The 240444-nt window shown below is 37.0% G+C and overlaps 1 protein-coding gene and 1 pseudogene across 5 annotated transcripts; one reads left to right on the top strand and one right to left on the bottom strand.

The window, feature by feature from the left end:
• Nucleotides 1–32811: 32811 nt before the first annotated feature.
• On the top strand, nt 32812–34133 carry LOC123858372 (large ribosomal subunit protein uL3-like; annotated as a pseudogene).
• Nucleotides 34134–36107: 1974 nt separating this feature from the next.
• Nucleotides 36108–203987, bottom strand: ABCB7 (ATP binding cassette subfamily B member 7). 5 transcript variants are annotated; one of them, XM_054508531.2, is made up of 17 exons: nt 203787–203918; nt 158366–158509; nt 111169–111246; nt 109122–109208; nt 98785–98904; nt 81801–81933; nt 80679–80947; nt 79943–80031; nt 79764–79851; nt 78585–78759; nt 77487–77644; nt 76790–76953; nt 76502–76631; nt 72802–72973; nt 69801–69904; nt 65358–65465; nt 36108–40292 (listed from the first exon to the last, which is right to left on the bottom strand). In XM_054508531.2, exons 5-17 carry the CDS (start codon nt 98866–98868, stop codon nt 40077–40079), a joined length of 1890 nt encoding a protein of 629 aa, XP_054364506.1. In that variant the 5' UTR covers nt 98869–98904; nt 109122–109208; nt 111169–111246; nt 158366–158509; nt 203787–203918; the 3' UTR covers nt 36108–40076. The 5 variants fall into 5 exon arrangements, 4 of the variants coding, with proteins under 4 accessions (XP_054364506.1, XP_045735689.1, XP_054364504.1 ...); XR_010406193.1 differs by lacking the exon at nt 158366–158509 and adding an exon at nt 58773–58918 and having other exon boundaries at nt 40165–40292; nt 203787–203987; XM_045879733.3 differs by lacking the exon at nt 158366–158509 and having other exon boundaries at nt 203787–203987.
• Nucleotides 203988–240444: the final 36457 nt, after the last annotated feature.

Here is a 240444-nt window from a genome sequence, read left to right on the forward strand (position 1 = left end):
TAAAATAACTACAAGACAAACAAAAAACCAGTTAACAAAATGGTGGTAGTAAATCCTTCCCTATCAATAATCACTTTATTTTTTAAGATTTTATTTATTTATTTGACAGAGAGAGAGCACGCAAAGCAGGGGGAGCAGCAGAGAGAGAGAGACAGACAGAAGCAGGCTCTCTGCTGAGCAGGTAGCCCGATGTGGGGCTGGAGCCCGATGTGGGGCTCAATTCCAGGACCCTGGGATCATGACCAGAGCCAAAGGCAGATGCTTAACTGACTGAGCCACCCAGGCACCCCTTTATCAATAATTACTTTAAATGAAAATGGAGTAAAATCCCCAATAAAAAGATACAGAATGGCTGAGTAGATTAAAAAACAAGATCCAACTATATTATGTCTACAAGAAACTCACTGTAGATTCAAGGACATACATAGACTGAAGGGAAAGGGAAGGAAAGAAATATCCCATGCAAATAGTAAGTAACCAAAATAGAGCAGGAGTGGCTATAATTATATCAGGCAAAGTAGACTTTAAGTCAAAAACCATCTCTAGAAACAAAGGTCAATATACAATGATAAAAGGATCAATTCAACGGGAAGATATAACAAAGGCAAATACATACGCATCAAACATCAGGGCATCTAAGTATATAAAGCAAATATGGATAGATCTGAAAGGAGAAGTTGACAGAAATGCAATAACTGTAGATTTCAGTACCCCTTTTCAATAATGGATATAACATCTAGACAGAAAATGAATAAAGAAATAGCTGACTTAACATCAAATGTACATAACAGACAGATATAGAACTTTTCACCTAATGGTAGAACACACATCCTTCTCAAATGCACATAAAACATCTTCAGGATAGATCACACGTTATGTCATGAAACATCTCTTAATAAATTTAAGATCAAAGTCATACCAAGTATCTTTCCAACCACAATGGAATGAAACTAGAAATCAATAACAGCAAGAGTGGAAAAATCAAATACATGAAACTAAATGATATATACTTGAAAAATCAGTGGATTAAATAGGAAATCAAAAGGGAATTTAAATAATATCTTGAGACAACCCAAAATACAGCATACCAAAATGTATGGGATGCAGGAAAAGTGGTACTAAGGGAGAATTTTATAGTGATAAATGCCTACATTAAAAAAGAAAGATACCGGGCGCCTGGGTGGCTCAGTCATTAAGCGTCTGCCTTCGGCTCAGGTCATGATCCCAGGGTCCTGGGATCGAGTCCCACATCGGGCTCCCTGCTCGGCAGGAAGCCTGCTTCTCCCTCTCCCACTCTCCCTGCTTGTGTTCCTGCTCTCACTATCTCTCTCTCTCTCAAATAAATAAATGAAATCTTTTTAAAAATAAATAAATAAAAAAGAAAGATACCTTATAAACAGCCCAACTTTATGCCTCAAGGAACTAGGAGAGAAGAATAAACTAAGCCCAAAGTTAGAAGAAGGAAGGAAAATCAGAGAGAATGGAAAAAAAATAGAAAAAAATCAACAAAACTAAGAGTTGGGTTTTTAAAAAAATGAACAAAATAGACAAACTCTTAGACTAGGAAAAAAACAGAATTCTCAAATAAACAAAAGTAGACATAAAAGAGGAGACATTGCAATGAATGCCTGAGGAATAAAAATGACAATAAGGGACTATTATGAACAATTACATGTCAGCAAAATACATAATATAGAAGAAATGGATAAATTTCTAGAAACATACAACTTACCAAGACTGAATCAAGAAGAAATAGAAAGTATGAACAGACCAGTAGAAATAAGAGGACTGAAGTAGTAACTTAAAAAAAAAAAAAAAACCCAACAAAGAATATCCCAGGACTAGATGGCTTCACAACTGAATTCTAACATACTTTAAAAGAATTAATACCAATCCTTCTCAAACTCTTCCAAAAATAGTAAAGGGAATACTTCTAAACTCATTGTAGGAGGCCAGCATCACCCTGATACCAAAGTCAGAAAAAGAGTACGATAAAACTACAGGCCAATATCTCTGATGAACATAGATGGGAAAATCCTCAACAAAATACCAGCAGACTAAATTCAACAACACATTAAAAAGATTACACACCATGACCAAGTGAGATTTAACCCTGAGACACAAGGTTGGCTTAACATATTCAAATCAATCAACGTGATACACCCCATTAATAAAATAAAAGATAAAAAATATATGATAATCTCAATAGATGTAGAAAAAGCATTTGGAAAATTCAATAATCATTCATGATAAAAACTCTCAACAAAATGGGTATGAAAGGAACTTATCTCAACACAGTAGAAGCTATCTAGGAAAGTCCCATAAATAACATAATCAATGGGGAAAAACAAAAATTTTACCTCTAAGATCTGGTTACAAGGCAAGGATGCCCATTTTTACCACTTCTATTCAACATAGTACTGGAAGTACTAGCAAGAGCAATTAGACAACAAAAAGAAAAGCATCCAATTCTGAAAAGAAGTAAAAGTATCTGTTTGCAGATGACATGATCCTATATGTAGAAAACCCTAAAGACTTCAATTAAAAAAAAAAAACAAACCTCTTATAACTAATAAGCAAATTCAGTAAAGTTGGGGGATATAAAGTCAACATGCAAAAATCAGTTGCATTTCTTTACACCAAAAATGATCTAACCAAAAAGGAAATCAAGGAAACAATCCCATTTACAATAGCACAAAAAGAATACAATATTTAGGAATAAATTTAACCAAGGTACACTGAAAACTAAAATATTGATGAAAGAAACTGAAGAAAGCACAACTAAACATAGATGCCCCATGTTTATGCAATGGAAGAATATTGTTACAATGTTCATACTACCCAAAGTGATCTATAGATTCAATGCAATCCATAACAAAATTCCAATGGCATTTTTTAAAGAAAAAGAACAAACCTAAATTTTGTATGGAACTACAAAAGACCCTGAATATTCAAAGCAATCTTAAGAAAGAAGAATACAGTTGGAAGCATCGTATTTCCTGATCTCAAATTATATTATGAATCTATTGTAATCAAAATAGTATGGTACTGGTATAAAAACAGACACATAGACCAATAGAACAGAATAGAGAGCCTGGAAATAAACCCAAGCATATATGGTAAATGAATTTGCAACAAGAGTGTTAAGAATATACAATGGAGAAAGGATAGTCTCTTCAAATGGTGCTGGGAAAACAGAATATCCACATACAGAAGAATAAAATTGGACCTGTATATTACCATACAAAATAATCAATTTAAGGTGGATTAAAGACTTAAATGTAAGATCTAGAACCATGAAACTCCTAGAAGAAAACATAAGGAGAGATCTCCTTGATATTGGTCTTGACAATAATTTTTTGGATACAACACCAAAAGCTTGGGCAACAAAAGCAAAAATAAACTAGTGGAACTACATCAAATGAATAAGCTTATGCATAACAACGGAACTTTCCTGACTCAGGACATTGATGAAAGCAAATATATTGTATTATCTATGGCTTCAATTTTTTCATAATTTAATTTTTTCCTTAGCCCCTGATTTGCAAATAATTGCTTGGAAGTCTCCTGTGACTCTTAGAAACAAATCCCACAGGCTTGGTTAGCAAAACCATATTAAAACTGAACATAGAAGACACCAATTAGAATTAATTAGGCGAATTTACAAATATAAAACTTTCTTATCTTCCACAAATACATAGTGTAAGGAATCTTTGTAGTTCTTGGACCTGGCATTAAGATCCTAGGAGGCCAGATATGAAGAAGTAGTTCCCACATGACCTTATTAAGAGAAGTTGTGAAAAAAGATTTAAACCACCATCTGAAAAACCTGGATCTTTGTTTTGTTTAGTTTTGAGCTTTATTGTCTTAGGACAGCTAAACTGTATAGATTAGTGATTGGATTAAAATATTAAATGTAATAAAACTCCAGAGAAGACATTAGATTGCTCATTTTAATTGATGTTCTTTCACCCTAGTCATTATGCACCCTAATTAGCTTTGCAGTATGATGCTGTCGGAATGGACTAAAAATAGAATCCTCCAGTGATTTCTCCTCATACCCTGACCACATCTTTGGAAACTCTCACCCATTAGGCTTGGGTTCTTCAATTTCCCTGGGTTCTTCAAATATGTTGAAGAGTTGAAGGAGCTGAGAACCACTTCTTTACTCCAATAAAACTGAAGATCCATTGGTTAGCTGAGATGTGGAACAGATACCACCTCTGCTTGGTGTCAGTTGGCTGACTCCGGGCTTGTTGCCCAACCTCTCTGTACCACTATTTCATCATAGTTCTGAAGGCTAGATTTCTAAAATCAAGGTGTTAGTGGGGTCATCATCCTTTCAAAACCTTGGGAGGAGAATTCTTTCTTGTCCCTTCCAGCTTCTGGTAGCCCCAGGCATTCCTTGGCTTGTGGATGCAATCACCCCAATTTCTGCCTCTGTCATCACATGGCTGTGTTCTCCCTGTGTCCTCACATTTTCACATTTTCCCCCATACTATTTATTGAATGAATGATATTACTTACTATGAAATCTTTTCAATGAACCCTTGTTACCAGGGCCTGAAATCTTTTCATTGTTAACCAGGAAGTTCATTCAAAATTGCTACCAAATCTGTATTAGAGCTGGTCATGCTAATCATCACTTTCATAGACCATTAACTCAAAACATTAAATTAAAATGGCTACACAAACGGATGCAGAGAGCATACAAACAGTATTCTACAGGTTAAATGATACATTGATGAATTCCATGTGATCTTAAGATATGAAGAGGAATGTTAATATCTCTAAAACCATAAAGAGGCATGACCATTTGAAATCAGTATGAAAGTTCCACTAAATTATACTTTTCACTTTTTCTTTTTCCTAAATCAGAGGGATTATGAGAAATGGCAGTACCTTAGGAAAACCAAACTCCTGAGCAGAAATATAATTTTTGAGGACATTCAGCAACAAATCTAGAAAGCTGTTCTTTTCATTCTTTTTGAGTGATCTGCTTAAGAAAGTCATCTCACCAGAGTTTTATCAGGAGTGGAAGTGAGCTGGGAGAACAACTGGCTCAACCAGCGTTTATTTAGTCAATTCCTAATTATTCCATAATTGAAAATTTGATTCCCATATTATCAATGTCTAAACTTTCTTCTTCCTCTGGATTTTAGACCTGTGGTCATTTTTCTGCTCCCCCACTACCAGTAGGCTAAAGTGAGATAAAAGAAAGGATAATCAACCAATTTTCCTATGTTAATGAATATAGTTGGTGAGTAGGAAGGTGAAATGGGACTTAATAATTTATGGATTTCATGTATTTCTGAGAATTCCTGACCACCATGAAGATAGCTAATAGTTCATTGTTTTAGTGCCAGTTATTTATTATATAAATGAGTGTTAGGTACTGCATTAAAAGAAAAATAAACAGAAGGAAGGAGCATGCATGACCAGGAAACTTGCAAGGTAAATTAAGGAGCCAAACATAGGAAAAATCAGAAACTTTCAGGACCATGGAATATTTAGATACACTTTTTACAAAAAAGTTTGCTGATCCCTGAACTAAGGCATCTGAGATTTCCTACAATTTTGATATTCCATACAACTATGAAATTATTAATTTAATAATGAATTTAATTTATAATAACTTATTAACTAATAACTTACAGTTGCATTTTTTGTATAATCTTGCAACTTCTAATTTATGCAGTAGCTTTTCTTTATAGACAACTTGGCATCTAATATTACTAGTAGAAGGATTTGTTCTTCATGTTTCATGAGTACAGTTAAGGGCAGCATCTGTAGATGGTTTACTTTTTTAAACCATCATCATTAAAAATATTTTAAGTGTGGTAAATGAACCTTTACAAATAGCAGTTGGAGACTCCGGTAATTAAAATCAGAAGAAAAACTGAGGATATTGATTTCTTATTTCATTGGCATGACTTCTTGGAATACAGAAGTAAAATAGTAGTCATATACTACAATGTCAATTATGAAAATTAATAAAAGGAAACCTCATTAAAATAGAGTCCACAGGTTTAGCAGGGGGAGCTCTCATGCCACCACTCATACTCTACTGCAGACCAAGAGGAAAAGACAGACCTTGCAGGTGGATACTACTTTACTACACCAGCAAGAGAAAGGAAGACTTCCTCCTCCCTCAGCAACAGCACAGCCAATAAGAGACAGTCACAGCTCAGCCAATGAAAAGCTACTATACTTAGAATTCCCAATTTACTCCAATAAACTTTTTGTTTACAACAGCCTTCCAAACTTCCCAATTTCCTCTATAAAAGAGCACTTCTCTCCTTTGTTGGGTAGATTTGCCTATGGTTTTGTCATAGCTTGGTTGTCCTAGATTGGAATTCTCTGCTTTTCCTGAATAAACGCATCTTTTGCTGATAATAATAGGCAGTTTTATTTTTTAAGGTTAACATTACTTGGTAGCCTTCATAGGGGTCCAAAGAAAATCTCCAAATGACTCCAAGGTTGGGGGAACAAACAGATGCTGGTACCCAGAGCTGACTGTGCTGTTTTCTTGCTGACTCTGATGTTTGAGGTAAGTTTTCTCCTAGATTTAAAGCACTATGCCTTGTGTCTGAGCTCTCCAGGCTTTATTTGGGATCTGTTTTAAGGCCTTGTTTTTTGTTTTTAACTGTAAGTGTACTCCTTGGCTTTCAGTCTCACTCCTTTTCAGAATCAGACTATTCCTGATGGAACTGTGCTAGCCTTTGTTCTGACTCCTTTTAGGAACCAGACTGTTCTTTTTGGAACTGTGCCAGTTGGAAATGGGTAGGCCTTTGTCTGACTCCTTCTTAAGATTGGACTGTTTTGGTTGGTACTGTGCCTGTTGAAACTGCACTAGCCTTTGGTTGGGTCCTACCTGGGACTGGACTATTCCTACTGGAACTGTGCTGGTCTTTGGTCTGATTCCTTCTGGAACCAGGCAGTTCCTGAAAAACCTCTTTTTTTTTAGAGGAATCCCAGTGATCAAAATGTTTTGCCCCTTTCTGAGACTTCAGCCAGTTTTATGGTTAAAATCTAAGGTCCCTTAGCATGCACATTTATAATTATGTGGACTTAGTCAAAAGTGATTTATTTATTTATTTATTTTTGTTTTTATTTAAATTTCAGTTAACATACAATGTCATATTAGCTATAGGTGTAAATTTAGTGGTTACACACTTACATACCACACCTGGTGCTCATCACAAGTGCACTCCCTAATCCCCCATCACCTATTTAACCCATCCCCCACCCACCTTCCTCTGGTAACCATCAGTTTGTTCTCTATTGTTAAGAGTCTGTTTCCTGGTTTGCCTCTCTCTCTTTTTCCCTTTGCTCATTTGTTTTGTTTCTTAAATTCCACATATGAGTGAAATAATATGGTTGTCTTTCTCTGACTGACTTATTTCACTTAGCATAATACTCTCTAGCTCTATCCATGTCCTTGCAAATGGCAAGATTTCATTCTTTTTTATGGCTGAGTAATATTCCATTGCATATATATACCACAGCTTCTTTATCCATTCATCACTTGATGGGCATTGGGGCTCTTTCCATAATTTGGCTATTGTAGATAATGCTGCTACAAACTGGGGTGCATGTATTCCTTTGAATTAGTATTTTTGCGTTCTTTGGGTAAATACCTACTAGTGCAATTACTGGATCATGGGATAGTTCTATTTTTAACTTTTTGAGGAATCTCCATACTATTTTCCAGAGTGGCTGCACCAGTTTGCATTACCCCAAAGAAGGTTCCCCGTTCTCCACATCCTCACCAACACCTGTTGTTTCTTGTGTTGTTCATTTTAGCCATTCTGACATGTGTGCAGTTATAGCTCACTGTAGTTTTGATTCGTAATTTTTCCCTGATAATGAGTGATATTGAGTATCTTTTCATGTGTCTGTTGGCCATTTGGATGTCTTCTTTGGAAAAATGTCTATTCATGTCTTCTGCCCATTTTTTAACTGGATTATTTGTTTTTTGGGTGTTGAGTTTGATAAGTTCTTTATATATTTTGGATATGAACCCTTTATCAGATATGTCATTTGCAGCTATCTTCTCCCATTCCATATGCTGCCTCTTAGTTTTATTGATTGTTTCCTTCACTGTGCAGTTTTTTATTTTGATAAAGTCCCAATAGTTTATTTTTGTTTTTGTTTTCCTTGCCTCAGTAGACATACTAGCAAGAAGTTAGTATGGACAACGTCAAAGAGGTTACTGCCTGTGTTCTCCTCCAGGATTTTGATGGTTTCCTGTATCACATGTAGGTCTTTCATCCATTTTGAATTTATTTTTGTGTTTGGTGTAAGAAAGTGGTCCAGTTTCATTCTTCTGCATGTGGCTGTCCTGTTTTCCCCAACACCATTTGTTGAGGAGACTGTCTTTTTTCCATTGGATAGTCTTTCCTGCTTTGTCAAAGATTATTTGACCATATAATTCTGGGTCCATTTCTGGGTTCTCTATTCTGTTCCATTGATCTATGTGTCTATTTTTGTGGCAGTATCATACTATTTTGATCACTACAGCTTTGTAATATAAGTTGAAGTCTGGAAATGTGATACTTCCAGCTTTGCTTTTTTTTTTTTTCAAGGTTGCTTTGACTATTGAGGGTCTTTGTGGTTCCATACAAATTTTAGGATTGTTTGTTCTTGCTCTGTGAAAAACACTGTTGGTATTTTTGTAAAGATTTTATTTATTTATTTATTTGAGAGAGAGGAGAGAGCGAGCATGAGTTGGGGGAAGGGCAGTGGAGAGGAAGTAGCAGACTCCCTGCTGAGCAAGGAGCTTATGTGGGGCTTGATCCCAGGACCCTGGGATCATGACCTGAGCTGAAGGCAGACGCTTAACCAACTAAGCCACTCAGGTGTCCCTATTGGTATTTTCCCCCCATTGGTATTTTGATAGAGATTGCTTTGGATAGTATAGACATTTTAACAATATTTGGTCTTCCAATCCATGAGCAGGGAATGTCTTTCCATTTCTTTGTGTCATCTTCAATTTCTTTCATCAGTGTTTTATAGTTTTCAGAATACAGGTCTTTTACCTCTTTGGTTAGGTTTAATCCTATGTATCTTATGGTTTTTGGTGCAATTGCAAAGGAGATTGATTCCTTGATTTCTCTTTCTGCTGCTTCATTATTAGGGTATAGAAATGCAACAGATTTCTATACTTTGATTTTGTATTCTGCAACTTTACTGAGTTCATGAATCAGTTCTAGCAATTTTTTTTTTTGTGGAGTCTTTTAAACAAAAGCAATTTAGAAATTCAATTGCCATTATGGAAAACTTCCGATCTCACCAAACTTGTTTCACTCAAAAGCAAATTAGAAAACCATGGCTTCTCAAGAGAGAAGAAAAAAAAAACTGAATGGGGTGCCAATTTTAAATGGTACCTTGGGGCTTCCAGATGTTTCACGATTCTAGGTTTCTTCTGCAAAATACCATTTCTAGGGCACCTGGGTGGCTCAGTCAGTTAGCATCTGCCTTCAGCTCAGGTCATGATCCCAGGGTTCTGGGATCAACCCCCACATCAGGCTCCCTGCTCAGCAGGGAGTCTGCTCCTCCCTCTCCTTCTGCCCCTCTCCCTGCTTATGTGCTCTCTCTCTCTCTCATAAATAAATAAAATCTTTAAAAAATAAAAAAATACTGTTTCTAAATTAACTGAAGAAAACAATTGAAATAAGTCAACATGACTTGTGAGGCCTCCTTTTTTCCCCTCCCCAATCTTCCTTGTAGACATGTGGTGGCCACATTGTGCTTGGGCTCTGCCTCTGGCACCATTTCCTATATTCTCTCTGCCAAACTTTCCTTGTCCTCTGATTCTTTCCCCACTCCTCTCCTGAACCTACTGAAACCTGCCTCTTTAAATAAATCTTCTGAGGATTGAAATAAATATCAGGTTTCTTATGTTCTCTGGAATAAGGGTGAATTGCAAACCGTAGTTAGAGTTTCTTACAGTGACTGAGGGCCCCCATAGGTTTGCTAAAATTTTAGGGTAGCTATTCCAGCTTATCAACTTGGATTCTCAGATTTATATCAGTTAGTCCACATATTTGTTGTGAGGATCAGGCCAAACATTGAATGAAACTAGCCAGAAGGGAACATCCTGAAAGGGATTTAGAGAAACAAAGCCCTAACTTTTGACAAGATGCTAAATCACTCACTGGAAATCATAAAGCAATTACAGTAGCTTTTTCTAAGCCTGCTGATTGGAACAAAATTCAGGCTTGCACACAAAAGTCTCATGAACCTGTTCATGACTATTACAGTCAAATCCAAATTGTCTTTTAAAGAAAATTCTGGTCTCTCTTTAGATGTTAAAACCACCTGGGTAGCATTTAATTCTATGTTCATTAATGGGCTGAATCAGGATTATTCTCTTTTAGTTAAAAGGGCCTGCTCATTTACATCCTAGATGAGCCACCTAAAAGAAAGACCATTAAAATTCTCAATTTTTAACTTCAGCAAATGAAGGCCCCTAAAGAAAACCAAAAGCCTTCTAGTTTATGGTATTATTGGAAAGAACAAAGACATTAAAAAAAAAAGATTGTTACAAATTTAAGTGCTCCAGGCACCTTGAGCCCTCTAACCAACCTTTCCAATGTCTTCCTAATTTACAATAATTGGGCTCTGAAGAACTACAGGGGTTCTTCCCAATCTTCCTTCTTAAATGGCTCAGAAAAAGCACTCTCCAGATTGGGAGTGAACCTCTCTCTTTGTCCTTATTGACACTGGAGCTACACTCTTGGTGCTTAACCCCACTGCTATAAAGCAGTCCCTGCCTTAGAGTACTAAGATTGTTCAAATAGTGGTGGTATCCAATAAACCTTAACAGATTCCTATCTCTTAAACTGATTTAAATGATAATAAAATTTTCTGTAGGCTCTACTTTGTTACAATATGCAGATAATTTGCTTCTCTGCTCCCCATTCTCAAACCTCTTCACAGGAAGACAGCATTCACCTGTTTAACTTTTGGCCATAAAGGACATAAAATCTCCAGAGAACAAATGCAGTTTACTCGACTCAGGTTAGATACTGAAGGCATCAGATCTCAAAACATGGACTACATTTGGATCCAGATGAAACCCCTCACACCTACTTAATACTGACAGGTTAACTTTTGACTCCCCATGACAATTTAGAAATAACTCCTCTAACCAACGCAGATTTTTCACAGTTTACTGATAGTTCTAATTTACAGAACAAAAATGGTAAATATTGTATTGGGTAGGCTATTATAACTCCTTTTGAAGCGATTAAGATGGCACCTTTACAGTTTGGCTACTTCAGCCCAACAGGCTGAATTATACACCTTTACTCAAGCTTCTTGTACTTCAGGCAAAGGCAAAACTACAAACATTTATACCAATAGTTGGTGTGTCTTTGGGGTAGCTCATGACTTTAAAATATTATGGAAACAATGAGATGCCCTTACCTTCAATGGGAACAATATTGAAAATGGTTCCTATGTCCAAACATTTATTTGATGTCATACTCTTGTCAGCTGCTCTGGCTATTAAGGTTCCTGGGCATTCCAGACTCCACATCCTGGAGGCCAAACTAATCCACCTCACTGATATTTCCAACAAAAATATTGTTCTCAAGGATACCAATAGACAAACTCTGGTCATTTTCCAAGGGTTATGTTCTCCCAAATTATAAGTTTTAGAAAAATTGTCAAGAGATACCCAACAATTGGCCCCAGAAAGGGAAAAAATGGAAATCTAATAATTGTTGGCTCAATACAAAGAGAACTCTGGTTTGGACCAAATAACAATCCAGCCTACCAGACATTCTAAAATTCCCACTATTTACAACTGTATATGCATTAAACCATTGATCTACCGACAAAATGATAGCATTTATGAACCAATATTGGTGGGCAAAAGTTAATAAGGCTGCAAGAGGTGCCTACTTTGCTTGTCCCACCTGTCCAAACCACAATCCAGGGAAACCTGTTTGTACAAATGGATTTCACACAGCTTCTCCATCTCACGGATGTACATATGTTTTAGTCATAGTTTGTATGTTTTCTCATTGGACCTAAGCTTTCTCTTGTAGATAGGCCAATACCTCTTCTGTTAGAAAAGATTATCCCTACCTGGGGAACCCCTCTTGAACTTTATAGTTATTGGGGAACATATTTTACTGTGTTGTTTTGCCAGTGTTACAACACTTTCATTGTTCATACCATCCTCAATCCTCATAGTTAGTCACACTCACTAATGGCACTATTAAGACCTAATTGACAAAATTTGTAGAGACTCTCCAAAAACTTTGCCCTAAAGCATGGTTGCTGATCCTTCTAAATCTCAGATCCAGCCCCTTGGGAACTCATAAACTCATAAATCCCTTAAGATAGTCATAGGATGGCCACTGCATTTGTCCCCTGCCTCCTCTGACCCACAGTTGATATAAGGAGATACACTTCAATACTGTAAATACTTAATTGTTTCTATTAAAGTAACCATACTTTGGTAGAGCAGTCTTTTCACAGTGAACTCCTGGGAGATGATGACTTTAAGCATCACACCTTGCAACCTGGAGATTTTGTCTGTTGGAAAAGACACCTCCATAAAGACTCTTCAACCTCACTGGAAAGGCCTCCATCAGGAACTGCTAACAAACCCATGTGCCACCAAACCCCAGAGAATAGATTCTTGGATTTACATGACACATCTAAAAAAGAAAAGTACCCTGACTGAACCTACACACTATGTAATGAATGGAAAGTAAAAACTTCCTGGAATTGAAGCAGATGACATCTGATGAGACAGCTTTCCCAAGATATCTGGAGTAGGCTTGTATACATTTTTCTCATGGTCACATCTTCTAGCTCTTTTGTGGAAAGAAAATGCTCTTGTCGGCTTTTCCCGAACTCTTACAAAAGGGGGAAACTTCTCCTATGGCCTTTTGGAAACAGCCTCATCATGGTCCTGTGACAAATTAATTTTTCACTTGCCTTTTCTGAAAGGTTGGAAGGTTCAGAGTTCACAAAAGTCTTTCTTTCATCTAAACTGTTAACTAACTTTGGATTCTTATCCAAATTCATGGTCTCTGAATTTACAACCTTACAGACTGTATTATCAATAACACATATGGTTCTAAGTAGTTCTTTTAAGATAAAAATATGGTTTTATATTGTTTTCAAAGTTTTACTGTTTTATAAAAAGTTCATCAGCTATTGCTTCATGTATATACCTGTACTATACCTTCTCAAATGCACTCAGTTAATTCTTTCAGTGTGCTCCTGCAGTATTCACTATTTTGCTTTCATTGTTGCTTTAAGCAGAGACTTCCAAGAGGTATACATGACTCCAGGTTTGCCTTTATAGGGAGAAACTTTCTCCCCTAAGTTGTAATAAGTGCCAATCAATATTTCAGTCTGCTACTTTCAGTCCTAGAGTCCTGGTTTAGAACCATCATATATAACTTGGAATTGTTATGTTACTTATGTTTTGTATAATTAAGTTTTATATTTTGTTGACTGTTAAACCTTTTTTGTAGAAAAGATGTACCCAGTAAAGTAATGATGGGTTAGTGCATCAAGATGATCTTCCACACTTATGACCTTGAGAAGATGTAGACTTTAAGTGGGAAGTGCCTGAGAGTTTCTTCCTCCTAATCTTCCTTGTTACTCAAATGTGGCTTTAAGTGGTTTCCAAATACCATGCACTTTCCCTCTGATGTAAGATATGACAGCCATAAAATATTCTTCCTGGCTCTATGGAAAAAAACCACTAAGTATAAAGAACCTGACTATTGATCAGTGATGCTTTCAAAGAAAGATCTTGATCAGAAGGGGGAAAGGTTAAAATTAATAAAAGGAAATAGAGTTGGGAGGTTCAGCAGGGGGAGCTATCACACTCTACCACTCATAGTCAATTGCAGACCCAACAGGAAGAGACCTTGGAAGAGACCTTGCCCCATGACCCATGGACATTACTCCAGCAGAAGGAAGGAAGGCATCCTCCTACCCCAGCAACATCTCAGCCACTATACTTAGAATTCCCAATTTACTTCAATAAACTTTCTGTTTACAAACAGCCTTCCCAACTTCTCACTTTCCTCTATAAAAGAGCATTCCTCTCCTTTATTTGGGGGACTTGCCCAAGGTTTTGTCATAGCTTGCTTTCCCTAGATTGGAATTCTCTGCTATTCCTGAATAAACCCATCTTTTGCTGATAGAATAATGGGCAGTTTTATTTTTTAAGGTTAATGCAGCATATGTACAAAAGACATCTTGTGTCGTGAGCCACATGACAACACAGGCTATAGTAAATATACTTTACCTTGTACCCATTAACAATAACTTCCCATTCCTCCACAACACAGTCCTATTCCTAGGCAGCCATTAATCTACCTTCTGTTTCTATAGATTTGCATGTTCTAGAATGGAAGCATATAATATATGGGATCCATATGTAACACGTAACATGGATTAGTACTTCATTCTTCATTTTTACTGCCATATAATATTCCATGATATGGATATAAAATATTTTATTTATCCATTCATCAGTTGATGGGCATTTAGGTTGTTCACATATTTGGGCTGTTATGAATGATGTTACTATCTAGGAGTGATACTTTGAGGAACCATCAGACTCTTTTCCAAAATACCTGCACCATTTTACATTCATACCAGCAATGTAGGAAGGTTCAAATTTTTCCACATCCTTGCCAACAATCTTATTTTGTCTTATTTATTTTACCCATCCAGTGAGTTTGAACTGGTATTTCCCTGTGGTTTTGATTTGTACTTCCCTAATGGCAAATGCTGTTGAGCAACTTTTCATGTGCTTATTGGATATTTGTATATCTTCTCTGGAAAATTTATATTCAGATCTTCTGCCCATTTTTAATTGGGTTATTAGGTTTTTTTGTTACTGAGTTGTAATTGTATTTATATATTCTAGACACAGTTTCTTATCAGATATATTATTGGAAAATATTTTCTCCCATTCTAAGGGTCTTTTCACTTTTAAAAAATTATCTATTATTTATTATTTATTATTATTATTTATTTATTTATTTATTTATATTTATTATGTTTAATTAACCAACATATACTATATCATTAGTTTTTTTAAATTTTTTATTGTTATGTTAATCACCATACATTACATCATTAGTTTTAGATGTAGTGTTCCATGATTCATTGTTTGTGCATAACACCCAGTGCTCCATGCAGAACGTGCCCTCTTTAATACTGATCACCAGGCTAACCCATCCTCCCACCCCCCTCCCCTCTAGAACCCTCAGTTTGTTTTTCAGAGTCCATTGTCTCTCATGGTTCGTCTCCCCCTCCGATTTCCCCCCCTTCATTCTTCCCCTCCTGCTATCTCCTTTTTTTTTTTTCTTAACATATATTGCATTATTTGTTTCAGAGGTGCAGATCTGAGATTCAACAGTCTTGCACAATTCACAGCGCTTACCAGAGCACATACCCTCCCCAGTGTCTATCACCTACTCACCCCATTCCTCCCATCCCACCCTCCACTCCAGCAACCCTCGTTTGTTTCCTGAGATTAAGAATTCCTCATATCAGTGAGGTCATATGATACATGTCTTCCCCTGATTGACTTATTTCGCTCAGCATAATACCCTCCAGTTCCATCCATGTCATTGCAAATGGCAAGATCTCATTCCTTTTGATGGTTGCATAATATTCCATTGTATATATATACCACTTCTTCTTTATCCACTCATCTGTCGATGGATATCTTGGCTCTTTCCACAGTTTGGCTACTGTGGACATTGCTGCTATAAACATCAGGGTGCACGTACTCCTTCGGATCCCTACATTTGTATCTTTGGGGTAAATACACAGTAGTGTAATTGCTGGATCGTATGGTAGCTCTATTTTCAACTTTTTGAGGAACCTCCATATTGTTTTCCAGAGTGGCTGCACCAGCTTGCATTCCCACCAACAGTGTAGGAGGGTTCCCCTTTCTCCACATCCTCGCCAACATCTGTCATTTCCTGACTTGTTAATTTTAGCCATTCTGACTGGTGTGAGGTGGTATCTCACTGAGGTTTTGATTTGGATTTCCCTGACGCCGAGCGATGTTGAGCACTTTTTCATGTGTCTGTTGGCCATTTGGATTTCTTCTTTGGAAAACTATCTGTTCATGTCTTCTGCCCATTTCTTGATGGGATTATTTGTTCTTTGGGTGTTGAGTTTGATAAGTTCTTTATAGATTTTGGATACTAGCCCTTTATCTGATATGTCATTTGCAAATATCTTCTCCATTCTGTCGGTTGTCTTTTGGTTTTGTTGACTGTTTCTTTTGCTGTGCAAAAGCTTTTCATCTTGATGAAGTCCCAGTAGTTCATTTTTGCCCTTGCTTCCTTTGCCTTTGGTGATGTTTCTAGGAAGAAGTTGCTGTGGCTGAGGTCAAACAGGTTGTGCCTGTGTTCTCCTTTAGGATTTTGATGGACTCCTGTCTCACATTGAGGTCTTTCAACCATTTGGAGTCTATTTTTGTGTGTGGTGTAAGGAAATGGCCCAGTTTCATTCTTCTGCATGTGGCTATCCAATTTTCCCAACACCATTTGTTGAAGAGACTGTCTTTTTTCCATTGGACATTCTTTCCTGCTTTGTCAAAGATTAGTTGACCATAGAGTTGAGGGTCCATTTCTGGGATCTCTATTCTGTTCCATTGATCTATGTGTCTGTTTTTGTGCCAGTACCATACTGTCTTGATGATGACAGCTTTGTAATAGAGCTGGAAGTCCAGAATTGTGATGCCACCAGCTTTGCTTTTCTTTTTCAACATTCCTCTGGCTATGCGGGGTCTTCTCTGGTTCCATACAAATTTTAGGATTATTTGTTCCATTTCTTTGAAAAAAGTGGATGGTATTTTGATGGGGATTGCATTGAATGTGTAGATTGCTCTAGGTAGCATTGACATCTTCACAATATTTGTTCTTCCAATCCATGAGCATGGAACGTTTTTCCATTTCTTTGTGTCTTCCTCAATTTCTTTCATGAGTATTTTATAGTTTTCTGAGTAAAAAGATCCTTTGTCTCTTTGGTTAGATTTATTCCTAGGTATCTTATGGTTTTGAGTGCAGTTGTAAATGGGATTGACTCCTTAATTTCTCTTTCTTCTGTCTTGTTGTTGGTGTATAGGAATGCCACTGATTGCTGTGCATTGATTTTATATCCTGCCATTTTACTGAATTCCTGTATGAGTTCTAGCAGTTTTGGGGTGGAGTCTTTTGGGTTTTCCACATAAAGTATCATATCATCTGCAAAGAGTGAGAGTTTGCCTTCTTTGCTGATTTGGATGCCTTTTATTTCTTTTTGTTGTCTGATTGCTGTAGTTAGGACTTCTAATACTATGTTTAATAGCAGTGGTGATAGTGGACATCCCTGCCGCGTTCCTGACCTTAGGGGGAAAGCTCTCAGTTTTTCCCCATTGAGAATGACATTTGCTGTAGGTTTTTCATAGATGGCTTTTATGATATTGAGGTATGTACGCTCTATCCCTATACTTTGAACAGTTTTGATCAAGAAAGGATGCTGTACTTTGTCAAATGCTTTTTCTGCATCTATTGAGAGGATCATATGGTTCTTGTTCTTTCTTTTGTTAATGTATTGTATCACGTTGACTGATTTGTGGATGTTGAACCAACCTTGCAGCCCAAGGATAAATCCCACTTGGTCATGGTGAATAATCCTTTTAATGTACTGTTGGATCCTATTGGCTAGTATTTTGGTGAGAATTTTTGCATCCATGTTCATCAGGGATATTGGTTTGTAATTCTCCTTTTTGATGGGGTCTTTGGTTTTGGGATCAAGGTAATGCTGGCCTCGTAAAATGAGTTTGGAAGTTTTCCTTCCATTTCTACTTTTTGGAACAGTTTCAGAAGAATGGGTATTAATTATTTTTTAAATGTTTGGTAGAATTCCCCTGGGAAGCCATCTGGCCCGGGCTTTTGTTTGTTGGGAGATTTTTGATGACTGCTTCGATCTCCTTAGTGGTTATAGGTCTGTTCAGGTTTTCTATTTCTTCCTGGCTCAGTTTTGGTAATTGATACATCTCTAGGAATGCATCCATTTCTTCCAGGTTATCTAATTTGCTGGCATAGAATTGCTCATAATATGTTCTTATACTTGTTTGTATTTCTTTGGTGTTGGTTGTGATCTCTCCTCTTTCATTCATGATTTTGTTGATTTGGGTCATTTCTCTTTTCTTTTTGATAAGTCTGGCCAGGGGTTTATCAATCTTGTTAATTCTTTCAAAGAACCAGCTCCTAGTTTCGTTGATCTGTTCTACTGTTCTTTTAGTTTATATTTCATTGATTTCTGTTCTAATCTTTATTATTTCTCTTCTCCTGCTGGGTTTAGGCTTTATTTGTTGTTCTTTCTCCAGCTCCTTTAGGTGTAGGGTTAGGTTGTGTACTTGAGACCTTTCTCGTTTCTTGAGAAAGGCTTGTATTGCTATATACTTTCCTCTTAGGACTGCCTTTGCTGCATCCCAAAGATTTTGAACAGTTGTGTTTTCATTTGCATTGGTTTCCATGAATGTTTTTAATTCTTCTTTAATTTCCTGGTTGACCCATTCATCCTTTAGTAGGATGCTCTTTAGCCTCCATGTATTTGAGTTCTTTCCGACTTTCCTCTTGTGATTGAGTTCTACTTTCAAAGCACTGTGGTCTGAAAATAGGCAGGGAATGATCCCAGTCTTTTGGTACCAGTTGAGACCTAAATTGTGACCTAGGATGTGATCTATTCTGGAGAATGTTCCATGTGCACTAGAGAAGAATGTGTATTCCGTTGCTTTGGGATGGAATGTTCTGAATATGTCTGTGAAGTCCATTTGGTCCAGTGTGTCATTTAAAGTCTTTATTTCCTTGTTGATCTTTTGCTTAGATGATCTGTCCATTTCAGTGAGGGGGTTGTTAAAGTCCCCCACTATTATTGTATTGTCGATGTGTTTCTTTGCCTTTGTTATTAATTGGCTCATATAATTGGCTGCTCCCATGTTAGGGGCATAAGTATTTACGATTGTTAGATCTTGTTGGATAGACCCTTTAAGTATGATATAGTGTCCTTCCTCATCTCTTATTACAGTCTTTGGTTTAAAATCTAATTTGTCTGAGCTAAGGATTGACACCCCAGCTTTCTTTTGGTGTTCATTAGCATGATAAATGGTTTTCCACCCCCTCACTTTCAATCTGGGGGTGTCTTTGGGTCTAAAATGAGTCTCTTGCAGACAGCATATTGATGGGCCTTGTTTTTTAATCCAGTCTGATAGCCTGTGTCTTTTGATAGGGGTATTTAGCCCATTTACATTCAGGGTAACTATTGAAAGATATGAATTTAGTGCCATTGTATTGCCCGTAAGGTGACTGTTACTGTATATTGTCTGTGTTCCTTTCTGGTCTATGTTGCTTTTAGGCTCTCTCTTTGCTTAGAGGACCCCTTTCAAGGTTTCTTGTAGGGCTGGTTTTGTGTTTGCAAATTCCTTTAGTTTTTGTTTGTCATGGAAGCTTTTTATCTCTCCTTCTATTTTCAGTGACAACCTAGCTGGATATAGTATTCTTGGCTGCATATTCTTCTCATTTAGTACTCTGAATATATCCTGCCAGTCCTTTCTGGCCTGCCAGGTCTCTGTGGATAGGTCTGTTGCCAATCTAATGTTTCTATCATTGTAGGTTACATATCTCTTCTTCCGAGCTGTTTTCAGGATTTTCTCTTTGTCTCTGAGACTCGTAACTTTTACTATTAGATGTCGGGGTGTTGACCTGTTTTTATTGATTTTGAGAGGGGTTCTCTGTGCTTCCTGGATTTTGATGCCTGTTTCCTTCCCCAAATGAGGGAAGTTCTCTGCTATAATTTGCTCCAATATACCTTCTGCCCCTCTCTCTCTTTCTTCTTCTTCTGGGATCCCAATTATTCTAATGTTGTTTCGTCTTATGGTATCGCTTATCTCTCGAATTCTGCCCTCGTGATCCAGTAGTTGTTTATCTCTCTTTTTCTCAGCTTCTTTATATTCCATCATTTGGTCTTCTATATCACTAATTCTCTCTTCTGCTTCATTTATCCTAGAAGTTAGTGCCCCCATATTTGATTGCACCTCATTAATAGCCTTTTTGATTTCGACTTGGTTAGATCTTATTTCTTTTATTTCTCCAGAAAGGGTTTCTCTAATAACTTCCATGCTTTTTTCAAGCCCAGCTACTACCTTTAAAGTGATGATTCTGAACTCTAGATCCGACATCGTACTAATGTCCGTACTGAGTAGGTCCCTGGCAGTCGGTACTACCTCTTGTTCTTTTTGTTGAGGTGATTTTTTCCATCTTGTCATTTTGTCCAGAGGAGAATAGATTAATAAGAGAACAAAATGCTAACAGGGTAACAACGTCACCAGAATATATACTCTAAACAAATCAGAAAAGACCTGAAGCAGGGGGAAAAGAAAGGGAAAGAGAGAAAAAAGAAAAAGAAAAAGATAAAGATAAAAACAGAACAAAACAAAAACAGAATATGATCAAATATGATCAGGCTGGTACATAGATCAGTGCCACACACTAGATTTTGGGTGTATTTTGGTCTGTTAGAAGAAAGTGCCTCCCAAAATTTTAAAGAAAGAAAAACTTATATATGTACAAAAATAAGGGTTGATATGATGAAAGGATGGAATATGACTGTAAAGATGAAAATTATAAAAAATTTTATAAAAGGAATTGATAAGAAGTTGTTTGAAAAAAGAAGATTTTTTAAAAAAAGGGAAAAAAAGGGAGAGAATGTGATCAGGCAGGAGAGTAGAAAAAAACCATACACTAGAGAATTAGGGTATATTTTGATCGGTTAGAAGAAACTATCTCAAAATTTTAAAGAGAGAACAACTTATATATATATGCCTAAAATACGGGTAACTACTATGGAGGGATAGAATATGACTCTAAAAATGAAAAATAAAAATGTTTTTTAAAAAAGGGATTGATAAGATGTTGGTTGAAAAAGGGAAAAAGAAAAATTCAAAAAAAAAAGACAGTTAAAAAAATTAACTTTGAAAGACTAAAGAATCATGGTAAAAAAAAGCCATGGATTCTATGTGCATTGTTCCCCTAGTGCTGGCGTTCTGCTGTTCTCATTGATCGGTAAACTAGGTCTTGGCTGGCTGTTCTCACCAATCTGGGGGAGGAGCCTGTTGCCGTGGTTCCCAAATATCTTTGCTGGAGTCGGAATTGCCCCGCCCTTGCCCAGTCCAGGCTAAGTAATTCGCTTGGGTTTGCTCTCTGGAGCTTTTGTTCCCTGTAAGCTTTCCGTACAGCTTTGGAGGCTGAGAGTGAAAATGGCGGCCTCCCAATCTCCGCCCTGGAGGAGCCGAGAACTCGGGGCCCCACTCCTCAGTGAGCCCCTAGAGAAAAGCAGTCAGTCACTCCCATCTCCCTGGTCTCCAGCCACACTCCGTGCTCACCTGGCCTGTGACCGAGCATTTCTATCTCTGGCACCCAACTTGGTGTGGAGTCTCCAAACCCAGCAGATCCCTGTGGTGTGCTTCAACGCCACTCCTCCCGGGGGAGGAAGGGGGTCTCCCCAGATCTGCTGCTTGTTGGGTCCCTGCTGGACGAGCAGGGGCCTGACTGTGCCCCGGATCATGGTTTATGGCAACCCCGAGCTGTGAGCCTGCGCCTTGGCTCCGTCTCTGCAGCTGGCTTCCCTGCTGTGATACCTGGGAGCTCTGCCACACTCAGGCACCCCTGGTCTTCTTGTGACCCCGAGGGTCCTGAGACCACACTGTCCCACGAGGGTTCCACCCCCAGCTTAGCCACCAGAGCGATGTCCCTCAGCAGAGCAGACTTCTAAAAGTTCGGATTTTGTGCTCCGCTGTTCTGTCACTGCCAGAAGCCGCTGACGGAGGCCCCTCCCCCGCCATCTATCCTCCCAGATATCGCCTCGGAATCACTTCTCTGCATGTCCTACCTTCCAGAAAGTGGTCGCTTTTCTGTTCAGAGAGTTGTTGCTGTTCTTTTCTTCGATCTCCTATTGAGTTTGTAGGTGTTCAAAATGGTTTGATCCCTATCCAGCTGAATTCCTGGGACCAGACGAAATCCAAGTCTCCTACTCCTCTGCCATCTTGCTCCGCCCCCCCATCATTTGTTTTTGGTGTAGTGTTCAATGATTCATTACTTGTGTGTAACACCCAGTGCACATCAGAATACTTTCCCTCCTATATACCCATCCCCCAGTTACCCCACCCCAGTTACCCCAGTTACCCCACCCCAATCTCTTCTGTAACCCTGTTTCCTGCAGTCATGAGTTTCATATGGCTTGTCTCCCTCTCTGATTTCTTCCCATTCAGTTTTCCTGAACTTCCCCTGTGGTCCTCCATGCTATTCCTTATGTTCCACATATGAGTGAAACCATATGATAATTGTCTTTCTCTGCTTGACTTATTTCACTTAGCATAATACCCTCCAGTTCCATCATGTCTATGCAAAAGGTAGGTTTTCATCCTTTCTGATGGTTGAGTAATATTCCATTGTATATATGAACCATATCTTCTTTATCCATTCATCTGTTGAAGGACATCTCAGCTCCTTACACAGTTTGGTTATTGTGGACATTGCTGTGCCCCTTCTTTTGACTACATCTGTATCTTTGGTGTAAATACCCATTAGTGCAATTACTGGGTCATAGGGTAGCTCCATTTTTAATGTTTTGAGGAAACTCCATATAGTTTTCCAGAGTGGCTGTACCAGCTTGCATTCCCACCAACAGTGTAAGAGGGTTCCCCTTTCTCCACATACTCGCCAACATTTGTTGTTCCCTGTCTTGTCAATTTTAGCCATTCTGACTGGCATAAGTTGGTATCTCATTGTCGTTTTTTTTTTTTTAAAGATTTTATTTATTTATTTGAGAGAGAGAATGAGAGAGAGAGCATGAGAGGGGTGAGGGTCAGAGGGAGAAGCAGACTCCCCGCTGAGCAGGGAGCCCGATGAGGGACTCGATCCCGGGACTCCAGGATCATGACCTGAGCCGAAGGCAGTCGCTTAACCAACTGAGCCACCCAGGCGCCCCTCATTGTCATTTTGATTTGTAATTCCCTGATGGCTAGTGATGTTGTACATTTTTTCATGTGTCTGTTAACCATTTGTATGTCTTCTTTTTTTTTTAAAGATTTTATTTATTTATTTGACAGAGAGAGACACAGCGAGAGAGGGAATACAAGCAGGGGGAATAGGAGAGGGAGAAGCAGGCTTCCCATGGATCAGGGAGCCCGATGCGGGGCTCGATCCCAGGACCCTGGGATCATGACCTGAGCCGAAGGCAGACACTTAATGACTGAGCCACCCAGGTGCCGCTGTATGTCTTCTTTGGAGAAGTGTCTGTTCATGTCTTCTACCCATTTCTTCACTGGATTATTTATTTTTTGGGTGTTAAGTTTGATAAGTTCTTTATAGATCTTGGATACAGGCCCTTTATCAGTTATATCATTTGCTGCTATCTTCTCCTGTTCTGTAGGTTGCCTTTTAGTTGTGTAGACTGTTTCCTTTGCTGTGCAGAAGCATTTTATCTTGAAATCCCAGTAGTTCACTTTTGTTTTTGTTTCCCTTGCTTTTGGAAACATGTCTAGCAAGGAGTTGCTGCAGTTGAGGTCAAAGAGGTTGCTGCCTTTGTTCTCCTCTGGGATTTTGATGGATTCCTGTCTCACATTGAGATCTGTCATCCATTTTGAGTTTATCTTTGTGTATGGTGTAAGAAAATGATACACTTTCATTCTTCTACATGTGGCTGTCCAAATTTCCCAGCACCATTTATTGAAGAGACTGTCTTTTTCCATTGGATTTTCTTCCCTGCTTTGTCGAAAATTAGTTGCCCATAGAGTTGAGGGTCCATTTCCGGGTTCTCTATTCTGTTCCATTGACCCATGTGTCTGCTGTTGTGCTCATACCATAATGTCTTGATGATTACAGCTTTGTAATATACCTTGTGGTCTGGCGTTGTGATGCCACCAGCATTGGTTTTCTTTTTCAACCTTACTCTGGCTATTTGGGGTCTTTTCTGGGTCCATCCAAATTTTAGGATGATTTGTTCCAGCACTGTGAAAAATGTCGATGATATTTTGATAGGGATTGCATTGAATGTGTAGATTATTCCTTTAGCATACAGGTTTTAACAATATTTATTCTTCCAATCCATGAGCATGGAATGCTTTCCCATTCCTTTGTGTCTTACTCAATTTCTTTCATAAGTGTTCTATAATTTTCAGAGTACAGATCCTTTGCGTCTTTGGTTAGGTTTATTCCTAGGTATCTTATGGTTTTTGTTGCAATTGTAAATGGGATCAATTCCTTAATTTCTCTTTCTTCTGTCTCATTGTTAGTGTCTAGAAATGCAACTGATTTCTGTGCATTGATTTTATATCCTGCCACGATTCTGAATTGCTGTATCAGTTTTAGCAATTTTGGGGTGGAGTCTTTTGGGTTTTTCACATAGAGTATCATGTCATCTGTGAAGAGTGAAAGTTTGACCTCTTCTTTGCCAATTTGAAAGCCTTTTATTTCTTTTTGTTGTCTGACTGCTGAGGCTAGGACTTCTAGTACTATGTTGAACGGCAATGGTTAGAGTCGGCATCATTGTCGTGTTCTTGGCCTTAGGGGAAAAGCTCTCAGTTTTTCCCCATTGAGAATCATTTTCACTGTGGGCTTTTCATAGATGGCTTTTATGATATTGAGGTATGTTCCCTTTATCCCCACACTGTGGAAAGTTTTAATCAAGAAGGGATGTTGTATTTTGCCAAATGCTTTTTCTGCATCAGTTGAGAGGATCATATGGTTCTTATCCTTTCTTTTATTAATGTACTGTATCACATTTAGTAATTTGTGAATATTGAACCACGCTTGCAGCCCAGAATAAATCCCACTTGGTCGTGGTGAATAGTCCTTTTAATGTACTGTTGGATCCTACTGGCTAGTATCTTGGTGAGTATTTTGGCATCCATGTTCATCAGGGATATTGGTCTGTCATTCTTTTTGATGGGGTGTTTGTCTGATTTGGGGATCATGGTAATGCTGGCCTCATAGAATGAGTTTGGAAGTTTTCCTTCCATTTCTATTTTTTGAAATAGCTTCAGTAGAATAGCATTATTTCTTCTTTAAATGTTTGGTAGAATTCCCCTCGGAGGCCATCTGGCCCTGGACTCTTGTTTTTGTTGTTGTTGTTTTCTTTTTTTTGGAGGTTTTTGATGACTGATTCAATTTCCTTGCTGGTTATGGGTCTGTTCAGACTTTCTATTTCTTCCTGTTTCAGTCTTGGTAGTTTATAATTTCCAGGAATGCATCCATTTGTTCCAGATTGCCTAATTTCTTGGCATTAGTTGCTTATAATATGTTCTTAAAATTGTATTTCTTTGGTGTTGGTTGTGATCTCTCCTCTTTCATTCATGGTTTTACTAATTCGGGTTCTTTCTCTTTTCTTTTTCATAAGTCTGGCTAGGGGTTTACCAATCTTATTAATGCTTTCAGAGAACCAGCTTCTAGTTTCATTGATCTGTTCTACTGTTCTTCTCGTTTCTATTTCATTGATTCCTGCTCTAATCTTTATTATTTCTCTTCTCCTGCTGGGTTTAGACTTTACTTGCTGTTCTTTCTTCCAATCCTTTAGGGGTAAGGTTAGCTTGTGTATTTGAGATTTTTCTAATTTTTTGAGAGGCTTGTATTGCAATGCACTTCCCTCTTAGGACCACCTTTGCTTTATCCCAAAGGTTTTGAACAGTTGTGTTCTCATTTTCATTAGTTTCCATGAAAAATTCTTTAATTTCCTGCTTAACTCATTCATCCTTTAGTAGGATGCTCTTTCACCTCCAAGTGTTTGAGTTTCTTCCACATTTCCTCTTGTGATTGAGTTCCCGTTTTAAAACATTGTCATCTGAAAATATGCAGGGAATAATCTCAATCTTTTGGTATCAGTCGAGACATGATTTGTGACCCAATATGTGACCTATTCTGGATAATGTGCCATGCACACTCGAGAAGAATGTGTATTCTGTTGCTTTAGGATAGAATGCTCTGTATATGTCTGTGAAGTTGATCTGGTCCAGTGTGTCATTCAGAGCCGTTGTTTCCTTGTTTATCTTCTGATTAGATGATCTGTCTGTTGCTGTATGTGGGGTGTTGAAGTCCCCTACTATTACTGTATTATTATCAATGTGTTTCTTTAATGTGGTTATTAATTGGTTTATATAATTTGCTGCTCCCAAATTAGGAGCATAAATATTTATAATCGTTAGATCTGCTTGTTGCGTAGGCACTTTAAGTATGATATAGTGTCCCTCTTCATCTCTTACTACAGTCTTTGGATTAAAATCTAATTTGTCTGATATGAGGATTGCTACCCCAGCTTTCTTTTGAAGTACATTAGCATGATAAATGGTTCCCCACCCCTTCACTTCAGTCTGGAGGTGTCTTTAGGTCTAAAATGAGTCTCTTGTAGACAGCATGTGGATGGGTCTTGTTTTTTATCCAATCTGACACTCTGTGTCTTTTTATTGGCACATGTAGCCCATTTACATTCAGAGTAACTATTCAAAGATACGAATTTAGTGCCATTGTATTGCCTGTAAAGTCCTCGTTGCTGTAGATTGTCTCTGTTTCTTTCTGGTCTATGTTACTCTTGGTCTCTCTCTTCATTTACAAGATCCCCTTTAATATTTCTTGCAGGGCTGGCTTGGTGTTCACATATTCTTTCAGTTTCTGTCTGTCCTGGAAGCTCTTTATCTCTCCTTCCATTCTGAATGACAGCTTTGCTGGATAAAGTATTCTTGATTACATGTTTTTCTCATTTAATACCCTGAGTATATCATGCCAGCCTTTTCTGGCCTGCCAGGTTTCTGTGCATAGGTGTGATGCCAGGCTAATGTTCCTATCCCTGTATGTTAGGAACCTCTTGTCTTGAGCTGCTTTCAGGATCTTCTCTTTATATCTGAAATTTGCAAGTTTCACTATTATATGTTTGAGTGTTGATCTATTTTTTATTGATTTTGGGAGGGGTCCATTCTGTCTCTTGGACATGAACGCCTATTTCCTTCCCCAGATTATGGAAGTTCTCAGCTACGATTTGCTTAAATATGCCTTCTGGCCCTCTCTGTTTTTCTTCTCCTTTGGGCATCCCAACAATTCTGATATTGTTTAGTTTTATGGCATCACTGATTTCTCGAAGCCTCCCCTCATGGTCCATAGTTATTTTTCTCCCTTTCCTCAGCTTCCTTACTTTCCTTCAACTTGTCTCCTATGTCACTGACTCTTCTGCCTCATTTATCCTAGCTGTTAGAGCATTCAATTTAGACTGCATTTCAGTTAGTGCATTTTTAATTTTGGCCTGATTAGATCTCATTTCTCTTTTTTTTTTTTAAAAAAATATTTTATTTATTTGACAGAGAGCGGCAGTGAGAGAGGGAACACAAGCAGGGGGAGTGGGAGAGGGAGAAGCAGGCTTCCCACGGAGCAGGGAGCCCGATGCGGGGCTTGATCCCAGGACCCTGAGATCATGACCTGAGCCGAAGGCAGACGCTTAACGACTGAGCCACCCAGGCGCCCCTAGATCTCATTTCTAAACTAAGAGATTCTCTAGTGTTTTTTATGCTTTTTTCAAGCCCAGCTAGTAACTTGATAATTGTTAACTTGAATTCCAGTTCTGACATTTTACTTATATTCATATTGATTAGATCTGTGGTGGAGTATTACCTTTGGTTCTTTCTTTTGTTGTGAATTCCTCCTTCTAGTCATTTTGCCCAGATAAGAATGGATGAACAAGTGAGTACTATCAAAAATATCAACCACGGCCCAAACGAAATATCCACCAGACAAATCTGAAGAGGTCAGAAACAAGAAAAGAAAAAGGAAAAGGGAAAAAAAGGTGGGGGGAGAAAACATAATCTCACAGGGTGGACAAAACAGACGACTGCAGTAGAATCCATGCCAGAGTTTCCTCTGCCTCCATCACCTACCAGTTTCTCCACTTGCTCGAAGTACAATTGCTTCCCCCACCTCTGCTGCTTAGTAGCTAGCCAATATTCGCCACTGCTGTAGATGACAGGTGTGAACTCTCTTCCTCAAAAGAAGACACAGTTCCTGTACCCAGCCCTGTATTTTGCACAGAGACATCAGATCCATCACCAACAAATGTAATTGATGATGATATATGCAAGAAATCTTGTCATGTAGCACCTAATGATATTCCACTGATTTCTAGTACTAATCTAATTAATGAAATGAAGGGAGTTAGTGAAACAATACCAGCCACGGTGAGCATTGTGGAAATAGTAAAACAGGAGGTGTTGCCATTGACTCGAATTGGAGATTCTGGAAAATGCCTCAGAAGAAATGAAAGTGGAGTGTGTCCCAGCTCCCATTACCCCTTCCACAGTTCCTTCCTTTTCTCCATCTCCTCCAACTCCTCCAGTTCCTCCTCCCACACCAGCCATTTTTCCTGCTGCTGCCACTAATGTTAGTACTGCTGGTGTTCCCACCACAGTCCAGAGGGTCTTAGAAGAGGGTGAGAGCATAAGAACTTGCCTTAGTGAAGATGCAAAAGAGATTCAGAACAAAATAGAGGTAGAAGCAGACAGGGAAACAGAAGAGATTGTGGATGCTCAGAACCTAAGTTCAAGAAAGAGCCCAGGCCCAGAAACATCAAATGAATGCTGACATTCATAGTCTGTTTTCTTCAATGGTGTGTTTATGTTTTAGTGCAGCCTGCAAAAGAGTTACTCCATTGTCTAAAAATGCAAATGAAATTTCAAATATACAAAATGCCTCCAAGGTATATGTTACTGTAAAAAAAATGTATTTTGAATGTATTTGGGTCTGTGTGTTAGAAGACACTAAATCCCAAAATTGTAAAGAAAGCAAAACATATATATATATATGTTTTAGTATATATATATGTATGTATATATATGTATATATATATATATACAAAAAGAAAATTGAGTACAGTGAAAGGAAGCTAAAAGTGAAGAATATATAAAATGTAAATGTAAGAAATGAAAGTTAAAAAAAGACTAAAAAACAAAGAGTTGATAAAATAAGAACGTAGTTGAAAAGGGAAAAAAAAAGAAATGGAAAATTTTAACTGAAGGATAAAGGAATCATGAGAAAAAAAAAAAAAAGACCTTCAATTCTATATACTATTTTTCCCTAGCACTGGAGTTTTACAGTCCTGTGTGGTCCGTAAACTTGCTGTTCATGTGTTTTTCTAGTTGGTCTTCTGGGGGAAGGGCCTGCTGCACTGATTCTCAGGTGTCTTTGCCTGGGCAGAGTTGCACTGCCCCTTGCCAGGGGGCTGGGCTCAATGTAAGCTGTTTTAAGTTGCTCTGTGTGGCTTCTGTTCCCTGAAGGCTTTCTGCGCCTCTTTAGAGGATCAAAATAAAAATGGCCATGCCTGATCTCTAGGCCCAAAGTGGGAAGATTGCAGTCCCCTCTCTTCAGTAAACCCTCAGGGATAAATGGTCTTCACTTTTGTGTGTACCAAACTCTGCAAACTCCTGTGGTGTGCACCCACACCTATCCTCCTGGGGGGAAAAAGGATGGTCCTGCACTTCTGCACTTGGTAGGGCCCTGGCATGGAGAGCAGTCACCCTATCATGGTGCACCTGCTCCTCCCCCCACCATTTATCTTCCAATATATGCCCTCAGAATCACTTCTCCGCATGTCCTACCTTGCAAAAAGTGGTCGCTTTCTACTTGTAGAGTTCCAGATATTCTTCTGTTACATCTCAGGTTGAATTCATGGGTGTTCAGAATGATTTGATAGTTATGTTGCTAAATTCAAGGGACCAATTGAAACGAGGTCCCCTACTCTGCCATCTTTTCTCCCCTCCCTGTTAATAGTGTTTTACATTTTTTTACCTGTAAAATTGGCAGTGATATCCTTTCATTCTTTTTTTTTTTTTTTTTTTTTTTTTACTAATGTGAGTGTTCACTATTTTGTTCCTGGTCGGTTTAATTTAAAAAATTTAATTTTGTTAATCTTTCCAAAGAACGAACTTGTAGCTTTGTTAATTTTTTCTACTGATTTTGTATTCTCTATTTCACTGACTTATGCTCTAAATTTTCTTTCTGCTAGCTTTTGATTCAGTTTGCTCTTCTTTTTCTAGTTTCCTAAGGCAGTTTAGGTTACTGATTTGAGATATTCCTTCTCTTGAAATATAGGCATTTACAGCTATAAAATTACCTTGAATGAGTTTTAGCTGCATCCCATACATTTCTGCTTTTCCATTTTCATTCACCTCCAAATATTTTCTAGTTTTCCCTTGTGATTTCTTCTTTGACCCATATTTAATGTGAGTTAATTTCCTTCTGAGGTCCCCATTTTTTCCTCCTCTATTACTGATTTCTAATATTTTTATTGTGGCCATAGAACATGTTTTGTATGATTTCTGTCTTTTAAAATTTATTGACACTTGTTTTTTTGGCCTAGCATTTGATCTATCCTGAAAAATGTTTTATGTGCTCTTAGGCAGAATGTGTATTGTGTTTTAAGTCTTTAGTTCCTTGATCTTCTGCCTAGTTGTTCTATCCATTATTGAAAGAGGTTTTGACCTCAATGAGATACCACCTCACACCAGTCAGAATGGCTAAAATTAACAAGTCAGGAAACGACAGATGTTGGCGGGGATGCGGAGAAAGGGGAACCCTCCTACACTGTTGGTGGGAATGCAAGCTGGTGCAGCCACTCTGGAAAACAGTATGGAGGTTCCTCAAAAAGTTGAAAATAGAGCTACCATATGATCCAGCAATGGCACTACTGGGTATTTACCCCAAAGATACAAAAGTAGGGATCCGAAGGGGTACATGCACCCCGATGTTTATAGCAGCAATGTCCACAATAGCCAAACTGTGGAAAGAGCCAAGATGTCCATTGACAGATGAATGGATAAAGAAGAAGTGGTATATATATATACAATGGAATATTATGCAGCCATCAAAAGGAATGAGATCTTGCCATTTGCAACGACATGGATGGAACTGGAGGGTATTATGTTGAGTGAAATAAGTCAAACAGAGAAAGACATGTATCATATGATCTCACTGATATGAGGAATTCTTAATCGCAGGAAACAAACTGAGTGTTGTTGGAGTGGGGGGTGGGGTGGGAGGGGTGGGGTGACTGGGTGATAGACACTGGGGAGGGTATGTGCTCTGGTAAGCACTGTGAATTGTGCAAGACTGTTGAATCTCAGATCTGTACCTCTGAAACAAATAATGCAATCTATGTTAAGAAAAAAAAAAAGAAGAAGAAGAAGGTAGCGGGAGGGAAAGAATGAAGCGGGGGAAATCGGAGGGGTAGACGAACCATGAGAGACGATGGACTCTGAAAAACAAACAGGGTTCTAGAGGTGAGGGGGGTGGGAGGATGGGTTAGCCTGGTGGTGGGTATTGAGGAGGGCACATTCTGCATGGAGCACTGGGTGTTATGCACAAACAATGAATCATGGAACACTTCATCTAAAACTAATGATGTAATGTATGGGGATTAACATAAGAATAAAAATAAATAAACAAAACAAAACAAAACAAAACAAAACCCCCCAAAAACAAACAAAGAAAACAAAAAAAAGAAAAGAAAGAGGTTTTGAAATTTTCCACTATTATTGTTGAGTTGTCTATTTCTCCCTTCAATTCTGTCAGTTTTGTTTCATGTATTTGGATAGGTTCTTAGGTGCATATATGTTTAAAATTGTCATATCTTCCTGATAGAATTTCTAATCATTATGAAATATCCCTTTTTATCTCTAGTAGCATTTATTTGTTATGAAGTTTATTTTGTCTGATATTAGTATAGGCACTTCAACTCTTATGGTTCATTTTTGCAAAATATATGTTTGTATATATATATATATATATACATATATATCTCCCATTCTTTAAAAAAAAAAAAAGATTTATTTGAGAGAGTGGGGGGAGGGGCAGAGGGAGAGAATATTCAAGCAGACTCCTCACTGAACATGGAACCTGATATGGGGCTCAATCTCACAACCCATGAGATTATGACCTGAGCCAAAACCAAGAGTTAGATACTAACCTACTGAGCCACCCAGGCACCCTTCCCATCCTTTATTTTCAACCTATTTGTATCTTTGAATATTAAATGCTTCTATAGACAGGATACCTGTTGGATCAAGTTGGATCTTGATTTTTTAATTCAATCTGACAAGCTCTGCCTTTTGACTTCTTTAATTCATATTTAATATTGTTACATCTTCCACTTTAATTTTTTTCTATATGCCTCATGTCTTTTTTTTCTATTCCTACCTTATTGCCTTCCTCTTGTATTAAGTGGGTATGTTCCAGTGTAACATTTTGATCCCTTTAATATTTTAAGTATATTTCTTAGTTACTTTCTTAGTGGTTCTTCTAGGGCTTACAATATACATCCTATCTTCTCAGAATTTACTTCATATTTCCACTGAAATGTGTTCCAATGAAGTATATAACCTTTACTCCTATATAGCTCCTTTCCATACCACCTTTTTGTACTATTGTTATATCTAATACATTTATATATGTTACATTTATATATATGTGTGTGTGTGTATCTCAAACTCAATAATACATAATTAAAACTATTAGTTTGTATGATCTTATATCTTTCAAAACATGTAAGAGAAGGGAGGTGTATATTCATAGTTTGTTATATTAATCATTGTATATACCATTTACCATTTCTGGCTCTCTTCATTTGTTCTTGTGGATTCTGGATATCATCTGGTTTCATTTCCCAAGAGTTACTTTCATTACTCCAAGACAGCTTTGTTTCCACTCCCAACAAAAGAATACACATTGCTTCATGTGGTTGTTTTCTAAGTCAACTTGTTTTAAAATTTTTCTTGCTCTACTGGCAGCATTCGGTGGCAGAACGTCTCATAGGAAATTCTGTATTCCCAGACATGGGTCCCTGGGCTTCTTGCCCCAGAAACACAGTGGCTGGCACCATGGAAGGTGAAGAGCTTCCCCAAGGATGACTCTTCCAAGCCTATCCACCTCACAACTTTGCTCAACTACAAGGCTGGCATGACTCACATTGTGTGAGAGGTCAACAGACCTGGATCCAAGGTGAAAAAGAAGGAAATTGTGGAGGATGTGACCATTGTGGAGGCACCATCCATGGTGGTTGTGGGCGTCATGGGCTATGAAGAAACCGCTCAAGGTCTCTGTACTTTTAAGACCATCTTTGCTGAACACATCCAGGATGAGTGCAAAAGGCACTTCTATAAGAATTGGCATAAGTCTAAGAGAGCCTTCAACCAAATACTGCAAGTGGCAGGATGATGATGGCAAGCAGCAGCTAGAAAAGGAGTTCAACAGCATGAAGAAGTACTGCCAAATCATCCGTGTCATCACCCACACCCAGATGCCCCTGCTTCCTCTATGCCAGAAGAAAACCCACCTCATGGAGATCCAGGTGAATAGAGGCACAGTGGCTGAGAAGCTGAACTAGGCCCATGAGATCCTGGAATAGCAGGTGCTTGTGAACCAAGTGTTTGGGTAGGATGAGATGATAAATGTCATTGGTGTCACCAAGGGCAAAGGTAACAAGAGGTCACCAGTCACTGGCACACCAAGAAGCTACCCTGCAAGACCCACCAGGGACTGTGCAAGGTGGGCTGTATTGGGGCATGGCATCCTGCCCAAGTGGCCTCCATGGCATGGGCTGGGCAGAAAGGCTACCATCACTGCATTGAGATCAACAAGAAGATCTACAAGATTGGCCAGGCCTATCTCATCAAGGATGGCAAACTGATCATGAACAATGCTTCTACTGATTATGATCTGACAAGAGCATCAACCGAGTTGACTTTGTCCACTATGATGAAGTGACCAATGACTTTGTCATGCAGAAAGGCTGTGTGATGAGAACCAAGAAGCAAGTGCTTACTCTCCACAAGTTGTTGCTGGTGCAGATCAAATAGCAGGCCCTGAAGATTGACCTTAAGTTCATTGACACCACTTCCAAGTTTGGCCATGGCTGATTCCAGACTGTGGAGGATAAGAAAGCATTCATGGGACCACTAATGAAAGACTGAACTGCAAGAAGAAGCTGCTTAATGTCAGAAGCAGATTGTGCAACTGGTGGGATCTCAATAAACATTATTTTCCAGTGGAAAAAAATTTTCCTAAAAGAAAGAAGAAACATGCAATTATACTGTCTTTTACTAAGTATCTACATGAGTGACTTTATTGGTGCTGTGTGTGTGTGCACACACACATGTGTGTGTGAATTACTGTCTGGTGTCACCTGCTTTTTGCCTGAATAATTTCCTTTGTATTTCTTGTAATATAGATTTACTAGCAATGCAATTTCTTTTTACTTATATGGTAACATCTTTATTTCACTTCATTTTTGAATGATAGTTTGTTTTTTGTTTTTTTTTGTTTTGTTTTGTTTTAAAGATTTTATTTATTTATTTAAGACAGAGAATGAGAGAGAGCACATGAGAGGGGTTAGGGTCAGAGGGAGAAGCAGACTCCCTGCTGAGCAGGGAGCCCGATGCAGGACTCGATCCAGGGACTCCAGGATCATGACCTGAGCCGAAGGCAGTCGCTTAACCAACTGAGCCACTCAGGCGCCCCGTGAATGATAGTTTTGTATATAATATTAATAGTTTATTTTCAAAAAAATTTTAAAGGTTTTTATTTGTCAGAGAGAGAGAGCACAAGCACAAGCAGGGGGAGCGGGGAGCCCCATGTGGGACCCGATCCCAACAACCTGGGATCATGACCTGAGCCAAGGCAGACGCTTAACCAACTGAGCTACCCAGGCATCCCTTGATTTTTAATTTCAGCAATTTGAATATGCAATCCCTCTGTCTTCTGGCTTTCACTGTTTATGAGAAACCTCACCTGTTAATCATATTGGTGTTGCCCTGTGTTTTCCCTTATGTCATTTATCTCTTACTGCTTTTACAATTTTCGCCTTATCTTTAGCTTTGAACATCTGTTTTTCCTAACTGGTGTTTGTTGAGCTTTTTTGATGTTTAATATTTTTCGTCAAATTTAGATGTTTCCATTCATCTCTTTGAATATTTTTTTCTGCTCCTTTCCTCTCCTCTGCTACTTACATTTTGAGGTACATTGGTATTTTTAATGGTGTCCCACATCTCTCTTCAAGACATTTTTCATTTTTCTCTCTGTTCTTCGGATTGCATAATCTCTATTGATCTATCTTCAAGTTTGTGGATTCTTTCTTTGGCCAGCTCAAATATACTATTGAGTTCCTCTAGTAAAAACTTCTCAACTCCAGAATTTCCATTTGGTTCTTTTAAAGTAATTTCTATTTCTTTATTTATAAATCTTTATATGCTATAAGCTACCATCTGGGCCCCCTTAAGCAGTATTTACCGCCTGTTTTTCCTGTGTATGCATGACACCTTCCTGTTTCGTTGCATTTCTTATAATCTTTTGTTATAAAGCGGACATTTTATTATAGTATCTTATAGCAACTCTGGATAATGATCCTCCTATAAGGGATTAGTATTTGCTTGGTTATTTCCCCTGCAGTGTGCAGCCTGTTATCTCTTTTAGTCTAGCCACCTAAGGGTTATCTCTGGGTGGGCATAATGCACTTATTGGCAAGATTTTTACCCTTTACCATTGGATGTGTATGTGTTTGGAGGCTGCTATGTCAGGGGGTTTTCTTTTGACCCACGTTCAGCCAGGACTAGTAACTGGGAGTTTCCTTCTCTTTTCTGGGAGGGCAGTTTTAGACATATACATAGTCTTCCAGATTGCCAAGGAGGAGTGTGATTTTATTTTTAAGCCTGTGTTCCTAATAGTCGCCTCTAGATCAGAACAATCTATTGTTCAGTGTTTGGTCAAGTTCCTTGACCCAGCAAAGCTTTTGCTCTGTGTTGATGGGTCTGCATGTACTGGGAAATGCTTTTAAGTCTGCCCCATGTTCTGCTCTAATTGTCCTGAGTAGGTGCAGCCTAGCACATGCACACAGTCTTTTCAATCCCCAGAGTTGACTGTGCTCCCAGGAAGGCTCTTTTTGGTTCCCTCTTGGTTTCTCTTTATTAAAATTCTGGCTGCTCTGCTGCTTTGTTTGCACCAGCTCCGCCTAATTGCTCTCCACCAAGATCTCCATTGTTTTTGACAATGTCCTTAGGGACAAAGTTCTCCATGCTCTTTCAAATGAAGTCAGTCCCCCAGGCAGAATGGTGGAATTCTTTGTCCTCACTGCATACCGTCCCACTTAGAAAGAACCTGTGCACCACTGAACTGAAGCTGGGGGCTAAAAGGGCCCAGAGTGAAAACACCACTCTATGAGTGGTGCGGCACTGGGGCATGGTGTCAGTTCCTGGTATTCTCAGTTTTCCTCTCCTTGAGTGAAACATCCAAACTTTGAGTAAGCTGGGGTGGAAAAAATCAGGGCCTCACTATTCTCAGCCTGCACACATAATAGTGCCTCCACTCAAAGAATGGAGGCTGGGTGGTAGAAGGTTATCACCAGTCCTCTTGGCTGTGCCTGTGTGGAATAAATTTCTGCAACACAGAGTTGGGGGTAAGAAATGCAGGCAGCTACCCCTGCCAAGGTGAAACCACAACCCCGGAGTGGGAGCTGGGGGAGGAGCCCTACCTCCTCCCAACATCTTCACCACACCTGCCTAAATAGAGTACCCAAGGTTGAGCTTCTGTAACACAGACCTGGTATGGTAGAGGATATGCAGGTAATTCAAATGCTAGAATCTTCCTATTCTTACTGATAAGTAATAGGTTTTCTTGAATCAATGTTTTCCCAATTGATATATGCTCTTTGGACAATTTCTAGAGATTTTAAATTATTGTTAAAAAAAATAATTTCGAACAGTTAAGTTGTTCTGCTGGAGAGAAGGTCTACTGAGCTCTTCAATTCAACATTCTGGAAGTCTCAGCCTTCAATATATTTTTAAACTTAGCTTCTGAGTAGAAATGTCCAGCCAAAAGAGAAATGGAGTAGGTGTCAAGAACCAGGGTTTTCATTCCAACTTGGTCGCTAGCAAGACCAGTGATTCCTCCTGAAATTCAGTTTCCGAATGAGGAAATTACATTAAAGGCCTCTATATTCCTTCCAACTCTAAAAATCCTACAATTTTATGAACTAGAAATGGAATAGAAAGTAATCGGTGAAAAACATTGTTCTGTAGCTGTGTGAGAACAGGATATATGAAAACAATCCATTGCCTTTTTAAACCAAAACTGTTCCAACTTGTTTTTATTTAGAACAATTAATTCTAATTCTACTTAATCAAAATGCTAGTTTTGCATGCTTTGCAGTCAAGAAATTTTTCCACCCCAAAGGTTTCCTTCCTAACCATTAGAACTGAAAAACTTGGGGCAACGGAAAGTTGCCTTTCACTGGTTGGTCATCAAGAATATGACAGCTTAATGCTAAGTGAAAGCACTATAATTTACTACCATTTTACCCACATTATGAACTCTGCAAACAATTACTTTCTCTCTGAGACAATTCCAAGTTTTCACCTTCTGCATAAGGCTCTAAGGCCATACCCTTAGAGTGTCTATTGATTATCCATACTTACTCTGAATGTGTGAATGACAAAATATCAGTTCTCCCTATGCATTACAAAAAAGAGTTGTTTCAATGGGCCACCCATTTCTAGTCACAAAGACATATTGTTTATTTAGTAATGATTATCTGCACAAATTGCTGTAACAATAAAACTGGTAAAGAGCCTCCCTTTCAAGTCATTTTGTCTTAACTAATCAGTTTTAACCAGCTTATTTGACTTAATATTGTTATTTACTATACAGTTTACATTCAAAATCTATATACTCAAAGCAGGGGGGAAAGGGACTTCCTATAATTTAAGAAAGCTGCCAATGCAAATATATTTAAAACCTTTCAACTACTAATCTACAAAAGAGTATCCTATGATAAAGGCAGAAGGTATATATGAATTATGAATATACACTGGCAAAAGATGCTACTCACCAACACACCGAGCAATTAGGAAGGATGACAGCAAGACGACAACATAGACAAAGTGACCCGGAAACAAGAATTCATATAATCTTTAAATATCTTACCCTTAAGCAAAATTAATTAATTTATTATTTATTTATTGGGGGGGCAGAGGGGGAGAGAGTATCTTAAGCAGGTTTCATGTCCAGCTCAGAGACCAATGCAGGGCTTGATCTCATGACCCTGAGATCATGACCTGAAATCAAGAGTTGAACGCTTAACAGACTGAGCCATGGAGGTGCCCTTTAAAACTTATTTTTAAACTAGCTATTTGTACAAAATGATCTTTGTCAACATCTAAGGGAAAAGGCAAAATATTTATCTTAAAGGTATGTAAAAGGTGCACATCCCTGTAAAGGAAAAATAAATGCATACTTCGAATTTGTCCAAATGCCTAGGCCTCTTTCTGATTCTCACAGCTGACCCTCAGACTTGAACTGTCGAAAAAATTTCCAAATGAACCTATCTGTCCACCAAGATATTTCTATGTTAAAAACCTTCAGGAAGGCATCAGTTTTTCTGATCCCAAATTACTCGTTTCAATTTAATTTTTGTAAACTGGGATTTGCTTAGGAAGGAAATATGCAATTTTTAAAATACAGGGATGTAAGAAATAAAACCCTATCATCTTGCTCCATTTTCAGAGCCCATATTCTAAAACTGTAGCTTATTCATCCCAATCCATTAAAAAAAAAGTTTCAACATTTAAAAATTTATACTTTATACCTTTTTATGTGAATATGTAATATTGTAATGTAAAATTATTGTTATAATAAATGCCCCTTTTTTGACATTTTCTTCTCAGTGAATCTTTTGTCTATTATTTCACTGTATAGAACCATCTTAATATGATGAAAATATTTAAGACTTACTTAATGGCCCTTACATAACTGTGTTTTTTAAGTTATTCAAGTTTTTATTAGCTGAAAATACTGGTTAATGACCACATGATCCAGTGGCCTAGAGACCATCTCTAATCATATGAAAAGAAAACAGCTTCTTCAAAAAGAAAAGAAGCTACTCAAATTGGAAAAGAGGAGCTTCTAAGTGAACATATACCAACATTTTATTAACAGGTAAAACCTGATCATTTTGTTTGGGCTGTTATGACACATTTAAAGGAACTCATTAAATTACTGAAAAAGAAAGGGATGACCTTGTAATAAATTCTGACGTGTCACTGATTAAAGTCCCAATCATCTAGAGTACATATACATAATATTCTCCTATTTACCTCAAGGTCATTAATAATTTTTAAGTGGTTGCTGCTTTATATACAAGTGTGAGCATGTGCACACACACATATATGTGCATGCATACATTCCATTTAGTTGTTTCTTTATATAACTTCAGACACCAAAAGCACAAGAGTTAAGATGGAAATAGGAGGGCAATTAACTTCCTAAGCTTTTTAGATCATTCCCAGTATGACAACTGTCAAATTACATCAGGGTTTTAAGTGTTTAAAGAGAAAGACATAAATTTTGGTCCCAAACAAGAGCAATAACTCATTTTGATGAAAAAATAAAATTCCCATCACTAGAGATGCTGGTTAATGATGATGAACATTCTACATACATACATGAGAATTAAGGTTTTTCCTCCAAAAGATATACAGTGGCAAAGACTTTAAAAAATGAAAGTGTAGGTATCTATCACTGAAGTATGTCAGTGGGGAGGGAGGAGAAACAATGAACCTACACTGTCCTCTTAAAAAAAAAAAGAAATGGATACTTTCCATCTAAACTGTCAGCATAAAGGAAATTTAAAAAACTATTAAAATTTGGAATCCAATGTAATTCATCTGGTTATGGATATCAAATGGCTATCAGGCCCCCAAAATGGAAATGGGGCAAAGTGAAATAGTAACAAAAACGATGCTTTGGGCACAAATAAGGCAGTAACAAGAAAATAATTCGTGGCTAAATACAGACATCACATGAAATACTGTGAAAGATGTAAAACTCAAATTCCTTTTCAAATAAATCTTACCTAAAAAAAGGATTATAGAAATGGGAATGTATGATTTCATTTTTAATAAAACAATTCTGCTTCAGTGCAAATGTGTCAAAAAAAATGTCTTGTGCAACTTAGCAGGAACAGTTTCCACAGCCTTTCACGCTGTTGACAATTTCTTCTTGTAGTTTCTTCCTTTCCTCCTCTTTGGACACATTTTCTTTCTTTGCATCCCATGTGGGGTTATTATGGTTCTGCACACGGCTACTCTGTGTATGCCACATTTCTGAATAGATACTGCCAGGGTTTGCAAGCAAACCATGGTGGGTACCACGTTCAGCTATCTTACCCTAAAAAGCAAAAGCAAGAGAAACATAGAAAAAGGTCATATAACTAGCATAATAACTGAAAATACATAATAATTTCTAACTAACGATTTTGAAGGATTTGGATTCATTAAAATACCTCTCCCAATTCCTCATCCATAGTATAAGTAGGAAAAATTGAGGTAGGAATGCTTTCTTCCCTGTTAAGCTATTAGTCCAGTGAACAAACAAAAAGCTGTGAAATTCCATATACTGTAAACCATTTCACTTAAATTTTAATGTTTTATTTTTAATTCTGAAGGGCAGAAAAGGAAGGTGAAAAATTTTTAAAGGTAACTGTAATTGGTAAATATTTAATCAAAAGCATTGTTATTTATTACAGGGACATAAAAATAATACCCTGAAATCGTTATGTATACTTTAAAATAAAAAAGATTTCTCCATGAAAAGCTACTTCTTCCAGTAGCTATTTTTGTTAACAATGGATATTAAACTTAACATTGCAGATTTGGTATAGATTCCAAACTCTTATCTACAATTAATTTGTCTCTTGACAGCTACTGTTAAACATGGTGGGAGACAAAAGGAGTTTTGTCACTTTTACTGGTACTCCCAGTTTTAGGACCTTTACAAATATACCCTTAAGCAAAACAACTAAAATTTGTTCCCACATCTGAGTGGTTAATTTAAGACTCCTCTTTCATTGCTAGCTAGGCAGTTTAAAAAAGAACTATTTTGCTCAGCTATTTAAATTCCTCTGGATTGTGAAGAACACAGTTCTCAACCTTGGTATGTGTGGACCACTTCATTGGCACAAAACTCCCCATGGGTTACATGTTTTATATTTTTCTATTTACCACTGTCAAAAACAAACAAAATCCTCCGTGAAAACTTCATCAAAAGCTACTAGAAAAAATGGAATTATTTTTGTGGAAATACCAATGAAATAAATCACAAATAATTACCCTGTCGTAAAAATGTATTTTAAATTATTTTTATTTGTATTGAAGTACAAATGTATATATCCTAAAAAGTTAAGATTAAAAAGCTTATAACAAAAAGGTCTTTTGTCTCCTCCTTCATGCCTATCGCCTTCCTATCCCCAAATTCATAGCTATTTCTTCGGTATTTACACATACATATATGCATATATACATGTATTATGAAATTCAGCACTCCTATACTATCCCACATTACCACTATTTCATTTTTACACTCTTCCAATAACATTGGTTATAGCACAAGTGTTGTTTAAGTTAATATTCAGTGTTTACCTTATTATGACGATGTAAAGTATTACCTGTTGAGTCAAGTAGATACTAGAATTTTACGTATTTTTTCTTGTAAAATTTTTTATTCTTAGTAATTGCCTTGTTTTTTCATTTTCTAATTTTTCTAAGTCACTATTGGTAATTCTCTCTAAACTTTCTTCCAGAATTATAAAGCCCATCTGAATACTATTTTTTTCATAATCAATTATATTAGGTAATCTATTAGTTCAATCCTCCATGACTACCTCCCCTTTGAGACATTCCTCTCACAACTTTTAAGGTTGTTTTATTTATCCTCAACTTTGAAATTTTATGATAATGTGTTCTGGTGTGTGTGTGTTTTCCTTTCCATTCATTGTGCTGGGTACTTGGTGGGCCCTTTCAATCTGGAAACTCATGCTTTTCCCAGTTTGGCAACTACCACATTTTTTTCACTTCATCCTCTCTCTAAATTTACACCATTTTTTTGCTAATTCATTTGAGAATGAGTTACAGACATCATTACATTTCACTCCTACATATTTCATTAGCATTTATCTCCTAAAAACAAGAATATTTTCATACTGACTAGAATACAAATATTATCACACCCAAGAAATTTATCTAACATATAATCCATAGTCAGATTTCACCTACTGTCCCAATAATATATCCTTTATATACATATTTTTCCACCCAGAATCCAATCGGGATCAATACATTGAATTTATAAGTTTTCAAGTCTGTGTTAGGTATGTGTTACACTGACATTTCTAAAATATCCAGGTGCGGTTTTTTTTTTTAAGATTTTATTTATTTGACAGCGAGAGAGAGAACACAAGCAGGGGGAGTGGGAGAGGGAGAAGCAGGCTTCCCATGGAGCAGGGAGCCTGATGTGGGGCTTGATCCCAGGACCCTGGGATCATGACCTGAGCCGAAGGCAGACACTTAACGACTTAGCCATCCAGGTGTCCCCAGGTGCATTTTTAAAGAATGCCATTTAAGTTGTTTTTGTTTAGTTGTTTCTGATTATTAGATTCAGGCTAAACATTTTTGGTAGAAATACAATATAGGTGATGATGCGCCCCACTACATCAGATCAGGAGGTACACAATGTCAATTTACTCCACAATTAATAATAAGTTTGATCATTTGGTTAAGGGAATTACATTTCTCTATTTTAAAGGTATTTTTTTCTCTTTGAAATTAATAAGTAATCTATGGGTTACATTTTCAAACTGTGTAAATATTCCATTCCTCAATAATTTTTTCACCATTTGGTTTTAGCAACCAGTGATGATCCTTACCTGCAGTCATTATTACAATGGTAGCTGCAAAATATGACTTTTTTCTAAATTTGTCATTCTTTCTACAAGTGTTACTTGGCATTCTTCTTAAAGAAGAGCTTTCCCTTTCCCCATACTTTTGTATTGTTGTGAAATTATAGGTTAGGTTTTTTTTTTAAGATTTTATTTATTTATTTGACAGAGAGAGACACTGCGAGAGAGGGAACACAAGCAGTGGAAGTGGCAGGCAGAGGGAGAAGCAGGCTTCCCACGGAGCAGGGAGCCTGATGTGGGGCTCGATACCAGGACCCTGGGATCATGACCTGAGCCAAAGGCAGACAGACACTTAATGACTGAGTCACCCAGGTGCCCCTATAGGTTAGTTTTTTATTGAACATATCATAATTCATTAAGTATCATTATTTTTTTTTATGTTCGAATTATCCCACATTGGGCCAGTGGGAGCCCACAAAAAAATGGTTCTTGTGTCTTTGTGATAGGTATTCATTAGTTTTCTCACTCCAGATACTGAATCAGTCATATATTCAAAGAATTTTGATTCCTTTTAGTGAGGAACAGTATTTAGTGCTCAAGATCTATGTGCCTGTTATACTTATTACTACTGGGATTTCACTGCTTCTAGGCCTTTTCACTGAAAAGTTAGGAACTTTATCATTTTGAATTCCTACTGATAATTCTGTTCCAATATAACATCACAAGGTTGCTCCTCTTCTTCTTGCATTCCATTATTATTATCTTGACCACTGTTTTACAACATGGGTATATTTACTCATATGCTCCCTCTTAAAATATACAGAAAACAATTTCAAATAGGCTACTTCCATACTACTACTAATAACAAAATTAGGTTCAAATTTTGATTTATTTTTGTCCTTATATTCCACTAAGGGTAAATAATCAGAGTAATGTGTTCAACAGTTACTTAGATTGTTTTTCTTCTGCATGTCTTGTTATCAATTTGTTATGCAGTTTCACTTCTTTCTGTTTGTAATCACTTTTTGCTTTTCCCCATCCTTGCTGACTTTCAAAATTTTAAATATATGAAAACATTGCCATGGTTCAAAAGTAAAAATAATAAAGTAGCTAAGATGGTAGAGTAGGAGGACCGTAGGCTTGCTGCATCCCTCAAACACAGCTAGATAAATATCAACTCATTCTGAATACCCAAGAAATTGATCTGAGGACTGACAGAACAAACTGCACAACTAGAGGGAAAGAGGAGGCCACATCGTGGTAGATAGGAGATGCAGAGACCTGGTTTGGGGAAGAAATGGATCATGGATGCTGCAGAGGGGAAGGCGCCCAGGTTGCAGAGGGAGGCGCGCGCGCGCGCGCGCGCGCGAGAGAGAGAGAGAGAGAGAGAGAGAGAGAGAAGCACAGAGGGGATCACCCAATGAAAACACTTCCCAAACCTGTTAACTGAGAAACTGACAGGATGATTCAAAAAGTACACACTGCACTGCAACAGGCAGGCAAGAAACCCAGACACAGACAGAAAACAATAATCTAAAACACACTTAGTGTACATGAAGGGACTTTATTTGCTCCTGTGGGAGTGCTTCCCTGACGAACTGCCCTCTCAGGGGACAAAGGAACTGGCTGGTGCCACTTCCCTCCACTGGCCTTCAGCATCAACTAATAACTTCAGTAAATAGAAGAGTGACAACACAGGCTGCTTAATTGCTTACACCAACCCTGCCCCTCTGCTCTCTACTGGTATTGCTTCTCTCAGGCAAGTGTGCCTGAGAACCAGCACAGCGGGCTCCTCCCCCAGAAAACCAGCACAACCCCCCACAGGCACCATATCTACTGACCACAGACTTCTGCAAATCTTCAGCTCTAGTGGAAATGGCACCAGGTCTTTTTAAACAAGCAGACAAGAGCACAACTAATTAAAACTCGCCACACTCTGGCCAAGGTCCAGACACTACTCACTGCAGGCAAGGAGAAACTCTGCAGAGCACTGATCTGAGGGATAGAGCAGCCATAACACAGCAGCAGAGTGCACACAGCAGACAGCAGAGACACTTCCTGAAGCGACAGGCCCTGGACATTATATGACCTCTTCTTCATAAAGTCATTACTCTCAAAAGCAGGAAACATAACAGGCTTTCCTAACACAGAGAAGAAAATAGATACCTCAGCCAAGACTGAGGAATTCATCACAAAAGAAAGAACAAGGTCATGGCCAGGGATCTAAACAAAATACATGTAAGTAACACGCCTGATCCATAAATTAAAGCAACAATCTTAAGGATACTAGCTGGGCTTGAGAAAAGCATAGAAGAGACCTGGGAGACGCTTAACCACAGACATACAAGAGCTTAAAAACAATCATGCCAAAATGAAAAATGCAATAACTGAGATTCAAAACTGACTGGATGCAATGACCACACGAAAGGAAGAAGAAAAGAAATGAGTAAGTGATATACAAGGTACAATTATGGAAAATAAGGAAGCTGATAAAAAGGGGGGAAAAATCTAGGGACACGAAAGTAGACTAAAGGAACTCAGTGACTCCATGAAACATAATTACATTTGTATCACAGGAGTCCCAGAAGAAGAGAAAAGGGGACAGAAGATTAATTCGAGGAAATTAGAGCTGAAAAATTATAATCTGGGGAAGGAAACAGACTTCCAAGTCCAGGAGGCACAGAGAACTCCCATCAAAATCAACAAAAGCAGGCCAACATCAAGACATATTGTAGTTAAATGAACAAAAAAGCAGAGATATAGAAAAAAAATCCTAAAAGTAGCAAGACAAAAGGAGTGCCTAACTTAAGAGGGAAGACAAACTATATTAGCAGCAGACCTGTTCATAAAAATTTAGCAGGCCGGAAGAGAGAGGCATGATATATTCAATGTGCTGAATGGGAAAAATATGCAGGTAAGAATACTCTATCCAGCAAGGCTGTCATTTAGAATAGAAAGAGAGATAAGAGTTTCCCAGACAAACAGAAACTAAAGGATTTCATGACCACTAAACCATCCCTGCAAGAATTATTAAAAGGAAATTTTTGAGTGGGAAAGAAAGACCAAAACTGACAAAGACTAGAGAGTAACACAGAAAATCTCAAGAAACAATGACAAAACAAGTAATAAAATGGCACTAAATTCATATCTAACAATAATTACTCTGAATATAAATGGACTAAATGATCCAATCAAAAGAGATATGGTGTCAGACTGGATGAAAAAAAAAAAAAAAAAAAAAACAAGACCCATCTATATGCTGCCTAGAAGAGACTCATTTTAGATCTAAAGACACCTGCAGATTCAAAGTGAGGGGATGAAGAAATATTTACCATGCAAACAGACTTCAAGAAAAGCCAGAGTAGCAATATTTATAACAGACAAACTAGACTTTAAACCAAAGACTGTAACAAGAGATGAAAAAGGGCATTATATAATAAAAAAGGGGTCTATCCAATAAGAAGATCTCCCCCACCTTGGAAGCATTCAAATATATAAAACAATTAAAAAAAAAACATAAAGGACTCATTGATAATACAAAGACAGTAGGGCATGCTTATATCAAGGGACAGATCATCTAAGCAGAAAAATCAATAAGGAAACAATGACTTTGAAGACACACTGGACTAGATGGACTTAACAGACAGATTCAGAACATTGCATCTTTTTTTTTTTTAAAGATTTTATTTATTTATTTGAGACAGAGAGAATGAGAGAGAGAGAGAGAGCAAATGAGAGGGGGGAGGGTCAGAGGGAGAAGCAGGCTCCCTGCCGAGCAGAGAGCCCGATGCGGGACTCGATCCAGGGACTCCAGGATCATGACCTGAGCCGAAGGCAGTCGCTTAACCAACTGAGCCACCCAGGCACCCCCAGAACATTGCATCTTAAAAGCAGCAGAATACACATTCTTTTCAAATACACATGGGACATTCTCCAGAACAGATCACATACTGGTCACAAATCAAGCCTCAACAAGTACAAAAAGAATGAAATCATACCATGCATACTTTCTGACCACAATGCTATGACCTTGAAATCAACCACAAGATAAAATTTGAGAAAAACCACAAATACTGAAAGGTAAATAACATGCTACGAAACAATGAATGAGTCAACCAGAAAATAAAAGAAATTAGGAAAAAACACAGAAACAAATGAAAACATGGCAGTCCATAACATTTGGGATGCAGCAAAAACAGTCATAAGAGGGAGTATATACCAATACAGGCCTACCTCAAGTAGAAAGATCTCCAATATGCAACCTAACCTTACATATAAAGGAGCTAGAAAAAGAACAACAGTCATGAAAACTGGGTGTTATATGCAACTAATTAATCAGTGAACATTATATCAAAACCTAAATACATTGGCTTAATTGAATTTAAATTAAAAAAAAAGAAAAAAAAAGAAAAAGAACAAATGAAGGCTAACACCAGCAGAAGACATGAAATAATAAGATTAGAGCAGAAATAAATAATATCAGAATCAAAAAAACAGCAGACAGATCAATGAAACCGGGAGCTGGTTCTCTGAAAAAGTTAATGAAATTGATAACCCTCTGGCTAGATTTATAAAAAAGAAAAGAGAAAGGACCCAAATAAATAAAATCATGAAAGATAGAGAACTCACAAACAATAATACAAAAATACAAATATAAGATAATATTATGAAAAATTATATGCCAACAAATTGAGTAATCTGGAAGAAATGGATAAACTGCTAAAATCATATAAACTACCAAAACTGAAACAAGAAGAAACAGAAACCTTGAACAGACGGATAACCAGTGAAGAAACTGAATCAGTAATAAAAAATCTGCCAACAAACAAGACCATGGCGAGATGGCTTCACAGGGGAATGCTACCAAATCTTTAAAGAAAAGTTAATACCTATTATTAGAAATGGAAGGAAAACTTCCACTCATCCTACGAGGCCCGCATTATTCTGATTCCAAAATCAAAGACTCCACTAAAAATGAGAACTATAGGCCAATATCCCTGATGGACATAGATGCAAAATTTCTCAACAAAATACTAGCAAATCGAATACAGCAGTATAGGAAAAGAATCATTCACCATGATCAAGTGGGATTTATTCCTGCGCTACAGGAATGGTTCAATATTTGCAAATCACTCAATGTGATATACCACATTAATAAAAAAGAGGCTAAGAACCATATGATCCTCTCAATAGATGCAGAAAAAACACTTGACAACATAAGCATCCATTCTTGATTAAAAACCATCAACAACAGGGGGACAGAGGGAACATACCTTGACATCATAAAGGCCATATAGGAAAGACTCACATCTAATATCATCCTCAGTGGAGAAAAACCGCTTTTCGTTTATAATCAGTAAAAAGACAAGGATGTCCACTCTCACCACTTTTATTTAAAATAGTACTGGAAGTACCAGCCTCAGCAATCAGACAACAAAAAGAAATAAAAGGCATCCAAATCAGCAAAGAAGAAGTCAAACTTTCACTATTTGCAGATGACATGATACTCTATATAGAAAAACCAAAAGACTCCACCAAAAAATTGCTAGAACTCATACATGCATTCTGTCCATTTGCAAGATACAGAATCAATGTACAGAAATCTGTTGCATTTCTATACACCTATAATAAAACAGCAGAAAGAAAAATCAAGAAATCAATCACATTTACAATTATACCAAAAACCATAAGACACCTAGGAATAAACCTAAACAAAGAGGTAAAAGATCTGTACTATGAAAACTTAAAAAACACTATGAAAGAAACTGAAGATGACACCAAAAAAGGGAAAAACATTCTACATTCATGGACTGGAAGAACAAATACTGTTGAAATGTCTATACTACCCAAAGCAATCTATACATTTAATGCAATCCCTATCAAAATACCAACAGCATTTTTCACAGAGCTAGAACAAATATCTTAAAATTTGTATGGAAAAACAAAAGACCCCAAAATGCCAAAGCAACTTTGAAAAACAAAGTTGGAGGCATCACAATTCCGAACTTGAAGTTATTTGTAGTAATCAGGACGGTATAGTATTGGCACAAAAACAGACACATAGATCAATGGAACAGAATAGAGAACCCAGAAATGGACCCACAAATATATGGTCAATTCATGTTCAACACAGGAAAAAATGTCCAAAGGGACAGACAGTCTCTGCAAGATATGGTGTTGGAAAAACTGGACAGCAACATGGAAGAGAATGAAACTGGACCACTTTCTTACACCATACACAAAAATAATTTCAAAATGGATGAAAGACCTAAATGTGAGACAGAAAACCATCAAAATCCTAGAGGAGAAAACAGGCAGTAACCTCTGATACCAGCTGTAGCAACTTCATACTTGGTATTTCTCCAGAGGCAAGGAAAACAAAAGCAATAATAAACTATTGGGACTTTTCCTGCCACTTTATTGAATTCATGTATGAATTCTAAAAACTTTGGGGTGGAGTCTTTTGGGTTTTCCACATAAAGTATCATGTCATCTGCAAAGAGTAAGAGTTTGACTTCTTTGCCAATTCAGATGCCTTTTGTTTGTGTTGTCTGATTGTTGAGGCCAGACTTCTAGTACTATGTTGGACAGCAGTGGTGATAGTGGACATCCCTGCCATGTTCCTGACCTTAGGGGAAAAGCTCTCAGTTTTTCCCCACTGAGAATCATATTCACTGTGGATTTTTCATAGATGGCTTTTATGATATTGAGGTATGTTCCCTCTATCCCTTCACTGTGAAGAGTTTTAACCAAAGGATGCTGTACTTTGTCAAATGCTTTTTCTGCATCTATTGAGAGGATCATATGGTTCTTCTCTTTTATTTATGTAGTGTATCACACTGGTTGATTTGTGTATGTTGAACTACCCTTGCAGCCCACAAATAAATCCCACTTAATCCTGGTGAGTAATCCTTTTAATGTACTGTTGGATCCTATTGGCTAGTATTTTGGTGAGAATTTTTGCATCCATGTTCATCAGGGACACTGGTCTGTTACTTCTCATTTTTTGGTGAGAATTTTTGCATCCATGTTCATCAGGGACACTGGTCTGTTACTTCTCATTTTTACTGGGGTCTTTGGTTTTGGGATCAGGGTAATGCTGGCCCCATAGAATGAGTTTGAAAGCTTTCCTTCCATTTCGATTTTTTGAAACACCTTAAGAAGAATAGGTATTAATTCTTTAAACGTTTGGTAGAATTACCATGGGAAGCCATCTGGCCTTGGACTCTTGTTTGTTGGAAGATTTTTGATTACTGCTTCAATTTCCTTGATGGTTATGGGTCTGTTCAGGTTTTCTATGTCTTCCTGGTTCAGTTTTGGTAGTTTATAGGTCTCTAGAAATGCATCCATTTCTTCCAGACTGCTTGATTTGTTGGCATATTCAGTAAAGTGGTAGGATATAAAATCAATGCACAGAAATCAGTTGCATTTCTATACACCAACAACAAGACAGATGAAAGAGAAATTAAGGAGTCAATCCCGTTTACAATTGCACCCAAAACTGTAAGATACCTAGGAATAAATCTAACCAAAGAGGTAAAGAATCTGTACCCAGAAAATTATAGAATACTCATGAAAGAAATTGAGGAAGACACAAAGAAATGGAACACCGTTCCATGCTCATGGATTGTGAGAACAAATACTGTGAAAATGTCTATATTACCTAGAGCAATCTACACATTTAATGCAATCCCTTTTGAAATGCCACCAACTTTTTTCAAAGAAATGGAAGAAATATTCCTAAAATTTGTATGGAACCAGAGAAGACCCCGAATAGCCAGAGGAATGTTGAAAAAGAAAAGCAAAGCTGGTGGCATCACAATTCCGGACTTCCAGCTCTATTACAAAGCTGTAATCTTATCAAGACAGTATGGTACTGGCACAAAAACAGACACATAGATCAATGGAACACAACAGAGACCCCAGAAATGGACCCTCAACACTATGGTCAACTGATCTTCGACAAAGCAGGAAAGAATGTCCAATGGAAAAAAGACAGTCTCTTCAACAAATGGTGTTGGGAAAATTGGACAGCCACATGCAGAAGAATGAAACTGGACCTTTTCCTTACAACACACACAAAAACAGACTCAATGAATCAAAGACTTAAATGTGAAACGGGTATCCATCAAAATCCTAAAGGAGAACACAGGCAGCAACCTGTTCGACCTCAGCCACAGCAACTTCTTCCTAGAAACATCACCAAAGGCAAGGGAAGCAAGGGCAAAAATGAACTATTGGGACTTCATCAAGATAAAAAGCTTTTGCACAGCAAAGGGAACAGTGTGACAAAACCAAAAGACAACCAACAGAATGGGAGAAGATACTTGCAAGTGACATATCAATAAAGGGCTAGTATCCAAAATCTATAAAGAATTTATCAAACTCAACACCCAAAGAACAAATAATCCAATCAAGAAATGGGCAGTAGACATGAACAGACATTTCTGCAAAGACGACATCCAAATGGCCAATAGACACATGAAAAAGTGCTCAAGATCACTTGGCATCAGGGAGATACAAATCAAAACCACAGTGAGATACCACCTTACACCAGAGTGGCTAAAATTAACAAGTCAAGAAAGGACAGATGTTGGCGAGGATGAGGAGAAAGGGGAACCCTCCTACGCTGTTGGTGGGAATGCAAGCTGGTGCAGCCACTCTGGAAAAGAGTGTGGAGGCTACTCAGAAAGTTGAAAATAGAGCGACCTACAACCCAGGAATTGCACAACTAGGTATTTATCCAAAGGACACAAACATAGTGATCTGAAGGGGCACCTGCACCCCAATGTTTATAGCAGCAATGTCCACAATAGCCAAACTATGGAAAGAGCCCAGATGTCCACTGACAGATGAATGGATAAAGATGATGTCGTACAGAAATTAGTTGCTTTCTTATACACTAACAATGCAACTGTAGAAAGAGAAATTAGAGAAATGATTCCATTTACAATAGCACCAAAGACCGTAAGATACCTCAGAATAAACCTAACCAAAGAGGTAAAGGATCTATACTCTAGGAACTACAAAACACTCATGAAAGAAATTGAAGAAGACACAAAAAGATGGAAAAATATTCCATGTTCATGGATTGGAAGAATAAACATTGTTAAAACGTCTATGCTACCCAGAGCAATCTATACCTTCAATACCATCCCAATCAAAATTCCAATGACATTTTTCAAAGTGCTGGAACAAACAATCCTAAAATTTGTATGGAATCAGAAAAGACCCCGAATCGCCAAGGAAATGTTGAAAAAGAAAAACAAAGCTGGGGGCATCTCGTTGCCCGATTTCAAGCTATATTACAAAGCTGTGATCACCAAGACAGCATGGTACTGGCACAAAAACAGACATATAGACCAATGGAACAGAATAGAGAACCCAGATATGGACCCTCAATTCTATGGTCAAATAATCTTTGACAAAGCAGGAAAAAAACATGCAATGGAAAAAAGACAGTCCCTTCAATAAATGGCACTGGGAAAATTGGACAGCCACATGCAGAAGAATGAAACTCGACCATTCTCTGACACCATACACAAAGATAAACTCAAAGTGGATGAAAGACCTCAGTGTGAGACAGGAATCCATCAAAATTCTAGAAGAGAACATAGGCAGTAACCTCTTTGACATCGGCCACAGCAACTTCTTTCAAGATACATCTCCAAAAGCTAATGAAACAAAAGTAAAAATGAATTTTTGGGACTTCATCAAGATAAAAAGCTTCTGCACAGCAAAGGAAACAGTCAACAAAACAAAGAGGCAACCCACAGAATGGGAGAAGATATTTGCAGATGATACTACAGATAAAGGGCTGGTATCCAAGATCTATAAAGAACTTCTCAAACTCAACACCCAAAAAACAAATAATCAAGTCAAAAAGTGGGCAGAAGATATGAAAAGACACTTCTCTGAAGAAGACATACAAATGGCTAACAGACACATGAAAAACTGTTCATCATCATTAGCCATCAGGGAAATTCAAATCAAAACTACACTGAGATACCACCTTACACCAGTTAGAATGGCAAAAATGGACAGGGAAAGAAACAACAAATGTTGGAGAGGTTGTGGAGAAAGGGGAACCCTCTTACACTGTTGGTGGGAATGCAAGTTGGTACAGCCACTTTGGAAAACAGTGTGGAGGGGCCTCAAAAATTTAAAAATAGAGCTACCCTATGACCCAGCAATTGCACTCCTGGGTATTTACCCCAAGGACACAGATGTAGTGAAAAGAAGGGCCATATGCACCCCAATGTTCATAGCGGCAATGTCCACAATAGCCAAACTGTGGAAAGATCCGAGATGCCCTTCAACGGATGAATGGATGAAGAAAATGTGGTCCATATATACAATGGAATATTACTCAGCCATCAGAAAAGATGAATACCCAACTTTTACATCAACATGGATGGGACTGGAGGAGATTATGCTAAGTGAAATAAGTCAAGCAGAGAAAGTCAATTATCATATGGTTTCACTTATTTGTGGAACATAAGGAATAGCATGGAGGACATTAGGAGAAGGAAGGGAGCAATGAGGGGGGGATCAGAGGAAGAGGTGAACCATGAGAGACTATGGACTCTGAGAAACAGGGTTTTAGAGGGGAGGGGGTGGGGGGATTTGTTAGCCTGGTGATGGGTATTAAGGAGGGCACGTACTGCATGGAGCACTGGGTGTTATACGAAAACAATGGATCGTGGATCACCATATCAAAATCCAATGATGTATTACATGGTGACTAACATAATAAAATTAAAAAAAAAAAGTATGACAAAAAAAAAGATGATGTGGTATATATATACATAATAGAGTATTACTGAGCCATCAAAAATTGAAATCGTGCCATTTGCAATCACGTGGATGGAACTACAGGGTATTAAGCTAAGGAAAATATGTCAGTCCGAGAAAGACAATTATCATATGATCTCACTGGTATGTGGACTTTAAGAAACAAAACAGAGGATCATAGGGGAAGAGAAGAAAAAATAAAACAAGACGAAATGAGAGAGGGAGACAAACCATAAGAGACTCTTTTTTTTTTTTTAAGATTTTATTTATTTATTTGAGAGAGAGAGAGCACATGAGAGGGGGGAGGGTCAGAGGGAGAAGCAGGCTCCCTGCCGAGCAGGGAGCCCGATGCGGGACTCGATCCAGGGACTCCAGGATCATGACCTGAGCCGAAGGCAGTCGCTTAACCAACTGAGCCACCCAGGCACCCCCATAAGAGACTCTTAACCTTAGAATACAAACTGAAGTTTGCTGGAGGGGAGAGAAGTTAGCAGGATGGGGTAATTGGGTGATGGACATTGGGGAGGGTATGTGTTGTAATTAGCACTGTGTATTATATAAGACTGATGAATCACAGACCTGTACCCTTGAAACAAATAATACATTATATGTTAAAAAATAAATAAATAAACTATTGGGACTTTTCAAGTTAAAAAGCTTCTGCACAGTGAAGGAAACACATGACAAGACTAAAAGGCAACCTCCAAAATGGGAGAAGGTATTTGCAAATGACATACCTGATAAAGGGGCAGTATCCAAAATCTATAAAGAACTTATCAAACTCAACACCGAAGAAACAAATATCCAGTTAAAAAATGGGCAGAAGACGTGAACAGACATTTTTCCAAAGAAGGTATCCAGATGGCTAACAGGTGCATGAAAAGATGCTCAACATCTCTCACCATAAGGGGAATACAAATCAAAACCATGGTGATATACCATCTCACACCTATCAGGATGGGTATAATTAACACAAGAAACAACAGGCATTGGCAAGGATGTAGAGAAAAAGGAACCCTCTTACACTGTTGGTGGGAATGCAAACTGGTTCAGCCATTCTGGAAAACAGTAGGAAGGTTACGCAAAAAGTTAAAAAGAGAACTACTCTACCATCCAGCAATTCCACTTGTAGGTATTTACTGAAAGGTTACAAAAATACAGATTCAAAGGTGTACATGCACCCTGATGTTTAAAGCAGCAGTATCAACAACAGCCAAACTATGAGAAGAGTACAAATGCCCACTGACTGATGAATGGATTATGAAGATGTGGTATACACACAGGCATTGCACATGCACGCGCTTGTGCACGCACACATACACACACTGGAATATTACTCAGCCATCAAAAATAATGAAATTCTGCCATTTGCAAGGGTGTGGATGGAGGTAGAGAGTATTATGCTAAGCGAAATAAGTCAGAGAAAGACAAAAAGCGTATGATTTCACTTGCATGTAGAATTTAAGATAGAAAACAGATGAACATGGGGGGGAAAGTGACAAATCATAAAATAGACTCTTAACTATAGAGAAGAGACTGAGAGATGCTGGAGGGGAGGTGGGTGGGGGGATGGGTATTAAGGAGGGCACTTGTGATGAGCACTGGGTGCTGTGATGAATCACCAAATTCTATCCCTGAAACTAGTATCACACTCTACGTTAAGTGGAATTTAAAAACTTGAAAGTAAAAAAATACATATATAAAGAAGTATAATCAGGAAAGTCATGTTCCCTTTCCTATCTCTTCTACTTCTTTCTATCCCCACTCCACAAGCAGTCAATGTCTTTAGTTTCTAGTTTATGCTTCCTGAGTTTGTTGTTGTTATTTTCTCTTTTGCTAATAGTTCTTTTTATTTGGCACTGATATACAAAAATGAAAGGCTTTAGTATATTTTATGTTAATCAAACTCTTAAACACTGTTCTGAATTGCCTTAGTATAGTAATAATTAATATCCATGATCATACCTCTGAGCCAGTGAAAGACTGTGAATCATCAAATACTAAATTCTTTCCAGCTCAATTTAGGACAATACCATTTTTTTGTAATTTTTTATTGAAATAGAATTGACATACAATGTTATATTACTTTCAGGTGTATGACACAGTGATTAGACAATTGTATACATTATTCAGTGCTGGTCACGGTAATGTAGTCACCATCTGTCACCATAAGGCATTATTATAATATTATTGACAGTATTAATTATGCTATACTTTTCATCTCCGTGACTTATTTATTTTGTAAGTGGAAGTCTGTACCTCTTAATTAGAGAACAAACTGGTAGTTGCCAGAGGGAAGAGGAATGAGAGAATGGGCAAAATGAAGTGGATTAAGAGGTACAAACTCTGAGTTTCTTTTTTACAAAAATAAGTAAATATAACATATTACTGTTTTTCCCCATCCTCCTTGCAAATAGCAGCACACAACAGATTGTCAATTGTTCTTTCATTTAACAATGTATCTGGACCTCATGCCATATAAAACTCCCTTTACTCTTTTTTCTTAACAGCATTTGTCCTTATTTTAAAAATGCTTCATTTTCCATGACCTGTGACGATATTAATTATATAAGTGGCCTTATGCTCTTTGCATTGTCTACATTTTCTACTGAGTTCCTTTTTTTTCTGCTTGTTTAAGAGGTCTTCCTTCATTATGCACTGACAATAATGGAGCATTAGAAAACTGACTGGAAACTCTACGTGCATGGGAACGGGATTTTCAACTGCGGGGTTTCACTGAAGGATGATCATATGGATACATGGTCATTTTTGCTGGGGTCTCCAAATACAAGTATCTTTTTTTTCTGGGGCTACTTGTGTTTTCTGCAGAGAATTCTTCAATTATCTCCTGATGAAGGAAGGAGTGGTGATAGTAGAAATAAATAAATGGTTAGCAAGGTTCTTGGAGTCAGTGGCAGAAGAGGCTCTACTGTCTTCTTTTTTGGTGTGTTTTGATTTCCAGTTAATCTTCCCCATCTTTGTTCATGTGCTTGATAGTTTCCTGTCTAGAGCCTCTTTGACTCCATTTCCTGACAAGTCAACCTACAGCCTCTTGCCAAGGCTGGGGAGCAGTAATCACCAGGTTGTGGGGGTAAGGAGGGACCTTGAGAATTCTATTTCTTATGTAGATGTAACATTAATACTACAAGGCACTGCTGACAGAACATATGAGATCATATAAGTTTCAGTAGAAAATGAAAGCCTCTGATCTTCATAATCAAGCAAATACAGAATTATCAAATTATAAACATAAAGATATTTTAGATACATGTGCTATAATCATTAATAAATTAGTTCCAATTATAATCCAAACTTCAAGTGGCAATGTTGTGATATAACTGTAGATACTGTCAACCTCATGGCATGAGACAAGAGCGCACAAGCTTGTTCAAGTACTTTTACTATTTTATAAGACTATCTGCATGCCTGCATACAATGGAAAGGTTAGTAAAAAAGCACCAACAGCAGATTTTATTTCAGATTCTGTCTTTTTAATTTTTTTCCTCCAAGTTTTTATTTAAATTCCAGTTAGTTAACACATAGTGTAATGTTAGTTTCTGGTGTAGAATTCAGTGATTCATCACGTACATACAACACCCAGTGCTTATCACAACAACTGCCCTCTTTTGAACATCAATTGGATAATAAAGTATATTTACAACATTTCATATTTAAGGCATTGTGGTATATAATCATACTGAAAACAATTAGTTTATTTTCTAATGAATGTAAGCACTTATGAAAAAACCAACAAATAGATCTAGGGTTGCTCAAGTACACACAGGTAAGACTAATAACTATATGTATGTATATAAAACACATATATACAAACACATACACACCACTTTATATGAGGTGTGAAAAATTCTCTCTCAATAACTGAATATAGAAAGCACATGGGAATGCTTTTTCTCTCTCAACATCCAGTATTCAGGCTTTCAAAATGATAAAGAACTGAAGGTTTATTTATTAGAAGGGAAACATAATCATAGAAAAGGCTAAATGGAAGATGAAAAACTGAACAATATTAGAAATAACCAAGTACTAGGATATGGGAAAATATATCCTTACAAAGAGGGGAGAAAGGGAAAATTATCACAATTTTTAAATCTACCAATCACTATAATGGTATTCTGAGTTGATCAGAACATTTAGATAGTACACTCTTACAGTAAATCCCTCAGAAGGGATAAAGCAGGCTATCCATTTCCCCAGGAGGAAAAAAATGAAAATAATCATGTTTGCAAGTGACTATTTTATGGTAATTTTCTTTTAGACATCAAGGGTATGTGCAGATATTAGAAAAAATAAAAATAGAAAATACAAAAACAATAATGAACAATGATTCTGTACAAAGCAAAACTGAATGCAAAAAATTATTTTATATATACACTCTCTAAAACCTGATTCTATCATATGAGGCTTTAAGGCTTTCCTGATAGAAGTTTGCTTTTAATACTTCAATGAAAAGGGAGTTAATAGTTTATTTCTTCTTGGAAGAAAAATGCCTTTGTTTTTCCATCAAAAGGAAGTAAAAATGAAGTCCTATCAGGATTCAATCTCATTTAAAGAACACAAATTCTGCATTTTTCTTTAGAAACAATATTTAAGTTCTTTGTGTTTGTAACAATTTCCAATGTTCATGTACTAAACTTTTTTCTAATTGAACTGCAACTAAGATACAGTTTTATATTAGTGCAAGTTTCAGGTTTAAAATACAATTATTCAACAATTCTATAAATTTCCCAGTGCTCATCAAGTGAAGTGTACTCTTATTCTCCTTTATCTATTTCACCCATCCCCCCACACACCACCCCTCTGACAACCACCAATTTGTTCTCTGTATTTAAAGGGTCTATTTTTGGTGTCCCTTTTTCTTTGTTCGTTTGAATTGTTTCTTAAATTCCACATGAGTGAAATGGTATGGTATTCATCTTTCTCTGACTGATATCACTTATCATTATACCCTCTAGGTTCATGCATGTTGCTGCAAATGGCAAGATTTCATTTTTTTATGGCCAGGTAATACTCTTCCTTATCCATTCACCTATGGATGGACACTTGAGATGCTTCCATATCTTGGCTATTGTAAATAATGCTGCAATAAACATAGGGGTGCATATATCTTTGCAAGTTAGCAGTTTCATTTTCTTTGGGTAAATACCCAGTAGTGGAATTACCTATTTTCAAATTTTTGAAGAACCTCCAGTTTGTTTTCCACAGTGGCTGCACCAATTTGCATTCCCAGCAACAGTGCATGAGGGTTCCTTTTTCTCTGTATCATCGTCAACATTTCTTATTTCTTGTGTGTTTGATTTTAGCCATTCTGAAAGGTATAAAGTGATATCTCATTGTGGTTTTAATTTGCATTTCCCTGATGATTACTTATGGTGAGCATCTTTTCATGTGTTTGTTGGCCATCTATATGGCTTTTCTGGAAAAATGTATATTCAAGTCCTCTGCCCATTTTTTTAAATCAGATTATTTGTTTTTTTGGGCGTTGAGTAGTATAAGTTCTTTATATATTTTGGATATTAAGCCCTTATCAAATATATCATTTTACAAATATCTTCTCCCATTCAATAGGTTGCCTTGTAGTTCTGTTGATGGTTTCTGTCATTATGCAAAAGCGTTTCAGTTTGGTGTACTCACAACAGTTTAATTTTGCCTGATTCTCCCTTGCCTGAAAAGACTTACCTAAAAAAAAGTTTCTACAGCCAATGTCAAAGAAATTATTGCCTATGTTTTCTTCTAGAATTTTTACAGTTTCAGGTCTCACATTTAGGTCTTTAATCCATTTTAAGTTTATTTTTGTGTATACTGTAAGAAAGTGATCTGGTTTCATTCGTTTGCATGTAGCTGTTCAGTTTTCCAAGCACCATTTGTTGAAGAGACTCTTTCCTCACTGTATATTCTTGCCTCCTCTGTCATAGATTAACTGACCATATAAGTGTGGGTTCTTTTCTAGATTCTCTATTTTCTTCCAGTGATCTATGTGTCTATTTTTGTGCCAGTACCATACTTATCACAGCTTTATAATATATCTTGAAATCAGGGATTCTGATACATCCTGCTTTGTTCTTTTTTGGATTGCTTTGGCTATTTGAGGTCTTTTGTGGTTCCATCCAAATTTTAAAATTATTTGTTACAGTTCTGAGAAACATGTTGTTGGTATTTTGAAAGGGATTACACTGAATCTGTATAGATTGCTTTGGGTAGTATAGACCCTTCACCAATATTAATTCTTCTAATTCATGAACAAGAAATATCTATTTGTGTCATCTTCAATTTCTTTCATCAATATTTTATAGTTTCCATGGTACAGAACTTTCATCTCCTTAAGTTTATTCCTAAGTATTTAATTAATTTTGGTACAAGTGTGAGATTGTTTTAATTTCTCTTTCTGCTACTTCATTATCAGTGTGTAGAAATGCAATAGATTTCTGTACATTAATCTTGTAATCTGTGACTTTACTGAATTCATTTCTATGAAAAATTTTACTTCTTCCTTATGAATTTGGATGCCTTTTATTTCTTTTTCTTGTCTCATTTCTGCAGCTAGGATTCCTAGTACTCTATTAAATAAAAGTGAAAGTTGACATTCTGTCTTGTTCCTGTTAAGAGGAAAAGCTCTGTTTTTCACCGAGTATGATGTGAGCTGTGGGTTTCCATATATGGCCTGATGATGTTGAGGTATGTTTGCTTTAAACCTACTTTGTTGAAAATTTTTATCATGAATGGACGCTGTACTTTGCAAATGATTTTCCTGCATCTATTGAGAATAACATATGGTTTTGTTCTTTTCTCTTATTGATATGACCTATTATATTAATTGATTTACAAATACTGAATCACCCTTGCATCCTGGGAATAAATCCCACGTGATCGTGGTGAATGATTTTTTAAAATTTATTGTTGGATTCGGTTGGCTAATATTTTGTTGAGGATTTTTGCATCTATATTCATCAGAGATACTGGCCTGTAGTTTGCTTTTTTTGTAATATCTTTATGTGGTTTTGGTATCAGGGTAATGCTGGCCTCACAGAATGAATTTGGAAGCTTTCCTTCCTCATCTATTTCTTGGAATAGTTTGAGAAGAATAGGTATTAACTTTTATTTAAATGTTTGGCAGAATTCACCTGTGAAGCCATATGGTCCTGAACTTCTGTTTGTTGGGAGTTTTTTTGTTTGTTTTGTTTTTTTTTTTAAAGATTTTATTTATTTATTTGAGAGAGAGAGCACATGAGATGGGGGAGGGTCAGAGGGAGAAGCAGACTCCCTGCTGAGCAGGGAGCCCGATGCGGGACTCGATCCAGGGACTCCAGGATCATGACCTGAGCCGAAGGCAGTCGCTTAACCAACTGAGCCACCCAGGTGCCCATGTTGGGAGTTTTTTGATTACTGATTCAATATCATTTCTAGTAATTGGTTTGTTCAAATTTTCTATTGTGTCCTGATTCAGTTTTGGAAGGTTATATATTTCTATAATTTATCCATTTCTTTTAGCTGTCCAAATTGTTGGTATACAGTTTTTCATAGTATTCTCCTATCATCTTTTGTATTTCAGTGTTCTCGGCTGTTATTTCTTCTCTATTTCTGAATTTGAGTCCTCTCTCTCTCGGTAAGTCTGGCTAAAGGTTTATCAATTTTGTTGGTCTTTTCAAATAACCAGCTTCTGGTTTCATTGATCTATTCTATTTGGTTTTTTTAGTCCCTATTTCATTCATTTTTGCTCTAATCTTTATTTCTTCCTTCTACTGACTTTGGGCTTTTTTTGTTGTTGTTGTTCTTTCTTTTCTAGCCCCTTTAGGTGTAAGGTTAGGTTGTTTATTCAAGATTTTTATTCTTTCACGAGATAGGCCTATATTGGTATAATCTTCATTTAAGAACACTTTTTGCTGCATCTCAATGACTTAGAACCATTGTGTTTTCATTTTCATTTGTCTCCATGTATTTTTTCATTTCTTCTTTGATTCTTTGTTGATCCATTGGTTGTTTAGTAGTATGTTGCTAAGCTTTAAGTGTTTGTGTTTTTTTCCATATTTTTCTCACAATTGATTTTTAGTTTTATATCTTTTTGTTTGGGAATGATGCTTGATGTGGTTTTATCTTCTTAAATTCAGAGACTTGTTTTGTGCCCTAATATGAGATCTGTTCTGGAAAATGCTCTGTGTGCACTTGAAAATAAGTGTATACTGCTGTTTTTTGATAGAATGTTCTGAATCTATATGATGTTAATTTCATCTGGTCCAATATGTCATTCAAAGTCACTGTTTCCTTTATTTTTCTGTATAGATGATGTACCCACTAATGTAAGTGGGGTGTTAAAGTCAATTATTATTGTATTAATTTCTTCTTTTATGTCTGTTCACACATGATGTTTTTGGGTGCTCCCATGTTGGGTGCACAAATATTTACAACTATTATATCTTCTTCCTGGCTTTTCCCCTTTATCATTATGTAGTGTCCTTGTCTCTTGTTACAATATTTGTTTTAAAGCGTGTTTTGTGCAATAGAAGTATTGCTCTCCTGGCTTTCTTTTCACTTCTACTTACATGGTAAATGTTTGTGTCTTTCCTTTCAGTCTCCATGTGTCTTTAGGTCTGAACTGAGTCTCATGTAGGTAGCACTTAGATGGCGCTTGTATTTTTTATCCATTCAGTCATCCTATGTGTTTTGATTGGAGCATTTATAGTCCATTGACACTCAAAGTAATTAATGATAGGTATGTAGTTATTGCCATTTTGTAACTTGTTTTATGGTTGTTTTTGTAGTTCTTTTCTTTCCTCCCCCCATCTTCCCCTTTCCCTTGTGATTTGATGGCTTTCTTCAGTGTTATGCATGGATTACGTTCTCTTTACTTTTTGTGTATCTACCACAGGTTTTTGCTTTGTGGTTACCATTAAGTTCATATATAATATTTTATGCATATAACAGTCTATGTTAGGTTGATGGTCAGTTAAGTTTGAAGTCATTTTTAAAGTAGTAAAATTTTACTTCTCCCACATTTTATGTATATCATACTTTACATCCTTTTATTTTATGAATCTCTTGATTACTTTTATAGATATAATTTATTTTGTTTTTCTGCTTTAATCTCCATACTGGTTTTAAAAGTGATTAATACACCATTTTTATTATATGTTTACATTTACCTGTGAAATTTTTTCCTTTCATAATTTTCTTACTCCTAATTATGGCCTTTTCTTTCCAAAGATTTCCCTTTAATTTCTCTTGAAGGCTGGTTTAACGGTGATGAATTCCTTGAACTTTTATTTGCCTGGAAAACCCTTTATCTCTCCTTGTATTCTGAAGATAGCCTTACTGTGTAGAGTATTCTTGATTACAGGTTATTTTTCTGTTAGTAGTCTGAATATACCATGCCACCCCTGTCTGGCCTATAAAGTTTCTGCTGAAAAATCAGGTGAAAGCCTTAAGGGGTTTTCCTTGTATATAACTGTTTTCTTTTCTCTTGATGCTTTTAACATTCTCTCTTTATCACTACTTTTTGCCATTTAGTTATTATGTGTCTTGGTATGGACCTCTTTGGGTTGATTTTGTTGTGAGTTCTGTGTACCTCCAGAATCTGGATGTCTGTTTCCTTCCCCAGGTTAGGAAAGTTTTCAGCTATTATTTCTTCAAACAATTCTTCTGCATCCTTCTCTCTCCTCCTTCTGGGATTGCTATAATGTGAATGTTATAATCCTTAATGATGTTCCTGGGTTCCCTTAATCTATTCTCATTTTTTATTATTCTTTTTTCTTTTTGCTGTTCAGCTTGATTCTTTTCATTACTCTGTCTTCTAGCTCACTGATCCATTCTTCTGTCTCCTCTAATCTGCCATTGATTCCCTCTAGTGTAGTTTTTTTTTTTTTAAGATTTTATTTCTTTATTTGACAGAGAGAGAGAGTGTGCAATCAGGGAGAGCAGCAGAGGGAGAGGGAGAAGCAGGCTCTTCACTGAGCAGGAAGCCCAATGCAGGGCTCGATCCCAGGGATCATGACCTGAGCTGAAGGCAGATGCTTAACTGACTGAGCCACCCAAGTGCCCCCCACCTAGTGTATTTTTAATTTCAGTCATTAAGTTCTTCATCTCTCATTGCTTTTTTTATATTTTCTATCTCTTTATTAAAGGTTCATTGAAATTCTCCACTCTTCTGTCTAGTCCAGTGAGTATCTTTATGACCATTAATTTGAATTCTTTATCAGGCATATTGTTTATCTCTGTTTCAATTAGTTCTGTTGCTTTACTTTTGTCCCATTATCTCATCTGGGACATATTCATCTGTCTCCTAATTTTGCCTCTTTGTGCTTGTTTCTATGTATTAGGAAATTCTGCTAAGTCTCCTGATCTTGAAAGTAGTGGCCTTATGAAGAAGAGGTCCTGTGGTGTCCTGTAGCATAATGTCCACTGTTCACCAGAACCAGGAGCTTCAGGTGTATCATCTAGTGAGTTGTGTGTACCCTACTGCTGCGGCTAAGCTGTCATGCCTTCAGTCATTAGATGCAATGGTCCACTTTTCATGTTCTGGGTGTACCAGGCAGGGTTTGGTCCCTGTGCTGTTAAGGGAAGAGTCTGGGGCCACTGTGGGCTTGTAATTCAGTAGTGTGAGCAGCCAGACCAGATGCCTGTTCTCAGCCCCTCTGCCTGGGCTGCAGTCATATCAAATTGCGGGGTGTTCTCCCTCTGTTGCCCCCGAGAGGCTTTCATTGGTGGGCAGGGCCTGTAGTCAAACCAGATGCCTGGCCCCAGTCCATGTGTTAGGGCTGCAGTAGCATCAACCTTTAGGGTGCTCTTCTTGCCTTTTCCTGACAGGCTTTTGATGGTGGGTGGGGCCAACAGTCAGACCAGATGCCTGCCCAGTCTGTCTGCTGTTGCCGCAGTTGCACTGCTGTATGTGGTTATCTTCTCCTCTCCTGTCTCCCCAGGACAGGAGTCACTTTGGAGTGGTGCAGGTCCCTGCCAGGGCTGCTTTGGAGGGATGCTTGCTAAGTGGGGCAGATCCCCAGAATGCAGGATGTGGTGTATGTTGTGTTGGCAAGATAGGTGGAAGAGTGTTCCTGCTGATTCCTGTAACTGTCTAGCTATCTAGGCTGGGGGTGGGGGCAGAGAAATGGATGCCCACTAGCTCTTCTGTTCTTAGAGAAATCTCCTAAAGATCTCTGCCCCTCCAGCACACATTCTGAGATTAGTAAATAAATGTCCTTCATGTGTATACCAGGCACTTTTCAAACTGCTGCTTCTATGCTATCTTGGTAGGGTTTTTTTTTTGGTTTTGCTGGCTCTTTAAGGCCAAGCCTCAGTTTCTAATTGCTCTGTGGGCCTCCCACAGCTAAGCCAGATGATTTTTAAAGCACCTGGCATTATGTTCCACTGACTGTAAAAACGCAGAAAGTTAAGCCCCATAACTTCTTAAAGCCTAATATTTTGGGGACCTGTCTTTCCAGTGTAGTTTCCCCTCCTGCCTAAGATGCCTGGTGTGGGATCTGCTCCTCTCCCTTTTCCATGCTTATGGTGTTCCTTCCATTCATGGTTAATCTCAGTGGGATTTTGGTTCCAGACTGTGTCTGCCCCTCCTACCCTTTTCAACGTGGCCTCCCATCTGCAGTCAACTACAAAGTCTGTTCTGCCAGGGTGTTCTTGTGTTATTTGCACTGATGTGATTATCTAGATGTGTCTGTGGGACAGGTGAGCTCAGGATCCTCCTATTCTGTCATATTCCCCAAAATCCCCCACATACTAAACTTTAAAGTTAAATCTCTTACCTGGTCCAAGACAATGATTTCATCTGCATCAACCACTGTTGACAATCTGTGTGCAATGAAAATAGAAGTTCTGTGTTTGACTGCATCCTTCATTGCACTAAGAATAGTCTGCAAGTTTGACAAGAAGAGTAGGAAAAAAGATTAGGTAAATGCAAATTAAAATAATCATATATTTCTTAAAGGAACACATAAAATGCCAATGAATTTTTTATTTTTTTATTATTTTTTCAAGATTTTATTTATTTATTTGACAGCGAGATAGTGAGAGAGGGAACACAAGCAGGAGGCGTGGGAGAGGAAGAAGCAGGCTTCCCGCGGAGCAGGGAGCCTGAGGCGGGGCTCAATCCCAGGACCCCAGGATCATGACCTGAGCCGGAGGCAGATAAGCTTAACGGCTGACCAGGTGCCCCTGAATTTTTTATTATATAAACTTTATATCACAAGCATATTCGACCTAATCTAGTAATTACTAAGAGGAGAAAACTGATCAAAAAGGGAAGGCAAATATGACATTATCATGGAAAAAATTATCTTTTAGATAGGCAACATTTCTTTAAATTAGAAAGACTCAGAGAAGGTGGATATTTCTATACTTAAAAATAAATAAACAATAATGATGAATTGAGTGATATCAGGAACATAGCTGGGTATGATGTTTATCTGGCCAATGAGAACAAAAATAAAATGAGATAGGACTCAAGTGATAAGATGTAGAAAATTTCAAATCAATAGAAAGATAGGAGATTCAAAGGGTACAAGAACATTTGCTTTTCATTAGTTCAAACTCAGAGGACAGAAAGGGCAACAAAGACAACTGTGTATGGTAACTTGAGCAAACTTCCTTTTCAAAAGTATTCTGACTTCTTTATCCATCATCAATTGATGGACAGCTGGGCTACTTCCATATCTTGGCTATTGTAAATAATGTTGCTATACACATAGGAGTGCATGTGTTACATTGAATTGGTGTTTCTGTATTTTTGGGGTAAATACCCAGTAGCACAATCACTGGATCATACAGTAGTTCTATTTTTAACTTTCTGAAGAACCTCCATTCTGTTCCCCAAAGTGGCTACACCAGTTTGCATTCCCATCAACAGGGCACCAATGTTCCTTTTTCTCTACAACCTCGCCAACACCTGTTGTTTCTTGTGTTTTTGATTTTAGCCATTCTGACAGGTATGAGGTGAGATCTCGTAGTTCTGAATTGCATTTCCCTGATGACAAGTGATGTTGAGCATCTTTTCATGTGTCTGTTTGCCATTTGGATGTATTCTTTGGAAAAATGTCGTTTATGTCTTCTGCCCATTTTAAAAATTTATTAGAAAGTTTTTATTTAAATATACAATGAAAAATAATTCAGCCATAAAAATAAAAAAAGAATGAAATCCTGCCATTTGCAATGACATGCATGGAGGTAGAGAGTATAATGCTAAGTGAAATGTTAGTCAGAAAAAAAAAACCAAATACCATACAATTTCACTCATAATAATAATTTAAGAAACAAAACAAACAAGCAAAGGAAAAAAGAGAAAAAAAATGAGACAGAGACAAATCAAGAAACAGACTCTTAAGTATAGAAAAGAAACGAATGGTTACCAGAGGAGAGATGGGTAGGAGGACGGATGAAATAGGTAATGGGAATTAAGGAGTACAATTGTGATAAGCACTGAATAATGTATGAAATTGTTGAATCACTATATTGTACACCTGAAACTAATATAACACTCTATGTTAACTATACCGGAACTAAAATAAAATTAAAAAAGAACAAAAACCCTTATATCATAATGAACTAAAAAAAAAAAGAAAAACAGCAAGAGGATGGAAATGGTTACACAGAGAGCAAAGCTGTCATTTTAGAAGACAGTGTAATAAAGCTGAGAATGAAATGTCTAGCTCCAGGGGCACCTGGGTGGCTCAGTCGTTAAGCGTCTGCCTTCGGCTCAGGTCGTGATCCCAGGGTCCTGGGATTGAGCCCCGCATCAGGCTCCCTGCTCCGCGGGAAGCCTGCTTCTCCCTCTCCCACTCCCCCTGCTTGTGTTCCCTCTCTCGCTATGTCTCTCTCTGTCAAATAAATAAATAAAATATTAAAAAAAAAAAAAAAAGAAAGAAATGTCTAGCTCCATTTCCCCTTGCCCCAGAAGCAAGGACAGCTTCCTCCCAACACCTCTGGCCTTTCCTGAACACAAGCATTCTATGCAGGGCACATTGAAATGGTGTGGGACTATCTTTGTCAAAATAATTCTGAAGAGTAAGTTTTTAGAATGCTTTTTTTCCTCCAAAATATCCAAGATCCGGAAGAAATAGGCCAGCCTCCCCAGTTATAAACAGAGGGAATGACTCTGAGACACCGGCCCTGAATAGCCAACTGAATAAAGAGCAAAAGGAAGGAAATGGGGGGAAAATATTCTGACTTCTTAATTCTGGAAAACACTTTTTATTACAATATAATTAACACTGTTATATTAATTTCAGGTGTACAATATAATGATTCAATAATTTTATACATTACTCAGTGCTCATCATGATCAGTGTACTCTTAATGCCCTTTATTTCACCCATCCTCCCACCAACCTCACCTTTGACAACCACCAATTTGTTCTCTGTATTTAAGAATCTGTTTGGAAAACACATTTTTATTTACTGCCTTTAAAGTGTAAGAGAGTTGTATATATATTCAGCTATACTTAGAAACCTGGGTCTAAGTATAGCTAGCAGGATGGAAATAGCAATGTGTGGTTGGACATATACCCAATGGCTCCCTACAGATATTTCTAAACATTGTATTTATTAAAGGAATAAAATTATCAAGAGTAGATGGCTACCCAGGAAGGGAAGACCTTATATTTTACTAAGGCAGACGGAAAATCAAATGCAGGGCCAATTCTAAGAAAAACTGTGATGTTTGTGGGGACTCATCTTCCTTATTCTCAAAAACTTAAGCTCTGACATCCTACTAAGTGCTATGGAACTTTTAAAAAGGCCCATTAAAATTTACCAAATATTCTGCTAACTCATTCCCTTGGGGGGTTCTCTACTAGCTCTTAATGGGTTATGCTCTGTGATATAATAAAGCTACATGACTCAAATAATGACTGTTAGGACTTTTAATTTGTGGTAAACATGGATAATACATTTGAAAGTATAAAGTTCTTGTAAGCAGATTCCTACTCTGCCTATGAATAGGAGAGGGAGAGAGAGGGGGAAGGGACAGAAGGAGAAGGAGAGGGAGAGAAAGAATCTTAAGCAGGCTCCACGCCCATTGCAGAGCCCTATCCTGGACTCCATCTCACAACCCTGAGATCATGACCTGAGCCTAAATCAAGAGTCAGACGCTTAACCGACTGTCACCCAGGCGCCCCAGGGTTCCCTTTAAATATAACAAATCCTTATGCTAAACAAGTCACTTAGATATTAAACTATTTTAAACATATGGCAGATCGAATAATATGACCTGAAACTTAACGACATATGCAAATATAATGCCATACATGCTGCAAAGCTGAAATTAAGCCTATCCTTCAACACTGGGTTTTTTCTATATATTTGAGTAAAATGTAGATGAATGGAGGTAACTGACAGTATCTGCCTATCTTCAGTTCTAGATTAAGGGAATCCATTCATGAAATTATCATTATTGTTAAGACTTTTTTTTTTTTTTAAGATTTTATTTTTTATTTATTTATTTGAGAGAGAGAGTGAGAGAGAGAAAGAGCACAAGAGGGGGGAGCGGGAGAGGGAGAAGCAGACTCCTTGCTGAGCAGGGAGCCCGATGCGGGACTCGATCCTGGGACTCCAGGATCATGACCTGAGCCGAAGGCAGTCGCTTAACCAACTGAGCCACCCAGGCGCCCTGTTAAGACTTTTATATTTAATGCAAAGATGTTGTTATGAAGTCTAATGTAGTTGCTGAGTTGTACCACAACATCAAGTGTTATAACTTCTTGGTGCTGCACAGTATTTTTTGTGAAATGAATATAAATTTATACCAGCACCACAGGCTGTGTGTGCCTGACTTGTACTTTAGTGAGTTGCTCCATGATAAGTGCAAGGTTTTCTGGTGTGTACTGTGTCACAATCACTTACATGACCTATTTTCATGAGTGTTAAGTAGCAATAGCAGAAAAACTAAAACATTCTTCCTTTATCAGCAGATTAGGCAATTCTTACAAGCTTTACAAGATGTAAGGATAACACAATAGTCACAAGGTTCCAAAAGGAGACCCTTTTGCAAATGGACTTAGCAATGTGATAGTTCAATGCGACCTGGCATTCTTATTATCAACACTTGCTATATGGGGACAAAGGGCCAGGTATATTGCCCTACAGTATCTCCTAAAGTTCATTCAAAATAGAAAAGAATGTAGTCATTTTACTGAAACTTTCAAGGAGAAAAGTTAAGCATTGAGAATTGAGTTCTGCATTTTCATCATCATTTACCTCTTCAGTAATTGAATCTAATGATGAAGTGGCTTCATCATAGAGAATGACTGCAGGATCCTTCAAAATGGCTCTTGCAATTGCTACTCTTTGCTTTTCTCCTCCTGGTAAAGAAAAATTTAGTTTAAGGAAATATAATACAAAGACATATTTTATGTTTCTGGTATTTCCACTGATCATAACATGTACTTCTACTCTGACCACTGTTCAGTTTACTCAGAAGAGTATAAGTTCATATATGATATCCTTTGACAAACCATATACCCTGGAACATAAATATAACTCTGGATTCTGACTTTGTGGCAGGCGAAGAAAACAAGGAGGAGCGGTAACAGCTTCGATTCCACAATTATTCCTCTCACCGAGAATATGCTCATTACATGTGTTACTTTATATTACTTCCCAATGCACAGCAACCAAAGATAGAAAAACTTCAATATTAGAGAATCAACAAAGCTAAAACCAAGTTTAGTAACTGAAACCTGGCAATTTGAAAACATGAAACTATGAATATTTATATTTATTTCTTAACAAAAATGTATCTATCATTCAGCCAGTATTCTTCTCAAGGATTCTTGTGACAGATATTATTTTCACAGCACTCTTCAAAGTTAAAGGTGTACACTAGATACCTCTAATTTCACCTTAGTTATTTGCTTTGGGTCTCTAGAACAGCAGAATTGTAAAACAGAAAGGAAACAGAGGCCCAGAAAGGTTTAGTGATTTGCCCAAGATCACAGCGCAACTTCCAGTGGAATCTGGACTAGACCTGACTCCCAGTTCAATGCTCTTCCTATCATAATATGCAAGCCCGTATTTGTTCCTAAATATACTCTAGTGAAAATAAACCAATCTTCCTTTCCTCACTGGGACGCTTAAAGGTCTAAGGTCATCAATCTTAAATAGAACTATAGCTGGAAGTATAGAGGATGATGGTTTGCTGAATATGTCCCCTTTGGCTTCTTTTCTTTTTCCATTATCCATTAATTTATCAATGTCTGAAAAAACTTGTATTTTTCAGTTTCAGTAACCCTTTCAGGAAAAAAGCTCCACCTATTTATTATCTGGTACACCAAATATTGTTTCAGTTTTATTTTTTTCTGCATAATTTTCAACTTGTAAAGACGGCTCTATATATCTAATATTAGTAAGTTTATATTTATACTATCCACATTCTTCCCCATTTAATAAGATCAAAATTCTCCCACCAAAGCAGGCATCATGCCAGAACTATCTCCTTATCTACCTAGCAACTCAGCGGCAGAAACCTCCTGAAAGATGTAGTAGATACTCAGAGGAAGGACTAGTTTAGACATGCCTCTCAAATTTCAAGTGGAAACCAACCCAGTTTCAATTCTATTCAATAGAATTTTGGAACTGGAGAAGAAACATTTGTTTGTTCCCTACCATAAATATTAGCATAGATGCTAAATAATACAATGCTCATTTGAAAAGGTCTAGCTGTAGGGCAATGGATATTAGGCAAGAATAAAATTTCTTATTTCTACTCCCAAAGGCATGCAGAGAGGAAAAAAAGAACGATGGGAAAATGGCATGTGGCATAGCTATCTGAAGCAGTCTTATGTTGAGAGGCCTAGTTTATATTATGTGAAAACTTGGAGATATTTAGAATTAGCCAACTGGACAAATCATCCAGGGGTGGTCTAGTTAGCTGGGCACTACTCCTGTTAAGAGCAATGGTGAAGTACAAACGGGAACTGGAATGATTCAAGAATCTTATACTACCAGGTGTTAATCAAAAAACTACTACAAACCAACCTAACTTGAAAATGATCTTTGCTTAACATTTTCTAAACCTAAATCAAAACTTCCTTTCTTTTTTTTTTTTTTAAAGATTTTATTTATTTATGTGACACAGAGAGACACAGCGAGAGAGGGAACACAAGCAGGGGGTGTGGGAGAGGGAGAAGCAGGCTTCCCGCCGAGCAGGGAGCCCGATGAGGGGCTTGATCCTAGGACCCTGGGATCATGACCTGAGCCGAAGGCAGTCGCTTAACCGACTGAGCCACCCAGGCACCCCAAATCAAAACTTTCTAATGGACTGCAAATTCCTTGATGGCAAGTCCATTTATGCTTCATCTTTTTAACTCTCAAATCATTTAGCATGTTAGCCTGTACATAGTATGTACCTAATCAATGTTGTGAATAAATGAAGCCAGTTTGTAATGAAAAGGAATGGGGATTCATTAAAATTCATGCAGAGTATTCTTTATTCTCTTTTTTGCCTCACCTTGATCCCTAATTTATATATTTCCTCCCTAAATTAAACTAGAATAAAGAATAAATGTAAAGGATATAGTGTGTTTATATGAGTTACATTAATACTTTCAGGCATAGATATCATGCTTTTGGAATTCAAATAATTTTGGGTGAAAAACCATTTTTATGTATCCCCCAAAAATTCAGTCATTGTAGGATAATTATTAACCTAGCAATCTCATAATTAAACACTTAAATAGAAATGTACAAGCTCCAAAATTTACTTGACCACTGAACCAACAAGGACATGAAAATGAAACTGGCTGTAATGAAAGTACAGCAGTTAAGTACATCAAGTATAAGGAAGTCTAAAGTATTGAAAACATCCCATCATGATCTAGGAAATTATGATGAGATACACTATTTACTATCAAATTACTTTTCCCTACTCTTACTACTTTCTCAGGTAAATAATGATGTTGGCTTTAATATTAAAATTATGGTTAGTTAACGCTGACCTGAGCATGTATTAGCAATTTAATTTTAAGCATTTCCAGTTTGCGGCTGCAAGTGCAAAAAAAAGAGAGACCTTCATGACTTGAGAACAGTTATTGCCAACATGTTGAATTATTTAGTGATGGCTGAGACTGGGACCTTTTTGAAAGTGACTAGATGAGCACTAGGTGTGTACTCTGTCATTACATTTTCTAGAAAATGGCTCTGACTAATTAAAGTTTGAAGGGAGTACACAAGTGGGAGCAGATCTAAAATCTCTGATTACCTGAAAGTTTGAGTCCTCGTTCCCCTACTTGTGTGTCATATCCATGTGGCATTCGGAGAATTGCATCATGGAGTCCAGCTAATTTTGCCACTGCATACACCTCCTCAGGTGAAGCATGGATGTTTCCATATAAGAGGTTGTAGTAAATGGTATTATGGAAGAGGACAGCATCCTAGAGAAGATTTATATATATGTACATATATATGTATGTTCATTACAAAAAGTTCAAACAACTTAGTAAAGACATAAAGGCATAAAGAGTAAAACATAACTCCTTTATCACCCCCCTCATCCCTGCAATCCCATTTCCCTTCCGAGCTCTAATCACCATGAACAATTGTTGATTATCGGTGCAGACTTTTCTTGATGCATCTATATGCCATATACTTTTTTCTTCAACACAGTGGGATCATACTATACATAGATATTATTTTTATAAATCGCTTTTTTCACTTAACATACGCTGGAAACTGCTCACGTCAGTAACAGAATCCTACCTCACTTTTTTAAAGATTTTATTTATTCATTTGAGAGAGAGAGAGAGAGAGAGCACAAGCAGGGGGAGAGGCAGAGAGAGGGAGAAGCAGACTCCCTGTTGAGCTGGGAGCCCGACATGGGGCTCAATCCCAGGACCTGGAGATCATAAGACAGACCCTTAACCATCTGAAACACCCAGACGCCCCCTACCTCACTTTTTTAACAGTTGTATGATACTATTTATTTCTCTGATAGACATTAATGTAGTTTCCAAATTTTTGCTACTATAAACAATGTTGGAATAAAATATTATTGTATATAGGACTTTGTACACTTGCATATTTCTGTAAGAAGGATTCCTAGGAATAGACTGATGAGTTAAAAGGTTCTGGCTCCCTGCCCAGCGGGGAGCCTGCTTCTCCCTCTCCCTCTGCCCCTTCCTCCTCCCCTCCTCATGCTCTCTCTCACCTCTCTCTCTGTCATTTAAATAAAATCTTAAAAAAAGGTAAGCATATACTTATCCTTTGATAGTACTGCCCAACTGTCTTCCAAAATGCTCCAACAGTATACATACTCCAACCCATAGTGTATGAGGGTGTCAAATCCCCGTATCTTCAACAACTCTGCATATTAATAAGTTTCAGTTGTTGCTACTTTTTGGGGTAAAATGTGCTGTCTGTTTAAATTAGCACTTCCCTAATTACTAATGAGGTTGAATATGAAGCTTTTAAATTGGGACACAGAAAACAACTTTTTTACTTGGACACAGAAAACAAAGGATTTATACACTATAGATATTTTTTGGAGAAAGGTCACTGCAAGCATTCATTTGATATTTCATTTTATTCTGACATAGCACACTAAAGCTAATTTACTTAAAGTGAACATCCATCTCCCACTTTCCTTTTAGTCTCTAAATGGTTGGAGGGCAACAGTTAGTAAGATGAAATAAAATGGCTCCATTAGTTCACATTAGCCAAGATAATTAAGATCTTATTTAACATCACAATCAGCCCCAGTTTCAGATATTACTTCAAATAATATTTTAATCATTTTTATACCAACTACTAATATAAAATGTTCTTATATTGAAATGGTACTTAAACCCAATAAACTTAAAGTTCTATAAAGAGAAAATACTTATTTTTAAGTATTTTATATTCAAAAAAGAGCTAACAAATGCTACCTGGAAACTTTGAAAATACAAAAAAATATGGTAAAATAAAATTTTATTAAATAATCCATAATCCTACCATGTATCAATAACTGCTATCAACATTTTGGTTTATTTTCTCCTTTCTTCTCTAGTTACATGTATTCATTTAGTATTATAAAATTGGGATGTTATATTTTGCTTGGTATCCTCTTTTTAAGAAACTTTGAGTATTTTTCTATGACACTCAATATTCTTTACAAGCAGCGTATTTATAAATCGCTATGTGACATTTGATCCTATGGTGATAAATTTAACCATCTACTTATTGTCGGATATTCACACTGTGAATTTCAACTTCTGATATTATAAATAATGGTGTAATGAACATCTTTGCATATAAAAATCTGTTCACATCTCTGTTAATTTCCTTACTAAAACTTCCTAGAGGCAGAATTATTGGAATAAAGGGTATCAATATTTTTCTGGCTCTTGATACATATTGCTAAGTTGCTTGTCAGGAAAACTATATACTTCCACCAGCCAAACAACAGACTAGCCATTTTACACAGCCTTGCCCAAACTGGATATTATGAATTCTAAAATCCTTGCTGACAGGTGAAAAATGGTATTCCATTGTTGATTTAGTTTGCATTGGTAAGCCCTCCAGTGAGGATCAGCATCTTTTCTTTCACTTATTAACCGTGTATATTTTTCCTTAGTGAATAAAATGTTTTATTTTTTAAAAGGTCAGCGTAACTGTTATATAGCCTAAGAGAATGGCAGCAATCTAGTTGAATGGATGAGGACACTGAGCCCTAAGCAGACACAGCCCAGAATTCAACTCACTTTATATACAGGTCAGTGTTTCTCAACACAGACTCTATGGATCACCTATATCAGAATCATCTAGGAGGCGTATTAAAAAATGCAGGTTCTTGGGCCCCACATAGCTCTCCTAAACCAGAACTAAGGTGTGTGAAAGAGTTGGAATTTCAATAATCTCCCTAGGCAATTCAGGCATACTAACACTGGAGATTCTCAGTGAAGAGGGAGAACAGTACAGAGTGTCAGTTCATTTGGGAACCTTTTATAAGTTACATATCCCTGTCTGATCCCTTTCTTACAGTTGTCTCTAGAACTTAATTCAGATTCTAGGCTGCAACTTGTTCCCAGGTCTCTCTATTGGCTTTTAGCATAAGAAAAATTCACATCCTATAAGGCATCCTTGTTGTCTTCTCAGGTTTTGCTCTGAATTTATTTTTCCCCCTGAAGTCATTCAACAAATACTTATTAAATACTTACTACAGGTCAGGCACAAAGAGGACAGTGGTAAACAAGGCATACAAACATGGAAGCAGATAGTCAAACTGCTTCACTATGTCAAAAACTGCTCAAAATCACAGTAATAGTTTTCATTTACTGAACAATTATGTAATGGACATTGTGCTGTGCTTTTTATAAGATATTATCTCTAATTCATAATAATTCTATCCTGTAAGACAAATGGTTATTATCCTTATTTTAAAGATAAGGAAACTGAGGACCAAGACCATAGAACTTATAAGGGTTAGAGATGGGGTTAGAATCCAGATCTGTTTGTCTTTAGTCTGGGCTCTTTCCTTTATATTATGCTATCTTTCTAAGACTTAAACAAAAATCTTTCCATCATGCAGATTTTCCATTCACATTTTTTTAGTCTTTTTGGTAACATAATTTAAACTGTAGGGTCTAACGCTTCCTACTTAGTTAGCATGTATTGACCGTTTTGTTTTTTTTTTCTTTTTTTGGGAGAGAGAACGAGCCTGCACACAAGCAGAACGGGGAGGGGCAGAGGGAGAGGGAGAGAGATAATCCCAAGCAAGCTCTACATGTCCAGCGCAGAGTCCAACGTGGGGCTTGATCTCACGATCCCTGAGATCATGACTTGAGCTGAAATCAAGAGTCAGACGCTTAACCGACTGAGCCACCCAGGTGCCCCTATATTGACTCTTTGAATTCAAATTATTCTAACAAAAGATCTACCAATCTAATCTTCCCCCAAATAGGTTTTTTCTTTTTTTTAAATACCTGAGGTACCACTCCCACTGCCCTCCGAAGGCTTTCCAGGCTCACATCTTGTATATTTTGACCAGCAAGGTAAATGTTACCCTTTTGAGGCTCATAGAAGCGAAACAACAGCCTTACTATTGTGCTTTTTCTGAAATTGGAGACAAGGAAAAGTTATTTAGCTCTAATTGGCATTAGGGAACCCCTGTTTTAAACCACTGTAGTCATTTTATTATGATAAAGAAAAAATATTACATTGGGAATCATCAATCAATGATGCAGAATTTTATAAATAACTGAATTACCCACCCTGACCCACTACCTCCTACAATGGCCACTTTCTTTCCTGCAGGGACTTCAAAAGATATTCCCCTAAGGACTTTCTGCCCCTCAATGTATTCAAAATGCACATTGTCAAAGGCCACCGAAGCTGTCTGTGGTGTGATCTGAATGGGAGATGCCATTGCTTTGTCCTAGTAGGGAAGAGAAAAAAAGGCACTTTATACACCATGTAGAGTATAGCCATACAGACAATTTTCTAATTCACAGAGAAAAAAGGGGGAAATGGGGAAAGAAGAGGTTTATAAGTATGGTTAGACCACTTCCAAGCATGCTTTTAAAGATTTGTTTTTTTCAGTCCTAAGGTCAAAAACTGTTTTTGAGCAATTTTGGGGGGCAGGCAGGGGGATGGTGGGCAGGGGCATAGGAAGTTGAGGAAAGACAATCACACATTTTATATCATTTTTAGCAGAAGTAAATCAAGTGCAAGTATAAATAATTCAAGTTAACAAAATGTAGCTTCTAGGTATAATATTTGCTAACACTGTAAGGTTTCTAAACATGGAAGTAAAAAGCTCTAACAACCTCTTAATACATATGATAGCTCCAATTCCTACAGAAAAGAAACCAGTTTGCTAACGTGGTGATGTAAATATTCCCTTAGAATAATCTTATTAATGGGATGATGCCCACATGCTTTTAAAAAGGTACTGAATAGATTACTTACTTTAATTCGAGTGTCTACCTTGAGTAGAGTAAACAAGGTGTTCATATCTATGAGTGCTTGTCTAGTTTCTCTATATACAGTTCCCAGAAAGTTAAGGGGTAATGAAAGTTGAAAAAGCAGTCCATTCACCATTACTAGATCTCCAACGGTAAGGGTACCTTAATATGTAGTTGGCAGAAGGAAAAAAAGGGGGGGGGCAGTTAGATGTTATAAATTTTTCCAGATTAAGATAGAAAGTTTATAGTCTATTATTCTGGAATATACTTCAAAATGCATATAACTAGCAACTCTTAAGATCTACTCAAATCTCAAAGCATTTTAATCCATGATTTAGGAATACAGGGAACTTGATGTAAGTAGAATGGGAAATGCTCACCCATACACTATACATAATATTAAAAAAAAAAAAAGAATGGTTTAAGGAAGATAGAAATGGATGGCTAGAGCCTCTCTTTTCTTCCTAGGACAGTTGCAAGTTTCTTTGTAATGTGAAATAGAAAATTTTTTAAAAAGTATGTATTAAAAAATTGGAGCAAATGAGTATCATGATTGGGAATGATAAACCATGTATTAAGGTCACAGTGAATGAATAAATCCTGAGTGGGCAGGTTACAGCAAGGAGGCAGAGACATTATTTACTTTTGAAATATTTTTACAAATCCATCTTTCTAGATTAAAATGTAACTAGTAATTGTAAAAAAGAAAGTGTTTGCATTTTGGTCCTTTGGACTAAACACTAAATTAATTACATTGCTTTCCAGGTCCACAAGAGAAATTAGAAATATTAGATGCTAAAAAAAGAAATTACTCCTGAAAGAATCAGTATGTAGCCCCACAAAATGTATAAACAGTAGTCCTAATTAATGAGGGAGCTAGTGCTAACTAAACTTGTAGTGTCAAACAAAAGGAAGTTAAAAAAACATTATCATACAATTAAGAAAACACATTCTGATACAAAAAGGAAAGTACTCCAAGGATGTTAAAGCACCTTATTGAATATGCTTTGTAATAAGACCAATATATACATTCCTTTCATTAATCTTTATTTACAAAGGTTAAGTAAAACATCTAAAAATGTGAAAACTGCAGATCCATTACCTGCCACAATTCCCTGACTGGCGAGCACCATAATGGCCGTTAAACCAACACTGAAAATAGCACTTTGACCAAAGTTCAGCATAGCCAGAGTAGAGGTACTTTTCAGTGAAGCAGTCTCATATGTCTTCAGAAATCTATCATATCTTTGTGCTTCATAGTTTTCATTATTAAAATACTACAAAACATAATACAAAAGTAGTAATTACATGCAAGTACAATTAGAATTTATTCTCTTAAGTGATTAGTATCCTTTTCTTCAGACCTTATGTATGGATACAGTTTTATACTGCATACTCCATTTTAAAAACCGACTTTTAATACATTGGACTATGGTACTCCTGCAGTTTTCCACAATGAACTGTATTTGAAAAGTCCATGAAATTTATCCCATTTTGATGAATGCCTGGTTAATTTAAACCCAGATCTAAAAAAGCTGTTAATGGGAATGCCTGGCTGGCTTAGTCGGTGGAACAGACAACTCTTGATCTCGAGGTTTTGAATTTGAGCCCCACAATGGGTGTAGAGATTACTTAAAAACAATAAATTTTTTTTTTAAAAAGCTGTTAATGGCATTTCCTTCACAAAGCCTTCCCCTGATCCTCCGAGACTGAACTGACAGTTCTCATTGCGCCCCTGGCCATTAAACCTTCTTATATAGTCACCTGCATACTTACTTAAATTCTCCCAGTTGATGAAGTTAATTCTGGGAGGGCAAGGATTAAATGTTAATCATTTTTTTTACCACCCTCCCCCATCACAAGACCTAGCATAGTGCTTTGGACACAAGAGGCATTCAGTAATATTTGTTAAATGGAAAAATGAACACATAAATGAAATAATTAATGAAAAGCACTATGCTAGGTACTCTGGTAGAGAGTCAAGAACTTACATGTCAGTGTGATTAGCTTAGTGTTCATTCTGAATCAAGGTGCTACTTATACTCCTCTCACTTATGAATTAATTCAGAAGGTAAAATTCTGATGCTGCCACACAAAAACGGAGGCGGAAAGAGAGGGCGATTGCCAAACAAAAAAAAATAATAAAGTACAATTACTCCTTCATACCTAGAGATTCTATCCTAATCTGAAACTCTAACTTAACAGCACCTATTCAATTACATGGCAGAACAAATCTGTGTGCAGTGTGAAAGGCAGGGGAAAGTATAATTAAACATATTACCTTCACAGTTTCATAATTCAGCAGCGAGTCTATGGCAGCGTTACCTGCATCATTATCCGCTTTGTTCATTTCTATTCTAAACCTAGTTCTGTAAGACAAAGATGTGCATAGGCATGAAATTTTCGCCATAAATGCATTACTAATTTCTGAACCTTGCCTGGCTCCTGGGAAATATTTACCTCCACCGTGTAACAGCAACTGTGAATGCTGTGTATGCACCAAGTGTCCCAAGGGTTACCAGTGCAAACTGGGCACCACACCTGTAATACTGGAGAAGCCAAAGAAGAAATGATAAACAGTCATTGTTCTTGCCAAATAGTTTCTAATATACAACAGCAAATATCAGCCAAAGGTTTTAATAAAAATATGTTGATGGGAAGTTGTATAAATAAATAATTGTGTGAGGAATCAAATACCTTAGAAAAGCTACTTTTGCTAGCAAGGGAAGAAAGCCAAACACTTGCCACATTGATACTACTGTCAAATGCTGATAAAAAATAATGCAATAAGCATTAAGCATAAGAGGAATAAAGAGTGTATATATATACACTTTTAATTACAAAATATGAAATTGTTTAGAATGTTATAAATGGTGAATAAAAATCTAGATAATCTGAGCATACCAGTCCAAAGTCATATACAAATATGACTGCCAACAAAAAAATTACAAGCACTAGTTAATGACGTGATCTATGTGTAGAACTGACCAGCTCTTTACAATAACAACATGATAAAGATTTTGGACAGTCCCGTGAAGCTTGTGGCAAAATAATTAAATTAACTATATAACCCTTCTGATACGACGTAATTCTGTTTTCAAACCATGAGCATTCAATAGCACAACAGCTTCAAGTACTAAATAACCACTAATGAGAATGTAAGATAAAAGCTTGTTATGAAAAATGTTTTACTTACCAAAATACCACTGACAAGAGTCACCTCAAACATGATGGGAAGAAGATTAAATACTAAAGCACTCAGGACAAAACTGATACCCCTTGTCCCTCTGTCAATAGCCTTTGATAAAGCTCCTGTCTGTCTACTCAGGTGGAAAGCCAGATCCAGGTTGTGAAGATGAAGAAAGACATTTCTGGCAATTCTTCGGATGGAGTTTTGGGCTACCTTGCCAAATACTGCATTTCGAACTTCATTAAAAAAGGCAGCTCCAGCCCTTGATACACCATCTAACAATACATTCAAAAGAAAAAAATGGGTTGTAAAAACATTAGAATCATAGGAGTGTAAAATGATAAGTATATAGTAAGAAAGTGTTTATACAATAAATGAATGCATCACAGAACACTTACATTAAAAGAAACCGAGAAAGAAAGCATCTAGCCTAGTGAGTACCAATCTTTCCACTACTATGGATCCATCTCATTGTTATTTTCCTCTATAAATTCCAGATGTTGAAAGATTGTTTCCAACTAAATACTTCTAATAAATAGCAGTCCATATGGCCTTATTGTGGACAAATTTTAATCTACTTCAATTCCCCCAAACAGCAAATGATAAAATCGAGGTCCTAAAAAATCAAGTGCCTTGACTAAAGCATGCCCCCATTCAAGTCTCTTGAGTCTCATAAAGTGTCCTTTCTAATGCATAAGGGAACAAAGCAACATGTTCTGTTCTTTACAAATGGTAAATTTGTGTCATGGCTATTGACTATAATTTAGTAAAACATTAATGTACATATACCATTACTTAGTTATTTCCCATTAAACAATTAACAACAACAGCAAGAAAATAACTAGAATTACTGAAAAGCTTATCTGATAAAGAGACTATTAGAGTGGTTGTTAAGAACGTCTTATTTCATGTTATTTTTTTCTAGAACTTGAAAAATGAGGCTGTTATAGGATTTTTAGAAAGTATATCATAAAAAGAATTTTTAAAAACTATGTATCAAAAATCTCACATAAAATGATAAACATCCAAAATGTTGTGTTTGTGGTAAAAAGGTCATCTGCTCTAAATATGATGAAACCCTCTTGAAGAAAGTCAACACCTGTAGACAGATCAAAGAATCACACATACAGCCAATCAGAACTGCTGTTGCCATGGTTGCAACTGTATTTGGTGCATCACTCAGGTTCAGCATGTTTCCCGACATCTGGTTGAGGCTGTCTACAGCATATTTAAACATGAAGGGGACCACAATATTCATGGCCTAAAAATATAAAAGCAGCAATTAACCATCATATACAAATATATTTTCTTAAAAGTACAAATATTTACCTTAAGTTAGTATTTATGGGAATGTTTAGATATTAATCATTTACTAGTAATGAAATGATTTTCCCAGTTTATAAAGATAAAATCTTTGGCATTGGAGAGCTGTCATTTCAGAATTCCTAACTCACACTGACTGCCATGTTAATATTCACTTAAAAGCTACATGCATTAGTCAAATGCTCATGCCTCCATGAAATAATCCCTGATCATCCACTCAAAATGCTCTCGCCATTATCTGAAATTGCTACAGAGCTTATGGCACTTAAGGCAAACTGCCTTATTGTTATTTATAATGTATATATTTTTCTTTCTTACTAGATCATTGATGACTGTATCATATTCCTTTTTTTTGCCCCACACTTGTTGAGTACTACTATGCTTTGTTATTTGTGGGTATTCAATCAAATATGTAAAATTATTTGTTCACCAAAATAAGAGCAAAACTAAAATTATTTAGCAAAAATGTATCTCAAAAGCAGATAAATTACAAGCATCTGTGGCTGATTCACTACTGAGGAAAAAAACACAACACTGGTAGATCTATTTGCCCCACAAAAAGATTATTTTGGCCACAGAAGAGGTGGGGGAATGAGTGAAATAGGTGAAGGGAATTAAGAGGTACAAATAAAATAAATAAGTCATGGAGACAAAAAGTACAGCATAAGAAATATAGTCAGTAACACTGTAATAATGTTGTATGGTGACTACATTTTTGTGGTGAGCACTGAGTAATGTATAGAATTGTTGGATCACTTTGCTGTACACCTGAATATTGACATTGTATGTATGTCAACTATAACTCAATAATAAAAATTTAAGAAGATTCCTTTGCTCCAATACTAAACAAAACCCACTAAATACCAAGCTAAGCTTTCAAAAACCAACCTATTTCCCCATGAGAATACACCAAAAAATAAGAAAATTATGGGTATACTGCTTTCATATATTCAAGGCAAATATTCAATCACATTCCACATTTTCTGCAAGGTTATAGTAACAAAAACACCAACTATCATTTAAGAACAGAAAACTGATTAGACTGCCAAAGCTTTAAAGAAATTAAATTCATGTACATTAATAACATGTGAAAGCAATTCTTTTTTTTAAAGACTTTACCTATTTATTTGAAAGAAAGCACGAGCAGTGCGGGTGCGCAGAGGGAGAGGAAGAAGCAGACTCCCTGCTGAGCAGGGAGCCCAAAGCAAGGCTTGATCCCAGGACCCTGCGATCATGACCTGAGCTGAAGGCAGCCGCTCAACCGACTTAGCCACCCAGGCGCCCTGAAAGCAATTCTATAAGGCTTAACAAAAACAATGAAATCCCAGCTCTTGTTAATGTCCCATTATTATATCATTCATCTTTGTTAAACATAAAAAATATTGTCAACAAGCCTAAGTTTAGCTGACAGCTGACAGGAGCTACGTAGATCTTACCAATCAAGATTTCAAAGTAAAGTATACAAGTGTCCTAGCAACCAAGCAGGCTCAACAATATCATTAAAATACAAAGCAGATGTTGGAACACTTTAAAAAATGTAACACTGTGATAACTGATCTCACTGATATGAGGAATTTGAGAAACAAGACAGAGGATCATAGGGGAAGGGCGGGAAAAATGAAACAAGATGAAACCAGAGAGGGAGATAAACCGTAAGAGACTCTCAATCTCAGGAAACAAACTGAGGGTTGCTGGAGTGGAGGGGTGTGGGAGGGATGGGGTGGCTGGGTGATGGACATTGGGGAGGGTATGTGCTATGGTTGGCTGGGTGATGGACACTGGGGAGGGTATGTGCTATGGTGAGCGCTGTGAATTGTGTAAGACTAATGAATCACAGACCTGTACCCCTGAAACAAACATTATATGTTAATTAAAAAAAAGAATGTAACACTATGGGATAAATTGCTTAAAATTTTTTCTAACTTCTAAAATATAATCTAATAGAATAGCAGGTTTGAAGTATGATAAATTTCTCAATTTTGACTTCTACAGAATCATGTAACCTCAAGCTCTTGCTTCTGCTTGAAATGGTCTGCCTGCCTGATTTACCTTTCTTCCTCTCCATTTTTAAAACCCACTCTGAATACCATCCCCATCATGATGCCATCTCTGAAACCTGCAGCCCATTTGGCACTTTCCATTTTCCAACTCCTCTTTTTCACAGTTTATACCTCAGTATTTGTCTTTTTTACTATATATTTATCATTTGCTTTCTAGGTACAATGTTCATGGATATACTGGCTTCTCAACCTCAGTTCACAAACCTTTTGTGGCAAAACAAACATTTTGAGAACAACAGTTACCAGAGACACGTATGGTGCTAGGTAATTTCACAAAGGTGAAAGCTGAATGAAATAATAATTCTGTTCAATGGACAACCCTGTAATTGAGGAAACAGGTTCCATGAGGTTTAACGATCTGTCTGGTAAGCAACAGAGCTAGGATTAAAATCCAAGACTGACTTGAAATTCAGAATTTTTCCTAGTATACCACAGCCATATTAGCAGCTCATAAGGCAAGGGACCATATTATTCTACTTCATTTGTACCCTAAAGTAGATGCTCTCAAATGTGCTGCTGAAACCAGCATAGAGTATGGCACAAGTAATTTAAAAAAATTTGAGCAGATTCCAGGGTTTCTGTATAATAAGACCACATCCCCTCACTTGCATTCTAATACAATTTCTTGAGTGGGAAAAAAAGTGACAGTTACAGCTAGGACGCAATTCTCGTAACTTACAGTCTATTATATCTTTGCCACAGCCAGAGTGAGTAGTGACTAAAACTAATATATCACCAAGAAAGTTGTGTTATTTTACCTTCTTGAAAATATGTTTTGGTTTGGTCGAATTTGGGAGCATCCTCGTAAATGTGTAAAGAATGTGAGTATCATCTGTCCTGTATTTTTATTGACAGAAAAAAGGGAGCTAGCACACTGCTAAGAACATGTACTACCTCTAATAATAACTGTTGATTACTTCCAGTTTTCCCAAAAAAAGTAATTTTAGAAAGGAAAGAAATTTAAAAACACCAAAGACATAGAAAGGAGTATATTATGTGTAGGTGTTTGTATTAGTACATGTGTGTTGGCTGCACTGGCCTTGTGGTATTTTGAGCATAGGGGGTGGCACATATTGGTTTTCCCTAATGTTCTGCTTTCACGAGAACTACACTTAAACCACCTCAAGAGAAATGTTAATTTTTAAAAACTTTTTTCTTTTGAAGTAATTGTAGACTCACAGGAAGTTGCAAAAGTAGTACAAAGAGACTCATAACCCTTCACTGTGTCTCCTAATGATAACATCTTATATAGCTGTAGTTGAATATCAAGACCAAAAACATACACTGGCACATTAATATTAAATAAACTACAGAACTCCTTCAGTTTTTACCATATTTAAATGTGTATTCATGTATGTGTGTGGTTTGTATGTGTTGCCTATATGGTTCTATGCTATTTATCCCATCTTCAGATCCATGTAACCATCACCACAATCAAGATACAGAACTATTCCATCACAACAAAAGAAACCTCTTGTGCTACCTCTTTATATTCACTTCCATCCCACCTTGCCTCACACCTAAATCCCTGTCCCCTGGCAATCACTAATCTGTACTTGATCTCTACAGTTTAGTCATTTTGAGAATATTATATGTATGGAATCATGCAGTTTGTAATCTTTTAAGAATGACCTTTTTCTTCACTCAGCATGATGCCCCTGAGGTTCATCAAGGATGATGCATGTATCAATAGCTTATTTTTAAAGATTTATTTATTCGAGATAGAGAAAAAGCATGCACGTGCATGGCGGGAAGGGATGGGGGAGAGGGAGAGAGAGAGAGTCTTAAGCAGACTCTGCGCTGAATGTGGAGCCCAACATGGGGCTCAATCTCATGACCCTGATACCACGACCTGAACTGAAACCAGGAGTCTGATGCTTAATCAACTGTGCCACCCAGGTGCCCCTCAATAGGTCATTTTTTATAGCTAAGTACTATTCCATGGATGTACCAAGTTTATTCAACCATTCATCTCTAAAGGACATTTTCATTGTTTGTAGTTTTGGACTACAAATAAAAAGATGCTGTGGAAATTTTCATACAGGTGGTCATAAGTTTTCATTTCTCTGGGATAAATGTCCAAGAGTAATTGGTAAATCATATGCTAATTCTATACTGAACTTTTAAGGAAACTGCCATACTCTTTCTGAGTGGCTGTACCATTTTATATTCCCACCACCAGCAAAGTATGAGTGATCCAATTCCTCTGCATCCTCACCAACATTTGATATCATCACTATTTTTTATTTTAAAGCTTTTTTTTTTTAAGTAGGCTACACATTGGAGCCCAATGTGGGGCCTGAACTCATGACCCTGAGACGAGGACCTGAGCTGAGATCGAGAGTCAGCCGCTCAACCGACTGAGCCACCCAGGCACCCCTTTATTTTGAAACTATTTTAATAAGTGTATAGTGAAATCTTGTGGTTTTAATTTGTGTTTCCCTAACAGCAATGACGTTGAACATCTTTTCATATTCTGATTTTCCACCCATATATCCTCTTCGGTTAAATATCTGTTCATGTCTTTTGCAAATTTTTAACTGGGCTGGTTTTTTGTTTTTGTTTTTTGATACTGAGTTTAAGAGTTCTCTATATATTTTCTAGATATAGAGGTCTTTGTTGGGTATATGATTTGCAAATATTTTCTCCTAGTGTGTAGCTTGTCTTTCATCCTGCTGAGGAGCCTAAACTTCTACCCCACCTAGCAGCCATGAGGAGTCCCTTTCTTTAGGAGTCAATGGAGGCCAAGGTAAGAACCTGGGCTTTTAACCCCACCTGAAGTAATGAGGCAGCAGCCCATCCCCACTGGAGCACTATCATAGGAGGCCTGCTAAACAAAAGATTTTTTAAAAAGCCAGAGTCTCATACCATAATGCCCAAAATATCCAAGATTTCAATAAAAAAATCACTCATTATACCAAGGACTACTAAGATATCAACTTGAAATAAAAGAATATAATCAACTGACACAAATGTTAGAACTACCTGATGAGGATTTCAGAATAGCCATCACAAAAGTGCTTCAAGGAGCACTTATGAACATGCTTCAAACAACAAAAAGTGGAATGTCTCAGCAAATAAATAGAGGACATAAAGAACCAAATGAAAAATCTGGAACCAAAAAATATATTGACTGAATTAAAAAAAATAACTGAATGGGCTCCATGCAGAATGGAGAGGACAAAGGAAAGACTCAGTCAACTTGAAAACAGAATAAAATTTATTGAGTATGAACAACAGAGAAAAAAACACTAAAAAAAGGGAGAGAGGGTAGAAGACTCTGCGATCTATGGGACTATAAAAAAAGATCTATCACTCCTCTTTAGAGTCTCAGAAGATTAGAAGAGAAAGTCTGAGGCTGGAAAAAGTATTCAAAGACATAATGACTAAAAATTCCCCAAATTTGGCAAAAGACATAAACTTACAGATTCAAGAAGCTGAGCAACCCCCTGATTAGGGAAAACCCAAAGAAATTCACACCAAGACACATTATAATTAAAATTCCAAAAGCTAAAGACAAATTTAAAAATCTTAAAAGCAGCCAGATAGAAACAATACATTATGTATAAGGGGAAAAACAATTTGAAGAAACCAGATTTCCAGGGAGGCCAGCAGGAAGTGGCACATTTTTCAAGTGGTAAAAGAAAAGAACTGTCAACTTAGAATCCTGTAATCAGCAAAATTAGCCTTCAGGAATGAAAGGAATATCAAGACATTTCAGGTTAAGGAAAACAAAAAATTAGTCACTAGCAGACCTCCTCTAAAAAAACTGCTAAAGGAAACTCTTCATACACATGGGAAATGGAAGCAGACAGAAACTGGAACATGAGAAATGAAGGAAAAGCAACAGAAATGGTAAATATCTGTGCAAATATAGTAGCCTATTCTCTTAAGTTCTTTAAAATATGTTTGATGGGCGCCTGGGTGGCTCAGTTGGTTAAGCGACTGCCTTCGGCTCAGGTCATGATCCTGGAGTCCCGAGATCGAGTCCCACATCGGGCTCCCTGCTCAGCAGGGAGTCTGCTTCTCCCTCTGACCCTCCCCCCTCTCATGTGCTCTCTCTCTCCTCTCATCCTCTCTCTCAAATAAATAAATAAAATCTTTAAAAAATAAAATAAAATACGTTTGATGGACAAAAAGTTAAATCATTGTGAAAGTTAAATCATTGACTAATAGGGTTTTCAATGTATACAGATGTAATGCAAAAGTTAACCTGTAAACATAAAGGGGGAAGGTAAAAGGACTTAAAGGGTAGTAAGGTTTTTACATATCACTTGAAATGGTAAAATACTGATTCTAAGTAAGCTATAAAAAGTTCAGTATCAATACTGTAATTCCTAGAGCAACTACAAAAAAATTATATGAATAGATAGACTTAAATGGCACAATAGATAAAATGGGATAGTAAAACATGCTTAAATAACACAAAAGATGGCAGTAAAGGTGAAACAGAGTAACAAGAGAAAGAGGAAACTGGCATAAAACAAATAATAAAATGGTAGGCCAAACTCCAAATTTATCAATAATTATCAACATAATTATCAACAAATTATAATGACCAGCATAAGCAAATAATTACTAATGTATCAATATACTAGTAATGAATGACTGGAAACCAACATTTTTAAAAATTACAATACCCAGGTGCCTGGGTGGCTTAGCCAGTTAAGTGTCTGCCCTTGGCTCAGGTCATGATCCCAGGGTCCTGGGATGGAGTTCCACATCAGGCTCCCTGCTCAGTGGGGAGTCTGCTTTTCCCTCTCTCTCTGCCCCTCCCCCTGGCTCGTGCTCTCTCATGCTCTCTCTCTAATAAATAAATAAAATCTTTAAAAAAATTACAATACCCACCCACCGCAAAGAAATCCTTAAGTATAAACTTAACCCAGGATTTCTCAACCTTCAGCACTATAGACATTCTGAGTTAGATAATTCTTTCTTATGGAAAGAGATATTCTGTGCACTTTAGGGTGTTTAGTAGTGTCCCTGACGTCTACCTACTATATGCTAGTGGCACCCTTATCGCCAACTGTGACCATCAAAAATATCTCCAGATAGTGCCAAATGTCCCCTGAAGGGCAAAATCACCCCTGGCTGGAAACCAATGGTCTAATCAAACATGTTCAGTGTCTGTATGCTGAAAGCTACAAGGACATACAAAATAAATGAAACAAGATCTAAGTAAATGGGAGAGATATTTTATGTTCACTGACTGGGAACACTCAATATAGTAGGGATGTCAATTCTCCCAGTTGGTCTAGAGATTTAATAAAAATCCATTTAAAAACCCTACATGGCTTCGGGCGCCTGGGTGGCTCAGTTGGTTAAGCGACTGCCTTCGGCTCAGGTCATGATCCTGGAGTCCCGGGATCAAGTCCTGCATCGGGCTCCCTGCTCGGCAGGGAGTCTGCTTCTCCCTCTGACCCTCCTCCCTCTCATGCTCTCTGTCTCTCATTCTGTCTGTCTCAAAAAAAAAAAAAAATCTTTAAAAACCCTACATGGCTTCTTTGTAGCTATACACAAGATTATTCTAAAATTATATGGACAGACAAAAAAACTAGAATAGCCAAAACAATTTTAAAAAGAAAAACACTGGAAGAATCACACTATCTTTACGTCTTACTATAAAGCTACAACAATAAAGTCAATGTGGTGTTGATGAATGGAGAGACACATACATATAGATCAACAGACAATAACAAAGTCCAGAAAAGGATAGACACACACATACACACACTATGGTAGAGAGAATAATGGTGCCGTAAAATCTCCATGTACTAATGTACTAATCTCCAGAACCTGTGAAGATGATACCTTACATAGCAAAACAAACTTTGCATGTGATTAAACTAAAGAATATGAGCTGGGAAGAGTATTGTGAATTTCCTGGGTGGGCCAAGTGTAATCAAAAGGGTCCTTATAATAAGAGGGAGACGGGGGGCAGGGGATCCAAAGTCAAGAGAAAAGATATGACTATAGAAGCCAAGAGTCAGAGTTAGAGAGATTGCAGATGCTGCTGGCTTTAAGATAGAAGGAGGGGCCACAAGTCAAGGAATGCCAATGGAAAAGGCATGGGAATGGATTCTCCCCCAAGAGGCTCTGGAGGGAACACAGCCCTGACAAATGCTTTTATTCTCACCCAGGAACCTAATTTTGGACTTCTGACCTTTACAAAATAATACATATGTGTTGTTTTAAGCTATCAAGTATTAAAAGTTTTTACAGCAGCAATAGGATACAAAGGAAATTCAATTGGGAGAGTATAGCCTTTATGTTACAAACAACTACACAAAACAATGAACTTTCAACTAAACTGGATACAATAATTAACTCAAAATGGAGCATAAATATAAATGTAAAAGGTGAAAATATAACTTTTAGAAGAAAACTCAGGAGAAAATTGTAATGAACTTGAGTTAGGCAAAAAGTTCTTAGATATAACAACTAAAACATAATCCATAAAGAAAAAAAAAGATAAACTGGAGCCTATCAAAATTAAAAACTCTTGTTCTATATAAAACACTATTGGAATTTTTTTAAAAGCTACAGATGGGAGAAAATATTTGCAAATTATATATCTGAGAAAGGTCTCATATCCAGAATGTATAAATACAGCACTTTTCTGTATCCTGACTGTGGCAGTAATTACACTAATATTATCCATGTACTAAAAGTCATAAAAGAGTACACTTTACTGCATGCATATAAAAAGTAAAATTTTAAAAAGCCAATGTCTCAGACCACACCAGACCTGGCTCCCCAGAGGCTGGAGAGGTCTAAAAATAAGGCTAGGGGCGCCTGGGTGGCTCTGTTGTGAAGTGTCTCCCTTCAGCTCAGGTCATGATCCCAGGGTCCTGGAATCGAGCCCCACATGGGGCTCCCTGCTCCGTGGGAAGCCTGCTTCTCCCTCTCCCACTCCCCCTGCTTGTGTTCTCTCTCTTGCTGTCTCTCTCTGTGTCAAATAAATAAATAAAATCTTTAAAAAAAAATAAGGCTAGATTAATGTATTTCAATCAAAATTGACACAGTATGGGGTTTAATCCCCCTGTTGTTTTCTAAAAATTGAGAAACGGTTTTTTACTGGATTATAATCATGTGACAGAAGTTGTTTCACCTATAACTGCAATGTGCCCATTAATTTACCATTAAGTACAAGAGAAATAAAAGGACTTATTATCACAATTATTTTTCTTTCCTAGATCAAAAGTTTAAATCACATATATAAATAATCTTCTAAATTCTTGAATTTTCAGAGACTGGTATATCATCAGGAAATTGAATTTGTTTAATTTTAACTTGGAAATGCACAGGTTGGGACATTAATTAAATAATGGAATTAAGGAAAAAGTACAATCACCATAAAGGACAGCCAAAAGTATGCTGTATCTATAGGATGCCAAATTTACTGGTCCATATGATCAGTTTGTTGAGGGTCTCAAATTCTAGATTTTACAGTGACTTTTCCCTTCTTGGTCATGAAAGTATTGTCTATATCTGACGAACCCAATTCTTCCAGACCTTTTTAATACCTAAATTCCTCAATAATTAATCTCTTTCACAGCAGCCTCTGATAATTAAGGACTCTGTAACTAGTGCTGCCAAGAAGGGCCCAATATATGTGAATAGGTAAAAGACCGCTCCAGTTTCAAGAGGATCAGAAGGAGAAAAAGAACATAAAGAACAAGAGCACTAAACGGAGATATGATTTGCAAGGCAAAACAAGGAGAAAATAAAAGTATACAACATACTCAGACAATTTGTAAATACCATCCCTTCCAGAAAACAGAGATAGAGGGAAAATTTCTGAACTCATTCTAGGAGGCCAGCACTACCCTAATACCAAAACCAGGCAGACATTACAAAAAAGGAAAACTCTGGACCACTATCTCTCATGATCACAGATAAAAAATTCTCACAAAATATCAGCAAACCAAATCCAATAATGTATAAAAATAATTATAAAACATGACCAAGGGGAATTCATTCCAGGTATGCATAGCTCGTTCAACACTGGAAAATCAATTAATGTAATCCATCACATCAACAGGCTAAAGAAAAAATATCATGATATCAATAGAGGCAAAAAAGGCACTAGACAAAAATCCAACACCTATTCATGATAAAAATTCTCAGCAAACTAGGAATAGAATAGAAAGAAACTTCTTCAACTTGATTAAGGACACCTACAAAAAACCCTATAGCTAACAATATACTTAATGATGAGAAACTAACTAGATGCTTTATCCCTAAATTTGGGAACAAAGCAAAGATGCCCTCTCTTATCGCTCTTGTTCAAGATGGTACTGGAAGTCGTAGCTAATGCAATAAGAAAAGGAAATAGAAGGCACACATAATAGGAAGAAGAAATAAAACCATTTTTGCAGATGATACAATTATCTATGTAGAAAATCCAAAAGAACTGACAACAACAACAACAACAGCAACAACAAAAAACCCTCCTGAAACTAATAAGCAACTCTAGCAAGGTTGCAGGATACAAAGTTAATATACAAAAGTCAATTGCTTCCCTATATATCTCCAGTGAACAATACATGATTTGAAATAAAAAAAAAATACCAGTTAAATTAGTACCCAAAATGATATAATTAGGTATAAATCTAACAAAGCATGTTCAAGATCTGTATGAGGAAAACTACAGTACTCTGATGAAAGAAATAAAAAAGGAACTAAATGAATAGATTCCATGTTCATGGATGGAATGACTCAATATTGTTAAGATGTCAGCTGTTCCTAAACTTGCTCTATATAATCAATGCAGTCCAAATCAAAATCCCAGCAAGTAGTTATGGAAGATGGTCCCAAGTTCTTGAAATCTGGTGATGCTGCCATTGTTGATATGGTTCCTGGCAAGCCTATGTGCGTTGAGAGCTTCTCTGACTCTCCTCCTCTGGGCCATTTTGCTGTTCATGACATGAGACAGATGGTTGCTGTGGGTGTCATCAAAGCAGTGGACAAGAAGGCAGCTAGAGCTGGCAAGGTCACCAAATCTGCCCAGAAAGCTCAGAAGGCTAAATGAATATTATCCCCAATACCTGCCACCCCAGTCTTAATCAGTGGTGGAAGAACGGTCTCAGAACTGTTTGTGTCAAATGGCCATTTAAGTTTATAAAAGTAAAAGACTGGTTAATGATAACAATGCATCATAAAACCTTCAGAAGGAAAGGAAAATGTTTTGTGGACCGTGTGTGTGTGTGTGTGTGTGTGTGTGGCAGTTTTAAATAGTTTTTAAAATCAGTACTTTTTAATGGAAACAACTTGACCAAAAATCTGTCACAGAATTTTAAGACCCATTAAAGCAAAAGTTTAATGAGAAAAAAAAAGAATAATGTATTTTTAAATAATTGGTTCATCAGTTACAACAACTGTACCATATTAATGCAAGATGTTAGTAGTAGAAGAAATTGAGCGGGATTTAGGGTGGGGGGATATAGAGGAATTCTCTGTCCTTACTGCTCAATTTTTCGGTAGGCCTAAAACTTCTCTAAAATATAAAGTCTTTTAATTAAAAAAAAAATACTCCAGGATATAAATCATACTTCTCAACTAAAGGCTTTAGGTAGCAATGTTTCATTTTAAAAAGTGTTTTTAAGAAAATTTTTTAAGAATCAAAGTTAAGCAAAAAGTGCATGAATCTTTTGAAGTTGCTAATGTCAAGACAGTAACTAGAAAACTCTAGCTCTTCCATGAAGCCTTCCCTTAAATGACTAATTGCTGAAACTCCCATATATCTTCATTTGTGACTCCCTTTGGATATTTATATATAATCATTATTTGTGTATTTTTCTCCTTCAGTACACTGCAACTCCAGGAGGGAAGGCAAGGCCCACATTTTATTCATTTTTGCATTCCCAGCTGCCTAGAACCGTATCTTGTACCTAACAGTCACTCAACAAATGTTGCTCAATACATATTTCTATGATCTGAATGTCCCCCTGGCAAATTCACATGTTGAATCCTAACCCCCCAGAGGATGATATCGGAAATGGGGCCTTTAAGAGGTGATCAGGCCCTTATGGAATTAGTGCCCTTACAAAAAAGCCCCCAAAGACCCTTCTTAAGCTTTTACACCATGTAGGTTACAACAAAAAGACAGCCATCTATGAACCATCTAGTTTATGGTGTTTTTTATAGCAGTGTAAATGGACTAAGACAAATATATTATTCCTTACTACTAATAATACATATATTATTCCTTAAAATAGATGCATTCTTGAAAAAAGGGATATTATTTATATTTTTGGAAAATACCCTCTCCCTTGAAATTATAATTTTAAATAAAGCTTATTTTCATTTGCAGGTTTTTAATTGAGGTGTCTTTTTGTACTTGATACTTTAATGTTCTGTGCTTGCAAGTTCTCTGTCAACTAAGTGGTTCCAAAGATGGTGCTGGTTAGAGAATATGAGTAAACTTTCTTTTTTTTTAAAGATTTTATTTATTTATTTGACAGAGAGAGACACAGCGAGAGAGGGAACACAAGCAGGGGGAGTGGGAGAGGGAGAGGCAGGCTTCCCGCCGAGCAGGGAGCCCGATGCGGGACTCGATCCCAGGACCCTGGGATCATGACCTGAGCCAAAGGCAGACACTTAAAGACTGAGCCACCCAGGCGCCCGGAGTAAACTTTTTTATAACATTAAAATAAACACTTATTTTATGAAAACAGATGATTTTAGTAAATATGTTTTATATTTTCCTTAAATCCTGACACAGCTGTATGTGATATACTAACAGAAAGGTTAAATTAAAAAAAAAAAAATCCTTAGACCTCAAAATCCCCAGATTAATAATAATGTGATACTCCTAGGATATATGTGTGGATGGTAAGAAAAGGCACTGCATATGATTTGTAGGGATTTAAGGAATGAAGGCAAATAGTGTTCTATCTCTGTCTGTCTCTATCTCTGTCTCTCTCTTGGCAGCAGAACCCCTAAAATATATCTCATATAGGACTCCAACATATTAAAAATAGAATTGCTGCAACTCAGAAGAAATACCAACCCATCCTTCTTGGCCTTCTCTGGGCTGCAAGGCATCTTTACATAATACAGTTTATCTTAAAAAATCTCTGCTGGAGACAATGATAGCCTTAAGACCTTCAGAATGAAAAGAGCATTAATAGACAAGTAAGCAGATGGTATGCTGTGGCCCCATATGTTAAGCATGGAATTCTCCTCCCTTTTTCTTCTTCTCACTTGATATTTCTCTTTTTCTGTCCTCCTTCTCCCTCAGGGATGATTCTGGCCTTGCTATGAAACCACCACATGCTCCTCAGATGCTGGGTGGCATTCGTTAATAGTAATAGCTGAGAAGATTCCTGAACCTGCCCTAAGAGTCCCACAAGTACATGGAGGAGGTCAGGAAGACCAGAGTATAAAGGGGAATAGATTGGTCCAAAGTGCTTATATGCCAAAGCATGTAATCAGGTTGAAAAAAAAAATAGGAAGCCAACGAATGAAAGGAATAACAATCCACCTTTGCATACCAAGTATAAATCATACCTGCAATACTACCAAAATTAAACAATGACCAGGTTTTAAAGATTGGGAGAATAATAATCACTTTTAAACTGAGGACAGTAGAGAAGCTAGAAAAATGATGTTAGGAATGGTTATATGCGACTACTATATATTTCTAAAGTTATTCTATGGTCTAGTTCCTGTCTAGTGAAAAGTAAACTGTTTTTCTATATGTTCTGAAAGTAGAAGCAGGCAATCATTATAATATCAGGTAATTTATTTCTTTTCCTAACTCAAAAGGAATCAAACATACTTTCTGAGGACTGATTTTTCTATATTAATTTCTGCTTACTTATTAGTTTATATGAGGTTAGTACAGCACTATCCATTCTATCAGTGCTCAGTATTTACTGAGAGAAAAATCAAATATTAGCCTTCAAAAATATTTCAGTCCTTAAGAAAGTTACCTTGACCTATTCTTTATACCCTGACATTGACCTGTCACCAAGCAACAGAAATCTGTATTTTGAACTGAAATCCACTCCAAAAATAAAATCTAATATAAATGTCATTATTTAACACTCCTCCCTTCAACTAACCTAATTAGTCATGTTCTAACCTGTTCTCTTCAATTCAAGAGGAAGTCCAGAAAACAATCTGCCTTTAACTTGTCAGCCAAGTACTTTCAGTCAGCTAATAAAGCATAAAGGCCAATTTGCTAATCCTGCCTTGCACAAGAGCTCAGAATAATCTTTATCCTTAAGTAATTTGTAGGTAAAAGACAATTCTGCCACCAGTACTGTGCTAAAAATATGAGTTCAAAGAATTTCAACATTAGCTACCAAAATTAGATTTATAATATTATCCTCTCTGTTCAGCTTAAATAAACAATAAAGTATGGATTCTTGGTCTGTTGTTTAGTATCCTGATTTAGTCTTCTCCCAGGGAAGGGGTCTGGTTCATTGGGAGAGTACTCAACAGAACCAATACAATAGATGAGAGAGGAGAAAAGACAATGAACAGTTGGACTGAATTATTCTAGTTTTACTCTCCAATCACTCCTTTCCTGTTTCCATTACTGTTTATTACCCTATAGGAGCACATTTATCACAGGTTCTGTCTGTAGTCATCTTCTATTTCTGCTCTATTCCTTGGTGAACTAATCTGCATTGTTTTACCTATCCCCCCCAACTATTACCTCTTAATCTCTCTAGCCTGGGGCTCCTTCCTGAACTTGTCTTGCATTTTATATTATCAGCTAAATATCTCTGTCTCAACGTTCCTTTAGCATCTCAAACTTAACTTGCACCAAACCAAAATTTTCATCTTCCCAAACAAGACCTCCTAACTTCCTACCTACTTCTGTTAAAAGCATTTTTCTTCTCTAATCCTTGGCATCAACTTTGAAACCTATTTCTCTTTTACTTCTAATATCTGATCCATTGCTAAGTCTTGTTGATTCTACTTCCCTTACCTCACAATATCTCTGGCATCTTCTCCCTCCATATTACCATTTCTACCACTACTCCAGTACAAAGTGCTATTACTTTTCATTTAGATTATTACATCAGCCTCATAACTGGCCAGTAAATATTTGCTGAATGAATACATGAAATGAAAATCAATAGTATCCCTACTTTAGTTCTCTTACCACCCTAATCCATCTTATACAACAGGATCAGATTAATTTCCTAAAGTATAGCTCTAAAATTATTATTCTTCTACTCAAAATATATATTCCTAGTTCCAACATAATTAAATTTTTGTTTCAGTTAAGGTATTTCACATTAGGAGCTCCATCTATCTTTCCAAGGTTACTTCTAGTTTCTCTGAAACACTATCCCCTCACTAGAGCAAAGCTGGAGTATTTACTACTCCACACACACTATATGCCCTCTCTCATCCTGTCCATGTTACTCCTATACCTATAACAATCCTACCTCAATCCAAGACTATCTCAGACATCACCTCCTCTGTGAAACCTTTCCAGACTCCCCATCTTGGTGGTTTTTTCCTATGAAATCACCCAATATGTGAATGGTACTTCTTTTAAATTATTTATGACTTACTCTGCAGTATAGCAATAAAATGTAACTTGTCTTATCCTGTATGATTTGAGAGAAGAAATATGCTTTATTTATGTTTGAATACTCTGCAGGGCCAAGAACAGTCCTTTGTATGACAAGTTCTCAATACACATTTTTAGAGTAAGGAAAAGAGTAAGTAAATAAAAGGCAACATACCTGACACAGAGAAGAAATAAGTGATATGACCTGGGTTCTAAAACAATGTATTAACCCTTACACATAAGAGTGGCAGTCAAACGTCATTTATACTTTTCAGCAGACTTTTTAACCATATTTTTGATGGAAATCTAAATTAATTTATTTTTATTTTAACACATATGTTTTACTACGTGCCAAACACTGTTTCAAGTCTTTTGTATGTTAATTTATTTAATCCTTATGAAAACAGTATTTTACCTTATTTTACAACTTGGGAAACTGAGGCATGAAGACTAAGCAATTTGCCCAATGTTACGTTAGTAAGTGCCAGAGCCCAGGAATTCTGACTCCAAAGACTACATATGTACCATAATACATATTGTACCTAAAGATATATACTTCACTGACTTTAAAATCTGAGTAAATTGAAAATAAGGTTTTTTCCTTCAAAGTTCAGAGTCATTATAACTGCCTTATTAAAATGCGCTACATACATTACAGAGATAAACTGAAGAAGCTGCTAAGATATAGAGGACCCCTATACTGAGTGGTACAAAAATGCCCAGCTTTTGTGGGTGTATTTTTTTTTAAGTTTTCCTGTTTTTTTCCCTTCACCTTGTTGTTTACCACTTATGACTATCAGTGTGTCTAAATGTGTTTTCATCCTCTTTTCAGTTTACTAGGAGCTGAAAACCAAGCTTACTAGAAATATATATTAAGAAAGAGCCAACAGGGCTCTGAGGAGATTCTTTTATAAAGTTCCTAATGCTTTGTCACAACTAATGATCCTTTATCTTACACTGGTTTCAGGAGTGAATTCCATTAAGTTGAGGCCCTTAAATCTGATCCACAGATAAAATGGGCATTACCATATAATTTCTGACTGCATAAAATAGTTATATAAATGAGGGTCCTAAAAGTTAACAGTGCTACCCCAAAGTAGCTTTTATCAGCTCAAGTTTCATTATTAGAAAATGCCATACTATTTCTTAGTTACAGCAACAAACAATGTATAATTTCTCCCATTCTTACCTTTGCGCCACCCAAAAATCCCAAGGAAATGGCAACCCTAGCTCGTAGATCTGGCCTGTCTTTGGGCCACACATAAGAAAGCATTGCTTTTATGATTTTCCGAGTATCAACATCTTTTAACTGTTGAAAGAGAGAAAACAAAGCAGTAAGTAACATGTCATTTCAAATATAACTGCATTTCAATAATGTAGAATTATGTACATATTTGAGAGAAATTTGCAAACATTTCAAACATAACTTTTTTTATTCAAGTATAATTAACATACAGTGTTAATGCAATCCCTATCAAAATACCAACAACATTTTTCACAGAACTAGAAAAAATAATACTAAAATTTGTATGGAAACACAAAAGACCCTGAATAGCCAAAGCAATCTTGAAAAAGGAAGAACAACCCTATGATCCAGCAATCACACTACTGGGTATTTGCCCAAAGAATACAAAAACACTAATTCAAGGAGATATATGCACCCCTATGTTTATAGCAGCATTATTTATAATAGCCAAATTATGGAAGCAGCCCAACTGTCCACTGATTAATAAAGACGTAGTAGTAGGATATATACAATGGAATATTACTCAGCCATAAAAAGAATGAAATCTTGCCATCTGTAAGGACATGGATGGAGCTAGAGGGTATAATGAAAGTTAAGTCAGTCAGAGAGAGACAAATACCATATGATTTTACTCATGTGGAATTTAAGAAACAAAACAAATGTGAGAAAAGAAAAAAAAAAGAGAGAGAGAAACAGACTCTTAATTAGAGAAAACAAACTAGTGGTTACCAGAGGGGAAGGGAGTGGGGGGGACGGATGACAATTACGGAGAGTACTTGTCATGATGAGCACTGGGTGATATGTGGAATTGCTGTATCACCGTATTATAACTTGGAACTAATATTACACTATACGTTAACTGGAATTAAAATTAAAACTAACAAAAAGACCTAAGCTGGAGGTATCACAGTCCCAGATTTCAAGATATACTACAAAGCTGTAGTAATTAAAACAGTATGGTACTGGCACAAAAATAGACACATAGATCAATGGAACAGAATAGAGTGTCCAGAAATAAACTCACACTTTTATGGTGAATTAATCTATGACAAAGGAGGCAAGAATATACAATGGGAAGAAAACAGTCTCTTCAAAAAACGGTGCTGGGAAAACTGGACAGCTACATGCGAAAGAATGAAACTGGACCACTTTCTTACCACCATACACAAAAATAAATTCAAAATGGATGAAAGACCTAAATGTGAGACAGGAAACCATAAAATTCCTAGAAGAAAACATCGGCAGTAATTTCTTTGACACTAGCTGCAGAAACGTTTCCCTAGATGTCTCTTCTGGCAGGGAAACAAAAGCAAAATTACACTATTGGGACTACACCAAAATAAAAAGCTTTTGCACAGTGAAGAAAACTATCAAAAAGCCAAAACGATAGGGGAGAAGATATTTGCAAACATAACTTTTATTCTGAATCTAAGGTCAGTATCTTTCAAGCTCAAACTATCCTGGAGAAAAAGAAACTATACAAATTTCTTTTAAAAAGCTACTTATGAATGGATAAAGAAGATGTGTATATATACAGTGGACTATTATGCAGCCATCAAAAAATGAAATCTTGGGGGCTCCTGGGTGGCTCAGTTGGTTAAGTGTCTGCCTTCGGCTCAGGTCATGATCCCAGGATCCTGGGATCGAGCCCTGCATCGGGCTCCTTGCTCAGCGGGAGGCCTGCTTCTCCCTCTCCCTCTGCCTGCCACTCCCCCTGCTTGTGCTCTCTCTCTCTGTGTGTCAAATAAATAAAATCTTAAAAAAAATGAAATCTTGCCATTTGCAATGACTGGATGGAACTAGAGGGTATTATGCTAAGCGAAATAAGTCAGAGAAAGACAATTATCATATGATCTCACTGATATGTGGAATTTGAGAAACAAAGCAGAGGATCATAGGGGAAGGGAGGGAAAAATGAAACAAGATGAAACCAGAGAGGGAGACAAACCATAAGAGACTCTTAATCTCAGGAAACAAACTGAGGGCTGCTGGAGTGGAGGGGGGTGGGAGGGATGGCATGGCTGCGTGATGGACACTGGGGAGGGTATGTGCTATGGTGAGTGCTGTGAATTGTGTAAGACTGATGAATCACAGACCTGTACCCCTGAAACAAATAATACATTATATATTATATATTAATAAAAAAATAAATAAATGAATATAACTTGAATGGAAAAAAAAAGCTACTTAATTTTTTACTTCCAGCTACAGCCATCCTCATATTGCCAAAAAGTTATTCAGGGGGGACAAGAGGACATGTACTGTACATTTATTTCTCATCTATTAAGCTATCAGTACATTACACAAACTTTAATCAACATTTCAGTATTTCCATCTTTGTGGTCAAAATCTTTATATACTTTTGGGCTCTTTATCAATGTTTATTTAAAATAGTTTGGAGCCCTCAGTCAAAACTCATGATAAAGTAGAGTTGTAATGCAATGTTTAGGAAAGTAGGAGTCTTGATATTAATTATACAGAACAGAGGTTGGATTATTAAATATTTCAACAAAAATACAATTTTCCAGTCATGTTTCATCTGACCTAAATCATCTTCCATTTTTCTTTCTCTCAAGTTCCTGAGGCAACACTCCCATGAAATCTTTTTGTTTTAGTTTCAGCTTTTAGAGGCAGAATATTAAGAATCAAAACCACACTTTGTAAAGCCAAAATAAGATCAATACATATATATTCCAAAACTACTATGTTATTATAGCTAGCAAAATAATCTCCATTTTAAAAACTGAAGTATCTACTCACTTTCTGGAATATTTAAAAAAAAACCCAAAAGTTAATGCTCATTGATGGTGAAGTTGTATTGAAATGGGCGCTCTAACACACTATTAATGGGAGAGTAAACTGAAACAATCTATCCAGAAAGCATTTTGATATCTACCATCAGCTTTTAAAATTATTTACCCTTTGTGTCAAGAATTCCATTTCTGGAAACTTATGCGTCACAAAATACTTAAGAGTATGAGCCAAGCTGAATCAATTTTACTTCATAAAAATTTCTTGAATCTACTTCTATTTTTACTACCAACCTAATCCAAGCTATCGTAACCTCTCACCTCAACTACTTGCAACATCCTCCTAAATGATTTCTCTGTGTCCACTCTGCTCCCTGTTCAATGAGTATACCCTGCAATCATATATTACTCATAGTTTAAAACTCCTCAGGTGCATCCTACCACTCTTAAGATGAAGATCAAAGTCTGTAACATTGCTTGTGAGGCTCTGCTTGGCTTGGCCCCTGACTACATCGCTGGCAATGTCTTACACCGCTGCTTTCAGTGTTCATGCCATACTAGCTTTCTTTTCTTTTAGTTCCTCAAATATGCTATAAACCCTCCTGCCACAGGGCATTTGCATAATACCATTCATTCTGTCTGGAATAATCTCCTTCTGTGCAACACCAACCCACTCTCCAACCTCTCCAATGAGTGAACTGCTAGCTCAAGCAGCAGTTCTTCAATGAGGTCTTCCCTAACCCCAGTCAGGATCCTTGTCTGTATTCTTTCACAGAGCGTATTCCTTCTTCCAGAGCATTCATTTCAATTATAAACTACATATACAGAAGTGTGATTATTTGATTAACATCTGCTCTCCTGTTAGAATTTAATTCTATGTGAGTAGTAACTTGGTGTTTTGTGCTCACTATTGTAACCCAATACCAATATAGTGGCTAACATACAGTAGGTACTCAACAAGTATCCACTGAATAAAGGAACAAAATATTTAGCTATAGGACGTTTATTCTCATGCTGTTTTAACAGGAAAAATTTGGAAACAGCCTAAATGATCAATAATGGGGAACTGTAAAAACAACTTACAGTGAATGTATACAACAAAGTGTAGCTGTTCAGAAATATATGTAGTGACACAAAAACATGTAAAGTGAAAAAAGCAGAGTACAAAACTTATTTTTCATGTTAAAAAAAGTGATGTGTGTATGAGTTTACACATGCAAACAAATGGGCCTGAAAGCAATACCCCCAAAAGTGTTAAAATAAATAGCTGTGAGTAGATGGAATCATTGATAATTTTTTACATTCTTTTTGCTTGCTTATATTTTCTGTAGTTCATATATAAGAAAAAATTTAGTTCACTTTGAGGGAGGAAAGTTACACAATTTCAAGTAGATTTACATAGCAAGGAATGGAGGAAAACTGTTAACATATAAGAAACCGAGGACAACACATTATGTTATACAGGGCAGTTTCATATTACGGTTATTGCCCCCAAAGCTCAGCAAACTATTTTTCTAGTTTAAGTCTCAGTTTACTGAGTAAAGAGCAACAGCAATAAAACTGTCCATATTGTACTAAATACAGGACTACATTTCTGGCTGCTTTAAAGATATAAGTTGGCAAAAACATGAAATGCTGAAAGTACAGTTGTTAATGTTTTATTTTTTACACACATATATATGCTCTCATAACCAGTAAGGTATTTTTAAAAATGGGAATAAGGCTATAATTTTAAAATTCACTTTTTTTTTAATCAAACTATTACTAAATAAATATAATTTAATGCATTATAACACAAACTGAGGCATTTCAACCACTTTCCTATTTCACAAGTTTTATCTTATTTTTTCTTGATGGAATAATGACAAAAAGGCCCTGTTTCTGCATATCTTTCTAAACATTCTCTCCTGTCAAAACCTTCTACAACACACCCTAAAATTTTTCAATAAGGACACAGAGAAGTTATGGCTAAGAGCAAGAAAATTATTCTAGTTGGCTTAATATTGCATAAAATGTCACCATTTCACTTAACAAAATGGGTTCTGAAGTTGTGTAATCATGCATTATGAGTCCATTCAGCTATAAAGTATATGACTTCAGTTATACTTTAGATACACTATAAAGTTTGAAAAATGTCTTTTTTTAAGTGGAGGCCAAATCAAAAAGGCATATCAGAGGCTGAGGCACACTTTTAAAGAATTTCAAACTAACTCATTCCTGCTGCACAAGAGTAAAATAACACTGGAGGTCTCAATACAGATTCTGAAAGACCATACACCATCTTTCAAAATCACCAGAATCATCATACTGTGGATACCCATAATTCATACACTGGACACACAATGGTAATCCTGAAAGACAATACTAAAGCCACATGCTGGAGACTGAATTTGAAATCACCTTCATTTCAACTTACTTTTCTTTTTTGTTTGTTTGTTTTTTAAAGATTTTATTTGAGAGAGAGAATGAGAAAGAGAGAGAGCATGAGGGGGGGAGGGTCAGAGGAAGAAGCAGACACCCCGCTGAACAGGGAGCCCGACGTGGGACTTGATCCTGGGACTCCAGGATCATGACCTGAGCCGAAAGCAGTCACTTAACCAACTGAGCCACCCAGGAGCCTTCAACTTACTTTTCATTTCAGACTAAGCAACACAAATAGCATACATACCCCTTTAAGATCATATTCTTAAAGAAAGGGTGGAAAATATAGGAAATGGTCAAGGAGGATAAGAAATTGGCTGATTTGAAAACATACTGTGTAAGGAGTAATTACAGTATAGGAAAAAAAACCCCAATGATTTAAGGAAAGGAAGTTCTTTCTCGGGCGTCAAAATTCCTGAAGCAACCAACGGTTGATATCATAATTTTTATTTAAGCCTCACTTACATGTAAACAGGAAACATAAAATTCCTTCACTTTTCTGTTTATCATTTTCACAATAAGTAAAATTTAGAAGTTATTTTAAAAACATAACTGTGATGACATATCATGATAACAAAAGCTCCCTAAATTCGAATGCTATAGAAATACCATTAAAAGGCCTATAAAAGTAGAAGTGAATCTACTTTCCTCTTTGCTAACAAGAAATACAATGAGGCCTTCTTGCTATAGCTAAATAGCTTCAAATTTAAAATGTGGAACTGACATTTTAAGCCCCATTAAAACTAGTACTATGTTAGTATGAGGAATAAAAGTTTTTACAAAGGTCTCAAATACATACTAGAATTAGCTTGCCATAATAAAGGAAATCAACTGGATTCAGAAAGAAAACACAAAGGTCATACAAGAGAGAATTCAAATAGGCTCCCTATCCCTCTGTACGGTAGCAAATTATATCTTTTTATCCTAGAAAAGAGTTTGGAAGAAAAGACTTGGGAACATCAGAGAGCTGTCAAAGAGGAGATGAAAGTGACTGAAAATAAGGTAGGCCAACAGAAAAAAAAGCAGATGCCACAAAAAGAAATCTGATACCAGAAATAATGCTCACTAAATATTTATTCAATTAATAAATTAACTATTCTTAAACACATGAGTACAAATTGTTACTTATTATATTTAGGAGGTATACCTATTACTTGATTTATTAAGTCATCTTAACTTCTGACAGGTTTTTAAATATTTACTTATTTGGTATTAATATATAGTTTCATAAGCCTTATGAGGCAGGGCAGGTAGAAAGAAATAATGAAAGGAATATCTATTTATATACAGGGAGCTGAAACAGCACGAACATAGCACGGTGGGCCAAAAACAAATGCATAAATAAAACTGGAAGCATCTGACCCAATAGGGTATAAGTGGAAAGCCACAAACTGCACTGTTTATATGCAGCAGTACTGAATTCAACAGTATGACCTGAGGGAGAGATGCAGTCTTGCATAGCCATAAGTGCTGTAAGTGAATACCTATAACTAATAACTATGTAGATAGGGCACAAAAAGGACACTAAAAAAATCAAAACACATCTGGAGCAGCTCACTTGGTAGAATTTTAAGATATTGAAGAAAACTGCATATTAATAAGCTAAATATGTGTTTTGCTTCTCAGGTCAGTAGCTTCGTCTCTTTCAGCAGAATAGGTTGTCAAGCACTGAAGCAAGAACAATTTTTTCCACCAAGAGTCCACTGCTCCAAGGGTGTGCAGCTCACTGGATTTTGATAAGAAAATAAAAGAGTAAGAAAAAAGAAAATGATCATTTTTTTAAAGATTTTATTTATTTATTTGACACAGAGAGAGAGAGAGATCACAAGCCGGGGGGGAGGGGGCAGAGGGAGAGGGAGAAGCAGGCTCCCAGCCGAGCAGGGAGTCTGATGTGGGGCTTGATCCCAGGACCCTGGGATCATGACCTGAGCTGAAGGCAGACGCTTAACCGACTGAGCCACCCAGGCACCCCAGAAAATGATCATTTGATAAAGGTAATAGAATTACCTTTTCTTTAACTGATATGGAATGTATCTAAGAATTCTGGTTTTAAAGACATTCCTGAATTGAGGGGCACTTGGCTCAGTCAGTAGAGCATGTGACTCTTGATCTTGGGGTCATGAGTTTGAGCCCCATATTGGGTGTAGAGATTACTTTAAAAAAAAAAAAAAAGACATTCCTGAATTCTAATAGCAAGAAATTTTCTAATCCTAGATCAAGGGACTAGTTAATAAAGAAACTACTTGGGGGCAAAATCTGTGATGAGGAAAAATAAAATATATACTAAAAACTTTGGATGCAATTTGTTTTGTATAAATGTGCATGACAGACTGAATGTTTTCTCCCTAAAGAACCAATTTAGCAGCAGATAATTTGGAAGTGCCCAAAGTGGACAGTGGAAACTGTCCAGAGAAGAGAACTGTTGTTTCAATCCGTGCTAAAGATAACTAACTGCAATTAAAGGAATAAATTCAACCACTACTTCAATATTATTAGAAATAACAGTGGTTTGATAAAAGCTAGGTCAAAGGACAAGCAAGTTGAACAGATGTCTAATGGAAAAATGGAGGGTAACTGATATTATTGGGGATGTAAGTATATAGTAAGTTTACAGATGGGAGATGAAAGATATATTGTCAGGAAAAGCTTTACTATTATTGTTACTTTCTCTATACCTTAGGTTTGTTTTCTATTCTCTGTTGGTCTAATACCACAAATGAAGAGTTTATCTAGCAGTAAAAAGGCCCTAAAACTAGCTTAGGGTACATATGAGATGCATCTGTACCCATAAGTTGATTTAATAATATATAATAAAAAATAACAAGCTGACTGATATTCACATTGGCCAATCAGTTAATCCCCTATCCCAAAAGGAAGTCAACTGGAAAAATCAAATAAAGATCATAAGGCTGGGCGCCTGGGTGGCTCAGTTGGTTGAGCGACTGCCTTCGGCTCAGGTCATGATCCTGGAGTCCCGGGATCGAGTCCCGCGTCGGGCTCCCTGCTCAGCAGGGAGTCTGCTTCTCCCTCTGACCCTCCCCCCTCATGTGCTCTCTCTCTCTCTCTCAAATAAATAAATAAAATCTTTAAAAAAAAAAAAAAAGATCATAAGGGTGCTTGATGATGAATAAAATCAGAGCTAGAAAACAGCCTCTCCACTTCATCCTGGTATTCTTATCCATTGGTCTAAGTGTCCACTCATCTTAACAAGCCTGGAGATTCATTATTCCATTATCTCCCCAGACCTCCAATTTTTTAATACTCCAAGTTGCTGTTCCACTCCTTTTGATTATATCAAGATTTGTACCAAAGCTCTCTGTGCTAGTAAGTGCTAATCTCTCTTTTAATACTACTAGCTTCTGACTATATCCAATGAGGATCTATTGCTAACATTAAAAAAAAAGTATGTCAAGCAAAGTCTGGAAAGTCGTCCTTATTTTAAGTTCTTCATTACTCATGTTATAATGAGCACAGAACGAACTAAATTTACTAATAGATAATTCTTCAAAAGCAGCACAATAAAAAAGTTTAAATGCAGGAGTATAGCACCAAAATTCTTCAAAAATCTGAAGATTCTTAATAGAAGACATTAATTTTATAATTAAAACAAATAATTTCTTAATTTATCTATTTTAAAAACAAGAGCTTCCAAATACTGAAACTGTCACTCTTTTTTCACAATCCCTTTTACTACAGGGATTGGGTAAACAGATGATTTAAATACCTTCTGAGCAGCATTATTAATTTTTATTAGTAGTGTTAAGAACACACAAGTGGTGCAGCCCACTGTGGAAAACAGTATGGAGTTTCCTCAAAAAGTTAAAAATAGAACTACTTTACCATCTGGCAATCTCACAACTGGCTATTTACACAAGGAATACAAGAACACTAATTCAAAGGGATATATGCAGCCCTATGCTTATAACAGTATTATTTACAATAGCCAAGATATGGAAGCAGCCCAAGTGTCCATCAACTGATGAATAAAGATGATATGGTGTGTGGGTGTATGTGCGCGCGCGTGCGTGCATATATATAATGGAATATTCAGTCATAAAAATGAAATCTTGCCATTTGCAACGACATGGATAGAGCTAGAGAGTATAATCCTAAGTGAAATAAGTCAGTCAGAGAAAGACAAATACCCACATGATTCCAATCATATGGAATTTAAAAAACAAACAAGGAAAGGTAAAAAAATAAGAGAGAGAGACACACACACAAAGCAAGAAACAGACTCTTAATTATATAGAACAAACTGATGGTTACCAGAGGACAGGGGGTGGGAGATGCGTTAAATAGGTGATGGGGATTAAGGAGTGCACTTGTGATGAGCACAGGGTGATGTATGGAAGTGTTGAATCACTATACTGTACACCTGAAACTTATATAACACTGTTAACTGGAATTAAAATAAAAATTTTTTAAAAAGAATATGGGTAATTAAATAAATGGATTAGGTAAATGAAGGATTTATCAGGAAGCTGCGGGACATTCTAGGATCTTTCTCAACTAAGTGTAAAGAAGGGGAAATTTTTTTTTAAAGATTTTATTTATTTATTTGACAGAGAGAGAGAAAGCACAAGCAGGCAGAGCTGCAGGCAGAGAGAGAGGGAGAAGCAGGTTCCCCACTGAGCAGGGAGCCGGATGTGGGGCTCGATCTCAGGATCCCGGTATCATGACCTGAGCCGAAGGCAACCGCTTAACTGACTGAGCCACCCAGGCACCCTAGAAGGGGAAATGTTAACCTCAAAACACACACACACACACACAAACTGCTTGTAAGTGCTAAAGCTAATTTACCTATTTATTTATAAGGCTGGATTATATAAAAACCTCAACCAATGCTATTTTAAATAAAGAACTAAAATGTTTAGGTTGATAACTTTTTTCTTTTTTAGAAAATCATGAAATTTTTTGTTTGTTTTAAGCCCAAGAGAATCTCATCCGTATGACCACGGTCAATTCATAAGGTTTTGTATTAGAAAACCTGTAGTTATATGAGTCAATCAAAATATTCTAGAAGACAATAATCTTGAATGCTTGTGTGTGTTCTATGCAAGTACGATCATGTATAAGAATCTCCAGTTACTTGCTATTTGCTCTTACCCCTTCTTTTGGGTCTGTGTGGAGTCCTCCTCCTGCATGACCATGCCAACATGTCCTCTTTTCTATCAGTGGCCAGGCCTGGAGAGCCTAGTTGAAGATGATACCAAGTCATCCATTAGCTATTATAGAATTTCGGATCTTTAAAACTCTGACTTAGGAAGCTTAATCTAATGTCCCAAACAAATTCATAGGCATAGCTTCTAGCTTAGCATAATAAAGCAAAACACCTTCACGATTAGCTTACAGATACACTTACACAAAGAATGTTGAAATGTAACCAATACTCATACAGAAGTTACTTTCTCTAAATAGCTTTTGAAATGTTTGAAAACTTATATTACACTTCTACTTGATTTATACCAGTTTTCTTACTGTCATTTGCTATTACGGTACTATGTAACCTATTACTCTATCACTGGCAAGCAGAGTATATCATACAGTTAACTAATTATATCCCACTTGCTTTCCACATGTATACAATTTTTTTTGCTTTATTGTTCATTTTACATAGCTGATTCTTTTCCTTATTCTTGCTCATATGTGTGTGTGGATGTGTGTGTGTATTTTTAATACTTCCTGTCTGTCATATGCTATAGTAATATGCATGCATGTTTTGTCTTTCTTATTACATGGTAAATTTCTTGAAATTAAAGACAGCCTCTTTTATCCTTGTATCTCCCATGGCCTATACCACAGTGTCTTGCACATGGGCAGGGTAGATTTCAATGTTTAATGAATTAGCTTATAAAACAGAGCTATCTATAAATCTCCCAACTAGCCTTGAAAATATGCAAACATCTTGCCTACTTTTAAAAAAGGCCTTAAGTAAGACTGATTCTTAGGTTAGATAAACATAAAAGTTTTACTGGAGAAAATATAATAGTCATTTGAGAAAATAAAATAGTTCATAAAGACAGTAAAGATTAGGCTCAAAATTTAAACTTGCTAATATTTAAAGGTTTTCCTCAATTAAAACATACTTAATGAAAGAAATGCATATAATAATGTTCCTTCAGCAGCCATAATAATAATAATTAATGAATTAATGAACAGCAAGTTCTTTATAAACACAAATGTGTATCAATGCCAAAGCTCTGGGCCAAGCTACGAAAATGGAATCACAAAAAGCAAAAGTGCTTTCTTATTCACACCAGTTTAGAACAAAAAAATAATTGCTATAAATGGGTTATTAATTCTTGGATCAACAATCTTAAAGCATTTTTAAGGGGAAAACATCAAAATATAAATTTTAGTCTGACAATATCTTTTTGTGACATCTTTTTCCATCTAAAAGACTAAGCAACAAATTTTATCAAGGGGTCTGATGAATACCACACAAGATAATGAGGTCTTTGACAAAGCAAAAGATTTTGAAATGTAATTCACTTTTACAGCCTCTGCATAAATTAGAACAATGCCTTGTACCTTGTAATGGCAAATAATTGTTAATCAAAAAGAAATAATAAAGGAAGTACTCAGGGTTTAGGTTGTCTTCTAATTTTCTAGCCTTTTTCTCTCTTGAAGAATTGCCTGTATAATTTTAGAGCACTGAGAAATTTTAAAGTTGTCTTTCACTTATATTAACAATGAAAAATAACCCTTATCAACAAGTAAACTAAGTATCAGGCTCTAATAAGCTTAGAGTCCCTTGATACTCTGCCATCTGAACATCTTCTAAGGTAAAGGAACTTCACTCACTTGCAAAGCTTACAAGCATTCCATATATCACATACAAATTACTGGGAAAAATTTAAGTGTCAACAAGCTGCCATTACATTTATAAAAGCATTCTAAAAATGTTACTGTAGCTGGCACTGATCTCAAGAGATTCTGACAGAGTTCTCCAGGAGTAGAAAAATAATCAAGATATCTATCCCTATTTCTACTAGCAGGAACATAATTTCTTATTCATCTCTTAGTATTTAGAAAAAAATGAAAAGTACTTAGAAAGAAATGAGAAACACAAAATATGTAGTATAAATTTGAAAAGGCTCAAAGGGCTTGCTAATTTTTTGAGTTATACGTAGAAGTATCTGCTTAATCTTACCCTGGTAACATCTAATATCTGTCTTGAGTTGCCTTTTCCCAGTCTCTGCCATGTAGTATGTCTAAATGACTCTGGGATCTGCAGAAGAGAAAAAAGGGAGGAAAAATTTTCATAGTAAACAATTAATATTAAAAGATTTCCTCTACTCTCCTGTATACATTTGTTAGGTCCATCTGGCCTAAATGTCATTGAAAGTGACTATTTCCTTCTTGACCTTCTGACTAGTTCATCTATTCACTGATGTAAGTGTGGTGTTAATGTTCTCTACTATTACTGTATTACTACCAATTTCTTCATGTCTCTTAATAGTTGCTTTATATATTTAGACGCTTCCATGTTGGATGCATAGATATTTAAAATTGTTATATTCTCAATCTGGATTGTTCCTTTTATAATTATGTAGTGTTATATTTTGTATCTTGTTACAGTCTTTGTTTTAAAGTGTATTTCGTCTGATATAAGTATGGCTACCCCAGCTTTCCTTTCACTTCAGTTGCATGATAAATGTTTTTCCAGACCTTCACTATCAACCCACATATGTACTTAGGTCTGAATGGAATCTCTTATAGCAAGCATACAGATGGGTCTTGCAATTTTGTCAATTCAGTCACCCCTTGTCTTGTAATTGGAGCATTCAGTCCATTTATATTTAGATCAATTGACAGGTGTGTACTTAACTGCCATTTTGTTACTTGTTTTATAGTTGTTTTTGTAGTTCTTTTCTCTTCCTTTCTTTTCTTGCTCTCTTCCCTTGTGGTTTGGTGGCTTTCTTTAGTGTTATGCTTGGATTCTTTCCTTTTTATTTTTTGTGTGTCTACTACACGTTTGGGAATTGTTGTTACCATTAAGTTCATATATAACATCTAAAGTGTGTAGCAGTCTATACTCAGTGGTCGCTTAAGATCAAACCCATTCTAAAAGTACTCAATTTTTTACCACCTCCACATTTTATGTATATGATGTCATACTTTATATTCTTTTATTTTGTGAATCCTTTGACTGATTTTTGAATATGTAACTGACTTGAATGTTTTTGTATTTAACCTCCATACTGATTTTATAAGTTATTAATCTAGTACTTTTATTTTATGTTTGCATTTACTTGTGAATTTTTTTCCTTTCATAATTTTCTTACTCCTGATTATGGCCCTTTCTTTCCACTGAAAGAGTTCCCTTTAATTTTTCTTGAAGGCCAGTTTAAAGGTTATGAACTGCTTTAGTTTTTGTTTATCTGGGAAACACTTTATCTGTCCTTCTATTCTGAATGATAACTTGCTGGGTAAAGTATTCTTGGTTGCAGATATTTTCCTTTCAGCACTTTAAATACATCATGCCACTTTCTTATTAACTGCAATGTTTCTGATGAGAAATCAGTTGATAGCCTTATGGGGTTTCCCACATGATATACGTAATATATACACAAAATTCCATCCAAAAATAGCACAGTACACATTCTTTTCAAGTACACATGGAATATTTTCCAGGACAGATCACATGCTAGGCCACAAAACAAGTCTCAACAAATTCTAAGACTGAAGTCATTATCATGCATATTTTCTGACCACAACGGCATGAAACGAGGAATCAGTAGCAAGAACAATTTGAAAAGAACACAAATACATGGAGGCTAAATAACATGCTACTAAACAATGAATGGTCAACCAAGAAATCAAAGAGAAAATCAAAAAATTACATGGAGATAAAGGAAAACGAAATGACAGGAGTATAAAATCTTTGAGATGCAGAAAAGCTGTACTAAGAGGAAAGCCTATAGCAATAGAGGCCTACTTCAGGAAACAAGAAAAATCTAAAATAAACAACCTAACCTTACACCTAAAGGAGTTACAAAAAGAAGAACATGCAAAGCCCAAAGCAAGTAGAAGGAAATAAATTAAAAAATTATACCAGAAATAAAGGAAACAGAGACTAATAAAACAATAGAACAGATCAATGAAACCAGGAGCTGGTTCTATGAGAAGATAAACAAAATTGATAAGCCCTAGTGCAGACTCATCAAGAAAAAAAGAGAGATGACTCAAATGAATCAGAACTGAAGGAGAAATAATAACTGACACCACAGAAATACAGGATTACAAGAGAATAATATGAAAACTTATATGCCAATAACTTGGCAAACTAGAACAAATAGATAAATTCCTAAAACATATAACCTTCCAACACTAACTCAGAAAGAAAGAGAAAATTTGAACAGACCGATTATGAGCAAGGAAATTGTATCAGTAATCAAAAACCTCCCAACAAAAAAGCCCAGGACCAGATGGTGAATTCTATCAAACATTTAAAACAGATTTAATACCTATTCTTTTCAAACTATTCATAAAAATCAAGAAAAAGGAAAGCTTCCAAATTCATTCTATGAGGCCAAACATTGCTGATACCAAAACCAGATAAAGACAAACACAAACAAGAAAACTACAAGCCAATATCCCTGATGAACGATACAAAAATCCTTTATAAAATACTAGCAAAGCAAATCCAACAATATATTAAAAAAATTAGGGGCGCCTGGGTGGCTCAGTCATTAAGTGTCTCCTTCGGCTCAGGTCGTGATCCCGGGGTCCTGGGATCAAGCCCTGCATCGGGGTCCCTGCTCAGCGGGAGGCCTGCTTCTCCCTCTCCCATTCCCCCTGCTTGTGTTTCCTCTTTCGCTGTCTCCCTCTCTGTCAAATAAATAAATAAAATCTTTTAAAAAAATCATTCACCATGATCAAGTGGGATTTACTCCAGTGATGCAAGGGTGGTTCAATATTCACAAATCAATCAACAGGATACATCCCATTAACAAGAGAAAGGATAAAAACCATAAGATCATTTCAATAGATTCGGAGAAAGCATTTGACAAAGGACTACATCCATTCGTGATAAAAAAAATTCTCAATAGTAAATTTAAAGAGAACATACCTCAACATGATAAACGATACATATGAAAAATGCAGAACTAACATCATACTCAATGGTGAAAAACCGAGAGCTGTTCCTCTAAGATCAGGAACAACACAAAGAAGGGTGTCTACACTCACCACTTTTATTCAACATAGTACTAGAAGTCCTAGCCACAGCAATCAGACAACAAAAAGAATATAAATAAGACATCCATATTGGTAAGGAAGAAGTAAAACTTTCACTATTTGCAGATGACAGAATATTATATATAAAAAACCCCAAAGCACCAAAAAGACTAGAGCTGATAAATTCAGTAAAGTCACAGGATACAAAATTAATACACAGAAATCTCCTGCAATTCTATACATTAATAATGAAGTAGCATAAAGAGAAATTAAGAAAACAATCCCGGTTACAACTGCACCAAAAAGAATAAGATACCTAGGAATAAACTTAAAAGATTTCTTGTATTGCCCATAAATGTACATAAATCCAAAACCACAATGAATATTAGAGAGATAATTATGCTTTTATACATGCCTAAAAAGATAAAAAAAATAAAATGTGTGGTCAGGTATTAAGTAATTGCATCACTTATTTAAAGTGTCAAATTGTATTTTCTTTTTTCCTTCTTTTAATCTAGGCTTGTCTTTTTTTCCTAAAGCCCTCAAAGTCTTCAACCCCAATTCTTTCTTCCTTTTTTTTTAAGATTTTATTTATTTATTTGACACAGAGAGAGACAGTGAGAGAGAGAACACATGCAGGGGGAGTGGGAGAGGGAGAAGTAGGCTTCCCGCAGAGCAGGGAGCCCGATGGGGGGCTCGATCCCAGGACCCTGGGATCATGACCTGGGCCGAAGGCAGACGCTTAACAGCTGAGCCACCCAGGTGCCCCCCAATTCTTTCTTAAATGGCTTTTACGCACTTTTCAAACACTCCTCCCTTTACTAATTCCCTTTACTGTATTTTACTATGTTCTACACCTTGTATCTGTTCCCTGTTTAGCCTTAATCTAAATGCTAAATTTAAAGAGTGGTCCTAAGATCAGTTTTGCCAAATACTTCTATGTAACTAGCAGACGGCCTCTAACGAAAGATTCCTTGAGCCAAGTATCTGTTTTAATATTGTTCAAAATGTGAAGTTGATAGCAGGCAGAATAAACAACCTCTCCATGGTTACCAGAGACATCTGTAAAATGCACATACATCCTTCTGAAATGCACCATCAATTTAGTGAGGGAGAAATGTGGTTTTTAGGTCAAATCTCTCCTAAATGGCAGATAATACTTAGGCTTTCCATTAGCTATAAATACATTGTACAAATGGATTAATGTCTCAGTATGAATGTTAATGTTGTACACTGCAAAATAGAAAAAAGTCAAATCAACCAAAAAATAACATCCATATACAAAAGAGCTAACCAAATTATTGAGAAAATTAACTCCGTTGTTTTCCAAAATGTAATGAACAGTAGTACATTCCTGCTTATGTATGTTTATGAATATATATATAATACATACCCTGAACTATAAAAACTTCAAAAATACTAATGGCTGTTTGCACACTGACTTGCCAAACCCAAGCTCCTACATGACTCCACTATCCTCAAACTCCACAAGCCATCCACTGTCATTGGTACCTTTCTGGGGCTTAACTCAATTGTTACCCTCCCTGACTTTTTCCATACTCATACCTCATACAATCTTTACTCTCAAATTTCCTGTTTTCCATAAGCTCCCAGTTCAAGTAACTAGACATCAAGGAAGATCTTGCACATGTTTGCACATTTATATGAATTTAATCTTCTTTGCCTTTCAAACTTTGCCCAGTTATCTCAAGTAAATAACTATCCACCTTCTTCTTTGCTCTCTCCAAATGATGCCTGGATATGGCCAATAGCTAACAGGTGAATGTTGGTAATACACTTAAATTGATAGCAAAAACATACATTCTCAAGTGTTGTTGGTTAAAATTAAAACAACTTACCATAAAATATAGACCCTTGAAAGTATCTATAAACCCCTTCAGAATTTCCAGTTATCTCTTTAAACTTCTTTAATCAAACCATTTTGTCCCATAAGCATCAGGATTCAAGGTGAATAATTTTAAACTGTTCATATTCAAATTGAACTTCTAGTACTAAAATAGCATTGTTAAAATTATAAACTATTTCAAGCACATAAAAAGTTCAGAAACAATAAAATGAACACAGGTATAGTCAGTATCCAGCTTAAGAAATAACAGATAAAAAGAAACCCCTTCTATGTTAACCGCTTCTTATTCCTCAGAGAGAATCAGCATTGATTATTTAAAATCTTTCATTAAACAAGGAAAAATAATGATCATATATTGGGTTAACTTCTTCTGAGGGCTAGTCCCTCCACTTAAAATATTGTTTCAATTAGACTCAGGGAAGATGGCAGAATAGGGGGATCCTGAGCTCAATTTGTCCTACAAATATACTGAGGTAACAGCCACATCTATGTGTTAACTCGTAAAGGACCTGAAGACTGACAGGACAGACCTTCCACAGTTAATTGTAGACAGAAGGCCACATAGAAAAGGGTAAAATGGGTGGAGACATGGTTGGGAACTAAACACCTAGCACAACTAACCACAAATGGGAGGGGACATCACAAGCAGTGAAAAGAAGAGCACCAGATCCCATACTCAGGAATCTCCACCACTGGGAACCCACACAGGGAAGTCCCCATCAAGTCTGGCTTTGAATACCAACAGGGCTTAACTCCAGGAGGCCTGAGGGTGATAGGAAACCCAGTCTGTAGCCTTAAAGTGCCAGCATACTAAATAACTCAGCCTGAGACACAGCACAGGAGCAGCAGTTTAAAAAGCACCTGGGGTATAAGTGAAGATTTATTGACTAATCTTAGAATGGACAGGAAATGATCTGCAGATTTCTCTAGGAACAAAAGTGCTGGCATGTGCCACTTCTCTTCCTCTCCCAGCCTAGAAAGCTGAATGTTTGTGAGAGCCAGCACTAACACTCTCCATCTACCTTGCTAGCACTGCATGCCCCACCCCAGAGGAAATAGGAATATTTCCCAAATTAAAGAACAAGGCAAAATCACACTATAAGGTTAAATGAAATGGAGATAAGCAATATGCCTGATAAAGAATTCAGAGTAATGGCCATAAAGATACTCACTGGACTTGAGAAAAGGGTGGATAAACACATTGAGAATTTCAACAGAGACTGAAAATATAAAAAGAACTACTCATACCTGAAAAATTTGGTAACTGAAGCAAAAAAAAAAAAACACTATAGGGAATCAACAGCAGATTAGAGGATGCAGAAGAATTAATCATCAATCTATTAGACAAGGTAATGGAAAGTAACCAAGCTGAAGAGCAAAAAGAATAAATAATAAGCTAAGGGACAGTGCAACATCATCAAACATAATAGCATTTGCATTATAGGAATCCTAGAATAAGACAGAGAGAAGGAGACCGAAAACTTTTTCATATAAATTGGTGCAACCACCGTGGAAAACCATGGTATACAGAAATACCGTATCATCCAGTAATGCCACTACTGGGTATTGAACTCAAAGAAAACAAAAACTTATTTGAAAAGATATATGTACCTCTATGTTTATTTCACTACTATTTACAGTAGCCAAGATTTGGAAACAGCCCAAGTGTACGTCAATAGATGAATAGATAAAAAAAGATGTGGCTTCAACTACTGGCAAAATGGCAGAGTAGGAGGATCCTGGGCTCAATTTTTCCCGTGGACACACCAAGATAATAGCTACACCTGTGAAACTAACTCTGAAAATGATCTGAAGACTGACAGAAAAGACTTTCCACAGTTAATCTTAGAGAAAAGGTCACATAAAAAAGGGTAGGAGGGACAGAGATGCAGTTGAGAACCAAACCCCCAGTGAGACTTAACCAGCAGGGCGTAACTTCATGAGTTTTTACAATCAGTGGGGATAAACTCTGGGTACTTTAAAACCGGTTTAGCTCCAGGGGAGCCAGGGGGCCATAGGAAACTGAGTGCCTGCCCTTAAAGAGCCCGCATAAAAAAGAACCCAACCAAGACACAGCACAGAACCAGCAGTTTAAAATGCACCTAGGGTGGGGCGCCTGGGTGGCTCAGTTGGTTAAGCGACTGCCTTCGGCTCAGGTCATGATCCTGGAGTCCCTGGATTGAGTCCCGCATCGGGCTCCCTGTTTGGCAGGGAGTCTGCTTCTCCCTCTGACCCTCCTCCCTCTCATGCTCTCTCTCTCTCATTCTCTCTTTTTCAAATAAATAAATAAAATCTTTAAAAAAAAAAAATTAAAAAAAAATGCACCTAGGATAAATATAAAGGGCATTTATTCATTAGTTACAGAATGTGTGCTGGTGGGGATAGGGATCTTCAGCACACTTCTCTAAGAACAAGTGCTAGCGATCACGCTTTCTCTCCCCAAACCCCAGGCTTGATGGCCAGATACGTGAGGGAATGAACAAGAACACTCTATCTTGCTAGCACATGCCTCACACCTGAGTTCTCCTGCTTATCTGCCCCATCCAACTTGGCCCACTTGGCACGCATCCCTCTGAAGCAGCTCCTGCCCCCAAACACCCAACAATCAACCCTGAAAGTGACTGGTGCCACTACAAAGTGACTCCTGCCCTAAGGAAGATGATCACATACAACTGTGAGCCCACAGTCTGAGCAGCTGAATCGTATTCCTGGCAGCTAAAGGAGAGTGCCCTGCAGTTTGGGATGACTGCAGCCCTGGCAGATGGACTGTGGGTAGGCACCTGATCTGACTGCTGCCCTGCCCCACCAACAAAAAACTCCCAGGGGGCATCGCAGAGAGAGCATCCTACAGTTCCCTGTGACTGCAACCCAAAAAAGCCTTGGGGCAGAAATCCAGTCTGAGTACTACTAGCCACACGCACCAATGAAAGTCTCCCTGGAGGCAGCACAGGGAGACCATCCTGCCAATGAGTGCAACTGCTGTCCTGGCAGAAGGCATCTGTTCTGACCAATGACACCACCCAACAAGTCTGCAACATGTCCAGACAAGCCCATTTAACAACAAAGACACAAATCCTGCTCAGTGATCCCCAAACTGGCAAAGTGAGCAACTATAATGACTAGATTGAGGGTGAATGTGACTTAGCCTCTGAGGTAGGGCCAACACCACCCACAAAGGACATACCAGCATCTGGTTCTTATGAACAGGGGTCACTGCATTACAGGGAACTATAGAGTTCTTTTTAATAAGGCCACTACTTTAAAGATCAGGAGATGTAGCCGACATTCCTAATAAACAGAAACAAACCAAGAGCTATACAAAGTGAGAAGACAGAGAAATATGTCCCAATGAAAGAACAGGACAAAGCCACAGCAAAAGAGCTAAATGAAACAAAGATGAATAATATGCCTAATAAAGAATACAAAGTAATGGTCATACTCAGTGGACTTGAGAAGAGCAGAGGATCTCAGTGAGACCCTCAACAAAGAGAGAAAATATAAAAAAGAACCAAGCAGGGGCACTTGGATGGCTCACTGATAAAACCAGCATGAAGGTTAAAGTGCAAAGGCTGTAAAATCAATTAAATCTATAATAATCAGTCAAAGGATTCACAAAATAAAAGGATGTAAAATATAATACCATAAACATAAAATGTGGGGGTAAGGGGTGAAAGTTTAGTACTTTTAGAATGGGTTCAATCTTAACCAACCATCAACTTAGTATAGACTGCTATACACATAAGATGTTATATATGAACCAAACGGTAACCACAATCAAAAACCAATCATATATACAAAAAATAAAAAACAAAGAAAAAGGAATCCAAGCATGACACTAAAGAAAGCCATCAAATCACAAGGAAGAGAGCAAGAGAAGAAAGAAGAGAGACTACAAAAACAACCATAAATCAAGTAACAAAATGGCAATACATACCTACCATTAACTACTTCAAATGTAAATGGACTAAATGCTCAAATCAAAAAATACAGTGACTGAACTGACAAAATAGCAAGACAAAATTATATGCTACCTACAAGAGACTTACTTCAAACCTAAAGACACATGCAGACTGAAAGTGAAAGGAAGGAAAACATTTACCATGCAAGTGGAAGTAAAAAGAAAGCCAGGACAGCAATACTTATATCAGACAAAATACACTTTAAAACAAAGACACAGCACAAGACAAAGAACATCTGTCATTACTACATAATGATAAAGGGAACAATCCAAAATGAGAATATAACAATTATAAGGCATCTATGCACCAACATGGGGGCACCTAAATATTTAAAGAAATTATTAAAAGACATAAAGGAAGAAATTGACAGTAATACAGTAATAATAGGGGACATTAACACCAAACTTACATCAATGAATACATCATCCAAAGTGAAAATCTACATAGAAACAGTGGCTTTAAATGACACATAAGAACAGATGGACCTAACATATAGGTAGAGAACTATCCAACCCAAAACTGTGAGATCCACATTCTTTTCAAGTGCACATTGTACATTCTCTGTAATATATGACATGATAGGCCACAAAACAAGTCCCAATAAATTTAAAAAGACTGAAATCATATCATGCATATTTTCTGACCTCAAGAGTATGAAACAAGAAATCAATGAAAAAAATCTGGAAAGAACACAAATACATGGAGGCTAAATAACATATTACTAAACAACGAAATGAGTCAACCAAGAAATCAAAGAGGAATAGAGTAAATGTAGAGATAAATGGAAATGATAACAGAAGAGTCCCAAATCTTTAGGATGAAGTAAAAGTTATTCTAAGAGGGGAGATTATACCAATATAGGCCTACCTTGAGAAATAAGAAAACCTCAAAGAACAAATTGGTGACTGCCAGAGAGGAGCTCGTGAGTGGGGGGCATGGGTGAAATAAAGGGGACTGTGACTGAGTAATGCATAAAATTTTGGAATCATTATATTGTACACCAGAAGCTAATATAACACTGTATGTTAATCATACTTAAATTTTAAAAATGTGGTATATTCTTTTTTTTTTAAGATTTTATTTATTTATTTGACAGAGAGAGACACAGCGAGAGAGGGAACACAAGCAGGGGGAGGGGGAGAGAGAGAAGCAGGCTTCCCGCCAAGCATGGAGTCCGATGCGGGGCTCGATCCCAGGACCCTGGGATCATGACCTGAGCCGAAGGCAGACGCTTAACGACTGAGCCACCCAGGTGCCCCAAAAATGTGGTATATTCTTACACAGAATATTACTCATAAAAAAGAATGAGATCTTGCTATATGCAATAACATGGATGGACCGAGAGTATAAGGTTAAGTGAAATATGTCAGACAGAGAAAGACAAATATCATATGAATTCACTTATATGTAGAATCCAAAAAACAAAACAAAGAAACAAAAACACTCTTAATTACAAAGAACAATCTGACGGTTGCCAGAGGAGAGGTGGGTCAGTCAATCAGCAAAATTGATATAGATGAAGAGGTACACTTCCAGTTATGTAATAAATAAGTCATAGGAATAAAAGTACAACTTCAGTAATAAAGTCATAGTGAGAGTAGCATAACCTATAGAGATGCTGAATCACTATGCTGTACATCTGAAACTAATGTAACATTGTGTTAACTATACTCAAAAAAATTTTTTAAATATATTGTAATAAAATCGTATGGTGATAGATGGTGACTACACTTATCATTGTGAGAAATGAGTAATGTATAGAACTGTCAAGTCAGTATGCTGCACAACTGAAACTAATATAACATTGTTTGTTTATTATACTTCAATAAAAAATAAATATTCTTCATATAAAAATGTTCTGGGTTCTTAACAATATACTTACAAATACTTCTGAAATATAATGCATTTGTAAGTTATGGACTACCTCTACTTTTAAAACCCTGAATGAAGGATTTATATCACAAAAACTCTTTCACATATAAATGGAGATGGAGAAAAGGAGTCCAGGATGGCAGCACAGGAAAATCCTGTACTCCTCTCCTCCCACAGATACACCAAATCTACTACATATGGTTCGTTTCCCTCTGAAAATTGGATTAACTGCTCTCCACAAAAAGAATAAAAGGATCACACTGAGATGGGTAGAAGAGTCAGAGACACAAAAACCAACCTCCCTCTCAGCAACACACAATAAGTAGGAATCTCACCAGACAGGTGCTTCTTTCAGAGAAGATAGGTTTTGGTGCCCCACTTTGGGTACCCTACCAGAAAGACAAGACCTGCAGAGGAGAGACAAGACTCCAGAACATCCAGCTTGTAAAACCATGAATGGGCTGATGTCAGGGGATCCCAAAGTGCTATGGAAAACTAAGGTTCTTCTTTTAGAGGGCTAACTTGTGGTCTTACTAGCCCCCATGATGCAGCAAAGAAACAGATGTTTTAAAAGAGACTAGAATATCTGTGAGGGAGATTTATCTGCTGATCTGAGGGCTTTGCCAGTCGCAGAGAACAGTTGAGATACTCCATGGACAAAGATGTTGGTTCACACCATTACTTCACTCTCCACATATACTGCTAGCACAGGCAGGTAAGCACAGATATGGCACTCACACCACTTGCTGGGATGGGCAGGATGAGTGGTCATGACACTTGCTGAGGCCAGAGAGTGGGAGCAGTTTCAGTGCTCCCTTGCTCCATGGCTGGGGCAGATGAGTATGAACAGTCACAAAGTTCTCCCACTCCCTAGCTAAACTCTGTGAGCATGAGTGACTGTGACACTCTCCTGCCCCCTGGCTGGGGCTGGCAAGAGGCAGTTGTGGCATTCTCCAAATCACAGCCGAAAGGCAGCACACAGGGAAGGACAGGGTATTCTGTAGCTACAATACAGAAGCCCATGAGTACACAGAGTCAAGATCTTTCCCTGCTGCCTTTCTGAACCAGGCAAGTGGCATTTCCTGATTTCTACACCATCCAGCTGCCTTGCTAAAGTAAGTGGGCCCATGTAAAACACAGAGGACACCCCCGACTGCCTAGCCCTGGTCCCAAGAGGGGTGGCATTTCAGAGCTCCGAGGGAATATAACAATTGGAAAGACAGTCCCTAGCAGGCCTCCACCCCCACGGCACTGTACAGACAGCAGACTAAAACACAACTACAGCCTTCCTGCCAAAAAAAAAAAAGGCCAATTCACTTAGCCTGAAGCTTGTCTGAGGGACAAACTTCACTTATATGTATATGTATACATCCAGATGTTGAGGAGGAGCTATCAGGTAACGTAAGCAAAAAGACAGCATCCTTATGCACACCCCTGGCCTTGCTACAGCTCAATAAGAATTACCAGAAAAGAGCTTATATATTTGTTTGGAGCCCTAATTTTTTAAAATGTCACCCAGGGGACAACTCCAGATCTCCTGATCTGTTAGCCAGCAGGGATTATGATAGTGGCCCCACAGAACTATATATATTTGCATACTTCAAAAGCTACTGTCTAAAGGTCTGACTTTGTCAGCCTGAACCTAGTTGTTAAATTAGATTCCTCCCCTTAGATCAGTGACAGGTCTTGGCACACCATAAAGGAAACATACCAAGAATAAGCCAGGTGGTTTAGAAAATCACAAAGGTTCAAAAGACAACCAAGAGTTTGGGCAACGTTAAACAAGAAGGGCCATCACCTACACTACACCACTCCTTCAAGAATTAGAAAGGTAGCTGTTTTGCCTAATAGATACGTACAGTCAAGCAAAATGAGTAAAAAAAGAAATATGTTCCAAATGAAAAAATAAGACAAAACCTCACAAAATGATCTTGATGATACAGAGATAAATAATCCACCTGCTAAAGAATTCAAAATAAAGGTCATTAAAGATGCTCACCAAAAGTGGGAGAAGAATGGATGAACACAGTGAGAACTTCAACAAAGAGAAAACCTAAGAAAATACCAAACAGAAGTCACGAAACTGAAAATTACCATAACTGAACTGAAAAATAAACTAGAGAGCTTCAAAATCTGACTGGACAAGTCAGAAGTCTGAATCAGCAAGTTGGAAGATAAAGTAATGAAAATCAGCCAGGCAGAGAAAACATAATTTTAAAAATTGAATATAACTTAAGGGACCTCTAGAACAACATCAAGTGGAATTTTATTCGCACTATAGGGATCCCAAAGAAGAAGGAAGAAAGGAGCAGAAATCTTGTATGAAGAAATAATGGCTGAATCCTTTCCTCAACTGTGGAGGCAAACAGACATCTAGGTCCAGGAAGCAAAGAGAGTTCCCAATAAAATGACCCAAAGAGAACCACACCAAGACACACTATAATTAAAATGTCAAAAGTTAAAGATGAAGAATCTTAAAAGCAATAGAAAAAACCAAATTGTTACTTACAAAAGAAACCCCATAAGGCTGTCAGCAGCTAAAGGTAGTGGCATGACATACTCAAAGTGCTGAAAGAAAAAAACTTCTAACCAAGAGTATTCTCCTCAGCAAGGTTATCATTCATACTTGAAGGACAGATAACTAATGAATTCTACAGAAAATAAATTGTCCTTACAAGAAATATTAAGAGACTTCTTTAAGCTGAAAGGAAATGGCACTGATTAATAACAAAAATACATATAAAAGTAAAAAACACACTAAACAGGTAAATATATAGTAAAAGTAGATTACTTATAAAGCTACTAAGATGGTTAAAAGACAAAAGTAGTGAAATTAAAACTACAATAATTAGATAAAGGATACATAAAATAAAGATATAAAAAGTGAGATCAAAAATATAACATGTAAGGGGGTTAAAAATGTGGAGTTCTGAAACGTTTTCAAATTTAAGTTGCTACTAAAATAGACGTGTGTGTGTGTGTGTGTGTGTAATGATATAGGGGAACCTCACAGTAAACATAAAGTAAAAACCTATAGCAAATACACAAAAGAAAATTAAAAAGGAATCTAAACAGAATACTAAGGAAACTCAGCAAACCACAAGGGAAGAGAGAAAGAGAAGAAAGGAACAGAGAGAAACCATAAAAACAACCAGAAAACAATGAAAAAAAAAAAAAAACGGCATTAAGTACAAACTATTAACAATGACTTTAAATGTAAATGGACTAAATTCTTTAATCAAAAAACAGAGTTGTCACATGGATTAAAAAAATAAAACATCTGTATACTGTGCCTACAAGAGGCTCACTTCAGAAGGACACACACAAACTTGAAGGGATGAAAAAAGATATTTCATAAAATGGAAATGAAAAGAAAGCTGGTGTAGCTATACTTGTATCAGACAAAATAGACTTTAAAACAAAGACTTCAATAAAAAGCAATAAGGGGTACACAAAATAAACAAAGGAGTAATTCAGTAAGAAGATATAACATTCATAAATATATGAGCATTCACCGTAGGACCATCAAAATACATAAAGCAAATATTAACAGACTTACAGGGAAAAATTAAAAGCAATTCAATAATACAATATTCCCCACTTACATCAATGGATAGATCATCTAGACAGAAAATCAATACAGAAACATCAGCCTTATTAGACCAAATGGGCTAAAATAAATACATATATATATATAGAACATTCCATCCCAAAGCAGCAGAATACACATCCTTCTCAAGAGTACATGGAAAATTACCCAGGATGGATCACCTGTTAGTACATAAAACAAGTCTCAATAAATTTAAGAAGATTGAAATCATATCAAGCATTTTTCCAACCACAATGATGAAACTACAAATCAATGATAAGAAAACTGGAAAAACCACAAATATGTGGAAATTAAACAACATGTTACTAAACAAACACTGGGTGATAGCAGAAGTCAAAGGAGAACTAAAAAAAAATACTTAAATGAAAACAGAAATGTAAACATATCAAACCTATGCAGGAAAAGTGATTCTATGATGGAATTTCATGGTACTACCGGCCTACCTCAAAAAAGAGAAAATCTCAAATAAATGATCTAACTTTACACCTAAAAGAACCAAAAAAGAAAAAAAAAAGCCCAAAGTCAGTAGAAAGAAGGAAATAATAAAAATCAGAGGAGAAATAATGAAATAGAGTCCAAAAAGACAATAGGAAAAAAAAAAATCAATGAAACTAAGAGCTGGTTCTTTTAAAAGATAAAATTAACAAACCTTTAGCTAGATTCACAAAAAAAGAGGTATCAAATAAATACAATCAGAAATGAAAGAGGATATGTTACACCAATAACCAGAGAAATACAAAGGATCAGAGGAAACTATTATGAACAATTATATGCCAAAAATTTGAACAACCTAGAACAAATGTATAAATTTCTAGAAACACAGTCTTCCAAGACTGAATCATGAAGAAAGAGAAAATCTGAATAGACCAATTTCTAGTAAGAAAATTGAATCGGGGGGGCACCTGGGTGGCTCAGTTGGTTAAGCGACTGCCTTCGGCTCAGGTCATGATCCTGGAGTCCCAGGATCGAGTCCCGCATCGGGCTCCCTGCTCGGCGGGGAATCTGCTTCTCCCTCTGACCCTCCCCCCTCTCATGTGCTCTCTCTCTTTCTCTCTTTTTCAAATAAATAAATAAAATCTTTAAAAAAAAAAAAAGAAAAAAAGAAAATTGAATCGGGAATCAAAACCCACCAAACAAAGGCCTGTAGCAGATGGTTTCACTAGCGAATTCTACCAAATATTCAAAGAAGATTTAATACCTATCATTCCAAAATACTTCCAAAAAACTGAAGAGGAGGGAAAGCTTCCAAACTCAGTTTCCAGGGCTGGCAGTACCCTGATACCAAAACCACATAAGGATACAACAAAACAAAAAACAAACAAAAAACAGTCAACAACAACAAAAACCATGGGCAATATTCCTTAAGAACACAGATGCAAAAATCCTCAACAAGATATTAGCAAACTGAATTCAACAATACATTAAACAGATCATACACCACAATCAAGTGGGATTTATTTTAGGGATGCAAGGATGGTTCATCATAGGTAAATCAATCAACTTGATACACAATGTTAGCAAAATGAAAGATAAAAATCATGAACACTCTGGAAAATAGTATGGAGTTTCCTCAAAAAGTTAAAAAAAAAAAAGGGGGTGCCTGGGTGGTTCAGTCAGTTAAGCATCTGCCTTTGGCTCAGGTCATGATCCCAGAGTCCTGGGATCCAGCCCTGCATCGGGCTCCCTGCTAAGCTGGGAGCCTGCTTCGACCTCTCCCTCTGCCTGCCACTCCCCCTTGCTTGTGCTCTCTCCCTCTCTGTCAAATAAATAAATAAATAAAATCTTAAAAAAAAAAAAGGAAAAGTTAAAAACAGAGCCACTCTATGACCTAGCAATTGCACTGCTAGGTATTTATCCAAAGGATCCAATCATAGTGATCTGAAGGGGCACCTGCACTCCAATGTTAATGGATGTCCAGCAACAGATGAATGGATAAAGAAGTGGCACGTGCGCACACACACACACACACACACACACACACACACACACTCTGGAACATTACTCAGCCATCAAAAAAATGAAATCTTACCATTTGCAACAACGTGGATGGAACTAGAGGGTATTATGCTAAGCGAAATAAGTCAATCAGAGAAAGACAATTATCATACGGTTTCATTCATATGTGGAATTTAAGAAACAAAACAGGATCATAGGGGAAGGGAGGGAAAAAGATGAAATCAGAGAGGGAGACAAACCATAAGAGACTCTTAACTATAGGAAACAAACTGAGGGTTGCTGGAGGGGAGGTGGGTGGGGGGATGGGGTAACTGGGTGATGGGCATTAAGGAGGGCACGTGTTGTAATGAGCACTGGGTGTTATATGCAACTGATGAATTACTGAACTCTACCTCTGACACTAATTATACACTATGGTGTATACATTATACACAATTAATTGAATTTAAATAAAATTTTTTAAAAACCATATGACCATTTCAATAGATGCAGAAAAGCATCTCACAAAACTGAAATTCCATTTATGTTTAAAAACTCAACAAACTGGATATAGAGGGAATGTACCTCAATGTAATAAAGACCATATATGAATAACGCACAGTTAATATACTCAACAGTGAAAAGCTGAAAGTTTTTCCTGTAAGATCAGGAACAAGAAAAGGATGCCAACTATCCCGACTTTTACTCAACACAGTATTGACAGGCAACAAAAAGAAATCCAAATCAGAAAAGAATAAAACTTTCACTATTTGCAGATGACATGATACTCTACATAGAAAACCTTAGAAGACTACCAAAAAACTGTTAGAACTAATAACTGAATTAAGTAAAACTGCAGGATATAAAATTGACATACAAAAATCTGTTGTGTTTCTATACCCTAATAACAAGGTATCAAAAAGAGAAATCAAGAAAAAAAATTCTATTTGCAATCACATCAAAAAGAACAAAATGTCTAGAAATAAATTTAACCAAAAAGATGAAAGACCTTCCTTTACAAGGAAAATTTTAAGACACTGATGAAACAAATAGAAGATAAAAATAAATGGAAAGGTACTCCTTGCTCATGTTTTCAAAGACTTAATATTGTTAAAATGTCCATAATACCCAAGGCAATCTATGGATTCTATGCAATCCCTATCAAAATTCCAATTTTAGGACTAGCAAAAATAATTATAAAATTTTAAGAAGCACAAACTTCCAGTTATAAAATAATCATGGGAAATTGATATGCAGCATGGGGGATACTGCCAATGATTATGTCTTAACTGTGTATGGTGACAGATGGTAACTAGACTTACAGTGCAATGTATACAAATATTGAATCACTATGTTGTACACCTGAAACTAATATAATATTATACATCAATTATAACTCAATAAACTAAAAAAAGTAGTCTTAGGCAGCAAAAGAAAACAAGATGATTAATTTTGTGAAACTTGATTTGAAAATTAAGAGGCCTGGATTAGATGTCCTCTAAGGTCCCTTCCAACTCTGAAATTCTATGGTTTTCATGAAATGAAAGGATGCTATTATTAACATGTTTTTAAAAATCTTAACTGAGTAGATTACAATTTATTTGCTCAATATATCTAGCACGTGAATTTATTTACACCATCCCTTGAAACACACACAAAGCAACAAACCATGAAGATAACAGAAATGACTAATGTGCACAGATACCAAATAAATGCAGTATAGTGAAAATGACAATCTGCCAGTCCATTTGAAGAGGCAGGTAAGTTAAAAAGTTTACGCTGTAGAGTTATGTTTATTTTACCTAAGGAAAAAAAATAAATTCTAGAAGAACCTAAGACTTAAGGATTCTGTGGCCCCTGAACATAATAATGTATACTCTCATTTAGATCAGCACTATTCATCCACTAATCATTAAAAATATTAATCCTAGTGGGGGATACAGGCTTCCAGTTATGGAATGAATACACTATAGGAATAAAAGGCACAGCACAGAGAATACAGTCAGTGATATTGTAATAGTGCTGTATGGTAATAGATGGTAGCCACACTTGTAGTGAACATAGTATAAGGGATAGAGAAGTTGAATCACTATGTTGTACACCTGAAACTAATGTAACACTGTGTGTCAACTATACTCAAAAATGTTTTTAAAATATTAACCCTTGATAGACAATTGCATAGGCAGAATATCTTGCTCTGTGTAGACATTAAATAAACATTTATAAAATAATTATCAACACTAAAGCCATCAATTTGGCAGACAAAACTACCTCCATGTAAATGAGACCAAGAACTAAGCAAGGAGGCTAATAAAACTGAAACATATTCCATTACAACTGTATTTTTTAAGGTAAAAATTCAATCTTTACTAAAAATAAACCCATTAAATAACTTCTTTAGTAATGACTACATATGAATGTATACTTACTTACAATAGTTAACCTTCATAATTTAAGGTATACTCAAGGTTTATGACACTTGAAGAATTATCTAATAATAAAAAGAGATTAGAGAACAACTTATAAATTGTCAACCCATCAGGGATTTTGGAGTCAATTATATATTCTTCATTCACGAAGCTTTGGAAACAAAACTAAGTTTACAAATATCCATCCACGATGCATGTGATGCTGAACAGTATCAAACAGTCATGTGTGGATATTGTTATAATCTGATCATTACAAAACTTAAAATATTTAAAATTAAGCTCTCAATAATGTTTTAAGAGAAAGTGTTATAATTTAAAATTACAGTTAACCTAATTTAAAAGCACGAAAGTGTGAGATACATGTTATTTAAAGTTGGTTTTCTTTCCAACTGCCTAGAAACTAGCTGAGAGGGAGATAAAAGAAAAGGGAGGAGGGGAATGGGAATGGAGAGCAGGGGAAGAAGTGAGAAAAGACAGAGGGTTAAGAGCAGGAGAAAGGGAAAATATGACAGATTTCTTAGATTTTATAATGGTATTTCTCAGCTAAAAGTTGAAGGATAAAGGATTCCCTTCATTGTGTTAGATATTCAATAAGTACTTGCTTAATAGAATAAATGGCAGTGTAGCGTAAGGATTTTAGACAACTCCTGTCACCCAAGTCTTCATTCATTAAGCCATAAAACTGTCAGACCGAACTCCACTGCTATCAAATTTGATGACTTTAGAACAGGGGTTAGCAAACTTTTTCTCTAAATGGTCAGACAGTAAATATTTTAGGGTCTGTAGGCACATAATCTGTCACAACTACTCTGTCATTGTAGTGCAAAAGCAATCACAGATAATAAATAAATGAGTGTGGCTGTGTTCAAATAAAACTTTATTTAGGGACACTGAAATTTGAATTTCATATAATTGTTGTCATGTCACAAAAATATTATTCTTCTTTTGATGGTTTTCCCAGCCATTAACAAATGTAAAAAAAAAAAAAAATTCTTAACACAGAGGCCTTCTAATAATATTGGTGGCATACTGGATTTGGCCCAAGGGTCATAGATTGCCGATCTTGCTCTAGATGACTTCTAAAATCCCTGCAGCCTCCAAAGATTCTGTGAATGCCATAGCAAAGCAAATGAAAACACCTCCACCAAAAAATTGCCACCACCACCATCACAGAAAACCAACTCATGAACAAACAATATCCACAAAATTCCCCTCTTCCTCAACCAAATTTTCACATCTCTGGGGGGCTTAACACCAGCAGCAAGGCCTATTTAGCACATAGCATAAAAACTCTCCATAGAGTTTTTAAGTTTTTTAGGCAACTTCTGTGAAGTAAGTTTAGACACTGTTCTGTTCATATAACAACCTTATTTGACATTTCTGTCATCATGAAACTTGGTCACTGCTTCATACATTTCAGCTAAGTGTGTGAGATTCCATGCTGTTTGTTAATAATGTAACAAGGAACAATGTATTTGCCAAATTCAAGGCAATAAAAATCAGTGACGGAATTTTAAAGTAAGAAAAAACTTTAGAACCAAGTCCTTTTAAATCATGAAATTAGGGCACACCTAAAGAGAATTTTATTGTTAGAGTGATTCACTAAGGATACATTTTAGACATGTTTAATAATCGATTATTTCATTGAGTTGGCTTATTAGAACACAAGAAATTTAGGAAATTGGTATGAATCACCTAGTCTTTTAAGATTCCTAACCTTACTATATTTGTGCACAAAATGGAGATGTTACCACACATTCCACACTATAGTGGGAATGATGAGATAATGTGAAAGAAATTGAGAGAGTGGAATTGAACCTATTTTCTGCTACTTAACAGTTTTAACTTTCAGTCTTTATGTTTACTAATATGGACTTGGGAGAGAACTCTCAAGCATATTTCTTAAATTTAAGTTCCATTAGCTGGACAATTTGAACCAAGAGCAGATCTGCCACTTTCTTTTTTTCTATAAATGCTCATTTATCTTTAATACTTCTTATGGATGTGTCAGATTGCTGCTGATGAGTCAGTTACCTGGAAAATTATACTAAACTCATACAAGATAGGATATTCATTTACTTGGTTACTCTGCAAGACTCGCTATGCAAATCATATCCAAAATACCTTGGTTTTCTTAATAAGCATTCAACAAAGTCTAGTAACAGGCAGTCTTTTGGTAGGAAGTACGTGGCATAAGCTTTGCTTATAACGCAAGTACAGAGTAAGAGAATATTGACGTAAACACAACCCCAACTCCAGGGCCCACAAATGATACCTAATGAGTTCCTGTTAAGCACTAGATGGAAAAGGTATTTTAAATAAAGCATTTGGTTTTGTGAATTTTAAATTCCTTTCAGCTTATCCATATCAAGTCTCTTTTTAGCACATTCAAAGCTAATTTCTACTATAGAGGTAGATAAACATCATGGGCCTTGGGGGACTGACAGCAACCTGCCACTGCCCTCAACATGGGTGTCTCCTTTCTATCTCCTTGCTACTTCCTTTTTTGTTTCTCTCTTTTTATGTGTTGGTAGATTTCTCTTTCTCTTCTATCTGCATATGTTTTAATTATTAGTTTAGTACGGCTAATAGCACTCAAACCTGAGAAGGTTGTTAACCTCTATTCCATTACTGCCTCATGGTCTAATAAAACAGAGATGTGATGTAAAACACAACTATGTATTTCTGGTAACACAATTAGGGCCCCAAACAAATGAATTAGCTTCTCAAATAAGAAAAAAATAACCTTTTCAAAAGATACTGTACACCCTCTCAAATATAATACACAAAAATGTCTTAATTTTTCTTTCTCTCATTTATCTCATATATCTATTTGAGCCCTGAAAACCTGTCAGAGTTTTTTTCTAAAAATATCCACTCCTCGTTTCAACTGCACTTTGAAAATTCCATAAGGTGACCATAATTCACACAATGACTAGAACACTTGTTTTCACATAATGCCAGGAAGAAAACTGGCAGCTCTCTTAGAAGCATTTTAAGAGCTGTACTTCTTCTAAATGCCTTAAAGAGAAGCTTAAAAGCCTTAAAGTCACTCTACATTGTTTCAAGAGTAAACAAACCTTGCTCTAAATTGCCATATCAACCTTCTTAAATTGTATTCACTGTTTTAATACCAAAAGGTTATTATCTTACACATTGTACAGAACAAAAACTTTAAATGCATGATCCTTATACTTGAGTTTATAATCTAAAACTAACAGATGCAGGCATAAATATCACAGAAATACAAATGCAATGGTAAGATATATATTGACTGCCTTCCCAATATCATCCACCCAAAAAACACTTCAATTTTAGTTCGTCCTTGGAGGTGCTCAGCCCACAACAGAATAGATTCGCTGAAGGCCAGGGTAGTTAGTATTTTATCTACTTTTCACATTTTCATTCTGCTTTTGGTTTGCAAAAGTACTTTTGCATTACAAACAATGTGGATGAGAAATAGCTATAATCATTTTTAGTAAAAACCACAGCAGCTACCATTCACTAAGCAGTCACTATTTGGCTAGTCTTCTGTCCAATGCTACATTATCTCATATCGTTCTCACTACAACAGTACAAGGTATCTACTATTATTCCCATTTTACAGACTAGATGCTGAGGCTCAGTGAGGTTGCTATGCCCAAATTCACATAGCCAGTAAGTGATGGACTGGAGATGTACATCCCTAACATTATCAATACTAACAATATCTATGATGTATTAGACCTAGTAAGTTTACTATAATCTTCCTGATTGGTAACCTTGAAATGTCTAGGTTAATTTTTCTATTGTTAATAAAACACATGTGATGTTTCTGGTAAGAGCATCAATGCAGGGCACCTGAGTGGCTCAGTCGGTTAAGCATCTGCCTTCAGATGAGGTCATGATCCCAGGGTCCTGGGATAGAGTCCTGCATCAGGCTCCTGCTCAGTAGGGAGTCTGCTTCTCCCTCTCCCTCTGCCCCTCCCCCCTTCTCGTGCTTGCTCTCTCTCACACACACATAAATTTTAAAAAATCAAAAAAAAGAGCATCAATGCAACTGTGATCCTAAAAATAGTGACATCACCAAAAGTTCCAGAGTATGGAAATTCAAAAATGCATACCTCCACTGAAGCAATGATTAAGCTGTCAAAAACTGATAGAAACAACTTTTTTAGAACTCTGGAATCTAATTTAAAAACTATTAACAACCAGAGAGTGAATAATGAAGAAAGAAGTCGCTAAATTTCAGTAGAAAGTATTGACATTTGTGCTTACTTGCCCACCATCCCCAATTCCCCAGATCAGAGGCAGCCATGGGGATGGACAGCATCTCTCGTTTCTGGTATGGCTTCCTGGTACCAGAAGGGGAAATATGGGCTTTGTGCTCAAAGAAATGTGGTTGTGTATTCTGACTTGCCTGGCAGCTTCCTGAACACCTGGCTCAGGGGCTTAAACTATTCTGCATCCATCAGAACTCTCTTCAGATTGGAGCACCCTTCAGTGTTGTTTGCTGTAAGCACATAAAGGCATATACTAGCTGCAGATGCCTGGGCAAGGAGTAACAGGGCCAAGCAGGAGACAAAATAAAAGAAAAGAGAATAGCAATATTAGATTTTAAAAGTAACAAAAGTTAAATAAAGGAACACAAAGTCTAAGTATTAACAACTATTTAATATGATACCAAGAAAAAATTAAAATTTAAAGTAACTGGAGGTTCCTCAAAAACTTAAAAACAGAATTACCATATGATCCAGTAATTCCATTATTTCATATTTACCCAAAGGAAATGAAAATATTAATTCAAAAAGATAGGTGCATCCCTACGTTTATTGCAGCATTATTTACAATAGCCAAGTTATGGAAGCAGCCCACATGCCCATCAATAGATGAATGGACAAAGAAAATTTGGTATATATACACAATGGATTATTACTCAGCCACTAAAAAAGAATATCTTGTCATTTGCAACAAGGATGGACCTAGAGGGTATAATGCTAAATAAATTAAGTCAGAGAAAAACAAATACCATATTATTTCACTCATATGTGGAATTTAAGAAACAAAACAAACAAAGAAGAAAGAGACAAACCAAAAAACCCAGACTCTTATACAGAGAACAAACTGTTTGCCAGAGGGGAGGTGGGTGGAGGGAATGGGTGAAATAGGTGAACAGGATTAAGAATATATTTATCATGATGAACACTGAGTAATATATAGAATTGAATCATATTGTACACCTGAAACTAACACTGTATGTTAATTATAATTTAATTAAAAACAAAGTGTAAAAAATTAAATACAAAGAGATTAAATTTGCCAAAATTAAAGATGGAAGATATCATATTGGAAAAGCATATAGAGTGCCAAGAGGAGAAATAACAAAAAAACCTATCATCTAGACATATTCACAACAAAACTTAGGAATATCAAAATAAAATAATATATTCTAAAAGAATCTAGAAAGACTTTTCAACAAGTCATACCGATGTAAAAACAGTAGGATTTTCAGAGCATTAAAAAAATGTCAAACCTAGAGTTTTAGATACAACTAAATTGTCCTTCAAATCTGATACAGACTTACATGTGTTCAGTTTGTAGAAAGTCATCAAGCTCTATACTCATGATGTTTGCATTTTTCTGCTCATATATTACACTTAAAAAAGAGTTAAAGGAGTGACATCACAAGATGTCAGAAAAGAAAACCCTAGCTTTACCACAAAAACACTGATTTGATGAGGATACATGGACCAAAATACCTTAATGAGAATTTCACATTCCAAACTGCAATACCCAAGACAAGGACAAAGTTGAAAACAGCTGCACTGAAGAACGTAAGAATAGCAAATTCACTTTATCCACAATGAACCCCTCCCCTAAGCCAGCAGAGCTCAATGCCAAGACAGATCATTCTGGCCTGCAACTTTTTTCTTGAAGGGAAGAGTAGTGAAACCTGTGTTCAACATCTCAGAATTATAGAGTGTTTCCCGAGGTACTGGTTTCTGCCTCAGCTTACTTGGAGTGCTGATGGAACCAGAATAGTTTGGATTTCTCGGGGCAGCTAAGAACAAAGGAAAGTGGCTGGTGCATTACTATAGTCGGCACAGCTTTGCACAACAGGAAGAAGGCTTCCTTCCTGACAGCGAGGGAGAAACATGCATCCAACATCCTAGCCTTTCAGAGTGCTGCCCATGGCGATAGTTTCTGTCTCACCTCACCCAAAGCTCTGACAGAACCAACACAGTCTGGATGCCTGGGGGCTGCTGAGAACAACAGAGAGTGGTGAGCAGTATCCTCAGCATGATCAGGAGAAGATGCACAACTCAAGGCTTCTACTTTGGGAAGGAGGGAAGGAGTGGAGCATGCATCTAACATTCTGACTGATCAGCAGGCTGTCCAAGGGTCTGGTTTCTGTCTTGCCTGACTTAGAGTACTGGTTAGACATGGCATATTACAGATGCATGGGGAAGTTGAGAACAAAAAAATACCTTGGTGATGTGTTACTGTTTCAGAGAACCAGCAGTATAGCAGACACCCAAGTGAGCAAGAAATTACAAGCTTCAAATCCCTCTAATTAAAAATCTACATACACAAGTCCAGAGAAGATATATTCATAGGCCCTCAGAATGTCTAGCTGGGATGATTGGTGAAGGCCTTTTCTTCCAAAGCCAGTACATAAAGACTAGGAAATATGGTTGTTTCCTCATATGTGCAGATACCAATGCAAAGCAAAAAGGAACATGAAAAAAAGAGAGAAATAAAGTCTCATCAAAGGGATAAAATAAAGATTCAGAAACTGACACTAAAGAAATGAAGGTATATGAGTGACCTGGCAAAAAGTTCAAAATAATTGTCAAAAAGTTTTTCAATGAGCTTAGTAAAATGGTACATGAGCAAAATGAGAGTATCAAGAAAAAGACAGGAAATATAAAAAAGAAAATTTTGGACCTAAATAGTACTAAACCTGAACTGAAAAATTCAATACCTGGGTTCAAGAACAGACTTAGTCAAGTAGAAGAAAGAATTAGCCAACGTGAAGAACGGTCATTAGAAATTATCCACCCAGAGGAGTAAAAAGAAAAAAAGAAAAAGGAGTGAAGAAAGCCTAAGGGACTTAAGATGTACCATAAAACAAATCACCTTTCATATTATGGGAGTCTCAGAACAAGAAAAGAGAGAGCAAGATGCAAAAAGATTATCTCAATAGGTAATGTCTGAAAACTTCCCAAATCTGGAGAGGGAAACTGACAATGAGAGTCAATAAACCCAAAGGGACCAAAAAACAATCCAAAAAAATCCACAAGACACATTATAATCAAATTATAAAAACTCAAGGACAAGGAATTTTGCAAGCAGAAAGTGACTCATCTCAGAGAAGAGGGCCTCAATTAAGACTTAAGAGCAGACTTCTCATCAGAAACGTCATAGACCAGAAGAGAATGGGATGACATATTCAAGGTGACAAAAAAAAAAAAAAAATTTCTAACCAAGAATACTATATCCAGCAAAAACAGCCTTCAAAAAGTAGAGGTAAAGACTTTGAGATAAACAAAAGCTGACCGGTTTTATCAAATGCTAGACCTGCCTTAGAAGATAAAGAGAGTTCCTCAAATTGAAAAGAAAGGACACTGAACAGTAACACGAAAGCATGAAGCTAGTTGGTAAAAGGAGATATACAGACAAAGAATACTATAATAATGCAAAAGTAGTACAAAAATAACTTTTTTCTATTATAGGGTTAAAGGATAAAATCATAAATAATAACTATAACTAGAAATATTTAATGGACATACACTATAAAAAGGTGTAATTCTGGGGCACCTGGGTGGCTCAGTCGTTCGTTAAGCGTCTGCCTTCAGCTCGGGTCATGATCCCAGGGTCCTGGGATCGAGCCCCGCATCAGGTTCCCTGCTTGGCCGGGAGCCTGCTTCTCCCTCTCCCACTCCCCCTGCCTGTGTTCCCTCTCTAGCTGTCTCTCTCTCTCTCTGTCAAATAAATAAATAGAATCTTAAAAAAAAATTTTAAAAAAGGTGTAATTCTGACATCAATAATATAAAGTATATGTGGGAGAGTAAAACTATAGCATTTTTCATAAGTGATCAAAATTAAGTTGTTAGCATAAAATATATTGCTATAAGATGTTTTATGAAAGCCCCAAGATAATCACAAAAAAATACCTGTAAAAGATACACAAAAGAAAATGAAAAGGAATCAAAGAATATCACTAAAAAAAAAAAAAAATCAATGAAACATGAAAGAAGCAAGAAATGAAAGGCAGGACAAAAGAAGTACAAGACAGAACACAATTACAAATATGGCAACAGTTAAAGAAAAATACAAATCAAAACCTCAGTGAGATATTACTTCGTAACTGTTAGGATGGTCATTATGAAAAAAACAAATGCTGATGAAGATGTGGAAAGTTTGGAACTCTATGCACTGTTGGTAGAAATGTGGAATGGTACAGCTGCTATGGAAAACAGTATGGATGCTCCTCAATAAGTTAAAAATAGAACTACCATATAAGCTACCAATCCCAGACCTGGGTATTTATCCAAAACAAACTGAAATCAAAATCTTGAAGAGATATTTGTGCTCCCATATTGACTGAAGCATTATTCACAATAGCCAAAATGTGGAAGCAACCTAAATGTCCATCAGTGGATGAGTAAAGAAAATGTGATATATACTTACAATTGAATGTTTTTCAACCTTAAAAAAAGAAGTATGTCGTATGTAGCAACTTGGATTAACCTGGCAGAGAACATGCTAAGTAAAATAAGCCATTTACAGAGGGACAAATACTACATGATTCCACTGAGGTATCTAAAGCAGTCAAACTCACAGAAGCAGAAAGTAGAATGGTGGGTGCCAGGAGCTGGTGGGGTGGAAGAAATAGGAAGCTGCTTTTCAATAAATATAAAGGTTCAGTTATATAAGATCAAAAAGAGATTTCCTGTACAACACTTTCCTTACAGTTAACAATATTGTACTGCACACTAAAAATTTTTTAAGAGAGTAATGTATTATGTGTTATTTTTTACCACAATAAAAAAAAATAATTAAACATGACAGGGGAGATGGCAGGGCAGTGGAAGCATAATATTTTCATATTCCTGAATTCTCACATTACAGACAGAATACACAAAACCAAGAACAGAACTTATATACAACATTTATAACAAAATTAGGACATAAGAAATTCCCTTGAACCTCAAAAAACAAGCACAGGACAGAAACTACCATGGCCACATGATCTGCATGGTATCAGCAATTCTGTGGTAATAAGTAGAAGCCATATGCAGACCTGAAACCAAGAGAATACCCATATAGTATTCACTGGAAAACCTAGTGGCCACATTGGGAACAGTAGGTGAAACTGGAAGGCCTTCTGTCCATTCCAGTAGTGGACGATTGCAAGGAGTCAAGGATAATAAATTCTGAAACAGCTGGAGCAGTCTTAACCCCATCAGTCCTCAAAACTGACTTAAAAAGTCCCTTTCAAGACACAATGAGGAGAGACTGTTGGAATTAGAATTAAAATTGGACGCTATATAAGGACAATAGGAACAAAGGAAAAGAAGGCCCACACAAAAGAAAGGGGAAGAGAGACAGGGTATCACAGAAAATAAGCTGAAACAAGCTGAAAACAACACAAAAGGGAGCTCTGTAAAGTTAGAAAAGCTAGCTGAACCAAGCCTCCTTTGAAAAACTTAGGCAAAATCATTTCACATAAAAATGAGCAACAGAAAACTATCAAGATCAAACCCTAAACTTGGTATTAAAAAATAATAAACAGAATGACAACACCATAGACAAGGAAAGCACAACACATGCTTATAAAACAAGATCAGAAATATAAAATATCTCAAAATAAGCTACAGATTTTAAGAGAAAGACACAATATATAAAAGAACATAAAGCAAAATTGGGTACATTCAGAAATAGTATGAGAGAATTCAAAAATAATTACAAATAAAAGGAAAAAAGCACATTTTAGAAATAAAGTCCAAATCAGAAGGAATACAAAAGCAAATACACAAGGGCAAATAAACTCAACAAATAATGTCTTAATAAAAGGAGAATATATTAATAAAAATGTATAAGACAAATAAGGATTCAAGAAAAAGTGACATAATTGGAGCTAGGAAAAGATGATCCAGCATATAAATAATGTCCCCGAAGAAGAAAACTGAAGGCATTTCTTGATTTCAAAACTTACTATGAAACTAAGTCATTAAGACAAGGTGGTACTGGCATAGACACAGAAATACAGATCAATGGAACAAGACTGAGAGTCCAGAAATGAACCAATACATTTACTGTCAACTGATTTTTGAGGAGGGTGTCAAGAAAAAAAATGGGAGAAATACTACTCATTTCAACAAAATGTTTCATTATTTTGTCAAATGTCTCTGGCTAGGACTTCTAGTACTATGTTGAACTTAAAAATGTAAGAGTGGGAACCTTGTCTTGTTCCAGATCTTAGAGGAAAAGCTTTTAGCTTTTCACTATGAATATGATGTTAACTGTGGGCTTGTCATACATGGCCTTTATTATGTTGAGGTATTTTCCTTCTATACCTAATATTTTGAAAGCTTTTCTAATCACAAAAGGATGTTGAATTTTGACAAATGCTTTTTCTCCATCTATCGACATGATCATATGATTTTATCCTTCATTCTGTTGATGTGTATATCAATTTTATTAATTTGCAGCCAAAGAGCCAAGGTCTAGAGCACAAGCATGTGCAGGATGGTCACAGTTCTGATGTACAGGGCATGGGTATATGGTCAGGGGGTTGGCAGTGCAACAGCAGCTCCTTCTTGGTGGGAGGACAGTAGTATCTCACTCTCTGGGGGAGGGGGTCCATGGTGGTGATGGCTTTTGGTTACCTCAGTGTCTTCAGCAGAGGAGGCCACTAAGGTCTACACAGAAAAACATTCTGAGAACATCAGCTGTGAAAGCTGCAAAGCGAGGCTGAGGCTGTTGCAGAAGCTGTTGAGGTCCTCAGCAGAGAAGGCCACTAGGGAACAGTGCCACATGGCTGATACTGATGTCTCCTGCCCTTCTTTGTTCTTAGCTTTTCTAGATGTCTCAGCTATTATGCCTATCTCCCCAGAAATTGTTTCTGCATGGCTGTTCTCCATTTATTTTTTGTTCCATTGTTCCCATACTTTTTCATTAGACTCTGGAGCACCCTCCTCCGGGGCTATTTTTTTCATAGGTAGCTGTCTAATTGTTACTTTTGGTGTGGGTCAGAAAGCTAGTATCACCTACTCTACAAAATTTTGCTGACATTTCCCCAGGCATAAACATTTTTAAGGTTTTTGATCCGTTTGGCAAATTGCCCTCCAGAAATGTTGTGCCATCTTACATTCCCAGTAGCACTGCCTAAGAATCATTTCACTATAGGAACAGTGCATATGCTTTTACTATTGTCAACTGAGCAGAAAGTAAAAGATTCAGCTGTTGTTTAGAACTTGTATTTGTGGGTTTTGTTTCTTGTTTTTTTATACTGAATTTGATAATCTTTTCATACGCTTATTGATTATTCATCCAGTATTTCTTTTTCTATGAATGGTCTTTTTATCTCTTAGCCTATCTTTCAATTACATTTTTGTCTTTGAAAAAATTATTTGTGTGAGTTCATTATATGTTAGAGGTATCACTTCTGTTACAAGAATTGCTTTGTTGTATCATCTTTGACAAAGAATATGTCATCATATTCACATCACAGTTGTCCATTTTATTTGGTTATGCCATTCTCTCATACTTAGAAATGCCATTATACCCTGAGAATAAATGGCCATATCATATATTTTCATTGATTTAAGGTATAATTTATAATATTTAATCATTAATACATTCACAGTTTATTTTGCCTATGGTATTAGGTAAAAATCTAAGTCTTTTTTCCCCTACTAATCTGAAATTTAAAGAATTTGCAAACACTAAATATATATGTAGGTCCGTTTCAAATTTGATATTTGGTCTCATTAATATCCCTGTCTACTCATATGCCAGTATCACTGTTTAATTTATATAGTCTTATATCTGATAGAATAAGTTCCTCCCCCCAAAAAACACATGCAGTACTTTTATTCACTAAAATCTTCATGGCTTTTCTCACCAGTTTATTCTTCCAGAGAAGCTACTGAGATAATTCTGTGGAGGTCTCGTCAAAAAATCCTGTAGAAATTTGGACTGGAATACGCCTAAAGCTATTAATTAGTTTAAGAAGAATCAATATCTGTATAATATTGAGTACTCTAGTACTTTCTCTAATTATTCAAATTTTCTTTTATGATCTTCAGTAATGATTATTAGCTTTGGTCATAAGGGTCTTAAAACAGTCTACATGTTTATTCTGAATGTGTGTGCGTGTACTGTTGATATTATGAGAATTCCCCCCCGATGTATTTCCTATAAATTAAGTGCATCTTCACAATGCATGAAAGAATTTAGAACTGTTTTATTAGTATGCACAATCACACACTTACAGATTAAAAGCTTATATGTAGAAATCTGTCCTGATATTATCGATCAGAATTACCTGAGTTTTTAAAGAATACAATATTCCCCCCACTCCTACCGCATTTCAACACAGCTTCTTGAAACACCTGACTACCTCATAAGTACCTAAGAATAAGTTGTTATGATCATTAACATTACTGGCTTCTTAATACGACCCAGAAGGCCCTGTATACTTAGGTTGCCACCTATCCCTCCAGTTGTATCTTGCAGCAACTTATCATGTGCTCCTATACTTCCTATCACCACAGAGCTTTTACACATGGGTTTCCCTCAGCCTAGAACTCTTTTCTTCTTTGCCTACTTACATCCTACTCATTCTTCAGAACCCAGCTTAGGCATAACTATCTCAGGAAAGCCTTCCTTAACTTCTCTGATTAGGTCAAACTATACATAACAAAGAATATCATCTCTGAAAATAGCACTTGTTACATTTCCAAATTTGCATTTAAATTTTGTCATTATTTAATGTTTGTATTCGTATCACCCCTTCCATTTGGTCCACAAATGTAAGGTCCATGTCTGTTTCCTGCTCTGACTCACAACCTATCACACTTCCTGGCATTCAATATAGTCTTTCTATGAGTAACTGCCAAATAAAGTTAAACTAATGAATCTGAGGTAATTTGATGTTTTAGTTACTAGCAACTCTCATTCAAAATTGGCTCAACTTTTCAGTTGATTTTGAATGTCCTGATGATACAGAAGCCCAAGAAAAAAAAGAGAAAGCTTCATCAATACCCAGATTTCTCTCTGAATTTCCCTCTAACAATAGTCCTTCTATCAAAATCCCAGGAAGGGCTGAGCAAGGATTAATTATACAAAATAAAAGTAATCTGAAATGAACTGAATAAAAAAACCCAAAATAATGTAGCAGGACAAACATTGTACCAGAAGTTAGGAGATCTTGGGTCTGTGATTCATTCACTATCTCTCTGTACTGGGCATATCATTCTTCAGTTTCTCATTTGTAAGATTAGCAAAATAGAGTAGATTACCCCCGAAGTCTATTTGAATGCTAACATCTGATGAATCTATGAGTCATGTGTAATTGCTTTGTGTACGTAAAAAGCAACTGCCTTTGCTGGCAATTAAAGCATTAGTTAACTACAAATTCAAATGTCATCCAAAAGTAAGTAAAGCTTACTTAAATGAAATTTGGATAGAATACAATATTTGCCCTTCCCATATAACTATCACTGAAATCTGTCCATTATTCACAATTTTATAAAGTAAAACTCTTAAATGAAGTTCTTACGCAGTTAAAAGTAAACTTACTAAAAGACAACTACATTACATAAGTCTTCATGTTCTCAGCCAATTTAATAAAATTAAATATATAGTGTGTCCTATGACTAATCACTTTAAAATCACACTAGCTCTAAAACAATGTTCTCACTTGCTATTCAGTGTTCTTCTATCATATGTGCCAAGCTACTTTCCAGTGTACAACAGTAATTCCACAAGTCTGTACGTTATGCTATGCTCACCACAAGTGTAGCTACCATCACTCACCATACAATGCTATTCCAATACCATTCACTATATTCTTTATATTCCTTTTAACCACGTGACTTATTTTTTTCAAGATATAAATGTGTAATTGAAGGATAATTAGCATACAGTGCTACATCAGCCTTCAGTATATACTATAAAAATTGAACAATTCGGGACACCTGGGTGGCTCAGTCAGTTAAGCAGCTGCCTCTGGCTCAGGTCATGATACCAGGGTCCAAGGATCAAGTCCCACATTGGGCTCCTTGCTCAGCGGGGAGCCTGCTTCTCCCTCTGCCTGCCTCTCCCCCTGCGTGTGCTCTCTCTCTCTGACAAATAAATAAATAAATAAAATCTTAAAAAAATTAAATAATTCTATGCATTATTCAGTGCTCCTCAATATATCTATAGTCTTAATCCCATTTACATCTTTCACCCATGTCCCAAACCACCTCCCCTCTGGCAACCAACAATTTGTTCTATGTATGTTAGAGTCATACTCTGTTGTTGTTGCTGTTTGCTTCCTTTTGTTTCTTTGTTCATTTGTTTTGTTTCTGAAATTCCACATGAGTGAAATCATGTGATATTTGTCTCTCTGACTCACTTATTTTTCTTAGCATTATACCCTCTAGGTCCATCCATGTTGTTACAAATAGCAAGATTTCATCTTTTCTTGGCTGAGTAATATTCCATTATATATATACATATATATATATATCACTTCTTTATCCATTAATCTGTCAATGGACATTTAGGTTGCTTACATATCTTGGCTATTGTAATTAATGTTGCAGTAAACACAGAGATGCATATATCTTTTCAAACTACTTTTTTCCCCCATTTTAAATATCCAGTAGGGGAATTACTGGACCATTTGGTAATTCTGTTTAACCTTTTACGGAATCTCCATACTATTTTCCACACTGTCTGCACCAATCTGCATTACCACCAACAGTGTACAAGGCTTCCTTTTTCTCCACACCCTTGCCAATACTTGTTATTTCTTGTCCTTTTTATTCTAGCCATTCTGATGGGCATATGGTGATATCTCACAGTGCTTTTGATTTACATTTCCCTGATAATTACTGATGTCGAGCATCATTTCATGTTGTCTGCTGGCCATCTGTATGAGTTCTTTGGAAAAATGTCTATGCGGGTCCTCTGTCCATTTTCTATTTGACAGAGAGAGCAAGAGAGAGAGAGTACAAGCGGCGGGGGGAGGAGGGAGAAGCAGACTCCCCACTGAGCAAGTGAGCAGGGAGCGCAATGTGGAGTTTGATCCCTGGACCCTGGGATCATGTCCCGAGCAGAAGGCAGATGCTTAACCGAATGAACCATCCAGGCGCCCCTACTTTGAATTCTTTATGAAGCATATTGATTATATCTGTTGCATTTAGCTCTATTGCTTGGTTTTTGCTGTTCTTTCACTTGGGACATATTCCTCTGCCTCCTCATTTTGCCTAACTCTCTGTGTTTGTTCCTAGGTATGAGGTAAGTCAGGCATGTCTCCTAATCTTTAAAGTAGTTATGTTATGAAGATGAGGTCCTGTGGTGTCCTGAAGCACAATGCCCCCTTTCATAAGAACCAGGCACTTCATGGGTGTCTGCTATGTTGGGTGCATGTGCCCTGTTGTGGCTGAGCCACGTATGCCTTCAGCAGAGAGTTGACTACAATGCTCACTTTGCCTGCTGTAGGCACACAGGGCAGGGTTTGGTCCCTTTGTTGTTATGGTGGCAGTCTGGGCTGCCATGGGCTTATATCTGAGTGGTGTCAGCAGTCACACCATATGTCTGCCACCAGCCAGGCTTCAGGTCATTTTCAGAGTTACTTGAACTGATGTGCCTATTTTCTTAGTGTTACTGTGGGATTAGGTAAGCTCAGGATCCTCCTACTCTGCCAATGTCCCAGAAAGGTATGAAGGCTGGAAGTTCTATACCAAGGAAACAGCATGGTCAGGTTTCTGGAGAAGGCTACTTCTCCCCATGACTTATTCTTTCTGTAACTGGAAGCCTTTACCCCTTTCACCCATTTGGCCCATCCTCTCAACCCTCAGATACAAGTGACTTTAAATATCACAAGCTAAATAACCACACAGAAAAATAACTAGAATAATTAACTTTGGTTATAATACCAAGAATCTTAGCTAATGACATGACTGCAAAATGGAAGAGCAGAGAGCTTGAAAAACCCATTCCTCAACAGAAACACTGAAAACAATCAGAAACTGAAAGAATCAACCTCATCAGAGAGTGTCTTTAGTTAGCTGACCTGTCTTACAAGAAATGCTAAAGGAAATGTAAGGGAAGGAACATGAGACAGTACCTCAAAGACATATAAATAAATAAAAACTTCCAGTAAAGATGACTACTAGGTAAATATTAAACATTATTATATTTCTGGATTGTAACTCCATGTTTTACTTCAAACATGACACTAAAGATAAACATAAAAATATTTATAAATCCATGGTAAAGGTCATACAATGTATAAAGAAGTAATATATGATAACAATAAAGAAGGAAGACTCCACCTATATAGAAGCAGCATTTTCTTTATGTTATTGAAGTTAAATTGGTATCAATTCAAAATAGATTGTTATAAATTTCAAATTTTAGTTGTAACCCCTATACTAAACACTAATTTCTTATATATATATATGTATATATACATATATATACACAAAATGAAATGAGAAGTGAATCACTATGACATGCCAAAATAATCAACTAAACCTCAAAAAGGCAAGATATGAGGGACAAAAATGGTACACAACATAGTGAAATCAAATAGAATGAAAGTGGAACAGGGCTGAGGATGGTGGAATATAGAAGGACACTATGCTTGACTCGTGCCTCAAACACAGCTAGATAAATATCAAATCATTCTAAACACACAAGAAATCAATCTGAGAACTGAGAGAACAAATTGTACAAAGAGAGGGTGAGAAGAGGACACATCCTGGAAGGTAGGAGATGTGAAGATGTGATTTGAGGGAGAAGAGGATTGCGGGTGCTGGAGAGGGGAGAGCGCCCTGATCATGAAGAGAGGAGAGAGAGAGAGAGGGAGACAGGGAGAAAGAAAGAAGCACACATGGGATCACATAAGAAAAACACTTCCCCAAAACCACTGACTGGGAAAACGAGAAGGGCTGATTATTGTGAGTTTTTGCAACCAGTGGAGCTCAAAAACTGGAGTTTTAGAAGTCCACACCACGGTCAGTGTAGAGCCCAGCAGGTGCAGCAGCACTTCTGTGGAGGAGAGCAGAGGCCCGGGAGTGCACGGCACAATCTGAGGAACCCCTGGGACACACTGGGAGAAACAGTTACCCCTTCCTGGAGTGCATCCAGCATTACCACTCAGGGGCCAAATGCCAGTGAGCCACTGGGCTACCTGGTTCCTAAGCATGGGGGCAGAAACACCTGGTGAGGGCAGCAAACCTGGATGATGCCTTTTTTGTACCATTCTACTATATATGAACTCCAAGCTCCTGTGCATTGCTGCAACTACTCTTCTGGGACAAACCAGCACCAGCCCCAGTGCTGCAACACTCTCCCACAGAGGACCAGCATGGGTCCAAGCTGCGCCAGGTCCCTAAAGTTTGGAGTTTTGAAACTCAGCCGGCATTACTAAGATAAAACATAGGTGCACTGCACTGCTGGGCAGGCAGATGACCCAGACACAGATAGGTTGAAGGCAGGGATCTGAGGGACACCTGCAATTCACAAGAGGAGATTGTTTGCTATTGTGTGAGGCCTTCCCAGACAGCAGCAGGTGCGAACTCCCCTCTCTGGGCATGAGGAAGACGGCTGGCGCCATTTTTCTCCCCCAAATTTCAGCTCGGACTGACTTCACTGAGCAGAACAGCACCAACAGTGAAGGCCCTAGCAGCTTACATCAAGCCTCACCACCCTGTGCTCTGCAGGTGCTTCTGTACTAAGGCAAGTGTGCCTGAGAACCAGAGCAGGGGGCCCTCCCACAGAAGACTAGCACAAATCCCCCATATACACCAAGCCTACTGACAAGAGAGTGCAGCAAAGCTTCAGCTCTAGTGGAAACAGGAAATGGCCTCTTTTAACAAGCAGACCAGAGCACACCTAGTTAAAACTCACCATACTCCGAAAAAGGTCCAAACACTCCACACTGCAGGCAAGGAGAAACTCTGCAGAAGAGTGACCTGAAATAAAGAGCAGCCAAAACACAGAAGCAAACTGTACACGGCAAACACCAGAATCACTCCCTGAAGAGACAGGCCCTGGATATTATAAGATCTCTTCTTCCTAAAACCATTACTCTCAGGAGCAGGAAACAGCAGGATTTCCTAACAAATAGAAGACAAGAGACTGAGACAAAATGCCAAAACAGAAGAATTCATGCCAAAAGAAAGAACAAGAAAAGGACACAGCCAGGGACCTAATTGAAACAGAAATAAGTAATATGCCTGATCCAAAATTTAAAGTGACAAACATAGGGATACTAACTGGGCTTGAGGAAAGCATAAAAGACACCAAGGGAGTCCCACACGGTAGAGATAAAAGACTGAAAAACTAGTCGGGTCAAAATAAAAAATGCTATAACTGAGACACGAAACTGATTGGTTGTAATAACCACAAGGATGGAAGAAGCAGAGAAAAAATAAGTGATATAGAAGACAAAATTATGGAAAATAATGAAGCCATAGAGGAAAAGAAAAATACTGGATCATGAATATAGACTTAAGGGGGTGCCTGGGTGGCTCAGTTGGTTAAGCGACTGCCTTCGGCTCAGGTCATGATCCTGGAGTCCCAGGATCGAGTCCCGCATCGGGCTCCCTGCTCGGCAGGGAGTCTGCTTCTCCCTCTGACCCTCCCCCCTCTCCTGCTCGCTCTCTTTCATTCTTTCTCTCAAATAAATAAATAAAATCTTTAAAAATATATATATATAGACTTAAGGAACTCAGCGGCTCCATAAAGCATAAAAACATGGGTATCATAGCAGTCCCAGAAGAAGAGAGGGGAAAAAAGAAGAGAAGGTTTATTTGACCAATTATAGCTGAAAACATCCCTAATCTGAGGAAGGAAGAGACATCAAAATCCAGGAGGCACAGACTCCAATCAAAATCAACCAAAACAGGCCAACACTAAGACATACTGTAATGAAATATGCAAAATAAAAAGATAAGGAAAAAACTCCTTAAAGCAGCAAGGAAAGAGAAATCCCTAACTTACAAGGTAAGACAAACAGGTTAGCAACATACCTATCCACAGAAACCTGGCAGGCCAGAAGAGAGTGGCATGATATATTCAAGGCACTGAGTGGGAAAATTCTGCAATCAGGAATACTTTATCCAGCAAGGCTATCATTCAGAAAAGAAAAAGAACTAGTTTCCCAGACAAAATTTAAAGAGTTGATGACCACTAAAACAGTCCTACAAGACATATTAAATGGCACTCTTTGAGTGGGAAAGAAAGACCAAAAGCAAGAAAAACTAGAAGGGAACAGAGAAAAATCTCCAGAAACAATGACAAAACCAGTAATAAAATGGAACTAAATTCATATCTAACAATAATTATTCAATATAAATAGAGTAAACGTTCCAATCAAAAGACAAAGAGTGTCAGAGTGGATAAAAAAGCAGACCCATCCATATGCAGCATATTTTACATCTAAAACTACCTGCAGATTTAAAGTGAGGGGATGGAGAAACATTTATCATGCTAATGGACATCAAAAGAACTAGAGTAGCAATATTTACATCAGACGAACTAAATTTTAAACCAAAGACTAACAAGAAATGAGGAAAGGCAATATATCATAATAAAGGGGTCTATCCAACAAGATTTAGCAATTGTAAATATTTATGCCCCCAAAGTGGGAACACACAAATATATGTATCACTTACTAAAAAACATAAAGGAACTGATCGATAATAATACAATAATAGTAGGGGACTTTAACACCACAATTACATCAAAGGACAAATCATCTACACAGAAAATCAACAAGGGAACAATGGCATTGAATGACACACTGGACCAGATGGACTTCACAGATATGCTCAGAACATTTAATCCTAATTTATTGTATTTGGGTCACAAATCAAGCTTCAACAAGTAAAAAAAGACTCAAATCATACCACGCATACTTTCTGACCACAATACTATGAAACTTAAAGTCAACCACAAGAAAAAAATTGGAAAGACCACAAATACATGGAGGCTAAGCAACATGGTACTAAACAATGAGTGGGTCAATATGGAAATCAAGGAAAAAACAAAAAAAGTATGCAAACAATTGAAAATGAAAACACAACAATCCAAAACTTTTGGAATGCAACAAAAGCAGTCCCAAAAAAGATATATATATAACAATACAGGCCTACCTTAAGAAACAAGAAAAATCTCAATTAAAAACTTAACCTTACATCTAAAGGACCTAGAAAAACAATTAATGAAGCCTAAAGCCTGCAGAACAAGGGAAATAATAAAGATTACAGCAGAAATAATTGATAGAGAAACTAAAAAAAAAATAGAACAGATCAGTGGAACCAGGAGATGGTTCCTTGAAAAAATTACTAAAATTGATAAAACTATATCCAAGCCTATCAAAAAGAAAAGAGAAAGGACCCAAATAAATAAAATTATAAATGAGAGAGGAGAGATCACAAACAACAACACAAAAATAAAAATATAAGAGTATATTATGATAAATTATATGCCAATAAATTGGGCAATCTGGAAGAAATGGATAAATTCCTAGAAACATATAAACTACAAAAACTGAAACAGGAAGAAACCATACGATCCTCTCAATAGATACAGAAAAGAATTGACAAAGTCCAGTATCAATTCTTGATAAAAACCCTCAACAAAGAAGGTATAGATGGAACATACCTCAACATCATAAAAGCCATATATGAAAGACCTACAGCTAAAATCCTCAATGGGGAAAAACTGACAGCTTTTCTTCTGTGGTCAGGTACAAGATAGAGATGTCCATTCTCATCACTCTTATTTAACACTGTACTGGAAGTCCTAGCCTCAGCAATCAGGCAAGAAGAAATAAAAGCCATGCAAATCTGCAAGGAAGAAGGAAAACTTTCACTATTCACAGATGACATGATACTCTATGTAAAAAAGCAAAAAGACTCCACCAAAAAACTGCTAGAACTGATACATGAATTCCACCCAGTCTCAGGATACAAAATCAATGTACAGAAATCTGCTGCATTTATATACACCTATAATAAAGCACCAGAAAGAGAAATCAAGGAATTGATCCCATGTACAATTGCACCAAAAACCGTAAGATACCTAGGATAAACCTAACCAAAGGGGCAAAAGATCTGTTCACTGAAAACTATAGAACACTTATAAAAGGAATTGAAGACACAACAAAATGGAGAAATATTCCATGCTCACGGATTGGAAGAACAAACACTATTAAAGTGTCTTTCGTACCCAATGCATAGTACACATTTAATGCCATCCCTATCAAAATACCAACAGCATTTTTCAGAGGTGGAACAAACAATTCTAAAATTTGTATGGAACCACAAAAGATGCTGAATTGCCAAAGCAATCTTGAAAAAAAAAAAAAAAGCAAAGCTGGTAGCATCACAATTCCAGACTTCGAGCTATTATTAAAAAGCTGTAGTTATCAAGACACTGTAGTACGGGCACAAAAACAGATAATACAGATCAACGGAACAGAAGAGAAAATCCAGAAATGGACCCAAAACTATATGGTCCAGTAGTCTTTAACAAAGCAGGAAAGAATATCCAGTGGAAAAAGAAGACAGTCTCTTCAACAAATAGTGTTAAGAAAACTAGACAGCAACTTGCAGAAGAATAAATTGGACCACTTTCTTTCCATACACAAAAATAAATTCTAAATGGATTAAAGACCTAAATGTGCGAGAGAAAACCATCAAAATCCTAAAGGAGAACACAGGCAGCAACCTTTTGACCTTAACTGTAGCAACTTCTTACTAATCACGCCTCTGGAGGCAAGGAAAACAAAAGAAAAAGTGAACTATTCATGCTTCTTCAAGGTACAAAGCTTCTGCACAGTGAAGGAAACAATCAACAAAACTAAAAGGCAACCTACGGGACGGGAGAAGATATTTGCAAATGATATACCAGATAAAGAGTTCATATCCAAAATATATAAAGAAATTATAAAACTCAATACCCAAAAAACAAGTAATACAGTTAAGAAATGGGCAGAAGACATGAACAGAAATTTTTCCAAAGAAAACATCCAGATGGCTAACAGACATATGAAAAGATGCTCAACATCACTCATCATCAGGGAAATACAAATCAAAACTACAACGATATACCACCTCACATCAGTCAGAATGGCGAAAATTAGCAACACAGGAAACAACAGATCTTGGCGAGGATGCAGAGAATGGGGAATATTCTTACACTGTTGGTGAGAATGCAAACTGGTGGAGCCACTCTGGAAAACAGTAAAACAGTATAGAGGTTCCTCAAAAAGTTAAAAATAGAGCTACCATACAATCCAGCAATTGTACTACTAGGTACAATGAAGATCTTATATGCTGGTAAATGGGTGAATCCAAATCAACCAGACAGAAAATCAATAAGGAAATGAAAGATTTAAACAACACTATAGAGCAATATATGGAACACTCCACCCAACAAAAGTGGAATACATAGTCTTTCTAAGTGTGCATGGAACATTTCCCAGGATAGGCCACATGTATGATCACAAAACAGGACTTAACAAATTTAAGAAGACTGAATTTATATGAAATATTTTTTACCACCAAAATGGAATGAAAGTAGAAATCAACAGAAGAAAAATGAAAATCCACAAATATGAGGAAATTAAACAACATATACTGTTAACCAATGGTTCAAAGAAGAAATCACAAGGGAAATTAGAGCATATCTTGAGAGAAATAAAACTAAAACACAACATATGAAAAGTAAAGAAACACAGCAAAATCAGGACTAAAAAAAGTGTAGCTGTAAGTACCAACATTAAAAAAGAAGAAAGGACTCAAATCATCCACCTAACTATATCTCAAAGAACTAGAAAGAGAGTAACAAACTACCACCAAGGTTAATGAAAGTATGAAAATAAAAAATATTGGAGTAGAGATTTAAAAACTGAGATGACTAAAGCAATAGAAAAAAAGAAATGAAATTGAGTTGGATTCTTAAAAACATCAACAAAACTGAAAAACCCTTAGGTAGATTGGTACAAAAAAATGATTCAAATAAAATCAGGAATGAACAAGGGTACATTACAACTGATGGCACAGAAATAAAAAGGATTACAAGAGAACATTATGAATGACAATATGCCAACAAATTCGATAACCTACAAGAAACAGATAAATTCCTATAAACATACAAACCTACCAAGACTGAATGATAAAAAAATTAAAAAGTAGGAACAGACCTATAACTAAGTAGACTGAATAAGTAATCAAAAATTTCTCAAAAAAAAAAAGAAAGAAAAGCCCAAGATGGGTTCATGGAAGCATTCTACCAAATATTTTAAATGTTAATATCAACCTTTCTTAAACTCTCCCAAGATGCTGAAGAGGAGAAAACACTTTGAAATTTATACCCTGTAAACAAAAGCAGAAAAAGACACTAAAGAAAGAGGAAATTATATAGGAATATCCCCTAATAAATACTGATAGAAAAATGTTCAAAAACATATTAAGAAATCTAATTCAATAGCACATTAACATGAGTATACACCATGACCAAGTTCTCATTCTTGACATACAAGGATAGATCAAAATCTAAAAATTAAATAATGTAATATACACATTAATGGAATGAAGGATAAAAACCACATTATCATATCATTTGATACAGAAACAGCATCTGATAATACTCAAAAACCTTTCATAAAGAAAACACACTAAAAATTCTAGGAAAAGAGGGAAACCACCTCAACAAAATAAAGTTCATAAATTAAAAGACCACAGCTAACATCATACATAACAGGGAAAGCCTGAAAGAATTTTTTAAGATCCAGAGCAACACAAGGCATTCACTTTCACCATTTCTAGTCTATGTGGTACTGGACACCCTACCCACAGTAATTAGACCAAAAAAAAGGGGGGGGGGGCAGATGGGGAGAAAGGAAGGAAGGCATCCAAAATGGGTAAGTAAAATTATCTCTATTCACCTGTGACATAACCTTATATAAGAAAACCCTAAAGATTCCTGAAATAAACTGTTAACACTAATAAAAGAATTCAGCAAAATTGCAGAATGCAAAATTAAAACAAAAAAACAGATGTGTCTCTATAAACTAAAAATGAAGGTTACAAAAACAATCCTATTTACAACAGTATCAAAAGTAGTACAGTAATCAGGAATAAACTTAACCAAGGAGGCAAAAGACTTCTACTCTAAAAACTATAAAATATTACTAAAAGAAAGAAGACACAAATAAATGGTAAGATATCCTATATTCATGGATTGGAAGATTTAATACTGTTAAAACACTCATACTACCCATAGCAATTTATACAATCAATGCAAACCCAATCAAACACTCAATGTCATTTTTTTTTGCAGAAATAGAAAAAAAGTCCAAAACTTCATATGGAAACTCATGAGCCCCTGAAAAGCCACAACAATCTTGAGAGGGAAAAGTTGGAGGCCTCACACTTATGGATTTCAAAATATGTCACAATGCAACAGTAATCAAAACAGTTGGGACTGGCATAACAACAAACATATAGACCAAAAGAATGGAATAGAAAGCCCAGAAATATTATCTTGCCCATATATTAAAATAGTCTCCTATGAGTGCCAAGACCACACAATGAGAGAGTACAGTCTCTTAAACAAATGGTAAGGGTAAACTGGATATTCACATACAAAAAACTACAGCTGGATTCTTACATAATACCATACACAAAAATCAACTCAAAATAGATTAAATACTTAAATATAAGATATCTAATATCTTATCTAAAATCTGTAAGACTTCGGGGCACCTGGGTGGCTCAGCTTTTGGGCGTCTGCCTTTGGCTCAGGTCATGATCCCAGGGTTCTGGGATCAAGCCCCGCATCAGGCTCCCTGCTCAGCGGGAAGCCTGCTTCTCCCTCTCCCACTCCCCCTGCTTGTGTTCCCTCTCTCGCTGTGTCTCTCTCTGTCAAATAAATAAAATCTTTAAAAAAAATAAAATCTGTAAGACTTCAAGAAGAAAACAGGAGGAAAACATTGTGACATTGGATTTGGCAAAGTTTTCTTGGATAGGACATCAAAAGTATAGGAAAGTAAAAATACACAGATGAGAGTACATCAAACTCTAAAACTTCTGCACTTCAAAGGAAACAATCAACATAGAGAAAATCTAACCTATGGAATACGAGAAATTATTTGCAAACCATATAACTCATAAGGGGTTGATATCTAAAATATATATTTGGAACTCCTATAATTCAGTAGCAAAATAACAAATGCCGCAATTTCAAAGTGGGCAGAGTAAGTAAATAGACATTTCTACAGAGAAAACATATAAATGGCTAATAAGTACATGAAAAGGTATTCAACATCATTAATCATAACAGAAATGCAAATCAAAACCACAATTAGATATCACCCCACATGTATTGGAATGGCTAAAATCAAAAATAGAAGAAGTAAGTGCTGGTGAGGATGTGGAGAAAAAGGAACTGTCATACACTGTTGGTGGAAATGTGAATTGGTATAGCCACTGTGGAACACAGTATGGAGGTCTGTCAAAAAATTAAAACTATATATACCATAATGATCCAATAATTACACTACTGGGCATTTACCCAATGAAAATGAAAACATTAATTTGAAAAGATTAATACACTCCTATGTTTATGGCAGCTTTATTTATATTAGCCAAGATATAGAGGCAACCTAAGTGTTCATCAATAGACAACTGGATAAGGAAGATGTGGTGTGCATACGTGCTTGTGTGCACATGCGTGTGTGCGCACACACACGCGCGCGCACACACAGAATATTACATGGCCATAAAAAAGGATGGCATTGTGCAATATAAGACAACATGGATGGACCCAGAAGGTATTACGCTAAGTAAAATAAGTCAGACTGAGAAAGATAAAACCATATGATTTCAATCATAAGTGGGATTAGAACACCAAATAAATAAACAACAACAACAAAAACAGAATGAGACCTATAAATACAGCGGATAATCTGATGGTTTCCAGAGAGGATTGGGGTGGGAGTGTTGGACAAAATGGGCGAAGAAAAGTGGGAGATACAGACTTCCAGTTATGGAATGCTTAAGTCATGAGAATAAAAGACACAGCATAAGGAATATACTCAAAGATATTATAATATCAATGTATTGTGACAGACGGTAACTATACTTGTGATGAACAGAGCATAATTTATAAACTTGATTTCTATGTTATACACCTAAAACTAATATAACGCTGAATGTCAGTTACAAAGAAAGAAAGAAGAGAAAAGAAAAGGAAGAGAAGAGAAGGGGGGAGGAAGGAAGGAAGGAATGACAGAAGGAGGGAGGGGAAAAAATAAAAAGTATTTTGAGACAGGGTCACCTGGGTGGCTCAGTCACCCAACTCTTGGCTTTGGCTCAGGTCATCATCTCATAGGTCAGGAGATGGAGCTCCTTGTCCAGCTCTGTGCTCAGCGTGGAATCTGCTTGAAGATTCTCTCCCTCTACCCCTCCCCCCATTCATGTGCACACTTGCCCTCTCTCTCTCAAATATATACATAAATCTTTAAGAAAAAGTATCTTAAGACAAACAGGAAAACAGAGCATACCAAAACTTAAGGGATGCAACAAAAGTAGTAGTTAGATGCAACTTTAGTGTTAAGTGCCTACATTAAAAAAGATATCTGTAACAGAGTGCATTTTTGTGCCCCCCACCCATATTCATGTTAAAACGTAATCCAAGGGCGCCTGGGTGGCTCAGTCAGTTAAGCATCTTCCTTCGGCTCAGCTCATGATCCCAGGGTCCTGGGACTGGGATCCCTGCTCAGCGGGGAGGCTGCTTCTCCCTCTCCCTCTGCCTGCTGTTGCCTCTGCTTGTGCTCTCTGTCAAATGAATAAATAAAATCTTAAAAAAAAAACCTAATCCACAATGCAATGGTATTTGCAGGTAGGGCCTTTCAAGGATGATTAGGTCATGAAAGTACAGCCTCATTAACGGGATTACTTCCCATATGAAAGAGATCTGAGAGAGATCCTTAGGCTATTCCATCACGTAAGGAAGAAGACAGCCATCTATGAACCAGAAGGTGGGCCCTCATCAGACACTGAATCTCCTGACACCTTGATCTTGGACCTTCCAGCCTTCGGAACTGTGAAAAATAAATTACTGGTGTTTATAAAGCACCAATCTATTTTATTAGAGCAGCCTGAACTAAGAGAGTCTCAAACAAACAACCTTACTTTTCACCTCAAGGTAGATAAAGAAGAACAAACCAAACCTGAAGTCAGTGGAAGAAAGGAAATCATAAAGACCAGAACATAAATGAAACAAATAGAGTATTGTAAAACAACAGGAAAAAAACCCAACAAACTAAGAGTTAATTTTTTGAAAACAAAATCAAAAACCCCTTAGCTAGACTAAGGGAAAAAAAAGACTCAAATAAATAAAATAAAAAAATAGGGGCACCTGGGTGGCTCAGTAAGTTGAGCGTCTGCCTTCGGCTCAGGTCATGATCCCAGGGTCCTGGGATGGAGCCCTGCATCAGGCTCCCTGCTTAGCAGGGAGCCTGCTTCAACCTCTCCCTCTGCCTGCTGCTCTGCCTGCTTGTGCTCTCTCTATATATCTGTCAAATAAATAAATAAATAAAATCTTTAAAGAAAGAAAAATAGACAATACTACATTTTCTTCACAGATAAAAAGGAACATAAGAGACTATTGTGAACTCTATGTCAGAAAACAAAAGCCTAGAAAAAATGGGTAAATTCCTAGAAACATATAAAATACCAATACTGAGTCAAAAAGAAAACAGACTCTACAGACCAATGACAAGAGATAGAATCAGTAGTCAAAACCATCCCACAAAGAAAAGCCCAAGACAAGATGGCTACAAGGATAAACTCTACCAAACATTCAAAGAAGAATTCATACTGATTTCTTAAACTCTTCCAAAAACGAGATGAAGTAGTATTTCCAAACCCTCTATGAGGCCAGCATCATACTGATACCAAAACCAAAGACACTACAAGAAAAGAAAACTACAGGCCAATATTCCTGATGAATGCAGATGTAAAAATCCTCAATAAAATACTAGTAAACCAAATTAAATAGCACATTAAAAGGATCATACACCATGACCAAGTGGGATTTATCCCTGGGGTACAAGGATGGTTCAGTATAAGTAAATCAATGTGATACACCACATTAACCATATGAAGGGAAAAGGATGATCATCTTAGTAGAAGCAGAAAAAACATTTAACAAAGTTCAGCAACTACTCACAATTAAAACTTCTCAACAAAATAAATATAGTAGAAACTTACCTCAACATAATAAAGGCCACATATGAAAAGCTCACAGCTAACATCATACTCAATGGAGAAAAACTGAAAGCTTTCCCTTTAAGATCCAATACAAGGAAAGGATGCCCACTCTGGCCACTTCTTCTCAACATAGTACTGGAAGTCCTAGCCAGAGCAATTAAACAAGAAAAAGAAATAATATTAGGCAACCAAATCAGAAAGAAATAAAATTATCTTTGTTTACAGATGACAGGATCATATATGTAGAAAACCCTAATGGGTCAATAAAAATACTGTTAGAATAAACAAATTCAGTAAAGTTGCAGGATACAAAATCAATACATGAAAATCAGTCATGTTTCCATACACAAAGAACAAACTATCCAAGTAGTTAATTAAGAAAACAATCTCATTCACAATAGGAACAAAAAAATTAAAATAGGAATAAATTGATCTAAATACGTGGAAGACTTACACACGAAAAATTATAAAATATTGCTGAAAAAATTAAAGAAGACATGAATGAAAAGACATCATGTTCATGGTTCAGAAATATTGATATTGTTAAAATGTCCATACCACCCAAAACCTTCTATATAGTCAATGCAATCCCTATTAAAATTCCAATGGCTTTTTTCATAGAATAAAATCCTAAAATTCATAAGGAACCACAAAAGGCCCTGAAGAGTCAAGGCAATCTTGAACAAGAAGAACAAGGCTGGAAGCATATTTCCTGATTTCAAAATATATTACAAAGCTGCAATAACCAAAATAATATGGTCATATCATAAAAATAAACATATAGACCAATGGAACAGAAGAGAGCCCAGAAATAAAGCTATGTATCTATACTGAAATGATTGTTGACGATAGTGTCAAGACCATTCAATGGCAAAAGAACAGTCTCTTCAACAAATTATGGTGGCAAAAGTAAATGTCCACATGCAAGAAATGAAGTTGGACCCTTATTTAACACCAAATACAAAAATTAACTCAAACAGACCAAAGATGTAAATATAACAGCTAAAATTATAAAACTCTTAGGAGAAATTATAATGGAGGTTTCATCACATTGGATTTAGCAATGATTTCCTAAATGTGACATCAAACACACAGGCAACAAAAGAAAAAGAGACAAACTAGATTTCATCAAAATTAAAAACTGTATAAAAGGATACTGTCAACAGAGTGAAAGGCAATCCATGGAATGAGAGAAACTATTTAAAAATCACATTAATATCCACAATATATAAAGAACTCCTACACTAGGGAACAACAAAGAAAAGCTCAAAAATTGAGTGAAAGATTTCAATATACATTTCCTCAAAGGAGATATAAAAATGGGCAATAACCGTATGAAGAGATGCTCAACATTATGAATCATGAGAAGATTGCATATCAAAATCACAATGAGATACCACTTCACACTCTTTAGGATGGCTATGATAAAACAAAAAAACACAAACAGAAAATAACCAGTGTTGGCAAGGATAATAAGAAACTGGAACTCTTTGCTTTCCTGGTGAGAAGGTAAATGGTGTAGTCACTGTGGAAAACACAATAGCAGTTCCTCAAAACATTAAAAATAGGATTACCATATGATCTAGCTGTTCCACTTTTGGGTATATAACCAAAATAATTCAAAGCAGGAATTCAGACACTTGTACATCCACATTATTCACAATACCCAAAAGGTGGAAGCAACTCAGTGTCCACTGACAGATGAACAGATGATAAATAAAATGTAGTAAATGCATAAAATGGAATACTATACAGCCTTAAAAAGGAAGGAAATTCAGACACATGCTATAACATGGATGAACCCTGATAACATTATTCTAAGTAAAAATACTAGTCACAAAAAGACAATATAAATATTTTATGATTCCACTTATATGAAGTACCTAGAATAATCAAATTTACAGAGACAGAAAGACGAACGGTGGTTGCCAGAGGTAGGAAAAAGAAGGGAAGAGAACTAATTAGTATTTAATGGGTACAGAGTATCAATTGGGAAAGATGAAAAAGTTGTAGACATGGACGATAGTGATCATTGCACAATATGAATATACTCAATGCTACAGAGCTGTACATTTCAAAATGGTGAAAGTGAAAAATGTTATATATATTTAACTATAAAAAATGACCCAAATTTTAAAAAGAAACCAACATATCAGAACATATGCAATGCAATGAAAGCAGTGCTCAGAGGGAAAATTGTAGCACTAAAAGCCTACATTAAAAACACAGACATATTTCCAATAAATAACCTAACTTTACATCTTAAGTTGAAAAAGAAGACTAAATTCAAAGACACTAGAAGAAAGGAAACAATAAGGATACGAGGGGAGATAAATGAAAGAAAGAAAAAAGAACAAAACAGCAATGAAAGTAAAAGTTCATCCTTTGGCAGGAGGGAGGTTAAGATGGCGGAGTAGGGTAACTGTAAGTCCGACTCCTCACTCGAACACAGCTAGATAAATATCAAATCATTCTGAACACGCAAGAAATCAATAGGAAGTCTTAAAGAATGCTGCTGCACTTCTATAAACCAGAAAAACTACCTGTTGAAGGTGGCACTGTGGAGAGTTGATACATGGGAGATAAGAGTGGTGGGCACTCCCCGGGTGAGGGAGCCCTGACTGAAGACAGAGTAGCAAGAGAGAAGGAGAAGAGAGAGAAAAAGCGTGGAAGAAAAAAAAAGAAAACTCGTGCAGAGGACTACACAAGAAAACTATTGCTCAAAACAACTGACGGGGGGAAAAGAAGAAGGCTACAATACTGCTAGTTTTCTATAAACAGCAAAGCACATATTCCGCGGTTTCAGAAGTTTGTGACATACCCAGGTTCACACCTGGGGAGCTGAGTGGTGCTCCAGTGGGGGAGCAGAGCTGAGCCCCAGGAGCAAACAGCCTGCGGATCCCCAGGGCCACATGGGGAGAAGTTCTCTTGCTTGCAATGCATTTGGGAGAGGTGATATGGCATCTCTGTGGGCAAAAGACCCTGTGGAGACATCCAGCTGCCCAACCCACTAGTATAAGAAAAAAGACTCCAGCTGAGGACTACAAACCCAAGTACAGGCTGTGTGTTGCAATTTCCATAAACACCAAGGGCTGCATGGTCTTGCAACAGTCTTCTGGGACAAGCCAGCACCAGAAACAGCTTGAAGGCATTTGGGAGTGGTGATATGGCCTCTCTGTGGGCAAAGGCAAAGTGACATTGAGCTGCCCTGCCCACCAGTACAGGAAAAAAGACACTGGCTGGGGTCTACAAAATCTGCCACTGGCTGTGTATTGCAATTCACCATGACTCTCAACTGCTGCACCATTCTTCCACTGTCTTCTGCTACAAGCCAGCACTGTACACAATGCAGGGAAACCCTCCCCCAGAGGATCAGTGCAGATCTGCACCTCAGGGGTCTCTAAAGCGTGGGGTTCTGAAACACAGCCCCACTTGACAAAAAACACAGGAGTGCTGTGCCATTTGGCAGGCAGACAGCTCCAACACAAACAGGGTTAAGGCGGGGATCTGAAAGAAACCAGGAACGCAGGAGGGGTCACTGTTTGCATGTCTCTGAGGGCTCATTAAAGAGGGGTGGTGCCCATTTCCCCACTGCAGAGACAAGAGAACACTGCAAAACCATTTTCTCCCTGCACCCACCAGCATGATCCACCTCAATGAGCTAAATAGCACCAAGTGGATTACAGGCCACTATACCTAGCCTGCCCCCTCCCCCTGCCAAGCAGGCACACTTCTACTAGAGGAATTCCACCTGAAAATCAGAGCAACTGGTCCCTCCCGAAAAAAACCAGCACAATCCCCTCACCCACACCAAGTCTGCTTATTATACAGTGCTGTAAAGCTTTAGCTCTAGGATCTAGTTTCCTCTGAGTTTTTTGTTCTTTGTTTGATATTTGTTTCTTCTTTTTTTTTTTTTTGGTTTTTGTCTGTTTTGTTTTGTTTCCTTTTTTAAATACAAAAACAACATTTATTATTTTCTTTTATTTTACATATTTTTTATTTTATTTTTTGTTTTTGTTTCTTTTTTTTCTCTTTCTACGTTTTTTTTGTAACAAGCTTCCCATAAAAAGCAGACCAAAACACACCTAGAATCTAGCTCCCTTTATGTATTCTATTTTTTAATTTTTTTTTAATTATTATTTTTATTTTTGTTGTTTTATTATTTTTTTCCTCCAAAATGATGAGACAAAGGATTTTACCCCAAAAGGAAGAACAGGAAGAAATGATGGCCAGCATTTATTTAATCAATGGAGATATAAGTAAGATGTCTGAAATAGAATTTAAAACAATTATATGGCTACTAGCTGGGCTTGAGAAAAGCATAGAAGACACCAGAGACTCCCTTACTGCAGACATAAAAGAACTAAAATCTAGTCAGGCCAAAATTAAAATTGCTATAACAGAGATGCAAGCCCAAATGGAGGCCATAAAAATGAGAACGGACGAAGCAGAGAAACAAATCAGTGATATAGAAGATAAAATAATGGAAAATAATGAAGCTGAAAAGAAGAGGAAAACAATGGTAATGGATCACGAAGGGAGACTTAGGTACCTCAATGACTTATTAAAACAGAATAACATCTGTATCATAGAAGTCCCCGAAGATGAAGAGAGAAAAAAGGGGCAGGAGGCTTACTGTATCTGAAAATTCCCCTAATCTGGGGAAGGATTCAGCCATCAAAATCCAAGTAGCACAGAGAACTCCCATTAAATTAAACAAAAATCAATGATCACCAAGGCATATCATAATCAAATTCACAAAATACACAGACAAGTAAAGAATCCTGAAAGCAGCAAGGAAAAAAAAAAACCCTTAACCTATAAGGGAAGACAGACCAGATTCACAGCAGATCTTGCCACAGAAACTTGGCAGGCCAGAAGAGAATGGAAGGGTATGTTCAAATTGCTGAATGGGAAAAATCTGCAGCCAAGAATTCCTTATCCAGCAAGGCTGTCATTCAGAATAGGAGAGACAGAATTTCCCAGACAAACAAAAACTAAAGAAATTTGTGACCACTAAACCATCCCTGCAAGAAATATTGAGGATTCTGTGAGTGGGGGAAAAGAACGAACGCAAGAAAGACTAGAAAGGACCAGAGAACATCATCAGAAACACCAACTCTACAGATAACACAATGACACTAAATTCTTATCTTCCAATAAACACTCTGAATGTAAACAGACTAAAAGTTCCAATCAAAAGACATAGGGTATCAGAATATATAGAAAAAAAGATCTATATGCTTCCTTTACAAGAGACTCATTTTAGACCTAAAGCATCTGAAAACTGTAAGTGAGTGAATGGATAACCATCTATCATGCAAATGGATATCAAAAGAAAGCTGGAGTAGGCATCCATATATCAGCTAAACTAGATTTTAAAACAAAGACTGCAACAAGAAATGAAGAAGGGCCTTATATCATAACTAAGGAGTCTATACATCAAGATGATCTAATAATTGAAAATATTTATACACCTAACTTGGTAGTACCCAAATATATAAATCAATTACTAAAAAACTTAAGAGAAACTCATTGATAATAATACAATAATAGTAGGGGACTTTAACACCCCACTCACAGCAATGGACAGATCATCTAAGCAGAAGATCAAAAAGGAAACAATGACACTAAATGACACACTAGACCAGATGGACTTAACAGATACATTCAGAACATTTCATTCTAAAGCAGCACAGTCTTTTTGAATGCATTCTTTTTGAATGCAGTGGAACATTCTTTTTGAATGCAGTGGAACATTCTCCAGAATAGATCACATACTGGGTCACAAATCAGCCCTAAACAAGTACAAAAAGACTGATATCATACCCTGCATATTTTTGGACCACAACACTGGGAAACTTGAAGTCAAACAGAAGAAAAAATTTGGAAAGACCTCAAATACATGGACCCTCAACAAATAGAAGGATACATGGAACATACCTCAACATCATAAAGGTCACATATAAAAGACTCACAGCTAATATCATCCTCACTGTGGAAAAATTGAGAGCCCTTCTCCTACAGTCAGGAACAAGACAGGTATGTCCACTCTCACCATTACTATTTAACATACTACTAGAAGTCTTAGGATAAGCAATGAGACAACACAAAGAAAAAAAAAGGCATCCAAAACGGCAAGAAGTCAAACTTCCACTATTTGCATATGACATGATACTCTATGTAGAAAACCTAAAAGATTCCAAAAAATTGCTAAAACTAATACATGAATTCAGCAAAGCTGCAGGATATAAAATCAATGTGCAGAAATCTGTTGCATTTCTCTACACCAATAATGAAGCAGCAGAAAGAGATATTAAGAACTGATCCCATTTACAACTGCACCAAAAACAGACAGATACCTAGGAATAAACCTAACTAAAAAATGTAAAAGATATTTATGGTGAAAACTATAACACTTATGAAATAAATTGAAGAGGACACAAAAAAATGAGAAAAGCATTCCATGCTCAAGGATTGGAAGAACATATATTGTTAAAATATCTATACTACCCAATGTAATCCACACATTTAATGCAATCCCTATCAAAACACCACCAGTATTTTTCACAGAGCTAGAACAAACAATTCTAAAATTTGTATGGAACCACAAAAGACCCCAAATAGCCAAAGCAATCCTGAAAAAAAAAAATAACTGAGGCATTACGATTCTGGATTTCAAACTATATTACAAAGCCATACTCATCAAGACAGTATGGTAGTGGCATAAAAGTAGAAACAAACATCAATGGGACAGAACAGAGAACCCAGAATTGGAACCACAACCACACTAATCTTTGATAAAGCAGGAAAGAATATCCAATGAAAAAAAGTCTCTTCAACGAACGGTGTTAAGAAAACTGGACAGCAACATGCAGAAGAACGAAACGGGACCACTTTCCTATACCATACACAAAAATAAATTCAAAATGGATGAAAGACCTAAATATGAGACAAGGAGCCATCAAAATTCTAAGGAACACAGGCAGCAACCTCTTTGACCTCAGCCGTAGCAACCTATTAGACATTTTGCTGAAGGCAAGGGAAACAAAAGCAAAAGTTAACTATTGGGACTTCATCAAAATAAAAAGATTCTGCACAGCAAAGGAAGCAATCAACAAAACTAAAAGGCAGCCTATGGAGGGAGAGAAGATATTTGCAAATGACATATCTAGTAAAGGGTTGATACCCAAAATCTATAAAGAACTTATCAAATTCAACACCCAAAAAACAAATAATCCAGTTAAGAAATGGGCAGAAGACATGAATAGACACTTTTCCAAAGAAGACACACAGATGGCTAAGAGACACATGAAAAGATGCTCAACATCACTCATCATCACGGAAATACAAATCAAAACTACAATGAGATATCACCTCACAACCTGTCAGATGCCTAAAATTAACAACACAAGAAACAACAGGTGTTGGAAAGGATGCAGAGAAATGGGAACCCTCTTACACTGTTGGTGAGAATGCAAACTGGTGCAGCCACTCTGGAAAACAGTATGGAGGTTCCTCAAAAAAGTTAAAAATACAACTACCATATGACCTAGCAATTGCACTACTAGGTATTTTTACCCAAAGGATAAAAAAAATACAGATTCAAAGTTATACATGTACTCTGATGTTTATATTAGCATTATAAACAATAGGCAAACTATGGAGATACCCCACCAATGTCCATCAACTGATGAATGGATAAAGAAGCTGTGGTACATATATATATAATGGAATATTACTCAGACATCAAAAATGAAATCTTGTTGTTTGCAACTACATAGATGGAGCTAGACTGTATTACGCTAAGTGAAATAAGTCAGTTAGAGAAAGACAAATACCATGTGATCTCATATGTGAAATTTAAGAAAGAAAACAGATGAACATATGGGAAGGGGATAAGGGAGAAAGGGAAATAAAGCATAAGAGACTCTTTTTTTACTTACTTAAAGCTTTTATTTTTTTTAACTTAAATTAAATTAAATAACATATAATGTATTATTCGTTTCAGGGGTACAGGTCTGTGATTCATCAGTCTTATATAATACCCACTGCTCATCACAATACATACCCTCCCCAATGACCTTAAGAGACTCTTAACAAGAGAGGACAAACTGAGGGTTGATGGAGGGAGGTTGGTGGGGGGATGGGATAGATAGGTGAAGGGTATTAAGTAGGGCACTTGTGATGAGCACTGGGTGTTGAATGTAAGTGATGAATCTCTGAATTCTACTCCAGAAACCAATATTGCACTGCATGTTAACTAAGTAAAAATTTTAAACATTTCATTCTCTGAAAACATCAACAAAATTGACAAACTTTTAGTTAGAATGACAAAGAATAAAAAAAGAAAAAGATACACACAATTAAAATAAAAAATGAAAGAAGGAACATTATTATTGACCTTACAGAAATAACAAGGACAAAAAATATCACAACAAATAAGATAAACTAGATAATAAGAACAAATTCTTATTATAATATAAATTACCAAACACAAGTTACTTTAAGAAGAAATAGAAAATCTGAACAGACCCACAACAAAGACACTGAATCAGTAATGAAAAATTTTGAATAAAAAAGTCCTAGATCATATGGCTTCACTGGTGACTTCTACAAGTATTTCAAGAAAAAATAACATATCTTTGTCAAATTCTTATAAAAAAAAAAATTTTAATGGAGTGAATACTTCCTATCTCATTCCATAAAGCTAGCATTACCTGCATACCCAAGCCCGATAAAGACGCTAGAAAAAACTATACAACAAAATTCCTTATTATAGATGTAAAAGCCTTAACAAACAACAAACAAATTGAATTAAGAAGAATGTTCAAAGTATTATACATCATGACCAGGTGGGATTTATCCCAGAAAAGCTACAGTGGTTCAATATAAGATAATGAATCAATACAAAAACTCATACTATCAGCTGGGTAGGAACATGGGAAAATGGCAGAGCAGGAGGATCCTGAGCTCACTATGTCCCACATTTTCAAGTATATATAATTTACACCCAAGGCAATAAACCAGACAGTGATCTAAAGACTGGCAGAACAAACTCCACAACTACACACAGGAAAGATGCTACATCTGAAAGGTTACGAAGGTCAGAAAGGCAGAGGGAGGGAACTGTGCACACAGAGAGGGCAGAGAAATGGGACTATGCAACAGGGAACTCACACTGGCAAGACTAACCTCCATAGCATTTGGCTTTAAAACCAGAGGGGCTGAGTTCTATGAGTTTGTATAACCAATGTGTCTTGGACCCTGGAACTTTAGAGGTCAGCTGACTCAGCACGTCAAACCAAAAGGTCAAGTGATAGCTGGGTGACTGCCCTAAAAGAGACAGCAGCCTGAGAGGAGAGACAACATAAAAAGGGCAGTTTCCACAATGCTGCAGGCAAATAGGAGACAGATCTGTGCAAACTGATTTCAGCGTGTGTTGTGCAACATCTCTGAAAATGAGAAAGTTGGCATGTGCCATTTTCCTCCCCTGCCCCCCAGCATAAACACAGACACCTGCAGGACACAGAGCCCCACAGACACTTGCTACCTAACCTGCTGGCAGTGGCTACTACCACACGTTCTCCTGACTACTGGTAACTCCAAGCCTGCTAACCTCGACCCTAGGCTCAGAGCAAATTTTGTTAAAGCCCAGCCACTAGGTGCACAGCAGTGGTTGAGTGCCATACCCATCCACCCCACCACGCCCAACCTTGTGCCCCTATGCATCATCATGCCCCACACCCAGCCTCATGTCCCCAGTTGCCCAAATATACCACAGCACTTCAGGGAATCTAGGAAAGGACTAGTGGCCCAGAGAAAATTTGATTAACACTATGGCCCCAATCTCAAGTTCCCTGGCAGGCATGCATCCTAAAAGCAGGCCTGTCTGGGTCCCACTAACACCACAGAGAGGAAGCAAAGAACACAAAAGGCACAGTCAGTGCACACAACAGCACTGAAAATAAAAATGATGCAGACACAACACCAAGACATAAACCAAACACATAGGATACTCTCCCCAAGTGTCAGGTTCTGGTGAACAGGGGACACTGCACTGCAGATGACACCAAGACCTATTCTTCATATAATCACTACTTTTAAGAGCAGAAGAAACAACTGACTTTCTCACCACACAGAAACAGAGAGGCAAACAAAATGATGAGACAGAGAAATTTATACTGAATGAAACAACAGGGCAATGGACAGTCAGAGAACTAAGCAAAACAGATATAAGTAACATGCCTGATAGAGAATTTGAAGCAGTGATCAAAGGACACTCACTAGACTTGAGAAGAGAATGGAAGACATGAGTGAGACACAGATAAGGAATAACAGAGGACAAATAAAGGGCACAATAAATGAAACAAGAAACACACTTAATGGGGCGCCTGGGTGGCTCAGATGGTTAAGCGACTACCTTGGGCTCAGATCATGATCCCAGGGTACTGGGATCGAGCCCCGCATCAGGCTCCCTGCTCAGCGGGGGGCCTGCTTCTCCCCCTCCCTCTGCTTCTCCCCCTGCTCATATTCTCTATCTCTGTGTCTCAAATGCATAAATTAAAAAAAACCTTTAAAAAAAAAAGAGGAACACTTGATGTAATTAACAGCAGGATGGAAGAAGCAGAGGAACAAGTTAGTGACATAGAAGATAAACTAATAGAAAGTAACCAAAAAGAACAAAAAAGAAAGAAAAGAATTAGACGAAACAAAAATAGAATTTGGGGGCGCCTGGGTTGCTCAGTTGGTTAAGCGACTGCCTTCGGCTCAGGTCATGATCCTGGAGTCCCTGGATCGAGTCCCGCATCGGGCTCCCTGCTCGGTAGGGAGTCTGCTTCTCCCTCTGACCCTCCACCCTCTCATGTGCTCTCTCTCTCTCTCTCTCATTCTGTCTCAAATAAATAAATAAAATCTTTAAAAAAAAATAGAATTTGGAAACTCAGTGACTCCATCAAACATAATAAAATTCATATTACAGAACTCCGTGAAGAGGAGACAAAAGGGGGAAGAAAATGTATTTGAAGAAATAATAGCTGAAAACTTCCCTAATATGGGAAAGGAAACAGATATCCAGATACACAAGGATGAGAAAGCGCAACAAAATCAACAAAAGGAGACCCACACCAAACCATATTGTAATTAAATTGGCAAAATAGAGTGATAAAGAAAAAATTCTTCAAAGCAGCAAAAAAAGATGTCAGAAACTTACAAGGGAAGAGCCAGAAGACTAGTAGGATGTTTTTGAATAGAAACATCGCAAGTCAGAAAAGATTGTCACTATATAGTCAAAGTTCTGAATGTGAAAAATCTGCAGCCAAGAATACTCTACATACCAAGGCATCATTCAGAATAGAAGGGGAGACAGACTTTCCCCGACAAAAGTTTGTGATCATGAAAACAGCTCTGCCAGAAATATTAAAAAGGACTCTGAGTGGAAAGGAGACACCTAAAGTGATAGTATAGAGGAAGGAAACACAAAAGCAGTAAAAATGAATATTCAAGGAGCTCACAATAAAGGATATAAAATATAATATATACCTAAAATGTGGGGACGAGAGAAAAAAGAATGGTTCAAATTTAAACAATCATCAACTTAATAGAGACTCTGAAATGCAGAAAAGGTTATATACAAACCTAATCATCACCAAAACCACTAATAAATATGCAAAGAATAAAGAGAAAGAAATCCAAATATATCACTAAATCAGCAAAACATGAAAGAAAGGATGAAAATATTTTCAGAAACAATGATGAAACAAGTAATAAAATGGCAATAAATAAATATCTACCAATGATTACTTTGAATGTAAATAGACTGAATGCTCAAATCAAAAGATAAATGGTGAAATAATGGATTAAAAAAAAGGACCCATCTAGGGACGCCTGGGTGGCTCAGTTGGTTAGGCGGCTGCCTTCGGGCCGGGTCATGATCCTGGGGTCCTGGGATCGAGTCCCGCATCAGACTCCTTGCTCGGCGGGGAGCCTGCTTCTCCCTCTCTCTCCCTCTGCTTGTGCTCTCTCTGTCAAATAAATAAAATCTTTAAAAAAAAAAAAAAAAAGGACCCATCTATATGCTAGCTAAAAGTTAGACCTAGAGACATCTGCAGATTGAAACTGAAGGATGGAGAAACATCTATCACGAAAATGGATATCAAAAAAAAAAAAAAAAGTTGAGTAGTCTGACAAAACAGACACGTAATTTTATTTCATTATTTTTTTTTACTGCATACCAACTTTAAATTTTTACTAGGGCTTCCCAGAATAGTTTTTTCCCCAAAGTTTTTATTTAAGTTCCACATAGTTAACATACAGTGTAACATCAGTTTCAGGTGTAGAATTTAGTAATTCATCACTTATATACAACATCCAATGCCAATCACAAGTACCCTCCTTAATATCCATCACCAATTTAACCCATCGCCCTGCCTACCTCCCCTACAGCAACCCTAATTTGTTCTCTATAGTTGAGTCTGTTTTATGGTTTGACTCTCCCTTTTTTTTCTCTTATGTTCACCTGATTTCTTTTGTAAATTCCACATACGAGAGAAATCATATGGTATTTGTCTTTCTCTGACATATTTCCCTTAGGATAATACCCTCTAGCCCATCGACCCTGTTGCAATGACAAGATTTCATTCTTCTTTATGCCTGAGTAATATTCCAGTGTGTGTGCGCACGCGTGTGTGTGTACATACCACATCTTCATTCATTAGTTGATGGACATTTGGGCTCTAAAAGACTGTAACAAGAAAGTCACTACGTAATAATAAAGGGAATGCCCAACAAGAAAGTATAACAATTGTGAAAATTTATGCACCCAACACAGGAGCACCCAAATCCATAAAAACAGTTAATAACAAACATAAAAGATCTAACTGATAATACTAGTAGGGAAATTTAACACCCCACTTAAATCAATAAACAGATCATATGAATAGAACATCTTATTTTTTAAAGGTTTATAATTTATTTGAGGGAGAGAGAGAGAGAGAAAGAGAGCAAGAGAGAGGAAATGGGAGAAGGGGCATAGGGAGAGAATATCCAAGCAGACACCCGCTGAGCATAGAGCCTGATGTGGAATTCAATCTCATGAACCATAAGATCATGACCTGAGCTGAAACCAAGAGTCAGGTGCCCAACCAACTAAGCCACCCAGGCACCCCTGAATAGAACATTAACAAGGAAACAATAGCTTGGAATGACACACTGGAAAAGATGGACTTGGCAGATACTTTCACAACCTTCCAACCTAAGACAAGAAAACACACATTCTTTTCATAGGCATAGAGAACATTCTCTAGAACAGATCACATGGTAGCCCACAAAACAAACCTCAAGAATTCAGAAAATTGAAATCATACCGTGAATATTTTTTTTAATTTTATTATGTTACATTAGTCACCATACAATATCTCATTACTTTTTGATGTAGTGATCCATGATTCATTGTTTCTGTATAACACCCAGTGCTCCATGCAATATGTGCCCTCCTTAATACCTATCACCAGGCTAAACCATCCCCCCAGCCCCATCCCCTCTAAAACCCTCACTTTGTTTCTTGGAGTCCATAGTCTCTCATAGATCGTCTCCCCGTCCAATTTCCCCCCTTTCATTATTCCCTTCTTTCTCCTAATGATCTCCATGCTATTCCTTATGTTCCACAAGTAAGTGAAACCATAAGATAATTACCTTTCTCTGCTTGACTTACTTCACTTAGCATAATCTCCTCCAGTCTAATCCATATTGATGTAGAAGTTGGGTATTCATCCTTTCTGATGGCTGAGTCATATTCCATTGTATATATGGACCACATCTTCTTTATCCATTCATCTGTTGAAGGGCATCTTGGCTCCCTCCACAGTTTGGCTTTTACAAACATTGCTGCTATGAACACTGGGGTGCATATGGCTCTTCTATGCACTACATCTGTATCTTTGGGGTAAATACCCAGGAGTGCAATTGCTGGGTCATAGGGTAGCTCTATTTTTAAATTTTTGAGGCACCTCCACACTGTTTCCCAAAGTGGCTGTACCAACTTGCATTCCCACCAACAGTGTAAGAGGGTTCCCCTTTCTCCACAACCTCTCCAACATTTGTTGTTTCTTTCCCTGTCCATTTTGGCCATTCTAACTGGTGTAAGGTGGTATCTCAGTGTGGTTTTGATTTGGATTTCCCTGATGGCTAATGATGATGAACATTTTTTCATGTGTCTGTTAGCCATTTGTAGGTCTTCCTTGGAGAAGTGTCTGTTCATGTCTTCTGCCCATATTTTGACTGAATTATTTGTTTTTTGGGAGTTGAGTTTGAGTTCTTTATACATCTTGGAAATCAGCGCTTTGTCTGTAGTGTCATTTGCAAATATCTTCTCCCATTCTGTGGGTTGCCTCTTTGTTTTGCTGACTGTTTCCTTTGCTGTGCAGAAGCTTTTTATCTTGATGAAGTCCCAAAAGTTCATTTTTGCTTTTGTTTCACTAGCCTTTGAAGATGTATCTTGAAAGAAGTTGCTGTGGCCAATGTCAAAGAGGTTACTGCCTATGTTCTCCTTTAGGATTTTGATGGATTCCTATCTCACACTGAGGTCTTTCATCCACTTTGAGTTTATCTTTGTGTATAGTGTTAGAGAAAGGTCGAGTTTCATTCTTCTGCATGTGGCCGTCCAATTTTCCCAGCACCATTTATTGAAGAGACTGTCTTTTTTCCATGGCATATTTTTTCCTGCTTTGTTGAAGATTATTTGAACATAGAGTTGAGGGTCCATATCTGGGCTCTCTATTCTGTTACATTGATCTATATGTCTGTTTTTGTGCCAGTACCATGCTGTCTTGGTGATCACTGCTTTGTAATATAGCTTGAAATCAGGCAATGTGATGCTCCCAGCTTTGTTTTCCTTTTTCAACATTTCCTTGGCGATTCAGGGTCTTTTCTGGCAATTATAGGACTGTCTGTTCCAGCACTTTGAGAAATGGCATTGGAATTTTGATCGGGACAGTGCCGAAGGTATAGACTCCTCTGGGAAACATAGATATTTTAACAATGTGTATTCTTCTGATCCATGAGCATGAAATGTTTTTCCATCTTTTTGTGTCTTCCTCAATTACTTTCATGAGTGTTCTGTAGTTCCTAGAGTACAGATCCTTTACCTCGTTGGTTAGGTTTAATCCGAGTTATCTTACGGTTTTCAGTGCTATTGTAAATTGAATCGTTTCTCTAATTTCTCTTTCTACACTGGCATTGTTAGTGTATAAGAAAGCAACTGATTTCTGTGCACTGATTTTGTATCCTGCCACATTACTGAATTGCTGGATGAGTTCTAGTAATTTGGGGGTGGAGTCTTTTGGATTTTCCACATAAAGTATCATGTCATCTGTAAAGAGAGAGTTTGACTTCTTCTTTGCCAATCTGAATACCTTTTATTTCTTTTTGTTGTCTGATTGATGTTTCTAGGACTTCTAGTACTATGTTGAACAACAGTGGCAAGAGTGGGCATCCTTGTTGTGTTCCTGATCTTAAGAGAAAGGCTCTCAGCTTTTCCAATTGAGGATGATATTCACTGTGAGTTTTTCATAGATGGATTTCATTAACTTCAGAAATTTTCCCTCTATTCCCTATACTCTGAAGAGTTTTAATCAGGAAAGGATGCTGTATTTTGTCAAATGCTTTTTCTGCATCAATTGAGAGGACCATACAATTCTTCTCTCTCCTCTTATTAATGTCTTCTATCACATTGATTGACTTTCAAATGTTGAAATGGGATACTGCAAAGGCTGTCCTAAGGGGGAAATACATAGTATTTCCCTTGCATCCTGGGGATAAATCCCACTTGGTCGTGGTGGATGATCCTTTTAATGTATTGTTGAATCCTATTAGGTAGGATTTTGTTGAGAATTTTGGAATCCATATTCATCAGGGATATCGGTCTGAAATTCTCCTTTTTGATGGGGTCTTTGCCTGGTTTGGGGATGAAGGTAATGCTGGAAGCTCTCCGTCTGTTTCTATTTTTTGAAACAGCTTCAGCAGAATAGGTATTATGTCTTCTTTGAATGTTTGGTAGAATTCCCCAGGGAATCCATCAGGCCCTGGACTCTTGTTTTTTGGGAGGTTTTAGGTCACTGCTTCAATCTTGTTACTGGTTACTGGCCTATTCAGGTTGTCAATTTCTTCCTGTTTCAGTCTTGGCAGTTTATAGGTTTCCAAGAAGGCCTCCATTTCATCCAGGTTGCTCAGTTTACTGGCATATAGTTGTTGATAATAATTTCTAATAATTGTTTCTATTTCCTTGGTGTTAGTCTGTGATCTCTCCTCTTTCATTCATAATTTTATTAATTTGGGTTCTTTCTTTTTTCTTTTGGAAATGTCTGGCCAGTGGTTTATCGATCTTATTAATTCCTTCAAAGAACCAGATTCTACTTTCACTGATCCGATCTACTATGTTTCTGGTTTCTAATTCATTGATCTCTGCTCTAATCTTAATTATTTCTCTTCTAATGTGTGGCTTAGGCATCATTTGTTGCTTTTTCTCTAGTTCTTTAAAATATAAAGCCAGTTGGTGAATGCGGGATTTTTCTTTTTTTTTTTTTTGAGTGAGGCTTGGATGACTATGTATTTCCCCCTTAGGACAGCCTTTGCAGTATCCCATAGGTTTTGAACTGATGTGTTTTCATTCTCATTGGTTTCCATGATTTGTTTAAGTTCTTCTTTGATTTCCTGGTTGACCCAAACATTCTTCAGCATGATGGTCTTTAGCTTCCAAGTGTCTGAATTCCTTCCAAATTTTTTCTTTTGACTGAGTTCCAGTTTCAAAGCTTTATGGTCTGAGAATATGCAGGGAATTATGTCAATCTTTTGGTATCGGTTGAGATCTGATTTGTGACCCAGTATGTGGTCTATTCTGGAGAAGTTTCCATGTGTGCTTGAGAAGAATGAGTATTCTGTTGTTTTAGGGTGGAATGTTCTGTATATATCTATGAGGTCCATCTGGTCCAGTGTGTCTTTCAACACTCTTGTTTCTTTGTTGATTTTCTGCTTAGATGATCTGTCTATTGCTGAGAGTGGAGTATTGAGGTCTCCTGCAATTAACGTATTGTTATCAGTATGAATCTTTATTTTGGTTAACAGTTGGCTTATGTAGATGGCTGCTCCCATGTTGGGGCCGTAGATATTTACAACGGTTAGATCTTCTAGTTGGATAGATCTTTTAAGAATGATGTGGTGTCCTTCCATGTCTCTAACTACAGTCTTTAGTTTAAAATCTAATTTGTCTGATATAAGAATTGCTACCCCAGCTTTCTTTTGAGGTCCACTGGCATGGAAGATGGATCTCCATCCTTTCACTTTCAGTCTGGATGTATCTTTACGTTCAAAATGAGTCTCTTGTAGACAGCATAAGGACGGGTCCTGTCTTTATCCAATCTGCAACCCTGTGCTGTTTTATAGGAGCATTTAGGCCATTCATGTTGAGAGTAATTATTGAATGATATGAATTTACTGTCATCATGTTGCCTGTGAAGTCCTTGTTTCTATAGATTGTCTCCATAAATTTCTGTTCTGTATCAGTCTTGGGGTCTTTCTCCTTTTAGAAAACCCCCCTTAATATTTCGTGCAGGGCCGGCTTAGTGGTCACATATTCTTTCAGTTTCTGCTGGTCGTGGAAGCTCTGCATCTCTCCATCCATTCTAAATGACAGCCTTGCTGAATAAAGTATTCTTGGCTGCATGTTCTTCTCGTTTTGTACCCTGAATATGTCTTACCAGGCCTTTCTGGCTTGCCAGGTCTCTGTGGATAGGCCTGATCTTATTCTGATGTTCCTCCCTCTGTACGTAAGGAATCTCTTACCCCTAACTGCCCTTAAGATTGTTTCCTTGGGGGGCGCCTGGGTGGCTCAGTTGGTTAAGTGACTGCCTTCGGCTCAGGTCATGATCCTGGAGTCCCGGGATCGAGTCCTGCATCGGGCTCCCTGCTCGGCAGGGAGTCTGCTTCTCTCTCTGACCCTCCTCCCTCCCTCCCTCCCTCATTCTCTCTGTCTCAAATAAATAAATAAAACCTTTAAAAAAATAAAAATAAAAAAAAGATTGTTTCCTTGGTTCTAAGATTTGTGAGTTTTACTTTTACATGCCAGGGTGTTGGCCCGTTTTCCTTGATCTTGAGAGGGGTCCTCTCTGCCTCTAGGACATGAATGTTTGTTTCATTCCCCAGATTAGGGAAGTTCTCAGCTATGATTTGCTCAAATATATCTTCTAGTCCTCCCTCTCTCTCTCCATCCCCTCAGGGATCCCAATGATTCTGACATTGGAACATACCATGGTGTCACTTATTTCTCTGATTCTATTTTCATGGATTCTGAGTTGTTTTTCCCTGGCCTCCTCTTTTCCCTTTTTGTCTATTAATTAGTCTTCTAGGTCACTAATTCGTTCTTCTGCCTCACTTACCCTAGTTGTTAGATTATCTAGATTAGATTGGATCTCATTGATAGCAGTTTTAAATTCTGCCAGTGCAGGTTTCATTTCTGCCCTTAGATACTCTATGTTGCTGTTAATTGATTTCTCCATTCTAACTATTGTCTTCACAATTGCTAGCCTGAATTCTATCTCCGACTTCTTGGTTATATCTGAATCCATTTGTAAATCTGTGGCATAAGTTATAGTCTCTGAGTCATTCCTATTTTGGTGGTTCCTCCTTCTAGTCATTCTGTTGAGGGGTGGTTGAGGGAAATGTATACAGTCCAAATTATTGACCACAACCCAAGCAAGATGCCCCTGTTTTATAGGAACCTTAGGGTTGCCAGCCTCTTGTTCTCCCAGCCTTTCTTCTGGGGGAGGGGCCTGCTATGCTGTTACTCAGGCAACCCTGTTTCGGCAGAATTGCCCTGACCCCTGTGGTGGGGGATGTGCTCAGTGAAAACTGGTTTTGGGGGGCTTTTGTTCTCTGGCGGCTTTCCCTGGCACCTTTCCTCATCTCTTCCAAGAGTCAGAGCAGAAGAGACGATTTTCAACCCTCTGCCTTAGAGCAGAGATCGCAATCTGTTTTTCAGTGCGCTCTCTAGACCATACTATCTCCATTTCTGTCTGTGCTGTTATAACCTGCATCGCCCCGACTTGTGCGCCCCTCAGCAGTGCTCCTAGTCCTCACCTCCCAGTTGGGGCACGTCTCTGTCCTTTGTGCTTCTAAAACCACCAGCCACCCCCAGTTCGCACGCACGGCCCCGCCTCTCTGGGTTTCAGTCCAGGGGGCTGCCCTAAAGTACTTTCCCCATCGCTACCAGTCTGCGAGTCTGTGCCCCATCCCCAACCCGGGAGTCTTTTGCGCTCCTTGTTATTTCATTTTCCCGGCGCCAGCGCCTATGGCAGCTCCCGCCCACTTCCATTATCCTCCGATATCTGCCTGCGGAATCACGGCTCCCCGCTTCATACCTCGAAACCAACCGCCTGCGATATTCTGTTTGTAGAGCTCCATATTTATCTTCTTACATCTCAGGCTGATTTCGTGGGTGTTTAGAGTGGTCTGGTAGATATCCAGCTCAATTCCGGGGACCGGTTAGAATAGGGTCCCCTACTCCTCCACCATCTTTTCCTCTCCCCTCCCATGAATATTTTCTGACCACAACTATGAAATATGAACTCAACCACAATAAAAAATCTGGAAGGACCAAATACATGGAGGTTAAAGAACAAGCTACTAAACAGTGATGGGTCAACCAGGAAATCCATGAAGAAAGTTAAAAATACACGGTAACAAACGAAAAGGAAAACACAACAGTCCAAAACCTCTGGGATGTAGCAAAAGCAATTCTAAGGAACGTTTTTCCAATACAAACCTACTAGAAGAAACAAGAAAAATCTCAAATAAACAACCTAAACTTGCACCTGAAGGAGTTGGAAAAACAACAAACAAAACCTAAAAACAGCAGAAGGATGGAAATAATAAATATTAGAGAGCAAAAATAAATGATAAAGAAACTAAAAAAAAAAAAAAAAAACCAAAACAATAGAACAGATCAACAAAACCAGGAGCTGTTTCTTTGAAATAAAATGAAAAAAAAAATTGATAAACCTCTAGACAAACTTGAAAAAAAAGGAGAGAAAGGAGCCAAATAAATAAAATCACAGTTGAGATAGGACAAATAACAACCAATACTACAGAAATACAATCATAAGAGAATATTATGAATAAGTATATGCCAACAAACTGGGCAACCTAGAATAAATTGCTATAAACATATAAACTACTGAAAGTGAAACAGAAGGAAGCAGAAAATTTGAACACACCAAAAACCAACACAGAAATTGAGTTAGTAATCAAAAAACAAAAGTCCAGGGCCAGACAGCTTCACACACAAATTCTACCAAACATTTGAAAAAGAGTTGATGCCTATTCTTTGCCAAGTACTTCAAAAAATAAAAAAAGAAGGAAAACTTCCCAATTCATTCTATAAGACCAGCATTATTCTTATACCAAAACTAGGTAAGACTCCACTAAAAAAGAGACTTCAGGCCAATATCCCTGATGAACACAGATGTAAAAAATTCTCAATAAAATACTAGGAAACCCAGTACAACAATACATTAAAAAATTCATTCACCATGGTCAAATGGAATTTATTCCTGAGATGCAAGTAGAGGGGTTTCAACATTCACAAATCAATCAGTGTGATACAGCACATCAATAAGAGAAAAGATGAGAACCATATGATCATTCAATAGATGCAGAAAAAGCATTTGACAAAAGTGCAACAACCATTCATGATAAAAACCCTCAACAAAGCAGGGTTAGAGAGAACATACCTCCACATAACAAAGGTCACATATGAAATACCCACAGCCAACATTATTCTCAATGGGGAAAAATTGAGAGCTTTCCCTCTAAGGTTAGGAACAAGACAAGGATGTCCACTCTCACCACTCTCATTCAACATGTTACCTGAAGTCTGAGCCATAGCATTCAGACAACAAAAAGAAATAGAAGGAATCCAAATTGGTAAGGAAGAATTAAAACTGTCAGTATTTGCAGATGACTAAATACCATTTATAGAAAACCCTACAGACCACCAAAAACCTGCTAGAACTGATACATGAATTCAGCAAATCACAGGATACAAAATCAATGTACAGAAATCTACTGCATTTCTATACATCAATAATGAAGTTGTATATACAGAAATTAAGGAATCAATCCCATTTACAATTGCCACAAAAATAATAAGATACCTAGTAATAAATCTAACCAAGGAGGTGAAAGACCTATATTGTGAAAACTATAGAAGACCTGTACTGTGAAAACTATAGAACAGTTATGAAAAAATTCAAGATGACACAAAGAAATGGAAAAGATGAAAAGATGCTCATCATCACTCATCATCAGGAAAATCCAAATCAAAACCACAAGATTATCAACTCACAGCTGTCAGAATGGCTAAAATCAACAACACAAGAAACAACAGGTGTTATTAAGGATGTGGAAAAAAAGGAACACTCACGCAGTATTGGTGGGAATGCAAACTGGTATAGCCACTGAGGAAAACAATATGGAGGTTCTTCAAAAAGTTAAAAATACCTTATGATCCAGCAATCACACCCCTGGGTATTTACACCAAGAACACAAGAACACTAATTCAAAGGGATACATGCACCTCTATGTTTATAGCAGCATTATTTACAACAGCCAAGATATGGAAGCAGACCACATGTACATCAATTGATGAATGGATAAAGAAAATGTGGTATACATATACAACAGACTATTATTCAGCCATAAAAAATGAAATCTTGCCATATACAATAACACAGATGGAGCTAGAGAGTATAATGCTAAGCAAAGTGAGTCAGAAAAGGACAAATACCATATGATTTCACTCATATGTGGAATTTAAGAAACAAAATAAGCCAAGGGATAAAAAATGAGAGACAAAGCAAGAGAACAATCTGATGGTTAGCAGAAGGGAGAGGTGTTGGGGGATGTGTTAAATAGGTGATGGGGATTAAGGAGTGCACTTGTTTTGATGAGCACCAGGTGCTGTATGGATGTATTGAATGACCATACTGTACACCCGAAATTAATAGTGTATGTAAACTAATTGAAATTAAAATAAAAACCTAAAAAAATTTAGTGTAAAAATGTAAAAATTTAAAAATAAAAGCAGATTTTCAGCTCTCAACCAGTACAATAGGTATAAGAAATAAAATGTATACTGAGAGTTTTAAAAGCTACCCAGGTGATTCTAATGTGTGGCAAAGTTTTAGAATCCCTGCTATATGCAATGCATGAAGAATCATCGGATGCAATATCTGAGTATTCCCCAGTAGTCTTTGATTTACTGATTCATTCCTTTATTCACTGTACATTTGCATGAATAAACACCATACCAACTACATGCCAGGCAGTATACAAGTGCAAGGCACAGTGGGGAATGAAAAAGGAATAGCCCTGCCCTCATGGAATTTTAGTCTGGCAAAGACAGACAATATAAAAGTAAATAAACTGACACTTAAAAAGTGTTATTAAAGACTGGAAAGTGAGACAAAGGTCATGAACAAGATGCTGTAATGGAAAATATATTGGAATCCAGGCAGCAAGAGAGCTTCAATGAATACTCCAAGGCAGGATAGAGTTTGGCAAGTCCTAGGGGCAAACACAGGGCTGACATGGCCCATGGGAGAGGCTAAAGAGTAAATTGGAGAGGGTCATCTGATGCAAGGCACTTGGAGCCATGTCAGTGAATTCTAACTTGGACTTTGAACACTGTGAAGTTGTTGGTTATTTTTAAGCAAGGGAGTAAGGAGGGGGAAGAGACAAGGTTCCAATGAACCATTTTATCTATTTTTTGAAAAGTTTACTTAGCCACTTAATGGAAGTGATTACTTAAAACAGTTTTCTAAAGGACTGGGTGATGAATAGAATTACTGAATCACTATACTGTACATGTGAAACTAATATAACAGTGTGTTATTTGTAATATATAATTGTTAATTGTAATAATATAATTACAGTGTATTAAGTACAGTTAATTACACTATGATATAATAGTGTATGTTAACTATACTGGAATTAAAATTTTTAAAATCTCAATGAGCCATTTTAAAAATTAAAATTTAAAAAGTCATACTATTATCTCAATTGATGAAGAAAAAGCACGTGAAAAACCCAACACCCTTTTGTGATAAAAACACTCAGAGAACTGGGACTAGAAAGAGATTTCTTCAACATAATAAAACATGTAAAAAACATAGCTAATATTATATTCAATGGTGAAAAACTCAAAGTGTTCCCCTTAAGATCAGGAATAAGACATGGGCAATAGTTTTCACTACTGCTACTCAATATTGTACTGAAGTTCTAGCCAGAGCAATCAGGCAAGAAAAAAGAAGAAAGCGGTTGGGGGAGTTGGAGGACACACACCTCCTGATTTCAAAGCCTACTACAAAGATACAATAATTGAAAGTGTGATAGTGACTTAAGGATAGACATATAGACTAGTGGAATAGAATTTAGAGTCCAGAAACACACCCATATAACTATGGCAATTGATTTTTTGACAAGGGTGCCAAGTTCATTCCATGGTGAAAGAATAGTCTCCTCAATAAATGGTATCGGACAAATGGATATACACATACAAAAGAATGAAGTTGGACCCCCACCTCAAATCACATACAAAAAGACAACCCAAAACTGGATCAATGACCTAAATAGAAGAGTTAAAATAATTAAACTCTTAAAAGAAAGCATAGGGGGAAATTCTCATTACCTCAGATTTGGCAATAGATAAACAAATGGCCAACAACCATGGGAAAATATTCTCAACATCATGAGTCATTAGGGAAAGGCATATCAAAACCACCATAAGGGTTGGATATGAAGGAAGGGATATGAAGAAATTGGAACCTCCACACACTACTGGTAGGAATACAAATTGGTTCAGCTGCTGTGCTGTGTTCATTAGGGACTACCTTCTCCAAATCCCTCAAATTTGCTCCTCCCCACCTTAGTTAATAGCATCACTATCCACCCAGCTGCCAAAGCCAGATACCTGGGATCTATTCTAATCTTTATTTCTTTGTCCTCTGCATCAAACCACTCATAACTCCTGTCAACTTTACCTCCTACTAAATAGCTCTACAATCACGGTCACAGCCTTAGTTAAGGTCATCATCCCTTACCTCCAATATTACCATTAAACCCTCTAAACGTTCCATCAAACTAAAGGTCTCCCTACTTCCAATCTTGTCCACTTCCAAACCACCCTCCAAACTACAGCTTTTCCAAAGAAAACATGTCATTTAATACCTTTTGCCCTTTTTCTTCATTCATCCATCAAGCCAACACCTACCTACAAGTCCTTCAATACTCATCTATAGGGGTGCCTGGGTGGCGCAGTCGTTAAGCATCTGCCTTCGGCTCAGGTCTTGATCCCAGGGTCCTGGGATCAAGCCCCGCGTTGGGCTCCCTGCTCTGCAGGAAGCCTGCTTCTCCCTCCCCACTCCCCCTGCTTGTGCTCCCTCTCTCACTGTGTCTCTCTGTCAAATAAATAAATAAAATCTTTAAAAAAAAAAATACTCATCTATAAATCCTGTGGAAAGCCTTCCCTGACCTCTCTAGGGTGAAGATGGTTCTCCACCTCTGGGCTCCCATATAATCCTGCAATTAACCCTATGAAAGCATTTACCATACCTTATTTGAATAGTTTTCTACTCTAAATTGTGATCTCCTGGAGGGCAAAGACTTATGCCTCACTCATGGTTGTATTTCCAGTGTCTCAAAGAATGTCTGCCAAATGGCAGGTACCCAATAAATGTTTGTTAAAGGACTGTCTGGAGATGATGGTGGCATATTCTTTTTGTAAATGTACAGCTCTGTTATGTGGTGATAAAATCTAAAAATATTAGTGTGGTATAATTTTGCTACTTTTGTATGTATTACAATACTCTAAGCTAATAATATATAAGAATTCATTTAAGGGTGCCTGGGTGGCTCAGTTGGTTAAATGTCTGCCTTCAGCTCAGGTCATGATCTCAGGGTCCTGGGATGGAGTCCTACATTGGGCTGCCTGCTCAGCAGGGAGTCTGCTACTCCCTCTGCCCCTCCCCCCACTCATGCTCGTGCTCTCTCTCTCAAAAATAAAATCTTTAAAAAGATGATTCATTTAAAAGATAACTTAATACTAGTTTTATCTAAATAGATTCTAGCTATTCATCAGTGCAATAGAGTATAATTGCACAAAGGGTCCTAAATAAGTAAAATTCATCCATTAGAGTTGTGAAAATACAGCTGATAAGATGAAGGGGAAAGAGATGAATGAAAAGCCTTGGGTTGCAGTGTCAGTTCTGTCACTAATTAGCTAGGGTGTCACTGGACTGCTTGAGAAGCATTCAAAACAGAAGTGATAGTAGCTTACCCACGAGTTCTATAGGCAGTCCCCACAAAACTGATTACAAAAGATGGTGTTTTATTACAGAAGCATTAGCTAAAATTGTAATGGCAAAATTTAACACACTTTATACTTCACAAGTCCATTTTATAGCTTAAAGATCCTGAGACTGAGAAGAGTAGCTAAGACAGAGTGTTACTCTCCTGCTTCAAAATCTTTCATCATATTTAAAAATATTTCAAAATCATGTCATGATACAAGAATGATTGGTGGTAAATCCTAACAATGCTTCCTCATGACAGGCAGTACAGGCACTGACCACTTCTCTCCTATATTACTTCAGTATTCTCCTAAATGATGTCCATATCGCCAATTACTACCTATTTTCAAACTATTCTTCAAACTTCAGCCAGAATCATATTCCTAAAACAGATCTGATAATATCATCCCCTACTTAAAATTATTTTCTAAGCCAGCCATGTCCAGCAGAACGTTCTGTGATAACAGAAATGTTCTCTGTGGTCAAATACAATAACTACTTAGTCAAATGTGGCTATTGAGCACTTGAAATATATCTAGTGTGACTAAGCTACTAAGTTTATTTAATCTCAACTAATTTTAATTGAAATTTAAATAATGGCATGGGGCTAATGTCTACTGTACTGGGCAGTATAGCTCTAAGCAATAGGAAGCCTTTATTTTTTTGGGTCCTGGTGAAAAATAACACATAAAATAGGAACAGGAAGAAATGAAATGTTAAAGAATTTTGTGACCTATAAAAACACTAAGACATATCAGAGCGAAACTTGCAAAATACAAACATAAAAGAGGGGCGCCTGGGTGGCTCAGTCGTTAAGCGTCTGCCTTCGGCTCGGGTCATGATCCCAGGGTCCTGGGATCGAGCCCCGCATCAGGCTCCCTGCTTGGCGGGAGGCCTGCTTCTCCCTCTCTCACTCCTCCTGCTTGTGTTCCTGCTGTTGCTATCTCTCTCTGTCAAATAAATAAATAAAATCTTTAAAAAAAAAAAAAAAACATAAAGAGAGAATTCTGAAAGCAGCTAGGGATAAAAGGTCCTTAACCCAAAATCCTAGACACATAAGATTAGCTGCAAACCTGTCTACAGAAACTTGGCAGGGCAGAAAGCAGTAGCAGGATATATTTAACATGCTAAATGGGAAAAAAAATGCAGCAAAGAATACTATATCCAGCAACAGTGTCATTCAGAATAGCAAAGAGAGTTTCCAAGACAAGCAAAAACTAAAAGAGTTCATGAACACTAAACCAGTCCTGCAAGAAATACTAAAGGGGACCCTTTGAGCAGTAAAGAGAGACCAAAAGCAACAAAGACTAGTAAGGAACAGAGAAAATCTACAGGTACCGTGACTTTACAGGTAATACAATGGCCATTAATTCATATCTACCAATAATTACTCTGAATATAAATGGACTCAACGACACAATGCAAAGACACAGGCTATCAGAAGGGATAAAAAAACAATACCCACCGATATGCTTAGAAAAGACTCATTTTGGCCTCAGAGACACCTCCAGATGCAAAGTGAGGGGGTGGTGAGCCATTTATCATGCTAATGGACATCCAAAGAAAGCTGGAGTAGCCATCGTTTTATCAGAAAAACTAGATTTTAAACCAAACACTGTAATAAGAGATGAAGGACACTATATCATAATAAAAGGGTCTTCCAACAAGAAGATCTAAAAATTGTAAATATTTATGCCTCAACTTAGGAGCTCCCAAATATATAAATCAATTACTAAAAAACTTAAGAGAAACTCACTGATAATAATACAATAATAGTAGAGGACTTCAACACACCACTCACAGCAATGGACAGATCCTCTAAGCAGAAGATCAAAAAGGAAACAATGGCTTTAAAGGACACACTGGACAAGATGGATTTAACAGATATATTCAGAGCATTTCATCCTAAAGCAGGAGAATACACATTCTTTTCGAATACACATGGAACATTCTCTAGAAAACATCACATACTGGGTCACAAACCAAGTCTCAACCGATAAAAAAAGACTGAGATCACCATGTATATTTTCAGACCACAACACTAAGAAGCTTGAAGTCAACCACGTGAAAAAATTTAGAAAGAACACAAATACATGGAGGTTAAAGAACATCCTACTAAAGAATGAATAGATCAACCAGGAAATGAAAGAAGAAATTAAAAATACAAGGAAACAAATGAAAATGTAAACATGACAGTCCAAAAGCTTTGGGATGTAGCAAAGGTGGTCTTAAGGAGGAGGTATATAGCAATACAGGCCTTCCTCAAGAAAGAAGAAAATCTCAAATACCTAAAAGAGCTGGAAAAATGGGCGCCTGGGTGGCTCAGTTGGTTGGGCGACTGCCTTCGGCTCAGGTCATGATCCTGGAGTCCCTGGATCGAGTCCCACATCGGGCTCCCTGCTTGGCGGGGAGTCTACTTCTCCCTCTCCCGTTCCCCCCTCTTGTGCTCTCTCTCTCTCTCTCACTCTCTCTCTCAAATAAATAAATAAATAAATCTTTAAAAAAAAAAAGAGCTGGAAAAAGAACAGCAAATAAAAGCTAAGTCCAGCAAATGGTTGGAAATAATTAAAATTAGAGTAGGAAAAAAATTATATAGAAATTAAAAAAAAAAACAGGACAGATTAACAAAACTAGGAGCTGGTTCTTTGAAAGAATTAGTAAATTTGATAAACCCCTAGCCAGACTTATCAAAAGGAAAAAAGAAAGGACCCAAATATATAAAGTCATGAATGAAAGAGGAGAGATCACAAGCAACAATAAAGAAATACAAACAACTATAAGAGAATATTATGAGCAATTATATGCCAACAATTTAGGCAATCTGGAAGAAATAGCTAAATTCCTAGAAACAAATAAACTACCAAAACTGAAACAGGATGAAATAGAAAACCTGAACAGACCCATAACCAGCAAAGAAATTGAATCAGTCATCAAAAATCTCCCAACAAACAAGAGTCCAGGGCCAGATGGCTTCCCAAGGGAATTCTACCAAACATTTAAAGAAAAATCCTAACTGCTCTTCTGAAGCTATTCCAAAAAACAGAAATGGAAGGAAAACTTCCAAACTCATTCTATGAGGCCAGCTTTATTACCTTGATCCCAAAACCAGACAAAGACCTCACTAAAAAGGAGAACTGAAGACCAATATCCCTGATAAACATGGATGCAAATATTCTCACCAAGATACCAGCTAACAGGATCTAACAGTACATTAAAAGGATTATTCGCCACAATCAAGTGGGATTTATTCCTGGGCTGCAGGGGTGGTTCAACAAATCAACAAATCAATGTGATACACCAAATTAATAAAAGAGTAAGAACCATACAATCCTCTCAATAGATGCAGAAAAAGCATTTGACAAAATACAGCACCCTTTCTTGATAAAAACCCTCCACCATGTAGGGATAGAGGGAACATACCTCAACATGATAAAGGCCATATATGAAAGACCCACAGCTAATCTCATACTCAATGGGGGAAAAACTGAGAGCTTTTCCCCTAAGGTCAGGAACAAAACAGGGATGTCCACTCTCATCACTGTTGTTCCACACAGTACTGGAAGTCCTAGCCTCAGTAATCAGACAATGCAAAGAAATAAAAGGCATCCAAATCTGAAAAGAAGTCAAACTTTCACTCTTCACAGATGACTTGATACTCTATGCAGAAAACCTGAGAGATGCCACCAAAAAAACACTGCTAGTACTGATACCTGAATTCAGCAAAGTCACAGGATATAAAATCAACATACAGAAATCTGTTGCATTTCTCTACACCAATAATGAAGCAACAGAAAGAGAAATCCCATTTACAATTGCACCAAAAACTGTAAGATACTTAGGAATAAACCTTACGAAAGAGGTAAAAGATCTGTACACTGAAAACTACAGAACAGTTATGAAAGAAATTGAGGAAGACACAAAGAAATGGAAAAACATTCCATGTGCACGGACTGGAAGAACAATGTTCTTAAAATGTCTATACTACCCAAAGCAATCTACACATGTAATACAATCCTGATCAAATTACAACCAGCATTTTTCACAGAGCTAGAACAAACAATTCTAAAATTTGTATGGAACCCGAAAAGACCTAAATAGCCAAAGTAATGTTGAAAAAGAAAAGCAAAGCTGGAGGTATCACAATTCTAGACATCAATCTGCATTACAAAGCTGTAATCATCAAGACAGTATGGTATTGTCACAAAAACAGAGAAACCAATCAGTGGAACAGAACAGAGAACCCAGAAATATACCCACTACTATATGGACAACTAATCTTCAACAAAGCAGGAAAGAATATCCAATGGAAAAAATATGGTCTCTTCAACAAATGGTGTTGGGAAAATTGGACAGCAACATGCAGAAGAATGAAACTGGACCACTTTCTTACACCATACAAAAAAATAGACTTAAAATGGATGAAAGACCTAAATTTGAGACAGGAGTCCATTAAAATCCTAGAGGAGAACACAGGCAGCAACCTCTTTTACCTTGGCTGTAGCAACTTCTTACTAGAAACGCCTCCAGAGGCAAGGGAAACAAAAGCAAAAATGAACTATTGGGACTACATGATGATGAAAAGCTTCTGCACAGCAAAGGAAGCAATCAACAAACTAAAATACAATGGATAGAATGGGAGAAGATACTTTCAAATGACGTATCAGATAAAGGGCTAGTATCCAAAATCTATAAAGAACTTATATAACTCAACACCCAAAAAACAAATAATCCAGTCAAGAAATGGGCAGAAGACATGAACAGACATTTCTCCAAAAAAGACATACAAATGGCCAACAGACACATGAAAAAATACTCAACATCACTCATCATCAGGGAAATATAAATCAAAACCACAATGAGATTCCACCTCACACCAGTCAGAATGGCTGAAGTCAACAACACAGGAAATGACAGATTTTGTGAGGATTTGGTAAAAGGGGAACCCTCTTACACTGTTGGTGGGAATGCAAACTGATGTAGCCACTCTGGAAAACCGTATGGTGGTTCCTCATAAAGTTAAAAATAGAACTACCCTATGATCCGGCAATTGTACTACTGGGTATTTATCCAAAGGATATAAAAATACTGATTTGAGGGGCACATGCACCCCAATGTTTATAGCAGCACTATCAACAATAGCCAAAGTATGGAAAGAGTCCAAATGCCCATCAGCTCATGAATGGATAAAGAAGATGTATATACATACAATGGAATATTATGAGCTATCAAAAACAATGAAATCTTACCATTGGCAATGACGTGGATGGAAGTATATTATGAGTGTATTATGCTAAGCGAAATAAGTCAGTGAGAGAAAGACAAATACTGTATGATTCACTCATATGTGGAATTTAAGAAACAAAACAGATGAACATAGGGGAAAGAAAAGAAAAATAAAATAAGATAAAAACAGAGAAGGAGGGAAACCATAAGCGACTCTTTTTTTTTTTTTAAGATTTTATTTGACAGAGAGAGAGAGAGCAAGTGAGAGCAAGAGCAAGAACACAAGCAGGGGGAGTGGGAGAGGGAGAAGCAGGCTTCCTGCTGAGCAGGGAGCCCGATGCAGGGCTCGATCCCAGGACCCTGGGATCATGACCTGAGCCGAAGGCAGACACTTAATGACTGAGCCACCCAGGTGTTCCACCATAAGTGACTCTTAACTAGAGAACAAACTGAGGGTTGCTGGAAGGGAGGTGGGTGGGGGGATTGGCTAAAAGGGCATTAAGGAAGGCACTTGTGATGAGCTCCAGGTGTTATACGTAAGCGATGAATCACTAGATTCTACTCCTGAAACTAATATTACATTATATGTTAAGTAATTTGAATTTAAATAAAATCTTGAAGAAAAAAAAAAAACAAAAAGGTCAGGTCATCAATTGAAAAGTTTACACATAAAATTTTTTCATTACAACAAGCATATCAGGATATCTGGGTGGCTCAGTCTGTTAAGTGTCCAGCTTGATTTCAGCTCAGGTCATTATCTCAGGGCCGTGAGCTCAAGCCCTGCATCAGAGCTCCCTCTCCCTTTACCCCTCCCTACCGGGTCATGTGCATGCGTGTGCATTCTCTCTCTTGCACTCTTGTAATAAATGAGTAAATAAATACAAGCATTAACAAACAATACTAAAGTATCTATAATATCAAGTGAAAGGTCCTTTTTACTGTCCTTTAGCTTCCCAACCCATACCCTCTTCTGAGCTATGTTTAAGTATATCCTTCCAGTTTTCTATGTGTTTGTGCATGCGCGAACACACACACACACACACAGTTATGGACTGAATTGTCTCTCTCCCAAAATTTCATGTTTAAATCCTAACCCCAAATAACCTCAAATGTGACTATATTTGATGACCGGGCCTTTAAAGAGGTAATTACCGTTAAATGAGGTCATTAGAGTAGGCCCTAATCTGCCTGGTGTATTTAGAAGAGATTAAGACACAGACATGCACAGAGGAAAGACCTTGCGAACGCAGAGAAGACAATCATCTGCAAGTCAAAGAGAGAGGTCAGAGAAGAAATCAACCCTGCCAACACCTTGATCTCAGACTTCTAGCCTCCAGAACTGTGAGAAAATAAATTTCTGCTGTTTAAGTCACCCAGTCTGTGGTACTTTGTTAGGGCAGCCCTAGAAAACTAATACATACATGTACACACACACAGCTGTACAGTCAACATAGTTAAGAGTAGTTGAAGTTCATACTTGGCAAATATTCACACACTTAAAAATATGAATATATTACAATGACAAGTCATAATACAAGTTACTCAAGATCAATAAAAATAATTTGATAAACCAAAACAGAAACCTCAACTTCTTTTTTATTAGGCTTTGAAAAGCATGATAACAATTTAAAAACCTACTTTCCTAAAATGTCAGTATCTAAGAAACTACCCCCATAGGATACAATTTCTCCACTCTAACATCTCTGCCCTCCGAATGTGGAAAAGAAAATTTAATTGGAGAATTAACGAATAAGCCAAAATATAACCTGCAGTTAAAATTTCTATGAAGAGTAAAATTTTATATCTTATTCCTCAAAGAACTTCATCTTTTAAGCCATTCTTTTTCAAGATTTATTTATTCATTTTAGAGACAGAAAGCACACATGAAAGGGGTGGGGCAGAAGGAGAGGGAGAGACAGAATATCAAGCAGACTCTGTGCTGAGTGTGGAGCCTGACACAGGGCTCAATCTCACAACGCTTAGATCATGACCTGAGCCAAAACCAGAGTCGGATGCTCAACCGACTGAGCACCCCAGGTGCCCCTTAAGTCATTTTTTCTTAGCAAAAGATGCCTACTAATAAAGTAATCCAAAAACTTTAGGATAAAAAAGCATGTGTGCTTTGGTTATCAAACTAAAAACTGACATTCAGTGCGACCCTACCACAGTACCACCTAATGACAGAAACGCAGTGGACAAACTTAAGAGGTTATTCCTCAGGGGTGCCTGGGTGGCTCAGTTGGTTAAGCGTCCAACTCTTGATTTCGGCTCAGGTCATGATCTCAGGGCCATGAGATCTAGTCCTGTGTGGGGCTTTGCATTGAGCGTGGAGCCTGCTTGGGATTCTCTCTCTCCCTCTCCCTCTGCCCACCCGCTGCACATGCTCATGCGCGTGCTCTCTCTCTCAAAAAAAGAGGTTATCCTCAAACTTAATGACTCCACAATCTGATTATGATTTTGCTGAAACAAACATTTAATGTAGAAAGTGAGCCTTTGATTCCAAATGTATAGCACCAAAGCAAATATTATTTATTTTTATGTTAAACTTTGTTGTCATTTGGTTATAGGGTTTAATCATTCATTTCACAAATATTTTCTGAGTGCCTACTACATGGAAGAGACCATTCCTGGCTCTGTAGAAGATAAAAAAGATGACTGGAATGTATCTGCCTTTTAAGCATCTAAAATCTTATCTCTTCAACAAGACACACATGATAACTACTTGCAGAAGATGTTACAGGAGTTCAGAGGAGGAAGAAATCAATGTCTTTCAAGCTTATAAAGAATGGTTCTTGGGGCACCTGGGTGGCAAAGTTGGTTAAGCGTCTGCCTCTTGGTTTCGGCTCAGGTCGTGGTATCAGGGTCATGAGCTCAAGCCCCAAGTAAGGCTCTGCACTCAGTGCGGAGTCTGCTTAAGATTCTTTCTCCCGGGGCGCCTGGGTGGCTTAGTCATTAAGCGTGTGCCTTTGGCTCAGGTCATGATCCCAGGATCCTGGGATCCCCTGCATCAGGCTCCCTGTTCGGCGGGAGGCCTGCTTCTCCCTCTCCCACTCCCCCTGCTTGTGTTCCCTCTCTAGCTATCTCTCTGTCAAATAAATAAATAAAATCTTTAAAAAAAAAAAAAAGGAAGAATGGTTCTATAGAATAAACTGGGCTTTAGCTAAGATTTGAAAAACAGAGAGGAGTTAGAAGGCATTTCAGACAGAGAGTATGGCAGAAATGAAGGAAAAAAAACAGAAAAACACAAGGTCCAAGGAACAGGGAGCAATCCAGAGTGACTGGAAAAGCAGGGTATTTATAAGAAAATATTTAACAATATGGCTAGCAAGCTAGTTATGTGGGGGATCCTCTAGGGCCTTGAACACTAGGCTAAGGTATAGATACCACTGAAGTCCATAAGCAGAGAAATGACACTTAACTAGAGTTGTTATTTAGGAAAAATAATCTTGATGTGTTGTGAGGGATGGACTGGAAGGGTAGTAAATACCTGTAAGCAGTGAGAAAGTCATGCATAAAGTTACAAGGGCCTAAAACTATAGCATAAGTTGAGAGAATGAAAAGGACAGGATAGGTCATGGTTACTACAATGAAATGTACACCTACCTCCCAGAGTTACTGTGAAGATCAAATGACATAATAATATAATAGACTTGAAAAGTATATTTACTCACTAGTAACAAAACCTACAAGGGTGTCGAGAGCATAAATGAGGATTTTAGGAAGACAAATTCTAGAAAAAGAAAATCAAAACAACAAAAATGTCACCTTTTGCAGACAATTAAATATACCTATTAAAATTACTAAAATATTAAATAATTAAAAGACCTAATTTTGGTAAAGACTGAGCACCAAGAAAAATAATGCTTATAAATAAAAATTTAAAATTATCTCAGCATTGTAAAAATAATGTACATATAACAACTAGTATTCAAGGGGAAAATGGAAAATTATTTAAGAGGTAAAACTATGGGTTATTTTTCTCATGTTTTTTTTTTTTAAGATTTTATTTATTTATTTGAGAGAGAGAATGAGAGAGAGAGAGCACATGAGAGGGGGGAGGGTCAGAGGGAGAAGCAGACTCCCCGCCGAGCAGGGAGCCTGATGTGGGACTCGATCCTGGGACTCCAGGATCATGACCTGAGCCGAAGGCAGTCGCTTAACCAACTGAGCCACCCAGGCGCCCCTCTCATGTTTTTATTAGATGCAGTTTTGTACAATTAAAAAGAGAAATTTATAAATAAAATAAAGAGGGAAAACTGTAAGGATCATATATAGAACAGTCAATTTCGCTTCTATTTTAAACTCTATAACATGGGAAGGAACATACTCCTATTTGAAAAACCAAAAACTTTCAGATAAACACTGAGTATCAATTTATTACTGTATTTTCCATTTAATCAAAATTTTGATACGAGCAAAGTTTCCATTCCACTTCTACCCCCAACTGCCCAGTGACAAGTGCCCTTTACTCTGCCACTGGATACTCAGGAACTCCATTAGAGAACCCCACCCTGAAATATTATATTTATCAGGGATTCTCTGATCCTCCCAAAATTGTATGCAAAATGAAGTATGTGTGTATGCCCATTTTCCTAGGGAGAAGGTTCATGGCTTTTATCAGATTCTTGAAGGGCCTAGTATTCTAAAAGAAAATTTAGAAATAATCTGAACTTTTCTTCCCCCGCCTTTTAATTTTGATAGCCAATTCAAATAAGTATGTCAATGGCTTAAAGAAAGTTATTTATTCGACTATTTTCAAATAAGGGATCTTCTGAATTCCTCTTCTCAATTCCCAGTGCCACTTCAGACTAAGACCTTTATATTTCTATCCTTTATCATTTATAGCCCAGGTAAGCTTCATCTTTATTCACAACTTTTACAGCACTGCTGCCACTCTCCACCACCTCCTCAGAACCTATTTGATAATTTTATTCTATTATTTTTTTTAAAGATTTTATTTATTTATTTGAGAGCGAGAATGAGAGAGAGAGAGCATGAGAGGGGGAGGGTCAGAGGGAGAAGCAGACTCCCTGCCGAGCAGGGAGTCCGATGCGGGACTCAATCCTGGGACTCCAGGATCATGACCTGAGCCGAAGGCAGTCACTTAACCAACTGAGCCACCCAGGCGCCCCCCTATTTGATAATTTTAGAACATAGCTTACTCTTCCCCCACTCTAATTCCATCTCCCCAACACTAGCAAATACTGAACTCATCACCAATCTCATTTTTTTTACTCCTGTTCTTAGATCAACAAGTACTATAAGAGGCAGAACCATATAAATTTGCCCCATTAAAAACTTAACATCAATTTAAATGTAGCCTATGTTGCTCCTGGAAAACTACTAACAGTAATAAACTAGGCTCACAAAGTAGAGTTTCTATTTATACAAAGGACAACTCCCAAAAGGTCAGAGTCAGGAAACTAAAGAATTGAAGAAACTTTAGAGATCAAGTAGTTGAATCTTATTTTAGAGAAACCAAGTCCAAAGGAACAAGTGATCTGTCCAAGATAACCAAGAGTAGAAACAGAGCTCAGGTAGTCAGGTGTCCTGATGACAATGTTTGTTCCACTATACCATGCTATGTCCTTTGTACGCCAGCTGTTTATCCTCTTTAATACTTATAAATCAAAATCTTTCAAATTATCTGTATTTTCTCCAGTAAGATTTACTTACTACTACACTACTACCTCAAGACCCCTTAACAGTATACAACATCATTCCTTCCTGGCTTGTTGAGAATGATACAAGGGAAAATAACTGAAAGCCTTACTGAAATCAAGACAGACTACACTTTAAGTACCCTATAACTCTCTCATATGAAGAACTGAATTGGTTTGGTATGTCTTGCTTTCCTCAAAACAAAGTCACTGCTTCTTAATAACTTATATTCTTCTAATGATTGCAAATTATTGTTTAATGATTTGTTCTAGTGTCTCCTAACACCAAAGCCAAGACTAGAATCCAACTCTTCTGTTTACCAATATTCTTTCTGCCAAATCACCCTTTTTAAAGTGAGTTTTGATCCTGAATTATATAAATTTAAGTCAGTTCTATCTTCAAGAAGATACCTATTTAAATTATAATTAATGGTTATTTATTCTGCCCCTTAGGTTATTTAAAGTCTTCCTTGCTCTCCTAATAAAAAGACTATTAATTTAAGAAATTCTTTTTATATGCATGTTAAATCCCTCTTCCTACAACTGAAGTCTATGTCTTTTTTTGTAAACTAATGTTCCAGTAAGTTCAGGTATCACTAAACTACTATTGAAGGATAGCCTTTAATTAAAAAAAAATGCCCTTCAGGTACTTTAAATGTCACTGAATCACCTCTTACCTTCTTTAAGGTCCATGCAAAATCCACTTAAAAATACCCTTAATTTCTTCCTCTTAAATTCTGTTCTTAATTTTCTTATTACACTTTATGTCTTCTCAGTAATCACTGTCATTTCTTGATATGCATCTTATAATATAAAACCTGTATCTTAAAACTAGGATCTCTAAAAAGCAAAGTAGAAGAATTGTTTCATTAGTGTAATTATATTCTACTTCAATTAATATGAAGGACAGAAGTAAAGTCTCTTAACAGCATCCAGTCAGCAGTGGGAGTGCAGGAAGGGGGAATTTACTACTGGGAGATAGTAAAGTTCTCATCCATTGTCCATGATGAAAACAAATGAAATGTGAACCAACAAATGAAAACAAAACAGTACCTATCCCAAAGAACTACTAAATAGAATATACAAGGTAAATACACTAAAGTAAAAGGTGTGCCAGACAGACCTCAATGGAAATACGTACTACAAACCAAAGAGAAAGGACAGACCATTTTGTTGCATGCAGTATAAACCAAAGAACACAAGCCAGTCAAAATCAAATGAAGAGTTCCACTTCTGGCATGACAAAATAAGATCTCCTTAGACCCACTCCCCAGCAAAACTGGTAAAAGTTATAAAAGGACCACCATTTAAAGTCCCTAGAAATGGTCCTGGGGCATATAGCAAATGAAATAACATTTACTCAAAAAAAGCTACTAGAGAGGCGCCTGGGTGGCTCAGTCGTTAAGCGTCTGCCTTCGGCTCAGGTCATGATCCCGGAGTCCTGGGATCGAGCCCCACATCGGGCTCTCTGCTCGGCGGGAAGCCTGCTTCTCCCTCTCCCACTCCCCCTGCTGTGTTCCCTCTCTAGCTGTGTCTCTGTCAAATAAATAAATAAAATCTTTAAAAAAAAAAAAAAAAAGCTACTAGAGCTCAGTAAGAATAGCAAGTCTGTGGTGTTTGAACCAGGACATACTCCCTGCCTCCCCACTCCCAGTCTGGCAATATGGAAACTCCACTTGAGACTGGTATAGCCGAGCACAGTACATCGCCCCCCCCTTCCTTTCATGAGCTCCTAGTCAGAAGACCGTCTTCCTGGGAAAGACAGGACATCAGCATTTCTCTCATCTTTCCCCCAGTGGGCTAACGTGGTCAAGAAATAGGGGCTCCCTTCTTCCACACACCCCCACAGAAGGGACAGAGGCTGACCCTGGGTGTGCTGCCACTGAGAATACTTGATTGTTGAAGGCCCAATCACCCTAACCCTGACTCCTAAGAGGCTGGTTCCATACCAGGAGAAGCATGCCAAAAAGAACTCCTCTTACTCCCCACTAGCACTCAACACCTAAAGTGGGGGTATCACTCAGAGAGTGGCCACCACTGTCCCCACCCCCAGCTTCAGACCTGTGGCTGGTAGATTTTTGCCTGGGAGAAGAAGACCCTAAAACAGATAGCTCCTAATCTCTTCCCACAGGAATTGACTTAATGCAAAGTTCAAGCCTCAGGTTACTCTCAAAAACAGTGGAGGTTCTCATGAAAGGCCAAGTGGGAGAAAACTGATGGAATCATCGGACATAGAAGCTAAACTGTGGGTCAGCTGGTTTGCCCCAGAGAACCAGAAAATCAAGAAGGGAGGCAGCTCGGAGGAGCTTGCCTGGGATCAGAACAAATCTCAAATGTTGTCCTCAGGAACTATCACTTCAAAGCAACACCAATTTGATTGCTTTAGTCTGTGGAACAATTTCTGCCCCAGGGCACTGTTGAAAACAGCAGTGCAATCTGCCAACAACTAATGGACCATAACTGGGAAAGAAAAATCCTCAGCAAAACTACGGTCATCCCAAGGTAACTATGGACATACCCAAGGCTATGCCCCTTAAGGAGCAACATCAGAGGCATTAACACTGCAAAATAGGAAGCAGGTGGGAGAGTGAAGAAAGACATCACTAAAATAATCCAGCCAGTCTTTAACCAAATAAACAAGCAAGTAAATAACAATAACAAACCCTGGGAAGGAGGGGACCAGTACCCCGAGTTACTACATTATCTAAAATGTCCAGTTTCCAAAACATTGCAAGACATGCAAAGAAACAGGAAAGTATAACCTATACACTGGGAAAAAGCAGGCAAGAGAAACTGCCTGTGGTTTTGACCAAATGTCAGATTGAAAAGAAAAAGCCTTCAAAGTAGTCATTATAAATACGTCCAAAGACTAAAAGAAATCATGTTAAAGAAATGAAAGAAGGTGTGATGACAATGTAACATTACATGGAGAATATCAATAAACAGGAATTATTTAAAAAGAACTAAATGGAAATTCTACAGTTGAAAATTACAGTAAATAAAATGAAAAATTCACTAGAGGGGACTGACATCAGATGTGAATTGGCAGAAGAAATAATTAGTAAACTTGAAGACAGAACAATAGGGATTATCCAATATGAAGAACAAAGATAAAAAAAGTGAAGAAAAATGAACAGAGCTTCAGAGAAATGAGGGCCATTATTAAGCACACCAACATATGCATAATGAGTGTACCAGAAGAAAAGGAGAATGATAAAGGAAAAGAAAAACTACTCGATGAAATAATGGCTGAAAATTTCCAAAGCTTATTAAAAAGAACTTACTTATTAAAATGTAATTTACACATCCAGGAAGTGCAACAAACTCCAAGGAGGAAGCATACAAAGAGATCCACCAACACATTATAGTAAAAACATTAAAAGCCAAAACAAGAGGAACATCTTGAAAGTAGCAAGAAGAAAAAAAGACTCCTTACTAACAAGGGGACCCCAGTAAGAATAACAGCTGATTTCTTAGCAAAAACAATGTGTAGGCTGGAAGGCAGTAGGATAATATTCAAAGCACTAAAAAAAAAAAAAACTGTCAAGCAAGAATCCTATTATCCAGAAAATATACTGTTCAAAAATGAAGACAAAATAAAGACATTCCCAGATAAACAAAAACTGGGAAAATGTGCTACTAACAGAACCACCTTATAAGAAATACTAAAGGAAGTTCTGTAGGCTGAAAACAAGTGACCCCAGACTGTAATCCAAATACACACACACACACACAAAAAAAACAAAGAGCACCAGAATGTATAAATGCACACTTTTTTTACCTTTTTTTTTTTTTAAGATTTTATTTATTTTCACAGAGAGAGCACAAGCAGAGGGAGAGAGAGGGAGAAGCAGGCTCCCTGCTGAGCAAGGAGCCCGATGCGGGACTTGATCCCAAGACCCCAGGATCATGACCTGGGCCAAAGGCAGCTGCCTAACTGACTGAGACACCCAGGCGTCCCTACCTTCTTCTTTCAACCAATTTAAAAAGCAACTGTATAAAATAATATGGATAAAATTGTTGAGCCTATGACATATAGAGATGCAATATATTTGCCAAGAATATCACATAAGAGATAGGTGGGAGCACAGTTATAGTGGGATAAGGAAATGACTCCAGATGGTAAATCAAACACAAGAGAAGAAATGAAGAGAACTAGAAATGATAAATACAAAGGCTAGTATAACAAAATAAATATTTACTTCCTTTCTTCTCTCAGCATCTTTTAAAGTCATAAATTATATAAAGTAATAATGATGATAATGTATTGTTAGGATTGTAACATTTATAAATGTAATATTTATGAAAATAAAACAACAAAGTGGGGAAACGGAACTAGACTATACAAGAGTAATGTTTCTATATCTCACTAGGATTACATTATAAAATTCTTAGAAGAAAACAGGTAAATCTTCATGACCTCAGATTTGGCAATGGATTCATAGCTATAACACAAAAAAATATGACCAACAAAAGAAAAAATAGGTAAATTTGACTTTATCAAAATGAAAAGCTTTTGTGCTTCAAAGGCCATTATCAAGAAAGTCAAAAGATGGGCGCCTGGGTGGATCAGTTGGTTAAGCGACTGCCTTCGGCTCAGGTCATGATCCTGGAGTCCCGGGATCGAGTCCCGCATCGGGCTCCCTGCTCGGCAGGGAGCCTGCTTCTGCCTCTGACCCTCCCCCTGCTTGTGTTCCCTCTCTCGCTGTGTCTTTCTCTGTCAAATAAATAAATAAATAAATCTTAAAAAAAAAAAAAAAGAAAGTCAAAAGATAACCCACAGAATGGGAGAAAATATTTGCAAATCATGTATCGGATAAAGGACTTGAATCTGTAATTTATAAAGAACTCTGACAACAATAAAAAGACCGGTAACCCAATTAAAAAATGGGCAAAAGACCTGACTAGACTTTCCTCAAAAAAAGATACTTAAATGGCCAATAAGCACATGGATAGATGTTCAGTGTCTTTTGTCATCAGGGAAATACAAATCAAAACCAAAATGAGAGAACACGTCACACTCACTAGGATAGCTAAACTAAAAAAGTAAGATAAGAATAACTATTGGTGAGGATGTGGAGAAATTGGAATCCTCCTGTACTTCTGATGGTAATGTAAAATGGTGTAGTCCTTTGAAAACCAGTCTGGCAGTTCCTTATAGAATTAAACACAGTTACCATATGGCCCAGCAATTCTACTCCTAGATATATACCCAAGAGAAATGAAAACTTATGTACATATAAAACTTGTACATGAATGTTGACAGCAGCATTATTCCTAACAGCCAAAAGATGGGGAAAAAAACCTGAATGCCCACCAACTGACAAATGCATAAAGACAATATTGTATATCCACACTGAGTATTATTTAGCCATAAAAACAAGTGAAATACTTAATACATGCCATAACATGGATGTGCCTTGAAAACATAATACTAACTGAAAGAAGCCAGTCTCAAAAAACTACGTATTATAGGATTCCATCTATGTGAAAAGTCCAAAATGGACAAATTATAGAAACTGAACATCGATTGGTGGTTTCTTAGGGCTGGTGAGGGAGGGAGATAGGGGGTGATAGCCAAAAGGATAGCAAGTTTGTTTTTGAGGTAATAAAAATGTAAAATTGGCTACGGTAACAGTGGTACAGATCATTAAATATACTAAAATCCACTGAATTGCACACTTTAAATGGGTGAATTATATAGTATGTGAATTAATCTCAAAAAAGATGTTTTTAAAAAGCAAATGAAGAAAAGTTATGATCAGTGTCCGGATCAAGAATTAAGAACTTTTTAAACTTAGATAAAAAGTGCTGTGGACTAACTGTATGATACCTCAGTTTCTACCATATAATTATTGATGAAAAAAATTCTATCACTCAAAATTTGTCTTTTTAATATTAACTAATGTAGTAGAGAGACAATTGTATAATAAATCATTACAATTTAAATCTTACCATACTAACAATTTTAATAAAAAACTTTAATGTTTAAGGTATTTCCCTCTATTAACAGTGCTCTAGTACAAGTATCTTTAGAGGGCACTTGGGTGGCTCAGTCTGTTAAGCGTCTGCCTTCAGCCCAGGTTATGATCCCGGAGTCCCAGGATCCAGCCCGGTGATGGGCTCCTGGCTCAGCGGGAGTCTGCTTCTCCCTCTGACCCTCCTCCCTCTCGTGCTCTCTCTCACTCTCTCCTCTCTCTCTCAAATAAATAAAATCTTTAAAAAAGGAAATATCTTTACAATTCAACATTTACTGTATGCTTAAGGTCTGCCAGAATCTTATTTACCTTCATATTCTTATCAATACCTGACACACAGAAGGCAATAAATGAATGAGTGGCCTTAAAGGCTGTCATTTATCTATACTAGGATATAGTTACCTCATCTGTAAAATTAGAAGGCTGGATATGATCTTCTCTAAAGTAGCACCGTTTGAACAGAACTTTTTGCAACCATGGAAATGTTCCATACCTATGTGCTTTTTAGCCCTTGAAATGCAGCTAATGGAATTACATTTTTAATTTAATTTAAATTTAAACAGCCACATGAAGCTAGTGACTACCATATTGCACAGCATAATTCTAGGGTATAATCCTGTGTGAAAAACACATTTTACAATGCATCCCAGTAATCACATACATGTGGGGGTGTGTGTATATATATATACACATAAAAACAATAGTACATAAGGCATTACTTCCCTTAATATGTATAAAGTACTGATATTTTTTTTCTTATTCTACTGAATTTCATATAAAAAAGTGCTGATCCAACCTATTAACATGATTTCATAACACTGCACTAAGGTTCTTTTCAGCTCTAAAATATTATGCTATATAATAATGACTGTCCTAAAAAATATGTATTAATATTTATTTTGTAATCTTTCTTTAAAGATTTATTTATTGGAGGGGGGAAGGGCAGAGGGAGAGGGAGAGAGAAACCCAAGCAGACTCCACACAGAGCCCAATGGAGGGCTCAATCTCTCAACCCTGAGATCATGACCTGAGCTGAAACCAAGAGTCAGACGCTCAACCGACTGCACCACCCAGGAGCCCCTATTTTGTAATCGTAATCACAAGTCACTATGTGAAGGTGCCTCAGGTTATATCAGATTCTACTAAAAGCCTTATAACCATTCCTTCATCTCCCCGTTAAATCTACATTTTTTTTAAATTATGGCAAGAGTTGCATGCCTTTAAGAAGTAGAAAACAAAAGTAACATCTTTCCCTTGTTTTTCACACTTTGGAAATGGTAACCAAAAGGAATGGTAGGATATACAGAAGACAGTGGAGGAAGAAAGTTGTGGCGACAGTGTTCATGAAAACAGAGAAAGCTAATTTTTTATTTCCATCACTTCCTCTGAAACTCCCAATGACTTCTCCATCCCCTTCAACCTCCCAGCCTGACAAAGTCCTACAAATTTTATCTTAACTTCATCAGACTTTTTAGAGGACTACAGAACAAGAATGGTTCCCAAGAAATGATGTGTTACAACTTTCAACTATAAAGTGTTTTTAAAACCTTAATAAAATGATCTGGATTTGTTCCCCTAGCCTAATCTGCCACTTCTTTCTTAAACTCTTCAGTAACCTAAAATTATATGTAGTTCTACAAAAGGTCCATGTTCTCTCTTACCTGCGGGCCTCTGCACACACTATTCCCTCTTTAGCTAATTTCTCTTCATTTTTAAGGTCTTGGCTTAGCTTAGATATCAGTTACTCAAGGCATTTTTCCCACCTCAAAATTAGACTTGATGCCCTTCACGTATACTCTGTATATGTGTACTTTGTACCCTCCCCATCACTGCACTACTGTATTATATCTGCCTGTTTACTTACCTTTTTCCCTTACTAGATTCTAAACTCTTTAAGGATAGGCCTATATTTTATTCTGTTCACTGCTGTAAAGGTGTTCAGTAATTATTGGATGAACAAATGGATATAATTTCTCCAGCACTCCCCATGCCTAGTGTCATTCCATATTCTCCCTGCTTAAAATGTTCTCCCCAGTTCTATCACCAGCAAGAGCTCCTCTCTGTAATCTGGTCCTTAATTATCACCATTTCCTCTAGATGCTTACTGTCTTTATTGTTTATACTATTCATTTGATATTTAACCTACATTGTCTTTTAGTTATTCTTGTAATGGATAGATTCAATCTCCTTAACTAAATTGATCAATCTTGAAGGCATTAAGATATGTTTCTCTTGGTACCCCCATTATCGAGCATAGCCCTAAGTACATAATAGATATTAAATATCTGTTCACGCAGAATCAAAATTTATGAGGGTGCTTCTCATACAAAACCGACAATACTTCAGTGATACTGATGAAGAAGTGGTGGGAATTAAACTTTCTGTCAATATATAGGAAATAAAAGATATACTAAAGTACAAGTACAAATAATTTTTTTTAAACCGCTGAGTGAGGGATAACAATGGACACAAATATTAAGAGGCACTACAACAAAAACTATTCATTAATTGAAGAAAACTAGCTTTATGGTTTCCAAAGCGACCTGTATGCACAGAACACTATTTTCAGATCAAAGGACAATCGTGTTTACATATGAATTTAGGGCGGTCAATGTTTTGGAAAGAAAGACAGTTAAGGTTTTGGCCTATCAAGAAGCACTGTCAGCAGAGAGTTAACTGGTGCCAACTCAACTTGCCTCTTGTTTACAGGTAGGTTTGCCGTCATCTTACAGTGCCCCCCTCATTGCTACTTCCAAATGAGTAAAATCTGAACCATGGACATACTGGTTCCAAATTCCATCACTAACTTTGGAAAGTAGCCCAGTTTTCCTTGCATTTAGAAGGATAAGCAATCTGGGAATCCTGTCTACCCCATCTCTTAAACTCAGAAGAAAAAAAACATGTAAATCCTAAGAGAGTCCCTAGCGCTTAGGTGCCCTCTGCCCGAAACCTTCCGTCCCATTCCCCTGTGCTATACCACGAAGGTTTTCTTCACCCCTTCCTCAAATTACTAACCCCAATTTCCTTCACTTACTGATGTTTCGAGTTAGCCCTGACAACCTTTCTTCTTGGCGTTCTCTCTGACCCAAGGACACGAGGGCAAACTTTTCCCTATAGATCCCTTTGTCCTTCACCCTACTCTACCATGTGAATGGCATCTCACCTGGGAAATTCGAGCGGTTCCTGAAGCGCCGCGCTGACGTGATCTCCGTTGAGAACCTGCGCCACGGACAGAGACTAGAGACCGGATCAGAAACACGACATGCCGGCGCTTTTCGAAAGCGGCCGCTGCGACTGCCCAGCGTGAAGAAGGTATCGCGAGCAGCGCCATCTTGAGCGAGGAAAGAGGAACCGAGAGCAAAGGATTCTGGGACGCTGGCGGACCCAACCCCGCTACCTTAATCTTCGCTCCCCTCCCCCTCGTTTTCTCGGGGCCCCAGACCGGAAATAGCTTCTCAGGGAAGAGTCCAGTCAGACGCTTGGGCTCAACCGTTTTTATCTTTCAGGGTAAAATACACAGCGGGTAATATCAGAATAACGTTGTCTTTCTCTGTTTTCCTAGATTTTACACATAAAATACAGGCTGCGCAGTTAAATTGAGATAAACCAGTCATTTTTTTAGTATAATTATGTCTCAAATACAGCATTTTGCTAGATCTGCCAACCCTATCTTGTCCAAGCATTCCACTTTTCTCTTACAGCCTCCAACTCAGTGCGACGCTTCACTCCATTTTCCCTCTGCATATTCTTATCTTCACTCTCCGTAGCACTAACTCTTAGGGTAGATTAAACTAGGGATACTAACTTCCCCAGGGAGGAGACTTCATGAACCGTGAGATACACTGGGTTGAAACCCCTGAAAGCTGATGGTTGAGTGTCAGGCTGATTGTTCACTTTTGCGCAAACCTTGGGGCAGTTTTCCTTTGGTCTGTTGCTCTTGGGACAGTTTTACACACACACACAAAGACACACACATCTTTGCTAATTTGCATCGCTCTCTAGCTCTTCCATTTGGTTTCTGCAAATGTATGTAGAAAAGCCCATGTTTAAAGACAGGTTTATATTCTTTTCTCACTGATGTGGGAAACAAAGGCAGAAGAAAAATTATTAAATTTCCTTACTATCTACAACCCGTTGACAAATCCTTGAAACAGGCAGAGTGACATTCCTCTAGGAACTCAGCTGCCTCCGTGTTAATACTTTGCTAAGGGCAAAAGGCATCTTAGCTCCCCACCCCCAGGATCCTGTAAGTCTACTTTAACATATAAAAATTCCTTTGGAAATTTCCTTTATCTCTACCCCCATCACCCCAGGTACATGTTGGCCATCACCCTCCAAGCATATTACCCACAGATACACATCTGAAGAGTCTCATGACTGAGTTTTTACTCAACAGTAATAAATGACCTTTCCCAACAATAGCTAGCCCCCTCAGGATCCTGGAAACCTTGTTTTCAAAATTCCTTAGAGACTTATGCTAGCCCTAACCCCCTCCCAACTTGAAAGTATATAATGGGCCACTCCTCATGACCCATTGCAGCTCTTTCTGCCCATGGGTCCTGTCCCTGTGCTTTCATAAAACCACTCTTCTTGCACCAAAGACATTTCTAGAATTCTTTCTTGGCCGTTGGCTTCGAACCCTAAGGTCTTTTCTTACATCACTCACCACTATCATCAAACAAAATATTTAAATATATTTACAGTTGTCTGGAAAACTGCATCTCCAAGTGTCAGCGTTGCCTAAAATCCTGTAGGCAGTGATGCAGTTGCAATTTTATATTCACTGCTGTGTTCTCAAACTTTTTACACAAGACAGGCAAATAATTATGTTGCCACTGAATCTTTCTACCCAGGTAAAGCATTGTCCAATAATGCGCTAATTTTTTAAAAAAATATAGTAATCTAGGGACACCTGGGTGGTGGCTCAGTCAGTTAAGCGGCTGCCTTCAGCTCAGGTCATGATCCCAGGGTCCTGGGATCGAGTCCCGCATCGGGCTCTTTGCTCAGCAGGGAGCCTGCTTCTCCCTCTGCCTGCAGCTCCCCCTGCTTGTACTCTCGCTCACTCTCTCTCACCTATGCTCTCTCTAGCAAATAAATAAATAAAATCTAAATATATATATATATATATATAGTAATCTATGTACCATTATATCCTGTGAGAGATTGTTAGATAGAAGGTGGCAAAATAATATTTTGAATTTTTATACTTGCAGAAACACACATTATTTTGCTCATTCTTAACAATAGTTTTTTGGGGGTATTCCTCATTCCTAGTAGATAAAGAAGACCAGGGCCATGTGGTATTAGAGTCAGAATTAGAACAGAGGTATTATGGCTGCTATTACGCTGTTCTTTACACTAAAGATGTTGTCTATACTCAAAGACAAGGTTTGATTGAAAGTCTCTAGGGGCCATATAGAATCATAAGATTTTAAATGAGCTAAGACCTCAGAATTCTGAAACACCTAACCCTATAGATGATTTCTCAGGATTCTTGAGAAGTTTCATTAGAATTATCTAAAGGCATTATTGGCATGGATCAACAGTTATGAGGTCTTTGAATGGAGTCAACATATTTTTACTGAAGTAGTATTCACTGAAAGTCAACTCTTCTGATTAAGAAATATGACTAGCATTGGAATATCCAAGTAGTTACTCTGTAAGGAGCTAAAGTGGGTCAAACATGAGCCAAATGAGTCAAAGAAAATTTTCAGTGTACCCAGAAATAGAACATGAAGCATAGTGAAAGTTGTGCGCTGTTAGAACTGCAGCAACAGACAGGCCAAGTTGGCCTACAGCAACTTGACACATAAGTGTCTAAAATAATTAAAGAGACATAGGAGCACACAATAAAAGCACTATAAATAGCTGTTGGAGACTCAGATCACATGACAGCACTTTAATTATGCAATAATTATACTTACATGTGTATAGTATTTTGCAATTTACAAAGTGCTTTTTAATATCTTATTTAATACCCACATCAACACTGGAGAATAGGCATTATTCATTAATATTCACATATTTAGGGGCACCTGGGTGGCTCGGTTGGTTAGGCATCTGCCTTCAGCTCAGGTCGTGATCCCAGGATCCTGGGATCAAGCCCTGCATCAGGCTCCCTGCTCAGCGGGGAGTCTGCTTCTCCCTCTCCCACTCCCCTGCTTGTGCTCCTTCTCTCTCTCTCTCTCTCTCTCTCTCTCTCTGTCAAATAAATAAATAAAATCTTTAAAAATATATTCACATATTTATGAGGAAACACACATATTTATGTGGCTTGACAGAGGTCCCAGAGCTAATGGGATGAAAACCAAACCTAGGTTTTATGACTCCAAATACTGTGATATTTTCACTTAATTACACCTGAAATGTGGAAGAAACACTTAAGTCCTTTAAGAAGGCTACAGTGGCCTCTTCTGTTTCTAGAAAATGCTAGAAGTTATTCCCACCTGAGTGCTTTTGCACTTGCTTTTTCCTCTACTTGGAACATCCTCCCTTCTTTGAGACTTTTTAATGACTCAAATATCATTGTTTAGAGAAGCTTTTCAAGAGTACCTTCTTTAAAGAAACTATTTCCTGTCCCTGCTGCTATCACATTGCCTTGTTTAATTTCCATTAAAATCTTGCTACTCAAAGAGTGGTCCGTGGACCACCAGCATTGACATCACTTGGGAGCTAATTAGAAATGCAGAATCTCAGGCCCCACTCCAGACCTAATGATTCAGTATCTGCATTTTAATAAGAACTCCCTAGGTAATTCATATGCACATTAAAATTTGAGAAGTACTTTTAGAGCACATATAACTTCCTAAAATTAACTTCATTTTTTGTGCATTTTTAACATTAAGAAATATTTCATCATAACTAAAAATTATGAAGGAAAAGATAATGGACACCCATGTACCTGCAACCCAGCTTAGTCATATCTTAACATTTTATTGTATTTGCTTTAGATCTTAGGGCGCCTGGGTGGCTCAGTTGGTTAAGTGGCTGCCTTCAGCTCAGGTCATGATCCCAAGGTCCTGGGATCGAGTCCCGCATTGGGCTCCCTGCTGAGCGGAGAACCTGCTTCTGCCTCTCCCTCTGCCTGCCCCTCTGCCTACTTGTGCTCTCTCCCTATCTCTGTCAAATAAATAAATAAAAATCTTTATATATATATATAGAGAGAGAGAGAGAAAAGAAAAGAAAAAGGGGCACCTGGATGGCACAGTCAGTCAAGCCTCCAACTCTTGATTTCGGCTCAGGTCATGATCTCAGGGTTGTGAGATCAAGCCCTGTGTTGGGCTCCATGCTCAGCACAGAGTCTTCTTGTCCCTCTCGCTACTCCTCTGCCGCCCCTCTTGCTCACTCTCTTGCTCCCTCTTTCTCTCTCTCAAATAAATAAATAAAATCTTTTTTTAAAAAAAGAAAAAAATACCCCAGATTTTGTCTTACATCTGTATCTGATTCCTCTATGGGTCATGTGGCTTCAACACTGTTTATTGTTCTGGCTTTGAGTTTCCTCTTTGTTTAGGACCCCTAGAGAGTTTCTTTGTTTGACTTCAAACTCAACTATGCAATTTCAAAACTGTGCGGGAAGGGTGTTGTAATTTGTTGTTGTTGTTGTAATTTTTATCCAACTTGTCTATGTATTTGGAGTATATATGATGATTTTTTTCAAACAAAAATTGCTGTATCATAGGATAGTGCTATATTTAACTTTTTGAGGAACCTCCATAATGTTCTTCATAGTGGCTGCACCAGTTTGCATTCCCACCAACAGTATAATTGAAAATATAAAACTCAACACCCAAAAAACAAATAACCCAGTTACAAAATGGGCAAGAGACATGGATACTCATTTTTCCAAAGAAGACATCCAGATGGCTAACAGACACATGAAAAGATGCTCCAGCATTTGCATTCAAATAAAAAATTATCAATAATGTTTTACAGTTTTATAGTTTCTTTATATGTATGTATACACACACTCACACATATCCACATTTATCACTATTACGATTTCAAAAGAATACAGTATAAAATAAATAGTTGACTTAATAAAGTTATGTTTATCACTTTTCCCCCTTTTTTGGGGGTGACATTTATTGAACATTTATTTTTTTCTAAGCACTGAACTGGGTACTTTAACTCATATCATCTAATTTTGTATTCTCAAAAGCCCATACAGAGCAGGTTCTAATATAACACTTTCCAAATGAAGAAAAGGAAGCTTAGGGGTTACCCAAGGATACATAGCTTGGAAGTGGTAGAGCTTATATCCAAATCCAGAGGGTCTCACTCAAAAGCCCATGCTCCTTATTACTATACCATAGAGTGTTTTAAGTATACCATAGAGTGTTTTAATTATAGTTATCTATTTAAATTTTTTAACTTATGTAAGGGATTAGTTATTTTTCCCCAAATTTTTATTTAAATTCTAGTAATACAGTGTAATACCAGTATCAGGTGTAGAATTTAGTGATTCATCACTTACATACAATACCCAGTGCTCATCACAACTGCCCTCTTCCATACCCATCATCTACTGAACCCATCCCCATGCTCATGCCCCTCCCAGCAACATCAGATTTTTCTCTGTACTTAAGTCTGCTTTGTGCTTTACCTCTCTCTTTTTCCCTATGTTCATTTGTTTTATTTCTTAAATTGCACCACATGAGTGAAATTATATGGTATTTGTCTTACTCTGACTGATGGATTTCACTTAGCATTATACTCTCTAGCTCCATCCACGTTGTTTCAAGTGGCAAGATTTCATTCTTTTGATGGCTCAGTAATATTCCATTGTGTATATAAACTACTTCTTCTTAATCCATTCATCAATCAATGGATATTGGGGCTCATTTCCATATTTGGGCTATAGTTGATAATGCTACTATAAACATCAGGGTGCACATATCTCTTTACATCAGTATTTTTGTATCCTTTTTGTGAACACCTAGGAATGCAGTTGCTGGATCATAGGGTAGTTATATATATAACTTTTTGAGGAAACTTCATAATGTTCTCCACAGTGGCTGCACCAGTTTGCATTCCCACCAACAGTATAAAAGTGTTCCCCACTCTCCACATCCTCGCCAACACCTGTTGTTCCCTATGTTGTTAAATTTAACCATTCTAACTGTTGTGAGGTAATATCTCATTGTAGTTTTGATTTGTATTTCCCAGATGATGAGTCATGTTGAGCATCTTCTCATGTGTCTGTTAGCCATCTGGATGTCTTCTTTGGAAAAATGTCTATTCATGTCTTCTGACCATTTTGTAACTGGAGTATTTGTTTTGGGGCGTTGAGTTTTATAGTTTCATTATATATTTTGGATACTAACCTTTTATCAGATATATAATTTGCAAATATCTTTTCCCATTCCTAGTATTGCCGTTTAGTTTTGTTGATTGTTGCCTTCTCTATGCAGAAAAGTATTTATTTTTTTATAAAGTTCCAATAGTTTATTTTTGCTTTTGTTTTCCTTGCCTTGGGAGACATAACTACTAAGAAGTTGCTACAGCCAGTGTCAAAGAGGCTACTGCCTGTGTTGTCCTCTAGGATTTTGATGGTTTCCTGTCTCACATTTAGGTCTTTCATCCATTTTGAATTTATTTTTGTGTATGGTATAATAAAGTGATCCAGTTTCATTCTTTTGCATGTTGCTCTCCAGTTTTCCCAACACCATTAGTTGAAGAAACTGTCTTTAACCATTGGATATTATTTCTGGCTTGGCAAAGATTATTTGACCATAGAGTTGAGGGTCCATTTCTGGGTTTTCTATTCTGTTCTATTTATCTATGTGTCTGTTTTTGTGCCAGTACCATACTGTCTTGATGACTACAGCTCTGTAATATAGCTTGAAGTCCGGAATTGTGATGCCTCTAGCTCTCCTTTTCTTTTTCAAGATTGTTTTGGCTATTTGGGGTCTTTTGTGGTTCCATACAAATTTTAGTATTGTTTGTTCTAGCTCTGTGAAAAATGCTGGTGGTACTTTGATAGGGAATGTATTGAATGTGTAGATGGCTTTGGGTAGTATAGACATTTTAACAGTATTTTTTCTTACAATCCATGCACTTGAATTGTTTTTCCCTTTCTTTGTGTCATCTTCAATTTATTTTATCAGTGTTTTCTAGTTTTTGGAATACAAATCTTTTATCTCTTTGGTTAGGTTTATTCCTAGGTATCTTATGGGTTTTGCTGCAATTATAAATGGGATTGATTCCTTGATTTCTCTTTATGTTGCCTCAATATTGGTGTAGAGAAATGCAATAGATTTCTCTACATTGATTTTGTATTCTGTGACTACTGAATTCATGTATCAGTTCTAGTAATTTTTTGGTGGAGTCTTTTGGGTTTTCTACATAAGGTATGATGTCATATGCAAATAGTGAGAGCTTGACTTCTTCCTTGTGGATTTGGGTGTTTTTATTTCATTTTGTTGTCCAATTGCTAAGGCTAGGATTTCCAGCACTATGTTAAATAAAAGTAGTGAGAGTCAACATCCCTGTCTTGTTCCTGACCATGGAGGAGAAGCTCTCGGTTGCTCCCCATTGAGGATGATATTAGCTGTGAGTCTTTTGTATATGGCCTTCATGATGTTGAGGTATGTTCCCACAATCCTACTTTGTAGAGGGTTTTTTATCATGAAAGGATGTTGTACTTTGTCAAATGCTTTTTCTGCATCTATTGGAAGGATAATGTGGTTCTTTTCCTTTTTTTTATTAATGTGGTGTATCATGGTGATTGATTTGTGAATATTTAACCAACCCTGCAGCCCAGGAAAAAATCCCACTTGATCGTAGTGAATGATTCTTTTAATGTATTGTTGGATTTGATTCGTTAGTATTTTATTGAGAATTTTGCATCCATGTTCATCAGGGATATTGGCCTGTAGTTCTCTTTTTTAGTGGAGTCATTGTCTGGTTTTGGAATCAGGGTAATGTGGCCTAATAGAATGAGTTTGGAAGTTTCCCTTCTTTTTCCATTTTTTGGAGTAGTTTAAGAATAGGTTTTAACTCTTCTGTAAATGTTTGGTAGAATTTCCCTTTGAAGTCATCTGAACATGGACTTTTGTTGGAGATTTTTTGATTACTGATTCAATTTCTTTGTTGATTATGAGTCTGTTCAAGTTTTCTATTTCTTTCTGTTTTAGTTTTAGTAGTTTATATGTTTCTAGGAATTTATCCATTTCTTCCAGGTTGCCCAGTTTGTTGGCATATAATTTTCCATAATATTCTCTTATACTTTACATTTCTGTGGTGTTGGTTGTGATCTCCTTCATTTCTGATTTTATTTATTTGGGTCATTTTTCTTTTTGATAAGTCTGGCTAGAGGTTTATCAATTTTATTAATGTTCTCAAAGAACTACCACCTGGTCATTGATCTGTTCTATTGGTTTTTTGTTTATTTATTTATTTTGGTTTCTGTATCATTTATTTCTGCTCTAATCTTTATCATCTCCCTTCTTTTGCTGGCTTTAGACTTCATTTTTTGTTATTTTTCTAACTCCTTTTAGAGTAAGGTTAGATTTTTTTAGAATTCTCTTGCTTCTTGAGGTAGGCCTGTTTTGCTATATACTTCTCTCTTGGGACTGCTTTTGCTCTATCCCAAAAGTTTTGGGTCATCGTGTTTTCATTTGTCCCCATGTATTTTTTTATTTCCTCTTTGATTTCCTGGTTGACCCATTCATTGTGTGGTAGTATGTTGTTTAACCTCAATGTATTTGTGGTCTGTCCAGATTTTTTCTTGTGCTCGACTTCAAGTTTCATGCCACTATAGTTGGAAAAGATGCATGGTATAATCTCAATCTTTTTGTACTTGTTGAGGCATGGTTTGTGACCTAGTATGGCTCTGTCCTGGAGAATGCCCCATGTGCACTTTTAAAAAATGTGTATTCTGCTCCTTTAGGATGAAATGTTTTGCATATTTCTGTTAAGTCCATCTGATCCAGTATGTCATTCAAAGCCATTGTTTCCTTGTTAATTTTCTGCTTAGATGGTCAGTTCATAGCTGTAAGTGGGGTGTTAAAATCCCCTACTATTACTGTATTATTATCAATAATATGTTTGTTATTATGTGTTCATGTTTGTTATTAAGTGTTACTAAGGGTGGTCCCCTTTGGGGTGCATAAACATTGACAATTATTAGATCTTCTTGTTGGTTGGACCCCTTTTTATGATATAGTGCCCTTCTTCATCTCTTGATAAAGTCTTTGGATTAAAATCTAGTTTGTGTGATAGAAGTATTGCTACTCTGGCTTTCTTTTGACTTCCATATGCATGGTAAACATTCCTCCAGCCCCTCACTTTCAATCTGCAAGTGTCATTAGGTCTAAAATGAGTCTCTTGTAGGCAGCATATAGATGGATCTTGTTTTTATCCATTCTGACACCTTTATGTCTTTTGATTAAAGCATTTAGTCCATTTGCATTTAGAGTAACCATTGTTATATATGCATTTAGTGCCATTTATTACTTGTTTTGTCATTGTTTCTGGAGATTTTCTCTGTTCCTTTCTAGTCTTTGTCAATTTTGGTCTTTCCTTTCCACTCAAATAGTCCTCTTTAATATTTCTTTTTTTTTTAAGATTTTATTTATTTATTTATTTGAGAGAGCGAGAATGAGAGAGAGAGCACACGAGAGGGGGGAGGGTCAGAGGGAGAAGCAGACTCCCTGCTGAGCAGGGAGCCCAATGTGGGACTCGATCCCAGGACTCCAGGATCATGACCTGAGCTGAAGGCAGTCGCCCAAACAACTGAGCCACCCAGGCGCCCCTCCCCTTTAATATTTCTTGCAGGGCTTGTACCCTTGGTCATCATTTTACCTTGAATCTTTCTTTTAGGAAATGTCTGGATCCTCTTATAAAGGGCTTGCTTGGTTATGTGAGGCCTACTTAGAATAATCTCCCTTTTGATTAATTTAAAGTCAATTGATTAAAGACCTTAATACATTTGCAATTTCCTTCACCTTTGCCATATAACCTTTCTAAATCAAGAGAGTGATATCACGTCATATTCACAAATTCTGCCAAACTCAAGGGGAAGTGATTATATAGGGCATATAATGTATGGGGTAGGAATCTTGAGGACCATCTTAGAATTTTGCCTCTGATAAAAAATAGGTTCAAGGGGGAGGAGAAAGATGGCGGAGGATTAGGCGACCTGAATTTCATCTGCTCCCAGGAATTCAGCTAGATAGGGATGAAACCATTCTGAACACCTACGAACTCAACAGGAGATTGAAGAAAAGAATAGTGGCAACTCTCTGAACAGAAAAGCGACCATTTTCTGGAAGGTAGGACGTGCACAGAAGTGAATCCGAGGCGATATTCGGGAAGATAGATGGCAGGCAGGGGGCCCCCGTCAGCCACTACCAGGAAGTGATAGAGCAGCGGAGCACAAAATCAGAACTTTTAGAAGTCGGCTTCGCTGAGGGACAGTGCTCCAGTGGCTAAGCGGAGAGTGCAACCCTCACTGGGACAGTGTGGTCACAGGGCCCTCGGGGTCACAGAAAGACCGGGGGTGCCTGAGTGGGGCAGAGCTCCCAGGTATTGGAGCAGGGAAGCCGGCTGCAGAGACAGAGCCGAGGAGTGGGCTCACAGCTTGGGGTTGCCATAAACGGTGATCTGCAGCACAGTTGGGACCCAACAAGCAGCATATCCGGGGAGACTCCCCTTCCTCCCCTGTGAGGAGTGGTATGGGAGCGCACTGCATGGATCTGCTGGGTTTGGAGACTCCACACGGGGTCAGGTGCCAGAGATAGAAATGCTCAGTCACAGGCTGGTGAACACTGACTGCAGCCGGAGACCAGGGAGACGGGAGTGATTGACTGCTTTTCTCTGGGGGCTCACTGAGGAGTGGGGCCCCGAGTTCTCAGCACCTCTGGGGTGGAGATTGGGAGGCAGCCATTTCCACTCTCGTCCTCCAAAGCTGTATGGAAAGCTTGCAGGCAACAAAAGCTCCTGAGAGCAAACCCAAGCAGATGACTTAGCCTGGACCCGGCAAGGATGGGGCAATTCCACCTATGGCAAAGACATTTGGGAACCACTGCAACAGGCCACTGCCCCAGAAGATCAGCAAGAACAGCCAGCCAAGACCAAGTTTACCGATCAATGAGAATGGCAGAACTCCAGCACTAGGGGAATACAACACATAGAATTCATGGCTTTTTTCCCTCTGATTTTTTAGTCTTTCAAAATTAATTTTTTTAATTTTCATTTTTTTCTTTTTCTTTTGTTTTGAATTTTTCTTTTTCCCTTTTTCAACCAACATCTTATCAATCTCTTTTTAAAAAAAATCTTTTCTATTTTTCATTTTTAGAGTCATATCCTACCCCTTCATAGTAGTTAACCTTATTTTTGGTGTATATATATAAATTGTTCTCTCTTTAAAATTTTGGGATACAGTTTATTCTAACAGACCAAAATATACCCTAAATCTCTAGTGCATGGCTTTGTTCTAGTCTCCTGCCTAATCACATTCTCTCTTTTTTTTTTTAAATCCCCTTCTTTCTTTTTTCAACCAACTTCTTATTTTATCAATTCCTTTTATAAAATATTTTATAATTTTCAGCTTTACAGTCATATTCCATTCCTTCATCGTATTTACCCTTATTTTTGTACATATATATGTTTTTCTTTCTTTAAACTTTTGGGAGGCACTTTCTCATAACAGACCAAAATACGCCCAAAATCTAGTGTGTGGCACTGATCTACGCACCAGCCTGATCATATTTGATCACATTCTGTTTCTTGGGGTTTTTTTAATCTTTTTCTTTTTCTTTTTTCTTTCTTTCCCTTTCTTTTCTCCCGGACTCAGGTCTCTTCTGATTTGTTTAGTGTATATTTTTCTGGGGTCATTGTGACCCTATTAGCATTTTGTTCTCTCATTCATGTATTCTCCTCTGGACAAAATGACAAGACAGAAAAAATCACCTCAAAAAAAAGAACAAGAGGTCACTGTCAGTGACCTAATCAATACGGACATTAGTAAGATGTCAGAACTAGAGTTCAGAATGACGATTTTAAAGATACTAGCTGGGCTTGAAAAAAGCATGGAAGATATTAGAGAAACCCTTTCTGGAGAAATAAAAGAACTGAAATCTAAACAAGTCGAACTCAGAAAGGTTATTAATGCAGTGCAATAAAAAATGGAGGCTCTAACTGCTAGGATAAATGAGGCAGAAGAGAGAATTAGTGATATAGAAGAACAAATGATGGAAAATAAAGAAGCGGAGAAAAAGAGACATAAACAACTACTGGATCACGAGGGCAGAATTTGAGAGATAAGTGATACCATAAGATGAAACAATATTAGAATAATTGGGATCCCAGCAGAAGAAGAAAGAGAGAGAGGGGCAGAAGGTATATTGGAGCAAATTATAGCAGAGAACTTCCCTAATTTGGGGAAGGAAACAGGCATCAAACTCCAGGAGGCACAGAGAACCCCCTCAAAATCAATAAAAATAGGTCAACACCCCGACATCTAATAGTAAAACTTACGAGTCTCAGAGACAAAGAGAAAATCGTGAAAACAGCTCAGGAGAACAGATCTGTAACTTACAATAATAGAAATATTAGATTGGCAACACTTATCCACAGACAGCTGGCAGGCCAGAAAGGACTGGCATGATATATTCAGAGCACTAAATGAGAAAAATATACAGCCGAGAAGACTATATACAGCTAGGCTGTCCTTGAAAATAGAAGGAGAGATAAAAAGCTTCCAGCACAAACAAAAACTAAAGGAATCTGCAAACACAAAACCAGCCCTACAAGAAATATTGAAAGGGGTCCTCTAAGCAAAGAGAGAGCCTAAAAGTAACATAGACCAGAAAGGAACACAGACAATATACAGTAACAGTCACCTTACAAGCAATACAATGGCACTAAGTTCATATCTTTCAATAGTTACCCTGAATGTAAATGGGCTAAATGCCCCAATCAAAAGACACAGGGTATCAGATTGGATTAAAAAAAACAAGATCCATCGATATGCGGTCTGCAAGAGACTCATTTTAGAAAGAAAGACATCCCCAGATTGAAAGTGAGGGGGTGGAAAACCATTTACCATGCTAATGGACACCAAAAGAAAGCTGGGGTGTCAATCCTTAGCTCAGACAAATTAGATTTTAAACCAAAGACTGTAATAAGAGATGAGGAAGGACACTATATCATACTTAAAGGGTCTATCCAAAAAGGAGATCTAACAATTGTAAATATCTATGCCCCTAACATGGGAGCAGCCAATTATATGAGCCAATTAATTAAAAAAGCAAAGAAACATATTGACAACAATACAATAATACTGGGGGACTTTAACACCCCCCTCACTGAAATGGACAGATCATCTAAGCAAAAGATCAACAAGGAAATAAAGACTTTAAATGACACACTGGACCAAATGGACTTCACAGATATATTCAGAACATTCCATCCCAAAGCAACAGAATACACATTCTTCTCTAGTGCCCATGGAACATTCTCCAGAATAGATCACATCCTAGGTCACAATTCAGGTCTCAACTGGTACCAAAGATTGGGATCATTCTCTCTGCATATTTTCAGACCACAATGCTTTGAAACTAGAACTCAATCACAAGAGGAAAGTCAGAAAGAACTCAAATACATGGAGGCTAAAGAGCATCCTACTAAAGAATGAATGGGTCAACCAGAAAATTAAAGAAGAATTAAAAACATTCATGGAAACCAATGAAAATCAAAACACAACTGTTCAAAATCTTTGGGATGCAGCAAAGGCAGTCCTAAAAGGAAAGTATATAACAATACAAGCCTTTCTCAAGAAACAAGAAAGGTCTCAGGTACACAACCTAACCCTACATCTAAAGGAGCTGGAGAAAGAACAACAAATAAAGCCTAAACCCAGCAGGAGAAGAGAAATAATAAAGATCAGAGCAGAAACCAATGAAATAGAAACCAAAAGAACAGTAGAACAGATCAACAAAACTTGGAGCTGGCTCTTTGAAATTATTAACAAGATTGATAAACCCCTGGCCAGACTTATGAAAAAGAAAAGAGAAATGACCCAAATCAACAAAATCATGAATGAAAGAGGAGAGATCACAACCTACACCAAAGAAATACAAACAATTATAAGAACATATTAGAAGCAAATATACACCAGCAAATTAGATAATCTGGAAGAAATGGATGCATTCCTAGAGATGTATCAACTACCAAAACTGAACCAGGAAGAAATAGAAAACTCGAACAGACCTATAACCACTAAGGAAAATTGAAGCAGTCATCAAAAATCTCCCAACAAACAAAAGCCCAGGGCCAGGTGGCTTCCCAGGGGAATTCTACCCAACATTTAAAGAAGAATTAATACCTATTCTTTTGAAACTGTTCCAAAAAATAGAAATGGAAGGAAAACTTCCAAACTTGTTTTATGAGTCCACCATTACCTTGATCCCCAAACCAGACAAAGACCCCATCAAAAAGGAGAATTACAGACCAATATCCCTGATGAACATGGATGCAAAAATTCTCACCAGAATACTAGCCAATAGTATCCAACAGTACATTAAAAGGATTATTTACCACGACCAAGTGGGATTTATTCGTGGGCTACAAGGTTGGTTCAACATCTGCAAATCAATCAACGTGATACAATACATTAATAAAAGAAAGAACAAGAATCATATGATCCTCTCAATAGATGCAGAAAAAGCATTTGACAAAGTACAGCATCCTTTCTTGATCAAAACTCTTCAGAGAATAGGGATAGAGGGTACATACTTCAATATCATAAGAGCCATCTATGAAAAACCCATAGCGAATATCATTCTCATGGGGAAATGCTCTCAGTTTTTCCCCTAAAGTCAGGAACACAGCAGGGATGTCCACTGTCACCACTGCTATTCAACATAGTACTAGAAGTCCTAGCCTCAGCAATCAGACAACAAAAATAAATAAAAGGAATTCAAATTGGCAAAGAAGAAGTCAAACTCTCACTCTTTGTAGATGATATGATACTTTATCTGGAAAACCCAAAAGACTTCACCCCAAAACTGATAGAACTCATACAGGAATTCAGTAAAGTGGCAGGATATAAAATCAATACACAGAAATCAGTGGCATTCCTATACACCAACAACAAGACAGAAGAAAGAGAAATTAAGGAGTCGATCCCATTTACAATTGCACCCAAAACCATAAGATACCTAGGAATAAATCTAACCAAAGAGGCAAAGGATCTGTACTCAGAAAACTATAAAATACTCATGAAAGAAATTGAGGAAGACACAAAGAAATGGAAAAACGTTCCATGCTCATGGATTGGAAGAACAAATATTGTGAAGATGTCAATGCTACCTAGAGCAATCTACACATTTAATGCAACCCTATCAAAATACCATCAACTTTTTTCAAAGAAATGGAACAAATAATCCTAAAATTTGTATGGAACCAGAAAAGACCCTGAATAGCCAGAGGAATGTTGAAAAAGAAAAGCAAAGCTGGTGGCATCACAGTTCTGGACTTCAAGCTCTATTACAAAGCTGTCATCATCAAGATAGTATGGTACTGGCACAAAAACAGACACATAGATCAGTGGATTAGAATAAGCCCAGACATGGACCCTCAACTCTATGGTCAACTAATCTTCGACAAAGCAGGAAAGACTATCCAATGGAAAAAAGACAGTCTCTTCAACAAATGGTGTTGGAAAAATTGGACAGCCACATGCAGAAGAATGAAACTGGACCATTTCCTTACACCACACACAAAAATAGACTCAAAATGATTGAAAGACCTCAATGTGAGACAGGAGTCCATCAAAATCCTAAAGGAGAACACAGACAGCCACCTCTTCGACCTCAGCCACAGCAACTTCTTCCTAGAAACATCGCCAAAGGCAAGGGAAGCAAGGGCAAAAATGAACTATTGGGATTTCATCAAGATAAAAAGCTTTTGCACAGTGAAGGAAACAGTCAACAAAACCAAAAGACAACCAACAGAATGGGAGAAGATATTTGCAAATGACATATCAGATAAAGGGCTAGTATCCAAAATCTATAAAGAACTTATCAAACTCAACACCCAAAGAACAACTGTTCCAATCAAGAAATGGGTAGAAGACATGAAGAGACATTTTTCCAAAGAAGACATCCAAATGGTCAACAGACACATGAAAATGTGCTCAATATCACTTGGCATCAGGGAACTCCAAATCAAAATCTCAATGAGATACCACCTCACACCAGTCAGAATGGCTAAAATTAACAAGTCAGGAAATGACGGATGTTTGAGGGGATGAGGAGAAAGGGGAACGCTCCTACACTGTTGGTGGTAATGCAAGCTGGTGCAGCCACTCTGGAAAACAGTATGGAGGTTCCTCAAAAAGTTGAAAATAGAGCTACCATATGACCCAGCAATTGCACTACTGTGTATTTACCCCAAAAATACAAATGTAGTGATCCAAAGCGGTACATGTGCCCCAATATTTATAGCAGCAATGTCCACAATAGCCAAACTATGGAAAGAACCAAGATGTCCATCAACAGATGAATGGATAAAGAAGATGTGGTATAGGGCGCCTGGGTGGCTCAGTTGGTTAAGCGACTGCCTTCGGCTCAGGTCATGATCCTGGAGTCCCTGGATCGAGTCCCGCATCGGGCTCCCTGCTCGGCAGGGAGTCTGCTTCTCCCTCTGACCCTCCCCCCTCTTATGTGCTCTCTCTCATTCTCTCTCTCTCAAATAAATAAATAAAATCTTTAAAAAAAAAAAAAGAAGATGTGGTATATATATACAATGGAATATTATGTAGCCATCAAAAGGAAGGAAATCTTGCCATTTGCAACGACATGGATGGAACTGGAGGGTATTATGCTGAGTGAAATAAGTCAATCAGAGAAAGACATGTATCATATGATCTCACTGATATGAGGAATTCTTAATCTGAGGAAACAAACTGAGGGTTGCTGGAGTGGTGGGGGGTGGGAGGGTATGGGCTATGGTGAGAGCTGTGAATTGTGTAAGACTGTTGAATCACAGATGTGTACCTCTGAAACAAATAATACATTATATGTTAAAAAAAAAAAGAAGATAGCAGGAAGGGAAAAATGAAGCAGGGGAAATCGGAGGGGGAGATGAACCATGAGAGACTATGGACTCTAAGAAACAAACTGAGAGTTCTGGAGGCGAGGGGGGTGGGGCATGGGTTAGCCTGGTGATGGTTATTAAAGAGGGCATGTACTGAATGGAGCACTGGTTGTTATACACAAACAATGAATCATGGAACACTACATCAAAAACTAATGATGTAATGTAAGCCTGATTAACATAACATAATAAAATTAAATTAAAAAAACTTTTTAAAAAATTGGTTCAAGACCAAGTTGTGAATGTACACGTGTCCACACAAAAGCATGTACATGAGTGTTCATAGCAGCATTTACAGCATTCATTAGATTTTAATATATTCATAATAGCCATGATAGTCCATGAGTGTCAACCACTCAAATGTCCATGAACTGATGATAGGATGAACAAAATATCCATATCCATACAATGGAATATTATTTGTCTATAAAAAGGGATGAAGTATTGATACATGTCACAATATGGATGGACCTTGAAAACATTATTCTAAATGAAAAAATTCCAAAAGAACATACATTATGTTCTATTTATATCATATGCACAGAATAAGGACATTCGTAGAGACAGAATGCAGATTTTGTATAAAACTGGGATGTTTGGGGTAAATGGTGGAGTAGCTGTTAATGGGAATAGGGTTTTCTTACTGGGGTGATAAAATGTTCTAAAATTGATTATGGTTGCACAACTCTATAAATAAACCAAAATGCCTTGAATCGTACACCTTAAATAGGTTAATTTTATGGTATGTGAATTATATCTCAATAACGCGGTTAAAAGATCAAACTGTAGAATTTGCTAAATTCTTTGAAATTCAGTAACTCATTCTCAATTTCCTCACCTTTAAGTGCATATAATGCCTACTTCATAAGGTTGCTGTGAGGATCAAACAAAATAATTAGGGGGAATTGTTTTGTAAACTGCAAAATGGTATCCACATTTTAAAACAATTATTATGTAGTCTGTAACTTTGCAACGAAGTCAAGATCAACTTAATAATTTTTTTCAGTCTCTCTTTATAATAGCACTCTAGGGGCACCTGGGTGTCTCAGTCAGTTAAGCTGCCGACTATTGGTTTTTGCTTGGGTCATGGTCTCAGGGTCATGGGATTGAGCCCTGCATTGGGCTCTATGCTGGGCTCGGAGTCTGCTTGGGATTCTCTCTCCCTCTCCCTCTCCCCCTCCCCCTACTCTCTTGTTCTTTCCTTCTCTCAAATAAATAAATAAAATACTTGGGAAAAATGGTACTCTATTTATTCTGATAGCTGGATATCAATTCTATATTTCCAAACCTAAATTCTCTAATACATTTCCTTTCACTCTCAACAGAAATGGAGAACAGTTTCTCAATCCTATCTTTCATCTATTTGAAGTCTTTTATTTAAAATTCCTGAAACTTCTCACCCAAAAAGCTAATTCAGTTTCAATTTCTGTAATCTTCTCTCAGAAATCCTCATAAATTAAATATTATTGCCCCTCATCTGATCCTTTTATATTTAGGAGATAAACATAGGCCCCAGGCTTAAAAGTAAGATCTGCCTTGAGGTTTATCTACACCAGGCAATGTTTAAAGCAAAGGTCAAGGATAATAGGAGATCAGAAACTGGAAGAGACATTTTATTTGATTGAAACTAAAAAGAATCTGCAGGGATTATAATTCTCTAAGGTTTGAAGTAGCAGATGAAATAAAAAAGGTAAAGGTTCACAGACATGTCAATGACATGTTAAAAAGCTTGGACTATAATACTAAAGGGAAAGGCTAAATTAAATAATAGTAGATACAGTACATTTATGTGGAGAAAAATTTTTTAAAATGGAAACAGCTGATTGGTCAATTTTTTGATTAGTCTATTATTAAAAGTATAATAGTTCTCTAATATTGTTTTCTGCTTTTTAAATAATGAATCTAGTACATATAAAAATGAGAAAATATTCACATATCATGGAAAGTTCATGAAATAAATCATTCTATAGTGTGATTCTGGAGACAGATTATTAATTAGGTTAAGGTAAAAAAAAGCGAACCTATGGAACGGGAGAAGATATTTGCAAATGACATACATGATAAAGGATTAGCATCCAAAATATGTAAAGAAATCATAAAACTCAACACCCAAAAAATGAATAATCCAATTAAAAAATGGGCAGAAGATATGAATAGACATTTCTCCAAAGAACATATACAGGTGGCCAACACACAAATGAAAAGATGCTCATCATCACTTACCATCAGGGAAATGCAAATCAAAACTACAATAAGATATCACCTCACACCTGTCAGAATGGCTCAAATCAACAACACAAGAAACAACAGGTTTTGACAAGGGTGTGCAGAAAAAAGAACCCTCTTGCACTGTTGGTGAAAATGCAAACTCATGCAGCCACGGTGGAAAACAGTATAGAGGTTTCTCAAAAAGTTAAATGATCCAGGAATCACATTATTGGGTATTACCCAAAGAATACAAAAATGCTAATTCAAAGGGACACTTGTACCCCTATGTTTATAGCAGCATTATTTACTATATCCAAATTATGGAAGCAGCCCATGTGTCCATCAGTTGATGAGTGGATAAAAAAGTGATATATATGTGCGTGTATACACACACACACACACACACACACACAAAATGGAATATTATTCAGCCATAAAAAAGAATGAAATCTTGCCATTTGCAATGACATGGAGCTAGAGAGTATAATGTTAAGCAAAATAAGTCAGTCAGAGAAAGACGAATACCATATGATTTCATTCATATATGGAATTTAAGAAACAAAACAAATGTACAAAGGGAAAAAAAGAGGCAAAGCAAAAAACACTCTTAACTAAAGACAACAAACTGATGGTTACCAGAAGGGAGGTGGGTGAGGGGATGGGTTAAATAGGTGTTGAGGATTAAGGAGTGCACTTGAAGTGATGAGCACAGGGTGATGTATGGAATTGTTGAATCACTGTATTGTATACCTGAAACTAATATAACACTGTATATTAACAAACTGGAATTTACATAAAACTTTAAATAAAATAAAATGGAAAACTAAATTTTAATAAAGGGCAAAAGTAGTACATGAACTTCAATTACAGCTATGTAAGCATGTTTTTATAAATATGAATACAGACTGGAAAGAAACATTGAGAAATAAAAATAGCTTTGTTATATTAATGGAGATATAGAATTTTTTTCTTTTCAAAAATTGTATAGTGTATTTCTTTAATATAATTCTTTTTTCATTCTTTTTTTCCTTTTTAAGAGTAAGTAATGATTGTGACAAAAGCAAAACATTTAGGGAGTAAAGAACTGTGTAAAGGAAATGTAAAAATTCTTTCACATTAATTTACACATATTTCTGCATATAATAGAAGGATAAGTCCAGATCCTCATTTTGGACAATTAGGGCATTATTGAAGATTACACTCTTGGTTCTCTTCTTTTTCTCACTGTATCCTTTTTGTAGCTGATGTCATAAAATGACCTCACCTGTCATGTTTCATTGATTCTCAAATCTTGACTTTCAGTGTATGTATCTCTTCTGAGCTTCAGACTCCTATGCCTATCAGCTAACCAAATAATTTCCACCTGCATATACCATAGGTACCACAAATTCAAAATTTCTATCATCTCCCCACCTCTCAAACCTGCTTCTTCTCATTTCCTACTTTATTTATTTACTGTTTCCTTATTTCCTACTCTAAATAATCATCACTCTAGTCATACAAATGAAATTCCTTGGCTCCTTCATCTTCCTCACCAGCAACACTAAAATAATTTCCCTATTCCCTCTATTCCACTTCCAGAGTATCTTTTTTTAAAGATTTTTATTTATTAATTTGAGAGAGAGAGAAAGCTTTGATTATTGATTATTGTATCCTAGGAAGTATCATAGTGCCTGAACATTGAAGAGACTGTTTTGAATTGAATTAAATTGAATTTGGTGCCTTGAGACTGATCAGAGTTTGTCCTTCCTTGCCTTTTCTCACAACAACTACAGGCCTCAAGATATGGTTTGTTTTTAAAGAAACCTGTATATCAGAGAGCTCTTCTTAACCAGAATGTGTTCTGTTTTTCTCTGACCTGGAAACAAGTTAAAAAGCCAAGTCCCAGGCCCAAATCTCTAAGTGTTCCTTTTTCTTTCCAGTAATAAACCTAGACTGAGCACAGGGAAGCCAGTGGAAACAGCAGCAATCCTATCAGTGTAGTGAGAAAAACATGATTCATTTATCATCTAGCTGGAGTTTGAAAAGGAATTGAGAAAACCATCTGTCGAAATCTTACCATCAGCAGTACATTGCCCTGGGCAGCCAGCCTGCTGTTACAGACGAACTAATTATAGGTTGTTTTGCTCTTCTCACAAAGGTTCTTGGGTTAACTTATGGACTGTATAAAAATAATCAGAAAAACAACCACAAACTGTGGGATTAACGTTCACTCAAGTGTCAGGAAACTTAAACTCTAATCATTATTCTGCTTCTAACGTGCTATGAAATATTGTGTAAATGGCTTTCTATTTCTGTGCTTAGTTCCTCTAATCTACTCATTTCTTTAAAATCTTTTTCTTTGTAATTTGTAATCTAATCTGTACTTTTTTAAATGTTTAAAACAGTTTTAATTAAAGATAACAATTTCATAAAAGGAAAAAATAAAGAATGGCATGACAGGAGTATTTGGTCTTAATAAAGCAATACAAAATAGATCCATTATCAAAGATCATTTAATTTTCAAAGATCAATAATACCAAAAGTACAAAGTGGGGTGTAAGAAAATATTTTTATAAATATGATTTAATTACAGCTGTTTATACTTATTCTCTCCCACGTAGTAAAACATGGATTTAAAAAAGAATAAGAGTTGAGAAAAACAAGCACACACAGCACACAGGGTTAGAGGACGCGACATGCAAAATCTGTAAAGGAATAAGTTAGATTTGGTCATATCTAAAATCTTTTTTGCTGTGACATTGTGTAGGCTGTGGCAATGGTAATAAACCCAGCAAAATAGTAGGTCCTCAATAAATTCTTATTGAACACACTGGGTAAAAATCATTAAATACTTGAGTTTGTGGCATATGTTGTATATGCTGAAGAACCTCATATAGAAGCCAGTTTGGAGAAAAAGAGAAAAAGGGGAAGATAGTCCAACCAAGACATCACTTCAGTGTTTAACTTTGAGTTTTGGGTTAAATTTTTTTATTCCAGTATAGTTAACATACAGTGCTGTATTAGTTTTAGGTGTACAATATAGTGATTCAACAATTATATACATTACTCAGTGCTCATCATGATAAGTGTACTCTTTAAACCCCAGCACCTATTTCACCCATCTTCCCATCCATCTCCCTCTGGTAACCATCACTTTGTTCTCTGTAGTTGAGTCCGTTTTTTGTTTTCTCTTTGTTTTTCATTGTTTATTTGTTCTGTTTCTTGAATTCTGCATATGAGTGAAATCATATGGTACTTGTCTTTCTCTGACTATTTCACTTAGCATTATACTCTCTAAATCCATCCATGCTGTTGCAAATGGTAAGATTTTATTCTTTTTATGGCTGAGTAATATTCCAGGGTGTGTGTGTGTGTGTGTAACATCCTCTTTATCCATTCATCTATGGATGGATACATGGGGTGCTTCCATAATTTGGCTATTGTAAATAATGCTGCAATAAACATAGGGGTGCATATAACTTTTCAAATTACTGTTTTAGGACTATAAATGCTTCTCCTTTCCCCACATCTCATACCACAGTACTAAAGTTTTATTTATTGCAGTTTCTTTTACCCACTACATCATGTCCAACTATCAAGAAAAAATTACAAGGCATACTAAAGGCAAAAAACTGTTTGAAGAGATAGAGCAAATTGTCAAACTCAGACTCAGATTGGCAGGGACGTTGGAATTACCACACCAGAAATTTAAAACAACTGATTAGTATGCTAAGAGCTTTAATGCGTGAAGTAGACAGTATGCAAGAACATGGCAATGTAAGCAAAAACATGGACATTGTATGAAAGAACCAAAAAGAAGTGCTAGAAATAAAAAACACTATAACAGAAATGAAGGACACCTTTGATAGCCACATTACTGGCCTGAACATGGCTGAGGAAAGAATTTCTGACTTTGAGGATATATCAATAGAGACTCTCAAATCTAAAAAGAAAAAAGAAAAAAAAATACTGAAAAAGTAGAACAGAATACCCAAGAACTTAAAAGGTAACATGCACATAATGGGAATACTAGAAGGAGAAGAAAGAGAGAAAGGAATGGAAGAAATGTTTGAAACCATAATAATTGAGAATTTCCCCAAATTAATATCAGACATCAAACCACAGTTCCAGGAAGAGGAGAGAACTCTAAGCAGGATAAATAGCAAAAGATTACTCCTAGGCATGTCTTATTAGAATTGCAGAAAACAAACTTTTGGGACTTCATCAAGATAAAAAGCTTCTGCACAGGAAAGGAAACAGTCAACAAAACTAAGAGGCAACTCATGGATTGGAGAAGATTTTTGCAAATGACATTACAGATAAAGGGCTGATATCCAGGATCTATAAAGAACTTCTCAAATTCAACACCCAAAGGACAAATAATCCAGTCAAGAAATGGGCAGAAGACATGAACAGACATTTCTCCAAAAAAGACATACAAATGGCTAACAGACACAGGAAAAAATGTTCAACATCACTAGCCATCAGGGAAATACAAATCAAAATCACAATGAGATACCACCTTACATCTGTTGGAATGGCAAAAATTAACAAGGCAGGAAACAACAAGTGTTGGCAAGGATGTAGAGAAGGGAACCCTCTTACACTGTTGGGGGGAATGTAAGCTGGTGCAGTCACTCTGGAAAACAGTATGGATGTTCCTCAAGATGTTAAAAATAGAGCTACCCTATGACTCAGCAATTGCACTACTAGGTATTTACCCCAAAGATACAGATGTAGTGAAAAGAAGGGGCACATGCACCTCAATGTTCATAGCAGCAATATCCACAATAGCCAAACTGTGGAAGGAGCCAAGATGTTCTTCAACAGATGAATGGATAAAGAAGATGTGGTTCACATATACAATGGAATATTACTCAGCCATCAGAAAGGATGAATACCTGCCATTTGCACTGACATGGATAGAACTAGAGGGGATTATGCTAAGTGAAATAAGTCAAGCAGAGAAGAACAATTAACATATGCTTTCACTCAGAGGTGGAACATAAAAAATAAGACAGAGGACCATAAGGTAAGGGAGGGAAAAATGAATGGGAAGAAATCAGAGAGAGAGACAAACCATGAGAGACTCTGGACTCCAGGAAACAAACTGAGGGTTACAGAAGGGAGGGGGGATGGGGTAGTTGGGTGATGGGTATTAAGGAGGGTGTGTGTTGTGATGAGCACTGGGTGTTATACACAATTAATGAATCATTGAACACTACATCAAAAATTAATGGTGTACTATATGTTGGCTAATTGAACATAATAATAAAAAAAAGAAAAAGAAAGAAAATTGCAGAAAAATAAAGATAAAGGAAAAGATCTTGAAAGAAACCAGAGTAAAAAAGCACCTTACCTATATAGGAGCACAGATAAGAACTGTATCCAACTTCTCCTTAGAACCATGCAAACAAAAAAGAGTGGAGTGAAATATTTAAAGTGTTGAAAGAAAACCCCACCATTCTAGAATTCTGTGCTTTGTGAAATTATCCTTCAAAAGTGAAGAGGAAATAAAGATTTTCTCAAACAATCAAAATTGAGGAACTTTGTTTGCAGTAGATCTGCCATGCAAGAAATGTTAAAAGAAATTCTTCAGAAATAAAGAAAATAATATAGGTCACAAACTCAGATCTACATAAAGAAAGGGAGAGAATTGAGAAGGAATAAATGGAGGTAAAATAGAAAATTGTATTTTTCTTATTCTTAATTGATTTAACAGATAGCAGTTTGTTTAAAATTATAATAGCAAAAAAAGTATTCTATATATATGATAGAATGTACACCATACACAAATGTAGGTGAAATGAGTAACAACAATCATATATGGGATGGGAGGGAGTAATTAGGATTATTTTGTTATTAGAAGGGACTCAACACTACCCATGAAGTACTGTATTGTTATTTGAATGTGGATTTGGATTAGTTGTAAAGGTATATTGCAAAATGTAGGGCAAGTTAAAAAAAAAAAAAAAAAGAAAAAGAATTAGTAAAACTGACATGCTAATAAAGGAGAGAATATAGATCCATATAAAATGCTCACTTAAAACAAAAAATGCAGAACAAAATTGGAAGACAAAAACAGGAACAAAGAACAAGGGAAACAAACAGTAATACATGATAAATACTGATCCAACTACATCAATGATTACTTTAAACATCAGTGGTGTAAATACATCAATTAAAAGACAGAAATCATCAGAGTGGACCAAAAAACAATATCCAATTATATCTTGTCTACAGAAAACCAACTTTAAGTATAAAGACACATATAGATTAAATGAAAATCAGGACGGGTGCCTGGGTAGCTCAGTCAGTTAAGTGGCTGCCTTTGGCTCAGGTCATGACCCCAGGGTCCTGGGATTGAGCCCCGCATCAGGCTCTCCACTTAGTGGGAAACCTGCTTCTCCCTCTCCGTCTGCCTGCTGCTCTCCCTACTTGTGCTCTCTCTCTCTGTCAAATAAATAAATAAAATCTTTTTTTAAAAAAAGTAAATCTTAACTATAGAGAACAAACTGATGTTTACCAGAGGGGAGGTAGGTGGGGGTGATGGGTTATATATGTGATGGGGATTAAGGAGTGCACTTGTCCTGATGAATTGTATGAAAGTGTTGAATTACTCTATCGTACACCTGAAACTAATACTACATGGTATGTTAACTAACTGGAATTTAAATAAAAACTTAAGAGTCCATCAAAACCCTAGAGGATAACATAGGCAGTAACCTCTTTGACATCGCCCACAGCACTCTTTTAAGATACATCTCCAAAAGCTAGTTAAACAAAAGCAAAAATGAACTTTTGGGACTTCATCAAAATAAAAAGCTTCTGCACAGCAAAGGAAACAGTCAACAAAACAAAGAGGCAACCCACAGAATGGGAGAAGATATTTGCAAATGACACTACAGATAAAGGGCTGGTATCCAAGATCTATAAAGAACTTCTCAAACTCAACACCCAAAAACAAATAATCGAGTCAAAAAATGGGCAGAAGATATGAAAAGACACTTCTCTGAAGAAGACATACAAATAGCTAACAGACACATGAAAAAATGTTCATCATCATTAGCCATCAGGGAAATTCAAATCAAAACCACATTGAGATACCACCTTACACCAGTTAGAATGGCAAAAATGGACAGGGAAAGAAACAACAAATGTTGGAGAGGTTGTGGAGAAAGGGGAACCCTCTTACACTGTTGGTGGGAATGCAAGTTGGTACAGCCACTTTGGAAAACAGTGTGGAGGTGCCTCAAAAATTTAAAAATAAAGCTACCCTATGACCCAGCAATTGCACTCCTGGGTATTTACCCCAAAGACACAGATGTAGTGAAAAGAAGGGCCATATGCACCCCAATGTTCATAGCAGCAATGTCTGCAATAGCCAAACTGTGGGAAGAGCCGAGATGCCCTTCAACAGACGAATGGATAAAGAAGATGTGGTCCATATGTACAATGGAATATGACTCAGCCATCAGAAAGGATGAATACTCAACTTTTTCATCAACATGGATGGGACTGGAGGAGATTATGCTAAGTGAAAAAAGTCAAGCAGAGAAAGTCAATTATCATATGGTTTCACTTATTTGTGGAACATAAGGAATAGCATGGAGGACATTAGGAGAAGGAAGGGAACAATGAGGGGGGGATCAGAGGGAGAGATGAACCATGAGAGACTATGGACTCTGAGAAACAAACAGGGTTTTAGAGGGGAAGGGGGCTGGGGTATTGGTGAGCCCGGTGATGGATATCAAGGAGGGCACGTACTGCATGGAGCACTGGGTGTTATATGAAAACAATGGATCATGGATTACCACATCAAAAAGTAACGATGTATTGTATGGTGACTAACATAACACAACAAAATTTTTAAAAAAAGAAAAAAACAAAAACAAAACAAAAAAAATAAGTGTCATGGAAATGAAAAGAACAGCATAGTGAATATAGTCAATAATATTATAATAATGTCGTATGATGACTACATTTATTGAATCACTGTGTTGTATACCTGAAACTAATATAACATTGTATGTCAACTATACTTCAATAATAAATACAAAAAAAGATATTAGTTCTTCCCAATGTGATCTATAGACTCAGTGCAATCCCAATCAAAATTCCACCAAGTTATTTTGTGAATATCAACAAACTGATTCCAAAGTTTATATGGAGAGGCAGGATCCAGAATAGCCAAGACAATATTAATGGAGAAGAACAAACTTGGAGGACTGACAATACTCGACTTCAAGACTTACTATAAAGCTACTGTATTTAAGACCGTGGCATGGCAAAAAGAATAGAGAAATAGATCAATGGACCAGAATTGAGAGCCCAGAAATAAACCCACATAAATATAGTCAAGTGATTTTTGGCAAAAGAACAATGGAACAAAGATACCCTTTTTCAACAAATGGTGCTGGAGCAACTGGACATCAACATGCAAGAAAAAAAAAAAAGGACTCTAGACAAAGACCTAAAATCCTTCACAAAAATTAACTCAAGATGGATCACAAGCCTAAATGTAAAATGCAAATCTATAAAATTTGTAGAAGGCAACATGAGAGAAAACCTAAATGACCTGGGGTATGGCAATGACTTTTTAGAAACAACAACAAAGGCACAATCATAAAAGAAAGAATTAATAAGCTGGACTTCATTAAAATAAAAATTTTCTGCTCTCTGAAAGACACTGTCAAGAGAATGAGAAAAAGGGTGCCTGGGTGGCTAAGTTGGTTAAGCAACTGCCTTCGGCTCAGTTCATGATCCCGGAGTCCTGGGATCGAGTCCCACATTGGGCTCCCAGATCAGTAGGGAGCCTGCTTCTCCCTCTGACCCTCTTCCCTCTCATGCTGTTTCTCTCTCTCTCTCTCAAATAAATAAATAAATAAATAAATAAATAAATAAATAAATAAATAAATAAATAAAATCTTTAAAAAAGAGAGAGAGAATGAGAAAAGTAACAACAGAAAATATTTGCAAAACAGAAATTTGATGAAAAACTGTTATCCAAAATATATAAAGAACTCTCAAATTTCAGCAATAAGAAAACAAACAGCCCAATTAAAAAATGGGCAAAAGATTTGAACAGATACCTCACCAATGAAGATAAACAGATAGCAAATAAATATATGAAAAGATGCTCAACACTATGTCATTAGGGAATTTCAAATTAAAAAGCAATAAGATACCACTACACACCTTTTAGAAAGGCTAAAATCCAAAGCACTAAATCACATGCTAGCAAGGATGTGAAGCTACAGGAACTCTCATTCATTGCTGGTGGGAATGCAAAATGATACAACCTTTGAAACATAGTTTGGCAGTTTTACAAAGCTAAACATACTCTTACTACATGATCCAGTAACTGTGCTCCTTAGTATTTACCCAGATGAGTTGAAAACGTATGTCCACGTAAAAACCTGCACATGAATGTTTATAGCAGCTTTATTCATAGTTGTCAAAACTTGGAAGCAACAAAGATGTTTTTCATTTAGGTAAATCAATAAACAAACTGTGGTACATCCAGACAGTGGAATATTATTCAGTGCTCAAAAGAAATGAGCTAACAAGTCATGAAAAGACATGGAGGAATCTCAAATACATATTTCTAAGTAAAAGAAGGCAATCTGAAAAGACCATGCATGGCATCATTCCAAGTATATGACATCCTGGAAAAGGCAAAACTATGGACACAGTGAAAGATCAGTGGTTGCCAGGGATTCAAGAAGAGCAAGGGATGAATAGGCAGAGCACAGAGGATACTTAGGGCAGTGAAGCTATTCTGTATGATACTATAATGGTGGACACACTTCATTACACATCTGTCAAAAAAACGTAAAATGTATAAACCAAGAGTTTTAATGTAAACTATGAAATTTGGAAAATAATGATGTGTCAATGTAGGTTTATTGATTGTAATAAATGTACCACTCTGGTGTGTGATTTTAATAGTGGGAGAGATTGTGCTGTGTGAGGGCAGGGGATATATGGGAAATCTATCTTCTGTTCAATTTTGCTGGGACCCTAAAACTTCTCTCCAAGTTTTTATTTAAACTCCAGTTAACACACTGTAATATTAGTTTCAGGTGTAGAATTTAGTCATTCATCACTTACATACAACACCCAGTGCTCATCACAAGTGCCCTCATTAATACCCATCACCTATTTAACCCATCCCCCAATCCAGCTCCCCTCCAGCAACACTGTTTGTTCTCTTTACTTAAGACTCTGTTTTATGCGTTGCCTCTCTTTTCCCCCCATGTTTATCTGTTCTATTGCTTAAATTCCACATATGAATGAAATCATATGGAATTTGTCTTACTCTGACTGATTTTGCTTAGCATAATACTCTCTAGCTCCATCCATATCAAGTGGCAAGATTTCATTCTTTTCTATGGCTGAGTAATATTCCATTGTATATACATACCACTTCTTCGTTATCCATTCCTCACTCGATGGACATTGAGGCTCTTGCCATAATTTGGCTATTGTTGATAATGCTGCTATAAACAATGAGGTGCATGTATCACTTTGAATCAGTATTTTTGTATCCTTTGGGTCAATACCTAGGAGTGCAATTGCTGGATCATATGGTAGTTCTATTTTTAACTTTTTGAGGAACCTCCATACTGTTTTCCAGAGTGCCTGCACCAGTTTGCATTCCCACCAACAGTGTAAGAGGGTTCCCCTTTCTCCACATCTTCACCAACACCTGTTGTTTCCTGTGTTGTTAATTTTAGCCATTCTGACAGGTGTGAGGTGATAGCTCATTGTAGTTTTGATTTGTATTTCCCTGATGATCAGTGATGTTGAGCATCTTTTCATGTTTCTGTTGGATACCTGGATATCTTTGGAAAAATGTCTATTCATGTCTTTTGCCCATTTTTTAACTGGATTACTTATTTTTTATGTGTTGACTTTTATAACTTCTTTATAGATTTTGGGCACTAACCCTTTATCACCTGTCATTTGCAGCTATCTTCTCCTATTCCATATGTTGCCTTTTAGTTTTGTTGATCATTTCCTTCACTGTGCAAAAGCTTTGTATCTTGATGAAGTCCCAATACTTTATTTTTTGCTTTTGTTTCCCTTGCCTCAGGAGACATATCTAGTAAGAAGTTGCTATGGCTGATGTCAAAGAGGTTACTGCATAGGATTTTGATGGTCTCCTGTCTCACATTGATGTCTTTCATCCATTTTGAATTCACTTTTGTGTATGGTGTAAGAAAGTGGTAGTTTCATTCTTTTGCATGTTGCTGTCCAGTTTTCTCAATACCATTAGTTGAAGATACTGCCTTTTATCACTGGATATTCTTTCCTGCTTTGTCAAAGATCAGTTGACCACATAGTTGTGGGTCCATTTCTGAGTATTCTATTCTGTTTTATTTATCTATGCATCTGCTTTTGTGACAGTATCATACTGTCTTGATCACTACACCTTTGTAATATAATTTGAAGTCTGGAATTGTGATGCCTCCAGCCTTGCTTTTGTTCTTCAAGATTACTTTGACTATTTGGGGTTTCTTGAGGTTCCATACAAATTTTAAGATTGTTTGTTCTAGCTTTGTGAAAATGCTGGTGGTACTTTGATAGGGACTGCTTTGAATGTGTAGATGGCTTTGGGTACTATAGACATTTTAACAGCATTTGTTCTTCCAATCCATGAGCATGGAAAGTTTTTCCCTTTTTTTGTGTCATCTTTGATTTATTTAATCAGTGTTTTCTAGTTTTCAGAGTACAGATCTTTTATCTCTTTTCTTAGGTTTATTCCTAGGTATCAGGTACAATTGTAAATGGGATTGATTCTTGATTCTCTTTCTGCTGCTTCGTTATAGGTGTATAGAAATGCCACAAATTTTTTCACGTTGATTTTGTATCCTATAGCTTGACTGAATCCGTGTATCAGTGAGAGTTTGACTTCCTCCTTTCTGATTTGGATGCCTTTTAATTCTTCTTGTTGTCTGATTACTGTGGCGAGGACTTCTAGTACTACGTTAAATAACAATGGTGAGATTGGACATCCCTATCTTCTTTCTGACCATAGAGGAAAAGCTCTCCGTTGTTCCCCACTGAGGGTGATACTAGAGTAGGTTTTTGGTATATGGCCTTTATGATGTTGAGGTATGTTACTTCTATCCCCACTTTGTTGAGAGTTTTCATCAAGAATGGATGTTGTAGGGGTGCCTGGGTGGTACAGTTGGTTAAGTGTCCAACTCTGTTTTCAGCTCAGGTCATGATCTCAGGGTCATGAGATCGAGCCCCACATCAAGCTTGGCACTCAGCATGGAGTCTGCTTGTCCCTCTCCCTCCCTCTGTACCCCTCCCCCATTCCCCTCCCCTCGCTCTCTCTCTCTAAAATAAATAAATAAATCTCTTAAACAATGGGTATTGTACTTTGTCAAATGCTTTTTCTCCATCTATTGAAAGGATAATGTGGTTCTTATCTTTTCTTTATTAATGTGGTGTATCATATTGATTGATTTGGGAATACTGAACCACCCTTGCAACCCAAGAACAAATCCCACTTTACAGTGGTGAATGATTCTTTTAATGGACTGTTGTATTTGATTTGCTATTATTTTGTTGAGAATTTTTGCATCCATGTTCATATTGGCCTGTAATTCTCTTTTTTAGTGGAGTCTTTATCTGGTTTTGGAATGAGGGAAATGCTGGCCTTGTAGAATGAGTTTGGAGGTTTTACTTCCATTTCTAATTTTTGGACTAGTTTAAGAAGAATAGGTATTAACTCTTCTCTAAATGTTTCATAGAATTCCCCTGGGAAGCTATCTAGCTCTGGATTTTGTTTGTTGGGAGATTTTTTCATTACTGATTCAGTTTCTTTGCTGGTTATGTGTCTGATCAAGTTTTCTTTTTCTTCCTATTTCAGTTTTGGTTGTTATACGTTTCTAGGAACTTATCCATTTCTTCCAGATTGCCCAGTTTGTTGGCATATAATTTTTCATAATATTCTCTTATACTTGTTTGCATTTCTGTGGTGTTGGTTGTTCTTTCTTCTCTGCCATTTGCGATTTTATTTATTTGGGTTCTTTCATTTCTCTTTTTATAAGTCTGGCTAGAGGTTTATCAATTTTATTAATGTTCTCAAAAAACTACCACCTGGTCATTGATCTGTTCTATTGGATTTTTGTATATTTATTTATTTAGTTTTTTGGTTTCTGTATCATTTATTTCTGCTCTAATCTTTATTATCTCCCTTCTTTTGCTGGCTTTAGACTTCATTTGTTGTTATTTTTCTAACTCCATTTGGAGTAAGGTTAGATTTTTTATTTGAGACTTTTCTTGCTTCTTGAGGTAGGCCTGTTTTGCTATATACTTCCCCCTTGGGACTGCTTTTGCTGTATCCCAAAAGTTTTGGGTCATCGTGTTTCATTTTCATTTGGCCCCATGTATTTTTTTTTTTATTTCCTCTTTGATTTCTGGGTTAACCCATTCATTGTGTAGTAGTATGTTGTTTAACCTCCATGTATTTGTGGTCTTTCCAGATGTTTTTCTTGTGATCGACCAAGTTTCATACCATTGTATTTGGAAAAGATGCATGGTATAAACTCAATTTTTTGTACTTGTTGAGGCCTGATTTGTAACCTAGTATGGGCTCTGTCCTGGAGAATGTCCCACGTGCACTTGAAAAGAATGTGTATTCTGCTCCTTTAGGATGAAATGTTCTGCATAATTCTGTTAAGTCCATCTGGTCAAGTAAGTCATTCAAAGCCATTGTTTCCCTGTTAATTTTCTGCTTAGATGGTCTGTCCATAGCTGTAAGTGGGGTGTTAAAGTCCCCTACTATTATTGTATTATTATTAATAATATGTTTGTTATTATGTGTTCCTTTTGTTTGTTATTAAGTGTTATTAAGGGTGCTCCTCTTTGGGGTGCATAGACATTGACAATTATTAGATCTTGTTGGATGGAAACTTTTTTATGATATAGTGCCCTTCTTCATCTATTATTACAGTCTTTGGATTAAAATCTAGTTTGTGTGATAGAAGTATTGCTACTCTGGCTTTCTTTTGACATCCATTTGCATGATAAATATTTCTCTATCCCTCACTTTCAACCTGCAGGTGTCTTTAGGTCTAAAATGAGTCTCTTGTAGGCAGCATATAGATGGATCTTGTTTTTATCCATTCTGACACCCTTATGTCTTTTGATTGAAGCATTTAGTCTATTTGCATTCAGAGTAATCATTGTTATAGATGAATTCAGTGCCATTTTATTACTTGTTTTGTCATTGTTTCTGGAGATTTTTCTCTGTTCCTTTCTAGTCTTTGTCACTTTTTGTCTTTCTTTCCCACTCAAAAAATTCCCTTTGATAGTTCTTGCAGGGCTAGTTTAGTGGTCACAAACTCCTTTAGTGTTTGTTTGGGAAACTCTTTATCTCTCCTTCTATTCTGAATGACAGCCTTGCTGGATAGAGTATTCTTTTTTTTTTTTTAAAAGATTTTATTTATTTATTTGAGAGAGAGAGAATGAGAGAGAGCACTTGAGAGTGGGGAGGGTGAGAGGGAGAAGCAGACTCCCTGCTGAGCAGGGAGCCCGATGCGGGACTCGATCCCGGGACTCCAGGATCATGACCTGAGCCGAAGGCAGTCGCTTAACCAACTGAGCCACCCAGGTGCCCTGAATAGAGTATTCTTGACTGCATATTTTTCCCATTCAGCACATTGAATATAACATGCCACTCTCTTCTGGCCTGCCAAATTTTTGTGGAGAGATCTGCTGATAATCTTATTCATCTTCCCTTGTGAGGGACTTCTTTTGTCTTGCTGCTTTTATGATTTTTTTTTCTTTATCTCTATATATTGCAAATTTAACTGCAATACATCTTGGTGTTGGCCTGCTTTTGTTGATTTTGATGGGATTTCTCTCTGCCTTCTGGATTTGGAAGTCTGTTTCCTTCCCTAGATTAGGTAATTTTTCAGCTATAATTTCCTCAAATAAACCTTCTCCCTTTTCTCTCTTCTTCCTCTGGGTATATGATAAGAGTGTTATTATGTTATGTTATTATGTTTCATGAGTCACTCCGTTCCCCAAGTCTACTTTCAGGATTTAAGATTTTTCTTTCCCTCCTCTTTTCAGTTTCATTTTTTTCCATAATTGCATCTTCTGTATCACTTATTCTTTCCTCTGCTTCTTCCATCCTTGAAGTCATTACATCCAGTCAGTTTCATATCTCTGTTATTGCATTTTTCATTTTGGCCTGATTTGTTTGTAGCTCTTTTATCTTTATGGTAAGGCTCTCCCTGATGACTTCTATGCTCTTCTCAAGTCCAACTGGTATCCTTATGATTGTTGCTTTAAATTCTGGCTCAGGCATATTACGTATCTCTGTTTTGATTAGATCCCTGAACATGGCCTTTTCTTGTTCTTTCTTTTGTGATGAATTCCTCCATCTTGACATTTTGTCTAGGTCTCTGTCTTTCCCTGTATGTTAAGAAAGTCTGTTACAGTTCCTCCTCCTGAAAGCAAAGGCTTTATGAAGAATAGGTTTACAATAGCCAAATTATGGAATGAGCCCCAATGCCCATCGAGTGACGAATGGATAAAGAAGCTGTGGCATATACATGCAATGGAATATTACTCAGCCATAAAAAGGAATGAAATCTTGCCATTTATAACAACGTTGATAGATCTAGAGAGTATTATGCTAAGCAAAATCAGTCAGTCATAGTAAGACTAATATCATATGATGTCCCTCATATGTGGAAGTTAAGAAACAAAACAGATGAACATGGGGAAAAAAAGAGAGAGGAAAGCATAAATGGACTCTTAGCTATAGAGAACAAACTGAGTGTTGCTGGAGGGGAGATTGGTGGGGAGATGTGTTAATAGGGTGATGACTATTCAGGAAGGCATTTGTGATGAGCAATGGGTGTTGTATGTAAGTGATGCATCAATGAAACCTACACTTGAAACTAATATTACACCATATGTTAACTAATTGAAATTTAAATACAAACTTGGAAGAAGAAAAATGAAAGAGAGATAAAGACTGTCCAAACAAAATCTGAGGGGACTTCATCCCCACCAGACCTGCCTTTTAAGAAATGCTGAAAGGAGTTCTTCAAGTTGAAACAAAGGGACACTAAACAGCAACTCAATTCTAATAAAATATGAAACTCATTGGTCAAGGTAAATATATAGACAAATGAAAGAACACTGCATTAGTATAATGGTGGTGAGTAAACGAATTTAAATTCAAATATAAAAGTTAAAAGAAAATTATTAGAGGGGTGCCTGGCTTGCTCAGTCAGTAGAGCATGTGACTCTTGATCTCAGGATTGTGAGTTCAAGCCCCACGCTGGGCATAGAATGTACTTAATAAAAGAAAATTATTACAAATAACTACAAGTAAAATATGTTTAATGATACATAATAGGAAAAAATGTAAATTGTGACAATAAGTTAAAGTGGGGCAGGAGAAGTTAAAGTGTAGAGTTTTTATTGATTGAACTTAAGTTGTTATCAACTTAAACTATACTATTACAAAATATGTTATGTAAGTCCCAAGGTAACCAGAAAAAAAGTACCTTTGGAATTTACACTAAAGAAAAATATAAATGTTTCAAAGCATACAATACAAAAAATCAACAAAACACAAAAAAAGACACCTCAGGGGGTGCCTGGGTTGCTCAGTCAGTGTAGCGTCTGCCTTTGGCTCAGGTCATGATCCCAGGGTTCTGGGATTGGGTCCCGCATCAGGCTCCTTGCTCAGTGGTGAGCCTGCTTCTTCCTCTGCCCCTCCCCTTGCTCATGCTCCCTCTCCTTCTCTCTCTCAAATAAATAAAATCTTTTTTAAAAAGACACCTCAGTTATTAATATGTCAGATTAACAGGTCCTATTTTATACCTCTTATACAAGGTATTTTCTTTCTTAGAACAAGGAATAATCCTTTATAAATGATCTGCCTGTCCTGCCCCATACACCCTACCAGAAATTGTTTAAGATCTACAGGAGGATCTTTGTACTTACGAGTAAACTAACTTCAAAAGGCTGGAAATATGTAGTTCAAAAGTGATTCAAAAATTTTGAAAGCAGGAGGAGTAAATGGCAAAAAAATAAGGTATACACTTGAAAAGATATGCAAATAGAAATTTTGAGATTATTGGAAGCCATAGAACTAAGGCATACATCTAAAAGTTGGTGTAGCTATTCGTTTGGAAAGAAACAAATCACAGTATTTGTTCAGATCATTGGCTATCCTTTTAATTAAAGTTTTGGTTCATAAGACATTTAAAATAACAATGCAATGGCTTAAGCATCACCAGAGTCAACTTGAATTAAAGAACTCTTGGAGCTTAGGGCACAAAGGGATTGTCAAGGAGTTCATCTGAGAACTATGTATTAACGTAATTATATCAGGATCCCCCAGATCAGTCATATAGCACAATTTTTGGTTCATAGGTTAAATCTGGTATTTCAGGTGAGATACTATCCAGCACAAACATGATGAAGTGTGGTCTATAGCAGAGGAATATAACTTGGACAAATCTGAGGACCTGGGTTATAGG

This window comes from Mirounga angustirostris, unplaced genomic scaffold, assembly GCF_029215605.1.
Source record: "Mirounga angustirostris isolate CCGP_5_RB_7025 unplaced genomic scaffold, mMirAng1.0.hap1 SCAF_11, whole genome shotgun sequence".
Classification (NCBI taxonomy): domain Eukaryota; kingdom Metazoa; phylum Chordata; class Mammalia; order Carnivora; family Phocidae; genus Mirounga; species Mirounga angustirostris.

What these genes read in the sequence shown, in the direction of transcription:
- ABCB7 (XM_045879733.3), bottom strand. Translation starts at nt 203,954, where the DNA reads ATGGCGCTGCTCGCGATACCTTCTTCACGCTGGGCAGTCGCAGCGGCC. An exon ending in ACGAGGACTCAAACTTTCAG is followed by an intron (nt 69,905 to 72,801) that starts GTAATCAGAGAT and finishes TTTCTTTACCAG; the next exon opens with GAGGAGAAAAGCAAAGAGTA. An exon ending in AAATCATTGTCTTGGACCAG is followed by an intron (nt 40,293 to 65,357) that starts GTAAGAGATTTA and finishes TTTGCTTTTTAG; the next exon opens with GGTAAGATAGCTGAACGTGG.